The sequence below is a fragment of the Tachypleus tridentatus genome, chromosome 8 (genome assembly GCF_004210375.1).
Source record: "Tachypleus tridentatus isolate NWPU-2018 chromosome 8, ASM421037v1, whole genome shotgun sequence".
Classification (NCBI taxonomy): Eukaryota; Metazoa; Arthropoda; class Merostomata; order Xiphosura; family Limulidae; genus Tachypleus; species Tachypleus tridentatus.
Genome location: NC_134832.1, coordinates 129,561,866 through 129,825,790, shown reverse-complemented (window position 1 = coordinate 129,825,790; position 263,925 = coordinate 129,561,866). Strand labels below are relative to the sequence as shown.

The window sequence follows — 263,925 nt, the reverse complement described above, 5'->3', positions numbered from 1 at the left end:
TAACAGCGGATTTTATCTGGAAATAAGAAGTTTTCTATAGAAAAAACTGAGTCATCTTGATGTGTGTGAAATACAGCGATTGAACGTAGTAAGAGCAAAACAAACAATTTTTATCATCTAATAGGCACACAGTAGTTGCAGTCCTTGCTACTGGACTGTAGTTAGTTCCACAGTTTTCTCTTCCTCAAGATTAATCTCTGTAAAACCGAAGCACTTTTCGAAAGGGATAATGAAAGCGCGTGGAAATTAAACTGATAAACTCGTTTTCTTTGTCTAGTCAACAGCATCACCTCGTAACCTTTGTTTCCTCACAGCGTTGGTAGAGTGTAACATTTGATAAACGTCATAATGGGCTAATAAAAGCTATTTCAATTCCAATTAAGATGATATATATATATTACTGGGATATCCCTATTGGTAAACCAAATGTCACCTGCTATAGAGACCAAAGAAATGAAGCAATTGGAACAACGTAGTCTCAAGTATTTCTGAACCACGTAGGAACTACATCAACAATTTTTTTTTTATCTTTCTTTTCAGCCGATTTGTATCTCTTCAGTGTGTTACCAAATTTTTTAAGTATTTTCTTTCTCCTTCATTGTAAACCTTCACATAGTTTAAATGTATGATGTATTCAGAAACAGGAATATAAAATATACTCATCAAAATTAACCACTAAAACGTTGGTATAAATAAATTATTATTGGAGTTTGTGGAAATTAAACTTTTATAGAAGAAAAGTATGCTTACTACACACTAGCTGTTATCATCACATTTAAAAAGGGATTTTAAATTTACTCGAAACGATATAATTTCAAATAGTGTCAGTGATTCGTGTAAAAGATAAATAAATAAAAGTAAAATGAATTTTAAAACACTTGGCAACCCTTCAAATAACTGGCTTTATATGATTTAATATTTGAACTATTAACACTAATTCAGTTTGCAACATTACATATGTAACCGTGACGATGGTTACCTAGGTCAAAATAAATTAGCTTTCATTTTTACCTGCTTTATTTTAATAAAGTTTTACTTCGGTGTTTTAAAGTTGTCTTCCATTTCTGTTAAATTTATAAAGAAAAATTGAAGCCTTGAATTACTGATAGGACTCACCTTTGAAGTCAATTATAAATAATACTTCAACGAAATTCGTAACTTCAATCGATTTTCAAACTGCTTCAAATAATGATGGTAACTTCATTAAAATCTTTAAATTTTACTTAAGTTTTGAAATACTTCGTGAACTTTTAAATCATTGACTTAGTATTATTTAACTATAAAAACTAAGTTTACAACACTGATAAATGGCTACCCAGATCGACCGAAACTAGGTTATATTTTTACCCTTTTTATTTGTGTATTTATATCTCAGCAGAAAGACATTGTTTTTCTATTATATCTCTTCTTCCAAACATTTTTCAATCGACGGTTCTCAGGGTATTGACTCAAAACTTGGTAGTAATATATCTTTGTCCAATATGCCCAGAATTCTTTTAAAAAAAAGAAGAAAAAAGGCCTTTTTGAATACTTTATGCGTCAAACAACCAAAAATATAATTTTGAGCTTCTTCAGCAATCAAGATAAAAATTGGTACAATCACTTTTCATGCACCTGACACACACAAAGTTGAATTTGACCATTTTGCGTTTTTAGGGGGTCAGAGCTCTTTAAACACAATTTTGGGGGTTTTGATCAATTGATGAACTTCAAACTTTGTAGGCTTATACCTTGGTATAAATGCACCCAGATAATTTTTTTTTTTTTTTTTTTTTACTAAGGCATTTTTAAAGATTCTATAGAGTTAAATGTTAAGCAGCCTTTGTGGCCAGTCTTCAGCAATCAATATGAAAATAGATACAAATATAAATTTTTACGCGCCTAATTCCTTTGTGTTGAAAGATGTTGAATTTGCCAAGTTGGGGTCTTTCTAGGTGCTTAGAACTCACAAAAAAAGCATAATTTGGAGTTATGATCAATTACTTGGGTATATATTGACTAATTTACATGGATTTGTTACCAAGATACTTTCCTACAGGTTCCACATATGAGAAACAAAAATGATGGACTTGTCCACTTTTAGTAATTATAGGTTTGGTTTGTTTTGAAATTCACGCAAAGCTACACGAGGGTCATTTGCGCTAGGCGTCCCTAATTTAATACTGTAAAACTAGAGAGAAGGCAATTATTCATCACCACCCATCGCCAACTCATGGACTACGTTTTTACCGCCACATTATAACGATCCCACCACTAAAAGGGCGAGCATGTTTGATGCGATGGGGATTCGAATACACGACCCTCAGATTACGAGTCGAGTGGCTTATCCATCTGGCCATGCCAGGCTTAGTAATTATAGGAAGGTCTAGATGCCATAAAAAGCATCCTTTAAGGCTTTTTTTTTTTTTTGGCAAGTACTGTCTTGTAGTTCAAGCAGCTTAGGTGAGATGTGGTACAAAGGTATCTTCTTGCAGGTTCCATACAGTGTTATCAGTTTAAAATATGTGAAAAGGAATCATGTTAAAACAAATCGAAGTTCATTTTTCGAGTTAAAAAGATCAATGGCCCTTAAAAATTTAAAACACAACTGAGGTGGACAGTAACACTGTCCAACGTCAAGGGTGAACTCATGGTAAAAGTACCTCTAAACTAGTACAGTCGTTCACGGTCATAACGACAGCATGGGAGTAAAATGGGAGCTATTGTGACTTGAGTGTCACTACATATTAGTGCATCAGTACCAGATAAAAGAAAACGGTGAGTTAAAAATCCGTAATCAATACGTAGCCTAGCCAGGACAACTTACTCCTTCCGATTCTTATGGAAGCAAGATGGCCAAAGAGCAACAGAAAGTTTGATATGGTAAATCTTGTTTTCACGTTCTTCACTCCAATACACATGAATACAGGACCATAAGTCCATGTGACAGACACGGCCGTGACAGCGCCAGAGCAGACAGACTTGGCTGTGGTATCAGCGAGCTTGTTCTCGCGAATACCAATGTGGTCTGGTATCCAGAAAAACTGGATAGAAATGGATGGTAAAGAGAAACGGGCCAGTTTATTTTTAATATCGACGAGAACAGGGTGAGAACTAACGTGAAGTGATTCCAGGGTCAGTAAAGTGTTAAGCAAATAGGTATAAATAGTAGTTTGTGTGTTGTACAGCTATCTATGTAATCCAGGGCAAGAGAAATGTCATACAGTTCAGCAGTGAACACAGAAGCTGCAGAGAGTATCCTGTGTGCAACCACCAAAACACAACAAACCATGACAAACCTCACAGAGTGACCTATTTTCGAACCATTCATATGAATGAGAATGGAAGGATCGTTCGAAAGATGTTCAGTAAATAGTAGATGGTATTTCCAATCTGGAGTATCTGCCTTCTTCAGATGACCAAAGAAAGGTCACATTTAGCGATGGTAATAGGCTATGGTGGGATGGGCTGACCAGTGGAGACAATAACGTCATCCAGGGGTAGACCCAATTCAGCAAACTTCACCTGAACACAAAGGCCAAAAGGGACAATGGTAGACCATCTATTCTGAAAAGCATGCTCCACTGAGGGAGGAAAATACAACACCAGGTGGGATGCTGCAGTGAGAATCGAAAATCTGCAGCATACAGTAAAGACAGTTGCAAATGACAGATGTGTAAAGGAGGTTCACGATATTCGGTGTACAAACTCTGGACTGGAGAAGTGCAGAAAACCCCTAATGGTGAACAGGGTCCAATATCTTCAAGGCCGAGGACTTGGCAGAGCCATAGACCAGAGAATCATAGTACAGTTTATATCTAATGAGAGCACTATAGCTTTTTAGCATAAAATATCGATCCACTCTCCAAATGGTGGAAGAGAGGGGATGTTCAGCGCCCCAGTACACTTGACACGTAGCTGCTAGATGTGTGGAATAAAGGTCAGCTTACTGTTAAAGATAAGCCCCAAGAACCAGGGACCACAGTAAGCACAACTTCTCTGAGACAGAGCTCAGTATTGGGGTGAATTCCCTGTTGGCGGCAGCAGTTCATGCAAATGGTTTTAGATCGTGGAAAGGTAAAACCATTTTCCGAGGTCCACTTCAGTAATCAATTGAGGGCAGTCTAGCTGCTGCTCAGTAAACCTCATGCTCGTCGACTGACATGAGATGTCGTCAACATAGAGACCGTTTGCAACTGTAGAGTGGAATTGTAATTGGATTGAACTTTATAATGAAAAGTGTAACACTCGAAACAGCCCTGAAGGACTTCAAGTTCCAAGTGGTGAGAGGAGGTTGTTTGATTCAAAGAACCAAACAATAAGAGCATTAACCATCCTTTCTGAGATCTTTCATAGACAGCTCATAAAAGCAACTGGGTGGTAGTTTGAAGGAATCTTGACATCCTTCCCAGGCTTAGAAATAGGGAGGACAATAGAATGGTACCAAACATCAGGAAAAACATTTTCCTGCCAGATCTGGCTAAAAACAACCATAAGAATGGCAAAAGAGGTAGAAGAGAGATGGCACAGCATCTCGGAGTGAATACCAGTAGGTCTGACTGATATACACTGCCAAATTGATGAAGAGCAAGCTTGAGTTCCAACAGTGTAAAAGGGCAATTATAGTCATAGAGACGATCAGCCTAAAATGAAAGAGGTGATCACTCTGTCCAAGTCTCGATGATAAAAAGGTGAGGGATGAAGCAGACGTGATAAATGCACGAGAAATGCTTTTGCCAAAAGTATCGGCAAAGCTCTGGGCATCAGCAAATTCCTGGCCATCAGTTTGGTTCTGTTTGTTTTGAATTTCGCGCAAAGCTACACGAAAACTATATGCACTAACTATCCCTAATTTAGCAGTATAAGACTAGAGAAAAGGCAGCTAGTCATTACCACCAACTACCAACTCTTGGACTACTCTTTTACTAACTAATAATGGGATTGACAGTCACATTATAATGCCCCCACGGCTGAAAGGGCGAGCATGGTTGGTGTGACAAGGATTCGATCCTGCAACCCTCGGATTATGAGTCGATTGCCTTAACCATCTGGCCATGCAATGCAAGTGGAGAGTAAGACTAAAAAGGGAACAGAATTATACTGCCCATTGACTTTCTGAATCTTGTCCCATATGACTTGAACTTGGTAGAAGAGATGCCAGTTATGAATTTTATCCAAAATTCCTTCTGGCTTTTAAATCTTACCTGCTGAGCATGTGTACGGGAACATTGAAAAGTGATGCTTTTTGAAAGTGTGGGATATACCTACAAAATGTACCCCAGGCCTGTTTTTGAGCCTTCTGTGTCATGTGGCAGGCAGGATTCCACCACAGACAACGATACAGTGGAATACGTGTCGTGGTTTTAGAAATGGATTGAACATCTCCTTGGGCTGTACAGTTAATTACTGCTGTCATATAGTCATTTATCGATTACTTACAGACAACATCAGGGTCAAGTTCTGTGAGAGAAGGGAAAGAGGGCCTGGTCCATCTTCCAACAAGGCATGCAGGTCGGGTGGCACTGATCACGGCCAGTCTACCTCAAAATTATAAGAATGTAACCAATACCCCATGAGTCACCATCAACCACCAAGAGAAATGAGAGAAAAGTGAAGAAGAGCAGATAGAAAGATCAACAGCAGTAAGACTGACCAGGTGCATGAAATAGGTATAAGAATTAGTATTGAAGAGAGAAAGGTCGTGATCTGAGAGCATATGCTCTACGGAATGACTCCTCCCATCAATAGCAGCACTGCCCCATAGGGGATTATATGTCCATTAAAATCCCCTAGGATTAAACAGGAAGAAAGCAGCTGTTTAATGAGAGCATCAAGATCTCTCCTGGATACAGGTAGAGAGAACAAAAAGAGATGATACGACCCAAGGAAACAAGAATGGATATGGTCTCCAAGGGTGTATCGAGTGGCAAAGACAGGGAGGGTGCATGCTGATCAAGCAGCAGTGTCACCCATCCATACACTTGTCCATCACACAACTTGTCATTTCTGTATAAAAAACTGTCAAAATGTGACTGCATCAGCAGGTTTCAGAAACATTTCCTGTATGGAGAGACACACAGGGTGATAAGAATCAATCAGATCCTTAATGTTATTTATATTTGAACGAAAACCTCGAGAGTTCCATTGTATCAATGTGGCTATTTTTATTTACACGGAGAACTGAGTGGAAAACGTTTTAGTTTATGACCATGTTTTTCTTTATTGGATGTAGGTCTTTCGACCTTTATAGATTCTGTGCTGGATCAAGATGGCAGGTCTCTGTCAGTAGAAGTAGAATCCAGTGACTGGGATGAGAATGAATAATTGTTTGACATCTAATGGCCAAAGAAAAGGAGGCCGAGCACATGCCAGAAGCAGAAGGAAGTGGATGTGAGCAGTCATGGAAATATTGGTAGGTACAGAGATTGGAATTGATGTTGATAAATCTACTCTTTTAACCATGTAAGGCAAAAGACTCATCTAATGAAGGCACAAAAAGATCTGTCTGCACTCACACTTTGACATTTGAACAGAGTGCAGCAACATATGTTCAAGATCAAGTGGCAAACAGTAACTTTCAAGCCTCGGGGTAGGAAAAATTGTGAGATTTTTCAAATGCTGCATCTCTTTTTCTTCCACCCACCGAGGGTAAGAACAAAAGTAAGAGGGTTGAAAACCACTACAATAAACAAGAAGGTCCATTTTGCACCCATAGGCATTATTATCCTTGACACCAAAACATTATGCCTATGAGCAATTGAACCACTGAAATTGGAAACATCTGACAGAGTTCAGAATATATGGCCATACCTTATAATTTAGATAACCTGTCTTCATGGTGGCAGGTGGTCGTGTTAATGTAAATGTTAAAATTAGGATACTAATCAGCAGCATAATTCTGTCTTTGCAAGTGGAGATATGCCTCACTGCAGAAACTCCTTGGGCATAGAACCAGCAAGGATCTCTTGACTTGGGGATGTTCTTTAAATCCCTCTCAACAATAACTCCTTGTGGCAAGTTCAGTAACCTCAATGGGTATATCCATAATGGCCTACGAATGCAAGAGTTCACTGTGTTTTGGAGTGGATGCTTCTACCAGGATGTTCCCAGAACATATCTTTTTTTTTTACTGACTTTGGAGAGCCAGCAAGCCCCTCTAGTCCCTTCTGAATAAAATAGGCAGAAATTTACCCTAAATATTTGTTTGATAACGAATATAACATCAGAAAATGTGGTACAGGTGTTGAAGAAGTTAAAGATTGATGTTCAGAATCTTCAAGATGTGGTCGTTTACCTATGATATATTTTTCACCATTTCATTTTTATTTGGAGGATTCATAACAAAGAAAGAAATTTCTGTGCCCACTGACCCCATCCACCATGGAGCTGTACAAGAGGACGCATCGCAATGCCAGGATTTTGTGACCACTGTATTCAAACACAATATCTACAACATCCATTAAGAACATCCAACACTGGTACTTCGTTAACTCTATGTGGACCAGCTGATGAGCCCTGGGAGGGATATCCATCCACAGAAATTCAAGGTCAAAGTAGAGTGTTAGGATTGAACCCCTCAATTAACAGGATCCTATTCTCCATTTCACGAGTCGCCACTCATGTCAGACTGAAAGCAAAGAACCTTCTCTGGAAGGTTCACTCACCATATTCAGGAATCCACAACTCGGGGCCATGTTGGGATTGTGTGGCCTTGATGTAATACACTCGATTCTAGACTAAAGATCTGTAGAGCCCATAGCGATTTTAGAAGACTTATTTCCTATCTGCTAGAAAAAAATATGTTCTTTACTATCATTGTAATTGTGATAATAACTTTGTTATGATTAGTAAGTTTTATTTAATTTTCTCAAACTTTAGTAGTATATAAAAACATGCATCTATATCATAATACTTTGTTTACTCATGATCTATTAAATAAATATCATAAATTAATCATTTCCTTGAATGAACAAGCTGACAAACACTCAATTTGTATAAAAAGCCAGTTTTTGACACTTTTTTCAGGAATAGTCGTTGATTGAAGTAGAAGTGCCAAAATCAATCATGAAAGAAATATTTTATTCTCATGAGTGCAGAGCTCATAGCATTTACCATTTATTCACCCATGAATGTATGTCTCTTTCATTTAAAGTTGTCTCTTGAATCTGTACAGAGTTTAAATTTTTCATCCCACCTATTGCTGAGCATTAAGTTTGTGGACTCCTAGCGTTAAAATGTTCGAGAATAAATAATATGCAGTGGGGACATTTCACAAAGTCCACAGTCATTTTTGGAAGGGTTGTGGAATGATCCTCCTAACCTCTAGTATTTGAAACTAATATTTCTGGAATATGTTTCTTCTCACTTCTTGAAGCATTTTTTCATCTTACAGTACTTCAACACAATCTTTTGTTTACTGTTTCTTTTTTGTAGTTCTTCCATACATATTTTAGTAACATAATGGCGTTTAAGTAGTAATTATATGTCAGACACTGAAGAGAGTACATGAACCTGGGACTGTTGAAAATAGAATGGTCCAAGTAGAACACAACTCTCTCAAAAAGTAAGATTAAGTACCTCAGGGTATATTCTTTATGCTTTAAAACAACTGATAAACAAATATTACCAACATATTTCGAAGGGCATTAAACCATAAACAGCGAAGCAGGCACAGCTGGAAATGTGTCTCTTTATAGATAAAAGCTAAACTGAAAAGTATTAATCAATAATGATTTATTGAATAGCAGAGAACAGAACAGTATTATACTAACTGTAAAACGTCCTGGTCAATGGTGTTGCTCGTCATAAAACCGATGAAATCCTGACTACTGGCATTTATATACATTTTCTGATCAATAATCCATATCCCTGGAAATGCAATTCAGTTTTATTTTGTAGCAAGATGATTATCCCAATTATACAGCAAATATGGTGAAACACCTCAATGATAAATAGGTTGGTAAAGCAGTCACAATTATGGCTTGGCTTGCACAAAGTTCCTGATATGAGCATTCTTCTTAAAAACTATAAAGGTCAAATGACCAATAGATTGGTTAATTATGAGGTTTAATACATGCCACTTGAATATACAATTATTTCACTTTTTTTGCATTTTCTGTGATAATATTTATTAAAAAATCACCATATAGTTGCAATAACTAATTGTATGTTTCTTTTTGGTGTTTCTACACAGTACTTGACATTTTGTATTGTAGTATCCTCATACAATTTATGACCTTTTTTTACATATTAATATAAAATAATGTTTAGAAATAACAAGAAACCCACTGGTCAATCCAGGCTGTCCCATCCTCTAAACTAAAGCTATTATATATATAAAAAAAAATATCCTTAAAGCCTGCATCTGTCATTCATAAAATAAAGCTTTCCCTTTAAATTTACTGTTTCCACAACATCCAAAGGTAACCCATTTAAAGGCTAACCGCACTGTTTTTAATGCAGATGACTCCCAGGCTCGGCAATATTTGTGTCTCCTTGTCATAACACTCTCACCATTAAGTATGAAAAGAGATGGTGCATCAACACTATAAATTCCCTTAACACATCATTCAGATCCCCTAATGTTTTTTTCCTCAGAGAAAACAATTTCAGAGATATTAACCTTTCCATACATCACTTCAGTAACTATCAAATAAAATTCTAAACTATATTAAATGACTTTTCAAAGCATCTTTTATCACATTTTTAAAACATTTTCCCACAACTGATGCAATACTAATGGGCCTATAATAACTGGGATAATTTTTTTTATCAGCTTCCTTGAAAATACTTCTAACATAAGCCAACTTCTAATCCTTTGGCACCTGCTCACGATGCAAGTACTTACTAAAATAGTAGCAATGGGACTACATATACAAAATCCTTGAGAAGTGTTACTTGAACCAGCAATCTTTCTCTTTTAGCTCCTCAATTTTTTTAACAAGCTCAGAATTAATATGATTTTCTTGTTCAACCTTGTTTCCATCTATCAACTATTAAAGATGAGGAATATTACTTAAATCTTCAAGATTATAAACTGAAGAAAAAGTAGAATTTAATAACTCAGTCATCTCACAATCATCAGATATGTGCCTTCCTTTATAATCCTTTAAATTTTCTACCCCATACTAGTATTCTGTTTACCCTTTCTGTTAATTTTTTACATTTTCGGTCAACCTTTTTTTACACATTATTTCTGATGTCCTATTTCCTGTTTGAACAAATACCTTAATTATCTATAACCTTCTCGATCTCCAATCAAACCAGTAAATTTACATTTCTTGAATTTGTGGTGCTTTTCTTTAATTTTATCCCTATACCCCTTGAGAGCCAACATAGTTATGTACTTGCAGCTACCATTTTCATTCTGTGAAGAATATGCTTATCTTAAATATTTATAAATTTCTCTTTAAAATTTTCTACATTTTTCCAGTGTTTCTAAATTACACAGATGCCCAATTCACCACAGATAATTCTCGGAAGATCCCTTCAAAATTTGCTTCTTTTTTTTAAGTTTGTAACAAAAAATCATTATTCACAATCTCCTTATGCAACAAAACACACCTAATACCACAATTATTACTTGCACAAACCCAGATGTTGACTAATTTCCACACTCTCAAACAATTCTATATTACAAGTTGACAATAAATCTAAAACAGCACTGTTTCAAGTTGATTCCTCAACAATTGGTAAAGAAAAACCATCTTAAACAATTTCCAGAAACCTTTTTCCCTCATGGTTTGACTCTAACATTTCCATGTCAATGTCTGAAATTAAAATCATCCATAATTATGATCTCATTAACAGCTGAAACCTTAACGTCACTATAATGTTTCTCACTATTTTCAGCAATTATCTAGTGGTTATAATGAATTCCCACTAAAAGCCTTTTCCCTCCACATCTGCTAAGACAAACCCAAATGGATTCAATCTCCTTCTTATTATCTTTGATATTCTTAACTTTATCAGGATTTAACTCAAATTACATATAGAGACACTTTTCCCTCCTCTCTTCAGTATTCTAGCTCCATTAAACAACCTATAACACTGTATTTCAGACATCTGTCATCAAATCCATTTATGTTTAACCATGTTCAGTTATTCCCATTCTATCAAAGTCCCTCATTCTTACCAATATTCTAAAGTCATCTAGTTTATTCCTTAAACTTCTAACATTACAACAGTAACAATTAAGCCTATTCTTGTAACTACTTTTATACTGATTTCTTATGCTAAACTTCTTTCTACTTTTCAATTTTGTTTCCTTTGGTTTATCTTTTTCCCTCACCACTGTTTAGTTCTAGTTTAATACTTCTCTTACAGTCAAATTAATAATCTTGCAAATATGAAAGATCCTTACCTACTTAAATGTAAATCATCCATTCTGAAAAACTCTGTTTTCCCATAAAATGATCTCGCTATCTCAAACAGCCAATTTTCTCATTCTTACATATTAATCTAAGCCTAATGTTCAGCTTTAACTATAATTTCATTCTCACAATTAATTCTAGACAGAATCCCTGACATAATTAGGTTACTGGCCTTTTCTTTAAGTACCTTTCCCTATACTGTTAGCTCCTACCTGCACAACAAAAATTGCATTATTGCTAGTCCCTTTTATTATATCTCCTGCTCTGTATCTTTCATCTGTTTCCTTGGGTAAAATTATCTAATTATTTTCTTCTTTTTCATTTATAGCCTGGGAGTAAATAAATACTCAACATTAAATACCAGTAGCTTATTGACAACACTCTCAAGCTCAATGTTTGAAAATCAAATATATTACAGTATTTTATTGCCTTACCTCTATACAGCATCATGTCTTTTCCTTCATACAGTAACTTTTAATGATATAAACTTATTTATTTTTCTTTTCACATTGTGTAACATCCACAAATACAATACAGAAAATTATATTACTCAGGTAGTTCACAGCTATTAAAAGATTCACAATGAAAAAAATACTTTATTTATGTACATTAATATAGGTTTGTTTCATCCACAGTTATGAACATAGCCATTCAAAATTTCATAAAACATGTCTAATAAAACTTGACAATAAGCAAACATTTGTATCAATATTTTAATATACTGAAAAGGCAATCTTTAACATATAAAACATATCATACTTTAGAACAATCAAGAGAACTAATATTATTTCAAAGGGTTGTAAGTAAGGATTAAGTTTACATTATATTTTTAGTATATAATCTTAATAAATATATAATACAAGTTGCAAGTTAAAATCAGAATAAGTTTTATAAATGCCAAAAACAGTCCCAAAAATGTACCAATCTAATAGCAACATCTTATGTGATAAAAAGAACACTTTAACCACAATAAAAACTGGTGAAAACTGGGTTTAGATCCATTACTTTTCTCATTATGTTAGGGTTTTTTTGTTTTTTTCTCTAAGTAACTACATTCTGAAAAGCAAATTTATTTTTAATGGAGGTGTTCACAACTTTGAAAACATGTGGCAAAACAAAAGTAATTTATAATGGTAATGTCTTCCACATAACAAAACAAAAATAAAAAACTTAACTCAGCAATATCTGTGAATGTGGAACACAGGTTTAGCTTTAAATGACAACAATATATATAAATTGATGTACAGGTCTCTTTAGGGAAGAACATGCAAGTGAATTTTTTCAACATACTTTCATATAATGGACAAGGTTACACACATGTATCAACATTGATACAACTTGATTTCTTTACAACATAAGTATTCACACTACATCAATGTACATTATACATGTATAAAAAGTACTAAGTAGAGAAACTGGAATCTTAATGTTTGAAAAAGACAGAATTAACTTGTGTGTTTTTCTCTTCTTTTAAAACTCTGCCTCTTCCAGATCAGAAATAAAACACATTGGTACAACAAAAACAGTCTTTTAGTTTAATTACAAACATAAATGGTTAAAACTAATTCGTGTACTAGTTAAAATGACATCAGCTCATTAAACTAAAATTTTAGCAGATTAAACCAAAATATTTACTTATTAATTTGAAATCATAACACAAAATGTTTACATTAATATTTCAAAAACTTGACCTACATGCAAAATTTAACACACTTTGAAGGAGACATTCATAAAATGTTGGAATACTCCAAATAAATGATATTAAAAGAGTTCATCATTGAGTGCCTGATTGCTGTTAATAATAATGCAAAGTAAAATATATACATCAGTTTTGCAAATTATTCATGTGTAAAGGAATTGGGTTAGGGAAGATTAATATTGAAATACATTAAAAATATAGTCATGATAATTCTTAGATTTAATGGTAGTTTGTCAGAAATATAATGACTTCAGTGTCAATAAAAAACAAAAAAAACATGAACTGAAACTAAAGATATTCTGACTGAAGTAACTCACAATCTGAATAATTTCCACTGTTTCAAAACTCATTCAATTACACCTGCTTTAAAGTCAATGAATAGAATAATTTATTTTTTATTTTCTTTCTCAGGCTACAGTAATATTCTGAAGTACAAATAAATCATGAAACATCTAATGTTGCTATACTTAAGTATAAATCAAATGCACCTTGCACAAACTCAACAATTCAGATTTATGCCCAAAAAACTAACCTTACCAATACATACCAACACAATGTCAAATTATCCAAGTTCCTTACAAAGGGCACAGATAGCCTAGCTGCTTTGTGCCATAAAACACTAAATCAACCAATCCTTACAAAGAATCTCATCACATAATTTCTTATATTTAAGAAATATGAATTACAACAAAATTTAAATATGCACTAATAGAACAATACCAAATTTAAATAGAAACTAGTTTTGAAACATCATCTGTCCCATTCAATCCAATGTTTAACCGTAAAAAACGTGAATTTTGAAACTAGTTTCCATTTAAACTTATTATTGCTCCATTAGTCTGGATTTAAACCTTGCTGTAAATTACTCTGCAAAGTGTTGTGTATTTATCTATTTTTTAAACATAAATTAGTTATAAGTGTAATGGGACTACATCTTTACTGGCATTGGTAAAGTGCATTAAACCTTTGTCAGATGATAATAGTCTAGCTATATTTTGGACTTAAATATGTGATTTGTATACATTATATAAAATATCAAGAGTATATTCCATACTTAACACATTTTTGTAGTAACTTGAACTACAGCAGATGGTATGTATATATTTCAACCATGCATCAAGGATGCAGTACATAATTACTGAAAATTCAATAATTATTCTTTGTCATTTTTATCATTTTTACCCATGGAGAAATATGTATGCTAAGATAAACTTTTTATACTCAGTATGATATGGATTTAATTCACAATAAGGTATTATTAGTCATCCAACAGCTGAATATTGAAAAACTTTTAATGCTAAACCTTCAATGGCTTTGGTGCAAATGTTTTATGCAAACTACCACTGGTATTTTATTAATTACATGTTAACAGTTTTCCAACAAATCAGGCACGTCTACAGTTGTACCCCTAGTGACGTGGGTCCAAGTTACTTTGTTTCATGTATATGCACTTTTTCAAAACACAAGATACCCTACTTCACATTTACACAGTAGAGCAGTTGCTGCAGGTTTGAATGAGTATTATTCTTCACAATGTGATAAGAAAACTTGGATAAATGAAAAAAAAAAAGACATTTAAATGAAATATTTTTAGTTTATTCATGTGACGTTTCAAGTCGAGTGATGTGCCACTCAACAAATTAAGATAAAGCATTAAATGCCATCTTCTAATTTAACACTTGTAGTTTAAATGTGATTTATTATTAAATAATTACTAAACTTCATCAACCATTCTCTTAGTTTCCTCTTCTTTTCATCACTCACCTTTTATCTAGAAATATTTAACTTACCTTAACTCTCCACTCTAATATAGAACATGTGACACTTGTGGGTCACACATTAAAAGTGCCTTTAAAAAGCTAATTAAACAGTATAGTTACCCATACAAATATTAGTCAATTGTGTTCAGTTACAAAAATACATGTGGTTGGTATTGGGGTAGGAATTACCAATAGTACTGATGGCAGCAAATGTGTTAACCTTACCTTTACAAAAGTTCTTCCCAGAATTTGGTAAATTTATATTCATAACTTTCCTGAGTTTATACTTATGAATCCAATTTTATTTATTCTAATTACTTTTTTTTTAATATTCCTGTTAACTTTGATAACATTTACACAATAAGTCCAAAAATGTTTTATTAGTACTTTTGTCACAATGCTTCATGTTATACTTTCCTAATTAGAAGTATTATTTTATCTTTCAAAGTTATTTTTTCTAGCCTTATTTGGAGTCTACTGCTCAGACAGTCAGTTAGCTTTCAACTACCATAAGCATTAGTATCACTTCTCATCTCTTTGCAGATTTTCCATAGTTTTTGGTTAATGCAACCCCTCAAAACTTGTGAAAATGACATAAAAGAATTCTTGCGAGGTTGTACCAAAAAGATCATGCAAGTCTATTACCCTGATGCAGAAAATATAAATCCTTGATAAGTTAAGAGAAAGCAATAATACTGCATCAATTTCTTACCAATAAAACAGAAAAAAACTAGACTGTATGAAAAACAACTATGAGTTTGAAAATGATATTAGTAATTTCCCATTTAGATAAGGTTGAAAAACTTCATCTCTGGATCAGTGAAATGACCAGTATAAAATGATTACTGGTCAATGGCATGACAAACTAAAGCTTTGTCTCTGTAAAAACATGTAGCCAGAAAAAGAATAAAAAAGTAGTTATTAGTGATCCCAAGCCATTCACTGTTAACAGGAGTTGGTTGTACAGATTGGTTTAGCACTATAATCTGTGAAATATGAATATAATGAAATCTGGATCAGCTGATCTGGATGGTGCTAGCAATTTCAAACAAGAATTTTTGAGAATTTATTAAAGGCTAGAAACTCACCAAAATTTAATGAAATAAGACTTTTTTTTTTAATACAGTAAACTGAGCAACAACATTTATTTAACCAAAGAATAAAGTGTAGCCTGTGGTTTCAAGACACTAAAAGATAAAACCAAGAAATTTTTGCTAGTTGTGTGACATTCAAATAGGAAAGCCTGGATCAGACATTTGTTTTTGAGGACTAGCTGCAGAAGTAATTTGCATTGAATGTAAATAAATTCCTTACAAGAATGTAATTATCCTTCAAGGTTCTTCTCATGTTGGATAATGCACCAAATCACATGTCAGAGTCACTGTCTTGTGTTGATCCCAACCTACCTGTTATGTTTTCGTCTACCAACACAACATCAATTTTACAACCAACAGACCTAGACATTTTTACAACTTTTAAGGAAGCTCCAGGAACAATAACTGGATGCAAATAACACAGTGATTAGTAGAGATACTGATGCAGTTTTGGGAACAAAATAACATTTTGGACTGCATCAGCATAATCCAGGAGAGGCCTGGGAGGAGATCAAACTTTCAACTTGGAATACTTGTTGGAATGAACTCTGGTCTGAGGGTGCACTGACTTCAGATGTTTTTCAACTATAGATAATGAAGTCACTGACTTTGTGAGGCTGACCAAATGATTGGGAGGAGAGGAATTTAAAGAGATCAAGGATGCGGAGGTGGTCAAGCTGATCGATTCTCACAAACAGAAGACAACAAATGCGGATCTTGAGCAACTTGCTGCATATTATAGGGACACTGAGGATGAGACAGAGAATAAATTCCTTCTTCAAGCCTCAACCTGCTTCTTTAGAAACTGCCAGCACCTCTCAGAAGGAGAAGCCAAATGATCCTTCATCAGATGAATAATTTGTTCTGTAATGTGTAGGCATAAAAGGATTTATTAATTTGTAATTTCAACAAGACATAACTTGTGAGTAAAGGTTTTCAGTAAGGCTATTAATTCTATTATTTCATGTTTAAACATCCTTTTCTTATGAAATTTATTATCAAAACTAAGTTACAGGTCACAATCTTCCTATTTTACATAGACTTAATTCCTAGAGTTACACAGTTTCAACTTGCACAATATTTTTCAGAAATGCATCTTCCTGTATAATCTGGGGTTCAATTGTAGATGAATAAGAACAAGAAACAAACCATATACACATGGATCATGAACTATAAAAATCAACCATATATCTGGGAATTGCGACTCAATAATTTATACATGAATCAAAAGTCAATAAATCAATCATATGAGTTAGGAGTCAACACAAACCATATGAATATGGATCAAAGAACTTAACCATATATACATGGATCAGGATTCAAAAAATCAACCACATACAAAGACTTGCTAATTTTCCCATAATTTCTGGAAATCTCTGATATTCAGATATTTTTCAAATTGTTGACTAAAATCATACAAGCAAAGCACTCTCTTCAATATTACTGTGAAGTATGTATGTGAACTATATTAGACATATTGCCTATATTAGTATCTGTACAACCAGTCTATGGTTATCATCATCTTAAGAGAAAATTTCCAAGAAGAACCTAGTGATAACAGTGCCAAAATTATTCTGATGAAGTTGTGATCATGATCGACAAGGACTCATGGTTAGAATTTGATACTGAAACAACCAATACAAACAACAGTCCTTCAAATGAGGAATCAACTTTCCAGTCACAATCAAATATTTGAAAGCAGCATGAAATTTCAGAAGACATGGATGCAACAATGACCTTTCATTTTTGTCATTCCAGGAAATGTGTAGAGCTTCAAATGTAATGTGTTTGTGAAAGTAAGTAACATAATTAACTGACTTTATTGCTGTTATCCTCAGTATTATGTTATGATTAGACAATAAAGCTATAGCACAGAGATCCTACAGAGTGTCTGAGAAGCACAGAGTAGAACTAAAGGAATGTGTAAAAGAAATGCTTGAAGAAATAATACAAACCAGTAGTAGTCTGTATGCATTCCCAATTGCTTAATTCCTAGATAAAATAGAAAATTAATGTTCTGTGTGATTTTACAAAGATGAAACATGTAACAATTCAAGACATTACTCAATACCTAACATCCCAGACTTTAGCAAAGTTAAGTAAAAGTAAATAAGTTTCATCTGTGGACTTGCAAACTGGGTATTGGTAAGCAGAAATAGAAGAAGATAAAACTAAAACTACGTTTGTGTTATCTTCACACACAAGAATCAGTTCAACAGAATATATTTAGGTTTATGCAATGCCTTTGCCAAATTTCAGAGATTAGTTGATGTTGTACTATCAGGTTTACAAAATTTTGGAATGCTTCTGTTATTTAGGTGATTTCACAGAACTGCATGTTTTAAGAAACATTTAAAATGTTTGTTTTTGAATTTCACACAAAGCTACACAAGGGCTATCTGCTCTAGCCATCCCTAATTTAGCAGTGTAAGACTAGAGGGAAGGCAGTTAGTAATCACTACCCACCGCCAACTCTTGGGCTACTCTTTTACCAACGAATAGTTGGATTGACCATTATATTATAATGCCCCCATGGCTGAAAGGGGTGAGCATGTTTGGTGTGACGGGGACCTGAACCACATTTAGAAAGACTAAGAAACATAGTTGATAGATTACAGAGAGCAAATCTAAGGCTTAAGCTAACCAAACATCAGTTCTTTAAAACAGGTCATGTGATAACTGTAGATGGTGTAAAACCTGACCCTAAAAAGTTTGTAAAAATGATCCAGTGCTTAAAACAGTGAAAAACATTTGTGCATCTTTAGAATTCTATAGGAGATTTATACCACATTTAGCAAAACCATTAACATAACTGATGAAAAAAAAACCAAAAACATTTAACTAAACAGAAAAAAAAAAGGAGGGAGGCAATTGAGAAATTAAGAGTTGCTCTATTAATGACACCATCTCCGAGCTACCCACATTTCAATAACGAGTTTATCCTCAGCACAGATGTTTCATGTTTGGGATCAAAGAGATTTAAGAAAAATGTAAAAAGTGCATGTGAATAGGTTAAAGAAAGTAAAGGGCTATAAACCTTAACATTTTGAAAGTTTAACTGACAAAGCAAAGACAGACAAATATAATGAAAATACACAAAGAAAAATCAAGAACTCAAGTTAGGCTGAATTATCCGTTGAAGATGAAATGACAAATATAGGAGAACCAGAATTAGAATATGGTGCAGTATTAGATGATAAAATGATGACAAAACAGAGTATTCCAGTTAAAAAGGTATCTCAAAATGGCTGGTGTGGGTATTAATAAAGACAGAAGTGGTATATTATCCAATCAGGTTGCCCAGGAGAAAAGAAAACCACACAAAAAAGGGAGCCAGATGAGTAAATAATACACAAAAAGAAGGGATACACAGCTGGTGACTAGAGTACAGAAGGCTAGAGTGGAAGAAGTAAAATAGACTAAAAAAAGAAGGGAACAAACATCTACAGAACTTCTATAAAGCATATAAAGAAGAAAGGCAAAGGAATACAGAAGGGTAGAGAGAAAAAGATTAAAAAAAGCAAAAATATGTAACTAGAAAGTGAAGAAGGTGAGTCTCGATCCCAGCGATGGCTGGATTGATACTAATGACAGAGAATTCAGAAAAGGAGAGGACAAAAGTTAGCAAACCTTGACAAAAATGACCACAAATGTTGGGGAGGGAGTAATCCAAGGTAAATGTTTTGAAAAAGTTATTAGAGAAGAAAGGAAACACAGTAACTTACAATAAAAAGCAGAGAGAAAAATAAACCTAAGGAATATGGGGCATAAAATTAGAAAAATAATAATAAAGAACACATGTAAAACAGAAGTAACATACCTGAGAATGAAATCCACAAAAAGATGAAAAGATTAAGGTCATTTAACAAATGATAGAGTACTACTCAAATCAAAATAAGTGAAAGATCTAGTTTAATAGGGAAAATATTTAGTCAAGGGGACATAACAAGGAAGCCCATTAACCATGTAGTAATCAACAACATATTGAACAATGGTTCTATGACCCTAATAGGCATTCAAAAGTTAAAGGGCAATTCCACAATGAAGAGGACACAGATGAAAAAATAAATAACAATCACACTTAGGAACAAACATCTGGTGAAACTGAAAAAAGACAAATCCTTGTAGCTTTTTGAAATAAACACTAAGTTCAAATCTTTTATCTAGTCATCAGCCTTCACAAGTTGTTACAGAAATAACCAAACATCTGGACCTTCCTTGTACCATTGCAATGACTACTGATTCATAAAATATATTTTGTGATTAAGTTAGTGGCTAGATTAAGACAAAATGTAAGTCTAAAATTACCTATTTCTTTTATCTTCAGAAGATGAAAGGCAGAAGACTTTCAAAACACTGTCCTCTACACCTGTATTTCTACAAAGGGCAGTTGTTGTCCAACCAAATTAGTCTAATCATAAATAAATACTCTTCCTAAACATCTATTAAAGAATATTAAAGCTTTTGGAACAAAAGCTAAATAAAACAAAAAGCAAAGTTTCTTAATGATGCAAATCTCATTAAATTGAACACAGACAAAAAATTGAAGCATGTCTGATGAATACTGTACCAAAGAGAATAATGGAAATTTGCAAGTGCATAATGGGATGTAGTGTGCATGGAAGTGTGTCACCCTTCTACTAGTGGAAAGCTTTTACTGCATGATAATATATGGCTTGAGTTCATGAGAGATTAAGTGGGAGTTTTCACAAATCTCTCATAGAAAAGCAGAGGGAGATAACTAAACTGTGCGAATGCATATATTCATTTCAAAACCTGATATTTTCAAACACATACTGTTTAGGATCTTTTTAAATTGGCTTGTATATCTTGAGACTTAAAAACTAAAACTGCCTTATTTATCCTCCAGTTTTCCTAGTTTTAAAGCATTTCTAAAATCTGCTCAGCCAGACGTTTGGTCACTTCTTTCATTGCTAGGTTAAAAAAGTAAAACTGCAGATATACACAGAATTACCAACCAGATCACGAGATCACATGAAACTTTCACTGAGTCTATGTAGCTAATCTACCAAAATAAAGCTGCTGATACACATACAAGAAGCTGCTGATACAGATACAAGAAGCTGCTGATACACATACAAGAAGCTGCTGATACACATACAAGAAGCTGCTGATACACATACAAGAACAAACTCATTATTCGGTTCTTTATTATTCTTATTTTATCTACAACATACTATCACTTCTACTTAAGAAATTATTTTCTTTACTCTTGACACTTTGCAGACAAGAGTCTGGCACCTGCATGTCGATAAAATAGTCATTCTGGAAAGATTTAGGTTATTTTGATCAGCCAAAAATGAAAACATCTGACATTACTGTTTAGGTCTATATCACTGTACCAGACTGGTGACTTGTAATGAACTAGTAAATGTTCAGTAAAATGATGTTGCAATGGAACATGCTTGAAATTTTCTAGATGTGATTGTGAATGTGCTGGTTTAACTGTATCGGTTAAGTTAAATTGTAAGTTCAGGTCAAACAAGGGAAGAATGTATTTGAAGATATCCAAATCTATTTGACACAAGAGTTGAATTGAAGATTCATCAACAGATTACTGCATTAACAGTGAAACATAAAAAGGCCAGCAAAACAATGTCATTATCTCCAAAAACAGATTCTGGAATCATATAAATAAACTTTGCATGTGTTCATGACCAGATTAGAAAAAATAAAGAGAAATAGAAATGTGTGAAATAAATTATCTAACTGATGATAGAGCACAGAGGGGAAGCTTTAAGGATATCTCCAGAACATAAAATAAAAATAAAAAGGTGCCCAAATTAACAGGTCTCTAACAATCCAACACGGGGCACTTTGTTGAAAAACAAAACTATCCAATCCAGGTTTTCTTAATTTTAACTGAAATTTTTTGGACACTTTTATTGGCTGAAAATAAGACATTTCCAATACTCTTTTAGCACTGATGTTATGAAAAGTTATTTCAAGTGGTAAGGTGACTGAAATCCATCAGCTTGTAATGAGCTCAACAGCCAAGCACAGGAAACATGAAAATTTCCAAATGGCATGCAAAAATATTCAAGAAGTGTTTAAAACCACCTTGGTAGATTTGGTGCATCAACCCAAATATAAAATTATACCTGTAGTTGCTTTAAAAGCATCTTGTCTGCTCATCCTACTGATGAATATTGTGATGCTTCAAACCTTTTCTACTGAATCACAGGTGAAATAGTTCATATTTCAGTTGAAGCTAAACAAAAAGGTAGCAATTGCTTAATTAATGATGCTGAAAATGTGGCTTTATTAATATATACTGAATTTACTTCAAGCTGATAGATCTTAGTACTAGCTAGTACGGAGATTTGAGGATGCTAAATTTCACTTAAATATTTATCAATTAAAATGAAAACTTGTATCAAAAAGATATGTCCAAACCACACTTTTGGGGACTTTCTAGATAGAACTTACTTTTAATATTCAACAAATTACAGTGTAAAAAACACACCTTGGCTCCAGAGGGACAGGTTAAAAACAAAACATTGCTGCCAATAACAGATATCAAATGCTGCATGTATATACATATATTTATAATAAACACACACAAATATATATAACAGTATTTAGCTAACAAGTTATATTTACAACACGAGTTCCACCACTGTTTTAGTGTTAAAAATAACACTGGCCCGTGTTTATACAGGTTAAATATTACCAGAAACAAATCAACTTTGAAAGAAATATTCTCTCTGCAAACAAAGATTCAGATAATGTTATAACTGTTTTATTAACAAGCCAATGAAGAAAAGTAATTTAAAAGTACAATTTGTCTGACAAACAAAGCTGCATATGATTCTTTTTCTTACTGTTAAGTTTCTAAAACATGAAAAGTATAATTGCTGAATTGGAAAATGTTATTACTAATGTTTTTAATTTTTCATTTGCATAAAGTTTACCATTTCTATATGTATATGTCACAGTCAGATACCTAATGCTAGCATTTGATGGTATTTTTACATACTTTTATCCACATTACAGTCACATGCTCAGGGTTTATATGATCATTAAAACTCTGTCAAGTCATGGAATTTTAAAATACTTTTTTCCAGGGCTGGAAATCCCAGAAAAAGAATTTTAGCTTAAAAATCATGGCATTTTTATCTACCCAATAAAAGATATCCTACAATCCTAAATACAACAAAAAACAAAATTATTCTTTTATCAAGTGTTGTTTGTCTAATGTTACCCTCACAACTCGTGACCTGTCCATGGTGTGAATATGCTTACATTTGACTGACTATCTGTGATGACATGACTTACTTGTGAAGTACATGTTCAGTTCAGGTAGCCATATTGTTTGTCAATAGCTCAGATGCATCACTGACACTGAATCAACTCACTTTTGAAAATAGAAAGAGTGATGTAATGGCTGAAGTATTACAAAGAAAAGATGCCTGGAAAGTGCAGTTTGAAAGAATTCTGGGTTTCCCACTTAGCTCACAAAGCATGGATTGTATGGGATGAAGGTGACAACAGAAAGGCAAAATGTTCATTCTGCCAATGATCATTTAATATCTTTAACATGGGAGATGCACAGCTGTTAAATGCATATGAAAGGCAATAAAGACATCAAAGAGGCAAAGGGAAAAAAAAGCAGCATTAAGAATAACAGACTTCAATTACAGATAGTCTTGTACCAGTGGATACTACAGCTGAAATACTAGAAAAATCTATGGCAAAGGCTAACACTGCCAATTTTGTATAAAGTTCATATGCTAAAAAGTGAAATATTGTGGCCATTAAATATTGTTCAGCGTCACTACTCTTACCACTTTAATGAAGGTGTAACAGAAATGTTTCAGGCCATGTTTACAGATAGTAACAATGTGCATTTGTTTTTTCATATAGCAAAGTCACAATGGACTATTTGCTGAGTCTACCAAGAGGAATTGAAACCCTGATTTTAGCGTTGTAAATCCGTAGACTTACCGCTGTACTAGCAGGGGAAAGTAACATAGCAAAAACATTTTCATGTGGCAAGACAAAAACAACATATTTTTATGGTTTTCATTTGTCTCCTTACTTTTCAACCATGTTAAGAAAACAAGTTACTGAAGAAGAATTGGTATGTACTGTTGTTTGATGAAAGTCTTAACATGATGGCTGAGACCAAACAAGGTAATTAATTTAATATTTAATTATTCTTAGTATGATATTTATAACAGCAAACTTTATTGTATTTATGCAATATCTGAATTTGTTAAAAGTTTAAAAAATATGAAACTAAATTCTGGCCCACATTGGGTACAATATTTTAAGATCATTTCTGTATTTTCATAACAATTATAAACAGTAATAATGTTTTCTATAATAAAACATTTCTTATATTTTGCTGAAAGGTGAATACTGATAAGAGTTTTAACATTTGTAGTTTTCCCCTGCAGGATGTAAATGCAAGTAAGATTGCCATGAGGTACCTAACATTAGTTTATGGGACATACCATTGCTGATCATCTAGAAGACAGCTTTCTGGAAGGCACCAGTAATCTGAACAGACACGAGCTTTTGCATCATTTACAACCTGATCATTCATTTATTTACCATTTCAGGTGTCCATGGATGGTCCTAATGTGAAATGGATGTTCCTTGAAAAGCTGTGGAACCACTGTACGGACACTGATCAAACCTTCCTAACATTGGGCAGGTTTAGGCTTCACAAGGTGCATTAATGACAGGGATAGCAGGATCAACCTGGTTCTTGGACACATTCTTGGTTATTCAGTAACACTTCAACTGAATGGGAAGACTCTTAAATCTGTCATATGCTCTAATATCTTCCCACAAGTTTTGTAAGCACAGATGGCTTGAAAACATTCCTGTAGCTCAGAGAATTTTGCAGCATGTTCCAAGCACAAAAAATATATATTAACAGTGCCAAAAAAGAAAAAGTGAAGGCCCTCAAAAATTCTTCCTATTAAACAATATATAAACTGTTAAATGATCCACTGTTGGAGGTAAAGATCAATGTGTTTATTGCACAACATATATCATCACTTCTTGCCCCTTAGTAGAGAGACAGGCCAATGATTCCATTTCTCGCAGCAAATACGTTCTGTGTGTTGAAAAGTTTTTTGCATAAAGTTGTCAAAAGTGAGGCTTTAGGAAATCATGGATCACTCAGTACCATGAAGTTAGATTTAAACCAGGCAAAAACTTAAAGGTGATACACAAAGTTCATACTGGTTTGGTAGCTAAAAGATTAACAAAGTCACTTCAATTATCCAGTGCTAAGAGCGTGAGTGAAGAGTATTCTTGGTCTGAGATCTGAGTGAAGAATGTGATCATGTGTATTGTTAAGAAATTTCAAGAAAAGTCTCCAGTAAAGTTTCAGTAAGTGATGCTTTTGCCATGTTTGGATTCAAGAGAAACTGTAAGGAATAAAGCACCCTGGATTCAAAAATTTGATGGTATTTTTAAATTGTTGGTTGAAGCACAGAAAGTATATAAACTGAACTGTGATGCCATTAAACCAATATGTAAACTTTATTGATGATGATAAAGTTCTTGAATATGAATCAACATTCACTGCTCTGGATCGTAAAATTGAGGCAAAAAGAATTGACAGCTTATATTTGAATCTTCTGTCTGGTAGATAAGGTTTTAAGAATTTGTGGTACATATTGAAAGGGTTGCTAGCCCTATCTCATGGCCAAGTGTCAGTAGAAAGAGAGGTATTTTTGTGAACAAAGACATGTGCCAGCTAAATATGAGAGAGAGGATTTCTCTTGCAAAAAGTGTTGTGTTTGATCACCTGGAATCAGTTGGAGATCCTCCAAAAGTTAATGTATGTAAAGATTTGATTTTGTCAGAAGCTAGAGAACAGTACATGATTCATTTGGATAAACAAGGTTCAAAAAGAAAAGTTAAGGCAAGGGGAAAAAAAGGAAATGTGTAGTGGATGTAGTTGAGAATTTAAAAAGTAAAAAAAGGAGACTTGAAACTGATGCAAATGTTCTCACAAAGTCAACTGCAAAAATAATATAAAATGTGAAAAAACTGAGAATATTGGTAGCAAAAGGCTAATAATCATAGAAGGTCTGCCAAAGAAAAGCTAAATAAGGTAGGAAACTTGATATTGTAATTAACATTTCATATGTTATATGATTAAAAACATGGAATAGTTTATATATAGTTTGAATCCATGTAAAATGATTAAGAATTTGAAAAAAATTTTGTTAAATTATACTCTGCCTTTTACTTGCTCTACCTGAAGATGTACAAATGTATTCTGATGGCTGAATGAAGTCAGGAAATTTCAGTGCACCTTTCATGGAATTTATTTTTAAAAATGGTGTACAAATTCTGCATACTTATATTTTGATTTCTTCTTTTTGTCACTTAATTTGATTTGGACTATTTGTTATGATCACATACGTTTATCTCATTTGCTTGTTACAATGACATGTACCTTTATTTTGATCACTTCTTATAGTCACACATTTTCATCCGGACCGCTCGTTACAGTCACACATTTTCATCCGGACCTCTCGTTACAGTCACACATTTTCATCCGGACCTCTCGTTACAGTCACACATTTTCATCCGGACCGTTCGTTACAGTCACACATTTTCATCCAGACCTCTCACATACATGTACCTGATTCCATTGTTCCATACTGAATCTATACTTAGGCTGGCCTTATTCAAATATAAAATAAGTGATAATAACTAAAAAAATGAACTATTCTTCTGAATAATAAAAACTGTTACTCTACAATCACAGTTAACTGAGTAGTGTCCAGTTTTTCAATCCACATTGATTTCTCTGACTTTACAAAATCATTAAAGAATCTAAAGTTTGACAATTATGTTACACAGAAATTCTAAAAAAGTAACTACAGGTGCTTATACTTTTTTATTTTTAACTGTGTAAGATTACACTACTAAAAACTACCAAGGGAAAATTGTGCCATATCTGGGAGCAAGGTGTAATACAGATGGTTAAGAATGTTGTATTAAAATGATTGTGAATTATCAAATCAGCAAGCCATGTGACGACCACAGCTTATATATTTGTTGTTGTTGTTTTTGAATTTCCTGCAAAGCTGCACGAGGGCTATCTGCACTAGCTGTCCCTAAATTAGCAGTGTAAGACTAGAGGGAAGGCAGCTAGTTATCACCAACCACCAACAACTCTTAGGTTACTCTTTTACTAATGAATAGCAGGATTGACCATCACATTATAACGCCCCCATGACAGAAAGGGCAAGCATATTTGGTGTGGCCAGGATTCGAACCCGTGACCCTCAGATTATGTGGGGAACGCCTTAACCCACCTGGACGAGCTGGTATAAAGATGCACTGGAACAGAATATATCAGAAACATATTGTGCCATTTTGTAGATAGTATGATCACTTTTGGGAAAGGTATGTAACATGTTCAACAAAACATATTGATACACTCAGATCATAAAGATATATTGAGATAGAGAATATAACATTTAATTTCCAAGATGGGAATATCACTTCACTGCCATGGGAAAACAAAGGAATACAGATTAACTATGGGCACTAGGACCATTCAGAAAAGAGATCTGCTATGGTAATTAGATGTGTGGCAGTATCTTGTAACAGGTTAAAATCTATAAAAACAAAAGTGGATGCCATAAGCCAGTGATGTGCCTTATGCAACAAAGAAAGTTATCAAAAACAGTTTTTTTATCAGTAAATGTAACAGAAATCATGTGTGTAAGTTGCATTTAATAATATGTCTTTAACTATCACATACCTCAAGCAGACTGAGAATGAAACAGGAATTAATACTATTAATTACAAAGAGATATCACTAAAGAAGCCACATGCAGTGTATATGAGTTCTGTTTCATAAAAATGTTGGAACAGATACTGAGAAACCATTACACTGGTATGCTAGATAGACGATTTATGTGATTTGGACATGACAGCCGTATAACAGAGCCTTTTGCAATGGAAATTATGCTACAGAGCTATTGTTAAAATGTATGGTTGTCAAATACAGCATGTTCATATGTGATGACCATAGGTAACATGAGTCATTCTCACAAACATCATACTCAACCTCTAATTATTTTATACATTTATGCTATTTGTTGTTAAGGGTTATAATTATCAAATTCATTATAATTGTTTACCATTAGAATAATTTGGAAAATAATGCTTAGATTTCTATAAATGTATTTCTTTCAATATAGAATCATTTTACTTTATGAAGTGCAACAATTCTTTCCTACCTGTTATTTCAAAGTATAATGAATTTTATATTCACATAATTAAAGAATGAAATTTTTTAGCAATCTTTTCATGATATTATATGTAATTTTAAGTTCTGCCTTACATATTTTAATTTCTTGACTGAGATTTCAATTGTTTAATTTTCTTTAATACAGAAAGCAGATACAGGGTGTTTGGAAAGTCACTGTGCAGTTTTGTAATCATATTTTATTCAGTCTGTTTCAAGCCAGCAACTGATAGCAGTGTTTAGAAACAAAATAAGAAGGATCCAGGCCTGTATTGATGCCAGCAGGGGTCACTTTCAACATTGTTTATAATTGTCATTCATATTTACCTCCTGTATTCTATATTGAAACATCTGTTAATAAATATATAAGTGCACAGTGACTTTCCAAACACCCTGTAGAGATAAGAAAAAACAATTTCAAAGCATTTTCTTAATTGTCAGGTGAACTTTAGTGAAAGAGAGGTTGTCATGTGATACTTGTTCACGAAAAGTACAAAAGCAATCAAAACCCGAATATTTGCAGCACAAAGTGTAATAAACAATTTATCCTTTTATTCTTAAAAATCACCATTGTGAAACCAATATTTGGAAAATATTAAAACTCATCCTAATTTAACTACAACTAAATTAAGTTTTCTTTCAGTAACTTTTAAAACACACATACAAATATCCTATAATAAAGTAATCTTTAAGCATGGAACTTTACAATGATAAAACAAACACTATAAATTTACAATACATAGTTTCTGTAAATATTTATCTTTTTGATTTCTTTACTTAATACATGTATAATTATTGTAATAAAATAAGTTGCAAGTAAAATGCAAGCATGTTATTTTGTAAGCCATCATGTTGTTTACAATGGAACTTTTTCACCAATATATAAAGCCATCAGCACAGCAAAACCAACAAACAGCTGCATTAATTCTTTGTGCAATACTGAGCTTGGAGAGTAGAAAATTCCAAGATAAGTATGGCAAAAACAAAGGGAAAATAAAAATATTTATATAACTGAAAAAAACAATTGACATTTTAGTTTTAACTGTACACTAATCCATAATGGAGATATCCCTCATATCACCTGAGGAGCCATGGCTTACAATTTTATTTATCTAAGGAAATTCCTTGTCACAAAAAATAATAAAGATAATAAAAGTTCTGATAAACTGCCAGGTTAGGTTATTTTTATAGTTAAAATCCTCTAAAATAAATAATACATTACCATAGGATACTAGAAAACTAAAAAAAGTACATGTTTAAAAAAGGTTTCACAAGTGAAACACTGATGCATACTTTTGACCTGTATGACACCAAATGAATTGAAACAGATAATACACAAAATGTAGCAGTGATGATTATATTTCATCTCTAACACTCACATATATAAGTATATATTAACTTTACCATACACTTTTTAGCATACATCTTAGCTGTTTTAAATAGAATTTTATTTTAATTTATTTTCATACAATTTTATTTCTAATCCTTTAAAATAAAACAGAAGCATAAAATGAAAAACTTCAACAAAAATTGTAAATAAAACCTTGAAACTAAAATAAAGTTTATATCTACTAATTTACATTCAAACTTCCTAATAGTTTGAATGCTCTTATGTCTTTATTAAATGTTACAATTAATTAAAATTAATTTGTTTTCCTCATATAACATGCTTTAAAGCAAGAACAGCATGTTCCATTAATTACAAAGCACCATAATCCACAATAATCTCTCTTAATATCTTCATTTTAATTTGATTGTATAGTGTATGATCTGCAAGAAAGATAGATATAATAAAATATTTTAAAGAAACTTCTGTTAAGCATTTAACAGACAGGACAAGTAGCTTTTATGCATTTGTTCACCTTATGAAATTTCTATCAATAAAAAAACAAAGCAATAGGGCAAATATTTTTGTATATGTCAACAGAACTCAAAATTTTAAAAAATGAAATAATATTTACCAACTCACCACACTTACGTGAATATACACCTTCAAGATTTTAATGATAAACTTTCTTTACTTGTATGAATGAGCCCTGTGTGGTCACATACTCAAGTGGTACAAAAGTGTGCACTCGAAAACCTAACAGTTTTATTCTATATTACCTGCAAGGATATTGAATTTCATGACAGTCCCAAACTTTATGATACTGGTGCCCAAGATTAACCTGAAATCAAGAATTGAGAATGTTCAAAACATAATCAGAAATTTACTTAATCTAATTCAAAGACAAAATAACTGGCAAAATGAAAATTCTTGAAAACAAATTTAACAATTCAAAAATAGCAAATACTTTAAAAAGTATGTCTTGTTATGATAGCTAAAAAATATTTCAAACTGTCAGAACTCTATTTACATTCAGTGATTCATACAGAGACCACAAGGAAAGATTTAAAAGAATTTCCAATTTTCTTGATCTTCAAGAAATGCTTCACAGTACACACACATGCAAAGGTTGGGAAAAGGCTAGATTTAAGCAAAATGAGCTGGACCAAGCTAACAAAACAAAATTGGGCTCCCAATTATTCATTTGTTCATTTAGAAATTTAATGTATAGCTACACATAGGATATCTTTATTCAGGTGATATATCTCAAATTTTGTGTCACAGTTATAATAAAAAATAGGTATGCATGTCTTCTACAACACAAACTATCAGGTATGTTATTTCTTCTGAAAGACAGCATTAATTTACATTAACCACTTTGTTATGGACACAGTATAATATACACAAATCCATTCTCACATGTGCACACATTAAGTATTTGCACTATAACGTTTGATACATTACATTTATCTTCACAAAATATGGTCGACTTTCAGAAAAGATTACAAGTACTTTGTATAGAAAAAAATCAGATATTTTAATGAAATGTTTTTACTAAAGATTTATTTGTGGAAATAGACTTTTTCATTACTAGTTTGAGTGTAAATTTATTTTATGTTATGATTAAAAACTATTCTTCATCCTAAAAATCTCAAATATTACTTACAAAATCTCTAGAACCTCCTAAACACATTTCAAATGTTTGTTTTCAGCAGGTCTATAGTTATGTTATCTTATATACTCTATGTGGGGTCTGTCACTTAACATCATAAAAATATTAGGAAATAAATATAAATTGTGCTTTTTTTTGTGTTAGAACAACTACACATTATAACACGAAAATACAACTGTTCATTGTAAGTAGCGTAAGTCTCATAACACTATATATTTATTATCTTTTATTATACTGATCTTTCACTCATGTCTAGCTAACATTACATACCTTGCATTGATACGGTGCATGTGCATTCATGTTACATATCCAGTAATATAAAACTGACCTTTAGTCTTCACTGTGTTTCAATGGACTAGTATTTTATAATATACAATCACATCTCCATTATACATTATTTACATATGTATATAAATTATTACTATTTTAAAAAAATTAAACTTTTCTTAAAATATAGAATAATGAAATCAAGAAGTAAAGCAAACAACTATCTCTTGTTGCCATGACCTTTGAACTTCATTGCTGCTGAACATAGGTTGCCAAGCTTTTAAAAATTTCACACATGGAGTATATTAAACAAAAATTATTTTTTTTAAGGTTTGATACATAAATTTAAATACTCAAAAAACATAAATAACTACATTATACCATAAAATTCTACTATAATTAAGTTTAGTATCTGAGATGTATTTAGATTTTAAAAAATATGAAACATTGAGCAGACTAAAGACTCAGCCTACCTCATTGAAATCTTGGATCAAAAGAATGTGGTAGCCTTTTCTGAGATTAAAATACCGAGAAAACCACTCTTGAGACACTCTAAGCTGTTTATTAATATATTGTAATATATTGAAGTAAGTGTATATAATGGACTGTTTCCAAAAATGGAAAGAGGTGAATGGTGCCACTGTGTTTGATTTAATACCTTAGCTATATCTCAGCACAATAAAAATACGAGGTTCTTATTTTATATTCTAGTTTCATAATATAACTAATATGAGTTTCTAATTTGTACAAAACTACATACTTAGTATTTTGACACTACAAACACCTAATTTTAAAGAGTTTTGCATTCAACATAACATGCAACTCACTAAAATTTATATTTTCATGTGTGTTAATATCTACTTCTAACTGAAAAATGAGCTAATATATAATATTAGTTTGGATTATAATGTAGTTTAATTATATATAATATTAGTTTGGATTATAATGTAGTTTAATTATATATAATATTAGTTTGGATTATAATGTAGTTTAATTATATATAATATTAGTTTGGATTATAATGTACAGTTTAATTATATATAATATTAGTTTGGATTATAATGTAGTTTAATTATATATAATATTAGTTTGGATTATAATGTACAGTTTAATTATATATAATATTAGTTTGGATTATAATGTACAGTTTAATTATATATAATATTAGTTTGGATTATAATGTAGTTTAATTATATATAATATTAGTTTGGATTATAATGTACAGTTTAATTCCTAATTTACTGACATAAATTCATAAAATAGCAGTTTAATAAAATTTTGAATGCAAGTCACAAATAAGATGCCATGACTTTTGACCTGTGAGCCATCATGAAAGGGTTAAGCTGCAGATGAATTAAAATCAACTAAATCTTCTTTACTTAACAAGAAAGAACTAACAGGAAAAACAAATAACATACTGAATGTTTTGTTTCAAACTTTAACCCTCACTTTTGGTACAAATAGCTACAATAACAATTTATTTTTACTAATTTCATGTAATTACATTAACAAAATTTTAACTACTTTCCTCCTAAACTTAACACTCCTACGAAAAGACGTTTCTAGTCCTGATTTCTCCAAGCCCGTTCCCCTGGCTGTGGTTTCTCTAGATAGTAGATAGGGACAGTGGGAATCTCGTTAATCCATTCATTAATGGATTTAAATGACAATTTAATTTAAATACAAAATTATTAGCCTAATATTAATAACCTTTCAAGTTGCTCTGGGGCCTATTAGGCCCCACTTTTCGTAGGAGTGTTAATTTTGTTTCTATAGACATTTTTTAAATGACTATTTCCCTTTACTGTTTAACAATGACGCAAAAATAATTATACTATATTTCTGGGAAAAATATTTATTTCTGCTTTAATGTAAAATGTGACATTTTATTAACAAATAATGTACAACCTGTTTTTTAATATATAAATATTTAGCCAATTATAAGGCATAGTTACTGTTATTTAAGACTAATATGAAATTTTTGGAAAAATGTTTTTCATATTTAAGTAAAATCTAATTTTAAAGAACTTTACAAACTGAGCTTTAAGTAAAGTAATATTTTTCAATAAGGCCAAGTGGAAATTTAGAGTAACGTCCGAGTAAAACAAGTATATCCAAAAATAAATCTTCACAAATAAAGATAGTCCATCCTGTGGTTTATAAAGTATCTTAAACTGTTATTTATAAACCTCTACATTGTCTTTCACACTTCCCTGTATAAAGAAATTATAAAGGTATAAACACAAATATTTTCAGTGTCATTTATATTTCAATAGTAATTACTTATTGGATCTGAATTTCTTCTCAAAAATAATCACATCATAATGTATTTATTACTTACACTATTCAGAGGTCTTATTAACATTCTGTTTCATCATTCCAGATGTCACTTTCATATTCACTTTCAGACTCAGATTCAGAAAACTCAATGGCCACACGTCGTGCTAGAATTGATGCTACGTCATGAAGTGGAGCATCTTTTTCCACTTCTTTCTGCTTGATGTCTTCAACTCTACGAAGTTTGATACCTGCAAATAAAATGATTAGCTAATGAGAATATATATACCTGAACAATTAGGGATATCTAAATTTCAGAATTCTCAAAACATTTATGCAATTTCTAAAACAAATACCACATTACATTATGACACTGAATAATTTGAATTACATATTTATACTTGAGAACAGTCATGAAAAGTCTCAAACATTAAAAGTCATGATTCTGTTAAAATGATAATTTTCATGTGTTAAACTGTCAAAATTAGATCCAGGTACACAAGTGACTGGTTGTTTTAATGGACACACGAATGTATATTTTGCAAGAATTATGAATTTTACTGCTCATAAAAAAAGACTAAATGTGGTATAAACCATATACAGTTGGAAAAGAACATTTTTTTACTTTGTATATTTTTAGAACTTAAAAGCTGACACAGTAAACTTTAAACATGATGACACAAAAGCTGCTAAACAAAACTAAAACCTTTTACTTTATGTCAACAGTACATACTTCCTGTAATGTTTTTTCCCCAAAATCGAGGTGTATAATGCACTCAAGTCCTAAACTGAGATATACAAGTTATATTTAGTTTGTTATTTGTGTTTTCTGGTGTGTGCTTTTGGTATTAAATATTACACTTTAAAATTAAAATGGGTTTTGACTTTTGGTTAAGCACTCAAATTCTGTATCAAGTCTGCTTGATTCTGCTTTAAAATATCTATCTTGTTTATAGCAACCTTAGTGTTATCAAAAACTAACCCACTCGCCTGTTGTTTGTATTCAGTTAGGAGATGTTTCTGGTTACATTTCCTTTCACTAATGAACAACTATTACATTTATTCATCCACAATCAGAATAACCTTCATAACCTATTCATGATTCACCATAACACTAAAATGTTCAAAGCTCTATTCATTAACACAGTGATGAAATAGAGAATGGTGGTGCATAAAAGCAGAGTTACTTATCACACAATCCATATTTACTGCACATGCCTATTCACATCACATATGCTAGAGAAATCCCATATTTCAGAGAAAGGATACAAGAAGCAAAGAGCTATTTATAACCCAGTTTACTCCATACAGTGATTCACATCACATGTGCTAAAAGAAACCTACATTCCAGAGAATCAAGAAGTCAATGATCCTATGAGCAGACGTGTCAGGAACTGCATGGAAGAGCTCCAAATAGCAACATTAGGAATCGTGTCTTTCGTCATAACTCAGGTAACTAGAAATACTTTATCCAATATATTTACACAAACATAATACACACAGGACACCATTTCCACTGGTGAAACAAAATGGCTTACGACAATCTACTCCACATACCTGCTGGGAAAAAAAAACCCACAAACAATGTATAGTGTTAAAAAAAAAAAAAAAGAGAGAGAGAGAGAGAATTACAGATTGCCCAACAAATACAAAGCAGTTGTTCATGCCAACCAGACCATGAACAGGATATCCTATGTTTTCAGGACAGATATGGATCTCTTATCACCCTAAAGAAATGCATCCACAACATGGTAAAAAAACACCACAAGCACAGGGCATGCAGATATGACAAAAGGATCTTAAAATGTGGAAAATTCAAATATATTCATTTAGCACATAGATCAGGGCAGGTATAACACACAAAACAATGCTGTATTATGTTCTATAATATGGAATAAGCATCATGCGTGCACTGTTTATTTATGACAGACATTAACACAATGCTAAAACAGTAAATTGACAACTTCTAGATGATTTGTCACATAATTTCTAGTTTTCTTAATGTGTGTAACAGGTAAATATACAAATAAAAAAAGAAGAGGTGTGGGAAAAGAAGTGAACCTGCTCAAGAGATAAAGCTGAAAAAAAAGAAACAAACCATCCTATTACTCAGATCCAAGATTTAGTTATCTATGTTACAACCTAAACAACTTGAATCTAAAGATAATGCAATTAAAAAAACCAAGGAGGCTGAAATGGTGGTAGGGTAATGTAATTAACCAGTAGACAGTATAAATTTAATACATATATTATACTTCCTATATGTTAATTTTATATTGAAATATTCTTACACCTAGTAAGAGAATAGGCAACAAAATAACCACGTTTATAAATGCCAGTACAGATATACCAGCACTTGATACAATGTAGCATGTACAGGACTCAGCAAGAGGTTAGGAACTTAATAATCCAAAGTTAAAAAATAAGCCAAATTGACACTGGTAGAAAGCAACTCTTTAAACATATGTTTTGAAATATGGAAATAAATAAAATGCAGTTTCTGAGAAAAAGACAGTGAGATACATGTACAGCATAGAAGCAACAATATTAGAGAAGAGACCAACTGAAGGAAATGAGGTGCACCCATTACCAAGCACTATCTCTGCTAATCTATACTAAACCAAAAACACATTGTAGATGTTTGATTTGCAAAAATGTGGAAAATACACCTAACTGGAGCATCTTGCACACCTGACATGTACAGTTAAAGATACATGGATGTAAAGTTTGTTGTTGTTTTTTTCTTAAAAAACTTTGTCTAACAGTGAGCTGCTCACTCCATAATTTACAACATACCTAAAACTGGACAAATAACTTGATTAATTAAGAACATTGATTATACTGATTACTGTTACTTAAAACATCAAACAACTGAAATTATGATTAAATCAATTAATTTCATGAAAGTAATCAACTGATAAAAATAATACTTCAAATTAATACTATTTTCTATTATTTCAGCTATTCAACTAATGAAAATAATGCTATTATAATTTCTCATTACTTTGTGTTCAAATTAACTGATTAGTGTCACAACTCCCAAAAACAATGAACTTATCAAAATTAGTATTTCTAATCATTACAGCTATTGATTATTGTAACTATCCAAGTAATGAAGATATAACTTATTACTACACTCATTGTCAAGACTATGCGTGACAGTATATGTGTCCTACTGTACACAACTCATGATTGTTTGAGGGTGCAGCCATAAATACTGGTTACAGTCTATCTATAACTTAATATACTACATACTTCTTACAAGCTACAAAGGTAAACAATACTTGTAGTCCAGTAGCTTATGGCCAAATTTTGATGCGATTGTGACACACTAGAGTGAAACATCAAACTTTGCACAATTTGTTCAGTTCTTTAGCAAACATACAGGAGGGGTTGCTTGTGCTGGATGGCCTAAGTCAAAGTCACATAGTATAAACTATGAAACTACATGTTGCAATTAACATTTTCAACCTAACAGTTTATATCAACTGACCTTGTACCAGCAAAAAAAAAAAAGACATAACTGAGTTTCTATACTTTTCTGTAACTTGTTTATTTGTATAAAACCCAAAATAACCATCAGGCTGCTACTTTGATTTTCACTACTGTAAAAATAAACATTTTCCTCTATTTTCAGTTTGATGAATGCAGATCCTAAGACACATAGAATGGACTGGGAAAATGATGTCATTCTAAACTGCCCAGCAAACAGACTGGATGGCAAAGGATTTAGTCCCTATAATGAAATTTGGCAGAATTTAGAGGGATTCTCATAACCTTAAAGATTCCTTATTGTGTTCATTTGTACTAAACTGGACAACTCAAACACACGACTGCAATGTCATGCAAAATAACACAAACTATGTTTACTCAATTTTGTTCACTTTAAGTTGGAAAAGACAGAAACAGTGTGGAAACAAGAAAAAAAGTGATGGTTGGGAACAAAGTGAGAATTACTCTAAACAACATTCTCAAGAAATATTTATCAGAGATTACATCTTTTGCAAAAAAAATAAAATAAATAAATAAATAAAATTTGAGGCCTATTGCAGAGTCACTCTACTTTGGAACTAGACAAGTGAGAAAATAACGACTTAGTTAGTGTAACTTAGCTTTGATTTTTACCAAGACATCTCCTGCAATTAATGCTATCTCAGAGCCTTCATGTATCATATTAGAAGTATGGAGAGAGATACAGAGAAGGGGCTATTCTGTAATCATAAGAGAACTGAGAAATCTTGTGTGTTTGCTAAGCTGGTTTCTTATATTGAAAACAAAACTGAAGAAGGATTTTACATTTTCAAACTCTCCAAGATCCATGCATCATTGCATCACACAAATAGCAACTTTCTGTTCTTGGTCTCAGACAGACATTCAACAAATCAAGGTTTAAGAAACAACTTCTTACACACCTTCCCACCAATTGTCAGGAGCATTCTGGTGGAAAGAATATTCTCAGATTTAACAAGGGACTTCTTCAAACTTTAAAGTTGAAAGTGGTATAAAATGATTCTGAGTTATCTCAATGAACCATGTAGTGAAAACAGTGAGAAATATTTTGTTCAGGACTTCTTTAAATTCTCTGGCTCTTTTCCTGCAAAGTGCCAGGAGAGTTCAGCATCAATAAAGTTTAAAATCATTAGTATCTATGCTTCTCTACAGCAGCAACGTTAAAGATCAGAGTGCTGCAATTTCCAAGTCTGCCTTATAATCTAGCATTTGATATTCTTTATTTCCAAGCAACATACTCCAACATACACTAGACAAAGAACCATAAACTTTCACTTACTCTCTATGTTCACCTGAATGTGCACATTCTTACCTGCAACAAGAAAATGTCAACATAGCTGTATGAACTCAGCATAAGTTAGTTACAAAAGCATTTTGAAAGTTAGCATTTTCCTACACTGAAAAGGAACTTTTGATAAATAATTCCTCTCACAAAATAGCTTTTTGGTATTAGTACTGCCCTCTATTGGCACAAATTTTCAATGCTCACCACTAGCCTTTCATCTTCTTCTGCATATCCACATGCAAATGACCATGTAGCAAGCAGCTCTCCCCTAACAGGAGTGCAATACAACTCCTATCATACATGTTTGAGACATGAAAACTTCCTGATGCCATTACCAATGAGCTTCAGCTCTTCTGGGTCTTTCTTAAGATACAAAAGCTTTTGTTATATGCAACTGGACCAAGTACATTAACAGAATAATGCAAAGGTAAAAGATTCTGGTGAAGCAATAGAATTTACAGAGAATCCAGCAGCATTGAAAAGATGGATGGTGTCAGGTTCAGAACAGGCAAGGCTACTGGCAATGTTTAAAAGTCAGTAATCAACAGATGACTCCACTGATTTTAGAAACCATGAACAAAGGCTTTCAACTCAGCAAACCTTCAGTACACAAGTCAATAAACTCTGTACCCTAACTGGATGGATAGGCAACCCTTTTGCCGACAATATGCATGCACTTATGACCCTCAATACTCATGACTGTGTTGATAAGAATGTGATAATCACATTTTGAGGATGGAAGCAGCACTTACCACAAAGTGTCTAAAGGTCTTTATTGTTGAAAGTATTATATTAATCCATGAACTAATCAAAACGAATAACATGCATATCTTCAAGCATCCCAAAATAATATCCAAATCCAAAATGAAGCAGAAGATGAAACACATTAAGACTGCCTACAGTCTCTTCAGTCAGCTGTTCATATCAAGTTTATTATGCAGATTTAGACAAGTTTTTCTTGCATGAAAATCACCCTTGGCCACCACCTAAGAATCATAACAGAAAAACTTTGCCTGCCAAGCTACAAAAGAACATTATTAGATCTCTTACATACCTTTCATTTAGAAGCCCAAGTGCATTTTGATATCAAAATATTTAATAGTTCCACTATTGAAATGTGCTTCCCAGGGGTGATGCTTGAACATTTGATGAGTATAGTGCTAGAAACATCACACCTTGGACAATTCATCAGTTACAGGCCTGTAAACCAATAGATGTGGTATGGGATGTATACTAGGAAGACAACTTGAAAGAAGCCACAAGTGAGAAGAGAAGGAAAGGCATAATGATAAAAGTTTCTCCTGAGACAAAAATACCCATAACATTTGCCACATTTCTGCAGGGCTCAAACAACAAAGAAAAGCCATTTCACTGTTAACAGAAGATGCAACTGCCTGTGATTATCCAGTTGGAAAAGAAATCTATTTCCTGCAGACAATTAACTGTGTCAAAATGCAACAGCAAGCAAGTGATAGCATCATATCACATGGAGGCTGACACTGGAATGCATTTTCATGATGCCAATGCTGTGCAAAAAGGGAAAGGACTTATGGTCAGCACCACGAATGTGTTGTAATCTTGGTGGTTATATTCACTGACCTAACAAAGTAAAACCCTGCTGTACAATGTTTATCCAACATAGGTTGAAAAAAGAAACAAATTTCATATGAGAAATTCTCATGAAGAAACCTCATTATAATTGAGATTATAAAATCAAACACCACACTAGGTTAAACTATGTTATGCAAAAAGGTATAATAATTAGATCTTCAATTTAGAAATATTCACAGACCCTAAGGAAGAATTGTTTCTGGAATCACGTTAAGAAAATAAAGTTAAGGTAAAACAAAAACAAAGTTAGTAACTAAAACATTTCAAAAATCAAAAGCACTTGCACAGTTATAACTTTCCATCTCAGGAAATACAAGAAAACAGAAACTCAACATAAAAAGTAAAAACATTCAAAGCATTTAGTAAACAAAAATTGAACAGAAAACAATACTCTAAAAATACAGATATCAATGTTCCAGTTTATAAAACAAAAACAGAATTATAAAATTCTGGATTTTTTCTCTTGTCTGCTTTATCAACATCTTTGAAACCAATATCCCCATATAGTGGAAAAGTTGTATCAAAGTACATCATACAGAAGCTTATTGCAGTTGAATATACAGGGTTAGTCATCAGAATAAGCAAAACTAGCTACAGAGAAAGAAGTTCCAACAGTTGCATGGAATCTAAAGATCATTTAAAAAAAAACAAATGAGCAAATAACCCTCATTATTACGTTTTCAGAATAAAGAAAAAATATATACACAAATATTTTAAGTGAGATTTCTTGAGTGATATAACTAGTGTGAAGTTAAGATTAAAATACAGTTCAACAACACAAAATCTGTATGGTAGATTGTATTTAAACTTTGAGATTCAAAGTGGTGTTGTTTGAACTCATAATGAAAGTAACCTTATGCATGGTTTGTTTTATATTCACAGTTTTCTTTTATACTAAGTGATACAAAGAGTGCACTGTATACATTTGTATGGAACCAGGTTTTATTAATTAAAAAATTAATATTTCAACAACTTATTTATAATAGTTTAGCTTACTGAATTGTTTTAGGCAACATTATGACTAGCCTGTAAAGATTTGTGTTTATTCTCTCTCTGTAATTTTACTAGAACTTAAAACTTATTTTGCAGAAAGGATACAACATAATGTAACTGCTATCTTTATACTATTAATCTGAGGATCCACTACTACTTTATGAACAATATATATGGGAGACCTACGACCAAATCATTTACTTAGTATATGAACATTTTGGAGTACTTTTTAAATGAATTGAAAAACCTTCACTTAAAATTCAAATGGTGTAAGTTGAATATATCCAAATGTTTACAGTCTAAAGATAAAATCTATTGTAGTAAATAGCATAAAAATATTACAATATACCTATTACTGTAAATCCTCAAAGTATGTTATACATACTTTTGTTTAAACCAATCAGAAAAAAATCTTGTGAGTCTACTATCCCATTTTCTGTTGTTGTTTCCAGTACATGTATACTATTATTCTATTTTGCTGGCAACACCTGTATTTCAATTCAATATAGTAATAAAATACTAGAAGGCATCAAAATTGTGCAATGTCTCAATAAGGTTTAAGAGTGGTTTTTAATATTACAGATACATATGCATCACAGAATTAATTCATTTAGTCTAAGTTTGAGTCTTTCTTTGGGAATGTTAACACACTGATGTTTCCTAAAACTTCCTGAAAATAAGAACTACTATAAAATATTATTCAAAACACTTACTTAAACATGAATTTATGGTAATGACTAAATGTGAAGTTTTATGTTTAGATTACTGAAATTTCTGAGCAAATAATTGATAATAATGTTGATGTACTTGCATCTAACACAGAGGACTGAATAAATGTCTGTTTGTTCCAATACTCTCTTCTTACCATTAGTTTAAATTTCTTATACATCTGTAATGACAAGTGCACTGAGATTTTAGCGAAATATAATGATTGTACTCCAAGATTTTAGTCAGTCTTAAATACAAGCCTTGATTTTTCAAGCAGCTTGTCACATAGTTGTATTCATTAACTATTTGAATTTTCTGTGATAACTAGCTTTCTGTACACAATATCAACAATAATTACTGCTAAGTCAGTTAATACAAAGATTCTAAAGAATTTGTGGTGATTTATATGAAACAATCATTTTAAATATTTGAGTATTTTTATAACTGTTCAACATATTTTTCAAGTTCAACATATAGGTAAAAAAAAATGTCTACCTTCTCTGATGGCAGCTAATAGATCACTTCTACCATCTGACTGTGCTTTTGGAGCTAGTTTAGCTTTCACTTGTTGACTTTCACCAGCTTTACCATTGCTAGATGTTGTGCTAGTAGACTCAGATGACAATGATACTACTTCTGGCACTCTGTTTGCTATAGATAAAACCTCTCCATTTATTAAGGAGAGATCATTGACAGTGGGTAGAGGAGGGGGAGGTGGTGGTAGACTCTCTCCTCCATTCATAACTGGTGGTAATGGTGGAGAAGGCAATGCTGTTGTCTGATTCTCACCCGTGTGAAGTGTTGGGGTTGGTGGAGGGGGTGGAAGTTCGAGACTTTCTCTAATTCCTGTCTGACATTCAGGAAGGGGTGCATACTCATGACTAAGTGTTTGAGAATTTATGTTATTCACTAACTGTGGATGGTGAGTGAGTACACTTTGGGGTGATCCCAAAGGCTGGAGGTTGTTACATGCAGGTGTCTGAATATTAAGAGCTCCACTTTCTTGGTCTTGTAAAACATTCTGAACCACACATTCCACTGACCCACCATTGTTTAGAACACCCTCTGGTGGTGGTGGTGGAGGAGGGGGTAGATTTTCCCTGGAGTGACTAGACCCTCTATGCCTACCAGCACCACTAGATGGTGTACTGGCTTCAGAAACAATTGGTGTGGAAATACCACTTGAACTTAGAGAGCCACACACAGGTGGTGCTGGCGGTGGCTGAGATGGTCTTATGGTACCAATACGGCTGGCATGTCTTGCAGATGTATTATTGGTTGAGGGTTCATATTCTGGATATGCAACACTATAAGGAGGTGGAGGAGCATATTGCTGTTGTGGTAACTGAGGATGCTCAGTATATGCTGGTGGTGGAGGAGGATAAAGATGGGTAGGACTTTCAATACCCCGTTCTTGTCCTGAAACATAGGGATGTATTTCCAGGCTACTGGGTCGCACTGGATACTCGTGGTTTGAGCCATCTTGTGATATGCTTGTCTGGCTAATGATAAAATCACCATAATCAACCTGAGAATGGTTTGCAGTTTTATCTATAAACTCATGAGCTGTTGCCATTTGTTGATACTTCTCCCTGGTGTTGTGAGGTTGGCGAACCTTCTTATGCCGTTTTCCATCAGGGCGTGGTCTGTGTGGCTGTAATAAGTGGTAAACCAGGCAATATATTACGATACATGTACATGTATTAGACAGGATATAAATCATGTCATATTAAAACGGGATATACTGCTTTCTATTTTTTAAAAGAAAACAGATCTAAAAAGATACATGAACTTAAAATATTTAGATTAGTGGTTTGTAGTTTGAATTTGAAATTTCCTACATTCATGGATGTACAACAGTAACATAAGTACTATTTCTACTTACCTCAATCCCATCCTTTCCATGTGCTTGCTAAGAGCATTAACAAGACACATTGTTAGTGTTACTAAATTTCAAAAGCAGTTTTTGAACAAATAAATATAGCAACAAATTTATTCTCTGAATTTATAACAATTAAGTGCAAGTGAACTTCATGTAAATATTAAGCCTCAAATGCAATTCAGAAGTGACTGAGATTTATTTTTTATAGTTTCAGAGTTCAGTAATTTGGTATTTTTCAACATGTTTTGTCAAATCTAAAACCAAGCCATAAATTAACTTCTAGCACATTTACCTTTTTTTTTAAAGATCAAGTTTTACAAGAACAGAGCAGAGTATTTACATTATGTTTAACTCTATCAGAAGTTGCACAGCATAATTTTAAGTGGATTTCTTTAAATAGCAGTTTTACTTTTTATGATACACAGTTATATTTGAATACTACCTGTAGTCACTGTATTTCAACACCATATCAATCTTAAAATTACTGATTATATATTTTGTTATTTCTTTAATTTCTAAACCATCCCTGAAATACAGATGTTTTCTTTCTGTAAAAACAAGCGTATCAGTCGTGCAAGAAATATTAAGTCTATATAATAAATGATAAAAACAATGAAATGAAACTTTTATAAGCTTTCTATATTTTTCAATTCATTATATGCTAAACTCGTGTCACCAAAAAATATTAAACATATCATATGAAAGTTAGAATCAATAACAGGGAATACTCTATTCCCAATTTAAAAAAAGAAACATGGATAGAAAAGTATTCCAGGCTCAAGCATTTAGTTATTAAATTATATAATGAAGAATAATTGTTGTTGACATCCATTTGTCTCAGAGAGACAGTGAAAGCTGCTGCTTGATGTTGCAGAGATACAACTTCTCATGTGGCTCAAGTATCCAATGCAGAACTGTAACAGTTGTTGCACATGTACATAATGTCAAAGGGTGGTTTTCAGTTAATCTGTTCTCTTCTGTCTCTCTTCTTCACTAGCTGGGACAATCACTCCTTGTCACGTTTCCTAATACTGCAATGGATAAGAGTGGGCCACTTCTTTCTGTCACTTGCCAGGGTTTCACACTAACTCGGAACAATTTCAGAAGCTTTCATATCTTTATTGCATGTCTACAATCTGTTTTTATACTTTTGGCCTAGCCTCACATACCAAATGATGCAGGCAGACCACAATCGATTTGCATCTTACTGGCTGGAGACTTCCTAGCTAAAGGCAAGGCCAATGGAGTGCGAGAATTTCTTCTACTATAAAAGGTAACTCATAGCACTCACCTCTATGCTGAAAAGGTTTAAACTTATAACCTATAACTGCTACCTTCTGTGTTGTATCCATGTTAATACAAATGGATGGAATGTCCTTTCCATTTATTAGCTGTAACATCCTGGACAGTTGATATAGAGGTACTCTACTGCACATATGTCAGTTTTACTGGTTTATTTCAATGGAAAGACAGCTTTAGTATGTTTGGGGCCAGTTCAATTAAAGGAGTTACCAGAACAGAAAAAATCATCCATCTCTGTTTTTTGAGGGTAGAAAATAACAAACTGACAGGAACTAGCTTTCAGGCTTGGGATGATATTTATAAATCAGGAAATACCTCAGTCATGAGGGTTTGGTGCAGAAAGTTTTTAACAGCTAGTGAGAAATATTGGAAATTTACTTATAAACTATCATGAAACAGAGAGCCAGCTCTTATAAACTTTATCCAAAAAATCTTTATTCAGTGTTGCATTAGCTTAATCAAATGTGAAAAAAAAGATAAAAGAATAATTACATAACAAATGCCTTCATCAATGTGTTAATTAACAAATAACACTCCTTATTGAATCTAAGCTTGTTCCACAAGTAGGAGATTATGAAAGGCACTAAGCTAAGAGAGATCATAAATATGGACACTTCAATGATTTTTAAACCATTGGCAAAACAACTTTCTTAAAAACTAAGTGGAACAATACACTTACTTTTTTGCCTTTATCAAGCATTATCCTTTCTGTGTCCTTCAACATTTCTTGTCGCCATAGGTCAAAAAAATAATTTGGGTCAGTATAGAACTTCAGACCATCTTTTCCATCCTCCCTTTAAATAAAAGTGAGTTCACAGTGAAAAGAAAATGAATATATTTATCAAATTTCCAAAATTGTATTGATTCATAAATATAAACTATTTTTAACACAAGTATTCAACTACACAGCTTTATAAAATGTTCTGATTTACAATAAAATTTGGTTGATTGGTTTTAATTTCAAGAAAAGCTACATGAGGACTATCTACACTAGCTGTTCCTAATTTAGCAGTGAAAGATTAGAGGGAAGGTAGCTAGTCATCACCACCCACATCCAACTTTTGGGCTACTTTTTTACTGATGAATAGTGGGATTGACCATCACATAACAGCACACCACAGCTGAAAGAGCAATCTGATTGCAAACCAAGTGCCCTAACCACTTGCTTTGCTAAGCCCTTACCAATAAAAACTGTGTTAGGTAAAAGCATAAATGTTAATAACTTACTACTATTATTAATCATGAATATCTAAGATTATAAAAATATAACATTCTTTTTTTTTTTGCAAATTCTATAGACTATGCATAAATTTTAATATACTGTACCATTCTTCCTTTGTTTATACAAAATGATGACTCATGATGAACTACGTATCACATATACGTTAATTTATAAGTAATTTCTCACTTTTGTTTGTTAATTATCTGTTGATTAAAGAAACACACAGTCTGAGTAGTCTTAATTCGTTCCTGACCAAAGAGGGTGTCCCCGATATCCCCCCTTTTTTCCCCCTCTCACAAAAGGAAGATTTAAAATATATGAAACTTGGTTGGTTGCTTAGCAGTTACTGGCATAAAGTAACTGGGCTATCTGCATCACACAACCAGCAGAAAGGTAACAAAGTAAAATCACTACAATATGTGAAAAGGAATCATGCTAAAACAAAATATAGTCCCATTCTAAAATTAAAATCTTGAAGAGAGATAAAAAAGACCAATGGCCCTCAAAAATTTTAAAAACCAACTGAGGTGGACAGTGCACCATAGCCAACAACACTGTCCAAAGTGATGGATGAACCCATGGTAAAAATATGTTTACAATGGTGTTGTCACTTTTGATCGTAACAACAACATGACAGTAAAATATGGGCTACTGTGACCTGGGTATCACATAGCCCACACATTAGTGCATAAATACCAGATAAATGAAAGTGATGAGTTGAAAAAACTCTGACCATTGCATAGTCTAGCCAGAACAACGTCCTCCTTCTGATCCTTATAAAAGCAAGACAGCCAAAGAGCAACAGAAGGTTTGATCTAGAAAAACTTATCATGTTGCTCATTCCAAGTCAACTGCCAAGAACAGGATAAGAACTAGCATGAAGGGTTCCAGGGCAAGTAAAATGCTAAGTAAATCAGTATAAATAGTACAGTTCATGTATTGTATAGCTTCTATGTGATCTGGGGCAAGATAAATGACGTACAGTTCAGCAGCAAACACAGAAACTGTAGAGGGGATTCTGTGTACAACTACCAAAACACAACAAACCATGGCAGAGTCTACAGTGTTACTTGATTTAAAACCATTCGTATAAACGGGAATGGAAGTATATCATTCGAAAGATGTACACCAAATAGAAGATGGTGCTTCCAATCAGGAGTTTCTGCCTTCTTCAGATGACCAAAAGAAAGGTCACATATAGCAATGGTAATAAGCTATGGTGGGATGGGCTGACCAGTGGAGACGACAACTTCATCCAAGAACAGATCCAATTCAGCCAACTGCACCTGGATACAAATGCCAAAAGGAACAATGGCAGACCATTATTCTCAAAAAGCATGTCCTTCTGAGGGAAGAAAACACAACTCCAGGTGGGATGCTGTGGTAAGGATCAAAGATCTACATCATTCAGTAAAGACAGTTGCAAACAGCAGAGGTATAGAGGAGGTTCATGAGACTCAGTGTACTAACTCTGGACTAGAGAAGTGTGGAAAGCCCCTGTGCAGAACCAAAAATTCTGATGGTGAACAGGGTCCAAAATCTTCAAGGCCAAGGTCCTGGCAGAGCCATAGACCAAAGACCCATATTCCAGTATTGATCAAATATGGGCATGATAAATATTTAACATAAAACATTGATCTGCTACCCAAGATATCGAAGAGAGGACACAAAGTATGTTCAGTTCCCTTGTACACTTGACATGTAGCTCTTTGAAGTGTGGAATAAAGGTCAGCTTATGGTCCAAGACAAGTCCCAAAAACTGTGCCTCAGGGACCAGGGGAAGCACAACTTTTCCGAGACAGAGTTAGGGATCAGGGTGAATAACCCATTGGCAGCAGAAGTGCATGCAAATAGTTTTGGAGTGAGAAAAGGTAAAACCATTTGCTGTGGTTCACTTCAGTAAGTGATTGAGGGCAGTCTTTGGCTGCCATTCAATAAACCTTACACTAAACGAGTGATGCGAAACATGTCAGTCATCCACTGATGGTATTAATCTTTATAATAAAAAGTGTAAAACTCAAGACACAGCCCTGAGGAACTCCAAGTTCCTGTGGGAAAGAATAGGAAAGTATCAAACTCACATGAACTTGGAACCCTTGGTTAATGAAAACGTGTTTACTAAAAAATGGGTATATGGACATGCAACCTGTATGAATGGAGGTCTTGCCATACCTCCACATTATATCATAAGCTTTTTCAAGGTAAAACAATACAGAAACAAGTTGTCACTTGAGAAAAGCTTCCCTGACTGATGTTTCAAGTCAAATCAGGTGGTCCATGGTGAAGTGCTGTCACTGGAACCCACACTGGGTGGGTGAGAAGAGGTTGTTTGATTCAAGGAACCAAACAAGATGAGCATTTACCATTTTCTCTTAGATCTTGCAGAGACAGCCTGTTAAAGCAACTGAATAACAGTTTGAAGGAATATTGGGATTCTTCAAAAACTTAGGAAAAGGAAGTACAATAGCATGGTGCCAAGCATAAGGAAAAATATTCTCCTACCAGATCCAGTTAAATACAACCAGAATAATAGCAAGAGAGGCAGGATAGAAATGGTGCAGCATGTCATAATGAATATCATTGGGTCTGACTGATGTACTGCCAGACCAATGAAGAGCAAGTTTGAGTTTCACCAGCATAAAGGGGCAATTATAATCATAGAGAAAAATACCCCCAAAGGTATTTTCTAGGTGTCATACACCCTTTAGCTAACAAATTACAACATTAAAAAATATAGCTTACAACAACATATATCAATAACCGAGTACATAAACATAAGAATAAAAACTTTACCATTTACTACTTATTATGGATCTACTTAGACTCAGGAACACACTTCACTAAGATTTTATCTAACACTATGTTAATTGTCCAAAACATAATTCATACAGCTTTCAAATATACATTTGTAAACACAAAAATAATTCAAACGGTAAAACAAGTTGCCTCAAAACTATTTTTATTGACTTGACTTTCCAAGCATGTACCACTGACAAGTTACAATATGTATGAAAGTAATTTCAAAAGCACAAACAGATGGAAAGATTTTTTTACAGTGGGTGTTACTAATTTACTGATATCTCAGAAAATACAAAAGATCAGAAATTCTTGTTTTAAGTTCAGGTTTGTTAATATCTCTAGTTGGTGTTTCTAAGTAATGAATATATATCCTAAAAATCAACACAATGAATGAAATAAACCTAAAAATAAGGGGGAGATAATTCAGACCAGAGAGGTATGACGTGACACAGTGAAACGAAGATTGAAAACTTACTTAAATATTTCCTTTTTAATTTACAAATAAAAGTTGTGTTAAATCTGAATTTTAAACTGAGTATTTATGTCAAGTCTAATGAAATACACCAAAAATAAGTTAACTTTTAAATGTAACCTCATAAAGTATCTGACATTCAAACTTTGACTCCACCTTTGCACATGGAGTTAATATCTGTATTCTCACTAAAAAGAACAAAGTGACTTACCTATATGGATTTAATTTATCCAAAGGGGGTGGTTTAGCACATTCCTCATATGTTTCATTCATAGCCACAGGGATGGTATCACGTGCTACAACTTCTTGATCATATATTAAGCTACTCTTAAATGCCTTTCTCAAGTGGATATCCTGGAGTGATACTATAATGAACAAAAGAACCTATTTAAAGTGTTTTAAATAGTTTTAAATATTTGTAAAAACATTCTTAAACTTAACTGAATACTTTCTACCTTATATACACTACATTTCAACATTCTTCCATAAAATGTTTTTTAAATAAAAATCTAATATTTTTATATATAATTGTAGATTTTTAGCAAACAAAACCTTTTAAATTCAAATTATTAGTGACTAAATCCAATTTTTACATCTAGTTTACAGCAGTAAGAGAGAAACTACAGTAATACAAGTTGTAAAGGACTTTCTGTAGATAAACTGTAATTATTATAACTCACCAGGATGATTAACATGCAAGTCCAAATATCAGCTTTAGTCACCTGAAGTTGGTCTTTCCAGTCCTGGTTTCGAGTTTTTTTATGTCACAGCCATTTTCAGAAAGTAAAGTAATTCAGGTTTTAAAGTGACCTATAGTCTAGTTTTGATCAAATAAGAGCACAATATATCCTTAGCATAGAACATTGATCTGATTCCCAAGTGGTGGAAGAGAGGACATGGAGGATGTTCAGTGCTCTTGTACATTTGATCTGAAGTTGCTTAATTTATGGTATAAAGGTCAGCTAACAGTCAAAGATAGGCCTCAAGGACTTTGTCTCAGGGATCACAGGTAGAACAACTTCACCTATACAGAGTTCAGGATCAGGGTGAACACCCTGTTGGTGGCAAATGTGCATCAAAACATTTTAGAGAGAGAGAAGTTAAAACCGTTTGCTGTGGTTCACTTCAGTAAATGACTGAGGGCAGTCTGTAGTTGCTGCTTAATATACCTCATGTTCGATGACTGATATGAGATGTGAAAGTCGTCGACATAAAGCCCGTTTGCAACAGTAAGAGGGAGTTGTTCAGTGATGGCATTAATCTTTATACTAAAAAGTGTGACACTAAAAACATAGCCAAGAAGGGCTCCAAGTTCTTGTAGAAAAGAATGGGAAAGTGTTGAACCCACACGAACTTGTAATCACCTGTCCATTAAAATACTTTTAATAAAAATGAGTAAATGACCACTCAACCCATATAAATGTATGTCTTGCAAAATGCCATACCTCCATATAGTATCATAAGTCTTCACACGGTTAAATAATATTGATACAAGATAGTATCATTTGAAAAAGGCTTCTCTGATTGACATTTCAAGTCAAATCAGGTGGTCTATGTTAGAACCCTGTCATGGGCAATAGGAGGTTGTTTGATTCAGAAAACCAAACAAGATGAGTATTAACCATCCTCTCTAAGGTCTTAAAACAACTTGTCAAAGCAACTGGGTGGTGTTTGAAGAAATCTTGACATCCTTTCCAGGAAAATTATTATTGCCTTGTGGGTTATTATCAACCCTCCATGAAAAGTGGGAGAAAAGTGAAGGGGAGCAAATTGAGAAATCAATAGTAGTAAAGGACTGACTAGGTGCATGAAAATAAGTATAAGAACTAATATTTGAGAGAGAAAGGCTGTGATCTGAGAGCATACGCTTTATGGAGTGGTCCCCTCCCATCAATATCAATACCTCCCCAGAGGGGATTATGTCCATTAACGTCCTCCAAAATTAAAAAGGGAGATGGCAACTTTTCAACCGAGTATCAAGGTCTGATTGATCATAGGTCTCTTCAGGAGACAGGTAGAGAGAACAAACAGTGATGATAAGACCCGAGGAAATACAGATGGCTATGGTCTCCAAGAATGTGTCAAGTGGCACATGCTGATCAAAAAACAGTGCCACCCCTTCATGCACTCAACCATCACACAACCTGTAATTTCTGTACAAATAAAGGTGACTGTATTGGCAGGTTTCAGAACTATTTCCTGTAAGGAAAGACATACAGGATAGTAGGAAGCAATCAGTGCTTTGATGCCACCCCGATTAGAATGTAAACATTGACAGTTCCATTGTATCAAAGTGGCCAAGGAAGTGGATCTTGGGGTTTCGTGGAATGAATGTTAGGGATAGAGATGGGTGTTGACAATGATTTATCAACTTTATTAACCTTGGAGGTCAAAAGACTTTTCATATGGTTGGGAATAATTCTTTTGGAGGAATAGAGAGATTTGTCTGCACCCCCACTGTAGTTGTGGAACAAAGTGCAGCAGCTTATGTCCAAAATAAAATGGTGGACAGTAATATTTGAACCTCAGGGTAAAGAATGTTTAGAATCATCTTAAAGTTCCTCCTCTTTTTATTCCAACCACTCAGGGCAAGAACAAACATAGGATAAGTGAGAGCTGTTGCAATAAAAAAAAACTAAGGTCTGTTCCATACTGATAAGAATTGTGGTCATTGCCACTGCAACAAGCACACATTAAGGAACCACAACATGATGTCTTTGAGTGATCGAACCACTGAGACTGGAAACATCTGAGAGGGTTTGGATGTATGGACATACCTTGCAATTAAGATAACTTGCCTTCATTGTGGCAGGTGAATGCAATGATGTAAATGTTAAAATTAGGACACTGGTTGGGATCATAATTCCATCTTTGCAAGTGAAGATATGCATCACTGCAGAAACCAGAGAGAATCTCTAACTCGGGAATGTTCTTCAAATCCCTCTCAACAATAACTCCTTGTGATGAATTCAAAGTACCATGGGGTATGACCTCAATCGGTATATCCCCAATAGCCTTTCAATGTAAGAGGAGTTCACTGTGTTTAGATGTGGATGTTTCCACCAATATATCACATGAGTAAATCTTTTTGACTGACTTTGGAGAGCCAGCAAGTCCCTTTAGTCCCTTCTGAATAACAAAAATGGAGACATTTGCCCTAAAGGTTTGTCTGAAAGAGAATGCAATATAAGAAAATGAGGTACAGGTGTTACAGATGTTAAATATTGCTGCTCAGAATCTTCAAGATGTGGTCATTTACCTATGGACTTGTTTTTGCTATTTTATTTAAGTTTCTATTTGGGGAATCAATAATTAAAAACGGAGCGTTTCAGCAACCACTGACCCCACCCATCAAGGAGCTCTTCAAGGGGATGCACTACAAGGCCAAACAAAGACACCACAACAACACCAGGGTTTTATGAGCACAATACCCAAACACCAGCATCAGATACAATGTCTACAACACCTGTTGAGAACATCCAACACTGGTACTTGGTTGACCCTAGCCCAAGTGAACCAGCCGACTGATTCTAAGAGGCTTACCCCAAGGCTGATTGTATACAGGAATTCAAAGTCAAAGTGGTGTTAAGGTTGAACTCCTCAGCCACCAGGATCCTCTCCTCCCCTTCAAGGGTCACCATGCACAGCAAACACGTGGGTGGATGTTTATATTCCAGAAGAGGTAAACTGAAAGAACCTTCCCTAGAACAGTGGTTCTCAACCTTTTCTGACTTGTGGCACCCTACGACAATCCAAAAATTTTCGCGCCACACCTGGAAAGCCGTAACGATTTTTTTAGACACACATTATACAGCAAGTGTTAAAAGCCTTAGAACAAAAATCACAGCCAAAGCAAGCAATATTAATGTCATCTGCACATTGACATTGAAATTGAACCTTCAGCCACCAGACCTCATCATGAAAAGAAAATTCAAGAAAGAAATTATTTCGATTTTTAGTTGGACAAGACACTTTAACACCTTTCCTTTTGAAAGCCATCGAACTTCAGTGTGATACAGTAGCTATTTGTAGTCTGAATCCATCGCCTCACAGAGGAGAGAAAATCGAGATTGAAGTGACTGAGACTTGATGAAATTCACCACTTGAATAACTTGATTCATAACAGACTGCAAATCTTTCAGCAAAGATTTGGTAGCAAGTGCCTCTCTGTGAATCATGCAGTGAACAATCCTAATGTTTGAATTTTGTTGGCACACCAAAGTGACGATTTCCTTCTTTTTTCCTTGCATTGAAGGACAGCCATCAGTGCAAATGCTGACAGTTATTCCAATGTAATTTGAAGAGCAAAATGTTTTTATTCACCAACTTGAAAATGTCTTGGCCTTTTACTGTACTTTTTAAATCTTTGCAAAATGAGTATTAATTTACGATTTTTCCACCTTTTATGAATCGAACAAAAGCCAGAACTTGAGCTTTTCCACTAACGTCAGTAGATTCATCAACTTGAAGAGACCATAGCAGAGACAATTCATCTCCAGGCACTTCGAAGTGTTCACAAATTTGATCATTCAAATCCTATGACAAGTCTACAATTCTGCGAAAAATTGTGTCAATGAACAGTGGAACTTGCTTGACCTTTTTGGCGACATCTGTTCCAAGCAAAGTTTCAACTATGATTGCTAACGCTAGCATAATGAATGATTCGGCCTCCGTATGCACTTTTGTTTTTTGCCAACAATTGAGTAACCTTATAAATTGCAATCAATCCTTTTTTGGGCAGCTTTATGTAGTTCACAAGTTTTCTTGATTGTTCGTGTTGTTGAGCCACGAGATTCTCAAAGTATTCTTTTGGTTTATCCTTCACAGCTGAATGTTTTGTTTCCAAGTCTCTCTTCAGTTTGCTAGGAACAAGTGCCTAGTTCGATAAAGCTGCATTACAGAGTAGGCAGAATGGTAATTGAGAATGTTCCGATTCCAAAGCGATAAAGCCGTATTCAATGTATTTGTTTTTGTAATTTCTGTTGATTCAACACATTCTCCTTTGCAGCACCAGACTTACTTAAATATTTTTCCATGGATAAATGATAAAGCTAATTCATACACGATAAGCACAAAGTTCTGCAGTTGATATAAAATTCCTACCTACAGCGTAGTAGCTGTGGCTTACCACAGAGTAAGAACATGTTCCAGAAAATAGTTTGATTGTTTAATGCATCATTTATGATGTACAAAGCACTTGTTGTGCCACAATTAAACTAACACTTGAACCGTTGCAGTCGAGAATGAAATTTAAGTGTGAACTTCTCAGTGCTTGAGTACAATGAAAACCATCAAATGTTTTGGAAGGTTTCAGAGTGTCTCTATAGTAGCTTTTATTAACTGATGCATTTGACTTGCTTGTAAAATCCCAAGAAAGTTGAATGTGTTTCAAAAACTCTGCGGCACACCTGCCAATCTCTCACGGCACACCAGTGTGCCTCAGCACACAGGTTGAGAGTCACTGCCCTCGGAGGTCCCCCCACCATGTACAGAAATCCACACTAAAGAGAATCACCACATTATGACATTTCATGTCGTTATGTCAAGACATGCTCGATCTAATAATCATGCATCTTAATAATTGTCCACAGCAAAAAGTCCAGTCATTTGACTGTCAACTTCAAAGAACACCCATTCCTCTATTCTATAGAACATTTAGTGTACAAGGACTAGTTTCTCAGCAATTGTTTCAAATGTCCAATAAAGTACAAATCCATAGTTACTAGTTACTGTATCCAGCATCTTTCCCAGTGCACCTTTATATAAAATAGCAAGATTACTCATGTCATTTTCCAATTGCTTGATATATGCGACACATAGCTTTGATGTTTTATGAGAGCAACTTGCTTTCTAGATGGAAAACCTTCTTGATTATGTTAAGTACTGTTGCCTGGCTCATACCAATGACTTTTGCTACTGGCCTTTTTGTTCATGGATTCTCACCATTACAAGGTTTTACACTTTGCCTACAGTGGCTTGGGAAGACTTGTTGCAGGTCTCTTCCCAGGTGGTGGTTGTGCCTCAAATTGATCATTCTTCCTCTGTTCTCCAATGCCATTAATATAGCAAATGTCCAGTTTTAGAAATTATAAATCTCTGGTATGAGCACAATCTGATTATATTAATATTCTGAATCACAAATGGTCGTGACATACCATTCCCAAAAGCAATCACTTTTTGTTGGCATCACACTGACTACAAAGCATCAAACAATGTAAAAATGTAGTTTTGATACATTCCTTTCCATTGCAATTGTATATTGGCTATGGATGCCATTTGATTTTGTGATATGCCTATTCAAACTCCTTTAAAATTGATGTTCTCAATAATACCTCTATCACTTTGCTATAACATTGGTTTTATTCATTTTAAGAGAGATATTATACTAATTTCAAATTAAACATATTCCAATTGTAAAAAAAAAGATACATTTAAAACACTGAGTCTAGATAGCAGCTGTTCTAATAAAAATAGAAGCTTAGGTGAATTACAGACAGAACAAAAATGAAAAGCTAAGACTGTACACATAACACTCTGTAATCCTCATCAAGTCTGACACATTATAATGGTTTAAATAATCATGTACATAGTAGATATTCCTTAATTCCTGTCTCGTGCTTTGTCTGGTAGCCTTAAAGATTTCAAATACAAATGACTTAAAAAATATATACTGCACTTCCTACGTATACCTATTCTATCTTAACTTATAAGCTTTCCTGAACCTACCTTCCTCCACACTGGAGTCTAACTGGGTCACCTTCACAGCCAATTTGTCTATTCGTGCTTGTAACTCGTTTGATCGTTCCACAAGTAGAGATGCTTCCCTAAGAAGGGTACTAAACATATTATCTGCATGCTTGGACAGAGATGACAGTTGGCGAATAATATTCGACAAAGTACCATTTGTAACCCATTCTAGTTCATTCTCTACATGTAAAGCTACAGTTGGTAGACCCTTATCTTCCAAATTAAGGTTTCCACGACTAATATGGACAGGTTTAATAAGGTGCTGGAGCAGTGGCATCTCTCTTGTCCTAAATAAAATCTTAGGGGAAAAAAAAATATTTACATCAGCAAGTTCTAGCAAAAAGTTTACTTATAAAATCAAATACAGGATTCTATTCTCAAGAGCATTTTATGGATTTGGCTTTACCAGAGAAAAAAGATGTGAGCAAAAACAAGTAATTTACTACTTAAATCTAATACACCTACTTATTTCAGGTATGATCACAAGGAAAAAAAAAACGTGTATAGAAAAATTAAAGTAAAAATTATCTAACAGTGTCATTTTAAATTATTTTTCAATACAGTTAGAGACAGAATTGTCAATCCTAGAAACAGCTATCCTTTTGATTCAAAAGAAGCTCAATGTATCAGAGCCAAAGATGATTTCTCTGCTAAAACTTGTATTTGTCTTACCATTATCAACATCAACTATGAAAAACAAGGATACATCACCACTATCAATTCTCTTAATAATCTTAAACACTTCAATTAGATCCTCCTTTTATTCTTTTTTTGAGAGAAAACAGGTTCAGAGATCTTTTCATATGATAACCTTTCCATCCCAGATATTATTCTTATAGTTCTTCTCTGAACCCTTTCTAATAATTCAATGTCTTTTTTGAGGTAAAGAGCTTGAGCCACCCCACAAAGATGGCATGTTAAATTTCCCCAATACAGGTATTCTGAATTTTATGTGATATCCATGTGTAATTTTAAAGGTGGTTGGTTAAGATATTTTGAATGGCAAGATTATAACTGAGAAAAAAAAATCATGACATTCAAACTTTGTATGATGCTTAAGAAGCAAAATTCAATGGGTAAAGCCAACATAAAGTTCAGAACTAGCACACTAATGTGTCATGCTCACAGTAATGACTATAAGACTACAGTACTGGCCAAGACTATGATTCACAGATTTCAGAAAGTTGTACAAAATGTAATCTATATAAAAAAAAAAAGTAGCATTTTACTTGCACTTCAAATTGTGTTCGTGTTAGCAAAAGAGAGTATTGCAATTGCCAAATATGGGAGTCTGCTAAAATTACTTGACAAAATACACTTGAAATGCCAGAGTAAATTTAGTTAGTTATTCATAAAAAATTTGATAATAAACTGTTGAAATCTCTATATGTGTATATTTTATATGAAGAAAGCACTGATATTAGAGTTAAGAAATTTGTTGTGTTCAGTAGAATTTTGGACTCAGAATCATTGAGGCTCAACTCACTTTTTATGCAGTTCACAGAGCATTTCATGAAGAACTTTCAAGTATCATGAATGAAAAGAAATGGGACTTGGTACTGATGGAGTCAAAGTTATGACAGGGAAAGGTGAAAATGTCAATGGATACATGTTGGGTGAAGCAGGGATTCGAACCCATGACCTTCAGATTATAACTCGAGTGCCTTAACCACCAGAACATGCCAGGTCCACTGCAAGTTTACTGTTCAGTTTGGAAAATGCTGTTAAATATTTCTGAAGATAAAAACTAAAATACAATTTGCACTGTCATCACCAACAGCACATTGCTTGGATAGCTTAAGAAACTGACCAACACATCAAGATCTTTTTTTTTTCCCATAGCACTTTCAAAATAATTCTTTCCAAAATTATACTTACATTTCAAAATGTAGCATTCTACATGCACTACACTACATTTATTATAAATAAAAGCCAACTGCCATTCATTCACCCACTATTTTGCAAGACAGTACCATCTTCCTCATAGCCAGCAACACCCAAAACTGTAATGTTATCAAGAAATTTAAATAATTATTGATCATTCCTTTGTTCATATCATTGTATAATTTTAGTATAAATACATGTAAATCTTGATTCATATGTTGTCTTATTCAGACCTTATGTAAATGAAAATGTGCAAATTTGTCCATTATTACATAAAAAATAAGTTAATTTCTAAATTTCATTATCCAGGTCACAAAACCAAAGTTTGAAGGGAATAATGGCTATTTCCTGTACTTTTAAAACATAAGTAATTAAGAAATAACACATACTATCCAGGAACAAAATCTGTGTTACATAATGTTATTTTTATCACCAGTTTGTCTTCTTACTAAAGTAGTAAAGTATCTTTAATTATATAAAACATACAAATAAAACTATTATAATTGACCATAACTAGTCTTTGATGTATACATAATGTTAATAATACAATGTATTTAGCCTGATTTATACAATAACCAACCTATAACAATAGATTGAATTTAAATCAATGGATCAAAATTTAAATAAACAAGTTAATTCTTAAAACACAGAGAGACTAACTAGTTTTTAGATTACACTTACTTAATAAAACAATGTATTTAACCTGTTTCATCATTTACTTTTGGGTGAAGACAAACTAGTAAAAACAAAACAGTAATATAATTGTTTTTTAAATGTTGGTTTTAAGAGTAACAGTTGCAGGGATATAACAGAGAAGTACCTTGATGTCCACAACTTGAACAGGGTTTAACTTACATTTTATATATAGCCACACATCCCCCATTTATTAGTATAATACTTTATCCCTGTTAAACAGCTTATAACCTTGTATTTAAAAGATATTCCTGTCATAAAGTCTGTCTTCATTTAGCCAGGTTTTAGCTATTCCCATTATATCAAAATACTCTGTTTTGATCAGTGCTTTAAGGTAATCAATTTTATTTCTTATACTTCTTGTATATTAATAACATCAAAACTACATTTATACCTTGTTCACACAATAATGCTCTTTACACCTATTTTTTCATTATTTTGACCTTCTCCACTGTCTGATCCTATGTTAACCTTTGAAAATTCAGGATTAATTACCAAACATAGGAAGTGAAAACACAGTGATGATGGAGTAATCATAGTTGGAACAGTACACTGAAAATTCTAAAGAATAGAGAAACCACTCAATAGAAAGAATCCATGCAGAAGTGGAATAGTCAAACCACTATCAGGGTCCGAGCATTTGAGACATGATAGATTGACAACTGAATGAGAATGTCTAGAGCCAGAAAAAAAAAAAAAGGTCATAGGGACAAGTTGGATGGAGGAAAAAAAAACAACAGAGGTGACTAAATGGAACATAAGACCAGATAGGTTATGATGGCAAGCCTGTACGATAGCAACAAAGAAACCTCAACCCTGGAGAACCAGATGCTGGAAATGGATCCAGTAACCAGAACTGCACCACACCACAACAGATGCAATGGAAAAATGCAGTTGTATAATTTGTTGTCATCAAGTGGAAAGCCAATATAAAGTGTCACCGATACTGTACTCACCATGGACATAGAAACCCACATATGGTAAGCACAAGGAGTATACAGACCAACTTACAAACCTTGAAATACTCCATATAGATCCAAGTTTGGATGAGGAGAGGGAAAGAGATGTCCATGGTCATGTGGGATTGTAAGCCATCACGACCACAAGGGATGATAAAATAGTTTCTCTCTGAAGATACCTGAACTAACATGCCAGGGGAAACCACAAAAAGAGTACACATATAAGCCTATCCAAGAGGAACAAGGGATAAGTCCTCAAAAAGACTCAAGAAAGAGACAAAAGAGTCCAAGTATAAAAACCTTCATGTCACAAAATGAAAGCTGACTGAGCCTGCCCCTTTAAAAAATATAGTGTGGGTTGAGACTGAAATGAGCAGCTAAAATCAATCCCCCAAAATGAGACTACCCCTAAAGGAGAAAGGAAGTCACAATATAGCCACAGTGGAAGAGTCAAGTAATGAACAAATGTCCATAGAGTAGTGGAACAACAGGCCTCAAGAATGTAACCTGAAACTAAAATGCTACTGACCCCATTGAAAATGACTGGACCATATTATGAGTAATCTGGAGAAACTCTGTGGTTACAAAGGCAAGAAACTAAATGAGAAAAAATTGCTGATAAAAATTTACATCAGTTCAATGTATCAGTGTATAAGAAATACCCCCAAGAAAACACGTCATAAAGAAAAGATGCAAAGGACCTAGAAAAGGAACATTGATTGAAGCAAAAGTCAGACACAAAATTGAAGAAACTGGGAGCAAGATGGAAAACAAGTGTGTGCAACTCATACATCACACACTCCAAAACATAGAAAATCTTTTGATATTGCTTTAAAACTTAGAAGTGACACAAATTATAATTAATCTAAACATTTGTGAGCATTGCATCCACAAACAGATTTGCGACTGAATTTTGAAGTTTTCTTTTCCTTTTTTTTTTAATGGTTTGTTTTCTTAATTTCTTGTATCAAGCTTGCTAAAGTTGAGCCAAAGTTACATAGTTAAATTAAAAGTTTTGAAGTTGTGGCAAGTTTTCAAACAAAGTCTGGTCTTGCTTCACTTACTATTTGTATAAAAAATAATCAAATAAAAAATATGAGTGAAGAAATTGTTACTATTTTACAATGAAACTGTTATAATACATAAAAGCCAAAAATATTCCTTGTAAATTATAAACAATTGGTTTCTTTTTGACTTTCACACAAAGCTACACGAGGGCTATCTGCGCTAGTCATCCCTAATTTTGCAGTGCAAGACTAGAGAGAAAGCAGACAGTCATCACCACCCACCACCAACTCTTGAGCTACTCTTTTACCAATGAATAGTGGGATTGACCATCAAATTATAATGCCCCCATGGGTAAAAGGGTGTGCATGTCTGGTGCAACAGAGATTCAAACCCGCGACCCTCAGATTACAAGTCAAATGCCTTAACACACCTTGCCATACTGGACCTTATAAATGACAATATCAAAGGTATTTTGGTTTTCTTCACTACCATGGGTAAGCATTCTTCAACTGGATATTACTTAACAGTATTTTGTTTATGTTACTGATTAAACTATGATATTTTGTAGTATTCCAATATTTTTATTTTCAAGAGAGAGAGACATAATTAAAACGTTGTAATATCTGAATTTACAAGCTTAACATGTATTCTATTCCTATTCACGATATGTATCAGACACAAAAAAACTTTCCTTGCAAAGTAATAGTCACTTGGTAGCAGTCCACAGCTGGCATAATAAGTTCCCTGTACAGTTTACAGTTATTCATTTATTAAAACAATCATACTTGACTAATGTCTAGCTAACAATCGTTCAGTGCTTAATTTACCACTACTTCTAACCCATCTTCTTTATCCTTCTACACAATTGCATACTAATTTGAATTTGGCCTATTATGTGTTTATAATAAATAATGGAGAATAAGGCTGCTACAAATTTCAACTGTGCAGGTGAAAACTTTATTCACTATGTATAATATTAACATTTATTAATAAACAATTATTTCTCTCACATAAAAAGTAAATAAATTCAGATTATACGACAAACCATAGTCTTTTACTTTGTTTTTTAAATGTGCTAAAAAAAGCATTCAACGTAATATCAACAATATAATTCATTAATAATATCATGAAGGTAAAAGGTATTTAATTAATCTTTTATTCAAATCACTCTGGCCTGACCTAGTTTTCTTGCTAATAAAGTACTGAGCTTACACACAGATTTTAAAGTAAATTCTTTTTAAAATAACTGACAGTGTGACAAGTCTAACTAGTCAAAACAAATGTTACCACTAAATACGGAAAAAAAAGCATGCGGAAAATCTGTTAGTCAAACTTACCAAAGTGACAAATGGTAAGCATATATAAACATTTTCTGATAATTGAAGGTAATTTAAACTTGAAATATTATTTTAAGAATAAACAATGCAGTACAATAATTCTGATTTGTTACAACACAAAATAAATTCACCACTGATGCTATTGCCTTTACGAAAGATGATAGTCTCAGATTTGATAATGACTGAGACGAAACAATTTATGCTTCTCGCTATACCGCTAGGGAAATTACTAATTGAAATGTAGTTAATTTCTACAAGAAATGTCAATCAATAATCTACGGTTTGTTTGTTTATTAAAATAGAAAAAAAAATCATATTCCAAACTCTAAAATATACAAATAAAAATTCTAAATTTAAGTTATTATTTCTTAAATAAATAATGCTTGAGGCTCCCACTTCAAATCTATATTATTGCTTTCAAAATTCTGCGTATCCTACGATTATGTTATCTGCATTTATCACTAAGATGTAATTATATTTTTGTCATAATAAAAGGTTTGTATTTACAATTTTATTTCACATCCTCGTAGCGCCAAACATGCTCGCCCTTTCAGCCGTGGGGGCGTTATAATGAGCGAAATTAAAAAAACAAACAATCAGTTCTATTTGTTTGTTTGTTGTTAAGCGCAAAGTAATAATTATTAATGGGCCTTCTGTGCTTTTCCCACCATGTGTATCGAAATTTCATTTTAGCATTATAAGTTATCAGATTTGCTACTGAACCACTAGGAGGTTCACAATTTTTAAAATGCTAATAATTTTTTTTGAATTTCGCACAAAGCTACTCGAAGGCAATCTGTGCTAGCCGTCCCTAATTTAGCAGTGTAAGACTAGAGGGAAGACAGCTAGTCATCACCACCCACCGCTAACTCTTGGGTTACTCTTTTACCAAGAAATGGTGGGATTGACCGTAAATCGGTAACGCCCCCATGGCTGACACGGCGAGCATGTTTAGTGTGACGAAGATATCTGCATTAAGAAGATCGTCGCACCAAAGATGCGACGGGGATGCGAACTCGCGACCCTCGGATTACGAGTCGCACGCCTTAACGCGCTTGACCATGCCGGGCCCATGCTAATAATATGTTATCTGTACGTAATGACATGTTACATAATTTTGGCCTTTCCCATTTAATCTATATATAAAAAAAAAGAGAGGTATATGCTTTTTGTTTGTTTGTTTTGGAATTTCGCACAAAGCTACTCGAGGGCTATCTGTGCTAGCTGTCCCTAATTTAGCAGTCTAAGACTAGAGGGAAGGCAGCTAGTCATCACCACCCACCGCCAACTCTTGGGCTACTCTTTTACCAACGAAATAGTGGGATTGACCGTCACATTATAACGCCCCCACGGCTGGGAAGGCGAGCATGTTTGGCGCGAACCCGCGACATTCAGATTACGAAGCGCACGCCTTAACGCGCTAGGCCATGCCAGGCCCTAGGTATATGCTATCATCTGTAGCTTAGTACAATAATTTTTTGATAAATAAGTGATTAATAATAATAACAGTTTTGTAACAACAGGTTTGAAATAAAACACCTATGAACGAGTTAGAATTCACATTATTAGCAGAAACGATTATATTAAGATGTTTTTCATTTTATTTTTGATTTCAAATTGATAAAAAAAATTAGAAGTCGTTATTACCCGTGCAGCGGAAAAACAAATTTGAAATATGGTAAATTTGTTGTTGTTGTTTTTTGCACGGGTAATAATGATTTTTATTTAATTTTTTTTAAAAAATTGAGGGAGATACGAATGATGCAAAACTTTTCTCAGTCATTTAACAAAAATAATTTTTGAACGAACAGTATAGCTGTGAGTTTCACCAGAAAGTGAGAGAAAAGGAAATTCCTACTCTGGAAGAGCAACACAAAACGTAAGCAATATTTTTCTCAGGCTTAACTAGCCTTTAATAAATGTTGTTTAAGACGTGCAGTGTAGGTAAAATCATATGTAGAATTAAACATGAACTTTTATCTACGTTAAAACACTTTTATTTGCGCGCTTTCAGCCCTCTTACCGAGGCCTTCCTGAGGTAACGATGTACTGAGCGATAAAAATTCGTTAACTGTGCAACTCCGTTTTAAAATAGGTATCTAAGCGATGGTTGTCGTTATAATTAAAGTTTTGGTATTGAATCTTTCAAATATATAGAACTATAATCAGTTTATATGAATATAATATTACTGTTTGTTGTCTGTTGTATACCCATGTAACTACTTCATAGAGCGTGAATAGATTCTCACCAAAATTAGTGCCCCCCAGTGGCTCAACGGTATGTCTGCGGACTTACAACGCGAAAAACCGGGTTTCCATACCCGTGGTGGGCAGAGCACAGATAGCTCATTGAGTAGCTTTGTGCTTAATTCAAAACAACAACAACCAAAAATAGTATGGAGGTTCATTAGGTCACTTTCTTCGCGACCCGACATGGCCAGGTGGGTTAAGGCGTGCGACTCGTAATCTAAGGGTCGCGGGTTTGCATCCTCGTCGCACTGTTATTCACTGGGTCCATGAGGATATAAAAACAAATGTTCAGTTCTGCATTTTGCAGTTTTTATTGCGTTTTTGGACCTTTTACCAAATTTAACATAGAGGTCCTTTAGGCCTATACAGAGGTAAATACAAATTCTCAGCTTTGCGGTTTTTTATGGGCATGTTTGCGTTTTTATCACTATTTCGCCTGCTATTGAAAGATCTTCACCATCTTTGGCACGAAGGTTTGTTGGGTCCACAAAGAGATACTTTTTGTGTTTTGCAATTTTTATTGGGAGTTTTTGTGATTATTTTTATCACAATTTCACCCTTTTAAACAGATCTTCATCAAATTTGATATGGAGGTTCATTGGATTCATGAAAAGATGCAAACAAGTTTTCAATTTTATGTTTTGCGGTTTTATGGTCACTTTCTTCTTTTTTACTATCCCCCGCTAGGACAGAAGTAAGTCTTCGGATTTACAATACTAAAATCAGGGGTTCGATTCCCCGTGGTGGACACAGCAGATAGCCCACTGTGGCTTTGCTATTTAAAAAAAAATCCTTTCTTACCACTTTTCCCTCCCTATTGATGAATGAAATATGGCATAAAGGTATTCCAGCTATTATAGAATATAATTCGATTGTTTTGATGTAATGAACATAAGAAAATTCAAATAAAGGTATTACGTATAAAAAATTGTACTTGAAGTCATACATTGTGAAATTAAAGGTTTAATTTTACATCGAAACCACCTACATACTGTGTTTGTGTTAAGATTCCCAATGTTGTCTTTGATTTTAAATTACAAAGTTATTTGAGAAGTTTGTTTGGCTGAGAGAGTGATTGTTAAAGGAGGAGCTGAACAAGAGTTCAGGTTTTATTCTATACTACGTGTTTTGTTTTTTTAAACCTATTGTTATAAAACTGAAATTGTCTCATATTTCAAAAAGAAACCACCCATAGAAGTGTTAGAATTCATATTATTGGCGGATATTATTATATTCAAATATTTATTCGTACTAATTTCGTACTCGTAGAATGTCTGAAAATAGCATGTCTTTATCTTGAGTATTAATACTTTTATGCATTTAATATGTATTGCCACATAAAAAGTTAAATTTTGATTTAGGAACAGTTAAACATCTGCCCTCTGCCCAAGTTATACCTGGGCAACACCGGTTAAGGAGAACTTATAAAATAAATAATTTGCAATAATATTAACTCCTGCGTTCGCATATGCTGTTCGTGTTTTATTGAGTAAAACTAGTTAAATGACTTCTCTTAAAAAAACTAAGCATTTGTCATATCCAAAATATAAGTATATAATACATTTTTTGTTGTCTTTACAATTCTGAACACGCTGATAAACTTAAAAACTAATATAAACTACAACAGTAGCAAACACCTTTCTTTTGTGAAAACAGGGTATCTAAGCTCTAGTAGGTGTCTCTCTATTTGAATAAAAGAACTTTCTGAAATCAAACATATCATCGAACATTGGGGGATATACCTTACAAAAGTTTTTATCAACTAATGTGGGCCAATAACTTCAGAATTATCATTAAACAAAAACGAGTCTTGGATAAACAACGGCGTTTCTTGGAAAATGTAGCTTCATTTATTCCATTGACGTTGAATACTTACATACATTTAGAACGTTGAAAGTACATAATAGAAGTCTGAGTACTGTGAAATACTTGAAAACTTGAAGTTTTGTCGCGTCTTAGAGTTTATTGTGAAAACTGGCATTTACTATTCAAAATTGTCCAATCGCTTTTCAACAGAGGCCATGAATTCAAAAATTTAGTTTTTCTTAAATTGTTCTTTCTCAACTTTCCAATTCATGCCTCTGAGAAATCACATAAGTGATAAGGTGTAGTGCTACTGTTGCAGTCTCCAAGCTTCTCTCAATAGAAAAAAACAACATTTATTTCATTTACAAAGCGCCTGTTCTTCCTATGATTTACGTATGGTTGTTTTTCAAAGTGAAAGGCAATTTTTGTTGCAATGAGCAAACAATAACTGATGAGCTGCTCTTCAAAATAACAACTTAAAGCTTACATTTTTTGTCGATTCATTTTCTGCTCTTTCTTTATTACCTTTGTATGCCTAAATTTACTTTAACAAGCGTATATATGTCTTATATAGTATCACATAGTCTTGTTTTCCTTGTATAGGTTTTTAGTTACTAGAATTATAAAAAGGGGGATAAACATCAAAATTAAGTTAGAACTTTGATCAATACCCTGTGAGCAATAAACGCTTTTGCGTTGTGGAGTCCATAAGGCGAAGTCCAAGTAAGCTCTAACGCAACTTTATTGAAAGGAACCATCCTTAAATGCTGCTAAATTAAGTTAAAATTTTCTTTAATGTGTGTTTTAAAATTTATGTGTGATAATAAAAACAAGATAAAGTGCTCTGTTCTTATTTCTCTTCCCCCAATTCCCTTCCCCTCTCTGTTCCTTTCTCTCCCCTCTCTATCTTTCCCTTCTTTATCAGTTACGTATGTAAACCTCCTGAAGTATCAATTGAACTTTTGTATTTTGTTCAATTCTACGTACGTGTGAAATATTCTTACAAGAATCAAAATATTCAAGACTCTTTAAAACCTTTAAGTTAATCCTCACTCGTCATTATTTCAATTTTGGCTTTATCATTTTACATATTATCGTATTTCAACTAATGTATTATCTTGGTTCTAGTTAGTGCACTTTAACTGAGTAAAATTAAATGAAGAAAAATAATTACAAGTGATTAAATGAATGACGTATCAAACAGTTGGACAGAAAGGATTGGAATAAGGTCATCAAGACACGTGTGTGACCTGAATTGTGTTTTTATTTTGATTAATTTCCACAAACTTTGGCATTTTTTAAACAATGAGTCTTCCATCATAAACTCTGTTTGGCATAAATTCAACAACTCCTGAAACATTTACATAACTCTCATCATAAGGGAATCTATACTAAGTAGCTGTGACAAAAAATGAAATGCTTTACAGATTGATACTTAAAGAAATGTTCCCCGCTAGTACAGCGGTAAGTCTAAGGATTTACAACGCTAAAAATCAGGGGTTCGATTCCCTTCGGTGGACTCAGCAGAAAGACCGATGTGGCTTTGATATAAGATAAACACACTTAAAGAAATATCTTTGAACAGTGCGGTGAAATGTGAAGATCAGTCAGACCGACACAGTGTTGCTCCATTAAACCGCCAAAGTCGTATTTATTGAATGAATGAAGACTGGTTTCTACGCTTGTTATCTCCACAAGTGGCCCAGCATAGCCAGGTAGGTTAAGAGGTTCGACTCGTAATCCGAGGGTCGCGGGTTCGAATACCTGTCGTATCAAACATGCTCGCCTTTTCAGCCGTGAGGGCGTTATAATGTCACGGTCAAACCCATAAAAGAGTAGCCCCAGAGTTGGCGGTGAGTGATGATGAGTAGCTGCCTTCCCACTAGTCTTACACTACAAAATTAGGGACAGCTAGCGCAGATAGCTCTCGTGTAGCGTTGCGCGAGATTAAAAAAACAAACAAACAATCACCACGGGAAGTGTTTCTTTGCCATTACTTCTTTGATTCTCTGTTTGTTTGTTTATCTTTGTTTTTCTCTTTCCACCCTTTTCTTCCATCTTTTTTTTGTCCGCATTTTTCATTCACTTCGTTTTTTGACGCGGCATTTTGAGGGAAGGGCAAAAAGCCTTTTGTCTTCAAACGAAGTTTCAGGAGTCAGCTACCCCTGTCTCACTTCCAGTATCCTTGGATATCACATATTAGATAGAAAACAATATACCTTTTGTACCATGACAAGAAATTTGTTTTTTGTGTGTGAAAATAAAGTTTTGTCTTTCTTTCTTTCTCTTCGTCTTTTATTTCTACTTTTACTTATAATCAGTTAATCTCCTTTATGTAGTGTGTGGTTCATGGGAAACTAAAAACAGATATATTACAGAAATTAATAAGAGAGGTAGCAGACAATAAAGTGCTTTAAGTATTCTTTGTTGGTGAATGATGAGAGTAGAAAACAAAATAATAAAAGATCTTCATCTATTAATGATCCCACGACTGTTAGCAATCCAGTAAGAGAATTTCGATGGACAGAAACAGTCTGAATATTCACAATCCACATAATTGGCAACTCGAGATATGAATTATAAACATAGCTACATCCACCCTTAATTTTTCATAATATCCCCATAAGATCGATTATTTACCAGCTTATTAAATTTACCAAAATGGCAAACAATATAGAAAGTACAGACTAGCAGTACATAGCTCAGTCTTCTGTGGGATGAAAAAAACTGTTAAATTTAAATACAGTAATTAGGTCGGGTGCTCTAGGCAACAATTTAAAGCTGATAATAGAATATTGTGATTTCATAAAACAGTTTCGTTTTCGAATTATCCACTTATCCATATTATGGGATTAAAAACAAAATATATTTAAGTACTTGAAAAGTTGCACAAACAAAATATTTTTGCAAGCACATGCAAAACAACGCACACTCGAAAACAAACATCTAAACCAGACTGACGTTACAAAATTGGCGGAGTCTGTAGCAGTGATGAAGCAAGCGACATTAGCGATGACATATGGCAGTGCAGTTGCTGATTACCAAATTTGCGATAAAAAATAAATGATGGAAAAAGTTGATTCCTAAACTCGAGCTGGCCACAATTATGCTATCCACTGGTCACATGTGGCCAGTGGCCATAGAGTTGCCCACCCCTGTTCTAGTGTAATATTCAGGTATGTTGATGTCCAAAAGAAAGGTATACGTATACACAATACACAAGGTTTTTGAAATGCTATATAGAGAATAAAATGAACACGGGCAGCAGAAGAAACGCAAGCCAATGTAAATAAACAAGTAAACAAAATCTCTGTTTCCAAGTAAATCAGTGTTGAGGTACTTGCTTGATACTGGCCAGCCTCAGAATTCAATGATATGAAACTATTTTGCTGTTGGAGCAGGGCAGAAGTGAAATTCCTGTAAGTGACAATAAGAGAGACAGGAATAAAAAATAATTCCGCACAGTCAGATCAAACTAAAGTCTTAAACAGTGTCCCACAATCCTTAGATTACCTACAGATAATGGATCCAAGAGGTATGAACTATTATTGTATAATCAAATAATCAAAGGATTTTTTTAAATACAGATAAAGAGAAAAGTAAATATGCATGTAATAAATAGATTATTTATTCGTCTTTTAGGATCATTTTCGCTCACTATTCCTGTATGGATTTACTACAGTCAGCGCTCGTGTTTTTGATGATAGTAGAAAGCATTGGCCATTTATATTTCTTTTTGTTGATTTACGGCTCAGAGTCACCGAAAAAAAAAACAATAGAAAATGGTAGGAATTAGTCTTAAAAAGATTTCACGTTTCAAAAAGTATTTTATTATCCATTTGTTTAGATCCACTCAATCGTTCTGGAAGATCCTGGATTCGCCTGTGCTTACATCAATGATAATTTCTACTGCATGTATTACATATATTCATAGTAGCTTGTAGAAGTCTCTATATTAACAATCAAAATGAATATAGCCCACTTCAGGGAGAACAGATATAAAAACAGATCAAATAACTATAAATCCTATTAAACAATAATTGTGGTATGTAATATTTGCCCAACTTATAGAAAAATTCTTATGTGTTTATAACCTTTATGCATCAGACCTAGAAGAATGTTGCTAACACATGCAATAAACGTGCATGCTAACTTAGGAAAAAACTGAACTAGAAATAAAATTTAATGGGAGATTTAAGTAGTCTACAAATTGCATGTAATTCTGACATGGATTTGATTTAACATCACATTTTTAAAGCTTTCGACAAATTGTTAAAGACAGCACTTATAGACTTATTTTGTAATGGAAATTTCGTTATTTCGTTAGTTACAAGTTGTGCATAAGAACGTTTACAGATAAAACCTAATATATAGTTGTGTGTATCGACAGGCAAGATAATACATTTTCTTATATTTTACCGATTTAAGTTTTAGACTAAAAGAAAAGTGCTATATGTTTTTTGGATGATTTTAAAAAAAACAATAAAAGCTAATTTATCTATAATTCTATTAATCACGTAATATCTGCATTTTATAAACCACTTTAGAAGATAATGTGAAGAAAAATTAGTTTGAGAATATAACTATCTCTGTTTTACTTTATGAAATTTATTGTATCTATTTTTCTACATTTTTTAGCTATTCTATATTTGCCACCTTTTTTCATAAAGAGTTATATTTTGTTATATCAAAATTAGTAGTAATAACTCTCGCTCACGCAGTCTCATGTGCACAAAAACTTCTAAACTTTCCACACTTATACGTACAAAAAAAGAGATGGTATTATTTTTTGCTTATTTAAAACATACGTAGATTCACTCACAAAATACTTTAAAAATGCAAAAATGTAAGCACTTATCTTCCACATACATTCTTGAGTTAAGAAAGCAGTTACCACTCACAAACAAAAATCGAACACAAAGGAAAATACAAAACATGCAGTATAAGTCACCAGGAGCTTTTATTTGCACCCAGACATTAATCTATCCGTGACAAAAGGAAAGCATCAATACAAGTAACTGAATCACCCATTAGAAATCCATTTAGAACTTTGAAATTCCTCCATTTTTCATGAAGGTTGCTACTGAAGACAACCACATACGTTTTGAAGGCTGTATAGTACAGTTCTACTGAATTTTCAATACTTTAGTACTTGCAATCTACTTAGTGCTCCATGGAAGTTAGTACAGTGAGCGTATTATCAGTTATACATCACCTGTCTTTATAGGGTGCTGATGAATAGGATCCTAGAAGATCTTCCATAATATCAAAGCAACATCAGACCTTTTATGAAGTGGATCACTCTTCAAGCTAATAGTGCCTTCTGTTTTGGGCAGGAAGCAGTTTATTTCATGTACGGTTTTCATAATTTCATTACTTGGCACATACCAATTTTACCTAGTCTCAATGGAAATATCAGCATTGTTTTACACTGTTAGCCATCTGACAACATAAACCCATTGGTATGTACTCCCAAATGTCAACAAGTTGCTTTTGTTGCACTGGATATATTTTGGCAGTGCATTTGTCACTTACTGCTCTAAGCTATATCAGTAGTCTTATATTTACTTGGGTCACAGCATAATGGATACAATATTGGCTGATGATCTATAATTACAAAGCAACATCAGGACCTTTTTCAGGTGGATCACTATTCAGGTTTATGTTTTCTGCTTTTTGGACAACGAAACAGTTTATTTCGTACTTGGCTTTTATAGCTACATTACATTGCACTGACACATTAAACCTTGTCAAGATATAGATACTATTATTCTTTCTCCTAAATATGTTCATCATCTCAATTTAGGTGACATTGGATACCTCTTCCATGAAACATCAGTTTACCCATTGAACAGATAAAAGTGGCTGATAAACACTGCAGTACATCTATCCTAAGGATTCTAATTACGGATTTGAGATTGAAGATGAATGTTTGTGTTCTCTGGGTTACACTGTCTAGATTGAACCAGAGATTCACCTTTCCTGTAATTTCTCGTCTCTCACCATCTGTCAAAGTAAAATCAGCATTCACTAGCTACAGTGATGGTCTTTGGGGGCTTTGAAACAATGCAAGACTACTAGTATTCTCACTACTCTTGTATCTACCAGAAACTCAGCATATCACTCTTGTACTCTTATTGGCACATAACAAGCTCCACCTAGCTGTAAGCTTTAATGCAATATATCTGTTATGTCCCCTTTCAAGCCAGTGACAAAACTCAACTGGGGATCAGCAACTTTACTGGAGCATTTACCACAGTATCTACCATTTGTTGCTGGTCGTCTCAGGCATTCTCACCCAAATGCTGGTATTGATGTTCATTTGTACTTCTCTGCTTATCAAAGTACTGATGTTGTGGATTGGCACAAATTTGCTGAGTCATCAACTGGAGCTCATAGCTCTGTTGTATTTACCTTGCCACAAATTACAGGCAGCTCCTTAATCAGTATCTCACAATTACACAAAAAAGAAAAAACAGATGTTTTGCTTTTCCCTTCTGAATGATGTTGAGGCAATACATATCCTACTGGTAGATCCTGTGATAGCACATACCCCATAGACATATCTTGCCGTAGCATATATATTATAAATGAAAATTACTGCAGCATAAATCCTGTAAATGAACCTTATTGCAGGAATAAGACTGCATAGCATTGACCACTCTTTTGTTTCCATCTTTTAGATGCAGCTGATTGTTGGCTCGTGGGATGGATCTAGTCTTTTACAGTGGAGGTGCGTGCGTTGAACCATCCACTGGTGTAATGGTTAGTACAACTTTTGCTGCATGCTTCTTCCGTTCTGATGGTTAGTTTGAAGTGGCCACTTCAAAGCATGTCCGAGTGAATGTGACTCCTGAGAGTAATGATGTCCCTAACTCCCAAGTGCTTTCACATAAACTCAGTGGGAATTTTATCATTGAATTCTTTGATCAGTATGTCCTCCTGATCTACAGAAGTCTTTGCTTGATATGCTTTCCTGTGAAATTGACACATATCGTCCTTATAGGTACTCATTCGTTCATTGCTTATCCTCTTCTAAGTCTCAAACTAAGCCTGATGGATCACTTGGTTGAATCAGCAATGTGACTCAAACACAAAAGTTCCCAGCTATCTTTATGCACTCAGGACAAAACATTGCACAGTCTGTTCCTGGGAGGTTCTTACTGAAATTTTTCACAAACTGACATAGGTCTCTTGTTTATGTCTCTTTAAATACAAGGTAATGTAGGCTAGGCAAAATTCTCTCTTTTCTCATAATCCTAAGAGATGCTAAGAAGGGGTGCCACTGATGTCTATGGTTTTGGTGGAACTTACTGACAGGACGACAATACTCCAACTGTTGGTCAATCTCTGGACCAGAATCATAGGACACTGAGCTACTTAAACTTACCTAATGTACAACCGCACACAGCCCAGGGGTAATGAACTACCATCATTGTAATGAGGAATCTTTTCTTCCTTACAGGTACTACAGCTGGGTCATGGTCTTAATCTGTGAGTGTCCACTTCCTTATCTATCAGGAAGATAACTATGACTGATAGAAATCATCCACTTGCAGTATATCTAGCCTTTGCCCATTTTTAAAGCTGATATCGACCAGAACTGAAGCTGTTGTGACCTGACTGATGTTGAACTCACCATATGCTAAATCCATTATGGTATTCTCAGTGCAGAATTTATCCTCAGAGTACCATTTAACCACGTCATTTGAATGCAACAGACTTGTGCAGGTCTCCTTACGTTAGCAGTTGCAGACTGGTCAGTTTCATGAATTTCCATAGTATTTTTAAAAGTTCAATGTTCGAGAGATGATTTATCTTAAATTCGACATATCTCTCTGCTCATAAATTCTCACTCTCAGTCTTAAACACTTCTCTCTTCAGAATAACCATTCCTTTAGAAAAACTTTATTTTAAACTCTAACTATTTTATATTAAGCAAAAGCTAGTAACTAGATTATTGTATCATAAACAGTGCAACAATTCCTGATCACATAGTCCAAAAATTCCTTCTTCCTACCTACTCTTGATATTTTCGGGTAACTCCGAGTTACTGACGAGTGTAGTTAAATAAGCAAACCTACAAATAACACTGAAATATATTTTATCGGATATTGGGAGTGTTCTGCAGTAGATGGCTTATCCGAGTTTCATTAAATGTAATAAGAAGAGAAGTTAAAATGGGAATTCAGAGAAATATTTACTGAATCATTATTAAGTATTTATTGAAAATTCAGTGAAGTGTTCAAAGTGAAATTAGCTTGTAGAAAACGTTATTAAAGAACTAAATAGATTCGTTATTACTTCCAGGACTGAAATTCGCACTATTTTTATCAACTAACTAGAGACCGCTAGCGCAGATAGCCCTCGAGTAGCTTTACGAGAAATTCAAAACAAACCAAACTAAGTATTCTAAGCCTACTTTTACAAAATTTTAATCTTAACATCATGTGACCTATAACTAACACAAATTAAAGCATTAAAAATATAGCTTGCAGCTTAGTTGTTAAGCAAATCACTCATCTAGTGACGTTAAAATTTTCTTCTAACCTAAAATAATAACAACGGCCAAATTAAAGAAAGTATAGCTTACAATAATAGATTTCTTACTGTTTGCTAAACAAAAGCACAGTGATGCTAGCCAGAAATATATTAATATGGCTACTTTTGGCAAAGCCACGTTGGACTATTCTGCTCTTGGGAATCAAACCCATAATTTGAGTGTTGTAATTCTGAAGACTTACTTCTATCTCACCAGGGACCAAAGCATATTAGAGCTAAACTAAATCTTCTTTCACGTGTATCGTGATAAACCTTTAACAATAACATCTTTTAGCATGTATAATGTTTATTTTTGTTATAACTTTATAGGTTAACAGCAGTTTTGAGTTTTTAACTTTTTTCTTTTCCTGAATTCATTTGCTTTTTTTTTCTATCCTTACAAAATCGCTTCCCGCTAGTACAGCGGTAAGTCTACTGATTTACAACGCTAAAATCAGGGGTTTTATTCCTTTCGGTGGGCTCAGCAACTAGACTTATGAGCCTTTGCTATGAGAAAACGCACACACCATTACAGAATTATCTACTACTGCTACTTTTTTTTTAGTCAAAAACAGTTTTATTATTTTGTAAATTACGAGATAATACTTGTACATTTCGATAACAACTGTGTGGCTTAATTTCTGTTGCAAAAATCTCAATCATAAAACTGGAATATTCAAATCACACTTCTCCTCCCTTATTTCTTTCCATAACCTATATATCAATTATGTAGGGATGATGGTTTCTGGATACCCATTTCAACAGTCCTGTCGTACACAGATGACGTGGTGCTGCATCCAGTAATTTGATCCAGTAGTTTTTGTACAATTATCCCGCACATTAAAGTACATTATTTACTGTATTTGCTGTACTAATTGTAAGGTTTGTTTGTTTTGAATTTCGCGCAAAGCTACTCGAGGGCTATCTGAGCTAGTCGTCCATAATTTATCAGTGTAAGGCTAGAGGGAAGACAGCTAGTCATCACCACCCACCGCCAACTCTTAGGCTACTCTTTTACCAATGAATAGTGAGATTGACCATCACATTATAACGCCCCCACGGCTGAAAAGGCGAACATGTTTGGTGCGGCGGGGATTCGAACCCGCGACCCTCAGATTACGAGTCGAACGCCTTAGTCTCTCCTGGTCATGCCGGGCCGCTGGATGTAAGGAACTTAGCATCAAGGAAACTGTACGCAAATTCGGTGATAGATACCGTGTAGATCTCCGAATTGCCCGCCACGGCACCCTAGATTACCTCGTTCCTAAACATTTCAATTCCCCGAATCGCAGTGGAATTGATAACATGAGTGTATTTGTGTCATTACATGTCCCTCACAACAAGTATGATCGCGAAACATAGAATATAAACTTATATTTAAACTAAATTATTTTGTATCACACAGAATTAATGAACGTTTTTTTAAAGTGTTTACAGCTTTGGTCTATATCTCTTTACTACCCTATTAACTTGACATCCTCCACACATATTATCCTGATTATTATTATTAAATTACTCTTTTATCATAATTTTTATTTAGGATTATTACTTTTCTGCGTCCTTTTAATTTCCAAAATCCAATTTGTTTGTAGAACCGCTTATACAATGTTCCTTCTAAGAATATGTTTGTTAATGTGCTCCACGTAGCAAGCAATTTATATCTTTATATCATACCTCTTCAAAGACTCTGACTCAGCCTTTTTTCTACGATTTGTAATCTGAGGGTCGTGGGTTTGAATTCCCGTTACATCAAACATGCTACTTCTTTCAACCGTGGAGGGCGTTATAATGTTACGATCAATCCCACTATTCGTTGGTAAAAGATTAGCCTAAGAGTTGGTGGTGGGTAGTGATGACTAGCTGCTTTTCCTTTAGTCTTACACTGCTAAATTAGGGATGACTACCGCAAATAGCTTTCGTGTAGCTTTGCATGAGATTCAAAAACAAACTAAACAAATTACGCATCGTAAGGGTCTGCGACATATCCTACTCAATAGCAATACTTTTTAGTAGCATCATACTACCTATGACTCCAAACAATGTTCTGTTTGTTTGTAGTTAAGCACAAAGCTATTCAAAGGTTCATCACTGCTCTGCCCACCACGGGTATTGAAAACTTGTTTTCAGCGTTATAAGCCTTTAGATTTATCGTTAAGCCACTGAGAGGCAAACAATGTCAACTTTTTTTCAAAATATAGTTCTTTTAATTCATGCTGTTTCACTGTAATATTTTATCAGCTGTGTATCTGTTGTTGTTACCTAACTAGATGAATTGCATATTCAAAATGGATTTACAAGCTTGTTTGTTTGGCTATGCCGAGCCTTACATAGCTACTGGGACCTTGCAGCTCTTGGTTGTTTTAATACGTAGTGGTGTAGGCCTTGCAGACTTAAATTTAAAATTATTATGGACATTTGCAGTGAAAAAAGATGCTTCTGTACACTTGTCTTTATCTTTATTATTAAAAAGGTACTGATAAGCAGAAATTGCGTTGTTTAAATTAGCATCAGTTTTATTGTTGTGCTATATCATGCACACTTTCACTTTTGATTTCAATAGAGTAAAAAAATTGCGAAATAATGCGTTACCCAATAAGATTTTATGCCAAGACTCACAGTATACGTTAACATTATGACGGAGAAAGAAGTTGATCCAGAGGGAAATTTGATAGGTAGGTTTAAAATATATTACAAAGTTAAGGTTATTGTAATATGAATAATCATGCTCTTCATGACTTTTCGTTGAATACTTTTTTGAGATATTACGAAGTAAATTAATCTCAAGAATTTGTCACTGTTTTTATTTTACCAGCGATTGACAACGACACTCGCACAGGCTCAGAAGTCATAGTCTTAATTTATATTGGTCTTTGGTTAAATGTGATGTTAGGCCTAACATGATTTTAATTTTAATATCAATTATTATAACCAAGCCTAAGTCTCTATCAGTCTCAGAAGAATCAAATCTTATATAAGTTATAGTAAATTGTTAATTATTATTTACTCAAAAATCTCTTTATTCAGATTTTTATTACGAATATACGACTATGACAAAAATTAAAACAAAAGGCTCATAATAAAAATAAAATCTAGCAAAGGTAATTACAGTATAATTGTAAACTGTTGTCAGTTATAACTTAAACATATTTTGTCGTTAAACTTATTTAAATATGCTGTTAATTAGTCAAAAATTTATTGCTTGCCCTAACTTGATATTTAAAATTTTAAATGTTAAATGTTTTAAAATAATGTTGATTAATATACTTAAAATTAATAGACTTGAAATTTGAGTGTACATATACTGAAGAAATGTGTTACTGGTGGAGCTATTTTATTGTGACATAAAGTTGAAGTAGCAGCTATATAATTTTGTTATTATCCATGAAATGCTACTTTTGTGTACTGTATAAGTTAATAAATCTGATCTGCAATCAAGTAGAAGGAAAATTTCAAGTTTTATTGAAAAGACACATAATAAGAGTTCATTGATTCTTCTGGTCAACTTCACAAGTAAATGCTTGGATTTGTTAAAGAAGTTAGGTGGATGCTTTGCTGTTTTTTTGTATTTTTGCATCAGTATTATGTATCAGTAATGCATTGAGTTATACAAGTTCACTGTACTTAGAAAAAATGGCCAGCCTTCAGAATAAAAATGGAGGTACAGTTGCTTCTTTCTTCAAGAATAAATTTGGATACATATGTAATGGAACTTTCTTGAATCAAACTAATTTATTTGTATTTACTTTTTATTTGAAACTTTTAACTTTTTATTTATTCAGCATATTAATAGCTATTGCACAGTTTAATAATGGTTAATATAATAAAAGTATTATGTGCAGTATCATATTATTTTATTAAATTAATTCCTTACACTCAAGCAAATGCTGCTAGTGCCCAGCCAATAATTGTGACTTACCCATCAGACAGTGACTTTATCTAACAACATCTGTCTGTCTGGCTGAAAACTACTAAAACCACGTTTTTACCCATGTTTTATAAATTGACTGGCAATTGTATAAGGTATGGCGATAATTATTAGGACATCATGAAAATAATTTTGACAGAATATGTAAACAAATTATGGGTTTATAGATTTAAGCAAGTTTTTTGTGAGAATTAATAATTGAAATCAAAGCAGGTGAGATTATTATGCCTGTCTTCAGCATCATTAGGTAAACTGTTAGAACAGTAGAGTAACCCAGGGTCCATAGGCTGGATATGGTCCCTCTGATGGCCAAACCAGGAGTTCTGGTCCATCCTAAAATATATTTAATATGTAGCTCAGTTTTCTTCAGATTCATCATTCTTGGCTTTTATGACTGATTTTCTAATCTATGTTGAATATTTAATAAAACTAAAACTTGTTTCTTTGCCATTGGAAATTGTATAATAATAGCCTATTGCATGGCTTTCTGCTTAACAGCATCTAAATCAACAGAAAAAAATCATTGAGTTGAGTTTTATAATAAATATTTCTCTGGCACTTGGCTGTGATAATTTTTCTTGTTTTTATGTTTTTGAACAAAATATTGCACTGCAGGCTTTGAGACTGCACATGCTTTTCAAGCACCAATTTTGCACTTCTGTGATATTGCTCCAGATGAAAGACCCAAGGTCTTTATAGTTAGCTTGTCAAGCTATCATAAGTATATTAAAAATGTCACTGTTATTATAGTCTTTTAACAAGACCTCCATCTTCATCAAATTTTGTGCATTATATAGCATTTTATCTTTTCAGTGACTGGGATATTTACCAATTCCTAGGTTTTCATTTAGGTTTGCCTCTGTTTCCTGTATATTCATCATAGTGGTTTGATTATTTGCATCCCATCTGTGCTGTCTCTGTGTAGGTGTCCATTTTTATGTGGTTGACTGCGACATGTCTTGCTTGTTGAAATGATTCATCTGGTTCTTCATCTTTTTCTGCAATTAAGATAGCTGAAGTTTTGTAAGTCTTTTTTTTTTTTTTTCAATCTTCCTTGGAACAACAGCTTTACTTTATTCATGCATTACATCTCCTTTGGTGTTATGTATCAGACCAGTGAAATTAGGCCAAATGCTTTTCAGATGAGTGGGTATTTCTGTTACATTGTATTAGACTCTGTGGAAAGGGCTGGAATATTCATATAATGCAATGAGGGTTCACTTATTCTTTCAGGTTTTGAAGTTAGCAGTGGCTAGCTGTCAAACATCAGTTGGTTCTTGTGATTAGCCAGGGATTATTAAGGAGCACTGGTGTTTTTTGTCAGCTGTTAATTTATGCATGGTTATGAATATTCACATCAATTGTAAAGAATGGTCAAACTTGTTCAAAGTTAGTTGTTTTTTTTAACTGAATAAATATGAATATTAGATGTTAGACTTTGGAGAGAGGCCTGGCATGGCCAAGCGTTAAGGCGTGCGACTTGTAATCTGAGGGTTGTGGGTTCACATCCCAGTCGCGCCAAACATACTTGCCCTTTCAGCTGTGGGGGCATTATAATGTGACGGACAAACCCACTATTCGTTGGTAAAAGAGTAGCCCAAGAGTTGGCGGTGAGTGGTGATGACTAGCTGCCTTCCCTCTCGTCTTACACTGCTAAATTAGGGATGGCTAGCACAGATAGCCCTCGAGTAGCTTTGTGCGAAATTCAAAAACAAATAAGACTTTGGAGAAGCTGGTACAAGGGTCAGTTTTAGTAATAGACAGCGTGGAAACACTGATAGTATCTTAGTCTGTTCAAATACATTGCATGAACCACAGGTTGGAGCTCACACTGAGGGACATCTTTTAATCCTTAAATGGCAGCCATCATCAACTGATGCTGCTACCTACAACATTCCTACTGTTTAAGGGTTAAGCATCATACAAAAGTGTAGTAGTTGACATGGTGGCATCCATCTATTTGCATAAAGTTTTCAAAGAAATTCAGATAATTAAATCACACTGTAGAGGTAATGTAAAAGCATTTGTCAAAGATCTGAAGAGCCAGTGGAACAAGATGGATAAGGCTTAATAAAATGTTCTTACAAGCTGTGGAATAATTGATCATTCATAATTGTGTACTTGGGAAATTTTTCTGAATACAAGCCTGGCAAAAATAGAGCATAACTATTTGGATTTCTTAGAAAACTTAAAAGTTTAAATTTATTTGTTTTCATGTTTTTCTTGAAGAAGTGTAAGGAAAACACCAGTAAAGTCTCTTTGTTTCCAGGAAGTAACATCACTATGCTGAATATCTGCCAAATTATAAAGGGAAGGCACCATGAGAAGTGATTAGTGCATACATGTCACAATGGACAGTTGAAAGGAGACTCATTCTACAACATGAAAATTAAAGTACATTTGACAAATTATAAACAGGTTGTTGTTAACCATCAGTGGTACTTTAAAGGCATCCAAACTGAAATAAAGTTTAAGTAAAAAAAGCATTTTAGCAAAAGTATTGGTCTGAAGAGTATCTTTATCTCTCTGGTATAGAATATATTCAACATTTTAATGCTTATTTCAGTACAGTTTTACAGAATTATGACTGTGATTGCATGTTTTGTTGGAATTCAGTAACTGCCTATGTAGCATTATATAAGCTGTGATGTTGCTACTGTAGAATGATTCAAGAATGTTCTGAAAGTAGCGTATCTAACATTTACTCCTTTCTATGACATGCTATGAGAGGGACTTCAGAATCATAAAAAGAATAAAAAGTTATGAGCATTGCTACCTGGACACAAACACTACTGACTAGTTTAAAAATATTACGAGAACAGCTCTGAAAAACAAGGAAAGTGGTAACCTAGAAAATGTGTGAGTAACGTGAAAGTCAGTGGACCAGACTTTAGAGATTACTGATATAAACATTTTAAGTGAGATGAGAGAGGGACACACACTGTTAATAAAGGAGCATAATTTACAAATTTTTTTATATAGATAAACAACTTAATTGGCCTTAATTTTCTTCTTTTGCTAGTTGTAGTAAAAATAGCCAGAAAAATAACAATTTTTGGTGGGTCTTTTTTTTTTTAATACTATATTGAGAATAGGTGAAATTAAAGGAGTTAATGATTCTTTTTCCTTTTGATTTCTTTTTTTATGAATAATAATGCTTCAAGTACTTTTATAAGGAATTACACTTACTTCAGTTTAGGCTCTGTATAAATATGTGTGTGTTAATTGTTCTTGCATTTGTGTGTTTCTCTTTCATTCACTGCTGTTGACTGATTGGACTTAAGGCAGAGCTGCCATTTTAGTGCATAATAAAATATGATTTGATACTCAATAACAATAATTGGTTAATGCTGTACCCTCTTTCTTAGTGAAGCTTTTGGCAGAGTATTTATGCACTGAGTAGGTCACAAGAGTACAACTTCATGTGATCATAGATTTGCATACTTGTCTGCTACGTTAATAGTATCTGTTTGCAAGTGCTATAAATGCTGTTGTCAGTTTCATTATACATATGTATTTATTCAAAATACAAATGACTAGCTGGAAGGTCAGCATTTCAGTGCAATTAAAAGTTCACACAGAAGTTGAACAATAAAAGGAACTACTAAATAAATAATAATCACAAAAAATAAAATTTGCTATCTCACAATATTTGTTTTACAATTGTACAGTAATTCAAAACTGTTATCATATTAATTACATTACTTGTTAATAGCAAATTAAAACCAGCACTATAAAAAACAATTAACTTAACATAAGATAAGTCTTAAATTATTTTATGAAGTTTATTGTAATTTCTAGCTGTAATGGAAATTGAAAAATCAAAATGTAACTTGTTTTTGCACCAAGCATTTTGCTCCAAGATTTGGATGAAAATAAGGCCAACCCTCATCACTAGGAAATTATTAGCCTTGTCTCAGTAATTTGTGTTTCTAGGTGACAGCCTGGCAATATTTCAGCATTTTATATTCCTGAACATCATTATAGTGGAAGAAGCTTTTTGTTTTGTGATAACTGAATCTTCTGGGAAAGTTAACATAACACACCTTATGTAGTAAGTTTGGGTTTGGCGTGAAGCTATGAATTGCATGCGTAGATATGTAAGATCACTGTTGCTCAATACATGTCAAGTCTAAACGAAGGAGATGAATATACTGGTTGAATACATAATGACTGTTCATTATTTCAATGTGTATATGTTTCAACAAATTTTATGTTAAAACCTTTTTGATATATTGTTTGTGTTACAACTGGGGAGTGGCAGTTTGTCTTGGTGGAATTGTGACAACACAAGAATCTGACAAGCATCTATATTTCCATGGTTTGTAGCCACAGAGACAGCAATCAAAATTGTTTGCTTATTTCAATCATTTTGCATCCAGAGGGTAATGGCACCTTCCATTTTTATTTGCTGTAGTTGGAAGCTTGTGGCACTGCTGCCAGTGCCACCGCCTTTTCCTGTTCTAACATATACTATGTGGTTGTGAAAGGCTTCTTCTGAAGAATGAGATTTTAAATTTGCCAGTGTGTTTCACCTTGACCCAGGCTCTGATGATCTGGACTCCCTTCCAAAAATCAAGCCTAATACCGAACCTTCTCGCAGAGAGGATGAACAATCATCAGCAATCGAAGCAGAGAAGAGGAAGCTGGGTGAGGAAGGGGACAAGAGTGGAGAAGAGAACAGTGCCACTAAAAAACAGAAAATCTCAATGGGTTTCACCAAGTCTTTTAATTCAGCCAAGATTCTTCAGACCCAAGATAAGAAAAACCCAATGGCAATTTCAATAAAACTAGGAACACAGGTGAGTTACATTTTTATGAATGGTATTTATGTATAGCTTGAAGTTGATTTGTAAATCAATGGTTCTGTAGTGTATTTTTTGCATTTATAAGTTATTTTTAAATGTCATATGTTTATGAGGTCCAATTCTTTAAATGCACCAAAAGCAATTTGAACTGACTATGGCTTTAACCTGGGATTCCAAGTTCACAGTGATAGTACGAGCATGATACTTACTACATGTAATACAAGGGAGAGAATTCCCCATATGAAGTGGATAGTCTACCCTATCCTTATTAATCTTTTTTGAAATTTTAAGAATTATACACTACCATTTTCATGTGACATTACTTTTGTATGAAGTAACACTGGGATTCCTAAGCTCTCTTTTCTTGTAAGTTGAGCCACATATACTTTTGTTATTGTACTCAACTTATAAAGATGATAATTTGTTTTATACATGAAAATTGATGCTTTCTGTTTAGAGTCAGGCAGTTGATGTAATTTGATAATGGATTAGTTCTTCAGCTCGTAAATCAATTATTATTGCAAGAGACTTGAGTTGAAATAATAGAAAAGAGTAACAGTTGGAAACATTAATTTTATTTTTTGATTATTTTTATGACATTAATATGTTTGATTGTAATTTGATTATTTTATGTAACACTTATGAATGCTCATATGTTAATGAATAATTGGGCTATCATCATGTTCTACTTCTGTTTTATCCCATATTCTACCTGATATTTAATTCATGGTATTAGGGTAACATAGAGGTAAGTAAATATTTTAATTTTAACATTTTATGAATATGTATTACTTTTAGTTACTTATCCCACAATGTACTTTTTGTCCTTCCCTGTTTGAAGATTTGTCTGTTAAATAGAATTACAATATAGGAAAATATTTATAGCTTGAATTTAATCTATGTACATGTTAACATATTAAAGTTATTGGGATTGAGTTATCTTGCAATAAGCAAGATTTATGTGGTTTAACAACCAGGATATTCCACAAATATCCAAAGGTAGATCAGCTGTGTGTTAGAATCAAAATGTTTGGAGAAAGATTTTAAAACAATCATACGAGGGCTGTTAAAAAAAATACGCGGACTGTTTGAATTGCGTGGCTCCAGTTGGTTTCAGGGGAATCCGCTTGGTGTTGCTAGGTTCGCACAGATCAGCTGATTACGACGCCATTTCCCGATTGCAGATATCTTCATTTGTGTATTAGCTACGCGGTTTTAAGTGAAGTGCGATTTTTTTCGTTTGGCGGATTTCAGAATGAATGACCTGAAGGAGCAACGACTTGCTGTGAAATTTTGTGTTAAACTTGGAAAATCTGCGACTGAAACTTTTGCTATGCTTAACACGGCTTACAGCGATGTTGCTATGAAGCGTACGGCATGAACGTTTTAAGGATGGTCGACAGTCCATTGAAGATGATGAGCGTCCTGGACGTCCTTCCACGTCAACTGACGACCCACACGACGACAAAATCAACACCCTGGTGCGGGCAACTTGACGTCTGACTGTCAGGGAGCTTGCTAAAGAGTGTGGAATATCAGTTGGATCTTGCTACAAGATTTTGACTGAAAAATTGAAGATGCACCTTGTTGCTGCGAAATTCAGCCCTCAGAACTCATGAGTTTTTTGGCCAAACACTCGATCACTGTTCTTCCCCACTCCCACCCCTCCTACTCACCTGACCTTGTTCCTTGCAATTTGTTCTTGTTCCCCAAACTCAAAAGACCCTTGAAAGGAAGAAGATTTGAGACGATTCCTGAGATTAAGGCAAATGTGATGAAGGAGCTGGAGGACATTACAAAAGATGCGAACCGGGACTGTTTCAACAAGTGGAAACACCGTTGGGATAATTGTGTGCGTTGGGGAGGAGAGTACTTTGAAGTGGTCCCAGACCTGTAACTTCTAAATACAGTACATTTTGTTTTATGACGTCAGTCCGCGTATTTTTTGAACAGACCTCGTATATATGCAATTGTTATTTTCATTTTAAAAATTGCAAAGTATTCCATATATTTAACCATTATGATTAACAGCTTTGTCATTTGTTTTAAGAATGCACTAAAACTTCAGAAAAGTGTTAAGTTTTGACATCATGCTTTCTCTTTTGTGCAGCCTTATATTATTTTATACAACATATAGTGGGTTCTTATCTCCCATGTCCAGATCATAAATATAGTTGTAATATACCTAATCTTACAATAAAATCAATTATATTCTTAGTTTATTTGTTTTTTGTGTTTAAATATTTTCCATTTTGAAATGTTTAGTATTCTTAGTGAAGAAAGCTTCCTGTCAATATTTTCAGTCTTGGTTTAGGTGGAGAAAATAAAGAGATTCTTACACTTGCACAAATTTTGATGACTTGACTTTTTAATCTAGATCCTTTGAACATGTATTAAGAATAATCATGTATATTTTCAGAAAATTTTGATAAGGTTGTCCTTGTCATTTTAACTGGGTGTGTGTTCTTGGTCTGTTGTACTAACTCTGTAGTCAACATTTTTGTCAAATACAATTTCAAATTTACTGTGTGTATCAACATGAGATGACAAGCTTTTTCTAAACTATGAGTTGGTTGTATAGATGTATGATATGTGTTACAAGCATTTGTTCTCAAGATATGTTTGTGAACTGATTATTTCAGCCTGTCTCAGACTCTGACAAGTAGGAGTACAAGGTGATATGTTCATTGCAAAGAAAAAAATACTTCTGTCCATCATACAGTTTTTGTACTATATTTGCATAACTTCTAATACTGTTTCTTAAACATTCTTGGGTCACAGACCTCCCTTGAGAATCTAATTTGAAATTTGTGGGCCCTGTCTTTAGAAAAATGCACATACATACATACATATGCATAAAATAATGTAGTAAAAAATAAATATTTTTGCTCCTGGTTTAGAGGCCCTCTGAAACCATTCCATAGACCACTGGTTAAGAAATCCCACTCTTAAACCTCAGAGATGCATACTTAGTTTTTTCGGTATCCCATATTTCTAGATTTACTCTCCTTTACTACGAACTATCAATAAATGGGCATTTTAGGGTAAAATGAATAGTTCATAACTCTGACATCAAGTATAGAATACCATGTTGAATGGCACTCTGTATAAGGTTGTGTAATGTGCACTTTGACCCCTGCTCATGCATGTATGGTTAACAGATTACTAGGTAGGAAAATAATGTGTTTATGTATCTCTATAGCAGTGGTTCTTAACCTGGGGTCAATCAAATCCCAGGGGTTCAGCGAGTCAGTCTCAGGGGTTCGGCAGAGGTCAAGACATACACAGTGCGTGTGTCCGTTCCATTCACCCCACTCGAATGATTTGTGATGTCATGCTCCACTTGGCCATCATTGGCTGCGGCTGATCATGTCACATCACTTGGCCTTAATATTTATGCTGCAGGGAATTTCGTGTACTTAGCAGTTGACTTGTGACTGTAGTAATCGTGCGTCATTTGTGATTTTTTTCCTAATCTTTCAATCCCTTCATACTAACTATGTTGAGCAAAAACAGAAAGTGGTCGGACGAATATGTACAATATGGATTCGTGTGTATAACGGAACATGATGGGAGTCAGTGTCCTCAGTGCATGATTTACAATGCCAAGTTGAGTAATTCTAGTCTAGCACTGGCAAAACTAAGAGAACACTCCCTAAAGCTGCATGGAGATGGGAAATTCAAGAACACAACGCTTACTGAATTCAAGGTAAAGAGAGCCAGGTTCGATGAAAAGGCTATTTTGCTTGTTCTCAGCTTTGTACCCATCGATCCTTACAGCATCATTGAAGTTGCATACTTGATCGCAAAGCAGGGCAAACTACACACCATTGGTGAAGCACTCGTAAAACCAGCTGCATTGAAGATGGCAAATATAATGCTGGAAAAAGCTGCTGAAAATAAGTTATCCCAAATTCCTCTTTCAAATGACACCATCAGCAGCAGAATAGATGACATGAGTGATAACATCTTGGCTCAAGTAGTTGCAGATCTAATTTCAGGCCTAGCAAAATTCAGCCTTCAACTCGACAAGACCACTGACGTTTCCAATCTAAGCCAGCTTGTTCATTTTGTGCACCAATAAAATATCTACTTATGTTTTGAATTTGAAAAAAAAATCATATTTTATTTTTCCAATTACGAAGGGTCTAGTGAATGTAAGAACGAAACTTCCGGGGTTCAGTACCTCCAACAAGGTTAAGAACCACTTCTGTGTAGGTTACAGGATAATGTTTTACAATAGATCCTGAGCATGTGGAAATATAATACCAAAGATACTTGCAAGCATTGTGAAAACTTCCACCTAATCTCTTGTGAAAATGTGAATTTGCATCACTGCATTATGACATCATGCTGTAGAACCCTCCACAAATAGGATTGTCACAACTTCATGTCATGTGCAGTGACTCCTTCTGCATTTTTATTGAGTATAACTCATTCACCCTGCATACTGTTTCCTTTCTTCTCACTTTTAGTAATTTACCTTTCTCTTTTCTGACTCCCAACTTTCAGAGTTACTTTTGACAGATTGAGTATTAAATTCATTGACTGCAATTTTACTTTCTGGAGCTCACTTTTCCTTTTTGGCTAACCTTCCTTGGTATGTCTCCTCCCTTTACTGTGCCATGGTAGCTCTTTTCAGTTTCTCTTTGTCAGTATTATAGATCTTTCATTTTTTTGGTTTCTCTCCCACTTTTCTTCTCTTGTTCCTTTATCAGAGGAACCTTTTTGGAAAGGTATTCTCCTATCTCTACACTTTGTTTCTCCAGAACCTTCCTCTTCCTCTTTTTCTCATCTGAAGAATTTTGGTAGTGTCTCTGGTTTACTGGTATTGTTATTCAGTTGCCAACCAACAATTTTTCCTTTTTTTTGGTTAAGAATTGTTGAAATTATAGGAAAACCAACCAGTTGTGAGGGTTTATAGACCTGGATTTTCACTCTCACCTTCTTGTTTTACTTCTAGATATCAATGACCAATGTGCAATTATTGACCTCTCTTCCCTCTATCATTTCTTTTTATCACACAGCATAAGATGATGAATATCTCTCTCTGTTATTCATTTTAATTCAGCCTGTAGGTGACAAAAGTTTGTGTTTTGGATGACTTCTTCATTATTCCAATTACCAAGTCCTTATGTTTTCTCTTATTCATTCATCTGGCTCACATTTCCACTTCTGTGATTTTCACTCTGGTATAGTGTATTTCCAACTGCCTTTACTTTTTCATGTTCTTGATCTGTGATCCATTTGTGTTGACAACAAGTTTTTTTCTGTTCCCCTGCATAATCCTATCAACTTCCTTTCTTTTTTGTGACTCTGATCATTTGGGGTGGTCATCTATTTTTCTAATCCTTTTTTACACTAACTATAGTTCTCATTCATTTGGTCATTCCCCCTGACGTAATCTTGGATGTTCCCCACCTTCTTCCATTAACCTACTGAACATTCCAGGTCTGGTCTCCAAGTTTTATACATCACATTTACTTTCTGCAATTTAGGTACTTTCTCCTTTAATTCCTTTCAGTCCTGACCTTCACTTATTTTTGGACATTTCTCTCTCAGAATGAGGAATGTTCCTGTTTTTTTTTAATGTTGTTTTCTACTTTTCACCACTTCAGTTTACTTACTGCTCATAAGGTATCCTCGCAGTTCTTTCCTCTCCTTATGGATTGATTAGTTCTGAACAATTTATTCAGATCTGTCTTGTATCATGTATTCTGCCATGTAGACACATATCCAGCCCTTCTCCTTACTTCCTGGCTTTGGTTCTCCTCCTTTGTGTCCATTCCACATTTCACTTGGGTGAGCTTTGTAAGTGGTTTTATTCCAGGTTAACTGAACATTGTAACAAGCCATCTCTCTTGAGGAGACTGTGACCTACTCACAGAATGGTATCTTCCATGTCCTCAGTTAATCTACTCTTTAGCGATTATTTCATATTAATGCCTTTGCCATACCCCTTAAAACCAGTATTCCTCTCTTTGGTTTCCTGTATCTCATCCATCAGCTCTGGTTGTCTGTTCCTCAGTCAGGTCCTGACTGCTAGCCTGCCCTACCCTCCACCTTTTTACTCAGATTCCTACTCTTATTCAGAACAACCTTTACAGGATCCAATTGGTTGCCTCTCATTGGTATACCAACCTTGGTTTTCATCATCTATCTTCTCTCATTCAAGTCCTCGCTTCCCTACATACCTTCCCTTGCGAGGAAAAACATCTAGTCAATACAATCTACAATCAACTCTTGGGCTACTTTTTTACCAAAGAAGAGTTGAATTGAGCATCACATTATAATGCTCCCATGGCTGAGTTTGAGCACCCTAACCACTTAGCTATGTCAGACTTTTATGAGCTTATACATATTTAAAGGGGGGAGGAATAAGTCTGTTCTTATATATAGAATTTAAAAATAACAGGGTGGAGCATCATGGCTAACTGTTGTTAAGAAATGCTCCAAGATAAGCAAAGCTTTACAGGTGTATGATTCTGAAACTGAAAAAAAGCAACAACAAAAGAACTTGTTTACATAAACTGTATGTATTTTTTCTCAAATCAGTTTGCTGATTATAGCTTGAAAGTTACCATTAACCTTAATGAAGCATGGATTTATTTGGAGTAATCTTGTAACAAAGTTTATCAATCTGATTTTTCAAAAACCAAATTTTCAAGAATGAGGACAGAAATATTTCATTGAGCTTCATGGCTTTCATGGTAAAAATTTTGGACAGACATAAATCAAGAGAGTTGCCTCATGTTTTAAGATGAAATCTTGACTGTAACAGAAAAATAGCAATTATTATATTTTGCAAAGGATTACCAACTCTTATAAAAAATACCCATAATTAAAATCTGTATAATGGTTAGTCCAAAACCTGCTTTCAATTTTAGCCAAGGAATAAAGAATATGTTAAAATAGAAGTGCTTGCATATATTTTTTTTTTTTATGAAGATACTTGAATATTTTTTCAATGCATTATGCAGTGGACTTTTATGTTTTAGGAGCTTTTTGAAATCCTTTGGAAACTCCTAGAGTCTCCAAGTGCAGTCAGGTTCTTTTGCTTGTTTTATGTGGTCTTACTTTATTGAAATATTCATTGGGTATCATTCAACTTGAAGTCAGTGAGAAGTGAGATACATGTTCTGAAGAATTTAGTTTATTGTTCTTATTTATTAAAGTGTAATCTTAGTGTTTAATAAACTTTTAAAACTTTTACCTTGAATTCATGAAATATTTAAAAGCTATGACTTATTCTTAAATGCTTATAATGGCTTATAAACATGTATACAAGTCTCATTACTGACTGTTACCTAATATTCATGATATTATTATAAGGAGTTTACAGATTCCTGCTTGCTGGCCAAAGGATTCACTTGTGAAAGTAATTGTTAATATGATTACTTTTAAGTGAGATGTATTAGTGTAGAATATAGCATGTCCATTAGGTCTACTTCCTGCAACATCTTACTTCTCAATGAAAAACAAACATAAGTACATTTACAAGCATGTATTCAGGGAAACAAAATGGTAAATAAATCTTATGGTTCTAATTAGAAAATACTTTTTTGTAAACATACCTGCTATAATTGCATAAACCTGTGATGTTGTTATACAGTATATTACATCCTTTCACAAAAAGCTTTATTGATTTGTGCTGCCCTTTACCTGCACAAATGTTTACTCATCACTAGTCTTGTTACTTGCATTTACTACTGCATACGAACACACAAGAGATCATGCAGCAATCCTCTGTCAATAGGAGTGTGACACAACCCCTATTGTAACTAGAATCCTCTCTTAATTATGCACATGTTAATCACTTCTTGATTGGTCATTACAAACCAAACCAATTTAGACAAGAAGTGCAGAGGACAATTGGATATTGTAAGAGGAGAAAAATATCAGAAAGTGTTTTTTGTTTACATTTTAATTAACCTATTTACACATTTTTGCTTTGAATTTATCCTTCACTTAATTTACTATTTTGGTTTTATCCTTATTCTTTGATAATTAAGATTTATTAGTTTTCTCTCCTCTTTCAATTTTGGGAGTTATGCACTTGCAGTTTTGAGAGATCACAACTAGGACTACTCTAAATGCAGCAGTGGAATTCCTAACCATGTCTCACAAGGTGATACTACAGTTTTCATGTAACAATGCTTTGGTCATTTGGGAGTTGACCACTTTTACGCTACAGTCAGAACCCACTAATGATTGTCCTTCAAGATTTTCAGTGATCTCTTAGTTTTGAATTGGGAGAGTTTTTTTTTTTTCATTTCCTCATGAATATATCTCTTAGTTATGTTTTGGGAGATTTGTTATTCAGGTATATTATGTTCGTACTTATCTATCTTTTCCTGTGCTATACTTCTGTTCTCCCAGCATGTTTCTGTCTCAACACCTTTGTTATGCCAGGACTCTCTGAGGGTATGTGACACATACAGCTCCCTTCTGTTGTTCTTGTGCCTGTTTGTTTCTTCTGTGAAATTCTCATTTCTCCCATGAACTTTCCCTATAAACCTTCTAGGTTGTATTCACCAGTTCATTTGCCTGGAATTTGCTTTCTTTCTCTTGATGATTGTTGTCTTTTCATGTTTTATTCCCTTCAGATCTATCACCTTGCTATGTCTCTAGCTGCATGTTTCTTTCTTCTCTTGGGGGACATTGTCAGTGCTATAATCGTATTTGTTGTGGTAAGCACTCCATTTTTTTTTTCTTTGCAGAGATGTTTGGATCCCACTGTGGTGAGTGTTGCCTCACCAGGTGTACTTAGTCTTAAATTTATGGTATGATCTTTGATTCAGGTAGATGACTGTAACATTAAGATTTTATCTACTGAAGACCTGATGTACCATTCCAAATGTCATGTGGTGTTGGTTGATCAAATATATCCAGTATGTCCTCTATGCATCAGTATACTGTAGAAAAAAGACAAAACTCATTGCAAGGTCATTTTTCATCCACTGTTGAAATGCGGTGTTTTGCTGAACCACTTGTAGGTGTACTTTGTGGGCTTTTTCTTCATAAATATGTTAGTCCTAGACCATATACTCATGGACTAACATGAGTAAAACAGGCAGGGACTTTGCCTATTTCTGATGGTCCATTTGGTTTTTTGCTTGTCCTACTGCAGACCTGATGTACAATTCCAGCTTTCACCAGGTGTTGAATGTAGCACTCTCTATACAATAGATGCAGTATGTAGGTTCCCAGAAATTGGGTGTTTGTCATAGATGATCAAGACACACAGGTCCTCACATGTTTGGTTGGTACCCTCCTTTTACCACAGACTGGACAATAAATTCTCAGCTCTGCTAGGTTTTGGACTAGAGACTGGAACATCCACCCACCTGGGCTTCCCTCCTACCTACCATTTGCTGGATGCCAATTCCTAGTGAAACTTGTTTTGGTTGTGTTGGAGGTGCACACATGTGAAGATGGATTCTTGGTACAGGAAATTCTCTTCCCAGCCAGTACCAATTTTTGAAATGAAAAGTCAAGAACCCTCCTTCAACCATGGACCTTATGTACAAATTCAGATGCATAACTAGAGAGGGTGCTAGTTACAATAGGGACAGTGTCACACTTTCTTATTGGTGGAGGGTTGCTGCATGATTGTTTGTATGTTTATTATGCATTAGTAAGTGGAAATAACAAGGTTAGTGGTAAGCCAAAATTTGCACCAATAGAGGACATTACGAGTCAAATGCTTTTTGTGAGAGAAGGTAGATATCTTTTGAAAATACATTTTCAGTTGAGGAAAAGATTAACTTTGAAACCACAATGCTAGTTGAAATTAATTATTACTATAAAGTAGAATAGGAAAGATATATTAGAACAAATTATTATTGTAAACCAGATTACCCCAGATATATTTGAACATATTTTCAGAAACCAAAAGAGCCTCCTCAAACCCTAAAGAAAACCAGTGCCTCTGTTGCAGAAGTCTTTAACCAAGATAGTGATGTGAGTATTACATGGTCACATATGTGACATGTAACACAATGAAAATTTAAAGAAAGTAATTATTTAATTTTTATTGTGTATGTTTTCCTGAATATAAATTATTGAAATATTAAATACAAAATTTACATAAGCAAGAAATCTTTAGACCTGTAATGCCAGTTTCTTTATTAACTAAATGGTAGACCCATGATGAACTTTGACTTGTTTAAAAGGAAATTCTTTAATTTTAAAATGGGAGACTAGCCATGATTTATAACAACTTTGTAGCTTTCCTCCCAGCTTTTTTATTGTTTCCACAAAAATGGAAAGGTTTTGACCAAATATCACTCTTTCCCTCTTCCTGTTGGGAATTTTTCTTGCTCTGGTGAGTACCTACTTCTTTAGTGGATAACCTGATTTTCAGTCTCGATCTCTTTCTCCACATTCTGATTTGTCTGTTTACTTTTTGCTTCCTTTTTTTTTGTTCTCTACAGTCAAACATTTGGTTTTCAGTTTTTCCATTCTGCTTAGCTAAGGCCCCATCCTTTTCACTGGCTCAGGAGGTTTTATTTGGAAATTGTAGACTTGATGTCTATCATTCATTACTCTATGGACATTTGTCCTCCATTTGCTTCTGTCATTTGTGACTACTCTTTAAGAAATAGTCGTGTGGGATGACTGGTTTTTCTCATCTCTTTCATCACCCTGCATTTCACTTATTTCTCTTTCACTTTGTATACACAGCAAATTTAGTATATTTTTTTCCCATTTTTATTCTCTTCCATGTCAGTTGGAGGAACATGTGATTTTTATCACACTTGTGTCCAATAAATGTCTTATTTTACATAAAATTGCTAAATATTGCATTTTAAAAGAACATTTAAAGTTTATAATGTAAATACTATTTTCTTATGATTCTAATGTAGATCATATATATGTTATCGAATAATGTTGCTCCAACTTAGGTTCTTGAGGTACGTGACATATTCCAGCCTGTAATTTGGAAAATTTGTAATGAGAATTATGAGTTAGTTCTATCTTCCTGGCCAGCTAACAAACTATAGCTAATCTTTGGTCTGCAGTAAATTTCTGAAGATTCTAAAATGAATACAGTATTTCCAATTACTTTATAACTGAAAGTTTATAAGAGAAGTTTTAGTTGATCTGTTAAAATAATAATTGATAAGGATTTAAACACATCATTTGAGGAAAATAAGTACCCAGTGTATTTATGGATATATCTTTACTTTTTTGAAACAGGGGGTTGATATGGAGCAAACAATAATGTTCTATTATGGATATATGCTATAAAAAAACACAATAAATGTCAAAACTAACAAAAACTGACAAATGTCATTAATGGAAATGACAGCTACTTCAGAACAGCAATGATACTTAACTTGTCACTGAATTAGACTAGACTTACTGAAAATGTAACTGTGTTAGAGATGGATTATTGTTTCTTTTTTATTGTTATATGGTGCAGAAGCTTCTTTACCTGTTCAGTTTGTGTGAACATGATTTTGTTTTAATATTTCTTCTATAGGATGATGAAGAAATGCCCCCTGAAGCCAAAATGAGGATGAGAAACCTTGGAAGGTATGTTTGTTTAATTTATTCCATTATTATTAGTTCACAAAAGGTATTAATAGATAACTCTCATTATGGATAGGTAAGGTTGACAGAAGTCTTTTTTTTTTTAAGACATGAATTATTAATAGCAACTAATTTTCATATCTGGCTCAACAAGAAGGGTAATATCAGACTTGAAATTACCTTCAAAGAAACAGTTAAGCTGGACTATTTCTTATTTAGTTTCTACTAAATTTAAACTTTAATTTTGTAATGTTTGTAAAGGTAAAATAATACCTTTTAACAAACACCAGAGTAAATATATTATGTATAGAACATTTCTCAGGTCATGGAATTTGAAATTCAAATTTTATTTTCTTAAGCTAATGTTAAGTTTTACCTCATTCTCTCTCTTTCTCTTGCCTCTTTTTTTCAGTGATGCCACTTACAGATTATTTCGTTCATCTACTTCCTGATAGTGTAGATATCTTTTAATGAATTGCATATATATATGATTAAGATATAGCTTTTTAGCTTATTGTATCCCCTCGGTGTGGATTCCTGTACGTGGTGAAGGGACCTCCCAGGGAAGGTCCTGTTCTATCTGGTTACCTTCTCTGGGATCTAAACATCCACCCACGTGTTTGCCGTGCGTGGCGACCTGTGAAGGGGAGGAGAGGATTCTGGTGGTTGAGGGGTTCAACCCTAACACACCACTTTGGCCTCGAATTCCTGTAGACGGGCAGCCATTGGGTGGCCCCCCTTGGGTCATTCGGCTGGTCCACTTGGGCTAGAGTCAACCAAGTACCAGTGTTGGAAATTCTCAACAGGTGTTGTGGACATTGTGCCTGATGCTGGTGTTTGGGTATAGTGCTCACGAAACCCTTGCATTGTCCTTTGTAGTGCGTCCCCTTGTAGGGCTTGGTGGGTGGGGTCAGTGGGTACCGAAATTTTTTCTTTTTCCTATGGATCCTCTAAAAAATTTAAATAAAATTGTAAAAAAACAGTCAATGGGTAAGCGACCACGTCTTGAATACCCAGAACAGCAATCTTCAACATCAGTAACACACGTACCTCATTTTCCTATATTACATTCTCTTTCCGAAAAACCTTTAGGGCAAATGTCACCTTTTTTTATTCAAAAGGGACTAGAGGGACTTGCTGGCTCTCCAAAGTCAGTAAAGAAACTTCGATCTGGTGACATATTGGTTGAAACATCCACATCCCAACACAGTGAACTCCTCTTGAATTCAAAGGCAATTGGGGATATACCTATTGAGGGTACACCCCATGCTACCTTGAATTCTTCACGAGGAGTTATTGTTGAAAGGGATTTGAAGAACGTTCCCGAGTCAGAGATTTTCACTGGTCTCTCCACTCAAGGTGTTTCTGCAGTGAGGCGCATCTCCACTCGCAAAGATGGAGTTCGGCCATACATACCAAACCCTCTTCGATGTTTCCAATGTCAGAGATACGGCCACTCAAAGACATCTTGTCGTGGTTCCCTGACATGTGCTCGTTGTGGAGGCAAGGACCACGATGCCTATGACTGTGACATGAACCCACATGTAACTGACTGTATTACACATGCAGCTGCTCAGTGTATTCCTAAAACCTCGACACGTTTTCCACGATATCCTCGTCCGTGGTGGAATCTTGCTTGCCACTTAGCACGGAAGGCTCAAAAGCGGCCCTGGGATACTTTTTGTAGATATCCCACACTTTCAAACCGGGTTGCTTTCCAACGGGCCCGTGCACATGCTAGGTGGGTAAAACGTCAAAGCCAGAAGGAATCTTGGATTAAGTTCACCCTGGTCCTGAACTTCATATCGGTGAAGTTTTGCTGCCAGTGGTCCCGGAGACCAAGTTCTTGGGGCTTATCTTTGATCGTAAACTGACCTTTATACCACACTTAAAGCAGCTTTGGGTCAAATGCACAAGAGCACTGAACATCCTCCGTGTTCTCTCTTCTACCAGTTGGGGGGCAGATTGCTGTTCAATGTTAAAGGTATATCGTGCTCTTATTAGATCGAAACTCGATTATGGATCAATGGTTTATGGCTCTGCCAGACCCTCGGCCTTTAAGATATTTCGGACCCCATTCATCACCAAGGACTTCGACTCTGCACTGGGGCTTTCCGTACCTCTCCAGTTCAAAGTATATACATTGAATCTCATGAACCTTCTCTACACCTTCGCCGTTTGCAACTATCTTTACAATATACTTCAAACTTCATTCCTTACCAAAGCATCCCACCTGGAAATGTGTTTTCCTTCCTCGGTGGGCAGTACTTTTCAGAACAGACGATCTGTCATTGCTCCGCTTGGCCTTCGCATCCGGCTAATTGGATGAATTGGGTCTGTCCTTGGATAACATTGCAGATTCCACAGGTCGCCCATCCCACCATGGCTTATTACAGCCCCCAAATGTGACCTTTCTTTCAGTCACCTAAAAAAGGCAGATACTCCAGATTGGAAGTACCGTCTTTTATTCAATGAATATCTTTCAAACAATCATTCAGTTCCCATTTATACAGATGGTTCCAAATCAGGTAATTCAGTGGGCTCTGCTATGGTTTGCTATGGGTCAGTAGTTGCGTGCAGAATCCCTTCTACAGCTTCTGTGTTCACTGCTGAACTGTATGCCATATCTCTTGCCCTGGATCATATTGCAGCTGAGCAGTACTCCAACTGCACTATTTATACTGATTCGCTTAGTTCTATACTTGCCTTGGAATCGCTACACGTTAGCTCACATCCTATTCTCACTGATATTCGAAACTGACTGGCCCATTTCTCATTAGCAGCTACTTCAATCCAGTTTTTCTGGATACCAGGCCATGTTGGTATTTATGGAATGAGCTTGCAGACATGGCAGCTAAATATGTCTGCTTCAGCACCATCACTCCTATGCCTATTCTGTACATGGACTATGGTGTTGTCTTCAAGGCTCGGCTCCGTGCCAGCTGGCAGTACACTTGGAGTGAGCAACGTGACAACAAACTTTTTCAAATCAAACCCAAAATTGGACTTTGGCCATCTAGCTTCTGTAAAGTTCGGAGGGAGGAAGTTGTTCTCACTAGGCTACGCATTGGTCACAGTTTTTTAACTCATCATTTTCTTTTATCTGGAACTGATGCACCAATGTGTAGTTTGTGTAACACTCAAATCACTATCAGCCATGTTTTACTTTCTTGTCATCGTTACAATTCTCAACGATGGCAATATTTTAAACATATTTTTTCCCAGGGTCAGTCTGTAACATTGGACAGAGTTTTTGGTGATGGTGACTCTGTCCACCTTGATAATGTTTTTAATTTGTTAATGGCCATTAATCTTTTTAATCTCATTTAAGTGTTGCATATTTATTCATTACACCTTTTATTGTGGTTCCTTTTTTACAGTTTTAATCTCTCTCCTTCAATTTGACATTGGACAATGGCCAGAACATTAAATAACTCGACACCAGGACTGGAAAGGCCAAGTTCAGGTGACTAACGCTACTGTTTGAACTATCCGCTTGAACTACTCGTTAGTCGTCCTGGCGAAGTTGTTATTATACTTTTGCTGCATATCATTTCACACTTTTACTACTTAACTTTTTAGCACTGGCCATATTGACTCATAACCTGGAACCAGGACTGGAAAGACCAACTTAAGGTGACTGACGGTAGTTTTTATACTTACCTGTTAGTCTTCCTGGCGGGTTATGATCATTACCATTCTACTACAGGTAGTTTTTACAACTTTGTTGACTGGATGTCAACATTGGTTTTTACGCCATTTTCTGTTTTAATTGCCGTTTTGCTTTTATCTTCAATTACTTTTACAAATTTTACTCCATTTACTTGACTTTTATCTTTTACTGGACATTTGGCTACTCATTATTACGATTTTATGGAGTGTCTTTTAAAACTTTTATTCTTTTACATTTTGATAATAGTTGCTATGACACATAACCCGAACCAGGACTGGAAAGGCCAACTTCAGGTGACTGACGGTGGCTCTTGAACTTACCTGTTAGTCTTCCTGGGGGGTTATGATCATTACCATTTTGCTAGAGTAAATACCTTACAACTTCTTATACTCTGCCTTCTATCTTAACATTGTAGACTAGGTGTCAACATTGGTTTTATACTTTTTTGTTTTACTTTCATTTCCATTTATGTCTATTACTACATTTATTTATTTATTATTTTTTTACATTTTTACTGAATGTCTGGTGCAGATAGCCTCGCTGCTTTGTGCCATAAAACACTAAATCAGTCAATCAATCAACTTATTGCATCCAATGTTCAACTTGATGTTTTCTGATTATCATGCTAACAAATGCTGTTTTGTTTTCTTAAGAGAATTAATCCTTTTAGAGAGTAGGAAGCTTATACTATTGATTTTAAAATAAAACAAGCTAATTTTAAGTTTTGTATATTAAACTCTTTAAAAGTTTGTTAATAATATTCGTCCTTTAACTGACTTGCAATAGTTTTCTGTTTTTTTCTAAATTATCAAATTTCCTTGGATCTTGTATAAAACTCTTTAGTTTTTAGTTATTGAATTTATAACTGTATGAAGTTGTATTTTAAAATTTTTATACCCTGACTTGTAGGATTTTACTGAGTGCTAGTTATAGTGTAATATAAACAAGTTTAATGTGGTTTAGAATAATTGAATTGCACAATAGCAAGTATAAAAATTGTCAACACCCTAATAAAGATATTTAATAAGTACATAGTTCAGATCTTATGCACAACTAGGCTTGTATACTTAAATTGTTAATGCATACACTCTTGAATTTTCAAGCTTTGAAATATTTTCAAACTATATAAATTTTCCACCAGCTTTTGTATTGAAAATAAATTGCATTCAAGTGGGTATCTGCTGTGAACTTTTTTTAATAGGGATACACCCACATCAGCAGGACCTAATTCTTATGGAAAAACACGGCAAGGATTCTGTGACATGAAAAAAGTGTTTGAACGACAACTTAAAGAGAAGATGGAGGAAATATCAAATAAATAAACCTTATATTCACATGTGACTTACATTCTCTGGTCAGTTCTTATGTCTGTTTACTAACATCCAAAATCACTTGGTATTAGTTCAGCTATATTGTTGCTTATATGAACCAATACCTTAATAAAATTATGGATTTTAATACAAACACATGAGTTTTCACCATATAATTAGATCCATCCAAAACATTCAAATTATTTTATTTGTGCAGTACTGAAGATCACTTAACAAATCGTTAGAAATCTGCATCTTCCTTTTATGATAAAAACTATAAAGATTTGCCTTTAACAATAATTGTGTATATTAATCATGTTTTACTTTAGCAATTTGAAATCATTATTCACATCAACAAAGTAAACTCTTAAAATGTCAAACTGTTTTTAAGTACTTTGTTTCAGATTTAAATGCTTTAGTGCACAACAAAGAAAAGTAACTTGCAGTCTCAAAATGAGGAAGAAATATTTAAAAAATCATTAACCATTACTCCAGGGATGTTTTATACAGTATAGGTTACTCACTTGTATTTTATGTATATAACATTTTGGTCTCTTGCAAAAGTCTTGTGGAAATCTACTGGTCAGTTGCAGTTCTTGAGTCTTTGCTACCAGAATTTTCATTCATCACGTGTTCTATCCCTGCAAAGTTTAAAGAAATTTTGACTATTGTACATTGAAATAAGCAGTTGCTTACGTTTACAGTAATATAGAATAAATAGCTCTGTTTTATTTCTGTTGTTCAAACAAACATAGATCAGTGACTTTTGGATGTGTGTGTGTGTGTTTACTTTTTTTTTTTTTTTTTTGTTCTCCAGATGTATGAAGCTAGTGGTATGAATAATTGTTGTGGTATGGAAGTTCATAACTTGCTGTTTTGCTTGGATGAAGACTTTACGAAATATTAACCTGTATTTCTATCTGTTTGATGTCAATACAATGAAAACACTAATGTGTAATTTAAAAAGTTCAACAGAACATTTATTTCGTACTTAACATCTTTTACAGTTTGTTTTCATGTTTCACTTTTAGTCCTGTCTTATCTGACTGAGAAACTAGAAATACATTACTGAAAATGTCATTTTAAAAGTTAATGTTCATCAAAAATGTTAGCTTTATATCAAAAAGGTATACTAAAAACTCTTTGTATTTTAATCTTGCTTTGCTACGTTTTTTCCTATATTCCGTTCCAAGCAAGCATTGTCCAACATCTGGCACTTTTGTAATTAAATGTTAATAAATAGATTAATTAGAATCACTAAAAGAATAGGCAAAACATACTACTTTCTATATCAGTCTGCACTTCACTCAAAGAGCAAAAAACATCATCTACATCAGTCACATCTATTTCTATAGCAGGTGGAAAGTACTCTTGGCATCACATAACATTAAAATTTTCTGAAAAAAGAAAGTGTGAGTTTGTTGTGATATTTATTTTGTTTTTGTGGAATCCATCTGTATGAACGTCTGGACTTTGGAACATGTTACAACAACAAGAAAATGCCAGCCACAGTTCAGGAAACAATAAACATTGGTGGTTTGAAAACTAACACAATCCTTGTGCACAGCTTTAACATTGCTGACACTGCAAACTTTGTTGGTTGTTTGGTTTTAATCAGTGCTTTTTTATTCTCATTATCTCTTATGTTATTGTCACTTTTGTATTTTTCTCTCAATTAATTATTATTTCTTTCACTTTGTTCAAACTTTTCTGTTATTTGCACCTTAATATTGCAAATATTTTTCTCCCTTCTTACATTTTTGTCAGCCTTAGACAAGTACTTCTTTGCATACCAACTAAGGTTATTTCTGTTTATTAGGTAAAAAAACTTGTTCTCGTATATACTTCCTGTATTTGAATTCTAAACAATAATCCTCTGTATTGATATCAAACTATACTAGTGAAATAAAAGTCAGATTTGAATGAGATATATCACAGATTTTATAAAAGGTTTAAGAAGATATATAATTTCATGAAAAAATATGCATATTTGGTAAAATGTTATGTTGGTTATAGGAGAACTTACGTTTTGAAAATTTTATGATGTGATATGTATGCAGTGTTGAAAATGTGTACTTTGTGTACCTTTGTAAGCCTGTATAAATCATCATTGTGACAGTAATAAAGTTGTTGTACATCTGTAAGTTTTAAAAAGATATTAACATGATTTCTATGTTATGATTCACTCAAGAACTTGAAGATTATTGTTATAAAAATAAAAACAGTATGAATTTTAGACTATTTTATTCTACTGCATTTGTGTGAATGTAGAAGTTAAGAATGTTTTGGCTTTCATACAGAAGCTGTTGGAAGGTTTTAGCATTTTGTACCCATAATTAAGCTATTAAAAGTCATATAAGATCACAAAGGCCAACTTCAGGTGACAAACACTGATGTTTGAACTTAGCCGTTAATTCATCCTAGTGAACTGTGATATTTAAAATTATGCTACAGAAAGTCTTTTAAAACTTGTATTAGTGTAGTTTTTTCTCTTACTACTGTAAACAAGATATAAAAATTGGATTCAACACTATTTAATTTTTTAATTCAATAATTAAACTTTTTGTTTTATCTTGATTCATTTTTACGAATTTTTATAATTTTACTTTATTTTTAACTTTTTACTGGATGTTTGGCACAGATAGCTTAGTTGCTTTGGAGTGTGATAGCTAAACAATAGAAACCATGTGTGGCTTTAATTGGGTAGTTGCAATACTTTTTATTTGGAGTGTGGTAGATGAACAAAAGAAACTGTATTTAGTTTCAATTGAGAAGTTGCAAGACTCCATACTTGAAGTGAAAAGACTGTACAATAGAAACCGTATTTGGTTTTATTTGAAAGGTATAAGCTGAACAAGAGAAATAAATCATGATTACATAATTAACTGAAGCTTTTAATGTTAGAGAGGACTAGGATTTAACAGTATTGAATTTTAACATCTTAGAACACATGTTCACATATTTTTTTAACATGTATTTCATTTTAATATTTAACTTACTGGTACATGGAAAAGTTGAATATAGGAATTCTGAATTGAAAGAGAACAATAATCAACAGCTGTGTCATGAAACACCTAACTTGACTGTTAAAAGTTTATCATGCCATTTTGTCTGCTGAATAATTTTTATTCTTGTTGTATATGATAATAGCATTTCCAGTCATGCAAATTTTAGAAAAATCCACATGAAAAGTTTACAGTGTTTCTGGTCATCTTGGGATGTCAGTCTGATGATGATTTATAAGTAATTGTAGGTAAAACTGGTGTGTTTTGTTTTTGTAATAAAAGTTTACAAAAGTAACCAGACAGATGGTAACTAATCTAGTTTTGGCATATGTATATGATGTGATATATCAGGTCATCCCATAAGTACTGTTGTTTCTAACACTGAGATTTAAAAGGAAGAAAAGAACTCAAATAACAACTTTAATCAATGATGTGTTTTCTGTCACTTTCAACAACAGTCTGCCAACATCTCAAAGGATTTTCAATACTATGCTTATAAAAATCAGATGGTTTTGAAACAAAAAAGATACAAAGGCTATTTTTTTAATTTATCCATAGAAGTAAACTTTTTCATTCAGATGATGTTGCAAGATTCTGAAGAGATGGTAATCTGAAGGATCAGAATCAGAAGAATAAGGGGGATGTGGAAGTTTCTTTCAGTCAAGCTCTTCAGTATTTCTGTAAGTGATCCTAGTGGTGTGAGGATGTGCATTGTCATGGTGGAAAACAACTCTTTCTTTTTTTTCTGATTCACCAAAGCAGTTCTCTCTCTCTTTCTCTCTTTGAGTGCAGTGTTCTGTTCATCTTGTTACTGACAATATCTTTCAGCAGTGATTGTCTGGTTTGGTTGTAATTACTCAAAGTGTATTACACCACCTTTATCACACAAAACACTAAGCAAAAACATTCCTAGGGTGGAAATTTGCTTTTGGCTGTGGTGTAGCTGGTTCTCCTGCACTAACCTGTTGTCAGTGGCACTTGAAATTTTGACAGAATACCCATTTCTCATCTCCAGTTACTAGGCAGTTCAGAAACAAAGCCTGAAATTCACAAGAGTGGAGAGATGTGCAGATATCTACTAGTTCTTTCAGATTATCAGCTGACAACTCATGTAGTACCTGTTTTCCCAAATTTCAAACTCTACCAAGTTGTTGCAAATGTTGATGAGCAGTGGAAGGAGATGAGTTTCTGGGCTAATCCTTTACCAGTTACAGCACAATCTTCTTCGAGTGTTGCTAGAAACAGGTCGTTATCAAACTCAACAGGACACCCAGTGCGATCTGCATCTATCAAACTGCACTCACCAGTTCTAAACTTATTGAACCATCTTTGACATTTCCTCACATTCAGAATGCCATTGCTATACACTTCTTGAATGCTTTGTGTAGCTTCAGTAGCACTTTTCCCTTTTCTGAACTTGTAAAATATTATACACCTTATGTGCTCTTCTAACACCTCTATGATAATTAGGGCTTCTAAAATAAATAAAACAAACACTAGTAAAGAAACAAACAGCTTTACACTTAATGCTGTCAAGTCATCCCACATAACTTATATGACTTTAGGAGTAACTTCATTTAGTCAAGAAATTTTCATTTAAACTTGTCCTATCCCAAAAAAATGACATTACTTATGGGATGACGTGATAGTAAGTATATTTTAATTATCTTGTTATTGTACAAGTGTCAGTCACTATATTGAGCTTATAATTGGCCCTAATTTCCAATAATATATGTTTTTAGAAACATTCAAAAATTTCATATAAATACCCTAAACAGTCACTATGAAGGATAGATAGTCTGTAATAACTGTAAGAAGAGGACACAGTCATTGTTATTATCTATATTTATTCTTTCTCTCTCAATTATATAATAACGAATATTTGTATGGAAGTGTACAGCATTCACTGATTATGGATCATCTCAAATAAAAAAAAATTACTTTATAAATACAAATTGAAGTTACTATAATCTTAAAGGAGCTTGTCAGACCTTGCATGTGCTAAAAATCAAGAAAAAATGTTACAACTAATAAAATTGAAATGCTTGTAACCATACTAAAATATATCAAATGTAATGTAACTTATTTAGTGAAGCATGACAGTATTCAAACTTAACAGTTTTGTTTGGTCAATGTTTTATGTGAACTTAGCTATTAAGTTTTTTAGTTATTGTATGGTCAGTGGTTTCCACACCCAGAAACAGAAATTGATAATTCAGAACTTTTAATTATGTTGATAAGCTTTCCATAAAAGTGTGCTTCCAAAAATGGTCTTACCTCCTACCACCCAAAGCTTTCTCAATCCTGGACTACCCTTTTACAATTGCTAAGATAATTTTCATAACAGAATACCAATTTCTTGTACCCCCATTAGTTTTGTGCCATTTCAGAACATGCTGATCATGTGACTACTTCCACCAATCAAACTGCTCCACCCATGCTAGTGCATCTAGTTTCCTCAACTGTTCAGAAACAGATCTTACTTTCTTAACTGGCATTATAGCATGTTAATACATTTTTTTAACCCTCACTCCATGTGAATACAACATTTTGATTATGGTTTATCACAAATTTCTATCAATTTCATTTTCAAGTTTTGACTTCTTGTATTTGATTTCCTTTGCTTTAAAAATAATTGTTTTTTGATTTTTAATTTGTTATAATGAAATTGAAATTTATAATGGCAGATGATGAAGTTCCCATAACAGTTGACATTCATTCTGACAGGAGTCCCCGGGTCTTGGGGATCAGTGATGTCTGTTGGGAAAGTACAGACTTTAGTTTGTGGCTAATTCATGTGTAACATTCAGCCAAGGATTTCTTCCTTTCACATTATCACTCTTTGTGAGGAATGATATAACTGCTGTATGAAAATATCTCATTTATGCCTCTGTGGTATCTCCTGAATCAGTTATTATTATTTTCCAAGCAGATCTGTGGTAAGTTTTCCAGCATGTATTCCTACCTCCCAGTAGGTTTACTCACGTGTAGTGATTTTGTATGAGCTTGTGTGAATTAACCTGATTTCCTTATGTGATAATTCAAGTCTTTAATGTCTTCTCTGCTCAGTAATTGGTAAGTTATATTTTTTAATTATTTTATTATCTAAGTTACTTTAGTTTAAATTTCTGCACTTTGGTTATTTATTACTTTGTTTTTGTTTAATATTTGGTTTATGGACAGGTTTTACACAATAGTTACTGTTTGAATAATAGTAACTTAGACCAGTTTTGTGGGTGTGTTGGTTTGTTATTTATTCTTTCTTTGTTTATAATAATTAGTTTGTAAGTTCCTTTTTCTTTACTACTAGTTATATCTAAATGGGTATTAGGTTTGAGCCAAATTTTATTAATGATAACTGGGTGCCTTACCATTCTCATGCTCTTCAGGGAAAGTTTTACTTTTGTGTTTTGTCTTTTCAGTTCTTTGAATGGATATACAAGTTTTTGATATTTACATGTTGTTTTTTTATCTTCCAGGTTCATTTAGTGGTTTTGTACTTTAGATGTTTATTTTTAATGTTTAAGATAACTTCATAGTTTTGCAAGATTGTTGTTTTTTTATGAGTGCAGACTCTACAAATTTCTAGGTTTTGTTAGTGCATAAGTAATGAATACTTTCTCTATGTATTTTTAGTTTATTTGTCTTTTTGGTTGCACTTCATAGCTGTTACATGGTTTCTTCAGGTTCTGTTTGAAAGTTTCTATATTTAGTTCCACTTCCTCCCCTCCTCCTATAGATTGTATCTTTTTCATTTATCTTGCTTACTCTGTTGAAGACCTACCAAATAAAAGAGCTGTCAAACAGGTGGTACCCACTCATCTGGGGTTTTACTCCCAACTAATCATTGTCCCTGGAAAGAAGGGAGATTGGAAACCTGTCATAAACCAGTTTTGATTTAACTCTTATTTGGAGCCACCTTGCTTCTTTATGGAGTATGGAGTCCTACCTCTCACTTCAGGAAGTTTTTATCCCTGGGACATGGAATGATCATATCACTGTGATAGATGCCTTTCTGCTTATCTCTATTGCTCCAGTATCACACAGTTGTCTTCTGTTTGTCCACAAAGGTAATTTTTCTAGTTTTGGGTGCTCCCATTTGGTTCTTTTTAGGCTTCATTTGTTTAGTTGAGTTGTATGCTCCTTTTCCCATCATTTTAGTATTTGGGTCTTTCTCCTTTTCATGGGTGATTAGCTTGTGTTTTTCTCTTCCCATTCCCTGTCAGTCAGTCAGTCATGCTTGCTTACTTCTTTAGGAAGCTAATCAGGTAGGGTTTTCTGATCCAGTTGGAAATGTCCATTCTTAATCCTACTCAATATCTTATTCCAGTGGTGGCTTTTCTTCACTTTCCTGCTTTGTTGAGCCAAGCATTCTCCACTTTGACACAGGGATATGGAGCAGACAGTCTGAATGTCCCTACCTTTTTCTTTTCTCACTGTGCAAGGATTCTTTTTCTTTTCTTTAGTGAACACTTCCTGACCAATGGAACTTCTTCAAGAATCCCTTGGACCATCCCATTAACCTTCCTTCAACTACATTTGGTGGCTCGACAAGGAACTGACAGTTGCTTAGGTTCCCATTTCTCTGTTCTCTCTGGAACCTCATCTGTTTATCAATGATTCTTAGGTTGGCAGGGGGGTGCTTTAATGGAATCCCAAGGAATTTCTAGTTGATGGTTCATTGAAGAGAGTACTTTCCATTTCAACATCATGAATGTTTGGCAATTTCTTGGGCTCTGTATTATAACTTCGTGCTCCTGAAGGGACAGGTATTTCTGAAACATTCTGACAATTCCACTGTTGTCAGCATGTATAACTGATCAAGGGGAAAACCATTCTAAATCTGTGTTTTCAGACTCTGGATCTTTTTCATTAGGCCCAATATTTAACATAATTCATTTTGATGTCACCAAACTCCATCTTTACATGGGTCTTTTGTTTAATCTCTTGTCTCAACTCAGGGATTCATCCCTTGTGTAACAACTGTCACATTCTATTCAACCTTTTTCCTTGTCTTTGTACCAGAGACAGTGGTCTACCTTCAGACCTTTGTCTGTTCACCATGGCTTATGCCCCTTCCCTCCTTCAATACTTAATCTTTCACAGTTTTTTATTGGTTGGTTGTTCAGGGTTTGTCTGTATCAACTGTTTCTAGTTTTGGGCTGCCCTGTCAAATACCTTTCATTTCTCCTGTTTATGGAAAATTTTCTCATTTCCCTCTTTTTTTCCCTTACATCCCAGTTTTTGTTTTTGGTTTTTTTTGCCATATTGAGTCTCAGTTTTATCTTTCATGCCCTATTGAGTTTTCCATTTAAATCCATTACTACGTGTTCCTTTTATCATCTTTCCATTGAGCTCTCTTTCTCCTCCTCATTTGCAATTGTTGTCATTCTGATATTTGTACCGTGGATGTTTTCTGTATTTTTTCCTATTCCTCTTTTGTTATTCTCTAGACATCTGCTTCTAGGCAGGTGGTATGGCCTTTTTTCTTATTTTTTTACTTTCTAGTTCCCACCTGTACTATCTTTTATTCTGTATAATGTTCTCCAGTTCATTCTCTGAAATGTTGTATGACTTATATTGCCTCCTTTCATATTATTGTTCCCTTTTGTTTGTTCCAAGGATTCCCCCTCTGTCTTGTGATTTCTCCCCTATCACATATACTGATTTGGTTCATCAGCTCAAACAATGGGTGTATTTTGACTGACCTATGGTAGTTTGCCATCTGTACAATGTTTCTTTTCATCAAATTTGTTACTTTACTACATATTTAGCTTTTTGTCTTCACTTGCCTTTGGAGTAGATTGTTAAACTAGTATCTGAATAATTCCCAGTACATTTTCACATTATCTAAATGTTACTAGTTTCATTTATAAAGAACTCACTCATGGACCTCCTGAGCAAAGCAGGTTGGGATTTCTGCCCATCACTGCTGACCCATAATTCCTACAGTTGTGGTCTACCTGCTTTCAAAATAGGGAATTGCAGAAACCATGTTCCTTCTGGCTCCTCAATAGGTATTCCCCCCCTTTTCTAGTGGAGCATGGAAGTCTTTATTACTTCAGGTTCTCAGTTGCTGGAATGTAGTCAGTGGAGATGTCCTCCTGAGTGGGTTTTGAAAAACAAAATAAAGCTTTCTTGCTTATATGTATCTATTTGTTGAGAATAGTGTTATAATCTTTATGGCACTGAATAATATTCAGTATCCATGGTCCTGGATGTTTTTGGCCGGACAGATTGCACTTGTTGATCAAAAACTTTTTATGCAAGTTGCTCTCAGTGTATGTTTTCTGTTTGGGTGGACTGCACTTGGCATGATCTGAAGTAACCCAAGGTGCTTCCCATAGATGTTTCTTGTCTGTGCAGACCACACTTGGCATATTCATATACAATTCATGGTTCTTAGCCCTAGCCACATATAATTTTGTTTTTTCTGGGACTTCTGCAGCTCCCTATCACTTTTTGGTGCTACAGCCTGCTAATTGTGTAGATGAAGAATGACATGTCCGCAGACAGCTGGCTAGTTATGAAACCTTCCCAATCACACTTGTACCTGTAATGTTTTTTTCATAATCCCATATATCTAAGGTGCTTCCCTTGGATGTTTTTTTACCTGGAAGGACCACACTTATTCTTCACAATATCTTATATAGGGCATTTCTACTGGATGGACCACACTTAACATACTTTGATGTAACTCAAAGCACTACCCTTGGCATATATTTATATAGACCAGTTGTTGCTTCCACAATAAACTTTTCATGTTTGCCAATCATTGTTGTGCCATTTCAAGTCATGGTTATAAAGTAATTTTCCACTGACTTGGCACTATATGTTTCTTTTCCTGAATGTATTGGTTCTTGCCAATTCAGTTATGCCCCTCTTTTTCTTCCCATGTTTCTAACTGGGTCAATACCACACCTATTCCAGAAGTATTCCTATATCAAGTATGTTTTTTTTTTTCATTTTTTTGTGTACCTGTTCTCTTATTACAGTTGCTTTCTGCTTGATTGTTAACATTGCTATAATGGTAATATCAGTTATTTTATTTTCTTAGTCTTGAAAATCATTGGTTTTTGGTTGTACCATGAGAAAATTTATGCTGCTGACTTGACACAATTTAAAATGAAACATCTTGAATTTTCATGCATGGTCTAGCATCTGGTGTATATAATATAGATTACATAATCAGTTTTTTAGTATATTAACTTGATAGAAAAACAAGATTTCCATTTCCAAAGATGTACTTCTATTACAATAGTTCATTCAGTGCAACAGTTAGCTTGTATGTTCCTCAAGTAAGGTATACTATATTTTTATTGTTATTTTTACATAGATTATTTGTTAAATTAAATATCATTACTTTTTATTTTAATTTATTATTCATTGCTTTACTTTCATCATAAAGATTTGTTAGCTTGGAATTTGTATTTAAGATGAGCCTAAATCTCCTAAGCTTTCCAAACCAGGTGTGAGGTATCATTGGGTCTGAAGGCCAAAAATGCTAAGAATAAGGAACTCAAGAGATGACATACTAATCTTAAGTAGACATTATGAAAAGTAGATTTAATTATACTTATTACCAGGTTGATTTTCAGTTTTACTGAAGTTGCATAGCTTACTCTGTTCAGAAATGTTACATAGATTTCTGACAACAGTGTGATTAAAGTTAGACTGTTTGTTAGATGTAGTACCTTGTATGTGATTAGAATATCAAAAAAAGTGGACAATGAATGTAGATCGTTTAAATATTTGGATATGTTGACAATCTAACATGAAAAGGTATAATTGTGTTGTTTAGTAGTTTGATTATTTGTAATCTTTGTTAACTATACAGGGTACTAGAAACTTTAATATTTAAATATTTTAGTATTGTAATATTAGTTTACTATCAAGCAAACATTTGGTAAAAAAATATTCATATATGTTCTTAACCAGATGTTATAAATATAGAATTTTAGGATGTATTATTTGAGATAAAAAGTGAAGGTAGCAGTCACTGTAAAATCTATAATGAAACACACCAATTGGTTTTTATTTTAAATCCTACAGTAAATTTTTAGTAGGAAAATAGATGTCTAAATATACTTCAATGTTCATTGAATATACTTAACTTTAAACCAAATTATAAAGCTAAATAGATATTTCATTTCTAAATAATAAAATACAATATGAAAGTCATATTTTACTGAAGAGTTAAGCATTTTATTTACAAGCCAAAAAGTAATTTAACCAACATATGTTTCTTCTAAGACTTTAAAACAAAAGGGAGAATGAAAATATTTCCTTCTTTGCTATAAATTTTTGTAAGCTAGAGTATTTAAAGAATCTCAAATAATATTTTCAATTTAGAATTAAAAAGAAATATAAGAAATCCTAAGCTACTATGCTTACTTCTCAAGCTAAAATAATTTATAGTTTAGACAAACTATGTTTTTTTCCCTTACAGAATTCAACAGTAAAAGCAAAAAGTAGACTTAGACTGGTTCTGGTTATTATTTCTTGAGTAGAAAGAACAAATAAAGCATGGATCCCAGTTTTTAAATATAGCTACTACTTGATTGAAAACTAATGCATAGGTTCTGATGATTAAAGAATAAAAACTTTCGTTGGATCCATGGGAGATATGTAAATTTTCAATTTTGCATTTTGTGGTCATATGAGCATTTTTGCAGTTATTACATCACCTCCTGTTGATGGATCTTCACCAAATATCAGTTAAGTTTTGTTGGGTCCATACAGAGATACATTTACAATTTCACATTTTGTATGTTGTACTTTTTATGGGAATATTTTAAAATTACATACAAGGAAAGCAAATTTTCAGGCCCAAAGATATAACCTTTTTTAATCATGAATTTAAATATCTTCCATCCAGGTGACGGGTACTAAAAGTAGTTCTAAAATAATTGATAATTTACATAATGTTTGTTAGTTACAGAATTAGTTTCAGTGCTGTACATTATATTATTTTCTTGGTTGTTTTTTATTCTTCTGTAAAATGGAAAGAATATTATTAGTGGAACTTTTTTCTGATTTTTTTCAAGTTTGATATGCTATACTAAGCAGAGGATATTACAATATTTAATTTTTGGTAGAGTTTTAAGAAGAAAGTTGGTTATAGTGTAAGTGTAAATGGAAACTACTGAGAACCAATAATTCATTATACTGGATAACATATTTCACTACAGAAAATTGTGGAAGGGGGGAAAAAAAAGGGTAGAGCTCATTTAAAATCTGATGTTATAGAATATTAAGAGTGATTTTACAACAATCAATCAAATCAGGTATTGTTTTATTACTACAATTAATGATTGTACATTGATGTGGTATATCCTGTATTGACAAATCCCTTACACACACAGATTTGATGGGCTCACTGTTTATTAATTATTGCTAAAATCTACATTTTAGACAGCTATCAACTCAACAGGTGACATTTGTTTCTACCTTTACTTATCAATTCTAAAATCTTTTGTTGCTTTAAGATATAATACTATCACGAGAAAGTTAATTTTCTCCACTGGATAAATAAATACCCTGTCTCTATTATCACCCAGTCTGCAAGGCAGGGAAGTATTTTTTGGCTAGTTTATTCCCAAACAGAGCTTTCCAATACTCTCTTCTTCTTTTTTCTTAATTTTAATTAGATTTGAATTTTTATGATATCTGCAATTTGAATCATCAACTCTAGTGTGACCAAATTCACATTGGTTTCCAAGCTATGAGGGAATAAAATACATCACAAAACATGGTGGTGGCCACACATATTGCATTGCATAATACAAGATCTTGTTCCTCAGTTTCATAAAGTTGTTTTCTCTGAGGATTTTCTAATTTATGTCTGTATAGATAGCCAAGGAAGACTCAACAAAGCTTGCTTACTTATTGTAAGATGGCTAAGTGTAGCACCTGCTTGAAGTGAACACTTCTGTTATATTTGCAAGAGAACAGTCCAGCCTCTCCACCCAACTCACATTTTGATGATTAAACAGTATTGAGAGAAAAGTTTTGGCAGTAAAGTAATATTTTTTTATTTAGATTGATGACCTAGTACCCCAAATTTAGTCTCATTGACTTTCAGTCTGGTGTTAAACAACTGAACATCTGTTTGTTTTTATGTCTTATTTCATTTTAAAACAAAGTTCAATCAGTAATTTACATTTATAAACAGGTTAGAAAGAAACAAGTGTGAAAGATTTTCTCATATGACCCAAATTATCAGTATATTTTGTTAAAGACATAAAAACCAACTGTCTTCTGCTTGTTTTTATGTTTGAAAGATAAGTAGTAATAACAAGTTAAGTAACTATTTTTTTAGTTAAGTGGATGTCCTGATAAAAGAAGTTGCAAAATGGCAAAATAACTTTTGCTAGACAGGCCGATGAACAGTAAACATATTACAGTTGGTTTACCCTTTAAAATCTGTATCTGAACATTTAAGTTAGAATATGGTAATAGCTTAACATGGTTTTTCACATTTTATATATAACTTTTAAAAATCCATTCTGAGTGTGACTTAGCTCAAACATAAAAATACATAACTGAGAGAAAGCAGGATTAAAAATTCATTAAAATTATAAGTAATACAGAAGTTTTCTTTATAATGTACTGTTTTTAAACATTCAGGAATTTATATAATTGAGATTTTCTGCTTTTTATGCAAACCAAACATCCAGTCCTCAATTTTTTATGGTAGAATATTTTAATCCATTACAAATTAAAGGATTGAGTTTCTGGAAATAAGTTTGATTTAGCCATACATTTAAAGATAAAAATGTTGAAGACTCGTATTTTAAAATTAGTTCCATACTCTTCTACAACACATAACTAAGCAAGAACAATTTGTCTTAAAGTTAATTTATTCTAGTCCAAAATATTCTGTTGAATGTTAATTGAAAGTAAATATAGATACTTGTAGCATATGATAGACATGAGAAACTGCTATTGAGTGAGAAATCAATTCATACTTTGAGAATTACTGTGATAGGTTTTAATTTTAAAAAACGTAATGCTTAAGTTTCTGTATAACACATTATGAGTAGATTGTTCTGTGACTGATGTAGGAGATAATTGTAAGAAAGATTAACTTAGGTGTCATAGTCTTTAACATGCTGATTATGATACCTAAGTAAGTTAATTTTTTTTCTAAATTTTGTCTAATATTATAAAAAGTGTTTGTAAATACTATTGCATTTTTCTTCAAAACAGCAGCAGTTTTGATTATCAGTAATTACTACCATTTTGTTTGATAATTTCTCACTATAAATTAACTGAAAAGCATTTGGTTATAATTATATTTAAAAGATGTTTATTCCTCTTTAGTAAACAATTTCACTAGAGGAACATCAAAATGTTTTAATAAAGACATTTTCATTTTTAATGTTTCTCGACTGATTATAAGAAAGTTCCATCTGTGTTTTAGTTTTATAAAGTGTCCTGTTATCTCTAGTAAAGAACTACATTTCTTTATTGGAAAACTTTAATGTTTTGCTATGTTAAGTAAACATCACAGATGGTAAGAAGGAAGTGCTATTTTAATCCATTAGAACATTATCAAATGTTTTAATCTCTAACAAACAACTACTATGTATTTACTAACAAAACAATAATAACTGTTACTATATATGAATTAAATAACTTAGCTAATCAGAAAAGTCCCATGTGATTGAACACCTAAGCTTTGTTACTAATAATAATTTACTTTTCAGTTCATTAGAAAGTAGTATGGCCTGTGTTTGTAATGATATCCCTGATAAATGCAACTTTTTTTACCCATAAATAAACCTAATAAATGGTTTTTGAATATTTACACAAAAAGCATTGGTGTTTTTTTTATTATTTTGAACTAATGGACTAGAAGGAAAGCAGCTAGTTGACAACACACACTGCCAACTTTAGGTAGCTGTTATAATTTACTTGTAGTCTCAAAATGGGCATAATCTTGAGTTGTAGAGAAGTCATAAGAACAGAAAATTGCTCTTCTAATGATGTTAGTTGATCATCAGTTAGTTTTTAATAACAATTCAAAGCACTGTTACTTTTCATTACGTCACAGATCTACAGCTCTTTTTTGTTTTAGTATTAACAACAAAGTTTGACTTTAAATCTGATTAACACTCATGCCTTTTCTATCTACTTTAATTACCATACAATTTTTTGAATTATCTTAAGATATCTTTATTACATGTCACTAGCATACAGAGATTCATAACATAGCTGTAATGGGTTACATGTAAGGGCTATTTCTGTAAGATACATAATACTAGGTGCATTTATTTATAACAGTGCTTTTGTAAAGCATGCCAAGTACTCACTTTAAAACAATCTCTGAACTATATGTGCACCTGCTAAATTGAAAAGCATTAATAACATCTTTCACTTAATTAGTAAAATTTCTGACCTATACATTAATTTTTTAAACTGAACTTCTTCAACTACAGTAGTAAAAGTCCATTAACCTAATTAATATAATTTATCTATATTACTTTGGAATGTAAAATTTTGAACTACAAGTTGACCTAATTAGCAGGATTTTCTAATTGACAGCATCACTATAAATAATGTTATTTTCTTTACTCCCAGATATATGATACAACTTTAATATGACTAATAAATAGGTAGGATACATGGAGTACAGTAATTTTGGCACACATTTGGTCCAAGTGTACAGTGCATATTTATGGATGATTTGTACTGAAATGTTTGAAAATGTGACCAGTTATAGTCTGCTTTTGCTGTTGAGAACAGAAAATTGTATCGCAACAGAATTATTTATTTTTTATGTAAATCAGACATGAAAAATATAAATATTTTATAACTGTACAATCTTGAACAAGATGTTCTGTAAAGCTCAGCTCAATTATACACCTTACAGAATGTCAAGAAAAACTACATGTAACTAGATTACTTACTATGAATTGCATTGGTAATCATTTTTATAGACTAAAGCTGAATTATTTTTCTCTTATAAAACAAATTTTTTCATAAGCAAAAGCTACATGAAATCAACTAAGATATCGGTTATATCTTTTTTATGTATATTATGCTTGCCAACACTTTCTAAAATTATGATTAGAATTCATTTATTTCAATGTAACCTCCAAGCCTTCATTGGATACTACCTATGCAGTGCCCTTATATCATGTTATAAAACCTTGCACGTTGTTTGTGTGTTTATAAAAGTTTTATATTTGAAAAAAAAAAAAAAAAATCTATGCAAAAGAAGTTCTAGAAATTCCAATGGATCCTGGTTGCAGCTCTGCAGTAGCATAACTGTAATGACTTTGGTAATTCTCTGGTACCTAAGATATGAGAAAAGATTAATAAAAGAATTGAATAAAAATAGTGGAAAATATTTACCTGAAAGCAAGTTTTATGAATTAAGCAAATTCATTATAGGGATACAACTTTTAATTTTTCTGTAGTGAGTGACATGAAGATGTGTTTTTATTTAAAAAAAAAAAAGCCACTGTGTGAAATACAGAATTATAGAAAGAGATTTATTGTTACAGTGGGCTGGCTAATTATTTGGATTTTCTTTTTCTTTGTAAAATTAAATATAAATATATTGAGTGAAAACAGCTGGTTAATTTTATAAAATACCTTGCATTTACTTCCTATGTAAAAGTATTTTGTTTATTATTATGTATAAAGCTACAGAATGTACCATCTGTTTCCACCTACTGAACATATCAGTGTGATTTTGAGCATTATAAACCTACAAGCTTACACATGTTCAGTTGTCTACTATTACTGTCACCATAAGTTCTAAGTTCAAGATTAACGTATGGATGTTTAATGTTAATTTTAAAACATTTTTTGTTGAAAAATATGAATTACCTGTACATTTTTATGTTTTATTGAGCGTCCTTTAAAAGATTTCTTCTTTTTTTGGGTAGCACTTGAAAGAGCGTTACTGTCCAAATTGTTTGTGTTTTTATCATCTGCATCTTCAACAAGAACAGTTTGTCCACTTTTTAACTTGGTGTTGCCAAAATCACCTTGATTGGCCCTATCTAAAAGTATACTTTCTCCTTCAAGAAATGTTGACCTCTCCTTGGTACCAATAATTCTGACTAGATCTGTATTTCTATCTGGTTTCAAGAAATAACTCCTTTTTCCTTGAGAAACTACATCTGTTTCAACTCTTGGCTCTGTTTTTTTAAAACAAAAATTATCTTTATTATAAATCATTTCACTGGCAGAGTTTTGTACAGACTGATTTATGTAATCATACATATTTGTATATATATATATATATATAGCTAACATGTTTCAAAACACCATTATTTAAATGGTTTATATGCACATACACTTGTAGATAAATCAAGACTTAATTAGGTACACACAACAAGAATTAAACTGAAATTCATACAAATATGGCTATATGAAGACCGAATTTATGGTTCTCATGATTTAGGACAACACTATTAGGGCTTCTTGATAACTATGAACTCATTTGAAATAAAAATGTATCTCGGAATGGTTGGTGTGGGTATTAACACTCATTGATAAGCGGAGAACGACGTTCTCCTACATAGGTTATCTTTTTTGTTGTTGTTGTTAACCTGAAGATGACCTAGGGAAGTCGAAACATTGTTCTCTGCTTATCAATACATGTGTTAATACCCATACCAGCCATTCCGAAATACACCATTAGGGTTATGCACCTGTATTTCAAGAGTTTTGTAAGCTTCTTGGAACTTGAAAATTGCAGTTATGATACTGTAAACTGAAAAAAAAAAAAAAAAAAAAATCCATAATTGAACATATTAAAACGAATTTGCTCAACCATATTTTGAGTTTTAGGGGAATGTTATTTGTAAACAGTTTGGTAGAAAGATATAAAATCTGTAGCTGTATTTTCATTCTTTATTTTCTTTGTAACAATAAAATAAGATATTATTAGCAAATGTCCTATGATCTCATAAAATTAAAAGTAAATCCAGACTGGGCTGTTGTGTCACTAATGTAACAGTTACCTTTGTATGCATCAAGAACATATAATAGTGTAGTGCAGTTTAGTCTGGAATCCCTAACATTGTGTTGAATTGGCCACTGGTTTGGTTTGGGATGTAATTTTAAAATGGTAATAATCAACATTTTATTAGAGTAATGTAAGAGTGGTAAGTGTTGGTTACTGACAAGGTTAAATACTTCTATCAGATAACTTAAAAGGGCAAGTTAAATCATATGTATTGACAGTTTTCCAACTATTTTGTTTTTGGACAATCAGAATATTGTTTTTTGCTTTTCTTGACAGATTGCAATGGAATTACGCAGTATGCTTCCATTTTCTTTCTGTAATTATGCAACTTTTCTGGGCCACAGATTGAGAACTGGTGATATATATTATTAAAGACAGGAGTATATAAAAGATACCGTACTACTAAAAACACAATGGTTTGTCATGTTTTCGTTTACGTTCTCATAAATAAGGGATCTCTACTTCAAAAACTTGTTAACTATCATCAATAACCTGGACAATTGTGCTGTTGAACCTCATTTTTATCCTTTATAGTACAATTAAAATTCTAGTATTTTAAGAATGACTAAACCTAAAGGTATGTTGGATTTTTGTCCTAAAAAGGCAGCTAAAAGATATTTCTTTTGAAATCATTTACTAACTTATTTGAATTTTCTGGAAAAAAATTATACTTGGTAGTCAGAGAATTATCACTGAATAAATGAACATGACTGTTCAGATTGATAGTTTCTACAAGAGAAAATTGTGGGTTTGAAATTTTTTATCTTAAATTTAAGAAAGCAAATTTTATTTTATAAAGGAAATTGAAATTTTCATATGGAATACTTTTATAAATCATGTGTCACAGAAAATTGTGATATTTTGTTTCAAGTCCCTTGAATGAAAACTGAATGCATTTTATGAACTAAAAGATTTCCATAATAAATTTTGTTACTTAGTTTCATTTTTATTCACAATCCTCCATTTGCCAACAATGTAGCTACAAGCTTTATGATTGAAGTATAAAATATTACTTTTTGGGTGTGTGTGTCTATATAGATGCACACATTTATTTGGCATAATTAAGTGAATAACACTAACATGTTAGTTTGAAATTATTTTGTAAAGATGCTGCTGCAGATAATCCTGAACTGAACATGCCCCTGTAATATAATACTGTGTCATGGGAGTTAGAATTTGTGGACTGGGAAGAAATAAATTGACATGTATTAAAAAAATCACCCACATTCAGTTATCAAAATAACTTAGTTTTTTGTCTTCAGTATACATATAACAATTTTTATAAGATGTGTCTACAGCTTTGGCCTAAGGAATAAACTTCAAGGAAGTATAACTGGGGGCAACCACATTTAGGCTTAAAAAATTGCATTATTTACATTTGTGTGTTGATTTCATTGTAGGCTGAAACATAAGTAACATATTAAAACTAAAAGCATATTTTGAGTTTTGAAATGTCACATTTTGAAAGTTGTGAAACAATAGGAATTAGAACAATTTTTCACAACATTTTTTGTACGCATAAAGTGTGAATACATACGGGATTTTGATCTGCATTTGGTCTGACTTCTGAAATGCTCTAGTGAATTTCTGGATTGGACCAGAGTATCTGGATTTGTTTGTTCACACTAAAATATGAAACATCAACAAAATCTTAATGTAAAAGACTATATAAAAATAAAAAAGTATTCATTACATCACTGACAAAAACTGCACTATGTAGTAAGAAACTATATATTTCAAATGATTAATAAAGTGAAATCATTTATTAGAAGGAAGATTAGTGAAATATTATGATCCTTGTTTTAATAAGTATGTACTTAAAAATGAATCTCCTAACCTAACGCACCAAGATTAAGTCGCATTACCTACTCAGACTTAAAAAGCCAAGACTAAAATTGCAATACATCTGTCGTTCATGTAATGTGAAATTAATAGACTGAGAATATATAAAGTTAAAATAAAAGTTTCAAGATTAAACTTCATGTGTTCAGGTCAGTCTAATACATTAATATTTAAAATGTTTTTATCTTGCACAATAAAGTTAAAGTTTTAAGCTCACCACATTAATGTCATTACCAGAGCTGGTGGAAAGGGCCTCTTCACTGGTACTTCTGCTATGTAAGTGGTTCTACACCAGACAGAAAACAATACTCATTTAATTAACAACAGAGCATTGTGTAACTAAGATAAAATCTGTCTTTGAATCTTATGAAAGAAATATTTATTCTACACCATGATTACCTTTACAAAGTATGCCTTATACACGTGAAACAAATATTTGCTTACTATAGCCTAGCACACTAGTATGTATGGTTATCTCAACATAAATAATATTCTATATTAGTAAGTACAATCTAAGTATTTTTATTTTATTTTTGTTAATAAAATTTTATCCATATAATGTGTAGTAAAGCAAGGGTTAATAAAACAAAAATGCTGAACTACAGAGTTAAGAATGTTTAAAATTAGCAGAATATTGAAAACAAAAGTTCCCAGTATACAGAAGTAAAAAATATTTTTTTTTATAATGTAAGGTAATGAAATTCATTTTTTATCAAGTGTCAAAAAAACTTAATAATCATTACTTACTCTCAAGTAGATAAGTGTTTGATTGAAAAAAAAACATAGTGAAAGGCTTTTTAACTTTTTTTTATGGTTAGACACTGGCAAAAATATATTTATGGTGGGACTGCTAACTAGTAAGCCTAAATTCCAAAGTAACATTATCTGAAACTACTTACTGATGTGACCTGGGTAGGTGAATATTGTCATGGTTTGATACTAGTGGAAATTGTATATCTATTTATTTGTTGTATATAGACCCATAATAAATAAGAAAATTTACCTCTAATTATAATAATCAGAATAAAATAGAGGCTTAAAGAAACTTCTGTTATTATTTAAGCTGCAGAGAGGAGTCTATGAGAAGCCTTTTCCTGCATGTAGAACTTTTCCAAAAGTTGTGAAGATCTGTGACATATTTTTAGTGTGCACCCAAACCACCTAAAAAGATGTCATCCATGAGGATTAATCTTGGAAGAATGGGGAAACATAATAATTGAGGTTTGTAAGAAAGGTTTGAGGCCTGGCAAATTAGATAATAGATGAGGAGATCCATTACTGAACTCCCAAGCCACAGCAACTTAGTGAATAATAGCTCCAGCCCTGGTCAAGGCCACTGGTAAAAAGTGGAAACAGACTGGACACATCCATAATGGATGTTTTCTGCCAATAAGAGTTTTTTGTGTATTATATGAGGCAGTAGTCACCCACAGGCAAAGACCATGTTCCATTGGGCAAGGTATGAGTTAAAAGTTTCCCTGTTAACTCAATGTTAGTTTGCAAGAGCTGGAGTCAAGCAATTGTACAATGAGCACCATTAGTTGGAGGAGTTGCATCCATCATAACATGCTTTAAGGTGTTCACTTTAAACTAGTCATGGAAAAGAAGAATCCTGCATTGGCAGTTGCAGAGGCAACTCCACCAACAGATGGTGTAACTTTTGTGATTGTATTGTGGTGGACAAACCCAACTGGAAGGTAACAACCAGCAACTCTCACAGTATGGAAATTTGACACAATCATGTCTCTCTTCAATTGACAGGGCGATACAGGTCCTTCCATGGGGTACATGCTGCAGCATGGTCTGAACACATGCTAAGACAAGGTCTGCCTGTACTTTGCATCCCAGTAAAGATGGTAGGGCTATGATGTCCAGCCAACAGCTTATCAGATGCCCACTAACCCACAGTATCAGCACTTTGTCAAGTAGCAAAGTAGACTACCGTTATAGCCACTAAATACCAACTTCATTCTGACAAATTCCATAAATGTTATGGGAGAGAATATCCAGCTTAGTCAAGTATTGCACACATAAAGGTAACTTCCATTCTCTGTTCACAAGTTGACATCCTTGAGGTGGACATACTACAAAGTCTGTTTTGCCAGTGCAGTGGATAAGTTTGATGTTCCTTGGAAAAGTAATCCAATGCTACCCAGTAACAGTGAACAGTACAAGTGTATGTATATGTAGTAAAGAGAATAATGGTATCTTCATTTGCACACCAGGTATTCTATAAGTATATAAATAATATGGTTATAGAAGCCATGCACAGAACAAACTGATTCCTGTCAAAAAACAAAAACACAGAAATAGTGTAGGAATATATATATCTTATAATTGATAAAGACATAGTGTTGCTTATATTATAATTATGGACAATCAACTAGCCACCTAGACTCTGAAATTGTTACAGGTATAATAAGCGAAGTGGAACTAACTGATGCTAGCATTAGTGCTGGTGTAATGTCTGTCACACCTCAACTGAGGGCAAATGTAAGGCCCGCATCACATCTGCAGACATTGGCTGATGATCATCATGACAGTTTGAACCACACAGAGCAAGAGCAACTTAAAGACATGAGTACATAACCATATGGATAATTTGGTTAAGCAATAGTGACTTGGTGCCATATAAACACAACACCTTTTTATAGAAGTGATTGTAAATGCAAAAAATCTATTCTAATCATTGTTAACAGCCTTGACCATGCTGCAGCTAGTGGTTTTCACAGCTCTGCTGAATTAATACTCCAACATTTATAGAACATATACTTAAGGATATTAAGATGTAATGTGTACTTGTGGTAACATTCTATAATGGCTCTCATTGTGAGTAATGTGCTGTGGTGCCAAGACTCGTACCTTGGAGTTTGCAAGGGATCACTGTGTACTTGTCACCAATTGTTTCACAAGGTGGGCTAAAACATATATGTGATTAATACACTAGCACAGACTGCAGATGTATTTGATGAGAACTGAACAGCTCAATTCAGAGCACTGGGGAAATTCACATGGATCATGGAGGTAACTTGAACAGCCAGTTGTTTGCTAAATTGTCTAAAGTAGTAGGTGTAGGGAAGAGTCATGCTACAATTTATCAGCCCTAGTCTGATGGTTTGGTGAAACAAGTAGTACCAATTACATTGCAGATGCTTGCAAAGTTTGGTAATCACAACAGTACTGTGACAAATAGTTACTATAGATAGTTATGACACATAAAACAATGAAACAGGGACCAGTGTTCATAAAACTTGCTCATATTCAAACAGGAAATGTTACCCCCATAAGAACATGATGTATTGTTTTCCATCAGGAGAAATTCCCCTCAGTACCCCAAAGAGTTGGTGTAGTATTTGAAATTAATGACAACGATCCAACCAAATACACCTGACAACAACTCAGGAAGGCACCGTGATGACAGAAATGCTATGATCAGATGTTGAATGAAGTTATTCTAAGGTAGTTATGAGGCATAGTTGTGATACTTGTCAGCTGCATGAAAGCAACATGGTTCTAATTGGATTAGTCTGTGCTTGATGATCTGGGAAGCTAATCTCCTAATGTATGAGCTACAATAAAAGAGAAACACTTAAACATTGCAGACAACCTCTTTATACATTGGCTGACCTGAAGTGTGGATAAGATTTGGACAGGTCAGAGGAGGATAAGGATAAAGCCCAGTGTCACCTTGCCCTACTTGATGATGGAGTGAAAGGTGTAAATATTTACAGGAGCCTTTGGTGAACCATTTGAGGAATTACTGGAACTGGAAATGACTTCTAGCTCCATTGGCAAGCAAATCATCAACGTTGTCCTCCTAATCCTCATGGATGGAATTGGTCATCAAAGCTAGAATGATCATTAGGTTGAGAGCATGATGATTTCAAAGTTAGTAGCATGTGTTGCTTTACAAACTCAGGTGGTGCACACTGTAACGTATGCACTACATTTTGCAATTTCTATGCAATTATTAAAAGTAGAATGGTCAGGTAACTGGGATACTACTGAATGAAAGAGTGATGTAACCCCTTCCTTTCTGAGCTATAAAGTATTATTGGAAGCATAGTGAATGCACTACACTTTAGAGTTACTGATTGATCAATAAAGATAGGAAAGTTGCTGATTTCTCCAAACATGGGCTGAAAGGAAGTGGCATTCTTTGGTTTTTCAAGCTATCAAGTAATATTGAGATATCTTTTATGTATTACATTGTGAAATTATCACAGTGTTATCGATAATTTGGTCAATCGTGATTGAAAGGATGTTATGATCCCTTGCTTTCCAAACTGCTGAGCGAATTTTCTGCTGTGAAATGTCATTTAAGAGGTTAGGTAAATAGTGAGAACTATACAGAGCATATCATTTAGTGGTTACTAGAGTTTTTGTAGATCTTTATGCAAGGTACTGTGGATCTGTTATCAGTGAAGAACCCTGGCTTTTTCCGAGCACATACTAGAGTATAGCAGAAATTATTTGATCTGTGATGACGAGAAAACACTTTCAGAGAAAATTATATATTTAAAAATGGCTGGTATGGATACAGAAGGCACTAGTAGAGGAGCAAACAACGTTTCAACATTTTTTGGTCATCATCAGGTTCACAGATGACCGAAGAAGGTCGAAACATTGTTTGCTCCTCTACTAGTGCCTTCTGTATCCATACCAGCCATTTTTAAATATAAAAATTGTTTGAATTTGAATTTTGGTAAATAAACTTAGTCTGAGAGCTTTTTATTTGTCTGAATTCTGCCATTGTTTGTATATTTTGTGAAGCTTAAAATAAAAGTTAATGTGGTGGTCCCTAGTTTTTCTTGCAGTAGTTGGAGGTAAGCTGGATAAATTACTGAAGTATTTGATGGTACATAATGGTGGCAGTTGTAAATGCCAACGTGCAAATGTCAACAAAAATAAATGTGTCAATATAGGGGTTTAAAATGTAAAATTCACTCCTTCATAGATGTTTTAAACACCTTAAAGTAAATCAAGCAGCTATGTATAGAGAATGATAATAAATAATGAGACAAAAATAATACAGGTAATAAAATAGTGAGAGAATGGAAACACAAGATTTGATCTTGATGGTAAGAACTAAAATATAGAAAATTAAGTGTGATTACTAACCTGAAAAGTGTTACTAGAAATGCAATGTACCTTGATTTTCAATAATGTTGGAAGAATATTTAAATTTTGAGGTGAGGACATTACGTACATTTGTGGATTTTTCTTGGAAAAGCCAATAGTAATAGTTTCTTACTGTGACAAAAGAGGGGAAAATATAAATTTTATCTGGAGTTTAATAGAACAGTTTCATGCTTATTATTAATGAATATTATACAAATATATCTTGAGTAATTTGAAATATTAATAAGTGAGTGAAACTGTCAATGGTACACAGAATCCATAAATGATGACTAAAATATTGTAAAAAAGTATATACATGTGGTGTACCCATTTAGTGTTATATTTAGTAGCATTAAGAATATTTTCATCAATATGAATTGCAGTAGTTTTGATAAGCAAACAGTTCTACTGCAAATTTCCAAAATGTTATTTCATTAGAAAATTGTTTTGAAACAGGAATAAGAGCTGGCTTCAAGTGTTGTATTTTCTTGCATTGTTAAATTTAATATTTTATATGTAATCATTAAAGGCTATTCTCTCATTTTATTCTTCTTTCATGATTAGTTTTTAGTTAGTCTTTCCAACCTTTAAACTGGGGTGGGGGTATTTTCTTGCATTTTACTTATTTTCAGCTTGTATCATTGTACCTGCCCACTGTGTTTTTTACGTTAAAGAATTAAATATGTTCTGTATGAAAAGGCTTATTTTTGTGATTATTTATTCCTTATGTATCATTATTATGTGGATTTTAAAACTTAAAATTTTAAATCTAAAAATGAACTGCTTTTAATGAGTATGTTTTTATCTTTTAGTGAAAGTCAAAAGATTGTTCTAAATTGGATTTTCACTTAGACATTATTAGGAGTATTATAATGTAGATTTCAGTTTAAATTATTGTTAAAGAATTTGTGATTATTATGAATAAAGTTTAATGTGCTATGCAACAAAGTTGTGAGTTTAAAGGTTATTGGTTTTAAAATTAAGTTTAATTATTGGTAAGAGGAGAAACAAGGAAAGTGTAGCACACATGTATATCTTTTTTACTTGCTTTAGTGATGTGGAAATAACCATATTTTTTCAGTTATTTAGTTTGTGTTGTAATGGTGACAAAACATGAGCCAGAAGCCCTTATATTAGCGTGTTCTAACTGCTACGTTTCTATATTATCTATAGTATATGATGTCTCTTACAATTGAGCTACTACAATAACATTTACTATCTGGGTTAGAATGATTGGCATTATAATATCCTTTGCTGGCAGGTTATGATTTTGGCTAATATAACAGCTGACCAATGCCATGAGGAAACAAAGATCACATGGTGATGTTGTCAGTTGGACAAATAAAGTGAAATTAATTATTAAATTCGTGTGCACTTCCTTTAGCCAGTTTCTATGAGTAAGTCTCAAGTGAAGATATCTTTAAAGAATAACATGTTGTGATTGATTCTGTAGATTAATCCTGAGCAAAAGAAAGCTGTGCAGATAAACAATTTTCCTCAGATATCTGACATACCCGAATACTAGAGACTACTCTACTCGAGAAATATTTTTGTATATAATTAAAATATTTCTTATTTCACAGGTTTTGTTGAATGTAGTTTGTTTTTTTCCCCATCAGACTCCTTGGAGCTATAACCTTTATGAATAACACTGGCAGAGAATGAAAAGGAATGGTTTAAGTGAAGACTAGGAGATATACTCTCTGTGTTCTCAATTTGTCTTCAGTATCATAAGATTTTGGATGTGTTGCTGGGTTATCCCAAGTGCTAATAATGTTTCTCACGGTCTGAGGTATGGGATGGCAAGGAAAGATCATGGTGGCATCAAGTGGGATGAATGTTCCAATATTTACTCAGGGTGGTCTCTGTGAGACACCAAGGCACTTCTTTGTAAGCCTAGGTATCACAAAACACTGTTTGAGACACCTGTAGTTGTGTTATGGAAGGGGCACATTGGGCAGTGTTTTGTGTTTCACTGAAATGGCCTCAGGTGGAATAAATGATTTCCTGTTCCAATCTAGAAGGTAATAAAGAGCCTTCAAAGTTGGTAATGCATACTGTTAATGCTCCCAACTGCATCAGACAGCTGAGAAGTCTGGGATGTAATAAAATGTTTTGTCACACTCTTTATTATGGCAACAGTGGCATGCACTACTGCATGCTGAGTCATCCAGTATTAGATAAACAACAAATTTTACGAAGAATGCAACATCCTGAAAGTATGGCATTTGATAACATATGAAGTTATTTCATAATGGCCTTCACTCTAAAGTGATTCTTTGATGAAGATACCTGCATCTCTGCACTTTAGGGGATGCCTAATTTTCAACGTCCAGAGATGCAGGTATCTTCGTGAATGTTATGCCACTTGAACCAAAGTTCATCCATTTCAAAGAACACACTGCTTAAAATGTTCAAAGAATTGATGAACTTATACTACCCCCTTTTAATGTAACAGGCTTATCTGTTTTACATTACGCTCATAATGAAATGGGTGTGCTGACAGGAACCTGTTAGTTTAAAAGGGGGCAATAAAAGTTGATCAATTCTTTGAACATTTTAAGCAATCTTTTTCTTTGATATGGATGAACTTTGGGACAAGTGGCATAATATATGATAAGTCTTAATAGTACTGTGTTTAATATATATAACACTTGGATGAAAAGCAATTTGACAATTGTAATAGTCCTCAATGAGTTGTGGCATAGAAGAATTGATTCTTGAAAGAAGAGAATATCATTTAAAGTTCAAAACATGTGGATGAAGCCCTCAGTATCACATGGCTGCTTATACATATTGTTTATATTGCAATGAGATTACTGTTTGTGGGAATGTCCATATTCTGTTAAACAGGAAAACCAGGTGCATTCACCTTTCATGCCAACAAACACATAAACAAAGGTTGGTAACAAGCAACAACAGCTACAGCACCTACTACACCAATCAAGCTAAAAGAATTTAGGTTTGATCTGGCTATCAACTGGAGTGAATGCAGCAGTCATATTGCATCTAACATAGAAGTCCAGAAAAGCAAAGACTTGGCATTACATTAAATGTGCTCATAATGATACACTTGCACAAGACCGAGGTTTTAGTGGCTACTGGAGTAACCACAATCTTACTCAAACTTGCTGTGTAACACACCCTCCATGTTAACAAGTACTTAAGTCATTTGGTTAAACACTTTATCATGGTGAATACTGAAGCGAAAGGAGCATCCTTGACTTTGTCTTGAAAACATTGCATGCTGAACAAAAGTAGTTTAAGCATTCACATTTTAGGGATGAAACCTATTGCAAAAAAAATGTTAGCCAGTATTGGTTTTACAACAGGTAAATTATGTATGTTTTTTTTTTCATCAGCAGTATAGATAGGTGCTAAATTGAGATGTTAGCAGACTGAATAATACAACCTTCAGAACACTCTATCATTTCAGTAGTAACTGTCAAAAAAAATGGAAGGAACACCAAATATTTGTGTGGATTTTAAATGAGTGAATGCAGTATCACTGTTTTGCCTCAATTGTGATAGATTAACATCTCAGTCCATTGGAAGATACCAACTGATTCAGTCCAATAGACCTTTTTTTTTTGGATATTGGCAAGTTGAACCAGATGATGAAAGTAGATATTACACTGTTTTCAGCAGTCAAGACAGTGTATAATTTCTGCACCATACCATTCAGTCTGTGTAACAACACCACAACTTTTGAGCAGCAATGTAACACGCACTGAGAAGACTGATATGAGAGAGGAGATATCTATATGGATGGCACACTTGTCTTTCATCACACATTTAAAGGTGTATCTGAAAACCTGAAACTGGTATTCTAGTACTTCAAGAAAATAGACAAGAAATTAAAAACAGGAATGTGCATATAAAAGTTCAGTTTCTTAATGGCATGGTTCATAAAGATGAAGCATCCATTAATTCTTTAAAAAATCTTGTGATCAGATACTAGACCCTACCTTCCAACAAATGAAAACTACAGCTTTTGGGGTTTTTCTCACATTATCAATGGTCTGTGGCAAAGTTATACAAGATAATTCCACTTCTGTCTTTACTGACTATGATTCACATGTGTTTTTTTTTTATAAATTCATAAGTGCAAAGAAGAGTCCAGTCCCTAAAACCTATCTTATTTGAAATATCAGTGTTGACTTATCATCATCGAGATTCTCCACTTGTCCTCGGCACAGTTGCCAATGGTAGTGAAATTTGGGTGGTTTTGTCATAGGTACAGGAAGGGGTGAAGCATTTACCTGTTTTTGCTAATCATTCACTGAGCACTCCTGAAGGCTTATACTATATGAAGAATAAAGAACTGCTTGTAGTTGTAATATTTGTTAAACATTACCACCACTATTTATATCCATGATCTTAGGGAATTCTGTATAGAAAAGAAAGTCAAAAACAAGAATAAAAAACTGCAATTTTTCAATAGCAATCTATGGGCTATATAGAAAGATTGTTTTAACTATGTTGAAGAAAATTATATTTCACAAAATTTCAATACCTAAATAATTCTGTAATTCTTCATCTTTGAATAATTAAAATCTTACATCATAAAAAATGTGTGAACAAATAGTCTGTAATTAGAGTAGAAGCAAATCCCATGTTTTCACTGTGCTGAAAAAAAAACTTGTTTTCAAAGTTCTGTTAATATATATTATCTAAAACAACAGCCTTGACAACTGAGCAACAGTGAAAAATGTTTCATACCATGTGAGGTGCTCTTAACCAATCACAGCAGAGAATTAAACCTGGGATGTAAAGTCGTTCAATGTTCCTAAATCCTACTTTAAATTTGTCTTATGCTAAGTAAGACCTATTTTAGTATAAAAACTGAACAAGTGTAGTGAATTACAGTGGCAGGTTAATAGAGGTAATTTATAAGAAATATGTCTGTAATAGCTAATACTTCTAAATAAAAGAAAAATGAAGTACAAGATAAAATAAAAAAAATATTTTACAATGGTCTAGGGATAGTTGTAATAGAATTTATTTAGCTCTATTTATAAGTCTAAATTACCATTTGATTAGGTATGATTTAAGTTTTGTAGAGTTAGTGACCTGTATAAATAATCATCAAGTGCCAGGAATTGAGATCATTGATAAAGTTTTTAATTGTTTAATCAATCACTTCTGTAGGCTTATTTCCATAGTTTTAATAGCACAGCCCCCAATGGTAAATCTGTGGATTAATAAGCTTAAAACCAGGTTTCAATATCCATGGTGGGCACAGCAAAGACAGTCCATTCTGTAACTTTGCACTTAACTATAAAACAAATTAATTTCATAGTAACCAACTACAGTTTATAGATTTAAGTATGAATGTGCCACATTGCTTACTTAGGTACACTACAAAATTGATGAATATGAAGATTTGGTAGATTTACAATCAAATTTACTGAACATTCATTGTAAGTACAAGTGCAGAACTAACACTTGATTAATTGTGAATTTACTTTGGTTTAGTTTTAGGACTTTACAATGCATCAAATCTGAAATGGGAACTGATCTATTGGTAATATCAATTCCAGTGTTAAATCACCTTGAACCTAGTCATGCACAACATCATGACAGATGAATCTGTATAATATGAGATAAACAGCAAACTATCTGAAAGTTGAACCAGATAGGTTCATAGGTTGAGAGATCATCAAGTGGGTAGGGTAATTCATTACACACTATTACTTGGAGAAAACGAGAAGATGTCTAGTCACCAGTTACAGGCAGGGTTAAATTGCTGTAATTTCCTACATCAAGGAGGCTTCTCTACTGTGAGAAAATATCTTTATATCTTATTGGGCATTATGTTCCTACCTCAATAACAACAGACCAATTCTAATAGGTTACTGCCCTGAGATCAGTTTCTTGTCTTGTTAGGCTGTATGGAGTTAGAATCAGTTCTGAACACTGAGTAATTAATGTACTGCATAAAAATTAAAATGTGTTTAAAAATAATACCCAGATGGTTGCCCACAGAAACAATGGAGTGTGTATATTCAGTGGGAGAATTTCACTAATCAACAGGAAAAGTAGAAGAAATGAGAAACTGAAATTTAAACACTCAGCTGGTACACAACACATATAAAGATGCATCAGGTTTTTGCTATCATCATACTGTAGGTTACTGTAATATTAGTAGACACAAATATTGTCTTGAGAAGTGCTTTGAGTTTTATAACTTCATATTCTTCCCTGAGACTCTGAGGAATTCACACTCACATGCTTAGAGAAACAAACACTAATGCAAGTTAAAATCATGATACTTAAAGTTACCCACACACATTAAAATCATCAGTGTGTACATTAATAACATTGCACATCATACTAAATTTTAGATGTTACTGTCTGATACCCCAACCTGGGAAGAGGGTGGAACTTTTAACAACAAAGGTTTACATTCTGCTCTCCATTGTACAGCTATCAACCTTATTTTACTTAGCTCTACTGAATCAATCTTCCCTTGAAAATGCTTATTGTAAATATGAATATAACACATGTAAGATGGGTCTTGCAATAAATACCAAAAGATGCATCATGAAGCCCTGAAGTTAGCAATCAGACTGGATTACTATCAGATATAGTGTGCCTCAAGGATCACTACTCTTGCCAGTCCTCTTCAACATCTTCACCATGGATCTAACCAACTTGACAGTCCAAACAAATGCAATGTGCTAACCTTTACTGATAACATTTTGATGGACAGAAGAAGCACAAAGATTCAATTAAAGGCAAGATGCAACCATCTCGCAGCATAATGAGTAGATAATGCAAGGACAGAGGAATAATCATCAAAGCCATAGCCATGTTCTACTTATTCACCAACAGATACGCTGATGAGGAAGAACCATCACCATTCTTTTCAGCAGCTATCCAGTAGCACAGCAGTATGTCTGTGAACTTGTAATACTAGAAACTGGGTTTATATGTCTGAGATGGGCAGAACACAAATAGCCATTGTGTAGCTTTGTCCTTTACTTCAAACCAGACAAACCTTTTTGGATTACTTCTATTTGGAAGAAGTGATAAAGTGGCATTATTAGAACCATGACTGATAACTCAAATTACCAAGAACATCTTTGCAATGAATATCGCAGCATGAAATGGAACTGAAGAAGATTTCCTGCTTATGTTCTATCAGTCTTATCCACCTTTCTTCAGTTATGCACTGTTAAAGATCTGTACAAGGTATATACAGCTAGATAAGATTGAAAAAATAAAAAAACACCCATTTAAAACTGATCCTCATTTGTACTTTAGCCATCTATTAGGTCCTATTACACCTCACAAGTCTCAGCAGCATTACAAAGAGCCAACAATACTGACAAAGAAAACCTTCACAAGAGTTTTGTGGTGTAAAGGCCATGCATTCTATCATAAAGCCACTGCCCTTTTCGTGTGGGATATTCCAATTTCAACAACAACATTAAAAACACCAACCAAGCATGGAACTGTCTAAAGGCACCTCAAGAGACTGGGAGGTGGACAGGTGCCATGCAGCCACATTGAAATAATTGCTCAGCACCAGATTTCAAAAATTTCCATGTGGAAAACAAGTGGTAGCATTAGGCTCTACATAAATCAGCCTGGATACAAAATCTAAAGTTGGTAGAAGGTGACTTTAAGCATCTACTTAGAGATATTGTGGGCAGTCAATTGGTTTAAGTACCAAAGATGGATCCTGTACCATAAATTATTAGACAGCAAGTTGGGAATTCATTAACTTGTGGAGTAACAACATACTACAAAAGTCTGGAGAGCATCCAAACTTCTCGGAAGTGGCATAAAGATGAGGCTAGAAGCCACAAAGCAAGCTCTCCTTTGAATTTCTGAAGGCCATAAACTGCAAGTAGACGATGTTATTAACATATTATTTATGAATGGCTCATGAGCAGTACTACATACAATTCAGAATGATTGGTCATTCCCAGACAGATAACAGAAAACATGAAGCATTATCAACTGCATGGTAAGACCATCACCTAGATGTATGTGTCTTGGTAGGAAAAAAATAGATGAAAAAGCTAACAAAAAGAAAGAGAATTACACCTCTATATCAAATCTGATGCAAATGTACTGATAGAATATTGACCTCTTCTCCACTAAGAAGGCAAAAATACCAACCATGGGAAAATATTTATCAACACTCAAAGGGAATGAGACTGTTGGAAAGTAAAGCTTAATGTAACTGGGAAAGGCAAAAGATAGGAAAGTATTAGGAGAGCATACTACCAGGTCAATGTTAACATCAGTAAAGGAACTCTCTTCTATCTACTGTGGGCAACTGGTCTCTATATGAGAGATTAGTGTCTATCATCACCACCCCTGGGATTTCCATCTTCTACTCAACTTTTGATGCTGTATTATATTTTTCACTTATTGTATTTTCATCGTTAGTTTAAAGTATTGTATTGAGTTATTTTGATTTCTTGGTAGCTAGTTTGTGTTATCTTTTTGTAGTTGTGGTTCGATGTGCATCACATGAGGATTAAAAAATATATATATATATATATGTGTGTGTGTGTGTGTGTGTGTGTGTATATATATAAGTTAATTTTGTGACACGATTATTAGCATTTAATGTTAATGTTCAGGTCTGGGAAGATCTGGAGATAAGTAAAGTGGTGATTTTTGTACCTGAAACTAATATTAATTTCAGGTATATTCATTAATTTTTTTATATTTTTGTACAATTCCTGCATGTAGTTAACCACATTTGTGTTGATATGTCATGATCTTGTAAACATGTGCTAATCCTTTTATAGATGTAAGGCTACATACTGAGACCTTTGTTTTTAAATCTCAAACTGACATCCAAGCATTTTTGTAAGGACTTAAAGGCAGGCTACCTATTAAAACAGGCAATAACAAAACTTGTAAGATCTGAGGATGGCTTAGAATTAAATGCAAGCTATTGGTTGAAGTATCTAACCAATGATCTTGTGCAATTCCTTATTAAGGCTTTGGCTTAGTATAAAGGTGTAGTATTTCTATGTTCTAGCTTTAGTTTTCTTGCTTCAGTTGCAGCAGCCAGACAATAATGACACAAAATTAGAAGCCAGCTCGCAGTTTGATAAGTTAGGTATTAGTGTTCATAATAATATTGTTTGTCCACATGGGTTCATTTATTTTTTTGCTGTGGTTGTTAAATTTATTCTTTGTTTAACAATCCTTAACTAAGATTTTTAAGGATGGTTTTGGCTTTTATGTCAAGTGTACCTGAATACCACACCAATTCTGAAAGAAAAACTCCACGTGCTTTTGCTAAAATGAGTAGCTGTGCTGCTAACATAAGAATACACCCAACCTTGTAGCAATGAAAAATGTACTCCTGTCCCTAAACATCTTCTACAGTTATGTCTGTATTGGCAAAAACCAAATGCTATTTTATGGTGTGTATATATATTCATAAACTCACAGGTCTTTCCTAAAAAACTAATAATTTTCTTTTCATCTTCCTGTACTTTTGTTATCCACATACACAGTCAAATAATTAATTTTATTAATAGACTTAAAAGTTTTAGCTATGAGCCACACAGATTTAGTACTTCCCAAGTTAAATATTTCATATACTGTTAAGACTGTTTTTAATTTATTTTCATTAAATAATTAGGTATATTTACCTACCTATTTATTCTGGGTTTACATCTCACTTCATTTACTTATCTTTCTATTTTGTCTTCATTTGAGCCTCAACATTCTCAATACAAATGGTTATGATTGTACAGACATTTTGATGTTTGTAAATATTGTTAAGCATTTTCAGTAGGAATTTGTTGAAAATGAAATGGATATCTTAAAAATTTCTATAAATATTATTTATAACTTCTGTTGGTTGTGTTACTCATTATTAGACTATGTTTTTGGCCTCATGAATAAGTTGAAAGTTTTATCATGGGGCAGATGGCATACTACTTACAAAAAATCTTCCATATAGTTTTTGTACTTCAGTTTTATTATGGTTTACCAATTGTAAGGATACATAATACTTACTGAAGGACTTCAAAGTAGTGTTCTGTACATTAGCAGACTGTAGGGCAACTGCCTGTATACTGCAACTGCCATTCAAAAGATCCAAGTAATTCAAATATCCCAAAGAAAACTTAATGCTTGTACTTTAAAGAGGAATTGTCTAGACTTTATCAAAAAAAGCCACTTACAACTTTAATTTCTATTTAGTAATTACATTGGTAATACTCAGTGTTATATAATAACATATACATTAATTTTATAACTCACTTGTAATGCTCTGTTTTATTTTCTTTCATTAAAGCTCGTTTGAAGCTCGTGACCTGTCAAGTCAAAAAAGTAAACATAAAAAGGTGACAATTGTTCTATACCAGCAACTGTCCTCTAGCAGTTGTTGAATTTCCACATCAGTTTTATCATGGTTTGGTATAGATAATGTAATAGTTACTGAAAAACTCCCAAGTAGTTGTGGTGCATCAGTTTCATCATGATTTGACACTAGTATGAATAATGCAGTACTTACTAATATACTTCCAAATAATTTTGTTTGGTACATCAGTTTCAAAATGGTTTGACACTGGCACAGATAATGTAGAACTTACTGAAAGACTTCCATGTAGTTTAGGTACATCAGTTTTATTATGGTTTAACAATGATAAGAATAATGTAGTACTTACTTGGACATTGTGATGCCAAAGTGACCTAACTCACAAATAATGAACTTGAGTAAATGATCAAACCATTTCAGTTTGTTTTTTTTAAAAAACAGTGATCAATACCAAATGTATGTTCCAGTTTTAATCAATAGACATCACTGTTACTTGTAAGGATTTAATATTTTTGTACCACTAAACTACTCAGCATTATTAAAAAAATGACAATTAGTGGCTTAGGTGACTTTTGCTTAAAGCACATTTTCCATTAGGGTTGTTTTTTTTTAAATGTCAAGAAACAATAATAAATAAATTGAAATTTCAATACATTCACAGAGATTTACTAAAAACAACAACTGCACAAACAAATATTTTCATTCTAATAATTTGTGGCTACTGTTGTATCACTTGAGATGAAGGGAGTAAGGTTAGTCTTCCTAATTACGGAAATCCAACTCTCCATCAGAACTGTCCACATCATCTATTTTACTCTGTCTAACCTTGAAGGTACATACATATACCATAAAAGTGAACAAATGTGTGATAATAAATGAGAAATAAATGAGATAGAAATGTATATCTACATGCACATGTAACTACAGAACATTCAACACCTTACTTTTATCATTTTTAAAATGTTGTTCTACAAAAATAATTTAACTTACAATGGTCATTTTTGCATAACTGAAATCCCCAACAGCATGAGTGTGGGTTGGAACTCTCCAGTCTAAAGGGATTGCATTTAGATAATTTTTGCAAGAAACACTAGCATTTGTTAGTCAAGAAAATACAAAAAGTCATTTTTGGATTTTGTGAGTTAGGTCACTTTTGCATAACAAAATCCAGTTCTATCATTGTTTGACAATGGTAATTAATGTTGTACTTACTAAAGATCTTCCAAATAGTTTTAGTATATCAGTTTATCATGGTTAATATTGGTAAGGATAATGCAGTACTTACTGAAGGACTTCCAAGTAGTTTTGGTACATCAGTTTTATCATGGTTTAATATTAGTGATGGTATATCAAATGTTGATTCCAATTCATTTAAAAATGGCAGCTTTTCACATTGTTTTCTCTCAGGGTAAGATAATGCTTTAACCATGGTGTCAGTAAAAACAGGGAAATCCTGAGGATGACTAGTAGAGAGCTTATTGTTTATATGAGTGTCATAAGTGCATTTTGATATGTCATTGCAACAGTAATTAGCAGAAGAGGAAGAATGACTCTTTATGTCATTACAAGATTCTTCAGGGATTTTCTGTGTGAGTGTTGAAAGAAAGGACCGAGTTGGCAAATCTGGTGGCCACTCTGGACTAGGATCAGCTTTTACACTACACATTATGTTACCACACTTTCCATCACAACTGGAATTAATCGTTTTAGTTGGATCATTGCTTGAACACTTTGGTACTTCATTTCCTTCAGCAACAGGTCTGCTGTTTGATGTAGCATTGTAGGAGATTCTGACTAAATGACCAAATTGACCAACAGGCAGATAGTCACTATCTGACCGTATGATATCTGGAAATATAGCAGAACACATTTGATAAGACTATCTAGATTGAAAAAAATCCTATTATATCAAGAGTTTTAAATTATAAACTACTATGTAATAGGTCCATAAAATACACTGTCCTATCACAAGTATCTATACATGTAGTCACAGATGGTGGGAGGAGCCAGTATCCTGCTAAAGCAACACACTTCTCAGTAGATCAAAACATTTTGCTGTGGTTCTTGGAACATATAATTGAACTTAGATATACAGATAATCTGTAAACTTGTCTCAAACTAAATGAGGAGAATGAAGGACATAAGCACTGAAACATCCCAATCAAACTTTTAACAGTATAATGTTCATATTATTGCAATCAGTCTATCACTTCAAATTTGAGTCACTCCATAAATTTTAAAATTTCCTGTTGATAAACTTTGAATCAAACAAAACGATGCAATTTATATTCCAGTTCTTCCAAAGTATTATATGCATGGAAAGCATGCAGCACAAACCTCACAGGTGATATCTATCCTTACACAACTATATTAGAAAAGACCTGCAAAACATTTGGAGTTAAATTAGAATCTTTATGGCATAACTTCCTTAAATACACATATATCTAGAATAATACAAATGGATTCTAATCTGAGACAATCAAATCTATAAGTTCACTTGTGTTAGGCCTGACATTAAGTATGCTTTTATTAAGTATGGCCTACATTTGATAGAGATAAATCAACACAGTAACTTTTGCATGATTTTTTCTTTAGTTTAGTTAGAGCTAAACAGTACCACACTTAAAACTATCAATAAACTTATAATGCTATTCTATGACATAACATTAGACATTTTTAAAAATTTGATGAGCTTTTATTGTAATTTCTTTTCAGGCACCCTGTGCTACTATACCAAGAGTAAAAGATACAAAAACCTATGTTACCTTATTATTGTCTATGTTAATGCTCAAGATACTATCCTTGGTGATAGTAACTGTGTTACCAAAACTAGCTTGCTGTAATTAATAATAAAGATTTTACCTTTCATTGTGCCAAATGAGTATCAGTTTTTAAGTTTTTTTACTCTTAAGAAAGCTTTTAACATGTTGTTGTACAACAGGTCTACTAAAGTATACTTGCATCTGTTTTTTTTGTTTACATCTTTTGAAATGAAATGTGCACTCATCTGCACATACATAGTAAGGTGTGCATGCATTTTCAGGACAGTCAAAAGCTAAGTATTATTATAATAGATTAACTGCACTAAAGTTGCTGTATGTTTGTTAAAAGGCTGATTTGTAACACTTTAACACAAGTCTAATAAATGTTTTTTATAGATTTTACTTGGGATTTTGGAAATTTTTAATTCCTTAAAAATAAATGATGTGTTGAGCAACACAGTTTTCCTAAACAGGGTGAAGAATAAGTTATTTGCTGTCTTTTCCATTTGCAAACACTACTGGAAGTTTTGTGATAATTATATATTTAGTGTCAGCAACAACATTAATGTAATATACAGAGGCTGATTGATGTTATTATGACTTATGAATAAATTATGTTTCAATATATAATTTTACAGTAAAGAATTATGTATTAACCTTCTTAAAACTACATTTATCACTCCCAAAAAAACATCCAGTTTCTACATCTGCCAACATTCAACAAAAACTAACTTATAGAGAAAACATGTTGAAGAGTTTACTAAACATTGATGAGTGAAAGAACATAGCAAGTTTTTGTAACCAGTGCTTAAGGCTATACAACAGCAATGGAAGATCGCTGTTGTAACACTGGTTTCTTTAATCATGGTTTTATCAAGCTGTAGTTTATAGGTGGTGGTTATGATTTTGCTTTTCAGTTTAATTATTACATTTGTTATCATTTCATTATCATGCATTTGACTACAAAAAATTACCAATATCATTCATTGAGAACTAAAAATGGGAGCAAACATTAAAACTACATGTTCAAGAAAGCTTTTCCAAACATCTTTACTTGTATCTTGTGCCAAGCAGTGTTTCTCAACCACCAGTCTTTAGTCAGCAGCAGTCCAAGCAGTACATCACAGACATCTTGCTTGTCCATGGGATTTCACAACAGAATATTTATAGGCAAATCATAATGTTTTTTTCATTCTACTTCCAATTTTGTGATTTGTGATAATTTAAGGGTGGGGGAAATCCAAAATGATGGGAAACACTGGCCTAGAGCAGTTTGCTTTCTTTCTGTGCCTTCAGACACCTTTCTTACCGAAAAAAAATAGTGAATGTCACTAGTGCTTTTCATATACAACAGCAGTATTTACATTGTCAATAACAAAAGTTAAAGTACAGACTACCTGAAACAGAGCCACAAAGTTATAAGATTGTTAAAGTTTTAACTTACATATTTAACTTTCCCTTTATATTTAAATATATATCACTAAATCATATCTTGCCATCACTCCCTGAAACTATAATGCAACAAAATATAAATTTGCATATTAAAGATTTTTTAAATCCAGCTGTGAAACAATAGTAATATTGCTCTGTTGTCATCAAGTTCTCAATACCATTGAATAATCTCAAGAGAGTAAATCACATTAACCAAGCATCATGGTTGTTTCAGATATTGACATCCTAAGCTCCAACAACCTGTAACTGCTTCTCTGAAGTTCTACAATTTCCAAAAATGTTAACATTTTGCACCCCCTTTGATAATGTTTCTTCTATCTATCTGGTACATCTCTTTATTTATACTTGCAGCTCATAAGAAGCAAGAATTTTTTAAATAGTGTCCAGGACTCCAGACACTTACAGCAGGATAGTGTTATAAGATTTTACTGGAAAAAGTATTTAATCTGAAAAACAAAATCAACCATCCCAAATTAAATACTGTTCCTAAATACAATATAATGCCTCTGGTCTTTAATATACATATGTATATATATTTTTATACCTTGTTTATGCTTATAAACCCAAAATAACAATATATTTTAAATATATGTTTTTATACATGACATGGCTTGACCTCCCATATACTGAAATTATTATTTCACTTTATAGTTTGGGAATGTACAAAACCTTGTTACTGTCATAAGGAGCTTAACAGTAAAGAAGTACACGTTAATCATCATTCAATGTTTCAAGTATTATTTTCATATATGTTTAAAATATGCACCTCTGTTATTGAAATGTTTTTCCATTTAGCATGATGTCTTTTCTGTTAAATAAGTAACTCTTAACAACATACATGGTATAGAGCTGGAAGTTCATACTAAAGTTTTCATTGTATCTATTGTGCCATAATTATCAGTGCATTTAACAAGTTTAAACAGGATTTCAGTGTGTTTCTAACAATTGCTTATCTGCTAGGATGAATAGTGTTCCTGGAACTATGATTTTTATGAGGTTTCAGGTGTCAGGAACTACTATTTTTCCAGAATTTCCAGCATATCAAGAACCATTATTGGAATGAATTTTCAGTTTCTTACATAACAAAACTGTCGCACATTTTGCCACTGTGATTTATCTGAGTTTTAAATTTGTCTATACCAAGGTTTTCAACATGTCTAGCACAGTTGTTTTCTACAAATTTTTATGTCTATACTGTGACTTAACAGTGTTCTTGTCTATGTTTATCACTTTGGTTCACCAGAATTTCTTCTGTTCTAATATTGTGGTTCACTGTTGTTTTGAATTATTCTAGTCCTGCTATTTACCAACATTTACAATGCATATGGCATTTTGTATGTAGTAACTGGAGTATTTGTACATTAGCTTTTAATGAATAATTTATTTTTTATTACACAAACTAACAATTATGATGAAATTAAATTTGTTATTTGCTTGAATCTTAGAATAATCTCTCAAAAAAAAACTAAATTTATAGTCTAAAAGGTTTGTTAAAGATTTTAATTAATAAATATTAATACATCTAGGTATTAATTTATTAAAAGAAATTGTTAAATATAATTTTGATTACTTGCATTAAAGACAACATTTCCAAAAAAATTACAAAACTACCATAAAAATGTAGTTCAACTTTCAATTAAACATTCTTACAGATACAGTACTATTTGTTTGTTTATTTAAAGGATTTCATTTCAGCTTAAGGGCATGGGTACAAAATAAATGATAAGAAAAGTGTCTTATTGAATTGAGAAAGATCATAACCTTATATATTAATCACAAAACTGTTTTTAGTGTTATCAGGATATTTCAGTCTCATGAAACAGTTAATTAGTTTTTGTTATAGTTATAATCAAAAACCAAAACAATTATGTAAGTTTCATCACTTGTTGTTGTTTATTATCAAAATAAATAACTTAAAAATAACTTATTTTCATTTCAGGTATGCTGTGTATATATCAAAAACTTTGAATTTTGGTATTTATTACAAATCTATCAAGGTATTTCTCATTAAGGATAATTTTGAACAACAGCCATCCATGCTAATATTTTGTGGTAACAAAGTGATTTGACCTTGGCCCACTACCTCCAATATCCAGGGCTCTACCACTAGGCCAACCTGTGCCCTACTTGAAAACACTGCAGACTGAAGTGTCTTATAGTATTTATTTAACAAAATGAACTCACTGACCTGTTAATTATACATACTGGATGTTTCAAGTAAATCAAAATAGTTTTTAAAATAAACCATGAAGATATGCTGCAATACTTTTGCCATTTTCAAGTATATTAAACAGTCTTTTAAAATAAAACATTAATGTATGTTTTAATATAAAGCTTTCATGGTGAATACTGTTTTTGTAATACTAAATACATCAATATTCATGTCTGTTACCATGCATACCTATTTCAACATGCTGTTGTAACATAATGATTATTACCTGCAGGTGAAAAAACATTTCCTTTTTCAGCTTTGGAAAAATCCTGAAAGTTACATTCAAAATTATTATTTTAGTATTGGAAATTAATATTTTCTTACAGTACTTTAATATCAAAATCTGTTTTTACTTTAATCAAATTAATTTAATAATATTTATTTGAAATACATTTTCTACTTATAAACTTTCAAAACCAAAGAGATGAATATGTGATTGCCATGCTAACAGAGCTAGGATATGAGAAAAAACACTTTTATTGTGAAACATTTCTTAAATCAAATCTTTTGAATGAGGGGACGATTTTTAACTACAAGTTAGGCTGAATTGAAGAACACAGCTAACCATCTTCTTGAAATATTTAAGATATACTGAATTTCTGTAGAATCAAAAACTCAAATATACATGATTATGTACCATCTCACAGCAACAAACATCTTCCAACTTTAGTAAACTTGACACTTTACATCAACTTTAGGTAAAACATCAGTTATGCTATATTAAAGTTTCATCTTCCTGAACACTAAACTTCTTCCTAAAAACAAAACAAAAAATACTAGATGCAAATGTAAAGACACTATTTCAAGTAGCATGAAACCTCTTTACCTTCTGAGCAGTATGTTCAATAGTCCTGTAGCCTTCTTGAACTATTCTTATCAGGTGTAAGGTACTTTCATTTTCAATCCATAAATCATCTAATTGGGACTGAGGTAATCGTTGCATTGCTATATAAATAAATAAATAAATAAAAAATATTCATGATACTACAGACAATGAGAAGTTTGAACAGAAGATGTATTACACAGTTAAACTGAGTTGTGTTGGTTTTGCAACCCTGTCTAAATCTGACACTTAACTGTGCATTAGCTCCATTGGTAACACTGCTGTGTTACTTTGTGACAACATACTAAACCTTGTATGCAGTATACCATACAACATCATTTATGCACCTGTTTTCCATAGTATACCCATTTTCAAGATTCCAATGCTATTCTGTGGTTGACTTCACATAAACATAGACATTTTAAACTATCAATATCTGTCAGAAAAAAAGTCAGTATAAACTGGTTGGAGGGGTTGTTTCACTCAAAATGTCTAATACATGGTGAAGTCAACCTTGTATCACCAGAAACCCTAAATCTTGCCTCTTTATTTTTACTGGTACATAAGTAAGTCAGCTTAGAGAGAGCTGGGCTGACCACCAAATTCTTTGTGTAAGTTGTCTGTTGCATTTCCCAAGTTAGTCATCAAAGCCAACTTAAGCTCCATTAGTTTCCTAAAGCCAAAGAAACAGCAGCTACAGCTTATGTTTAACCTCTTCCACTTGTATTGCAGTTGCATTAATCTCTGTATTTTGCTTATCTTACTATAATGAGCTGTTCAACTTCACAATATGTTTAATGATGGGGAATCAAAGAGCAGCTGTCACAACCTTTTGATTTACATTCAAAATTTAATTAAACAACTTCATTACTAATGTATGTCGATATACTTGGCATCAAAATGTAGTTTACAATTCAAATTTTAATATATGGCTTTAATTTCTTAATATTAAAAGAAGCCAACTAAATAAATTTTCTTTCTATCCTCATATGGTCTCCTGAGTTTGGCACAAACTATACTTACAGTATAGATTTTTGTGAGTCATAACCTAAACTTACAGCCTCTAACCTCATTGCTTTACTGAGATATAAAAAAATGAAACCCCATTCCACGCCCTTCTCATCACATCCTGTCTTTCAAATGTCAATAATTCTCTTTGACATGATTTTATTAGCACATTTATAGCTCATAAAAAGGGAAAATTTTGTTTTACTGAATTACTTTTGAAAGTTGCCCACTGTGACGGGATTTTGAAATATTCTATTTAAGTTTCATTACTTGCCAATGATAGAGTTCACCTCAACTACTTATCGGAAGTTTTAAACCCATTTGTAGCTTTATCAGAAAGACAGATAAATTACATTGGTTTTATGATATAATTTCTGTGTATAGTAATAGTTTGAGTTATAAACTGTGTATATAAATTTAATAATAATATTTTAACACCAACATGATTGCAAAAAAGTTAGCTTATGGTACTTCGTCTATTTTATGTTTTCAAAAGAAAATAGTAAATAGTTATACGTATGTAGTAATAATACTAGTATACTTAGATTACCGCACTATCTTATATAAACGATGTAAATCTCTTTACAGTAACTGTATATGTTTGTTTGAAAAAAACTATAAAAATTGCACATATTACCTTCACTGTAGTGTTTTGCTGAAGACCAGAAATTAGAAGTTTTTGATACATTCTTCCCATGGAATCGTTTACTTTTATCCCTGTCTTTCTTTGCTCCGAAGTTTCTGAATAGTCTTCCTAAACCGCCTTTCTTTTTCTGGTGATCGTTATTACTTTTTCCATTTTTTCTCTCTAAAATTGTATAGATCTTTGCATTTCACAATACGTACATTGTAGAAACTTTATATATTAACTGGATGAGTTGAAAGTCCTGATTTTTACCTGCTGTTGCGAAATGTATGTGTGGAATACCGTAAATCTGCGGAAATAGGACGTTTAGGCTTATTGAACTCCATTTGTTACCTACAATGATGCTGCGATATAAAGATCACATTACTGTCTGTCACATGTTATCTCTGAAACCATCAGTCTGAGATAAAGTGTGTCATAAAAAATTGTAGCGCACAATGATATTACTTCATAAACGTTTTCTGTAAGGGTCTATTGCAAGTTTTTAAATCAGAAATGTTTTACTTTAATAGATGGCGAGTTTTAAAAAATGTGAAAATTTATGCATTTGGATGACATTAAACGGATAACGAAATAAAATACCTCCATTCACGGTAACCTTCAATGGGTTAATGTTGAGGAATGTCACAAAATAGGCCAATTCTATTATAATAAAAAACCTTAATATTTAATGAGTACAATGATTTAATTTAACATCAATTTTTATGGAACACTTTTCTACAAACAGTATTATTTCCCTGCTTTTATAAGGACTATCGCAAGAGTAGTAACATGTAAATAATCATTTATGATGTTAGAAAAACACGTAAGTTCAAGAAGTCGACTGAAATTTCTATCACGGTAAATAATCATTTTAGTCAAGTACAAACTCAAGACTTTCAGTCAATTTCTTCAGTTTAATAAATACGATTCTTCGATACCTTCAAGAATAACCATACATTCACAGAATAAGCTTATATCATTACAGAATTAGGTATGGAACCATCCCTAAATAAAAATTCTGGACCTACAATTAAAATTAGATGTTTGTTAAGTGCTACACTTAAAATTTCTTCAAGAAATTGCTCCCTATCCCTCATGAGTTCTCTTGCTGAATCTTGAATTTACTTTTAAAGTTATAAAATATGGATGAAAAATTTGAAAATGTGGTGGAATTTGTAACTATGCATTTCCTAAAAAAACATATTTTAAACTTTTTAAAGTACTTATAATGATTAGACATCTATTTATCATACACAAATGAATGGTATTTATTTATTACCAAGCAAATTCATAGGAATTTCTTGAAATCCTCCACTTTCATTAACTTTAGTTATTTTCAGAATTAATCATTTCCAAATGAAAATTGTTTTTTTTCTTATTTCAACAGCTATTGTCCAGATGTATAGTCTGTACAATTTCATTTACTTTTTATACCTCCCTAACTCACTGAAATGTTTGCCAAAAAGAGCTTATTTAAATACAACTTGAACCTTACCATCAGATAATAAAGAGCAGGGTTCATAGCAAAACCACGAATTTGAACTAAGGCAGCTAAAATAGAGATAAAATAGATTAATAAATATAAATTATATGAATTATTTGATATGAACACAAAACGTAATGTTGTTTTTAAACATATTATGAACAAACTTAGTTTTATCACAGCTATTCAGATTTTAAGAGCACAAATTTGTTTTAGACATTAAAAAAATTATAAACAAAATTTTATTTTATTATAATTATTCAAGACTCATAGTACAAATATAGATTAAAACAAATCAGTAAAAAAAGACGTTGCAACAGTATAATTAAATGATAAAACATGTGAGTGATAAAAATATTATAAATCTATGCATTACTTTCTTTAAGTAACTATTATTTTGGATTTCTGCAGTCAAATCAAGAAAAGTAAAAACGGAGAAGCAAGCTGGATGACAATTTCATGATGAACCACCTTTCTAAGCTGGTATGAGTGTTATTTCAAAATCCCATAAAACTATGTCAAACATTTTAAAATTGTACGATTGATGAGTTTTATATTTTTATGTTGAAAGTAGACTCAAGTTGATTTTTTTTCACCGAAGCTGCAAATTTAGTTTTGGTTGGCACGCCTTGATTTTACCCTGGACTTAGGATTATCATCCGACTAATTTTTTCGGTGTTTATGTGTGTGTGTAATTTTAAACCTACTTAATTAAATCTACAGATACTACCTCGGTACCATTGAAGAATTGAAATATCCAACATGGCTGCTGCAGCATCTAAGTGTCCAAATCTTGTTTTTTTTTTATTATCTGTGGCAACGATTTTGGCGTCTACGATAAATTTTGAGGATCAAACAACCCATTTCTCAATTCATCTAGGTTATGCAATCTGCATCAGCAGAAGTCATTTAGTGACTTATCTAAAACTTCACAATTAAAGAAACAGCTATCTCTTACTCACTGTTGCAATCATCAACGATTATTTGAAAAGGTAGTCACATTATCATGCTGACCTAAACAGAAAACAGAATAGTATTTTAACAAATTAATACTAATGATAACATAATTCACATAAGTCATAACATACATTTAGAAAATGAACCATCTATGATTTTGCCTTAACGAACAATCTATCACTTACAAAAAAAGAGTGAGCAATTGATTAGCTGATCTCAAAACATAGCCATATATGCCAGGATCATTTTGAGAGTTGACATAAGAGGAGGGTATGACCATTTATAGTTTATGTCTTACTACAGTCACCTTGAATGTTTTTTAATGCCGCTGTAATTTAGGTGAAATGACAATTGGATTTTTTTACTATAAATCCTTGTCATAGACACCAAAATAATTGTCATAGCCGAGATAAAACCTGAAATATGACTACTTAAACGTTGTGATAACCATCTGGGATATTTCAGTTTTCCCGAGAATGTTGAGACTGTACCAATACAAACCTTTTAGCAATTTGTCTGAAATATATAAGAACCACTAAAACATTGCGTGGACAATATTTTTAGGTTGTTTTGGTCTGCTGTTAGACTAATTAGTTTCCTACTAGTTCGACTATATAAGCAAGCATAAAAGCAATATTTATATTTCCCATTTTACTTTAATTCATATGAAATATTATTTTAAAAACGTTTACTCCGCATTTTTCAATAAAATTAACATCCTCATGGCTATATTACGTACAGTGGCAATTTTAAGGTTGTTTGGTACCAGATGCTAATAATTTTTGTGGGCTCTACATCCCATGTAATTTTACAAAGAATAAAATCATCAATGAACTCCCATTAAGATCATAGGCCCTGGGGCTGAGCTTCCTCTAGCCCCTACCTAAATACGCCACTGCTTTACATTAGCGAGCAGAGCAATACTTGGTAATCACGTAGCTCCAAAAACTGTCAAAGACAAAATAACGATAAAAATAACATATTTTCCTGTACCGGTTTAATAACTATGATCGGGGTCACCAGTTAATTTTCATAAGCTTTGAGAGTTTAATAAAACTTTCTACGTATCTCTCTAAATAAAGCATAGTTCCCATATAGGGCACTAGTAGTTAAAATATCAATTTAAAATAACAATGTACGAGTTAAATAGCTTTCACCTTAAAGGCATGGTTTGAAAGTGTGATAAAGTTGGTTTTGTTACAACACACATTTTCACCTGAAGTTTTACGTTTTGCTGCTACTTTTAAAGATATGCATTACTGTAAGATAAAATTGGCAGTATTAGTTCAAACTTTTAATAAGATATCTACACCAGTTAAGATGTGTCAGTGAAAACCAACCTATTAATTTCGTATTTGATTTGGTTGTTGCTATGCGCAAAGCTACACAATGGGGCATCTGTGCTCTGCTACCACAGGTATTATAACCAGAGTTTTAGTGAAATAAGCCCTTAGCCATCATTGGGTGAGGGGGGGGGGAAATTTCACTTAGGTCTACTAACTGTCATTTCAATCTGTAAACCTAAACACTGTCACGTCATATCGCACGCAAATATACACATTGTCTTTTTCACTCAAAAGTTATTTTTTTATGATGAAGAGTGTATGTATTGTAAACCAACCAACAGCACACAAAGGGACAAATTACTGACAGTTTTTAATGAATATTATTTAAATAATGACGCTAAATGACCACCGTTATGAATTATTATATTACTCTACAGTGGTATACGATTAATGACAGAGAAGAAACTTTCACGTTTTATTATACGGAACAGTAAAAATTAATATCAGTATTAACGGTGTATTCACACGCTCACTTGTTTCATATACGTTTAATCGATAATTTATTGAAGAAAAATACTACACTCTGCAGAATTACGAAGGCGTTTTCTGTAAAGAAAAAAATCACCACATTACGGCGGCGTTCGGAAACAGATTGCATGTATCAACGTAAGTAAGTACCTTCATTCTATTGCTCAGGCGTAACTGTACCATCTACGGTGTGGAACAAAACGTCGTCAGAAAGGCTGTATTTGTCGTCAATTCCCGGTTCTGATGCAGCACCGAGGTCAAGCCGCTAAGTTGGAGGCCTCTGCGCCACTTTTCACGCAGTACAAGTACTAGCTTCGTGCCGACGTGTTACACATAGGCCTAACTCTTGATTTTATTCGCCAATAAATATATTTTCTTATTGATATATTGTTATGTAGTAAATTGGTGAACATTTTCCATAACGTTCTCAAAGAATTATTATTATAATTATTCTTCTGTGCTTGTCTTATATATTATAATAAGGCTGTTATTCTGGTCCATCTCCAGAGAAAATCTGTATGTCTTTATTGCTACCGAAATATATAAAATAAATAAATATTTATTTATTGATGTACACATAAATACATATAGAATTTTAACGCATTTCACAAATGTAGTTTGTACTGCACGAAATTTCAGTCTTTTTTTATTATTATTATTCACTTGGGTACCCTGCTGGGACAACGGTAAGCCTACAGATTTTCAACTCTAAAATCAAGGGGTTAGATTCCCCTTGGTGCACACAGCAGATAGCCCGATGTAGCTTTGATATAAGAAAACACACACACACACGCATATATTTTTGCACACATACAACCACAGTAAACAATTATTATTTTAGTATTTGAAATATTAACTAACGTTTTGAAAATCTTATTGGTTTCCACGAAAATAATTCAAAATGTTAAATTTCTGTGAAAAATCCTTGTTGCGAAACAGAGATGTGTAAAAAATGTGCAAATAGTAGTTAAAATGTAATAATAATTACTATAGAGAAACATCTAAGGGGTCTAAGTAACCAATCCCCATTTTTAATACAATCTGAATATCATGTTTGTGATGGTGGCCCAGGTGGTTAAGGCTAAATTACAATTTTCAGCTGGAAAATATTAGTTTTGAAAGTTGTGGATGATGCTGATGACTGGCTGTCTTCCTTTCAGTTCAAAATTAAGGATGACTAGTGTTTGTGGAGCTTCACGCGAACATTTCGAAACAAATACGAACATTCAGCCTGGCATAGCCAGATGGTTAAGGCACACAACTCGTAATCCGAGTGTCGCGGGTTCCAATCTCCGTCGCATCAAACATGCTCGCCCTTTCAGCCGTGGGAAGGCTATAATGTTAGGCGACTGGTTTCAATTCTACGAATCGCAAATTGCGCACCGAGCGCCCAAACCACCTGGACTGTACTTGAAAGAAAATCGAAAAAGGTTGCAACATTTAATACATTTTGACTTTTTTTTTTTTAAATTGTAAGATAATGTTTTGATAGACCTTTACAAATATAAATAAAAGTATGAAAGGTTTGGACAACATTCAAATAGAACGTTGTACTCAAACATTTTCCAAACTTGAGACCACGCACGGTCCCCATTACTGTGAAATGTATTGTTGCACATTATTATTTTATATTATAGAAGAAAAAAAAAAGAATGTAGTAGAGGATTGTTTGTTTTTATATAACATGCAAAGCTACTCGAGGGCTATCTGTGATAGCCATCATTTAGCAGTGTAAGACTAGAGGAAAGGCAGCTAGTCATCACCACACATCGCCAACTCTTGGGCTACTCTTTTACCAACGAATAGGGGGATTGACCACCACATTATAACGCTTTCACAGCTAAAAAGGCGAGCATGTTTGGTGTGACGGGGATTCGAACCCGCGACCTTCGGATTAGGAGTTGTGTGTCTTAACCACCTGGTATTTGAGAGGAAGTGAATAAATCAATTTTAAGATACTACCAACCGCTCGTTCATTACTTCGTTTTAGGACAAAACTCTACAAGGAGATGTCTGAACTTTGTCCACTGTACGACTCGAAGCTGCAATTTTAGCACTGAAAGTCCGCAAAACCTACAGTTGAGCTACAGGAAAACCGAACCAATTGTCTTATGTGAACTGTAAACAACCTCTTATATCAACATCGGGCTTTTGGACCACGATGCTTTGATTACACTACTAAAAATTAAACTGAGCTTCTGACAACATAACTTAGAAAAACAAGTATTAAAATTATCTTTAACTATGAAAGGGTTTTTCAGAACAATTTTTCACCAAATATTTAGGCACATTTCTGCCTATAATATAAAATATTAACTAAATAATTTATTCACAGATCTTAAGGATCATTAGTAATATTCAAAGATCATTTTATTACTATAGTGCATCTAGCGTCTGTTTGTTTTAGAGCAAAACCACATTGAGGTATCTGCTATGTCCAGCGCAGGTAATCAAACCCCGGATTTTAGCGTTGTAAGTCCTTAAACTTACCACTGTTCCACTGGGAGAAACATCCAGTGTGACGTAAACTTATAATAGTGTATTAGTATAAAGCGCCCAAACACATGAAGGCAAACAGATAGATAAGTTAATGAATAAACACCTATTACTTTAAATACAAACACGTATTTATACATGTGTTATTTGGAGAATGAATTATTAATAGGTGATACAAGTACATTTCGAGTCCTAGAACACAAGTTTTGTTATCGTGAAATATACAGGAATTCGAGGTTCACGTGCTTTATCCAGAAAAAGGCCTTGTGCTATTTTCACATTACACAGCTGGTGTTGCGAATTCATTTCACAACGTAGAAGTTATTTGATGATTCGAAACGTGTACTCACTAATCTATTTATTTATACGCTCATAAAATTTGTAAACGTTTTATATCATAATGAAAAAAATTCGTTGAAATTTTTAGTTTTTGAGACAGTAAAAATATGATCTGTTTTTATTACTGACTTTATTTCGAGTAGCTACTGGAATAAATTGTGAAAGCGCTGTTTGCATTCTGTTGCCTCATATAATTCTGAAAGGTATTTTATATAAAATAATAAAACAGTTTCAACGAGTAATGCATTCACTCAACCGTTGATGTAGCGGTAAGTCTGTGAGCTTATAACTCTACAAAATCAGGTTTTGATACCTGTGCTTAATAACAGAATTAAAGGCCATTAACTATAATATAACCATTTTAAAGTTCGTTATTTTATTAAACATTAAAAGTATTTAATTTTAGTCACTAGATAGTTCCATGTCGAAGTGTTTGTTTTCTTCCTTGTTGTAATACAAAAGATTAGACACATATTACGGTTACAACCTGTTCAAACGTTACAATCGTTTCATATAATTTTTAACACGAAATACGAAAATTGTAACGGATTTACTGTTATACATTTATTTTAATACTTACGTTTCTTTCATTTTAATGCACGTGTATTGCTCTAGTCCCACCTGTTCTCTAAATTTGTAAAAGATTTTCGAGAGCAAGAATCGACAATATATAGTTTACGAAAACCCAAGTGTATCTTCGAACATTGTTGAATATTTGAGAATCTCGCCTTAAAGTATATAAACCGACGCAATGAGAGACAAAACAGAATATTTTTGGGGTTGCTACAGTTAGTACAATATAAGCCTCCGAAGCTATAATTGTTGTAAACGTTTAGTAATTGGAAAACTACAGATATTTGACCAGTAACATTTCTAGATTTCGAACATTTCAATCTTCAGTGAATTATCTTCGGACGTTAATATTTCTACAAGGACATTAAATATTTTCATCGGTAAAAAGTCACCTTGTAAGTAGTGCAAAGCCAACCAAGAAAAGACAGCTAGCTAGCTTAAGCAAGATGTAGCAATATCAACTCAGAATTAATTTGCTCGTCGTGAGAGCTGGATCGTCGATAAAATATTCATTTGTAGACCGGATAGAAGACTCAGTATAGTTTGTAAGTTTGTAAAGCTCTTATATATAAACCAGTATTGTAATAACTGTTATTATAAATTGTATTGTTGTTTGAATATTAAAATATATTTGTGTTAAGAAAGAAAACTGTGTATCAATCCTGGTAGCAAATATCATAAATTTAATACATATTGAAATTCAATTAACTTCTACATTAAAATTAAAAGTTCCAGTTATTTGAAATCGTAATACGTAACATTACAAATCGGAGACTCGTCCAAGATAAATTGTAATACAGAAAAAAATAAAAAGGACACAATTTATAACACATAAATATGATTTAATGTGTGGCTACCAAGTGTTGTTTCTTGTGGCTCAATCTTAAACTTGAGAATCTATGATACTAAAATTCATTGTGTGGGAACAGGGCAGATAACACTTGTGCACCTTCTCGCTAAAAAAAAAAACTAAATCCATAGAAAACTGACTTCATTATACGTATATTATACATATATATACTCTGAACATGTCTTAATATGAAATTCATGATACATATTAGTTTGACTGGACGAAAACGTTTCGTCAGTGCTCGAAGTATATTAATTCTATAAAAATATAGCAGATATATGGATTCACATTTCAAGGTCCACCGTTCGGCCAGGGTGATCTTGGTAAAAACATTATGCTACATTAGTTTGTTTTGAGTTCATATATAAATCTACCAAAATAAGGACGATATCATGTAGAAAGAAAGTAGCCTTTATTTACAATTTACAATAAACATTCATTTTTCCATTGAAACCATCCGACTGTAATAAACCATATTCATTGTGATCAACCACTTACACGGATTATTTTAGGGAATTTATTTCTGTAGCTAGCATATATTATCAGTATTATATATATATATATATATATATTACTGTATGTGTTATGACGAGACGTCGGTGATGGAACTGTTCATGTCCAAATCAATATACAGGCAGGTTTTAAAATAAACTACATACTATCAACTCGTTACTTAGTTGAAATTTATGTGCATATGAGAAATGAAACTCCGTTTTTAATAACTATTATCTTGTCGTATCAAATAATATATATGGAAAATATACTGTCATTTGGATCACTCAATTTAAACACCGTATCGTACTGTATTGATCTGGCTTATGAGTACGCAGGTATGAACAAATAATCACAGTCTTCTGAAGAATAAAAGAAGTATTAATGATTTTCTTACGGTTAGATGATTTTAGAGTACGGTGTTTACCTGGTTAGTAAGATGTAGAGCGAAACGGTACTTGTACGCATAAATTTCACCGAGAAAGGAATTCGCTGACCGTTTAGCATGTTTGAGTACGCTATTGTTATAACAAGGTTTTTTGTTCGACATTCGCGCAAAGCTACACAAGGGCTACTCTAATTCAATAGTTGAATTTGACCGTCACCTTTGTGCCCTAAAATGCGAAGCGTTTTTTTTGTTGGTTTTTGTTTCGATAACGAGACGCGAAAACAAATCCAGTGTTCGACACACTGACAACTTGGCTACGCTCTCAGCCATGTGATAATCACACTGGATTCACTGTTAAGTAGATACACCACCTCATGGAGCTAATAATTCTTTGTGGTCCAACTGTGGGTTCGTTCGCATCTTACACAACGTTGACTGATAAGTTGGTCGTTTCTGTGTTATGTATCTTACACTACGTTAATTACATGATAAGCCATTTTTTACTGCTTATCGATACGACAGGTATAAACCTATTCCCTTAGTTGTAACTTTATAATATTCAATCTGATAAAACACATCAAAACTGCAAACATTTGATACTAATGATAAGTTATCAACAACAACGAAAAGCTAAAAGAAAAAAAAAATTATTTTGATAATTAGCAGAAAGCAACGTCATGCAACTTTTCAAGCTGGTATATATAACAATACTTTAAAATTTAATTACCCATTTCCATCAAGTCACATTATTTCGTAAATGTGCTATGTTACTATTGCATTTACAATATATTTTTAGGCTGTTTGATTTACGTTACGATAATATGAAGGATATTGCCAATCCCCTCGAGATATGTTAATCGGTTTGCAAATAGTAGTCATGATGCAACTAGCTATCACAGAAAGCTCTGCTTAATTACCTTATAGTATTTATATACAGCTTTCTCAGTTTCCTGAAGGGTCTTAAGTTTAATGTATTTCAGTATGTGTTGTCTCGTGGAACTGACAATGTTTTATGTGCCATGAAACCCTATCGTAACCAAGACGCCCATTCACCTTGTTTATAACCTATAATTGTGCATATACAGAAAAGGACAAGCCTCTGTATGAAATAACGCTATAACTCTTTTCTCTTACTATTATAACTTGCATAATTTACAGATGATTGGTAGAATCTAATTGCGGAATGAATCGGACCCAAGTCTCAAATGTGAACAATACGAGTCCAATTAGTCCTTTTCTGGTGAGCTGTTCCCCCTGTCTTCCTTTCGAAGTCTGCAGGTTTATAACGATAGAAATCGAGCTTAGATACCCTGGTAAATTTGTGTTTAACGACTACCAGATCAACTAAATTTAGTGTACTGTCTTTTAAAGTTGTTTACTGTCAAGGTAATTTAACGTTTTTCTTGTTTTTGTCCCACTCTTCATACACAGACAGCCAGATTAAAAATTCACGGGTTAATCACAGAAGTATTCAATTACAAACAAAGCGACAGTAACACTGGTGTAAACTCTACTGTCGTAATAATTGAAATTAATATCAACTCTGTTTATAGAACGAGAATATTAGTTTACGTAAACTACTCTTCGGCTCACTCACAAAATGAGAACATGACAACCTAGTTGGACTGTTAAGGTTAGAGTATTTGATAGACAAATGGACATGCTAATCAGAAATGTGCCGTAATCCCGCTTGCTCTGACACATGAGCCAGCAAAAACTGCAGTCTCATTTCGTATTGTATAGCAGAGGAGAGAAGGTAGTGATGTATCGAACGTGTGTTTTGTTATAGTAGTCACATCGGGTTGTGTCCACCAACAGGAATTGAACCCCTGATTTCAGCATTGTAAATTTGAAAACTTACCACTATCTTACCAGGGCAGTTTATCACGGAAGTGGACTAAAATATACTCAATGGAGTTGTTTGTTTTTTGAATTTCACGCAAAGCTACATGAGGGCTATACGTCCTTGTCGTCTTATTTAGCAGCTAAAGATTAAAGGGAAAGCAGCTACTCATCATTATCCACCACAGAATCTTGGGCTACTCTTTTACTAGCGAAGAGCGAAAACGACCGTCACGTTATCACGCCCCCATGGTTGAAAGGGTGAGAATGTACGGTGGAATCCACAGCTCTTCAGAATGCAAGTCAAACGCCCTAACCATCTGGCCACACCGGGCCTAACTCGGTGGAAATAACACATCGTGGAGGCCTGACAGTGTATGTAAAAGGACATAACTGTTCTTCTAGTTCATGAACAGCAGATGTATTTTATATATAACAGACAGTATCGTGACTAGCATTAATGTAAGCAGCTCATTCAGGCTTTAGGGGTTTTGTTTGTTATTTCAGAGCAAAGCCAATTTGGTATATCTGAAGTGTCCACCGGACTTTAGCGTTGTAAGTTCGTAAACCTACCGTTATCCCCATAGGGAGATCCAGAGTCCGAGAGTATAACAGAGGTTGGAGCATTAAGAGGAGATAGTTAGTCCGTTTTGCACTATAGTATCATATTTTTACCGACAGGTATGGTTTTTCTAATTCAAATGAAAGTTTATGCAGTGCAGAAAATAAGTAATAATTACTAGCAATGTGTGTTTTAATCACACTTGAATTTCAAGCTTTTGCATTAATATAGTTTCTCTCTATTTGTATCTATGTCTTTCACATGTAAAAAACATGCAACTGAAGACAAATACATACAATGTAACCACTAACCCACAAATAGAGAAGTAGACTTCCTCTACAGATGCAGGTTACAAATGATACTCACCGTTTTGTGCAAATGTCAAAGAAACAGCTGACAAATCTACTAGGTCAGCCAAACAATGGGAGCCCAATGGGGAAAATGCCTATTTGATTCCACGAAATGGGGCCGAAGACTCCCTGAAGGAGTCATCATTTTCAAATTCTTGCAATACTTTACAGTAGTGTGTTGTCTGTCTGTCAGTCAGTAGACACTAAAATTACGTCACATAAAGAACGCTTAACGTTGCTGTTTCTATTGCCTTGATGTCAGTAAAACATGAACCACGAGAAGAATTATGTACTCTGTAGACTACAATATAGCTTGACATATGAACTTCAAAAGCAAGAAATAAAAATATTTGTTACTCATAATTTTGGTTTCTTTACTTCTGAAATAGAACACATTCGGGGGCCCTTCGGAAGTGCTTATTTGCTTAGATAGGTCGAAATATTTGTTTGGTGCAACTTGGCAAACTGCCCAACAGGCAAAAAAAACTCCACGCTTCTGGTGATGAAATAATTTGATCACATACTTGTTGATATAATTGACTTAATAAGATACTTGTCCATGTTAAGCGTGCAGCACTAATTATAATAATCTAATAACGAGGTCGATGACTGAATATTGTTTTGGACATTTCGCATTGATAAGGTAGGTTGTTGAGAGAGACTGCTGTTCTGCCCGAGAAATTGTCTCTAAATACCTAATGTTGGGGAGAGTATTGTGTGAAAAACGTCTGAAGAATAGGAGGAATGTGACTAAAGTGTCTAACAGTAGAAGATCACATGCTCTTGTAGACAAATATAAATCCTCCTACTTTGGCCTAAGAACTAAAAAGCACAAGGAAAAATGAATGTTATAGTATCGACAATGTTTAGAGACACAGTCTGGAATGATATTTAGAAATATAGTTGCACGTAAGTAACCACTTTCTCACTTCAAGCCATAATAGCAATAACAACTAAACAACTGCTTCTCTGTTTATTTGTGGATTTCATTTCTCACCAAAACGTTAATTCAAGGGAAGAAAATATAACTTCGAGGGTTAGTATATTCTATGATTCGCCATTTTCCTGCAGCACACTAAATTCACTGAATCCACAGTTCATCAGTGCTGTTTAGAAGAAAGAAGCAAATAAAACAAGTGTCTTATACGATAATTTCCTTGCAAGAGTGCGTGTTTTCTTATAGCAAAGTTACTTCGGGTTATCTGCTGGGCTCACCGAGGGAAATCGAACGCCTGATTTTAGCGTCGTAATCCTTCCAAGAGAAGACGTTGTTTAATAAAACTGTGACCAACGCAGAGCCGTGCAAAGACAACTTCCTCTTTACAGTTGCTTTACAACTAGACAGCCAATTGGCAATTGTAGATTTTATCTGAAAAAGATTTTGCTGTCATTGTTCACCCCAAAATGCCTGCCAACTGGCACGAAGCCTGGTTTTACTAACGGTCTTGTAATCCATATATGGAACAGATAAAAGTTACTGTGGAGGTCATTTAAACTATATTGTCAGCAAGTTCTTCTCTTTGGATATATCAACAAAGCCTCAAGAAGATAGTGAAACGTGACTGATAACAATTAGTAGGAGGAATGAGCCTATCGCTATTGAATATTCAATAGGAGTGGGTGATAACAGCAATCCAGAGCCTTTAAAGAGCCAAGACGAGTCTGTATACATGGTACAGTTCGTGTATTACTTAGTTTCAATATAATCTAGGACAAGTGAGTTTGCAGACAACTCAGAAAACTGTAGAGAGAATCTTGTAAACAACAACAGAGTAACAGAACCCATACAGTCACCTAGTTTTGAGTCATCTGTGCAAGCTGATACAAAAGGGTACTTTAAAAGAGTTCATAAGAGAAAAGTCAGTACTTTTAGACAGAAATGTCTGACTTCTTCAGGTGAGTCAATGAAATGTTGCAATGGGGTGGGGATGGTAATAAGCTATGTAGGGTTGGGCTGACCAACATGTTCAACAATCCAGTACCATATCTATCCCATTCAACTCTGCTTGGATATGGAAGCCAAAGCTATTGATGGCAGACTGTCCATTGGAAAATCATAGCTCATTGAAGAACAAAGGCACGGTGCTAGATGGGATGAAGTAGCATAGGGTGGAGAAGAGAAAGTTATAAGTAAAAAATGTGGAGCTAAGTTTCGTGGGATAATTTATACAAATTCTGGATAGAGAGGTGTTTAAACCTGTGTGTAGAACTAAAGCTCTTGATTGTGCATAGGGTCAAATATCTTCAATGCAAAATCCTTTGCTAAAATATAGACCAAATATTCATAGTTCAGGCTAGAACAAATGAGAGCACAGTATTTTTGAGCACAAAACACCTTCTTGCTACCAAAGAGTTGGAGAAATATATGGAAAATTATATACTTTGCTCCATATATTATTGGTTTCCTACAGTTGGTAGGTATGGAAAATTATATACTTTGCTCGATATATTATTAGTTTCCTAGAGTTGGTATACTATGAACCTTTGAAGTTATAATTGAGATATTAACCCGAAACTTCAAATATAGTGACCAGGAACATTTATAGATTTCAAAAATATACAAACCATTTAAATTCAGTGGATTCACACCGAACATTAGTATTTTTACGAGAACATTATATAACTTTATCGGTGGAAAACTCGACGAAGAACGCAGAGCTAGCTAACTCCGTTAAGGAATTGGATGTATACAACTCGAAATTAATTCGCTGATCGTGAACTCTCGATAAGACATTCAGTTCCAGGACATATAGAGACTCAATATTGTTTGCAAGTTTGTAAAACTGGTATATACAGTTACGACAAAAGTGTTCGTACCCCTGCATCGTGTGTAGTTTTTCCTCATAACTTAAAAAGTATCAGGTTAGGATAATGAAAGTATAGTGTATTATATATATTATACTAACACACATCTACATAATTTTTTATGTAAATTGAACGACACATAAACTGTTTATAAACAAATAACCAATCATAGGAGGGACAGAAAGTGTTCCTGCGTCTACTTTAATGGTCAATTGTTTAGACTTTCAGGTGAATTACTTGGCGCAATCTCTACTCATAGCCCTCCATGATCGTTTGACAGTACTCGACTGATATTTCTTCCATTCTTCTTTACAGAAGGCCTCCAACACTTCCAAGTTTTTTCGGATGACGCTGGTGAACCCTGGTCTTCAACTCATGCCAAATGTTTTCAATTGGGTTGAGATCGGGTGACTGCGATGGCCACTCCAGAACGCTTATATGGTTCCTTTGCAACTAGGGTTGCACATATTTCGATGTGTGCTTAGGGTCATTGTCGTGCTGGAAGATCCAACGACGCCAAAGCCGCAAGTTCCGAGCATCATTCTTGATATAAGTGTCTAATATATCAACGTACTCTTATTTTTTCATGACTCCGTTGACGCGGTGAAGGCTGCCTACACCAGAAGAGCTGAAAGAACCCCCATAGCATGATCCTCTGTGTTTAACTGTAGGGACGGTGTTCTTTGGAAGACTTCGTTCCCCCTTCTTACGAAAAATATAGCGAACATCATTGTGGTCGAAAAACTCGATTTTAGTCTCGTCTGACCAAAGAATATTCTTCCAATAAGTAAAGGGTTTATCTACATGCTTTCTTGCAGGGGCGTAGATCTGGGGGGATGGAAGGTATACATCCCTCCTTCATTTTAGGTGGGAGTTATGGTGCATACAATCATCCCCTCCTACAGTTTGATGCTTTATTGCATCACAGGCCTACAATTTGTGTGTTTGTTCTTGTGATTCTCGTGTTCTTACCAATCGAATTACATAATTAGGCCCAGATGTAGGCTTTTTCAGTAGCCAAAATGTACATCTTTAATATAGGCGTGCTTCTAAGCTTTTCGATCTAAGTTATAGTTCGTAATTTCGTAAGTATCAGTCAGTAGGCCTAAGTATGCATCTAAGTATCGTGGCAACAAGATTACTCTGTGACTGCATGTTTACAGCTTTCAGATTCACGTAATCAGAGATTACCAATTTGCAAATTGAACAGTCCACATTATTGGTTGCAAAAATCATCCCCTCCCCCATTGGGTGTAAAAAATCTACGCCCCTGCTTTCTTGCATACCTCAATCGTGCTTCTAAATAAACAGGCTTTAAATATGGAGTTCTACGAGGACGGCATGCTTTGAACCCAGAAAAGCGTAACATGTTCGTAACTGTAAAGGTGCTTACTTCAACCCCAGTTTTCCTTACCAGTTTCTGTATGTCATTACGTTTTAAACGAGGGTTCCTACTAACTTCTCTGAGAACCTTCCTCTTGGTTCTCTCTGGAATTTTGGTGGGGTGTCCGATTGGGCAGTTGATTCTGTAAGCTTAAACTTGGCAATTATGCTTTGAACAGTAGATTTCGGCACATTAAATTGTGTAGCAATACCGGAAAGAGACATACGAGACTTGTATTTTACAATAATTCGGTTTTTTTAAATCACTGGACAGTTGTTTCCTGTTCGCCCTGATGACCAATCAGATAATGACGGAGACGGCGCTAAATTGCCGGAAGTAAATTTTTTGCCGGCTAAATTCCAATAATTATGAACCCAGTATCTAGTTCTGGAATAATATAATGTAGTTTATTCGCCAAACTAAACAAAATTTTTACGGGAATATCAGTTTTTTCACACGTTCTGAACTGTACGAACACTTTCTGCTCCTCCTATTTTTGGTTATTTGTTTATTAACAGTTTATTTGTCGTTTAATTTACATAAAAATTTATGTAGATGTGTGTTAGTATAATATTTATAGTATATTATACGTCTATTAGCCTAATCGTGATACTTTTTAAGTTATGAGCATAAAACCACTCGGGACGCAGGGGTACGAACACTTTCTGTCGTAACTGTGGGTCATTATTTGTAATAACCGTTTTTATAAATTGTGTTACTGTTTGTATATTAAAATATATTTGTGTTAAGTACGAAAACTTTGTGTATTAACCTTGTTAAATTGTAATACGTAACACTTACAAAAGCTGGGAATTTGATGAATCACACGCAATGAGTTTTTGTGGAAAGTGTAGAATGGTGCTCTTACTCCAAGGAAATGCTTTTTATCACTTACCTTCTTTGCGTAAAAGTAATGTTATTTAATGATGTTATCAAAACTACTAGACATCAAAACTACATGTTTATCATGCTTGATGCATTACATATTTCCTCCAGTGGGTCAGCAGTAAGTTTACAAACTTCCAAGGCTAAAATCCAGAGTTCGATTCCTCCTCGCGGATAGACCCCTAAAATACTTTTGAGTAGCTTGGAACTAACGAAAACTAAGGCAACAAATGTATTAAATATTTCAAGTAGTTTTATTCGCTCAAGTAATTTATTTAATTAATTTAAAATACATAAAATCCTGATTTAAAGATTGTTGTGTTTTAGTTTCTTCCCCAGCCAATATCTGTCTGCTAATTGATTGTTTGGTTTTTAATGGCAGTATTTCTATTCACACATATACTACAAGAGTTCGTCAAATGAGACCCGTTGTCTATCTGGTTTCAAACGCAATGAGACCTGCCACTAATGGGCTCCTAACATTTTGTGGCAATAGAATATTCCGTCTAATTACACTAACAATCCCTAGCCCAGATATAAGGGCATAAACTTTAAATGTCCTTGATTCTTAAAGTAACATTATGTAAGCAGTGTACGCAAAACGAACAGTAACACAGGTTGTCACAAATACTGTGTGTATTATTAACAAAATAATACTAACATAAATGACATTAAAGATCGAATGAAAATTTCTCTCAACAGCAACATATGTGCACTTGCGTGGACGCATTTTTGTTAGTTTTTTTATTTAAAGATAATTATTAATATTATGCTTTGGATTCTATTAATTTAAATTACTTTCTGTATTGTTTACGTACTTTAACACCAAAAATAAGTGTCTTGAAGAAAATTAACAATGTTGATTTTTGATACTCTATTACTATTATCAGATGCTCAGTTATTAACTATGATTTTGTTGAGATATCGGCTAAGCCTACCTTTTTGGTGACGTTGCTATGGTGTTTTTGTATTCCGTTGTTCCATACATTCCATAAATATTTTCATATTCTTGATCACTCAGGCAACTGGACGGCTGTATAATGATGTCAAATGAATTAGATGAGGGAAATATAACATGCCAAATGTTTTAATTTGTATAATTTGCACTATTTGGTATTGAAGTGTAGTACAAAATTATGATGTGTTTAAAGTAACAGAAACAAGACATAATTAAACTCAACTGACAATATTTCAAACAATATTTAAAACTTGTTTGGATTTAGACTCGTGAAATTAGACTCAAGTTGAAGATGATCTGCGATTTAAACCAACATTTGGTGAGGCGTTCTATAAGCAGAGATGCCAACTATTTCAAATGACTGAGCGTAATGATTGTAGACAGAGCCCTTTATCATTTGCGGCTACTAGGCCTGACCAATGTCTCTGAACTGTTTATTATTATATTATTATTATAACTATTATTATTTATTACTGCTATAGATTGCTCATTTATGACTGTGTTTTGTGTATTTAATAAATAAATTTTAAAAAATTCTTTGAAATGATGTCTTTTATTTAGTTCAGAGTAACAAACATACTGGTAAAACGACATTGAACATGCACACACAGTAAGCAGAAAAAGCCTTTGTGACTTTTGATGCAATGTCCGGATATTTTGCACTATACTCTTTCCTAAATTTTTGATTCACAGTTTTAGTCCCTTTAGATTTGCCAGAAACAAGACAATCAGGTGAACGAGGTCTCTTTTTTCCATCTTGTGAACGATCGCATTGGTGTTTCTATGCCACTTAGAAAACGAGAAATACCCATCTACGCGAGCGCTGATTGGCTGACAAGCACTGATAACGTAACTATGGATTCCACCACGTACCCAGTATGGAGAAGCACCGCACTCAAACTATTGGTAGACGTCAGAGATACAAATATTTTTTTATTATATCAAGCACAAACATGATTATCGCAAGTAGCCATTTGGACTATGTCTTTTATTTTTTATCAAAATTTATTTGTATCTCACTAGAAATTTTCTTTTCAGCCCTTTCAAACCCTGGGGGAACAATTTATCACTTTATTGCATAGGCCTATATAACATATAATAATTTGGGAGTTGCAACAAGTTGTAATATTTGTCTGTATGAGCATATAGTCGTAATGTATATACCAAAATCGTAATGATTACGCTCAAATCGTAATGGTGGGCATCTCTGTATAAGTACCTTCATCGGTGTTTTTCCCAAGTGATTTTGTAATTTATTTAAAATCAGCTTGGAAATGATGCATAGGTTATCGTTGTTTTGTTTTATCCGGAAAGTAAATATGGATATCAGTTTCCTTGTATTGTGAATGATTTAAAGGAAAGTATATAATTAAACCTTGAATAACACATTATAGGGCGTTAATCTTCTTTTTACATTTTCTTGTTGTATTGAAACTAAAATGGTGGTAACCCTACGTTTTCATATAAATATTGTGCTAACCATCCTTTCAATCTTGCATAAATGCTGGTAAATCAAATTACAAATGTTCAAATAAAACAATAAAAATATAGTGCTTTCAACAGTTGTTCCTGCCTTCATCTGGTAGAATGGCCTTATACAAAGAATATTTGTTCTGGTTTTAAATTTACGTGCGTTGTCAAACAGACCATCTTTTAGAATAGGTCAAAACAGTTTCTCTTACGGCGTTGTTATTCAAAATATATTATTGAAAAAAATAAATATTTCAATTATCTTTTGTAAGTTTTAACACATTTTAAGGTTAACATTTTTGACGTAAGTGACTTAAAACTACATTTTTATTTTCAGTTTCATGTCTATTTTAACAATTTTTTTTTGTATGAACACTTTTAAGTTAGATGGCCAATACTGGCAGATTCTGGTTGGTTGAGTAAATAAAAACATTTTGGTCGAAACTAGTCTGTGACTTTTTTATATATATAGAGAGAAAATACAATATTTAAAACACAAAAATTGTGATTTAGTTCGTGAAAAATAAACATGTTAGGGAAAGGTTTGAAAGCTTAAATCAAGTAATAACCAAAATATTAACCGATTTCAACTGAGATACAGGAGCAAGGGCCAATGATGAACAGTTTCTCCAAATAAAAGAGCTTACTCATCTACAAGGTGAGACCTGAAATTAACGTTAAAGTGCTGTTAATATTTTTTTTTCTTTTTATGAAATCCAGATCATAATCAAATAACATCGGGAGAGGGGGGTAAGGCAAAATAGAATGGAACTTACTGAGTATTTTCCAGGACGAAAACACAGCTGTGACGCAGGAAATCCAACGTTATTCATCTAGAAAGCAATAAACACAAATTTACTGAGTAACGTCATTATTTACTATACTGTTGATTGCGAACGACCTGAAAACATAAATAAAAGGATTAATTACACTTTATTCATGTTGTTAAGGCTAACACGTTTAGCTCCTATATAGTTGGTGCAGGTGAAATTTTAATTATTCGACAATGCAATGCCATCAGAATAAACTTGGTTTGGTTTGTGCTATTTATCCCTAATTTAAAAATGTTAGACTAGAAAGAAGGCAGCTTGTCAACAACAACACCGACAACTCTTGGGCTTGTTTTTTTAACCAACGAATAGTGGGACTGATCGACACATTATAACGCCCTCACGGATGAAAGAGCGGGCATGCTTCGTGAAGGGAATTTTGAACCCGCGACCATCAATCAGATTACGAGTCGAATGTTCTAACAACCTGGTCATGCCGGGCCAAATCAATAAATGCAGAATCAGGCGGCACTATACACATTATACACTATATACTATACACTGGCACACGGGAACTGTCCCGATTCAATTTGACAATACCCTGAATCGCCAGTTGGTGTCTTGGAAAATTAGACAGTACCAGGTTAGAATAAACGTTTGGCTTTAGGTGTGTGTTATAGTTCTTTATGATGAAAGGTATTCATTGTTGTTGTTTTGAATTAAGCACAAAGCTACACAATGGGCTATCTGTGCTCTGCCCACCACTGGTATCTAAACACGGTTTTTAGCGTTGTAAGCCCGCAGACATACCGCTGAGCCACTGGGAGACGAAAGGTATTCGTATAAAAAGACATCTAAATGAAGAGCAAAAAAGACATCATTTTCCGAGACGAAAGTTTCCCACGTTTTCCATTCAAAAGCAAAAGCATTCGCACAACAGAATTTTAGGTTAACAAGAAGCTCCAAAACTACATCTCAGCTTTTCAAGTCAGACCGAAACGATGCATTTAGACGCAAAGTAAAGGCTATACTTGCAAGATATAATAAGAACGTCAATGTAGTGGAACAACTTATATGTCCTGGTACCATTGAAAATATTATAAACAATAGTTTGAAGTCGACAAAAGTTTAAAAACCAGAGTTTCAGAAGTTTGCAATCACACATCGAAATCAGTGACCATTTTCATGAAGAAGATGGCTGGATAAATTGGAATCACAACGATTCCATCCGAACAATATGCTTATCAGTAGAAATTCCAGTAATTCCACACGACTATACACTTATGAGATGGAACCACAGTATATTCATCCGATCATACACCTATCAACTGGAATTCCAGAAATTCTGTCGATCATATAGTTATTAATTGGAACTACAGCAATTCCGTCAACTATATATCTATCAACTGAAATCTCAGTAATTCCATTATGTCATATACCTATTAAACAGAATCATAGCAGTTCCATCAAACAATTTATCTACCAATTGAAATTCCATTAATTCTATCTAACCATACCACAGCAATTCCGTCAGATACACCTATTAACTATAATTTTAGTAATTTCGTCAGACCACGTACCTATTAAGTGGAGCCACAGCAATTCCAGCAGATCATATAGCTATCATCTGGAATACCAATAATTTCATTGTACCATATACCTAGTAAATTGAACCATAGCAATTCTGTCAGACCATACAGCAATCACTTGGAATACCAGTAATTCCATGGTACCATGTCCATATTATATAAAATCACAGCAGTTCCATCAGATAATATACTTACTATTCTTTCGATGATATTCCACGTCTGGTTTGCTTCATTGTAGTTTTGAAAATCGATATTCATACACAGAGCTCAATTAACAAAAGAAGAAAAACTGTCTCAAGAGCAGTACGGAGCATGGAACATCTTTCTTATAAAGCGCGATTAGTCCCAATACATGCATTCATAAACTGTTGATATTATTTTTATTACCGTTTCGTTTTTAATAAGCCATTAGTTTGTTCAAAAATGAATAAAACCCTATAACCCGAGCGCTTTCAAAAGATGGATCTTTCTTCTCTGGGGACAAACTGCGCCATTAGTTTGTTTGTGGTTAAGTACAAAGCTACATAATATGTTATCTGTAGCCAATACAGGTATCGAAACCTGGTTTCCAGCGTTATAAGTCCGCAGACTTACCGTTGTACCACTGGAAGTGACAAGCGGATATTAAATATCAGAAGTTAATGAACACTATGAAAAAAAAGGACTAACGTCAACAATCCACTAACTTGTAAAAATGTACAACACTTGTCGATTACAAGAAATGCATTTCAGTAAAGAATTTAGGTTTATGTATGAGATTTATAAACATTAATGTTCACAACATAGAAATGCAGCAGTAACTGTGTTACTAATGTGTTGTTGGTAGATAGGGAGGCTTCAAATACTTTTTTGTTAAGTTCATTGAATACAGTAGGAAACGATCTTGTTTGTTTGTTTTGAAACGTTAATAAATTACATTTTGTGTTTGAGCGTTTTTGGGCAGAGCACAACTCAGCGATTAGCATGACAGACTATGTTCGATGTCTTAAGGGCTTTTATGCTACAAATTTGGTTTCGATACCTACAGTAGGTAGAGCACATATAACCCACAGTGCAACTTTGTGTTGTACAATAAATATATCATAATAAAATAAATCGTGCCCCGTATTTGGGGTCCGTACGTGCATTACAAGAATGACGATCAAATTCCACTATTCCATTAGAGTAGCCCAAGAGTTGGCGGTGGATGATGTTAACTAGCTGCCTTCCCTCAGATCTGTCTCTTCACAATTAATGTTTATTAACGCAAATAGCCCCCGAGTAGCTATGTGCGGCAATCAGAAACAAATCATTTTAAATTGTTAGGTTGTGCTATGAACAACCAGTATAGATGTAAGTTATAATTAAACATATAACATAAATTATTCTAGTAGTAACTTACTACCAGCATGAACGTTTAGTGCAAGCATATAAATGATATTATTATTCGTTGTTCAGTCTTATTTTGTTATTACAATTTAAATGAAACAAAATTGCCGAGTCACGACTCTTGTGGAGCTAGAACTTTTCGTTTTCAGTTGTAAGCCTAGAAAGAGCAGCTGGTTTTATACCTATTATGAAATTTTTAACTTACACGACCATAACTTCTTTGTATGTTTTCACGTTCTGAGAAAATCAATGAAACGCAGCACCAAGTATTACATGGTATTGCCTTAGCTTCACAGTGTTTCTACCTTCCATCTCGCCCAAACGGAATCTTTAACTTAATATACTTTTTATAACATGGCTCTGTTTTGTATAGTTAATGCCAGTCAGTCAAAATTACATCGCTTTCAGAGTATTGTTTTATCATGTAGTTACTGACATTCTGTTCAGTATTTTCATAATTTCATTATATTTCTAAGTTTACAGTTTTGTTTTTAATTATGAGGAAACATTTTCTGAAATCATAAAAAAGGTTGAGTTCAAAGCTCTAGAATATTAACCCCCAATATCTCAGCGGTAAGACTAAGGGATAAAAGTTGGGTTTTCGACATCGCTTAGGGGCACACCCCTGATAACCCTTTTTTGTGACTTTACGCTTAAACACAAATAATCAAACTAGGAGTTTGTTCCGTGCATTGCTTAATTATCAACATCCAAGCACCCTTTCTCTTCTTAATATTCTTCAGTGAAACAAAGAGCAGTTGTCTCCCATACTTCTAGGTCCGGCATGGCCAGGTGGGTTAAGGCGTTCGACTCGTAATCTGAGGATCGCGAGTTCGAAGCCACGTCGCAACAAAACATGCTCGCCCTTTCATTCGTGGAGGCGTCATAATGTGACGGTCAATCCAACTATTCGTTGGTAATAGAGTTGCCCAACAGTTGGCGGTAAGTGGTGATGACTAGCTGCCCTCTCTCTAGTCTTACACTACTAAATTAGGGACGGCTAGCGCAGATATCCCTCGCGTAGTTTTGCGCGAAATTCCAAAACAAACAAAACCCGTACTTCTAAAATAAAACATTTATCTTTAACGGTACACCTCCATAAATTGTTGGAAATAAAAAAAGTACGTTTTTTTTTTCCTTTCTTGTGTGTGTGTGGAATGTTTTACACACAAGTTGTTTCTACTATGCGTGAGCTAATAGGACAATATTTCACATAATGAATAAACCTGGATATCAGAATTTTCATTTGAATAATTTTTTATACGTATCCTGTACAAATTTTGTTTTTAAAAGTGAAAATAATTAATATTTAGACTACCTACTGGGAATGGAGGTTTGTCTATGGCGAAACGCCGACGTCTCAGTTCCTCCAGACGTTCCATTACATCTTGATAATAAGTTCTCAGTTCTTCAGAATAGCGTCTGGCGAGCTTTTCCAACTGGCCACGTGACCCATCCTATATTAAAAAAACAAAACAAAAAAGTGTTCATTTGATGTCGTCAAAATACTAGATGATCGATCATTGAATTTTTGTCACGCTTTATTTAATATCTTGGGAATATAAACGGTTCACACCCACACACACAGAGACTAATTTAAAAGTTCAAAATATAATGACATTTAAAGATGTATTGTCGCTGGTTAAACGGCACTCGAAGAGAAAAAAAAAAAGTGTCATCCTTGAGCACTATGTGTAGACAATAGCTTGTTTCGTGCCCTTAAAAGTTTAAGGGCTTCATAACCTTTCATTTATACTGGGGAGTTAAAGATTATTCAAATTACAATATAATCATGGCCCCTGTCCCCAGTGGCTCCGCATACGAGGTTTGAATCCCCGTGGTGAACAAATAACATGAAGACTTCTGTTAAAACAAAAACAACATTTTCATTACCTGTTTCTCACACAATAAGCATCTTTTTTTTTTAGAGCAAAGTCGCATCTAGTTATCTGATGTGGCCACCAGTGGGAATCGAACCTCGGATTTTAGGATTATAAGTTTGTAAACATACCGCTGTCCCAACGCAACAAAATGCGATTTTTTTTTAATTCCTTACAATGAAAATCATTATCTAGCCCAAAACTTCATACAAAAAAAATGAGGGATAAGTCTGCCCCTCGCTCACGCACAATCTGTTAGCAATCTATGATCTGTTCACCCTTCGGTGCTTTAGTCTTCGATATTGCTGGTACCAGTATTGTGGAAGAAAAAGTATATATTGCTGTATTTTTTAAATACATCATATATTAAATTCATATATTTTACAAATTCTTTATTATACAGTCCTACCCCCGCTAGCTGAATGATAAGTCTGAGGTCTTATAACGTTAAAAATCGGGTTTCAATACGTGCAACGAGTGCAACACAGACAGCTCATTTGTGTGGTTTGCGCTTAACAAAAAACGAACAAATATTCAGTAATAACATTAAACCTTATTAAAGTAAACACAGCAGTTGTTTTCCTTTTGCATATATTTCTGCTGTTTCAAATACGATGCACAGACAGAATAGAATTATGACAGTATTACTCAGAGTTCTGCAGCACTTTTGATTTATATTCTTACTTTACGAGAATATTGTTCTATAACATTAAGTTGTTGTTGTTTTATTGTTATCATTTTCACATAATAATAGTTGATAATGGTTTGTAGAGACCTGTGATAAAACTACTGCAATTTAAAATTTCTATCTAACAAAACACAAAAATCAACCTCGACATTCAAAACGTGTTTTTCATTTCTGCAAAGACTCAGAACAATAGAACAGTCTGAACTATCGAAAGATGTTTGTGTCAAATCAAAAATAGGAAATGTAGTGGTTCTTATTCTTACAAATGTTCATAGTTGTAGTGGTTCTTACTCTTACCAATGTTCATGTTTGTTTTGTGTTTTCGTGTGTTCAAGAATACAAAGAAACAGCTTCATACGATCTTCTTGTTTCTCTCACAAACTCAAAATACGCGAATTCTGCACGTAAAAAAATGTATTCAACGTTCCTATTTCAGCTTCAACAAGTGTTTGTACGTTGAGTAGCGATAAACCAAATAGTCTCGATTTTTTGCTTTGTTTGTTTGTTTTTAATTTCGCGCAAAGCTACTCGAGGGCTATCTGCGCTAATCGTCCCTAATTTAGCAGTGTAAGACTAGAGGGAAGGCAGCTAGTCATCACCACCTACCGCCAACTCTTGGGCTACTCTTTTACTAACGAATAGTGGGATTGGCCGCACACTATAACGCCCCCACGGCTGAAAGAGTGAGCATGTTTGGTGTGATAGGGATTCGAACCCGCAACCTTCAGATTACGAGCCGAGTGCCCTAACCACCAGGCCATCCCGGGACTCGTCCCGATTTAATAAACAACTGCTGCATACTTATGTTAATTTGTGTTTTAAATTGCTGCTTTTCTACGGTCTCTTTAATTACACACTGTTTTGTACAGTGGCGTTAAGAATAAGTGTGGCAAGCGATACAATTGTTTTAACGACAAAATGTTCAGATCCAAGAAGGGCCTACCAAAAATTATACAAGTTTCTTATACAAAGTAATATCCATGATTCAAAAAAGTGAACATTATAATAAGCTGTGATGGTATTATAAGTTATGTTTTTAATACTTTAATTTAAATAAAGTGCACATGACATTAAGACCAACCAAGTTCCAGAACATGAGAAAAAATTACTGACTGAAAGACTTTGAAGTGTTTAGAAGTAAGATTACTGATTTAAATATGATTAAGGAGTTATTTCAGAAGTGGTAAAGAGTGAATGAATATCGAGTCCGTTATTTTAGCTCAATATTTGGATCAGTGCTAGTGATCGCGTATATTCAGTTATTCAATCAATAAGCCATGGAATCGAGCAAATAATTTATTTTTTATGTTAGTCATAGTCCCACTAGCGAAGTATTTTCGTTTGAACGATGTTTGCCAACTCAAACCTACAAGTGTATAAGCTTGTAGCATAATTTAAAAGGAGCTCAGTAAGATATTTACCTCTTTCTATTTTACACAGTAAACTTTCAACTCTTCTTTTGGGGCCATCTTCAGGCAAAGAGATGCGTAACAAAAATATCCAAGTGTATCGCACAGATATTATTATATGAGCATATAAGTTATAGCTGAAAATAATATAAATGAAAAAGTAAATAAACTTTAAACACTAGCGTACAAATATCACTATTATTAAGTAATTTATTAACAAGAATTAACATGGGGAAATGACTGGAGGTGTGACCAAACGCATTAGAACTATCGGAAATACGGATACCATGAAAATGTTTGCTTACCACTGGGTTAGTGAAGGAACGTGTATAATGAATATATATATATTTACATATACATCTTTCATTACAACAACTACATTACAAAATAATAAGGATTGAGAAACATTTTAAAGTTTTCTAAGAAATACAAGGTCAATTTTTCATAAAGGTGAAGTTGAAAATTTGCTCATTAATTATTTGTGAAGGTAACATTCACAGATTTTGATATATTACCATTACATAAATTGTATACATGTATTTACAAAACATTAAATGGATTTAGTAAATAGAAATATGAAAATTGTAGGACATTAAATCAATATGTAAAAAAAGACCTCAAGAAGAAGAGGAAATATCTAAAGAAATATACTTGTATCAAGCAATAAATAATTTATATCAGCATCATACTATAATGAACTTTTGCTTATATGATACTGGAAAAAAACTTTTTTATTACGCGACGTGCAACCTCCAACTTTACGAATTTTTTTATCCTGTGTGTATATAGATTTGCAATAGGGGTCACAACTTTCCCGTTTCGCCTCTGTTTCCCGTCACGAAGATCTTTATTTCTATCCTTATTTAGGATGCAGATATGACGTCATTAATACGTCACACGCGGATCTATTGCACTATCTCCATCTATATAAATGTAATAGTACTGTCTGTTGAATGTCCCTGTAAATACTTCGCAGGGTGTGGATGGATCTTCACTAAAATTGGTATGGAGATTCTTAAGTCCAGGAAACAATACACTCATATTTTCAATTTCGCATTTTGTGGTGTTTATGTGGTTTGTTTGTTTTTTTACCACTACTTCGCCCCTGTCTACAAATCTTCACAAAATATGACATGAAGATACGTTGGGTCCATAAGGAGATACATGCAAATTTACGCTTTCACATTTTGTTTGCTGTTTTTAATGGCTTTTGAATTTTTTAAATGATATATAAAGAAGTCAACTTTTCATGTCCTAAAATAACCTTTCTTTAATCATGAATTTACATAACTGGGATTCCCAGCTACTGTATTCAAGAGGAAAAGTCAAGAATTAAGAGAGTTTACTACAGGGGACATATCATGTATTGAATAGGATAATTCAAGAATGGAGAGTCTGCTGTTGAAAACATATCATGTATCAAATAAGATAATTTAAGAATGGAGAGTTAACTACAGAGACATATCATGTATTGAATAGGATAATTCAAGAATTAAGAAAGTCAGCTAAAGCAGATATATCATGTACTGAATAAGATAATTCAAGAATTAAAATAGTCTGCTACAGAGGACATATCATGTATTGAATAGGATAATTCAAAAATGGAGAGTCTGCTGTTGAAAACATATCATGTATCGAATAAGATAATTTAAGAACAGAGATCTTGCTATTGAAGACATATCATGTATCGAATAGGATAATTCAAGAATGAAGAGAGTTTACTATAGAAGACAGATCATGTATCGAATAGGAGAATTTAAGCATAAAGAGAATCTACTACAGAAGACATATCACGTACTGAATAAGATAATTGAAGAATTTAGAAAGTGTACTACAAAAGATATTATGTATTGAACAGTAAAATACAAGAATGAAGAGAGACTACTGCAGAAGACATCGCGTATTGAATAAGAGAATTCAAGAACGAAGAAAGTCTAGATAATGCATTGAAAAAATATATAATTTTATGATAAAACTGGAAATCTAATTTAAAATAACAACAATGTTAATACTTAAAATTTCACAAATATTTAAATATAACTATACAATAGGTATTTTTAATATGTACTTAAAGTACAGTATATTCAATATTTCTTTATTATGAATGATTCATGTATTTGTTAAAAAAATATTCATATCACAGTTGACTTAATAAAGTTTACAAGATTTACGCATTCAAGTAAATCTTGTAAATCACAAATCAATATGTGTTGTAAAATTTTCATTTTAATAGTTTTTCTCGCAATGTAAAATTGATTGGGTCATGCTTGATTTTTTATCATTAATTTATAAAACCTAGTTAATTTGTATTAAAGTACAGAAATACTCCTAATGATACTACGAAATAAAATGTAATGCTTACTTGGTGATTCAGCGTTGAGAAATATTTCTAATCAATAAGATTCATCAATTATAATTGTAAAAGAAAGATAAATACGATCATTTTCAAAACTGAGAGTGATCTTTATAAGATCCATGGGTTAAGAAAAACTAAAAGGACTGGGATTTTGTCCACTGAGCAGAAGCAGGAAATCAGCTTTAAAATCTTCGCTGAACAGAAAGTAATCAAGTGATGTTTCAAATAATGGTAACTGTAATCATTACTGGATTACAATCATTTTAATTCTCACAAATTTTTATTGTTTAAAACTTTTATTTGATGTTAGATGATTAAGTGACAAAAGAAAGTCAAAAGGAAATAAGAAATATAAACATAACTTCCTGTTGTAACAGTTTATATTGTTGGATGGGCTCTTTTTAACTAGTTGGTAAAGAAAAAACAATAAGTTTACTAACAATAAAATCGTTTTATTTATTCAATTGTTAATTATACCAATTATTAAGTAACACCCAGTTACAATATTTTAATTTGCATCCATGATTTCACACTGAAGGCTAACAAAATAATTTCACTTACTTGCTAACTTCTCTTGAACTCAACTATACTTCATTCTATCTCTAGCACTTACAAAAACTAAAATAAACAAAGTGATTAATCAAACTCACACACTATCTCAATAACCAATCATTGTACATTACACCTTATACACGTTCCAATTGTATTGAAATTGTTTCTTAAACTTTCAAGAAGACATTATTGAGAAAGCCACACAAATCACGTGACAATAATACAATTGTCTGAAATAAAAACAGTCTTCAAAATTACTTAACCCTTACGGCGCGGTTGGCGACCGCAGTCGACGTGAAGGCTCAGCGCGGCAGGCGACCTTCCTTTATTCCTGTTATGCTTAATTGAATTTAACATATATAGTATTGGGTACAATCACTGAATATTTCAAGGGCTTTTGTTGAGTTATTGCCGAGATATCATGCTTTTAGTACTGATATCGTAATTAGCTGAAGTATCAAACATATATATTCAATCTTCGAAATTACTTAAGCAAATATAGGAGAGAGTTAGTGGATGAGAGCCCAACAGGAAAAATGTATCTCAGGACGGCTGGTATGGGTATTAACAATTTACCAAAATAAAGCGGTAAGTCTAAGGATTTACAACGCTAAAATCAAGGGTTCGATTCCCTTCGGTGGACTCAGCAGACAACCCAATGTGGCTTTGCTATAAGAAAACACACACACGCGTTCTTTTTCAAGCAACCTAAATTTCAGAATGTCACGTTTTAATTGTTTTTCTTTAGTGTGCTTTTTACAGTTAATTTTGTTACAATAATTTCAAAAAGTACTGAATATCAATGCACTTTTTTTCAAATCATTTGACTGTTAATGCCATTCCAATACCCATAACATGTACTAAACATAGGTTCACTTTTGTACTCACACATGATTCACATTCTTGTTCAGTGAAAACAAATTATGTTGCAAAGAAATAGATAAGATACTGAAGTTCAGTTTCCCCTGGTGTTCACATTGATCCAAACAACTATAATCTAACAGTGACGTAGAACTTTTACCACTAAATATAAGTAACTTGAAGTGGGAAACACAGGTTAAACACTACGCCTAAACAATAACTTTCATGGCCAGGTGGTTAAGGCACACGAATCGTAATTCGAGAGTCGCGGGTTCGAATCCCCGTGTTATCAAACATGCTCGCCCTTTCAGCCGTGAGAGCTTTTACAAAGTGACAGTCAATACCACTATTCGTTGGTAAAAGAGTAGCCCAAGAGTTAGTGGTGGGTGGTAATGACTAGCTTCCTATCCTCTAGTCTTACACTGGAAAATTAGGGACGGCTAGCGCAGATAGCCCTCGTGTAGCTTTGCGCAAAATTCACAAACAAACAATAACTTTCATATCGATTATTTACATGTTTGTTTTGATTACTAAGTCTCTTTTTGCATAACAATTTGGTATTAATCTTTCATTAGTAACAGCCTCTTTAAGTGAACTTTGTTTAGAAAGAAAAAATAACAGGTATGAAGGTCACCATACTCTATCTTCTGAGTTCAAGCTTTACTTAAGATGGTGAAATAAAAAACAAAAAGTTTAAAGAAAATAAAAAATAAAATAATATCAAAAAGACACTGAAAGTTAGAAGAAAGAGACAGAAAACAAAGATAAAAAAGAAATCAATTTATTTATTATTAAATTCTTCTTTACAGACTTCTACACTTTGTAATTGTGGTAGGCCTACGTTTACAAATGACGTTAAACCTTTTTAACGATGCTACTAAGATTAACGTCCAGTCAATTCACTTACTTATACAAAGCGTCGAGATAACTTTATTTCATCTCAACTAATTTTATTCGTCACGGAATGTCTATTAAAAAGTTTAGGCTCAAAAGTACTAAAATAAATTTTACGTCAAAGGAGAACTTTCTGGTTACACGCGCTACAGCTAACAAATAAACTACATCATTAAGAATTTATAACCTACATCATGTTACGAGTGTGAACTGGAAACACAGTGTATAAACCTGCGAGTCTAATATTCGACGTTTCATGTCAATTTCTTTAATTAATCAAAATTTAACTTTTGTCTAAATTCATCATTCTTGTTGTTTCAAATTTTAACATGTTGCTACGATAATTTACTGTACACCCCCAGTGGTTATAGTACGTTATATGTTAATGAATTTTAACAGACATAATAGAAGTACATATTTAGCGTAGTGTTTCACCAGAAACCAGAAATTATAAAATAGTACAGTTTCATAATTTCGAAACAGACAGCATATCGTTCAACATATAATACTAATTTCAAATCTGAGTTCACTTGATTGAGATGTGGTCTAAGTCGCTTTAGAACCTAATAGATTTCCTATTTTTATGGAGACCTCACTTACATTTTTTTAGGGATATTAATCAAATAATTTCAGAATTAATGTATTCGAAACTCTCACCTCTTTAGAAAAAATTAAAACTGTTAGTAAGTCTAGAAGTACCAAATATTAACAATCGCCATTACTTGTAATTGTAAGTATGTGCGCTTGTGCAAACCAAAGGACTGAAAAACTTAAAACTGAAATCATTTCTAATGGAAGAGGAATAACAGTCTCATGGAATATACATTTAGGACAAACCGACAAGTCAGCTGTCGAAGTTGGTGAATTACGAGTCTAACTTGCCAGCTTTATGATGTAATAATGGACTTACTGTTATACATTTATTTTAATAATTACGCTTGTTTCAATGTGGTTTACTTTGTTTGCTAAATGTACAAATAAGTGAAAGAAATATTGTTGATTCTTACTCTCAAGAATTGTCTACAAATTTCGAGAACAGGCGGGACTATAGTAATACACAGTCAACAATATATGTTACACGAAAACGCTATCTCGTTTTCGAACATTATTGAAACGTCAAGAAACTCGCCTGCGTCGTATAAAAGCAATTAACCAAGAGACAGTAATAAAAGAATATTCTTGGTCAGCTACAGTCAGTGTGCTATAGATCTCGGAAGCTGTAGTTGTAATTACCGTCTATTAATCACAAAACTACAGAATTTGATCAGGAATGCTTATATATTTCAAACTTTACAAACCGTTCAACTTCAGTGAATTGACTTCACTGTCGTCAGTGAAAACTTCCGTGTGCTTCAAGCTTTGCCAACCGTCAAAAGAAGTAAACAGGTGTATCAACAAAGAGTGTAGGCCCGGCATGGCCAGGTGGGTTAAGGCGTTTGACTCGTGAGTTCGAATCCCGGTCGCACCAAACATGCTCGCCCTTTTAGCCTTGAGGGCGTTATAATGTTACGGCCAATCCCACTATTCGTTGGTAAAAGTGTAGCCCAAGAGTTGGCGATGGGTAATGATGACTAGCTGCCTTCTCTCTAGTCTTACACTGCAAAATTAGGGGCGGCTAGAGCAGATAGCCCTCGAGTAGCTTTGTGCGAAATTAAAAAAAACGAACCAACAAGAAAGAGTATGTGTTTTTCTTATAGGAAAACTACATCGTGTCATCTGCTGAGTCCGCCGAGTGGAATCGAAACCCTTATTTTAACGTTGCAAATCCGTAGACCTTCCGCTGTACCACCGGGGGAGGTACCAACAAAGAATTAATTTGTTTTCCGTACATGTCGATAAAAAATTTAGTTCCAGACCAGATATAAGACTCAGTAGTGTTTGTAAGTTTGTAAAACTCTTGTATATAAACCGTCCTTTGTAATAACTATCAGTAATCACCGTTATTATAAATGTTGTTTTTTGTTTGTATATTAAAATATACAAAGGTCACCATACCCTAGAAGGCGGAAGAAAGGAAATTGGGTGAATCAATATGTATCATAAATTTGATACATATTAACATTTAATCAACTTCTAAATGAAATTCAAATTTCCTGTTATTTGAAATAGTAATACGTAACGTTCGTGAGATAATAAATCGAAGTCTCGTCCGAAATAAATTATAATACGTAACAGACAATAAATAAAATAAGACCGGGTGGAAGACGATATAATATACAATTTATTAATAAAAAAGACAAGATAAACCTTCACATTGTGAAAAAACAAAAAACACCTTTACTTATAAACAACAACAAAAAAAAAAACCTACCCACATATAAAAGACGGTGTAGCGTAAACTATCGTTTACCCAGTATTTTGTTCAACCCCTATCAACGATATGGGCGTCTATGGCGTTAACGAGCTGAAAGTAGTTGCAGCTGGCACGTGTCACGAGCCTACAACTTATTAAGAAGTCGGTCAAGTGCTGAAAAGGGTCTACATTTTAGTGTTGATTGTTGTACACAATAATCGATTTCTGTTACCCTAACAACCGACTTTCGTGGAGCAGCTGACGAAGAAAATTTGCCAAATTCTTCATAGGAAGCTTTAAGACTGTCCATACTTTCAAGATTTCTTTCATCTCACCAACAATCTCAAGTACTTTTAATAAAAATACTGCTTGAGTTTTTAAATCCTGTTACAGTGAGTGGAGTCTAATGAATTAATAACCATTAAACATACATTTTAATTTTTAACTTATCAGTACTCGTGACGAATAAAAACTTCTAACACCACTTGAGCTTGATTTAAAATATCGCTGAAAATATAACAGGCACTTTCGTTGTGTTGGGCGTTTCTAGATTATTTCAGTTTCAGAACTTTGTTACTGTAAATGTTAGTAAAACCTGATTGTCACGATGTAAGTTAATTTAACCTCGTTAATTAAAATATTACTGTTTACTATAAAGGTCAACATATGCTATCAAAAATTTGTAAGAAACGAAAGGTGTAAAAATTGTAGCTTTAATCCAAACGTTTTTATTAATATAAAGTTTACATTATCTTTGGATGACGCAATAAAACGAAATTAGATTTTTACTTTTTAAGATGTTTATTTCATACTTTATATTTATGGCGAAGTCACTAAGAAAATTTGCTGCCGAAGATAATTTTGTACTACTGACCAATGTGCAAGGCAACCAGCCAGCATCACTCTAGTTTCACCATCCATGCAGGGATTGACTTCTATTCTTATAATACACCTAGAACAGAGTAACATACAAGAAAAAAACAAAACAAAAATAAGCTTACAAAAACACACACGTCTCATAAAATACAAAAAAATCAATAACTGATGTGTAAAAAACTAAACATAACCAGACGAAATAAAAACAGTATGGTTGTAACAGTAATAATTTATTTAACGAGATGTTCGAAACCCCTTCAGTTTGGCTCATCAACTGCGTCAATAACTAAGAATATGAAAAAAGCAACCGTATCATTCAGTAACGCTCCAGTTATCATTTCCATAATAAAGCACGTGGACGTGACATATATAATAAAATACTTTGTTCCCTCCTTGCTGTGTATATGCAAGGTATGTTTCTCTACATATATATAACAATAGACACTGCACGCTAACACAGAAATGTACATTCTAAAGAAAATACTCTTTGAAACGACTGTTTTGCGATATTTTTGTATTTATTACAAAGCTACTAAACCTATCTACCGCCATCCCGTATTTTTGAACTACTGACCAGATAGAAAGAAACCAGTCAACAGCATACTAAACACACTCACTAGAAACTCTATGGGACTGACTATCATTCTTATAATGCACTAACTGCTTAAAGTAATAGGAAATATTTTGTTTCAGTGAAATTCCACGAACAAAAACCACATTCATCAACTCCAGAGTTCTGCCACAGGTCCAACTCGCGACCCCGTTTCGTGAGGGACTGACTTCCCTTGTGAAATTATTAGTATCTATATTTATTATTAGTATTTAAAATAAGTCGGCAATTATCCACTTAAAAAACGTTTCACTGAGTGCTACGTCTGTTCTACCGATAATAACTAAGCTTACTATCATGTCATCTCAGGAAGATTTTCAGTTATAACACTAAAGTTACTTGAACTTGGTGTTATGTGACGTTCGTGAAGAGTATGCCTACAACTAGTAGTTAAAAATTATGTTCAGACGTTTTAAAGGCAAGATGGAATGAGCATAATCACTGATGACACCTAAGAATAACAACAAAAAAAAGGTAAATCTAATTTGTAAAATGATTTAGTAGTATACTGAGGAGACTAAGGTCACATTACCTTTGACTTGGATCCTATCAGGTCAAACGACACAAAGTCTTTAGTTTTACTTTATCTACAAATTCATGATGTTCACATAAGCCTTGTAACGACAGGGAAAAGTCTCACAATCAGAGCAGAAACAATGCAATAAACTTTCACAATCTATTAAAATTTGCAACGTATGTAACAACTACGGGTGTTATTGAAGTAAAACTGACTACCATGCTATTTTAATATTATTTACATTCACAGGTGTTTTGGAATTCAGGATGCGTAAGAACAGCTAAGTTTTACACATGAGACTAGTCTAGCAAAGCTAATTACTCGCACACGAAACACTGTCTTCACAGTCAAGTTCGACACACTGAAAACTAGTCTAGCAAAGCAAATTATTGGTAGCATGAAACATTGCCTCCTCAATCAAGTTTATGTTTGAAACTAGTCTAGCAAAGCTACGTGCTGGTAACACGGAACAAACACTGACTTCAAAGCCAAGTTCTACGCACGTAACTAACTGGCTTAGCAAATCTAAGTCTTGGCAACACGAAACGTTGACTTCACAATCAAGTTTTACACATGAAATTAGTCTGGCAAAGTTAAGCCCTGGCTACAGGGGCGTAGATTTTTTACACCCGATGGGGGGGGGGATGATTTTTGCAACCACTTATGTGGACTTTTCAATTTGCAAATTGGTAATCTCTGATTACGTGAACCTGAAAGCTGTAAACGTGCAGTCACAGAGTAATCTTGTTGTCACGATACTTGCATATATACTTAGGCCTACTGATTGATACTTACGAACTATCGCTTAGATCGAAAATCTTAGAAGCACGCCTGTATTAAAATGTACATTTCGGCTACTGAAAAAGCCTACATCTAGGGCTAATTATGTAATTCGATTGATAAGAACACGAGAATCACAAGAAAAACACTCAATTTGTAGGCCTGTGATGCAATAATTCAATTCAACAGACCAAACTGCAGGGGGGGGATGATTGTATGCACCATACTCCCCACCTAAAATGAAGGGGGGGATGTATCTCACCCATCCCCCCCCTCAGGATCTACGCCCCTGCCTGGCAATATGAAACACTGACTTCACAAACAAGTTCTAGACATGAAGCTAATCTTACAAACAATTACTGAATGATCAATTCTACACATAATGTTAGTGCTAAACACGTTCAAAGAAGGCAATACCAAACACACTTCACAGTGAAGCTCTAAAGTTCTACCACTGCTAAACACTGACATCACTGTAACGGAAAACACAAGCTCCACAACATAGTTTAACACATAAACCTGTTCTAATAGTATTAAATTATAACAGAACAATTACTTCAAATCACTTTTCACAAATACTGCTACAAACACTGGTAACACGAAACATTGACTCCGCAATCAAATTCTTCACGTCAAACTGTATTACTATAGAGTGCCAGCAATACAACAAGACAGAGAAACTAATTCACGACCAGTTTTCAAACATACAACTGGTTCCAAATACGGAAATCACACTAACACAGAACACTAAACTCACAGATAAGTTGTACAAATAGAATCTATATTAATTACTGGGTAGAAAGTAACAGGAACTTTAATCAAACAGTCGAGTTCTATAACTTATACTGGTGCTTATTGCGTTGACACAAAACACAGCCTTCACAGCGAAGTTCTACACATAAAACTATTGTCACACGGAACTAAATACTACACAGCAACACAACATACTAAGTTCCACAAGCAACACATTAACATCAAAGTGAAGCTGTATGCATGAAACTATTGTCTGACAAAACTACATACTTGCAACACAACACAAGACAATAAATGTTGTCAGTACTGAAACAATGACTTCATAATGAAGTTCCAAAAATAAGGATGATGATTTTAGTGATAAGTATTTTGGAGAAAAGAACTGGTCGAGAGTAGAAAATGCTGCCAACAAACAATATAGGTTTAATAGTTAAATTCTACAAAGTGATCCTAAAGCTGCGTCTCTACTTCTGAATTATTATTGTGTAATTAATTGTAACTTTTCATCAAAGCAAGCGACGCACATAGAGAGAAACTAAACATTAACGTGGTAATCAGTATAGCTAATTAAGTATATTTTTCTTAACGTTTCTACTTATAAAAATAAGAATACATTGTTTCATTAAGTTGGTACCGTCGTCGTTATCAACATTTTCGGTCGTAATTCCAATAATATCTCAAAAGTTTGGCCAACTTGGAAGACTACTTTAGTCCTAAATTACATTACATTTACACACACACACACACACACACAGATATAAATATATTAATCTAACAAACAAACAGTATGTACAAGAGAAGTATACTAATAAAAACTAAAACTAGAAAATAATAATATTCGATAAAGTAAACAATATAATTTTCTTTGGAAGCTGTAAAATCAGTATAACATGCCTCTCAGTCACGTTTTTCTCATCAATGAAAACTTATTAAGCCACTTCATAAGGTAGCTTTAGAGGTAAGCAGCATTTATGAGTGTGACATAAATTACTGGATTAGACACTTCCTGGGACTCAGCATAGGAAACAAAACAAAAACTCAACATATTAATAAAACAAATAAACACAGCCACAAAACTATGTTCACCCGATAAAATTAACGATGAAATCAACAAAATAAAACAACACTTCATCAACAGCAACAAATTTCTTCAGAAAACCGTGGAAAAAATTATACACACACACCTAGACCAACAACAAACAACAATAAATCACAAGATACAACAAACTACAAAACCTTATACTGCTGCATACCATATATTCCCGACATCAGCGAAAAAATAACCAACATTTGGGAAAAAACTTATAACAAAACACAACATTCCAGTAAACACCAAATTTATTCAATAAATAGGTACAAAACTAAAGTCCATACTATGTAAAAAAACTACCCTGACAAACATAACACCAACATAATTTATAAAATACAATGCAACAACTGCTGCGACTTCTATATTGGAGAAACAAGCAGAAAAGTGGAAATTAGATTAAAAAACACCTTCACACGTTTTTGTACACTGCAAGTAAAATAAACACAACATAACCATAGAAAATACCAAGATACTAAGTAGGGAAACAAATATAAACAAACACAAAATCAAAGAAGCTCTACTTATACAGCAACTAAAACCAAAATTAAACCAATATAAAAGGAACATCTTTATACCTATACTAATTAATAACCTAACATCCACCTGCAACGCCCCTACAGTCCCGTAACCGTTTATACTGTCGTCCCTAAGACACGTGTCCGTCAACTGTCACATTCGAACTCTCTCTTTCTTAACCTGAAGATGACCTAGAAAGGTTGAAACATTGTTCTCTCCTTATCAATAAAAGTGTTAATACCTATACCAGCCGTTCTGAGATACATTTTTATTTCAAGTGGGTTTCTCGTCACCAGGAAACATGAATATGTTTGTACAGTTCGTGTCTGTTCATTAAGAAACATTAACACGTTTGTATAATCCGTGACTATTCACTAGGAAGCATGAATTTAGAAGTATGATGCGGACTGTTCGGTGAGAAACAAAAATATATATGTATAGTTCGTGTCTGTTCATTAGGAAACATGAACATGTTTGTATAGTTCGTGTCTGTTCATTAGGAAACATGAACATGTTTGTATAGTTCGTGGCTGTTCACTGGGAAACATGAACATGTTTGTATAGTTCGTGGCTGTTCACTGGGAAACATGAACATGTTTGTATAGTTCGTGTCTGTTCATTCGGAAACATGAACATGTATTTACAGTGCTTCTCGTTCACAAATACTTACACTGTGTTCAAAAAATGTATATCAATTACTTGTGTCATTACTACAAGTTCGGTAACGAATATTTTAAATTTCTACAACTGTATCTTGTTTCTAAACGTACATACTGTGTAGTTTTGTGTGATTAATAACTGTTAAGAGTTACAAACGTCGTACAAAGTTTAGCATGATATTTCTTTTGTATTATGTTTAACATTGTTATATTTTCAGGGACAGTTATTCTAATTTGTTAATTTTATTATCATAAACTCTAAGTTTTGGTTATATTAAAGACAAAGTACAGTGACTAACTCGACAAGTTGAAAGCGTAAGATGTCATCTGTCACACTCATAAATGCTGCTTACCTCTAAAGCTACCTTATGAAGTGGCTTAATAAGTTTTCATTGATGAGAAAAACGTGACTGAGAGGAAACGGATAAAAATCAGGCATGTTGTACTGATTTTACAGCTTCCAAAGAAAATTATACAACAGCTAGTGCTTCTGTGTTCTCTAAGTAAGCTGTGTTATATTATTTATTGTTAATTTTATTAGCAGTTGTTGTTAGATTGTTTACTTTATCGAATATTATTATTTTCTAGTTTTAGTTTTTATTAGTATACTTCTCTTGTACATACTGTTTTTTTGTTAGATTAATATATTTATATCTGTGTGTGTGTGTGTGTGTGTGTAAATGTAATGTAATTTAGGACTAAAGTAGTCTTCCAAGTTGGCCAAACCTTTTGAGATATTATTGGAATTACGACCGAAAATGTTGATAACGACGACGGTACCAACTTAATGAAACAATGTATTCTTATTTTTATAAGTAGAAACGTTAAGAAAAATATACTTAATTAGCTATACTGATTACCACGTTAATGTTTAGTTTCTCTCTATGTGCGTCGCTTGCTTTGATGAAAAGTTACAATTAATTACACAATAATAATTCAGAAGTAGAGACGCAGCTTTAGGATCACTTTGTAGAATTTAACTATTAAACCTATATTGTTTGTTGGCAGCATTTTCTACCCTCGACCAGTTCTTTTCTCCAAAATACTTATCACTAAAATCATCGTCCTTATTTTTGGAACTTCATTATGAAGTCATTGTTTCAGTACTGACAACATTTATTGTCTTGTGTTGTGTTGCAAGTATGTAGTTTTGTCAGACAATAGTTTCATGCATACAGCTTCACTTTGATGTTAATGTGTTGCTTGTGGAACTTAGTATGTTGTGTTGCTGTGTAGTATTTAGTTCCGTGTGACAATAGTTTTATGTGTAGAACTTCGCTGTGAAGTCTATGTTTTGTGTCAACGCAATAAGCACCAGTATAAGTTATAGAACTCGACTGTTTGATTAAAGTTCCTGTTACTTTCTACCCAGTAATTAATATAGATTCTATTTGTACAACTTATCTGTGAGTTTAGTGTTCTGTGTTAGTGTGATTTCCGTATTTGGAACCAGTTGTATGTTTGAAAACTGGTCGTGAATTAGTTTCTCTGTCTTGTTGTATTGCTGGCACTCTATAGTAATACAGTTTGACGTGAAGAATTTGATTGCGGAGTCAATGTTTCGTGTTACCAGTGTTTGTAGTAGTATTTGTGAAAAGTGATTTGAAGTAATTGTTCTGTTATAATTTAATACTATTAGAACAGGTTTATGTGTTAAACTATGTTGTGGAGCTTGTGTTTTCCGTTACAGTGATGTCAGTGTTTAGCAGTGGTAGAACTTTAGAGCTTCACTGTGAAGTGTGTTTGGTATTGCCTTCTTTGAACGTGTTTAGCACTAACATTATGTGTAGAACTGATCATTCAGTAATTGTTTGTAAGATTAGCTTCATGTCTAGAACTTGTTTATGAAGTCAGTGAAGATGACCTAGAAAGGTTGAAACGTTGTTCTCTCTTATCAGTAAAAGGCCTGGCATGGCGAAGCGTGTTAAGGCGTGCGACTCGTAATCTGAGGGTCGCGGGTTCGCATCCAGGTCACGCCAAACATGCTCGCCCTTTCAGCCGTGAGGGCGTTATAATGTGACGGTCAATCCCAGTATTCGTTGGTAAAAAAGTAGCCCAAGAGTTGGCGGTGGGTGGTGATGACTAGCTGCCTTCCCGCTAGTCTTACACTGCTACATTATGGACGGCTAGCACAGATAGCCCTCGAGTAGCTTTGTGCGAAATTAAAAAAAAACAACAAACGAACAACTTATCAGTAAAAGTGTTAATATCCATATCAGCCGTTCGGAGATACATATTCTTGTTTCCCAGTGAGCAGCCAAAGATTATAGAAATATATTCCTGTTTCCCAGTGAACAGCCACGAACTATACAAGCATATTCACATCTCTTGGTGATTTAGCAGGTTAACATTTTTTTCCAGGTGATGCATAATTAAGTTCTGTCACGCGACTTCACGTTTATCCCCATTTATATGAAAATTAATCTGCTTAACACAACAGCGACACGTGATTAGTGCACTCACAATAGCACTAATAAAAGTCGTTACCAATATATTTTTCAGATTATCCTGTGCAACGGCTGTGCACATCCCATTGCTATTCAGTTTCAATATAATCTTTCATTCATTTACACAGATATTTACCTTAAGTCCGAAAATGATTTAATCCAAGTTCGGCACGACTTCAACCCGCTCAATCTAGAAATTGAACCGACAATTCTAAACTACTTCGGCATAATACATTAATAGTTGTTTTGTTGCTAACTGCTCTCCCCCGCTAGTACAGCGGTAAGTCTACGGATTTACAACTCTAAAATCAGCGGTTCGATTCCCCTCGGTGGGCTCAACAGGTAGCCCGATGTGGCTTTGCTATAAGAAAAAACACAAACACACATACGCTAACTACTACATAACAATTGTTATAACTAGTTCAGTTCTAGATTGGCTGTGCTCTTATAAGTGGCGAAATACTGGATCGATTAGCACCAAACCTAACATTTTCCCTCAGGGATTCCGGAAGTTACATGAAAGTTGGTGCTTGGACCTTATCCCCAGTAACCTTCAATGGGGATCTATTTCTTTCCCCGTGCGATCAGCGGGTACGTAACTTGCAGTAAATATGTAAACAACAACAAGAAAACACCTTTGTAAGTCACTTAATTTGTGTTTTTATAACTAAAAACATAAGAAATGACATATATATATATATAATGTGTGGTAATATTGTTTAATTTAGAGCTTATATGACTGAGTGTTTAGATTGTTTTTGTTTTCTTGGTAGTAATTCTATTTTTAACACTTATATTAATAATTCCGTTTTATACGTTTCCAATGAGTTGGGAAATAGACTTTGTACCTAATTCAAAGAAAAATAACTTTGTCACTGAAGTATGACCTAAAGAAAAGATAGCGCGTGCCTTCAAGAAAAAGTCTTTTCTCTCTTTGTGAATATTGAACGTGTAAATGTATCTCCACACAGTTTAAAATGTAAGGCACAACTGTGTATTCAAAAGGTTTGGAGGAAGCTGGAGCTAAGATATGTATTGTTACCGCTTTTCAGTGTGTGTTTTTTTTCACAAATGACTTTTCAGAAATAATAAAAAACTACACTGAAAAGCAGAAAGGCATGCTTTGAAGTGAAGATAAATATTAGTATTTCTTAGTAGCGCATTGATTTATATACGTCCTATTCTACAACTATATGGATATCCAGTGACTGAAGGAAGATACCAGTACTCAAAGTCGCATATCTTAAAATATAGTTTAATTATAATGGTTCTTAGTTCTGGCACTGCTAAAGTATCCATTGTATTTCTACACTTGTGTGTCACAAAGCACGCTCATCATCTGACTTGGACTATGTCAGATACTCAAGAAAACTCTTTCTAACATCAACATTTCTCATCATAATGTACATCAGGCAGACAGTATCACTGCCTAAGTAGGGATGGCTCGGACTGCTCGTCAAAATGGCGTTTTAAATTTCTCCTCAATCGATCATCATAACTTTACAATACCATACAGTATTCTAAAGACGACTGGTATGGGTATTAAAACTTTAATTAGAATAAAGTATAGAACAACGTTTCGACCTTCTGAGGTCATAATCAGGTTAACATAAAAAGGTTTGACTGAAGATAACTTAAGAATGTCAAAATGTTGTTGGCGGTGGGTGGTGACGACTAGTTGTCTTCCCTTTAGTCTTTCACTGCGAAATTATGGACGGATAGCACAGACAGTCCTCGTGTAGCTTTCGGCGAAATTCAAAACAAACCAATCACTAGTTTACTTTAACACTAAGTTTTCTTTATTAACATTCCCCTAATAGACCGTGTAAACCACTAACCTGGATTGTATTTTACCATTATGGAAAACAAATAAGTGGAAGATAAGAGTGAATGTTTGTTTTAAGATATTCGCGTGAAACTCCACAAACACTAATCGTCCTTAATTTTGAACTAAAAGACTGCTCTACTAGAGGAAAGACAGCCAGTCATCAGTATCGTCCACAACTTTTAAACTAATCTCTTTGACTGGAGATTGTAATTTAGCCATGATCTTCATAACGCATATATGGTTCTAAAGTGCGAATCGTTGCATTTAAAAATGTTATAAGCAATCTAATTCAGAGATGGCAGCACTATCTGTCGATTCAAATATCGATTGACACAATTTAGTGAAGAAAGAAATATGATTTTAGCGGAAACTCCTCTCTGCGAAGTCAGTAATGTATATCATAGTGATTCATTTTGATCACCACAGTTAAACATAAAACTGATTATATAAGTAAAACGAAACTAAGAAACGAAAGTTTATAAGAAGTTGTCAACACTGAACCTTCATTTGCTCTTCGACATTCTCCTCACAAATCTGAAGGCAATTTTGCTTAAATTATAACTAAACTGTCGGTTTTCTTGTAAGTATACATATACTGTTATCAAAATCACAGTCGGGAATGTAAAACATTTTTACCAAAATAAAACAACAACAACTTTTGATTATCACTGTGTATTTAGCCGAATACATTAGTGACACGGGGTTTGGTTTAAATTTCGCATAAAGCTACACGCGGGTTTGTTGTGCTAGCCATCCCTAATTTAGCAGCATAAGACTAGAGGAAAGGCAGCTAGTCATCAACATCCACCGCCAACTATTGGGCTACTCTTTTACCAACAAATAGTGGGATTGACCGTAACTTTATAACGCCCCCACGGCTGAAAGGGCGGCAAGCATGTTTGGTGTGATGAGGATTCGAATTCGCGACGCTTAACCACCTGGCCATATCGGTCCAGTAAGATAGTAGAACAAGGTGTAAGTTCTGCAATTCATGTTCCGTCTCTGATAAAATAATCTGGTTCACAGCTTGTTTTGCCCTTTGTTACAATATATTTATAATAAATGAAAAGATGACATCGGTCGAGAATAGCTAATGTCTCTTAGATTACGCTTCCGTCAATGGTGAATTTTACTTCAATTCATCAAATTTGTCTAAGCAGGATTTGGAACTATTTTTTATCGTACAGTTCAGAAAATAACAACCAAGATTATGTGAAAACACAAAATAATTCGTCTACAATGTCTAGCCACAGTATGACCATCGGCCACTAGTTAACTTAGGCTATCGAGTTATTGCTATACTTTCCTGAATGGTTTTGCGTGCTCCATCAAATCTCTAGGGGAATTAAGAATATATAACCGTAATGTGACGTGTCGTAAATCTATTGGTGTGACAAATAACAAAAAAACAAAACAAATGGCATGTCTTCACGTTAAAAAACGTGTAATAATAAAATATGTGTGTCTAAGAGAGTTTTTATTATTATATTTTAAAATTCTACGAGTCATGGGCAATTTCGTTATTTTCATGTCCAATATGTCATTTTCAGTGTTTGTCGTTAATTGTTGTTCAAGTGATTGTTCTTGCATACTTTAGGGTTCTAAAATATTTTTCGCAGAATAACAAAGTTCACTATTACTTACTATGCATAAAAAATACTGAACAATTCCACTTTCCGCGTTTCCACGATCTATAAACATAATAAAAAATCGATTTGTAATATCATGATTCTGAATCAAAGGGCTGGGAACTGACCCATACCAACATCCTTTTAAACAACAGCTGGAACGACTAAAAAGACAAAGTATAATTGTTAATTGTTACATAAACAATATTAGTAAATTACGGTTACCTGAATTTTATTAGAATCAATTTTCGACATGTAAAAAGGATACAAATAATCTACTTTTAAGTTAAACCTTATATTTCCACATATAAATACTGTTTATAGCATTTTTTACGATATAATAAATTATGTTACGATTTTATTTGGCATTTTTCCCAATGCATAGTTTCAGAACCCCAACCAACTGACATCTTTCGTTAAATGAAAATTGCGGTAACTATTTACACATCGTTGCAACCTAAATCACTTGTGGCTAAGATGCTTTCTCAGACAAAAGTTAGCGTATAAAACATATCGACAGTTTATGGCCTATTTATAAACTGCTTTTTCCCAAAAATGTTCGGTGAATAAATAATAACAGAAACTGAGCACATTTTGAGTACGAGACTGGAGAAATTTTGGGAGGCTCTGAAGACAAAACTTAAGTACACCAGGACTGTGGTGTGACAACATTGATGAGATAAAGAAAGACATCAGCGAAGCGGCAAACAAAAACGATGACAGAATGAAATATATAGAGCACGAATTATTAAATACAGGGAATAAATCAGCCTATTCCTATTTCTGCTACAGAATATGGAGTAGAAGAATATATTTGGTCTGCATCCATTACTGCTACTGCTCTACCACAAGAAAAGAAAATATCTTCCTGAACTGCTCAGTATATGACATTACTAAATCCAGTTCATTAGTTCAACTGGCTAATTCAACATGACCTAATCGAGAAATCAATGGACTATGACAGGTAGTTACTATGGTACTCATACTAGTCACAATATAAAATTGTTCTCAGAGTAAATGGGTGTAATAATTTAACAAGACATCCATATTTTTGGCCACCTAAAAAGTCCAACTTACAAAAGTAGGCTTAAGAAATGTAGGTGTGTATTCTTAGATGGGTCTGTGCAGTTGGTGATGGAACTAAAACCCATTAAAATTACAAATAAACTAATAAAGGAGCAACGTATTATATAAGTTATAGAAATATTAGATTCTGTGGTAATGAAACATCAATTCCTTCTAATAATAGTCTAGAAGATCTGAAAAAATAACTAGACAGCTAGTTACAAAGAATGGATGAAATAAACCACAAGAAAATGGGTACTTCAAGTATAACTTGAAAAGACCTAATGTAATAAACTGTAGATCAAAGCCAGTGTGGAATAAGAGCTCTTTCAGAATACATCAAAAGATAAATCACTGTAAAATCGTGGTCACTGATGTTCACATGGGAGGTGATCCAAAGTAAAGATCATCCACCATGAATTTCTTTGGAAGTATGTCAGCGATGAGAAGTCTGGAGTTTCTGGCAAAACTACTTACAGATGATCATTAAGGTTGGAGTCGCCAATGGATTTCCTCGATCATCTATCCAGGAAATACTCTCGCAACAACACAACAGCCAGTGATAACAAAAGACAAGTTACGCCCCATCTGTTTATCCTGAGTCTCGGAAGAGAAAAATACCAAATAAACTCAGTGGATGGAGAGCTTAGTATAGAGGTTTTTTTTTCATATTATTTTGTATCAGGATTCTTCAAAGAATGTCACGGTACAGGAAGGAGCAGTGTTGTAAGCTATATCTTTAACGTTATAATTTAAATGTTAGCTAGAGGGAATTGCGGATCTTAATCATGACGTGCAAATTAGAAATGTTAATAAGATAGGCCTAGAACTTCTCTATAAGGATATGATGTAAAGAGTTCTAGCACACACTAAACTAGATTATAAATACAAGATAGTTGTGGAATGTGAAGAGTAATTTCAAAATAGAGTGTGAACTAGTCAGTGTGTTAGATATCACGGTTATTTTGTAAAAGTATGTTGATTTGATTTGAGTTAGTTAATTCCATTCATAACGTAGGCCTACATCAAACTGCAAAAGAACTACGTTGCTAACAGAATACACGAACACCTATTTTATTCATCTGCTTGAGAATTATAACGGTTGAACGAATAGGTTGTGGAAAATATTTGTGTAAATGTAACTTGTATCACTTTTTCAGATGGAAATCTTTAATATCTTTATTTGTGAATGTATTACCTGGGTAATGTGGATGCCTTTAAACACTGGCCTTTCAATACTCACCTGTTACAATACTTCACATTTTGCTTATCACGACTGAGGTACGACTTGCTACATGTCTCTTTCTGGGAAGTCCCAGTTTCATTAATATTTCATCGTTTCCCAATGCTATTAACTACAAGGAAAATCCCTGTCTTAGAAATTCTAAATCCCGATCTGAAAACATTCTCACAATTTCAGCATATGAAGATTTTCTATCGGAAAGAGATGTTACATACCTTTTCTCAAATTATTCACTTTACGATGACTTCATATTTCCTACGAAGTCGCCAAAAATGTCAAAATGTAGTTCTTATACATGCCGTATTATCGTGACTTTATATCAGTTGCAATTATTACGCGACTAATTAACTTGCGTAACCAAAATCGATTTCATATAACGTACTCAGCCCTCTGAAGATATTCTCAAAAGCTGCATCGCTCATTAGAAGTAGTAAAAAAATTCAAGACGTTGATTTTATGATGTAATTTTAGTTGTCTAAGTCGGCGTTCAACAAAGTAGCATTTGTCAGCAGTTAAGGTACTTCGCTAGAATGAAATATAACAGTTCTAACCGAACTGTTACGTAAATACATTATGCTCTAAAACATGAAATTTCATTATTTGTTCGGGAGTTGAAATAAAAGTCGAAGAGAGTTCAAAATCCATTAGAAGTAGCATAGTTCAAGCTTTCCGACCATTAAAATCCTCCAACTTGAAAAGAACTACCGAAAACTCTCAGGATCCGTACAGGAGAATGGTTTTAGTCTCCACATGACTGATGGCCGGATAAATGTCAGAAAAATCGTGCTCGTTAGGACTTAATCCGAGTAACACGCTTCGTTGTATTTTGAGCACTTTAATACCTAGGTACTTCAAATGTGCAGAACGAATTGATCAAAATAGCTCCAACGTTAGAATATCTTTAACATAACGTTTAAAATTCGTTTCAATCAAATGCAATTGTATTGGAAGAGTGATTTGTTGAACTAAGAATATAAACAATGTTTTGAAATGTCATATATATATCTGCATTTGTTTTGTGACAAAATAATTAATAGCCTACCCGGGTTTACTACTTATGGGCTCAATTTAAGATGAAACTGTCTTCCTGTGTACGTGGTCTTACGTCTTCCGATTGGATACGTTTTGCAAACGCAGCACTATAATTCATAATACTATTAAATTTAACTGGCATTAGGCTTAATTTACTCTTTCTAATGCGTGGCCCTTTGTGAGTGTATGTGTGTATATATTCCATTTCTATAGACATATTCAGAGTAAACCGGATGTGGGAAAAATCGTACAAGGCAACTGCCTCGTGATATTTCCTCTTCTAAAAAAAAAAAAAAAAAAAAAAAAGAAGCCTGAATTAAGATTTATTGCTTTTAGGCAAAAAAGATAGCAATTTCGGAAGGGTGTGTCATACTGTACATATACTAAACGTTTTAGAAGGAAAATATGTACAATTATTCTGTAGAGACAATCGTTCAGGAAAGAAGCAATTCCGAACACATCGGTAAAAGCTTCACGTTTCCAAGGAAGATTGTTTTTTATTTGTTTGTTTTTAATTTCGCGTTAAACTACACGATGGCTATCTGCAGTAGCTGTCCCTAATTTAGCAGTGTAAGACTAGACGAAAGGCAGCTAGTCATCACCACCCACCGCCAACTCTTGGGCAACTCTATTACCAACGAATAGTTGGATTGACCGTAACATTATAACATCCTCACGGCCGAAGGGGCAACTATGTTTGGTGTGACGGGAATTCGAACCCACGACCTTGAGATTACGAACCGAGTGCCTTAACCACCTGGCCATGAGGGGGCCTCAACGTATAGCACACGCATCCTGAGAAAATGTATTACTTCATCAAATAGAAAGTTGAGTCTGACGTGTGTTTGTGCCCCTCAGTGGGACTTGCAACGCTAAAATCCCAGGCTCGATTCTACACGCTGGATAGAGCACAAATAGCTTGTTGTGTAGCTTTGCGCTTAAATAAATAAAATACACTGATAGAACACTTCTCTCATCTCATCGTGGTACTTCGCTGAAAACACATACTTTGTTTCAATTTCGCGCAAAGCTACTCGAGGGTTATCTGCGCTAGACTAGAGGGAAGGCAGCTAGTCATCGCCACCCACCGCCAACTCTTGGGCTACTCTTTTACCAACGAATAGTGGGATTGAACGTCACTTATAACACACCCAAGGCTGAAAGGGGGAGCATGTTTGGTGCGACGGGGATTCGAACCCGCGACCCTCAGATTACGAGTGTAACGCCTTAACCCACCTGGCCATGCAAGGCCGGGAACGTACGTAAATCTTGATATTAATTCATATAAACACACACATATAAAAGTAATCTGATTTAAGATTACTATTTTAATACTGATCAAAACGTATTTCTCAACATAGATGTTAACATTCGTTACAGTTTGTTGTATCGATCCCGTCATTCACACATTCCACGAACATGATTTTTATGTCAAACATTGTAAAAATTTCTAATGATGTCTAGAACGCCTTAACCACCTGGCCATGCAGGGCCTTCCAAGGAAGATATAGCCGAAACGGACCTACATCATTTGTTCGATATTCATTATAGCTATTTGTAAATTTAAACTGCTCTGCTCCATCCCTAGTACAAATCCTTGTCATAACACCTAGTTCTCGCAATGTTTATCGTAATGTATAGAAAGGCTGAGTACGTGATATACTAAAATGATTTTGGAGCCTCACTACGGCGCTACAGTTCATGCTGCAATGTTCAGACATATTTTGTATGGCGACCTTACGTCTTTACACTAGCACTCCAGCGTAGATTTCATTGAAAAAAAAAAAAAAAAAGATCTTCATCGTAACGTTATAACGTACAAAGTATACCATTTTTTCTCTGAAAATTCCCCACAATTCACCTAGTGCTAGAGGAAAACAGCTTCCCTGTGTCTCTTTCAACATTTCGATTGCACATTGCACTGAAATTCATAGGCACTGCAGAGTTTGTAAAGGTATTAGCAGACAAACCTGAGTTGAAAACTATAAAATTAATAATTTAAATTTTTCAGGTTAAGTAGCTATGTAAATATTGGCAAGGTAATAGTAAAACGAGCCTTAGTTTAACGCGGTAAAATAAATAATTTAAATACTTTGACAAACCTTATCTCAACGGTGTGAAGTTAATAAATGAAGTTCCTCAGGTTAGGTAACTATATATATATTTTGGACAATCATAAAGCACGAGATATTGGTCGTTCGCTTGTTATAAAATTACAGCCTTACTTTAGCGCGCCACTAGAAGGCGTATGACTAAACATTTGCTGATTGAAACAGTACCTTAATCAACAAAACAGAAAACCCGTTTTAATTGTTCCTCTTTATATTTTCCTTTGGATTTTGGTTAATCGTTTATTTGATTTCTTTAAAAAAAAATCAAAATACCTAATGTTCCAAAAACTTGCCACGTACAATATGGCTGGTCTTTGACACATGTAGCTCTTGTGCTTGCTTTAGTTTTCACATGTAACACAAACTATGAATATCACGAGCTGAACTGAGAATATCGATTAATATTTTTCACATTTTATTGTGCAGGCAGTGGTTCTTTAAACCTACTCTAGAATGACTTAATCATAGCAAGGAATTAAAACTATAAAAGTGATATTTTTATCTTCATCATTAATATGAATTACGTCTCAACATAAAACATACAATTATGACTAAGTTTCATGTAATTCATATCCATCGAGATAGTAATTACAGAGACTTTATGTCTAATTTTATTAAAAATCTTTGCTGCGAACTTGCGTTTTCTTTGCATTTAGTTATAACAATTTTTACAGCTTAAAACTTGATTGCGTGATCGAAACTTCTAGCGTTATATAATTATGTTAATCTACGGCATTTGCTACCGATGTTGTAGTAAGTTTTGCATAATTAAAGGTTAAACACGTTTTGCCTATTACGCGATTACTTATGTTAGTGAACAACGACAAAAAATATGTAAAGTCATTTATCTTATATTACACAATTATTCGTAAAGACGTCATTAATTCCGAAACAAAGGAAGACCCTTCTAGTCAGTTTGACGTCATCATGAACGTCGTTTTCCATGGATGAAAGATATCAATATTTTGCAGCAACAAAACGCTACGTCTTCATTTTTCCTCAACGAATCAAAATCATGGTACAACTAGAACTAATTTTGTTTGTTTATAGTTAAGCACATAATCACTTCACAAAGGGCTGTCTGTGCTGGCCACTCAGTGGTACAGCGATATGTCTCCGGACTTACACCGCTAGAAACCGGGTTTTGATACCCGTAGTAGGCAGAGTACAGATAGCCCATCGTGTAGTTTTGTGTTTAATTTCAACCAACCCTTTCTGTGCTATGCCCACCACGGCTACTGAAACATGTTTTTTTTTTTTTTAAGTGTTATAAACTTTCAGACTTATTGTTGAGCAGTGGGATAAGAAAGTAAAAGGGTTTGAATTATTCTTACCACCTCTGACAATGACGTAAAATCTAATTGGAGTATCTGAATGTCATTGCTTGTTCAACTTACATAGGTATGTTTAAAACCTGGTTATTGGTTTCAGAACTAGATGAAATAACGAATAGTACTTTATGTGAGAAAATTATGGAGTGAAACGCGTTTCTGACCCTAATTTTATTTTTGGATTGGTTGGTCGGTTGGTTGGTTGTTGTTGAATGCAAGCTACATAATGAACTACCCAACTTTAAGGTCGTAAACCTGCAGAATTGCCGCTGTGCCATTGAAGGGGGCATATCTTATTTTCATACCTTTTATAAGTAGGTGCTAAATCTCACAGAGGGCGTATCTTTATACCTCAAACAAAAACTTAATCGCCAAAAGTAGTAGTGAAATTTTGGATAACAAAAGATTCTCCAATGATGCAGTTTTGAATTTGAAACACTATTATTTTTTTAAAGTGGGTCTTCTTTTGTTAACTGAAAAAAGATCTTGAATTCATTATTTTTCTAAACCGTCTCCGGGTAGTTTTCAATCCCTAAATGTATGGAATAGTTGCAGATGTAGAAAATTGTAACTAATTCTGCTCAGCATTTATCTAATGTTCTAGCTTTAGCTTAGTTGCATTAATCCTTTTAGTTAGCTCTGACTTCTTTCTGTGTAGGAGCAAACTCATTAATCCTCAGTTCTCTTTTATTAAAAGCTATCCCAACGATCTTCAACTTTTGTGTAGTCACCAGTTGATTAAAAAAACCAGGAAAAAACATTTAAATTTTTTTTTCGTGTACTCTAAATATCGTGTTTTCAGATATTAAGAACTAGATTTATTTACTTGCTGTCAAAACATAATGTAAACCTTTCTTCTGGTGATGCCATTCAGTGGCTTCACGGTAGGTCTGAATCTTATAACGCTAAAAATCTGGTTTCGATACCCATGATGGGCAGAGCACATACAGCCCATTGAGTAGTTTTGCACTTAGCAACAGATAAAGAAACAAACCTATATATTTACTTAGTATACTGTAGCAGCGTACCTATTTCAAAGACTCGTCACTAACATTTAATAACTAGCTACAACAGTTTCATTTATTGTGAAACATACGACCTCGATACAACCAGTGCTCTTTAAAGACTAGAGTATAGTTAAAAACTACATCACTGTTATTTTGATTAAATATACATAAGCAAGCAACTTCGCGTGATCAACTATGTTTATTGTTTGTCTTCAAACTTGCACGACAAGCGTCTGTGGTATACATACGCGAGTTGGTTACTAAATTATCAAACTGGATTTAATGTTATTTGTTGTTAACATACGTTAGGTTCCAGTAGTAGATTATTTTCAGTAATTCTTGTAAAGCACACATTGTTCCAAAATGCGCAACGCATTTTTGTGATATCTGGTTGATGATACATACATGTTTGTTTGGTTTTTTTCGCATAGCAATTTTAAACGTTGCTTTATATTTTCAAAAGCAAACAGATCAACTGACTCATATTTATAACTTACTGTGTCGCATAATTTGAGTGGGTACAAGACTTATGAGCGGCTTTCACATAGAACAAATAACCAGTAAACACTAAATTAGTGATTCATGTTCTAGTAGTGAGGGCGTTTGACTCGCAATCTGAGGGTCGCAGATTCGAAGGCCCATTTCACCAAACATCTGGCGACCTTTCAGTCCTGGAGACGTTATAATGTTATGGTCGATCCAATTCTTCGTTGGTAAAGAGTAGCCCATGAGTCTGAGGTGAATATTGTTGACTAGTTGGCTTCCTTCTTGTTTATAGCATAAAAAGTAGATATGGCTAGCGCAGATAGCCCTTGAGGATCTTTGTTCAACAAACCAACAGTTATCTTTCAGACTATAATGACACTCTTTTTCTTTTAATAACATGACAAAAATTGAAAGAACAGCCATCTTTGTCAACATGTATTGTGAATTAGAGGCTCATTTACAAGTCATGGGATTACCATCCTAGTGTATAACAACATCATACCTATGGAAGTCGGGTCCGGATCATGCAAGATCAATCCACTTTCATTGTAATTCGTCTATGACTTGTCCAATCAGTTTTTTTCCTGAGAGTGTTCTGTCATTTTTTATAATTTCACTGATTCAGTGTAGAACACCATTTAGGTATTGGTACAGCGAATGGCGGAACTATTTGTCATTAGTGGTGTGGGCTTCAAATGTTTTTTTTTCATTAGCTATTTTTTCTTGCAAACTAAAAACAAGAACAGATTTGCTTAGCTGCATGAATTGTCAATGCTATTCTGATTTTTAATCCAAGTGACATGTCTTTACATGTTTCTATGTCACTTTACAAACCACCTGAACAGAATACACAACTCACATGCATGTACAAATTAAATACAGTTCAAGTTATAATTCCTATAGCAATAATAAGTTCGTGGTTTTAAAAAAAAAATCCGAAAATTATATTCTAGTCAACTACAGAAACACATGATGAATGTTCAGACCCATAATGCGGTGTGGAATTATTAAATATACGTGTAATTACACTTTCTCAATATTGTGATTTCATGAGCTTTTAGCTTCAGTACTTGATTGGTTTGGTTTGTTTGGAATTTCACGCAAAGCTACGCGAGAGCTATCTGCACTAGCTATCCCTAATTTTGCAATGTAAGACTAGAAGGAAGGCAACTAGTCACCACCACCCAACGCCAATGAATAGTGGGATTGCCCGTCACATTATAACGTCCCCACGGCTGAAATGGCGAGCATGTTTAGTGGGTATTCGAACCCGCGACCCTTGTATTACGAGTCGAGTGCCTGAACGACCTGGACATGCTTGCTGGGCGTCAGTGCTTGAACCTTTGATAAGTAAATTTTCACGCGCGAATATTTAATGACCGAAAGTTACAACATAAAATCAAGCAGTTTACTTGACGTAACATTCGTCTAAACGTAAATACAGGATTTTACTAAATGTTTCCATTATTTTTATTGTTTATTTCTATTACAACATAGATTAATTCGTATAAATTATTCGAAAATCCAATTTTAATCATTTCAGTTCATACGTTCTTGTAATGTTTTTGTAATATAGACTTTAACTTCAGTAATTATTCGAGAAACATTAGTACCCATGTCACAGATTGTGGGAAGGTATTAATGCTGTCGCTTAGCAACCTCTATTTTGGAATATTTCGTTAGTAAAATAATTTGTACTTTATATATTTTTGTTTGATTATGTTTATGCAAAAATTTTCATCATATATTATCTTTGCTGTGCCCAGCAAATGTATCGAACCTCTGTTTTTCGCGTTGCAAGCCTTTAAACTTCCGCTGTGCCAGTGGAAGGGAGGGCACGTTCTACGTTAAAACTCATTGTTGAAAGATCCTGTAACTGGGTGAAAAGCTTGCGAAATAAAAAGGTGAAAAGAAAATACGAAAACCAGAAAGTTCGGAAAAATGTTGTTTTTCCTTCACAGATTCTCAAGCTCCAGATTAGAGAAGTACACAAAGTAATAAAAGCGTTGTAATTAACGTAAATAATCAGGATAATGTCTGCCCAAAAAGGAAACTGATACATGCAACTTTGGGTTTTAAATTACTAAGACAAATTGGTCAGAATCAAATTCTTTCCAACTTCAAATAGTTAAGGTATTTTAATTACATATGACTGGTTACATTAACTGGTGGTTCGTAGATACAGGGATTTTAATGTTACCAAATTACCTTATCCACTTGCCTGATTCAACAGTCCACATATTAAGAACGGAAATAAAGAAAATCACTTTAACTTGTCCAGTTACTGAGAGCTCGTGTTACACAATACCTACACCCAGGGCAGACTAGTTCTTCTTATACACACACATATATGTAGTTCTAGATTTATTATAATTCCAATGTTTTCATCTCTGTAAAATTCGTCCCCCTGTCCCCATAACAATCACCTTCATTGTACTGGCACACGCGTGGGCTTATGGCCCATACTTACAGGGTCACTATAATACAACATAATGTCTGGACTACTATTTTGAAATTTAATTATCATTAGCGATAAAATGCAAATTTAATTTCTTCAATCAAATTACGAACGGTGATTATTAAGCCTAATTATTTACGTGCTTTAATGTAAATTAATGTCAAATTTGGGGTTCGCTATTAGGAAATCCCCGTAAAAATGTCTTCGCGAAATATTTGGATTCCCCGAAGGAAAGAGTGAAAAATTTTACCATTGGGCAAACCTCGGGAGCGAGACGATTCGTTTGGTGTCATTTAGTCGGTAAAACCATCAGTTCAAGAGGAGTTACATGACACACAGACACCGAGTGTTATTATATAGATGAATTGTGTACGTTAGCGCATATATGATTACCATGTTCGTGTGTGAATACCCTAAATGTTCAACTGGCTGTTAGAATTCAAGATACAGTGTTGGAAAAATAACAGTCATAAACGGTTCGTAACGGTGTGCTATGAGTTACCATGGTTACTACATAACGTGCAAACGACGCAAACGTTACCCCTGGCAGTACACACTAATGATATAAATCAAAATAAACAGTTATTATTGTATCATAAACAATAAGTTATATTCCCAGTAACAGAGATATGTGGATGCCAGAGACATCACGATGACATCCTGCACGAGATGTGACAGAAAAAAAAACCCAATAAAATACAAAACAATAGCAAAGATCTAACCCAATTGTACTGTTAGCTGCAAAGAACATTAGTTCAGCGTATCACGACAGATAGTTAGATATGTGTGTGTCAATTGTTAATAACGTTAAAAGTATGAGATAAAGTTGTACCAATGCGCAACTTAAAAATAGAGCCGTAGTTGGCTGAAGATCAACTTATTAAAGAACCTACTAAAATACAAACTTTAATACTGTTTTTTTGTTGAACTTCGCACGATGCTAAATGAGGAATATCTCTGATCGAACTCTTAATTTTGAACTAACAGCCTAGAGGAAAGGCAATTTTGCAGATCCACTCACCGCCAACTCTAGGTATTCTTTCATCAACGAACAGTATGATTGATCACCACACTTATAACGTCCCACGGTTGAAAGTGCAACATGTTCAGAGATGGGACTCGAATCCACGATTTTCAGATTGCGATTCGAGTATTGAAACCAGAGTTCGTGTGTGTTTGTTTATGGAAATGATTATAGAAAGCCACAATCATTAGATATACAGGAATCATAAACAATAAGTAACAGCAACTGGATGTATTAATGTTATACATGACACTAAACAAAAATTTATTTGTTTCGAACATTGGCACAAAGCTACACAAGAGCTTTCTTCGTTTGCTGTCCCTAATTTTGAACCAATCGAAAAGGAAAGCAAATAGTGAACAACGCCTCCCTCCAATTCTAATCGAACAGTGAGATTTATCCATCACTTTTGCAAACGTACTCATGGCTCCAAAATATGAAGTGTAATTCTACAAGAGTGGAGTGTAAACCATAGACATTTGGATTCAATGTACAGCCCGATAGTCAATTGGCTACGCATAGTTCTACAGTTACGACAGAAAGTATTCGTACCCCTGCGTCCAGAGTAGTTTTTTGCTCATAACTTAAAAAGTATCACGATTAGGCTAATAGACGTGAGTTATATTATAAATATTATATTCATACACATCCACAAAATTTTTTATGAAAATTAAACGACAAATAAACTGTTTATAAACAAATAACCAAAAATAGGAGGAGCAGAAAGTGTTCATACAGTTCAGAACGTGTGAAAAAACTGATATTCCCGTAAAAATGTTGTTTAGAGTGGCGAATAAACTACATTATACCATTCCAGAACTAGACACTGGGTATATAATTATTGGAATTTAGTCAGCAAAACATTTACTTCCGGCATTTTAGCGCCGTCTCCGTCATCATCTGATTGGTCATCATGGCGAACAGGAAACAACTGTCCAGTGATTTAAAAAACTGAATTATTGTAAAATACAAGTCTTGTGTGTCTCTTTCCGGTATTGCTACACAACTTAATGTGTCGAAATCTACTATTCAAAGCATAATTGCCAAGTTTAAGCTTACAGAATCAACTGCTAATCTCCTTCATTCCGGATGCCCCACCAAAATTCCAGAGAGAACCAAGAGGAAAGTTCTCAGAGAAGTTAGTAGGAACCCTCGTTTAACACGTAATGACATACAGAAACTGGTAAGGAAAACTGGGGTTGAAGTAAGCACCTCTACAGTTACGAACATGTTACGCTCTTCTGGGTTCAAAGCATGCCGTCCTCGTACAACTCCATATTTAAAGCTTGTTCATTTAGAAGCATGATTGAGGTATGCAAGAAAGCGGGGGCGTAGATTTTTTACACCCAATGGGGAAGGGGATGATTTTTTGCAACCACTTATGTGGACTGTTCAATTTACAAATTGGTAATCTCTGATTACGTGAACCTGAAAGCTGTAAACATGCAGTCACAGAGTAATCTTGTTGCCACGATATTTGGATGCATACTTAGGCCTACTGACTGATACTTACGAAATTACGAACTATAACTTAGATCAAAAAGCTTAGAAGCACGCCTATATTAAAGATGTACATTTCGGCTACTGAAAAAGCCTACATCTAAGCCTAATTATGTAATTCGATTGGTAAGAACACGAGAATCACAAGAACAAACACACAAATTGTAGGCCTGTGATGCAATAAAACATCAAACTGTAGGAGGGGATGATTGTATGCACCGTAACTCCCACCTAAAATGAAGGGGGGATATATACCCTCCATCCCCTCCAGGATCTACGCCCCTGCAAGAAAGCATATAGATAAACCCTTTACCTGTTGGAAGAGTATTCTTTGGTCAGACGAGACTAAAATCGAGCTTTTCGGCCACAATGATGTTCGTTATATTTTCCGTAAGAAGGGGGAACGAAATCTTCCAAAGAACACCGTTCCTACAGTTAAACACGGAGGTAGCTCGATCATGCTATGAGGGTTCCTTCAGCTCTTCTGGTGTAGACAGCCTTCATTGCGTCAACGGAATCATGAAAAAATAAGAGTACGTTGATATATTAGGCACTAATATCAAGAATGATGCTCGGAACTTGCGGCTTAGGCGTCGTTGGATCTTCCAGCACGACAATGACCCTAAACACACATCGAAATATGTGCAATTATAGTTGCAAAGGAACCATATAAGCGTTCTGGAGTGGCCATCGCAGTCACCCGATCTCAACCCAATTGAAAACATTTGGCATGAGTTGAAGACCATGGTTCACCAGCGTCATCCGAAAAACTTGCAAGAGTTGGAGGTCTTCTGTAAAGAGGAATGGAAGAAAATATCAGTCGAGTACTGTCAAACGATCATGGAGGGCTATGAGGAGAGATTGCGCCAAGTAATTCACCTGAAAGGCTACACAACTGACCATTAAAGTAGACACAGGAACACTTTCTGTCCCTCCTATGATTGGTTATTTGTTTATAAACAGTTTATTTGTCGTTCAATTTACATACAAAATTATGTAGATGTGTGTTAGTATAATATTTATAATACACTATATTTTCATTATCCTAATCGTGATACTTTTTTATGTTATGAGGAAAAACTACTCACGACGAAGGGGGTATCAACACTTTCTGTCGTAACTGTAAATACAAAAGAAAAGTGAATAAACTGTACACTAGTATTTGTTTGAAATATTGTGCTTTATATAAATAATTACATCTGGTGTCCATGCTTCCAGACAAGTTCAAAATGTACGATTGTGAAATATTGTTTGTAAATGTTATGTTTTACTCACCACAATTCAGTCTTCTTGATTTTTGATGACGAAAAACCCACTTAAAGTAAACATGTACCTCAGAACGGCTTTACCAATAAAGCAGATAATAACGTTTCGACCTCCCTAGGTCATCTTCAATCTTATTGTTTGGCCATCTTTTGACCTTCTAAGCTCATGCATAACCCACGGCTGAGAATGATCCTTCGGCCTTTTTGCCGTACAGATATGATTCCGTCCCATTTATAGTACGATCAGGAGTTCTGTCTTTCTGGCAGTGCTGGGTGGTGTTCCTGAATGATAAATCAGAATATGAATTACTTTTTAGTCGTCAGAGTTTCATTAACGTTCTGTAAATCACCGACATTGTTGATGAGACAAGCCCCAAATTTGTACTGACTCGTCACCGTGATTTACCCTAGATTATGATAGCCTTCTCCCCTCCTTCGTCGAACAAACTTTCGCTGATTGTTTTCAGACAATTCAGACCTGGATCCGTTTGTAGAGAGTAGACATCTCTTCTTTACTCATTCTACTGTTTCAGTTATCACTTATCAGCAGTCGTCACTAGCAACTAGATACGTCGCTTGAAAACACTTTGAGCAAATTTATGTTTTACTATTCTTGCAGTAAACTTCACACCTGTATTCACAGCATGGTCGTGTATCTTGCATTAAAAAAAACACCGAAAAAAAAACATCTACTGAAATACTTAATATCACTATTGAAGAGTTCGGATTTTTACCAAAGCCACTTCTAACGTCAACGGTATTAGTTCTGCTTTTTACCTTAGCCACTTTTAACGTCAACAGTATTAGTTCCGGTTTTTTTTATCTTAGCCACTTCTAACGTCAACACTGTTAGTTCTGTTTTTTACCTTAGCCAGTTCTAACTTCAACAATTTTGTTTTTTTACTTTAGCCACTTCTAACGTCCACAGTATTAGTTCCGGTTTTTTACTTTAGCCACTTCTAACGTCAACAGTATTAGTTCCGGTTTTTTTACCTTAGCAACTTCTAACGTCAACAGTATTAGTTACGGTTTTTTACCTTAGCCACTTCTAAAGTCAACAGTTTTAGTTCCGGTGTTTTACCTTAGCCACTTCTAACTTCATCAGTTTTGTTTTTTACCTTAGCCACTTCTAACGTCAACAGTATTAGTTTCACGCACCGTCTTCAGAGTCTTGCCCGCAATGTTTCGCATAAAATATCCTTGACTGACCAGCACATTGATTTCTGCTTACTGGTTATGTGGAATTTCGGTGCTGAGAGCCATTACTGTATTCACACTACCGAGCACAGAGTGACTGAAATCAGTCTTACAACTTACAGACTCTTTTTACTGATGCGACACTTTAATCGAGCGAAGTCTGAAGAGGGTTTAACCCATGAAACCACTACGGTAACCACGAAGGATGACCCGAGTCACCTACCAAAAAAACCTAGCTTACGTTGCTCGGGTAAAACCGTGACAGGCCTAGCAGGCTGGTGTTGAAGTAAATCTTGCTAAAAAAAAATCAACAACAAATAAAAACGTAGGAGACACAATCGAATGAAGTTAAAAAAAAGTTCAATATGTTGAATAGTGCTGAAAGAACAGAAGTCTTATCAGTTCGACGAAAACAAGAAAACGTCATAATCAAAATAGAAAATGAAATACCAAGGCAACAGCACGAGTTCAAATATCTCGACAGCATCATCTCTGTAGAAAGCACTTTAGATGAAAAAACGTGACGCCAGATACATAAAAGCAAACCACATAACAAGACAATTAATAGCTTTGTTTCAGCAAAATCAAATACCTCTTGAAACAAAATTAATTCTCCAAAACACCATCTTCATACCAATACTTTGCCATTAGTGTCAAACACGGACATTAATATCAAACCATGAGAGAAAGATTGTCAAAACAAAATTGAGATGTCTCGAGAAAATCCTTTGTGATACCAACGCAGACAAATCATGTAATGATGAAATAAAAGCGAAGGTGAAAACTGAACTAAGCTTATCATACATCAAGAAAGAATAAGTGATTTGGACACCTGATTAAACAACTCCCAGATTATCTGTCACAAAGAGCATTCAATACAAAGATAAATGGATGATAAGTAGAAGAACGACCACACAGACGGTGGGTTGGAAGTGTTCTTGACGACCCCGGAAACACGACGATAGATGAGGCGAAGATCCATTCTCTGTGTGTCCCCTCAACACTATGGCTTGCAAATAATGATATGAAGACAAAATGAAATGCAAATAAACGGTGGTAATGTGATTGGTTATACGACAGCCAATCAAATATAAATTACCAACTCGTGACTCTATTCTGTTGCAGTCAGTGATTTCAATAGAAAAAAAAAGTGGCACCTCGTAGTATTTATGTCTCCATAGAAAGACATGCTATTTTTATATTTCTTCTTCGACTTGTAATCCACCTCCATTCCCTTCATCTCTCGGAAAAGTGACTGGAAACTTCGTCGGGTTATACTTTGGTCTAAATACCTCCAGACACATTTTTAATTTATTTATTTAGGGTTTCTAAACCATTCTATAAGGTAGAAGGTCAAACAACCACAAAACGTATATTTTGAGTTCTTTTGTGGTTGTACTTACGGAAACTAAGATGGAAATTGGAACAGATGTAACATTTGATGAGCTCAACACAATTACATACAAAGAAGTTAGATTTCACATTTACAGACAAAAAAGTTAGATTTCACATTTCAGTCTTTTTTATAGTAGTCAAAGCTCCAAAAAATAATCCTTTGTGGGATTTTGGTCAATTACTGGACCATATTTTGTTCAATTTACGTGGGATTTGGCACAAAGATACATTTCTACTGGTCCCACACATTAAGAAACAAAAATGGTGGACCCGAGCATTTTTAATAACTACAAGGGGATTAAGATGTTACAAAAAGAGCATAATTTTAGATTTGTTGTTTTTTTTATAATCACTCCGCTGTATTTCGGGCAATTTACATGTGGTTTGGTACAAAAATACTTGTTTTTAACAGGTGATATAAACATACGTACAAAATTTTAGGATATGCCTGTTCTTGGTCATTTACGGGTCAAAAGGTTAAATAAACCCGTAGTTTTAGGGAACTTGGTCAATTACTTAGCCTTGTTTCGACCAATTTACATGGAATTTAGTACAAAGATATTTATCTACAGGCAACCCACATTGATAAATAAAACTCTTGGAACTGCTCAGCTTTTCTGTGTTCTATATAAATTTTATAATGCACACACATCTTATTGTCTGGTAACATATTGTAATTTAGGCTATGGTATTCAGATACAATAATAAACAACATTTGTATACAATCATTTGAAAAATGCTTTTTCCGAAAAAGCTATAAAAGAAATCAAAATTAACATGCACAGCAATGGATATTGAAACAAATGAAAAAAATATTTATTATGGATTTACTTAATTTCTTGGCTTCCAAAGTGTCAACTGCCAAACTATGTAATGAGCTATCTGCACCACAGATATCGAGCCACAATAATAAACGTAAACCTTGTCAAGTGTACCATCGAACTTCATTTATTGGTGTCGTAAGTCAACAAGCTAATTGTAGAGCCGCCTAGTGGTAGTGCGAAGGAAAATGAGGGTTTTGTTGGTAAAATGTGGATGACGTTGCAAGTTATACATTTTTGTATAACATTGTTATAATTAAAAACAATGAGATAGGGAATGAAGTTTAGTGTTATATTCTAGTTGATACTATTGGCATGTTCAACAATTACATTCTGTACTTCGACCGTAGGTGTAATAAAATGGCGGGAGCTAAGAAATCCAATTAATAATACCAGGAAAACCAGTTCTTTAAGCACCTGAAACAGTTGAATAATTACCATTTAATTATATACGTTCTTTTAGAAATGTATAATTAATTGCACTCTCATGAAAGAAAAAAAACAATATTAAACTGACATCAAATTTTTGTAAATCTACCTAAATAGACCAGATTTTTGTAAGTTTATATCTTCATTAATTTTTCATTTTAAAATATTGACATTATTTTCCGGTTTTAGGATTTTTGAGGAAATAATTTATAATAGCACATCCAACACATTACTTACATTTTTTTCCAGTTCATTTTCAATAAAAAAAAGCATACGCAGAACTAATTATTTGAGACTTACATTAGCACTAAATTAAATACGCATGTATTATCGAAAGGAAACACGCAACTCAACTTTCTTTAAATTAAGCCGCAAGAGTAAAACAACTGGGTGCTATAAAGAAATAACTAACATGAAAACTAATTTTAAAAACGCATATATTATTAATTTACTATATTTCTAACTGCACTACAGTCTTATACTAGCGTCTTACCAACTAAAATGTAGCCTTTTTGTGTTGTATAAACAATAAGCATTTTATAAACGTATACGTTTTAAACACACAGTATAACTGTAAATTGCATTACATTAAATGTTTTTATAATACATTTGTACATCTTAGTAACCTCGTGACATATAAATCATTTCACCATCTTAACACTCTGACAGCAGATTCTGAAACGAAACGGTTGCCTGGTGCCTTACGCCAACTCCTGAGGGAAAGTGACATCGTGTGTCCTGGTCCATCTGAGTAAGGTAGGCCAGTGGATACAGAAGATTATTAAAAACAGTTAGTGATCTCTAACACTCAACGAATTTTATTTAAAGGACATTTAATATCGGGTGTAAGCTGAATAGTTCACTTTCATATGCATGTTTTAGGTTCTGAAATGTCGAGACTAGTTCCAATTCTAGATGACAGATTGCCGCTCCGGCTGCTAAATAGCTCTTACTTAAACTTGTATCGAATGTTCATGAATACATAAACAGTTGATGTGTGGTTGGAGAACCATGTTTTCTGCACTCACTCTAAGCTACATTTACTTAGTATCATTTCACTCACTAGATATTAACTTACAAAATAATGTTTGTAAATTATCAATAAAGTTGACGAAACTTCTTAATTTCACTGAACCTCCACCAAGTATTTTGCCAGTAAACGTAGTGTAACAGATTTATAATAGCAGTAGTATTTCACAATGTTATATTTCTGGTGCAACGTTGCAATTTAAGCTGAGATCCGTGGAAAATGTCTATCAGCGATAAAAAGGAACGTGTGGGTCATGTTACCCACAATATCACAACTTTATCCGTTTTATATGTACAATCATGAATTAGAAAGTGTTCGACAACCGCTCTATGAACTCATCAGTTCAGGAGTTGTAAGTGCATCGAAGTGCTGATGTCTACAGGCTGCTACTGTCATGCCTGTTGACACCTCCACTGGTTACTCTTTAATGCAAGTTCCTTTTATTTTTCACATTTGTATGTATAACAAAATTCGTTGCTGTCGAATAAACATAGCAAATTTTCTTACTTTTGCTTGCATGCACAAAGAGAAAAAGGACTACATTTGGGTAAAAGAGCTCTCACCTGTCATCTACTAGCAACGTAAATAAATCAAATATTCATTCTTACTCAACACAAACTTGATGTAACATCAGCTGAGTTAGATCAAAATCAAAATTCAACTTACCATTCCAGATCAGTAACGGCTTGTTTTAATCTGTTCTTCACAGATGAATCACTACAAACATCACTGTACTGGTATAGCGCTTTTAAATTTAAAACATATTTATTTTACATTCACGTGTCATAGAACGATCGAAAATCTTACAACTGTATTCAAACAGTCGTGCTTAATTTGTTTTCAGCAGTGCCACAGTTGTTTGTTGGAGCAGCACAAGGCTGCATAAGAGGTTATATTTGTAAGATATCATATACTTAATATTAAGATCATATGTTCGTGGGCTAGTATCGATCTATAATGTAGTATGAAGCATGCCTACAAAGTAGGCTTAAAATGAAGAGCTTTTTTCTGTACAAGTCAATAAAATCCTTTTGTATGAAGTATCCTTGTGTACGATATGTCAAAACCAGATTTGTTTGAGGGAATGCAGGTAATTAATGTCCAATCAAAATTTACTTAATGTCTTTGTTCACTTTCAAACATTGATCTTCAAGAAACAACAGATTTAACTCTGAATAATGCAACAATAGATGAGCCTAAGGTATAAACGATTCCCATTCACTCTTTATTCCGAAAGGGTTGTATACACCATATAATTTTATTACAGAACCTAATACTTGAGCAGATATGAAACTTCTATTTGCAACGTTCATCATGTCCCATCTTACAGTTCTAATATAAAGTCGTGCAAGTTTAATTTATATTCTTGGACCGTTGCATCAGCACATTCGTGTGCATCGTTTCATTTATCTGTTATATATATGTGTATTTATATATTCTAAAAACACAGTGATGTTTATTTGAAAATAACAATAGGAATTGCAAATGTAGCTCACTGGAAAGTCAAATAGATAAACTAGTTCAGTACCTATTTCTAAACATTTACGCGGATGGACAGTTAGACGCGCAACGTAAATAATCACTTCAAAAATATGGCATTACAGTGTAACAGATTCACTGTTATACATTTAGTTTAATATCTGCGTTTGTTTCAGTTTGATGCATGTAACGCACATTAATGGATGAGTGTTGCTCAAATCACGCCTGTTATCTAAATCTGTAGAAGATTCTTGAGTGTAAGAATCAACAGAATACGATTTACGAGAACACTATCATATCTTCGAATATTGTTGAACGTTCGAGAATTTCGCCTTAAAATACACAGACCGAAGCGCCAAGAGAGAACAGAATATTGTTTGGTCGCTATAACCAGTACACTACAAGCGTCGGAAGCTATAACTGTGATTAACGTTTATTAGTAGGAAAAACTACAGAGTTTGACTTGGAACATTTAGAGATTGCAAACCGTTCAACTTAAGAGAATTAACTTTTAGCGTTAATATTTCTAGAAGCACACTAAATAACTTCATCAGCAAAAAGTCGGCTTGTAAGCGATGTAAAGCCAGCCAAGAAAAGACGTTTGATTTGTTTTGAATTTCGCGCAAAGTTACACAAGGGCTATCTGCGCTAGCTGTCCCTAATTTACCAGTGTAAGACTAGAGAGAAGGCAGCTAGTAATCACTACCCATCGCCAACTCTTGGGCTACTCTTTTATCAACGAATAGTTGCATTGACAGTCCCATTAGAACGTCCCCACGGTTGAAAGGGCGAGCATGTTTGGCGTGACAGGGATTTGAACCCGCGACCCTCGAATTACGAATCGCATACCTCAACCACCTACTCATGCCGAGCTCTATAACAAGGAAGTAATTTCTATAGACGTTATACAGGCTTAATTAGCTGTCACTCATGTTCAGTATGTCTTCGAGCACTTCATGTTGTAAATTAATTTTCTATATAACGTTAAAAAGACAGCATCTTTGTGTTCTCAATGCATTATTAGAAGTTACCAAGAGTTACAGGTGTGCCTGAGACATTAACATGTTCGGCAGTGTCGCGCGCCAAATAACATGTGCCTGAAATTTATTATGTATTATTTATTATTTTTAACTTTGTTTAACGTAAACTACAGTTTATTATCAAACATTTCTATAAACGTAAATAAAATCACGACCTACAGGGGTGGACAAAAAAGTGACCCGCTTGAAAATATTGTTAATTTGTTATATCTTTTATTACATAACAGAGAAAAATATATAAAACTATATGTTTTTTGAACGCACTTGACGAGTTCTGTTCAATTATGATTTCAAATTTTAATTATATTAGAAATAAGAGAGTTGATGTTTTTGAACGATCATGTCAATTACCTGCTATCAATCCAATTGACAGTTATTGGTTGAATTAAAACCGCTTAACGAAAGACTGCAAGCCAAACCCAGAAAATGATCTTTTTGAAGTACTCAAAGAAGGATAGCAATCAATCACTCATGAATATTTGCACAAACTTGTTGAAATCATGCCACGATAACGTGAAAAAGTACTGAAATACAAGGTAAAGTAATTAAATATTAACTTGTGAAACTGGTTTGTGTTATTTTGAGTTTCATTTTAACATTTGATTATTGCAGAGAAATTTGTTTGATCATTTTCTAGGCTAATTGGAACAAGAAGATCAAAGAAACTACAGCAGGTGCATAATACTTTTTTATAAGAATATGTAACTAAAATCATGAAGAGTTCAGGTATTTACTAAAGTCAGTGTTAAAATTAGGATTTAAGATCATATTTGAACAAATCTCATTCTAAAAACACATAGTTTTACATATTTTCCTGTTACATTATAAAATATATAACAAATTAATAACATTTTCAAGGGGAGCCACTTTTTTGTCTACCCCTTGTATTTCTCCAAAATGTAACTTTATTAGTTCAATATTTTCCTATTACAGCTCCGGTCGGAGCTCTCAATATCGTAAAAGTTCTTGAATCCAGTTAAATCTAAATTGGACCAGTGTCTTTCGTAAATCGAATGTTGATACACGTGTTTAGAAAGTACATATTATAATAAAATGATATCAAACATTTTTGAACTTATGCTATTAATACAAAACAAATCAACAATGCTAAATGTATGACAAGTGTAAAGCAATAAGTACACTATTAACATCGTTGGTTTTAAAATAGAATACGCTACGTACCTAAAACATTCATATTTTTATTGATTAAGTATTTTTACATCTTATTATATCAATACATACATAAAACAATGAATATGTTTAAATCTCTACGATTGTGTTGAGAGACTTAGTCAAACTTTAACATATTAAAATCTTTAAAATGTCATTGACGTCTTATAAAGGTGAACCTTTAATGTATATTTGTTGAATTCAGTTGTTGTTTTTTAATTAAAATGGATTCTTTAATTTTTTCTGTCCAGAAATTTATGACACTTAAATAAGATCTTGACTTCCTATTAGATGTTATCCGTTTCTGGTAGGCCATGTTTTTTGTTTTTTTGTTCCATAACGTTCTGCAAGAGCATTGTTAGTATTGTTTTGTATGTCACGCACATGTTCAGATTTTCTATTTTGTACGAATCGGCTAATTTCTCCCATATACAGTCATGTGAAAAAGTTAGGGCACCCTATGAAAGCCTGTGTATTTTTGTAACATTTTTGGATATATAGATATTTAATCTCAATTTTAACAATACTGAGAGATTATAGGAATATAACTAAACAATAAAAACTGAAGAAAAGACTTTTCAAGATCTTCTGTAAATGTAATTCTACAAAAATGCATATTCTAACTGAAGAAAACGTTAGGACACCTCCACATCTATTCCCACTTAAAATGGCAAGTAGCTCGATGATATAATTTAATAGGCGACTGTTCAGGGACGGGTCGTGGTCTATTGCTTAGTGGCCCAGTGCCCAGACTGTGAATCCGTTAACGCAAAAACGTGCTTCGACTTTGATGCCATGGCGATGGATGTTGCTATTAGTTGCCTTAGGGACAACTAGTCACAGATAACTCCAAAATTAGGAATGGGTATGCGCAGACAGTTCTCGTGTAGCGTTGAGAGAACGTACGTTTCTATATTAACCACGTTCAACACACGTCTCCACGCAAAGACATCTACCAACTTTGCCTACGTGTGACTAGACGGTTCTTCTCTCGGAAACTTATCTGTTACTGTGTAGCGTAAATAAATCGAACGTTTATGATTGGTTGGAGATTTGTTAACGATAATTTGATATTATCGAATACAAAAAGGAAATAAAATGCCATCTTTAAACCTTGAGATCGGTAAGGGCAATATAACCTTAACAGAAATGTGATAATAAAGCAAACTATGCTAGATATGCCTTTTAAAATATATGTTCATTTAGGACTGTGTGAAACATTTTGGAAAGGCGCTGTAACTATGGTTTCAGAAGATATGAAGACCATTTATTCCGGAAGTCAGATGTACAAAAGAAGATTTGAGTTGCTTTTAAACGAAGAAATCTCAAATGATTTACATGGATATTGAGCAATATGCGATAGAGTTATGTTTCTGAAAATAAAGGCTAAGCACTTCAACATTCTAATAATACAAGTCTATGCGCCGACAGTTAAAAATGAGGAAGAGGACACTAATAGTTTATAAAATCATTTATAAGGTGAAAAAGCAATGTAAACCTCAAGAAGGGGTCAAAGGATATCTAAGTGCGAAAGTGGTGAATAATGTTGTTGAACCATATGGGCTTGGAGACGATAATGAAAGACAATAGAAATGGGTTAATTTGTGTGTTGCAGACGATCAAATCATTAATAGTAGATAGTTGTAATACTACCTGAGAAGAAGGTATACAACTAAAAGTCCCGAAGAAATGTTAGAAACCAGACTGGTTATAGTAACCTAAACAAAACATTCAGACATGCAGTACAACAAGTGAAGTCTTACCCAGGGGCTAACTGTGGGAACGACTGTGTTCATTTAGTGTGCAACATTAAGATAAGGTTGGCGAAACTTAAGTGTCCAAAGGCGACAGTTTTAATGGAAAAGATCTGATTAGAAAGAGGAATTAAGTTGCAGTTAAAAATCGTTTCCAATAATTTGAATATGAAAGAAATATTTCAAACGGAAAATAAAAGTTTTTAAGAAGCAGTACTTAAAAGAACCAATGAGTTGTATGTGTGTTATAGCAAAGCCACATCGGGCTATCTGCTGCTAAGGAAGTTATTCCATTAAAATTAAGGCAAAAGAAACAGAAATTCATGATCGAGGAAATCCTCGAGGTAATGACAGGTAGAAGAAAGATGGAACCCACATTACGTGTAATGAAGAAAAGAAAAAAATGGTGTAATTAGAAATGTTCAGGGATATAACAATCAAAATGGTAAAAACGTACAGGAATATCAAAGACATCACAGGTAAAGGACGATGCACCGCTACTTGATGTATAATAGCTAAGAATGGTGATGCAATTATGGAACTATATCAAATATTGAAAAGGTGGACAAAGAATATTGAAGATTTTTCCCACGATAGCCATGAAAAAAAGCCATATATTGAAAAGAACATAAACGGAAAGAGTCAGAAGTTCGAACAATTATAACAAGAATGGAACAGGACAAGATGTAAATATAAAATGGTTGGTATAAAAAAGTTTTAAGTTATTATCAACGAGATACATGAATTAATTAAAAAAATATGTAAGTACCTCAGTACATTGATCGTTCTCCCCAACGGAATGTGCTGTAGTTACAAAGAACATTTTTGTATCCATTGTCAAAGTAGATAAGGAACAGATAAGGCGAGTCAACAACTCAAACCTTCCTGAAAAGCTGGATAACTTGAGATGGGATCATGAAATAAAGTGGATGATGGGGATGGCACAAAACGCTTTCTCAAAATGAAAAACATGCTAGCAAATAGGGAAAAATGTCTATGTGGACAAAGTTAAGAGTTTTAGGATGTTATATTAGTTCTCACGTATGTATTAGAGCGTTGGGCAATATCTCCAAGTATGGAAACGAGAAATGAAAGGATTAAGTTGTCGTTCTTAAAATGCATCTTGAATGTATGTTGAACACATCACAGTTCAAATGAAGATATTTTGTCAAGATCAGGTTGCAGGAGGAAGCTATTGACTGATACAAGGAAGAGCCAGTTGGAACCACTCAGACACGTTATGAGGAGAGAACAAACAGCGAGTCTGGTCGTAACTGAGGAGACTGAAGGAAGGAGATACCAGGGAAAATAGAAACAGACATGTTGTATTGAACCGTGAGAATAAAGACGCAACATCTAAAGCTCAGATAACTTGGGTGATTACACATATTAGTGATAATATCACTACAAAACTGAAGACAGTAAATAGGCCATCTAGTAAAAAACAAACAAACTAGGAATCGTTAATGACGAATTCAGCATACAAGAAAGAGACACGATATATGAAAATTAATTGCAAAGCTACTAAACATTGACTAGATAATAGACGCCATAGTGAAAATGCTGTTTATACAGAAACTTGTGGCGGATGTTCTGGTACGTATATGGGAGAAATTTGCCGATTCGTACATAATAGAAAATGTGTGCGACATATAAAACAATACTAACAATGCTCTTGCAGAATGTTATGGAACAAAAAACAAACAAACAGAACATGGCCTACCAGAAACGGATAACATCTAATAGGAAGTCAAGATCTTATTTAAATGTCATAAATTTCTGGACAGAAAAAATTAAAGAATCCATTTTAATTAAAAAAAACAACTGAATTCAACAAATATACATTAAAGGTTCACATTTGTAAGACGTCAATGACATTTTAAAGATTTTAATATGCTAGACTTTGACTAAGTCTCTCAACGCAATCGTAGAGATTTAAACATATTCATTGTTTTATGTATGTATTGATATAATAAGATGTAAAAATACTTAACCAATAAAAATATGAATGTTTTAGGTACGTAGCGTATTCTATTTTAAAACCAACGATGTTAATAGTGTACTTATTGCTTTACACTTGTCATACATTTAGCATTGTTGATTTGTTTTGTATTAATAGTATAAGTTAAAAAATGTTTGATATCATTTTATTATAATATGTACTTTCTAAACACGTGTATCAACATTCGATTTACGAAAGACACTGGTCCAATTTAGGTTTAACTGGATTCAAGAACTTTTACGATATTGAGAGCTCCGACCGGAGCTGTAATAGGGAAATATTGAACTAATAAAGTTACATTCTGGAGACATACAAGGGGTAGAGAAAAAAGTGGCTCCCCTTGAAAATGTTATTAATTTGTTATATATTTTATAATGTAACAGGAAAATATGTAAAACTATGTGTTTTTAGAATGAGATTTGTTCAAATATGATCTTAAATCCTAATTTTAACACTGACTTTAGTAAATACCTGAACTCTTCATGATTTTAGTTACATATTCTTATAAAAAAGTATTATGCACCTGCTGTAGTTTCTTTGATCTTCTTGTTCCAATTAGCCTAGAAAATGATCAAACAAATTTCTCTGCAATAATCAAATGTTAAAATGAAACTCAAAATAACACAAACCAGTTTCACAAGTTAATATTTAATTACTTTACCTTGTATTTCAGTACTTTTTCACGTTATCGTGGCATGATTTCAACAAGTTTGTGCAAATATTCATGAGTGATTGATTGCTATCCTTCTTCGAGTACTTCAAAAAGGTCATTTTCTGGGTTTGGCTTGCAGTCTTTCGTTAAGCGGTTTTAATTCAACCCATAAATTGTCATTAGGATTGATATCAGGTGATTGACATGATCGTTCAAAAAACATTAATTCTCTTATTTCTAATATATATTTCTAATGACTCCACAATTGCAGATAATCATGTTTGATCATTTTCTAGGCTAACTGGAATAAGAAGATCTGAAAACTACAGCAGAACACGTTTTATGAGAAAATGCAACTAAACTCATGAAATGTTCAGGCATTTACGAAAGCCACTGTTAAAATTAAAATTTGAGATCATAATTGAACAGAACTCGTCAAGTTCGTTCAAAAACATATAGTTTTACATATTTTTCTCTGTTATGTAATAAAAGATATAACAAATTAACAATATTTTCAAGCGGGTCACTTTTTTGTCCACCCCTGTAGGTCGTGATTTTATTTATATTTATAGAAATGTTTGATGATAAACTGTAGTTTACATTAAACAAAGTTAAGAATAATAAATAATACGTAATAAATTTCAGGTAGGCTTTATTTGGTGCGCGACACTGCCGAACATGTTAGTATCTCAGGCACACCTGTAACTCTCGGCAACTTCTAATAACGCATTGAAAACACAAAGATGCTGTCTTTTTAACGTTATATCGAAAATTAATTTACACATGAACTGCTATAAAACATACTGAACATGAGTGACAGCTAATGAAGCCTGGATAATGTCTATAGAAATTACTTCCTTGTTATAGGGCTCGGCATGGGTAGGTGGTTGAGGTACTTGGTTCGTAATCCGAGGGTCGCGGGTTTGAATCCCCGTCACGCCAAACATGCTCGCCCTTTCAGCCGTGGAGACTTTCTAATAGGACGGTCAATGCCACTATTCGTTGGTAACAGAATAGCCCAAGAGTTGGCGGTGGGTGGTATTTACTAGCTGCCTTCCCTCTAGTCTTACACTGCCAAATTAGGGGCAGATAGCACAGATAGTCCTTGTGTAGCTTTGCGCGAAATTCAAAACAAACAAGCAAACAAACATTGTAATAGGCTCCATCAGTAGGCTGTAATATCCAAAGCATACCACTGTTTGGATGAAGGGTCCATCTAAACAGTTTTCAACTGTACATGATTTTTTTGTTTCGTGTGTTATCCTTATTTGTTAAATCTAATAAGATATCACTAGATGTTACATGTATACATCTAAACAGTTTTCAACTGTACATGATTTTTTTGTTTCGTGTGTTATCCTTATTTGTTATATCTAATAAGATATCACTAGATGTTACATGCATACATCTAAACAGTTTTCAACTGTACATGATTTTTTGTTTCGTGTGTTATCCTTATTTGTTATATCTAATAAGATATCACTAGATGTTACATGCATACATCTAAACAGTTTTCAACTGTACATGATTTTTTGTTTCGTGTGTTATCCTTATTTGTTATATCTAATAAGATATCACTAGATGTTACATGTATACATCTAAACAGTTTTCAACTGTACATGATTTTTTGTTTCGTGTGTTATCCTTATTTGTTAAATCTAATAAGATATCACTAGATGTTACATGTATACATCTAAACAGTTTTCTACTGTACATGATTTTTTTGTTTCGTGTGTTATCCTTATTTTTTATATCTAATAAGATATCACTAGATGTTACATGTATACATCTAAACAGTTTTCAACTGTACATGATTTTTTTGTTTCGTGTGTTATCCTTATTTGTTATATCTAATAAGATATCACTAGATGTTACATGTATAACAATGTATGAGGCATAAAATTATAATGTCACTATGTGTTAGGAATAAAGACATTACACTTTCCTTTTAAAGTTTATTATTTGAAATTGTCTTTTTTCTCTTAAATGGCAATTTTATCTTCAGAGAAAGAGCTACTGCATCTCTTGATGTATACTACTACAGAAGACCTCGAATAATCCAAACAGATTTGTCGTATACATAATTGTATATTTCTTCAAATAATTCTACAACTATTTAACTGCAGTTTCATTAGCGAAGTGTTGCCATTAAAACGTTATTATTAAACTTAGACTTACAACAGTGAAAAGTGAACGCAACCGTAGAAACCTTATAGAAGAAATAAACTAATTTGGTTATCATCCAATAATTTAAATGAACCCGCCAGACAATATAAAGTGTTACAACAATAGGTCGTTATAAATACTAGAAATACGTAGCGGTAAATAATCGAGAATTAAGTACAGTTTTCAGACTGGAGGAACAGAATAGTTCTTGATGGTGTAAAGTTCTGTGAGAGTTAATAGGTTGTACAAAAATAAATGTTTTTGAACTGCAAAGTTTGGAAAGTATAAACTAGCGTTGTGAAACATTCTTTAATCAAAGTAAGAACCAATTGCTTCAACACACTTTTGCCGACGTGTAACGATAATGTTTATATCCCTGATGTATAAATCAGAGATTATATGGTCAATGAACTACCTAAAAGCTTCTTATGCAGCTGCCTGGTTTTGAAAATGTTTATTGTTCAAAAAGTTGTCAAAGTGCTTGAAAAAAATGAAAATCTGCAGTGGAAAGGTCTGGGGAATAAGGTGGACGAGACAGGACCTTGACAAATCTCATAACACCGGTTTTGTTGATCTTCAGTCTGCTCACACAGAACCCATTCATCCAACTTTTCGCCTTTCCAATCGCACTCAGGTAGTTGGCAATGCTTGATTAGTTTGTGCCTAGCTTTTCTGTAAGTTCACGTACTGTTGTGCGAGTGTCTGTCTCAACTGCTTCCCTTAATGTGTTTTCATCTAAGGATGGCTTCCTTCCACGACCTTCATGGTCTTTAAGACTTTCATCTCCATGTCGAAACCTTCGGAACCAACGCTCAACTGTACGTTAAGAACAGATCCATGGCCAAATACCTGGTTGATGTTCCATGGAGTTTCGGTAGCTTTTCGTCCAAGTTTGAAGTCGTAGAGGTAAATCAGACGAAAGTCCTTTTTGTCCATGCTGCCTTGGGGGTTGTGAAATTTACTCTGAACAGAGTTGAAACAGCAGACTAATGGGACAAACATTGGATTAAACCAACCAACCAACGATAAGTTACTCAATATTCAGCTTCTAAATGTTATCGTGAGAATGTTACAACACCAGTGTCAGAAGTGAGATTATTTCGATGAAAATCAAATAAAACTCTAAGTTTCAAAACGACTTCACACGGCAGTTAAACGATGAAGAACCAGACAGAAAATTCAAGGAAGACCAAAAAACAGAGATATATAAAAAAGATAGAAAAATAAATTAAAGAAATATACTGTCAATATCACTGATATGGATCTGCAAAAAGTATATTTGTACTAAATTCCATGCATGTGTGTGTGTTTTTTCTTATAGTAAAGCCACATCGGGCTATCTGCTATGTCTACTGAGGGGAACCGAACTCCTGATTTTAGCGTTGTAAATCCAAAGACTTACCACTGCAGCGAGAGACAATCCCATGAACCTTGGTTCATGAAAACCCCATATTATACTTTCCTCACTGAAAAAATGATCAAAAGTGAAATATTCCAAAATTATTTATTCCTCTATTTGGGGCTTGCAAAGAGTATCTTTATATTAAATTCCAAACAAAGCTACGTAATTGACCAACACCCCTAAAATTATGGGTTTATTTAATCTTTAGTCATCTACGATAAAATGGGCACATTTTTGTATATATATATGGATAAAAACTGCGGATTAATTGTCAAAAACCGTAAAATTAAGCTTTTTGTGGCCTCTTGACTTCCCTACAATTACTAAAAATGGTTACGTTCACAACTTGTTTTCCAAAGTGTGAGACCTGCATCTTGGCAACAAATCCTATGTAAACGGATCAAAACTGAGCGAGCAATTTGATAAAGAACCTCAAACTATGATTTTTTGTAAGATTTGAACCCTCACGTACCCATAAAAGGACTCAAATCCATTTTTTTCTATATTAAGGTGTTAGTTTCATGAAAGTATATATTTGTTTCAACTGTCTTCTTCAATGATGTGAATATGACTGCACATTTATTTAAAAGGCCTAAATAGAAAAAATAAAATAAAAAGGCATCTCTGGGCATACTGGAACAAGGTATAGCGTCACCAAGATTCAAATCAATCAAATTAGAATGAAGGATATTATAAACTCCTGCATGTTACTATACATAAATATAAACGGGCTGTCCGTTATACATTTTCCATTTATTCAAAGCCTACTACACACTGATTTTTAGTTCTGTTTACCACGACTGTTTCTATTTTCGTAATATCACTTTTCAAATCAATAATTCCTGTATACAATATTCAAGTTCACGCTACATGTTGTTGTTATTTTTACATTAATACTTTAGCCGTTGAATCACAGATACAATCTGATATGCATAAATCAATCTAAGTATAGACTACTAGATGCATACAGTGGACAGACAGAGAGATGGATGAATATACACAAAAATGAATAACAAGACAGATATGAGGAAACAGATGAATAATAATGTAGATGTTTAGAAATAAAAACAGGCAGATGGGTAATGCATAGACAGCGATAGATGAATATTGACACACAAATGTATTTATAAGTACATGAAACATTCAATACGTCGATAGATAGATGTATAGAACAGTTGATGACAAACTGAGGTTACTTACTTTATTAAAACCATCCCACCATGCTGGTATTAAAGGGCTGGTTTGAATGATTCGTGAGGAAAAAGAAAAGTTTGCAGCCTGTAAAGATAATTTTATTACGATACGTGTGCTTAAATGTTAATTCCAGTATGGTTTAGTTTTTGTTGTTTTTACAATCGCGTGTCTTTTAGTTGGAGACCCCAGTCTATGAATCATGGCATTCGTGTCTCTCTCTCTCTCTCTCGAGAAATCGCCCTTTGCACTTTGAGGCCAGAGGTGTCCTATATTGACCTATAAGACTAAAGGTAACGTTCGATGATATACGACTAACACGACTGTATATCAGATAAAAAAAATTATAAAGGTTATGCGTAGGAATTCCTTGTTTAGATTTATATGAAAATTCTTAAACAGTCGGTAGGTTGTTGTAGAACAAAGCCACACTGGGCTATCTGCTGTGTCTATCGCGAGTAATTGAGCCCTATATTTCAGCGTTATAAGTCCCTAAAATAAACATTAGGCATCACTGCCTATGGTAAGTAGGGTTACCAGTACGAGCTACTTAAGACTGTTCTTATAATGAAAGTTTATATTAGGCAATTTTCTTGTAGTTTCACTGATCGTATGCAACTGTGTGTTTATGTATTACATACGACACAAAAACTGATTTTCACACACTCATTTCTCCAACACGTTACTGCATAAATATCTAACGTTATTGAAATAATTACATTAAAACAATAGTCATTAATATAGATTCGGAAAATTATTTCAAAATACTAATTGTTACGTGTTTTATACCGTAATACATTTAGGTTAAGTAAGTTGGATACTATTTAGTCAGATATTCCGTAGTCAGATAGCTTGTTTTAAACCTTAAGAGTTAATGGGGAGTATATCGTTGTTGTTTCATATAATGAATATATACAACTAATGAACAAGATTTGATTTTTGAGACAAAATCAGTGAGTAATCAACACATATCAAAAACAACAATTCATGTAAAACCTGGCACGAACTACATGTACTTCCATTGGGTCCCCAAAAGTGCTCTGTTTCAAGAGTAAATAAAACCGGAGAAGAAAACGTCAACCTGTCTGCTGCTTGTGCTAAAAGTTTTCATAACTTCTTGCCACGCCCCATATTAATCGAATAATCTCGCGATAATCACGAGTGTTTCGCAGATAAACAGCAGAGAAATACGAAAGGGTTAAATGTTTCCAAAAGAAGATTAAACATTCATAAACAGTTACAAATGTTTTTTTTATATAACACAGAAAAACGAAATGTGAAATAAAATAAAACAAAGTAATCTAAATGATGAATGAAATAAACACACTGAATTATTTGAAAGTTTAAATAAAACTGTACTATTAATGCCAAACTTATGTGTTGTCTGTTCTGTCTTCTCATTTCTCTTCGGTTTAGCTTTGTTCCACCGTATTGTTTGTGTGTTTTATTTTTATTTTTCCTGTCATGTTCACAGTTTTTCTTCAACACTTATTAAACACAATTTTCTTCTGTCGTCCGATTCATTAATTTATTGACACGACTTACGGTACTTTTTAAATGTAGTCTCGTTTATCGTCCAGAGAAGTAGTAACGTATCAGATACGTCTGTTTCTCATCTTTATTATTTACGTAGCTCACAGATTCATTTTGACTCAATATTTACTATGATTGTTACATGTCTTTATTCTTCACATAGCTCACAGATATCTTCATTGATTAGATATCAAGTATCGCTGTTTCTTGCCTTTATACTTCGCATAGCTCACAGATATTCATATTGATTACATACCAGTTACGACTGTTTCTTGCCTCTATACTTTGCATAGTTCACAGATATCCTTATTGATTACATACTAGTTACGACTGTTTCTTGCCTTTATACTTCGCATAGCTCACACCTATTGATTAGGTACAGGGTTTTTACATCAGAATCATATTATGAATCACTGACAGTAATGACAGTAAATTGCTATAAACATATTTATTCTGAGATAGTATGAACTAGAAGAAAATAATTAAAACTCTAAACATTACCTAGTTTTGGTCGAGAGAAATAAGTTCATTTGATAGTATTTAACGAATTCAAAGGAACATAGTTAAGTTTATGTTGTATGGAGTCTGATGAATCAGATACACGAGGATACACCTTTCTCATAAATCTACTTTCTTCCGAGGGAACAAGCTAATTTAATTTTTCTGATAAAAAAGGAATAGGACAGACAGACTTACAACATAATGTTGAACAGTTTATTATATTGGGTAGACTGGATTGAAACTTACTACCCTGAAGTAAAGCATATATTCCATCAGGGTATACTGTCTCAGAGGAAAAAGAATCGAGGTTTTCTGTTTATAAATAACTTTTGATGACCGTAAAGTAAACTTGTTTAATGAAACATGAGAAGCCTTTATTAAATAAAATGATCTGGATGGTTTTAATTTGTGTCAAGAATTGGAATATTTTATTGATGTCACTGGACATGAGCTAAATATGTGTGGATAGCTGTCGCGACCATCGTGTATTGGTTAAAAGCATAGCAAAATTTTCTACTACGTTTTGGATGAAAGCTTTACGGCCGTGGTAGCCATTCCTTGGAGTGAAAACTCTTATCAGTGGCTTCTCGACAGCCGGCTGTATCATTACGTTATGGCTCCAATGGATTGCCGTAAACGTGTTGTACCACTGTGGACTGAACCAAATAACTGAGCTTGCTTACACGTTACTATCGCTTTTAACTGTACTTTATTACAAATAATGAATATAACATAAATACATGTTCTTAAATATTGTAAGTTTAACGAATCATTATTTTATTGTAGATTGTCAAAAATTGTTATAAAACGTTCTTCATCAGAACTGTGATTATTTTGTTTAACTATATAGACACGGATTGTCTATTTTTAATGTCGACGCATCCATCAATATTTCCTCAAATCTTTTGTTCAGTGATGTAAAAAGAAACAACCTATATAGTTAAAGCGTAGCTGCTATATAATCTACATTTTTCTGATAAAGCATTAACAGTTCTTGGCTTGAGGAGTCGCTTGAAATGGCTTCCGTCGACACTTTGTAACTGAAATCCGGAAGCCTTATTGCTACTCTCAGGTTCTGTCGACCGAATTCTTTACAATAGGTGTCTATGATTTGTCAACAATAAATTTCAACAATAAACAAACAACAACAAACATAGTCCACTTGTTTTAAAATAATAAATTAAAACCAATCAAACTTATGCATAGGTGTTTATTACGCTATTACACTGTAGTTATTTCAGTTGTATCTGGAGCTTTACATAATTGTCTCTTTTTCATTAAAGTCCACACAATCTAGTTCGTTTAATTTAGAACACGATGAACAAGACAAATTGTTATTTTCTTCTTTGTTATTGCTAAACAGTCTGTGATAATTTCACTTTATAAATCGCCGCTATACACTCTAACATCGATTGATTTGTTTGGTTTGTTGTGAATTTCGCACAAAGCTACACGAGGACTATCTGCACTAGCCTTTCCCTAATTTAACAGTATAAGACTAGAGGGAAAGTTGCTAGTCGCTAGTCATCACCACAAACCGCCAGTTCTTGGGCTACTCTGTTACCAATGAATAATGGGATTGAACGTAACATTATAACGCCCTCACAGCTGAAAGGGTTGGTTGGTTGATTTGGTATTTTATGGCGCCAAGTAGCTAAGGTATCTGCGCCAAACATCTGGTAAAATGTTAAAATTAAAGTGAATTTAGTAAAATTCTTAAAGGAAAATTAAGACAAATAAAGTGATGCTTAAAAAAAACAAATAGCATAAAACCAATGTTTACATCTAGTCTACAGCGTTAAGAGAAACACTACAGTAATACAAGTTGTAAAGGACTTTCTGTAGCATAATTGTAATTATCGTAACTCGCCAGGAAGACTAACAAGTAAGTACAAAATCCACCGTCAGTCACCTGAAGATGGCCTTTCCAGTCTTGGTTTCGTGTTATTTGAAGTTATGGTCATTTTCAAACAGTACTAAAAGTTTTAAAAAGACTTGCAGCAATATTTTAATTATAACTCGTCAGGATGACTAACGCTTCTGTTTGAACTACCAGTTAGTCATCCTGGCGAGTTATAATTAAAATATTGCCACTAGTAGCCCAAGAAAATAACAATTCGTCTTGTTAATTATGTTCTAAATTAAACGAACTAGACTGTGTGGACTTTGATGAAAAAGAGACAATTATGTAAAGCTCCAGATACAACTGAAGTAACTACAGTGTAACAGCGTAATAAACATCTATGTATAAGGTTGACTGGTTTTAATTTATTATTTTGAAACAAGTGGACTATGCTTGTTGTTGTTTGTTTATTGTTGAAATTTATTGCAGACAAATCATAGACACCCATTGTAAAGAATTCGGTCGACAGAACCTAACCTTATTTGGGGTTACGGCCATCTTCTAATTTCAAATCGAACTAGATGGACTGTAATTCTTAAAAAGAAATCACGTTAAAAAAGGCTTAATATATAAATTAAAAACGTAAATGGTATTAAAAAGAATAATGGTTTTTAAAAAACTAAAAACATTTCCAAAATGGACTGTGTCACCATCATCAATAACACTGTCTAACGTTAAGAACAAACCTTGGGACAGAACATGTTTAAAATGATGCCGTCGATGAGAGTCATAACGACGGCAAGAAAATAAAAATGTGGCTCATTGTGACCTGAGTGTTACACAGACAACACACTGGTGCATCAGTTCCACATAAAAGAAAATGATGAGTTAAAAATCTGTGACAATGCGTAGTCTAGTTAGAACAGCTTCCTCTTTCCAATCCTTACGGAAGCAAGATGGCCAAAGTCCAATATAGGGTTTTACATGGAAAAGCTTGTTTTCACGTTGCTCACTCCAAGTCGACTACCAGCAAGCACGGAGCCAAGCCTTGAATACAGGACCATAATCCATGTATGGAACAGACACAGCAATGATAGTGCCAGAGCGGATAGATTTAGCTGCAGTGTCGAAGAACCCGTTTCCGCGAATACCAACGTGGCCCAGTATCTAGAAAAACTAGATAGAAGTAGATGTTAAAGAGAAATGGGCCAATTGGTTTTGAATATCGGCGAGAACAGGGTGTGAACTAACGTGAAGCGATTCCAGGGCCAGTAGAGAACTAAGCAAGCCAGTATAAGTAGTGCAGTTTGAGTACTGCTTAGCTTCAATGGAATCCAGGGCAAGAGAAATGGCGTACTGTTCAGCAGTCAATACAGAAGCTGTAGAGGGGGATTCTGTGCACAACCACCAAACAACAACAAACCATAGCAGAGCTCACACAATCACCTGATTTTGAACCATCTGTATAAACAGGAATGGAAGGATGGTTTGAAAGATGTTCAGCAAATAACAAACAGTATTTCCAATCAGCAGTGTCGGCTTTTCTCAGATGACTTAAAGATAGGTCACATATGAGGACTGTAAAAAAGCCATGGTGGGATGGGCTCACCAGTGGATACAGCAATGATTTCCAAAGACAGACCTACTTAATCCAACTGCGCATGGAAACAAAGGCCGAAAGGAGAAATGGCAGATCGTCTGTTCTGAAAAAGTATGGCCCACCGAGGAAGGAAAACACAACCCCAGGAGGAATGCTCTGGTAACGAATGAAGTTTCGAAGCATATAGTAAAGACAGTTGCAAACGGCAGAGTTGCAAAGAAGGTTCATGAGACTATATATATGCTCTGAACTAGGGAAGTGCAGAAAGCCCCAGTGTAGAGCCACAATCCTTCATGATGAATGGGGTCCAGCATCTTCAAGGCCAAGGTACGGACAGAGCCATAGACCAGTGACCCATAATCTAGTTTTGATCGAATAAGTGCACGATATATCTTTGGCATAGAACATTGATCTGCTCCCCAGCAGTACAAGAAAGGACACGGAGGATGTTCAGTGCTCTTGTGCATTTGACCCGTAGCTGCTTTAAGTGTGGTATAAAGGTCAGCTTACGGTCAAAGAAGGCCCCAAGAACTTGGTCTCAGAGACTACTGGCAGCAAAACTTCACCGATACGGAGTTCAGGATCAGGGTGAATATCCCGTTGGCGGCAAAAGTGCATGCAAACGGGTTTAGAGAGAAGAAATTAAAGCCGTTCGCCGTGGTACACTTCAGTACACGATTGAGGGCAGTTTGTAGTTGCCGCTCAATATATCTCATGTACAACGACTGACATGAAATGTGAAAGTCGTCGACATAGATCCAGTTTGCAACAGTGAGAGTGAGTTGTTCAATGATGGCATTAATCTTTATACTGAAAAGTGTAACACTAAAAACACAGCCCTGATGGACACCAAGTTCCTGTAGAAAAGAACGGGAAAGTTTCGAACTCACTCAAACTTGGAATCGCCTCTCCATTAAACATTTTAATAACAATTGGCAAATGGCCACGTAACCCATATATATGGACTCGAAAATTCCATACCTCCATGTTGTATCATAAGTCTTCTCAGTGTCAAAGAATATTGATAGAAGATGTTGTCATCTCAGAAAGGCTTCTCTGATTGATGTTTCAAGTCGAATCAGTGTGTCTATGGTGGAGCACTGTCGTCGGAACCCACACTGGGTGGGCGAAAGGAGGTTGTTTGATTCGAGGAGCCATTAATTAACCATCCTCTCTAAGGTCTTGCAGAGACAGCTCGTCAAAGCAGCTGGACGGCAGTTTGAGGAATCTTGGGATCCTTTCTAGGCTTAGAGAAAGGTAGGACAATAGTCTGGTGCCAGGTATCAGGAAAAACATTCTCCTGCCAGATCTGGTTAAAAACAATCAGAAGAATAGCAAAAGAAGCAGGAGATAGATGGTGCAGCATTTCATAGTGTGCATCATCAGGTCTAACCAATGTACTGCCAGACCTATGAAGGGCCAGTTTTAGTTCCACTAGTGTAAAGGGACGATTATATTCATAGAGACAATCAGCTCGAAAGGAAAGACGTGATTGCTCTGCCCGAGACTTGATGGCTAATAAGGTGGAGGAAGACGCAGAAGTGCTAGATACCCGATAAAAGCTTTCACCTAGAGTATCAGCGATGCTCTCAATGTTACCTACTTCTTGGCCATCAGAGAGTAAGATCGAGAGGGGAACAGAATTATATTGCCCAATGACCTTTCAAATCTTGTTCCATATGACTTTGGAACTGGTGGTAGAAGATATGCTGGTTGTGAGCTTAATCCAAGATTCCTTCTGGCCTTGACGTCTTACTCACCGAGCACGTGCACGGGCCTGCTGGAAAGCGATGCAGTGCGAGAGTGTGTGATACCTACGAAAAGTATCCTAGGCCTGTTTTTGAGCCTTCCATGCCATGTGGCAGGCAGGATTCCACCACGGACGAGGATATCGTGGAAAACGTGTCAAGATTTTAGGAATACATTGAGCAGCTGCTTGTATAATACAGTCAGTTACTGTTGCCATAGTCGTCTGTTGATGGCTTACAAACGATGGAAGGATCAAGTTCTGTGAGAGCAGTGAAAGAGGGACAGTTGGCTTGATTTAGCTTCCACCGGAGCATGCGGATCGAGTGGCATCAGCCACGGCCAGTTACTCTCAAAATTATAAGAAAATGATCACTGCCTCATGTGTTATTGTCAACCCTCCATGAAAGTGGGAGAATAGTGAAGGGGAGCAAATTGACAGATCAATAGCAGTAAATAAGTATAAAAACCAATACTTAAAAGAGAAAAGTTGCGACCCCTCCCATCAATATTAGTACCTCCCCAGAGATTATGTCCATTAAAGTATCCCAGGATTAAAAAAGGAGATGGCAACTGTTCAATGAGAGCATCAAGGTCTGATTGATCATAGGTCTCTTCAGCAGACAGGTAGAGAGAACAAACAGTGATAGTACAACCCAAGTAAACACGGATGGCTACAGCCTCCAAGGGTGTGTCGAGTGGAAAAGACAGGGTGGGCACATGCTGGTCAATCAACAGTGCCACCCCTCCATGCACTCATCCATCACACAGCCTGTCATTTATGTACAAAGAAAACTGCCAAAAGGTGACTGTGTCGGCAGGTTTCAGAAATGTTTCCTGTAAGGAAAGGCATACAGAATGGTAGGAAGTAATCAGTGCTTTGATGCCATCCAAATTAGAATGTAAACCCTGACAGTTCCATTGTACCAAGGCGGCCATTTTTATTTATGTGTGGGCAAATTGAGTGGAGAGACTTTCTGTTTACGACCACGTCTTTTTCTTTATTATCTTTATTCGAGGGAGATCTATCGACCTCCATGGATCCTGTCCTGGGTCGAATGGGCAGGTCTTTGTTGTTGAAAGAGGATTCCAGCGACCGAGGACGTAAGCGAATGATCGTTTTGCATCTTCGGGTGGGAGAAGAAGATGTACCCAAGGAAATGCAGATACCTGGAACTAAAGAATGTGGATCTCGGGGTTAGCTGGAATGAATGTTAGGAACAGAGATGGGTGTTGAAGTTGATTCATCAATTTATTTACCAGTGGAGGTCAAAAGACTTTTCATTTGTTTTGAGAACAATTCTTTTGGAGGCACAGAGAGATTCGTCTGCACTCTCATTGTAGCAGTAAAATGAAGTGCAGCAGCATATGTCCGAGATGAAGTAGTAGAGAGCAACGTTCGAGCCTCAGGGTAAGTAATGTTTTGAATGATCTTCCAACACTGCACCTCTTTTTCTGCTAGCCATTTCGGGCAAGAACGAAAGTAGGATGGGTGAGAGTCATTGCAACTGACGCAATGAGGGTCCGTTTCACACTCCAAATTATGAGTACCCATACCTGGTACTCCAGACTTTTTACCTGGAACTAAAGAATGTGGATCTCGGGGTTAGCTGGAATGAATGTTAGGAACAGAGATGGGTGTTGAAGTTGATTCATCAATTTATTTACCAGTGGAGGTCAAAAGTGTAGGTAAGATTACAATCTTACCAAATAATAATTATATCACAATAATTTGAGCACATATTACTTACAAAATATCTTTTACAATACCAGTAATGAAAAAATGATAGGGAGTATGAGAGACACTTCTAAATTGGTAATTTAGCCAGTAAAGGATTCAAGCATGGCCAATACACGGGACATATCTGTAATTCACACGTATTTAGACATATTCACACGTATTTAGCCAGTAAAGGATTCAAGCATGGCCAATACACGGGACATATCTGTAATTCACACGTTTATCCTCATATTTAAAACAATCATACGAAGATTCTGTAAGTCACAATCAACATGGGTATTTCTGATTTTTATGAAACTTTGATAGAAACACTATACTTAAAACACACCTAAATAACCAATAGTGTGTTTTTGATATCGTGGCAAGTACTGTAGCAGAAGTTTAATTGGATGCTTCAAATGAAATATTTTTATTGATTTACGGATCCAGATCGTTTATAATACAAACAGAACTCGCATTTGGATTATTACTGAGAAGTCCTTACTGTCACGAAATTATGTTAATGTAGAATCAACACAAATCTTCTGACATTGAGATTAAAGTAACGGCTGCGAATAAAAGTAAACAGTTTTGTGTACTTCGTTATTTTAATGAAAAAGATTTTAAGGGTATTTTTGTTTGAGTTGTTTTTCATCGCAAGTTTGATATTTTCTGACCTAGACGATTGCGTGTTTTCTTTTATTAGATTTTTAAATATGTTTATTTCAATAAAAACAAAGCGTGTTTATTGGTAATTTTATTGTTGTTGTCGGGGTTTTTGCAATTTTTTAGATAATATATTCTAGCCTTTGTTTCTTGTAAACTAGCAGCAAGCAACTAGTGAGCTACTTTAGACTGTTATTTCATACATGAAAGCCTAGTTTTCTGTAAATGGGAATTTAAACATAAACGTTAGGCCCGTACGCCGAATGCTTGAAAGGGGTTTATAATGTGATAATCAAAAACAGACCCATATTGTCCAAAGTAAAATCAGCATGTAAAACATTCCAATGTAACGGAATTGTGTTACAATTTTTTTGTTATGCATGCATTCCTGTTATTTTGCTCTGTTTTTCGGTTTCCAATAAATAATTTGACAATGCTACTTCATAAGTACATAATTCTTTCGTTATCTGTTTCGAATTTTTCCTTTTTAGATACAACTTGTTGCTAGGACTTTTCCCCTGGGAAACACTGGATGCGTCCCATTTGACTTAAATTGGAGTAACGTACCAGAGTAGGGAGTTATGAATAACAAAGTTTGAGTAAATGAAGTCGAAACAGTAGTGAATATTACTGCTATTTCCTGAACTTCCCTCAGGCAAAACAAAATTGTTCAATTAAAGTTGTAGAAACTGAAACTTCAATACCAGATACCCTACATTTGTTGAGTGTCGATAAAGAAAAAGCTGCATCGTGACTGTGGAGGATATGTACTAGTGTCTACAAATAATTAATTTTTGAGTGCTGTACTCGGATCAGCCAGGTCTTGATGTACAAATAACAAATACTAATACATTCGTAAAATGGGAACCACAGCAAATACACAATACTGTAAAGGTATTCAAGTATCAATGTATTCGTAGAAGTAGTAAGCCCCCTTCCCACTTCAGCACCGTGTATTTAGTTCATGGTAAAATTGTGTATAATTGTGTTACGTTAAATAATTTTTTACATTTTGTTTTACTAATGAAAAATTTTAAACATTTGGTTCATAATTAAAATATCGGACTTTTAGGGCATATAAATAGTAAGTAAATTTAATGCCTTTTTTTTTTACTTCTACGAGGGCATTAGGTATTGTTGTCGGTGAAAACTTACGGGTGCTTTAAGCTAGCAAGCCGTCAATAGAGGTGTACAGCTGTATCAACAGAGAATTTGCATTCCTTGAACGTTGATAAAACATTCAGTTCCAGACCAGATACAAGACTCAATATTGTTTGTAAGTTTTTAAAAGTTGTGTATATAAACCATTATTTGTAATAACATTATTATAAATTGTATTTTTTCTTTGTACATTAAAATATATTTGGGTTAAGAAAGAAAATTGTGTGTCAATCTTGTTGGTAAATATTATAAATTTGATACATTGAATTAACATCTAAATTAAAATTTCCGGCTATTTCAAATCGTAATACGTTACGTAAGTAACATAATAAAGCGGAGACAAAACCGAGATAAATTATAATACGTAACAAGTATAAATTTTGAATACTGTATGACATCGCCCTCTTAAGAGCGATTTAAACATATTGACATGTATTGTGTGCTTGGTAAATGTATATAATTAGGTTTAAATATTATTTTTGACATTTTACTATATCACTGAAAATATATAATAACTTAAGATATAGTCCTATTATGGCAGGAAATTAAACTGACGAAATGGTTTTAAGCATCCTTTTTGGAATGAATTAATTAGATAATGTCATGGTGCCCTAGAAATACGTTCTCTAATTTGTGACGTAATCATCCATCATAGCCGCCCGTAATGAAGGCCAATTCAACGCGTTTGTGGACAACTTTTGACATCATGGCTGCCCATTATGGAAGTCCAAAACGCATACCACATGAAACCCCCTCTGCTGCTGACAATTGTTACAATTATGACTTTGTCATCTTTGATGACATTACCCCCACCCCCACCCCGAAGCAGCCAATCAGCATGTGGCGACATACCTTGGATACTGAAGTATGTGTGGGAGGGATTACTACTCATAGGGTGGGAGGATTTAATTTTTGCTGGAAAAGTTTAGGAGCCACTAATATACATTTGTTGTCCTATTCGTTCTTGACAACTATTTGATATAGTTGGTACAGAATTTAAACATAAATCAAGTAGTTTTCGAAGAATGTAGATAGTTTTAAAACCTTGTCTCGTCATAATTTTATGTGACAAACGTTTGTCCTACACGTATTTAATGCAACGCATTACATTTTCTGAAGATAATTATTCGATATTATGCATAGGCTGAATGTAAGACTGTTTGATGACACAAAAAAAGGGGGTATTTGGATGGGGGAGAATGCGAAGCTAAAATTAATTTTGGTTATAGATTTGTTTTAATCGTTTTTATTTTTGTTAACCATAAACGTGTTTTACACATCACTCGCTTATTCTCGATAGCCATAATTTCTTGAATAAAATAGTTTTATCAGAAAAAAAAATTAATAGTCACAACCTATACATGCAATAATTAATCCACAGCTTTCCACGTAAATGGACTGAGAATCCTCTTCTTGTGGCTTTGGATTTCTTTCATTTCTATCCTTAGCTCTAACGCCCATTCGTCCATATTTATGTCTGTGCTAGTGTTCCAGACAGAATACTAATGACGTAATTTATTTAATAAAAAATACAGTATATTTTATATTAAATTATATTTAAAAAACATGTTTTACTTGTATATCAACTTTATTTTGTCTTAGAAAATTTCACACATTTCAGAATACAACCGTGGTTTAAAGTCATAGCAAAAAATTCGTCCAAGTCTTCCAGGAAATATTTCTGAAAATTCTAGAAATAAATATTGAGTGCTTGAAATTTTGTAGAACTTGGATGTGCTCGTCATATCTTCAATCGATATCATAAGGTAAGATATGGTTTTATATTTTTCATAATATTTCTATCTAGATGTGTCGCGCCGAAAGCAATAAAACATTTGCTTTATGTAATATGGTATGAGGGTAATACGTTTCAGAAACTTAAAACGGTGTTTGTTGGTTATGGGAATGTTTGTATTTCAATTTTCATGAGCGTGCAGAAATCCCTTCCCCGGCATTAGTAGTGTTACATAACTTTAATTGCAAATGAGTGGAGATAAAAACTTGTAGTAAATTCCACATGTTATTAATTCGTGTTACATTCAATTTTTATTTCTACTCACTTGAACTAAGGCTTAGGATATATGTACACACACACACACACCTTTTTTAATAGAAATAATACGTCAAATATAAGCAATATTCAGAAAAACATCTTTTTTTATTCAATGGAACTAAAACTATTTCTGTAAGAGCGACAATGAAAAACTTTATTTGAAAAGCGTATTTAAAAACTAAACATACAAAACACTCGGACTGTCGTCAGGAGGTCGTATATTCACACTGAGTAAAGTACTTGTTTTGTTCAACTCCATCTCATTTTATTTGATTTAGTTCAAATATTTAAATTAATACAATACAAACCTATCAAATCTTTTAAAAATGATGAATTAACGTACACTTTGAAAGCCTGTTATCCGTTTAATCGAAAAGGACATTCTTTCTTACTTACCATGTTTGAATACGGTTGAGCACTTAGGCGAATCCCCTCTCTAATCAGTTTGTCTCGTATCATCTTCTTAAGCTGCACTTTAGGAAGTTTAATAAACCCCAGTTTATTTTCTTCGTACTCATGTGCAAATCTACTAGAAGCACAACCTTGCACTGACACGAACGCTCCACCGCAACAGCCGTAGCTCCCCGATACCTCGGCCGTACCCTCGCTAGACACCATCCTAGGTTTAATAGATGTGACTGGGTGCTTAGTGGATAAGCAACCTGATAAAGACCCATCGCAAAAAACATCCCACTCAACCAGGCGATCAACATCCGACTTCCTTTGTTCTTCTACAGTAAAATAAACTGCAGACCCTCCCTGTTCTAAAAGTTCTCTGACGGCACGAAGGATTTGCTGGCGATGAAGGTCATCGGTTACACCTATAGCGTCCAGGTCATCCTCTCCAATTTGTTTGCATATTTCTAGGTCGTCGTAGCCGTTATCCAAGAAACTTTCGGCGTACTGATTCAGATTAAAAGAGCGCAGCCACTCTTCTACGATGTTTTCTTCTGTCATATCAACTGCTCATTCACCGGAAAATATTGCTACATGTAGTCTAACCCAGCTTCAACGTTGATCGCCACTGATGAAAACGCCCTCGCCGTAACATTCCCTTCTCAACTGAAAGAAAATGCAATTCACTCTAAGCTTACGGATACAGACAGCTGGCTCAGACGCATGCGCAAGTATCGTACTCGCACAGTGCCGAAATCAGTATGCATTTCAAATATTATCTTCAATAATAGAAACCAGAACTTTCTCATAAAAAAAAAAAAATGATAACGTTGTTGTTTAAAGGTTGGAATGCTATAAGCACACAACAGTTGTTCAACAGTTGAAATATGTAATAAAATAAATATAATTCTTGGGATATTTTAATATGTAAGAAAACTTGTGACAAAAGTTGTTGTTCTATTAGAACAAATTAAAGAATGAGCCATACGCGTTCTGTTCACCGTGAGAAATCTAACCCTCTATTTTACCATCGTCAGATAGTTTTTGTTTGTTATTATGCACAAAGCTACGCAAGTGGCTGTTTGTGCTCTGCCCATCATGGATAACGAAACCCAGTTTCCAGCAGTATAAGTTTGCAGACATGCCGCTGTGCCACTGAGGGGCATGTCAAATAATACTTTGTGCGTAAGATACTGTCTATTCTAATGTCGGAACTAACCGTAAAGGTTTGTGTGTGTGCGCGCGTAACTTAAAACTCCACAATGTAATTCGAACACGCACACACAGAGAAAGAAAGAAGCATTGCATTAAAATGCTAATGTTTAAGTATATACAGGGTGGCCCTTAAGTCCATACCCATCCATATATCTTATGCATCCAGTGTATCTGTGTGCTGTCCCTCACTCTCGCTGCATAATATTATGCAACGCCGTGTTCTGTGAGACATTTTCCTCAACATGGGCTTACGTCGGCCATATTTGTCTGAAAAAAAGGAACAAATTTATAATACATGCGTAATTGAATATAACATAATAACATATGGATGGGTAGGGACTTACGGGCCACCTGTATAATAATAACGTCTTACTTCTTAACTTTATTCTGTATATTAGATATTATCGTAACGACTACTATTTTGGAGATAGTTCTATAGAATTATTTCTTAAAAAAAAAGAAATAGTGTAAAGTTAATTCTACTTGATGATAACGAAAAAAGGTTTTTTTTTTTTTTCAAATTGTGCATTAAAGATGTGGCGATACAGCAATACGAGTATTACGTCATGAATCTGTGATACAACGTATGTATAATCACGAAATTTGGCGAACTTTTTGTAAACGTTATAAGTTTTTATAGAGAAAAAAACACAATTTCTAATAAAGTATTCTTGTTAAAAATAAATGATTCAATAAAGGAAAACGAGTATTGAGCACTACATGTTGTCTTCACTTCTTTTATCAAAAACATTATATGAAAGTAACATAAATTAACAATAACAAAAGATATTTTTTTATTTTACTTCTATTCTCAACTGTCATTTAGTTGATCAAACCTTTGAATTTGTAAAAAATCACTGTAAAATGTGAAGCACTTAAATAAGACAATGTTAGTAATAAGATAATAAATTACAGAAAAGGCTGTAGAACTTTATACAAAACCGTTGGAAAAACCTTTGTACCTAGATTCGCATCGTATTGACTCGTATGATGAAATATCCATCCCTTGTTCTACAACTTGAAGAAGCTTCACATATCTAACGGTAAGCCTAACTCCACAATCAAAACTCTTCAATACAAACCATTTTACCTAATAATTAATTAATTATAATTTCAACCAGTACCTATAATACTTTGCTGAAAACGCTAATGCAAAATGCTGAACTAACTAGTACCTCAATAATCAATCAACTATCTATTCTCGTCTCACTTAGCGTAGGCTCACTATTATTCAAACAGTTTCAGTTTCAACTGGTGTAATACACTTCCCCCAGCTAAAAGAAAAGAAACTTCTATAATTAGAAACGTTGCCTACTACGTTAACTACTGCATGGATTGTGAAGTCACTCGAACAATCTTATTAAAGAAAGAAGACAATGGTACGTATCAACAATAAAGTAATTCTTAACAATTAGCAATGTTAACATAAATACAGTAATTACAGTTACTGTCATAACAAAGTGTCATAGCAATTTTAAATAGCAAAACAAAACATTTCTTTGAAATTTTACTGTGCGTAAACTGTCAAGTACCCATCTCGTGTTGGTGTTCTTTTCCATGGTTTATCATAGGAAGATAGGATGCCCCTTCTCCTTTATTAAAACTTGAGGAGTTGACAACTAATTCATTAATGGCTCCATCCCTTGAATTAACAATCGACAGGAACTTTGGACTATCCGGCAGGTTGTTTTACTGAATTTTTGTCTGAAGTTAACCGCAACAGCACTGATGAATTTCCAAACACCATTATAGATTGCCTATTCTTTTGTGGGTTGTATTGACCATATCATTCATTCGTCTTTTCCAAAATCCACTTAACTTTGGAGGACGTTCTTTCTTGCGGCTTGGATTGTATAGCTATATTATATTATCACAATGAAATTGAGTCTTAGTAGCATTTAATGATAGCGACTCTTCATTTTATCACTAACTAATTTAAGTATTTCACTGGTAAAGTCGCGTATGTTGTCAACAGTGTTTCTTAGTCTCACATCAGTCTCTGAATAGGACTGTGCTGAGTGACTGTCCTCGACTTGTGAGTAGAGTAGGTCCAATGACACTTTGAGTTCTCTCTCAAACATCAGCGATGTTGGCTGATGTGTTGTCTACACTTTATTTATTGCTGTTTGACAACTCATTATAATTCATTTCAAAATGTACTCATGTATCTCTCCATAATTCCACCAAAAGTGGAATTCAGGGCTGTCATCCAGGTCTTTTTATTATTATTATTTTAAGGAGTTCACGTGTTTTTGCAAACAAAACTAATCTAATAGAAGTTCCATAAGCATCATAAAGTTTGAAATAAATAGACTGGCGAACTTGTTACAGTTTCTCCTTCTAGTTAGAAAGAGCACATGGTGCCGTAAGTTGGTGAAATAGTCTTATCACCAACAAGTTATACTTTTTCCTACTGTTATTCCCAGGCAGAAGACAAAGTACATTAACGACAACTCATCTAAGTGATGCTGCTACACAATAGTGTTGTAATTACCTATGTTGTTTTCTTCATGGTCTGTTTTGCTTACAGCATAGTTCATATAATTACGCACAAATTCCTTAGAGATTTTCACAATCCAACCCTGTAGAAGTATACTCGTATTCTCTCTAGTGTCTTCTTAATACCTTAGCGTCCAGGTTATGCAAATAATATTATTTTCATGGTCGCAGTGACTCTGAAAGTATAACGTTTTACACATTATAACGTATCTCGGATGAGTCTTTCAAATAACCGGAAATTTGAATTTAGAAGTCAATTTAACGTTGATATTTATGAAGTTTGTAATATTTGCCAACAAAATTCATACACAGAATTTTCTTTCTTAAAACAAATATATTTTAACGTACAAACAACAACACAATTTATGATAGCGGTTGTTACAAAAGTTTTACAAACCTACAAACAATATTGAGTCTTCTATCTGGTCAAGAACTGATCATTTTATCGACGGTTCACAAGGAGCGAATTCTACATTGATATTGTTACACTTCGCTAAATGGCGAGCCTCACGCCGTTTATAAACTGACTTTTCTCGTAGAAGTACTAACGTCCGAAGTTAATTCACTGAAGTTAAACGGTTTGTAATATTCTAAATCTATAAACGTTCCTGGTCAAATATCTATAGCTTTACGTTAAGTTTTAATCACAATTGTAGCTTCCGAGATTTATAGTATACTGAGTGTAGCAGACCAACAATGTTATTAAAGTGTCTCCTAGCGTGTTGTGTTGGTTATCTTCATTAAGCTTGAAAGAAGGTTTTATAGACATTTCAGCTAAAGCAACAATACTGGTATATTTCACACGTACATTGCACATTGTTGATTTTACGATCGAGAATCTTCTACAAATTCAGAAAAAGGTAAGACTTTCGCGACACACATTTGGCAATATAAGTTACATATATTTCTTTTTTTTGGTTCTTTCTTTAATATATATAATTCTACGATACATCTCCTCTAGTTTTTTACACAGATCTCTACATTTTTACGGCTTTTTCGATCTTACTTTCTATCAAATTGTTTTTATTCTTGATTTTACTGTAAATATTATATCTCTTCCTCTCTTAACTTCCTGTTATTTCCATTTTCCTGTTTCATGTTTCTTGTTCATTTTTTATCATTTACCTTTTTCTTTTCAGCCTTTTCGTTTTGAGATTCAGCATTTCCAGAAACTTTTCTACTACGCTTTGAACATATGTTATCTTCAAATTGAGAGTAGATTTTAATTCATTTGTACGAAAATAATTCCACTATTCACACAAATGTTGTAACGTTGCCTATTACTGAGCGAGTTTTTGTATTATTCGGTAAAAAAATAATAATAATGCAAATTTCATTCCGCTTAATAATAAATAAAGGCTTTTATTTTTCTAATTTCCACAACTACAGCTGATATAAGTTTCAACTAAAAATAGGCGTTACTTAAAAAAAAAAAGTCTCAGTAGTGTTTCCACTACGTACTAATTTTCTCTTACGTAGAACACTTCTCTCATCTCATCGTGGTACTTCGCTGAAAACACATACTTTGTTTCAATTTCGCGCAAAGCTACTCGAGGGTTATCTGCGCTAGACTAGAGGGAAGGCAGCTAGTCATCGCCACCCACCGCCAACTCTTGGGCTACTCTTTTACCAACGAATATTGGGATTGACCGTCACATTTATAACGCCCCCACGGCTGAAGGGAGCGAGCATGTTTGTTGCAACGAGAATGCGAACCCGCGACCCTCAGATTATGAGTCTCACGCCTTAACCCACCTGGCCATGCCAGGCTGAAAACACATACTGGAAATTTACTGTGCCGATCTAACTTGATGCCTCAATATTTAAGCAATAATTTCCTTTAGCAGGATCTCCCTAAAACCAATGTTATGTTATTCAAATCTAATATCGTTTTCTACACTTTCAAGAATATTCTAGTCCTAACACGACATAAAATTGCTCTCTAGAAAAAAAATAGAAATAATTAAAACATCCAAATTAACAACTTAAACGCAAAGCCCACAAAAATATTGCATTCTCAATAAGGTGTTACAAAACCACCATAATTTCTTAAAACCAATGTTATGTTATTCAAATCTAGTATCGTTTTCTACACTTTCAAGAATATTCTAGTCCTAGCACGACATAAAATTGCTCTCTAGAAAAAAAACTAGAAATAATTAGAAAATCAAAATTAACAACTTAAACGCAAAGCCCACAAAAATATTGCACATCTTAATAAGGTGTTACAAAACCACCATAATTTATTTTTCGTTAAATTTAAAGTATTAAATCTTGTCAATTTTTAGTTGACCATTATGACTGTGAAATATAATCCCACTATTCAGTCAGAAAATCCAAGAGTTGGCGATAGCCATTATGTAGTTTTGCACAAATATCAGAAACAAAATAATTTATTCTGTTGTTACAACTACTACTATTTTTAGAATGCATATTTAAAGTTATAGAGTACGTTTATAAATCCAAAAGTGTGGTACTTGTTGAATAGAGGGAAAAGACAAGGAGATAGAAAGTATTTCTTTAATTTGTAACCCTAATGAAATTAAAAACATGGGATGATAAATGAAAAACAAAATGTGAATGAAACCTCTGATGGTCCTACGCTGTGAAAAACAAACAAAGAAGTTTTGTAATTTGATCAATGTGTTCCGAAAGTTTTAAAGAATAGTAATTTGTTTAAAAGCGCTAAGTTAAACAATAAGCTATTTGTTCCATGTTCACAAGGGGATTAAACCATGAATTTTAAAGATATATGTCCTTAAGCTTACCGCTAAATCACTGGAGGTATTTGAAGAAAATCTGAACTCTCTTTTCTTTTTTATGATTTACTTGAATTGTCAATACTTCAACATTATTTTTCTTCGTTTTCATGAGCACTCGGTTGAAAAAAAAGAACATTAGACTTTTTCTAGATTGTCTCTCAACGCATTTTTTCCAGTCATTATATGAAACCCGATTCGCAAACTCAGGGTTACGAGTTCAAATCCTGTCACCGAATATGATTATCCTTTCAACTGTGGGAGAGTTATAATGTTCTGAAACACCCCAACTTTTGTTGGTAAACAGTAGCCTAGTAGTAGACGATTAGTGGTGTGTTGACGCTGACTAGCTGGCATCCGTCTAGTCTATCACTTCTAAACTAGAGACATCTAGAGTAGCTATGCGTGAAATTCGGTGAACAAGGAAATAAATACTTTTTATACAAATTATGTACACCAATTTCAACATATAAATTTAAGTCTTTAAATTTTTTATTTTTATGTTAGTGCTTTCTCAAAATGATAAAACTGGTGTTTGATATTATTGTTTTAGCTTGGTAAAATATTCTAACATATTAAGTTTCGTATGTAAATATATATATTTTTTAAATGTATAGTGCCACTAGGCGCCATAAAACAAAAACAAACAGGAAACAAGATCAGTTAGTTACACTCTTTCCACAGATATGCAGACTTAAACAGTTTTATGTTTCTCTGTGCGTTGTTTATGATAATAAAAGTTCTTCAAAATGAGTTTTTTCAATGACTTAAAATTTTCTCGACGGTATTGTGTAATCTTAATGAGTGTAATACTGTCCAATACCTAAGCGCAAAATGTTCCTCATTCCAGTATTGAACATGTCGCGCTACCTAGTGACCAAAACTGTATGTTTTGAGTAGTTCTTAAAATATATACTAGCGCTAGCTTAGAAGGATGTAAGTGTTCGAGTACATTAAGATTTTTGGTGCATGCTGGGTAATAATTTAGAAATCTGTATAAACAGAAGTTGCATCATTATACTACTCACCGAGTCCCTTGTTTCTAGCTCAACCAAGAGCAGGACAAGATTGTGAGATAATTTTTTTGAACACAAAATTAACATATAAGTCATAGTCGAGATCATACACTTTTCTCATTCTTTTCTTTTACAAACTTTCTTTTCCGTGGTATTAATGTAAGTAATAATCAGTAACATACTTATATTGACAACGCCCCGTTTAGGGTGATGGGGATTTGAACCCTCACCCTTAACCACCTAGCCATACCAGCTTTAACCCTGATTATTGTTAGGCATAAAGATACACAATGGGATATTTGCGCCTTACCTACTACGAGTATCAAAACCCGGTTTTTAACATTATAAGCCCTCAAACTTATTACTAAGCCACTGGGACACACATCTGGCAAACAACTTAAGACTTCCATTTTTACTTTTACGATTATAAAAGTACAATTTTATAACACGTTTCATCTACAGTCAGGTCAAGTTCGAACATTACTTAGTTGGTGACATACCGGACAATGAATCTGAGAAACCAGTGTTCTTATTTTCTTACTACAACATTTCGCTTTGTACTTTGAGGGCATGGGTGAGTTTGAAAAATCCCACTATTCAATTAGAGTAGCTCCAAAGTTCGGTGTACGGGCCGTTGATTAACTGCCTTTCATCTTAGTGATGTCTTTGTGATCTTGAGGACCAATTTAGGATTACTTTTTTTTTTTTTGTTTCTTTGTTTGTTTTACGTTTCGTGCAAAGCTACACGAGGACTATCTTAGATGGCCATCCCCAATTTAGCAGTATAAGACTAGAGGGAGGGCAGCTAGTCATCACCACCCACCGCCAACTCTTGGGTTACTCTTTTACCAAACGAACAGTGGGAGTGAGCGTCACATTATAATACCCCCACGGCTGTGAGGGCGAAAGTGTTTGATGTGACGGAGATTCGAACCCGCGTCCCTCATGTTACGAGTCGAGCGCACTTACCACCTGACCTGTCAATATAGGAGGAACTTCGAAAAGTGTTTCGAATAGACTAAATTTTTAAATATTTCAATTCTGCATAATTTTCTTTTTCTTAGTTTTTTCCCTTCTTTTTTAAATATTCGTGTTTAAATGGTATCATATAATACTTCCAATCTAAACTTATTGTCTTATGAAAATTCTAATCAATGTGCATTTAAGCAGCACTGGATTCATTTATTTTTGAGTGCTCCTATCTGGAGTTCCGTAATTTACAATATTTACAATTATTTTCTCATAACTTACAATTTTAAGCTCTTTTCACTAAAATAAAGCATTTATTTTCGCTGAAACTTATTTTTGAAGATACTTGTTTGTTTGCTGTTTGTTATTGAATTTCGCACAAAGCTAACTCGAGGGCTATCTGTGCTAGCCGTGCCTAATTTAGCAGTGTAAGACTAGAGGGAAGGCAGCTAGTCATCACCACCCACCGCCAACTTTTGGGCTACTCTTGTACCAACAAATAGTGGGATTGACCGCACATTATAACGCCCCCACGGCTGAAAGGGCGAGCATGTTTGGCGCGCCCGGGATGCGAACCCGCGACCCTCAGATTACGAGTCGCACGCCTTAACACGCTTGGCCATGCCAGGCCAATTGAAGATACTTAATCATTAAACCTGATACAGAAACGAACTCTATAAATTGGTTAATTATATCGTGAAATTTCGACTGAAGTTTTTTACTTTATTCATGCCGTTACGACTGAAATGACTGTATTTCCAGCGCGATGACGAACCAATTTGTCATTATTAGATACCTATACAGATGAGGGCACAAGTCGTAAAGCAGAACAAAATCAGTTGGAAATGGGTCAATACGTCGTGAAAGTTACAAATGTGATTCGTAACAACGTAATTGCTTAGCATGCTAATTCAGCTAAAACTATTATAATTTCTAAACACAATTATTTCATTAAAATTTCGAGTTTTTTATGCCAATATTTTTTCACATTCTTAATATTTTTGCGGTACATCCAATTTTACATTTGTTCCGTTACATCTAGATGGACAAATAAAACGCTCAATGTCTAGTTGGTTTGGTTTGTTTTGAATTTCGCGCAAAACTACACGAGGGCTATCTGCGTTAGCTATCCCTAATTTAGTAGTATGAGACTAGAGGGAAGGCAGCTGGTCATCATCACCCACCACTAACTCCTGGGCTACTCTTTTACCAATGAATAGTGGCATTGACCGTAACATTATAACATCCTCACGGCCGAAGGGGCAACTATGTTTGGTGTGACGGGAATTCGAACCCGCGACCTTGAGATTACGAACCGAGTGCCTTAACCACCTGGCCATGAGGGGGCCTCAACGTATAACACACGCATCCTGAGAAAATGTATTACTTCATCAAATAGGAAGTTGAGTCTGACGTGTGTTTGTGCCCCTCAGTGGGACTTGCAACGCTAAAATCCCAGGCTCGATTCTACACGCTGGACAGAGCACAAATAGCTTGTTGTGTAGCTTTGCGCTTAAATAAATAAAATACACTGATATGTATATATACGTACAAAAACCAAAAGAAAATATCAGATAATCAAATAACTTTTATTCGGCAGATTCATCTTACGGCACACTTGATTATGATAACGATGAAGTTTCCTACATAAAGCTAAATAACTTTCGACGATCTATTTCTAGAGAATTTATGTGAAATTATTATAATATATATGTATAATATAACGTATAAGCAATTTTAAGAGAATCCACGCATAAATGTTTTTGGTACAATAAATTATCAGGTATAGTGGTATATTTAAAAATATACAACAATGCAACTTTTTTTTTGTATTTTTCGTTATAGCACATATTTCTGACGTAATCCAATATAATACAATACTGGCTATCCTTGTCTTTTTCTTTGTTTGTTTTTGCCTTTATTACGCTCCTCTGTGGAGCTTAGATAAATAACGTATTACTTTTTCGTCAAATTTCTCTCTGCATAATCACATTAACAGTAATAATCACTTTTACCTTTATACACTTTTATTCTTATTTTGCACAAAGCAGGCCCCAAGACGACCTGCGCTAGTTGTCCGTAACTTTCAAGTGTTTGTGTCTCTGTTTTTTTAATTTCGAGCAAAGCTACATGAGAGCTATCTGCGCTAGGCGTCCCTAATTCAATAGTGTAAGACTACAGGGAAGACAGCTATTCATCACCACCGACCGCCAACTCTTCAGCTACTCTTTTACCAACGAATAGTGGGATTAAATGCACTTTAAAATGCCCTGCGGCTGAAAGAGCGAGTGAGTTTGGTGTGACAGGGATTCGAAACTTCGACCCTCAGATTGCGAATCGAACACCGCTAATCATCTTACTAATTTGAAAATGAAAGAATAGAGGAAAGGCGGTTCGTAAACACGATCCATCACCAACTAGCAGGCTACTCTTTATCAAAGAATAACAGTATCTACCGTCACAAGTATAAAAATCTCATGTCTGAAAGGGCAAGCTTGTTCGGTAGCGCAATTCGATTCCACAACCCTCATATTGCAAGCCTTTCTGTTTTTATGTAAGTTAATCAATAGTATCATACTTTGATTTTTCAGTTATTGCTCAGTGGGAAACAAAAATCCTCGTTCAAGTTTTCTGTTATTTTAAGGACCAGCTGTTTGTTTTGTTTGTAAGCTTCTACAAAACATGTTTGTTGTCCTCATCGTTAACGTGAAAGTACAGTCAAGTACAAACATTATTGATTATTATACTGGCTCTTAATCGTTAAGACTATAAGTGAGATTGTTGTTGTTGTTATGAACACCAGGCATTAAATTTCTCTTTTTATCTTTACATCTACCAATTTTAAATATACCTCTCGCATGTTTATTTCCCTTTCAACTTAACATTAATTACGATAACTACGTTGTAAACATAATCAATATATACATTTTTAATATTTTTTGTTTACTTGTTTTTAAGCACAAAGCTACATAAGGTCTATTTGTGTCCTGACCAAAGGTACATCGAAACTCGATTTTTATCGTCAGTAGCCCTCAGACTTCGCTGTGTCACCAGAACGCAATTTTGTTTTAGTTTTTTTACAAAAACTTATGACAATGAAAACTGTGCGCTAACGTTTGATGGAACCCAATATTAAATCAAGACGAAGTAAGGATAGATACATCTACTTACATTTATTGAATAAGTAGCAGTTAAAACTTTCCTGATGGTCACTACAGTTTCCAACGAATCACCTAAAACTTATGTAAACCTCCTGTCAATGTGATCAGGCTAATATCAAGTCATCTGTAACATAATAAGCTCTAATATGTTCTATGATTTTCACAAATTATTTGCACACTGCGTATTAAGCCGTTTGTGTAGGCCCGGCATGGCCAGGTGGTGAAGGCACTCACCTCGTAATCCGAGGGTCGCGGGTTCGAAGCCCCGTCACACCGAAAATGGTCGGCTTTTCAGCCGTGGGGGCATTATACTGGCCGGTCAATCCCACTATTCGTTGGTAAAATAAAATAATAACCCAAGAATTGGTGGTGAGTGGTGATGACTAGCTGCCTTCCCTTTAGTCTTACACTGCTAAATTACGGATGGCTAACGCAAAAAGCCCTCGTGTAGCTTTGCGCGAAATTCAAACAAACAAACAAACCATTTGTGTCATGACATCTAAATTTCTAACTTCGTATAGTCTCCTCCCAAGTAGCACAGCGGACTTCCAACTCTAGAAAACGTGTTTCGATACTCCTGGTGTGCATAGCACTGATAGCCCATTGTGTAGCTTCGTTCTTAATTACAAACAAACAGATTTTGCGCATCCAACCTAACATTCAAATAAGTCTGAAACAATAACGAAACGTGTGATTATGTGTTCGAGTCTAAGGTGGACTTAATGGTTACTTCTGGATTTTTTTTTCCCTGACAAGCTACACAATCCATTATTTGTGTTATGTCTACGAAGTAGTCCAGTGACTTGCTACTCTAACACTGTTTTCGTTTGCTTGTTTTTTTTCCCCAAAATACGACTGCCAGCATTATTTCGCTATAATCAATGCCCCAAAAGTATTACTTTTGTTCAGTAGGAGTTAACATTCACTAAAAATTTCGTCTTTGTTTGTTGATTATTATGTGTGTGTATATATATGTATATATATATATTTCAAATGATAAAATACCAAAAGTTTCAAGATAAGTTACAATTTTATTTTCATTTTATTCTACATGCTCGTGGAATCAGTTTGGACTCACTAACCGGAAATTTAATGACACTAAGTAACTGAGTGTGTTTATCCCTGCACGCCGACGAGGTTTGCTGTGCGAAAAGAGACGGGACACAACTGCACAATTCGAAAAATCTTTATTGGACACAAAAACGGAACACAATACAATATAAAAGAGAACACTACAACAGGGAAAGATGTGTTTATTGACAATGTAAAACTGGCAAGAGACATTGTTAGTTAGTTAAATACGAAGCAACATAATAAGCTGGCTATCTGTACTCCGCCAACCATGAGTGCCAAATATTCCGGTTTTTAGCGTTATAAGTCCGCAGATATATTGCTGTGTCACTGAAAGGGCGTCAAAGATATTAGAGAACTTTAATAGCTTATCTTACCAGTTCAAGTTTCTCCCCTTGTAAGCTACATTAAATCAAATAAAACAGACCTGACAAGTCACGTTAAAGTGAAATTAAAATAAAGTGAATCCTAACGTTTAAGTAAACCTCATCTTCTTCTTGTACCACGATCCAAAATTAATTTAAAACCAGTCCACTAAAGGAAAACATTAAAGTTAAACAAATGTTAAATTAAATTAAACTTAAAAATTTGCTCTCAAGGCCTTTTAACTTCTTAAGCTCTCTGAAAAATCTAATATGATGTGTTAAGTCGGAGCAAATCTAGTTTTAAAAACAAAAAGAGTAATGTTAAAAGAAAACCAGTGTTGCTCATGGTTTAGGTTCTGTAAACGACTTATGCATTCATAGTATACTAGATTCAAAGGACGAGGAAGTCCTCAGCTGTCACCCAATTTACGGACAAGAAAAACAACTATCTCGCTCATAATGTCACAAATTATCTTTCTCCTAAAACTCGTATAACAGCCAATTAATGAATACATTGACGTTTGGAATAGATAAGGAAAGTTAAGTAACTTACTAATGTGAATCACTATACCTAAATTGAGAACTATGAAAAACACAATATTAAAAAGAAAATTACATACTAACTTATGGGGAGCTAAAACACGGTACAATCCTGATAAATATTTTTGTTGAAATATTGTTTATAAAGTTAAGTCCACTAATAAACTTATCCTGTAAGAAACATTATTGAATAATATATTTTTATATATTGAATAATATATAAACTTCGCAATATTTCTACCACATTGGCCCGGCATGGCCTAGCGCGTAAGGCGTGCGACTCGTAATCCGAGGGTCGCGGGTTCGAGTCCGCGTCGCGCTAAACATACTCGCCCTCCCAACCGTGGGGGAGTATAATGTGACGGTCAATCCCACTATTCGTTGGTAAAAGAGTAGCCCAAGAGTGGGTGGTGATGACTAGTTGCCTTCCCTCTAGTCTTACACTGCTAAATTAGGGACGGCTAGCACAGATAGCCCTCGAGTAGCTTTGTGCGAAATTCCCAAACAAAAAAAAAAATTCTACCACATAATCCGAAAGAACCTGTCTAACAACGGAATACAATAATGGTGTCAGAAGTAAGGTTATTTTTGACAAAAATAAAGTGGAGCTTTGACAAAGTTTGAACATCAAAATGACAGCGAAAGCACGAACCGAGATTTGAAAAAATTGCTGGAGATAATGAAACAGTGGAAAGAAGAGCAACCATAAAGAGACCGAGCATTAGAAAAAGGTCAAGAAGAAATGCGAAGGATAATTTACAAAATAACCAGAAGGAAGAGGGAAAAAATAAAAGAAGACTTAGAAGAGATATAGAATAAAATAAAACTAACTAGATAGGGTCGGTAATGTAAGATAGCGATTAAAAGAAAGAAACGCAATCTTTAAAGAATTAAAAACAAAAACAAATATGATTTAAGATAACTATATTGGAGGTGCGCAGGTGAAATACAACACGAAGACTGACGAAGTAAAAACTGACATCAATCAAAGTACCAAAAGAGAACAAATAATTGCAGAAGAAACATTAACAATAAAATTAAACATTTGAAAAATAAATCAGTAAATGTAAAAATAAACCATTCATACCTCTCTGCATCTGTCTAAGTATTCCAGCTTAGTTGAACATTTACTATAAAATATTGAATAGGAAAACCTGTTAGATCCACACCTGTTACCACCACTATTGTGCCGTCTGTAACTGTAGATCCTTCCTGGATCGCTCCAAACTTATCAATACTAATTGCTGTTCAGAAACAAAATCACCCAATGGACTATGATGGGAAGTAACTATAGTAGGCATTTCAAACTCAGTGAATGTATGGAACTATGAACAACAAGGAATTAATAATGTTCTGTACATTTAAAAAGATTAGCTTTAACAACATTAATCAACTATTTTGCTGAGAACTATGTGATCTATCGGAATTGGTAGTTGTCTTATCCAACGGAGTGATACATGAGAAGAAAATAAATATCCAAAGCAAAGTTCTAGAGCAGAGAACTGTGGAAAACAAGATACCTTAGTTGAACTTGGAAAAAAACTGGAAGAGCTTTTCCAATTGTCTTACCGAAGTGCTATATGTGAAATGATTGATTTGTTGTCGTATGATCAGTTTATAGATACCACAACAGGTAAGGATATAAAAATGTAGGTTTACAACTTTAAAGGTTTGTTTGCTTGCTTTTGAATTTCGTCCCTAATTTAGTAGTGTAAGACTAGAGGGCGTGTTTGTTTTGAGTTTCGTGCAAAGCTACTGGAGGGCTATCTGCGCTAGCCGTCCCTAATTTAGCAGTGTAAGACTGGAGGGAAGGCAACTAGTCATCACTACCCACCGCCAACTCTTGGGCTACTCTTTTACCAACAAATAGTGGGATTCACCGTCACATTATAACGCCCCCGCGGCTGAAAGGGCATGTTTGGTGCGACCGAGATTCGAACCTGCGACCCTCGGATTACGAATCGAACGCCTTAACACACTTGGCCATGCCGGGCAAGACTATATGGAAGGCAGTTAGTCATGTCTTAGTCAAATCTTTTTTTTTTTTTTAACCAACGAATAATGGGACTGACAGTCACGTTTTACGACTCTTAGAGTGCTTATAATTTGAAAAATGTGGACAACATCTTGGTACCAGTGCCTCAGTCTCTTTAAATTCAAATTTCACTGCAGTGAACATTAAATACCAGTTTTCTTTTCAGAAGAGTGTACTTTCATTGAGTATTTTGATCTTTGTAACTTGAGCTTTTCTACTTACCTCTATGTTATTCAGGTTTAGACAGTCCTTCCTGTAATAAGTTAATCAATCTGACTTTATGCTCTAACATTCTTGACGAGATGAAATTATGAATCAATGACAACTTTTTGTAGAAACTGTGAAAAACAGTTATTAAAAATGTGCATATACAGAGGTTTAACTACGTTATATTAAAATGATTCTGAATACGAAAATTAGCAAGTTGTATGACAAATACGATAAACATCAATTTGTTGTAGAATTTGTTGAATGACATATATTAGAACTATATTTTGACCTACTTTGGGGTTTTGTAGGTAGTATGATACTACTATAAAAACTGATCACTTTTTGGGAGATTATGTAACAGCCCTTTCCAATACAACATATTGATATAAGTAAATCATAAATACAGGGTGTCTCAAAAACATGTATACACACTTTGAATGATTATGACTCACTCACATTTTCTTTTCTCACAGGTATAGCAACACTAAGCTTTGAGAAAAGGAAATTTATCTTAAAGTGCTTCTGAAAATGCAAGAATGTATCTGAAGTGCAAAGACGGTTTAGAAGGGAGTTTCAAACAGATTCACCAACGCGACTCACTATTACTCGCATCAGAGAGAGGTTTGAAACAAATGGAACAGTTCAAGACGTCCATAAAGGGCGTTCTGGAAAACCGTGGTCGTCCACCATTCCCACACGAGAAGCAGAGCTGTTGCAAAGTCTCCACCGATCTCCAAGAAAATCTGTTTAGCAAACAACCCATGAGACAGAAATCCCAAAATTGAGCGTCCATTGCATATTGAAGTGCGTTCATTGGAAACGTTTTATTCCAGCATTTGTCCACGCCCTCAATGAAGATGATCCTGAGCGGAGAGTTGAATTTTGCGAGTGGTAACTGGCAAAATCTGTAGAGGATGCACAGTTTCCAAACAAGATTGTCTATAGCGATGAGGCCACATTTAACTTAAATGGCTCAGTTAATCGCCACAATTGCACCTACTGGGCACCTCAGAACCCGCATGTTACGGTTGAACACCACGTAAACTTACCAGAGGTTACAGTGTGGTGTGGATTATCAGCGTTGGGCGTAATTGGACCATTCTTTTTCGAAAACAGAGCCACTGGTCTCGTTTATCTGAACATGCTGCAAGAATCTGTCGTGCCATATGTTCGAGAACAATTTAGAGATGAGGAGTTTTATTTCCAGAAAGATGGAGCACCTCTCCACTACCATCGTAATGTGAGAGCCTATCTTGACGAAAGTTTGCTGAACAGATGGAGTGGGCGAAGAGGTAGCACTGAATTTCCCTCACGTTCACCAGACCTCACACCTCTGGACTTTTTTATAAGGGGTACGTCAAAGATAAAGTTTATAGCAAAAAACTTGCAACAGTCAATGAGCTGAGAGCAGTAATTGAAAGAGAATACATCCAAATACCAAATGAAATGATTCGTGAAGTCTGCAATTCCATCTGTTCACGTTATCAGCAGTACCTGGATCAGAATATAATCAGTTCAAACACCTGCGATAACTCGAAAGATTCTACACGTGTCTTCTTAAGCTTGGATTATAAAACCTAGATATATCTTAACAAACATTGTATTTATAATCATTCCAAGTGTATATACATTTTTTGGGGACACCCTGTATACGTTCAGGTTGGGTATTTCCAGGATGGGACTGTACCTAATAACACTGGATAACAAAGCAGTATGGATTAACAATGCCAACCAGGACAATCCAGAAATAGATATGCAACAAGCTGTATCCCTGTAGTGGTAAGTAAAGTGATGCATTTTGTAACGGGCAAAACTCCATGAATATAAAAATCAGTAGCAAAAGCTATCTATGTGTCCCAGGTAACAGTACACAACACAATCAAGAATGATTATCATTTGAAAACGAGGCTATAAGTGTATGACTTCACAAAAATAAGACTTCAAGGCATACCTCCAATTCAAACTTAAAGATGCACTCAAATTGTCAGTTTCAGTGTCCATAGATCAGACATTAAAATTTTCTTTACCTTAAAACGCATTTCTAATGAATACCTACATACACAGACTTTGTAGTCAAACATTTCTGTCTGAGAAATGTATGCAATCAGCCTTCTAAAATCTATCATGTGAATTTGTGCTACTAAATGATGATGAACCATGTGGTAAAACCCTTCACCAAGGTAAGTGTAACATACCTCCTTAGCTTGGGAGGAGGCAAGAGAACGCCAGAGGTGGTGTTTGAACAATCCAGCCAACAAGCAAAATCCTTCAGGACAGGGAGATGGAGGAAGATCTGTAAGGACAGTGAATCCATGGACAAATTACTGGTCACACAATCCCTACTGTAGGGGATACAGTCAAGTGGAATGAAGAGCTCCAGAAAAATTATAGTCATCAAAAGATAGAGCCTCCTGTATGGAAGAAAAAAGAGAAGCATCCACATTGGTTATCAAATGCTCGAGATCTTGTGATTATAGAGGTGAAGAATGGATATGGCTGAAGTGAGAGTTGAAAGGGGGTCAAAGGTGAATATTAGGTTGGGGAAAAGAAAGATTTGCATATTTTGACAGGCCACCCTAAGTGAGCAGCTTCACAAAGCAGGAAAATTATGATCTGAGGATTCCAGAGGAGAAGCCAATAGAAGTAAAACTGTAGTCCCAGATCATGAAGATGGATTGAATATGTAAGGGGCTAACACTATTCCAAAAAGAAGTGTGTGGAATTGGCAAAGTCCCTTTGAATGAATCTAATGTAAGACTGGGGCTATAAGAACGTGCAGCAAAGCGTCTCAAACATCTACGTGGACCATCCATAGGTTAAGTTGGAAAGACCAAAAGATAGAGAAATAGGCCCTTTATCCGAATATTGGGGGTAACCAAAAATGATTAATGGAGGATAGTTCAATGACTGGGCATCAGTGTTAAATCTTTATGAGATAAGAGTGATAACACAGAAAGGTTCGTGAACTTCTCTACTTATTTCTCCCATAGGTCCAAAAACCACCAATTCTAAACATTGAAGGTAGGATGGATAGGAAGGGAGATGAAGAAAAATGTGGTGAGAAAAAAAAGAGGATGTGGAGGTGAGAAGTGAAGGGAGAGGCTCTGGGTCAGTATCTAAATGACCAATTTGTTGGCAGCAAATTTTTTTCCACAAATATACAAAATGTGACAGATAAGCTTTCAAAAGTTCCAAACTTACTAGAATCACTAGATGGTCATCAGCTGTTAGTTGTGCTTGTAAGATGTCAGACAGAACAAGGATGGGAGGAGGTGAAAGGTTGGAAAACTGGAGCAGAATTAGGAGGAGAAGGGATAAGAGCAAGGAACAAGTGTGAAAGAATATAATTGGAACAAATGTAAGACAAAGGAGGGGAGAAAAGATTGATAGTGCACAGCTTCAGTCAGTGATTTTAGTGAATCAGGGACCCAACCAAAGTCCTTCTACTACTCATACTAGGGAAAGAAGAGTGTCCTTTCCCATAAGATTAAAAAAAAACAAACAAGTAAGAAACAAGTAAGTCTAGCTTCCCCCAAAATTTAGTCAGAGGGAGTGGAGAAATTCTTCAGCCATAAGGTAAAGAGGGGAAGGATATATAAGAATGATAATAAAGAATTAGAGAAATTTGGATATTAAATCGGGTAAGGATCGACAAAGAATACACCCCAAATTAGCAAAAAAAACACCCAAATATTGGATGTCAAGGAAGAAAAAGAGAGAGTGATTACAACTAAGGTGATAGAAATCAGTCAAATGGAGAGACGAGACATGATATTGCGTGAACAAAGTTGATTGAGAAAGGAGTTGGCACAAACAGAAACATCAGGATAGGGGGAAACAAATAAATTGAGAAGGGAAAGGTTATGTAATAGAGAACAGAATGCATAATAGATTATAGGGAGAGGTAAGAAAAATAATGGTATACATCTAGGTAATGAAGTTCTTTAAACCCGAAAAACATTGGATTTGTTATTCAGAAGGCGTAGAGGAAACCAAAGTAAAACCTGGAGGAATAAAAACCATTATCATCAGTATCAAAGGCAGATGAATGCAATTGTGTGGTTGGAATAGATCATGCACCTCAACACACATTAGACACTGATTGTCATATCTTCCACAGATAAAGGATTGAATTGTTGGCAATTTAATTGGTGTAAATTATATTTTCACTCACTTCCAATGAATAAAGAATTTAAGTTGAATTGTGAATTCATAATGATCAAGTGTAAACATAAACAAAGTAAGTGGAGAAAACGTTCTTTGAAAAAGTTTCAGCAAAAACGAAGATACTTCTTTACACACCTGTGCTGAGAAAAAGAATAAGGATATTCAAACAGGAATGCAAAGAGAGGATTTGTGGACACAAGTAAATTTAGATGAGAGTTTTTGCAAGACTGATGGGATGCAAATCTCTTAGGTACAAATACGCAACTTCAAGATATTTTTTCCATTCAGATGTGTGCGCCAGAATAGAATGTCATCCACGTAATGCTCGATGTCAGTGATTTTATGCAAAATCTTCTGTATCATGCGGTTGAATGTTGCTGCTGACTTAACTAGTCCAAATGACATCCTTTTAATTAAATCGGTAACATTCGTCTGGTGTAATACATGCTATCTCATCATTATATATAGTGTCCAATGGGATTTAACAATAACTTTTACTTAAGGCCAGGTACTTTTCATAGCTCGATGCTAGAAGCAGAACCTTATGCAGAAACGCTTTGAGCCATCTCTGTTCTTCACTATTACCAGTGGTGAATAATAACCTGAATTTGAAGGCTCAATGGTTCCAGCTACTAACATTGCCTCAACTTCCTGCTTTATCACGACTTTCATCACATAGGGCTTCACCCTTACTGGTTCCCTCGTTGTAGTTTCAGTATTATTCTACACAAGATCTGTCTTGCCTGTGAAAACATTTGCATACTGACATGATAGATCTCGTAGTTCTTTCTTGTGCTTGCCAGTCAGTTCTTTACTGAATTTTACGTTTTTGTACGCCTCCTTTCCACTCAACAGTTGTAAGTGTGGTAGATCTTCATTGTCTTCTGGTTCTGCATCTATGAAAGCCACACAAGCAGCATTCCTCTTTGCCTCAGTAGTATGCCTGTTACGTCTTCTTCCCTTTTGAAGTACCTTTTCGACAAAATAGCATCGTAGCTTTGGTCCACCCATTCACTTTCACCTTGTAGTCCATTCTGTTGAGAATTTCCTATATTTCAAAAGACCCTTTTCATTTCATGGTGAGTTTTTTCTTGTATGTAGACAGCAGAATCAAGACGTTCTCTCTGACCATGAAACTTTGATCTTTGGCCTTCTTCTCATGGATGTGCTTCTGACTACATTGAGTTGCATTGAAGTTCTCTCAAGCCCATTAACAAGTCTTTTTAGTCTGTTTCTGAAGTCTAACATGTAGTGGTACATTCCTTACTTCTGACTCTTCTTCTCCTGTTAATGGCTCTTTCAGTATTTGTATCAGACCTTATACTATTCTTCTGTATAATAACTCAAAGGGTGAAAATTCTGTACTTACTTATAGGACTTCTTGATAAGTAAATAATATTGCCTGTAAGTACTTGTCTCACATGGTTTATCTTGGCATATCTTCTTCAGCATGCTCTTTAAAACTCTACAAACCCTCTTGAAAAGCTCATTAGATCTAGAGTTGTATGGGTTGGTAAAAAGCTGTTTAGTGTTGATGAGTCTGCACACCTCTTACATCACTTTTGAAGTAAACTATGTCCCTTTGTCTCTCAGGACTTCTTTAAGAAAGTCCACTCTGCAAAACACTTTCAGAAGGGCTTTTGATGTTTTCTCTGTTTCTGTTTTTACTAGTGCTATGGCTTTTGAATAATGTATCACATAGTTAATTACTGTCAGTAAGTACCAGCTGCCCTTATCAATAACAAATGCTAGTGTCTGATAAAGTTCACAACAACTGTGCTGAAAAGCTCTTCAATAAGAGATATTTCACCCAGTGACACCTTGGCTACCGCACCTTTAGGTTTTGTCCTTTGTCAGCTGTCACATGACCTGTATAATATTGTTACATCTCCAATGACATCCAGCAAATGGAAATTGCTGGCAATTCTGTCTGTTATCTTCTTTGATCTGAGGCATTCTCCCTCAATCATCTCAGAAGTGAACTTAATCACTTGAGTCCAGTATTCTGTTGGTATTATGATCTATTTAACTTATTCAGCTTAACTGCCTTGATAGATCCAGTACAGTACTCCCTTCTGGTTCTCTATTGTGCAAGTTACTTTTCCCTTTGTCTAGTGCTAAAATTTCTCCCTGGTGCTGGACCAAAGTTTCTGCAGTAAGGGTCTTTTTTGTTGTGTTTCTTTCAGTTCCTGCACACCTACATTCAGAATGTCCCCTTTTAATACTTACAGAGGCTTGGTGTCTTTTCTTGAGCTCTAGTAGTGACTGGAGATGCTTAATCCATCTTTCTGTCTGGTTTCTCCAAACTTCTACTGCCTGATATATTTCCAATCACAAAGTCATAGATCGGTGCCTTCATAGTATGAAGTGTCCACCTTTATTCTTATCATGGAAACTTTCTCACTGTTCCATCAAGTAGCATGCACAGATGTACCTCACCTGTAACCTGGCCATCAGATACTATACAGGTTCCCACCACTGCACTACTACATTCAGTGTCTTGTAGTACCTTTACTTTCTTGTCCCCAACATAGCCTTCACCTACTAGAATGTATATTATTGTCACCTCTCAATGTTTGTTACATGCTCCAACCACTACTGTCACTACTGATCTACTTGTTAACTTAAGCTGACAATTAGTCATACACTGATTAATCATGGAAATAGTACTTCTTATGGTAAATCTCATGAGTTGTCTCTATTCTGTTTCTTTTGTCAGCAGCATCCATGGTGGCAGCCACTGTTTTCTTGTTTCTTACCAGAACCATCTTTGTAACTAGCTTCAGATGCTTTATGTTGAGATTTTTGCTGTTGTTTGTTGTTGTTGGACTTGCACTCCCTTTCAAAGTACTCTATTTTATAAGAAATGAAGCATTCATCTCCCATTTGTCTGTTAACCTCCTGCCAGTTTGATCATCTTGTTCCCGTCTTTTGGGGCTCTCTCTTTTTTAGGAACAGCATCATGTCAGTACACCACATGATCATGAACTATCCATGTGATAGTGAATCTGCCAGTACTTCAAAACTATTTTCACATTTGGCCATGCCAGTCCATCTGCCATGAACTGAAATACGATTTATCCAGTATCAGGTTGTACTTCTCCAAACTTCTTCAATAAGTTCATAGCATTTCATAGTCATAGGCAACAGCATCTTCTGATATCATGCTTGCACATACTTTTAAATTCTTTTCTGTGAGAAGTGAGCTGAGACAGACTACCCAATCACTTTTGTTCCAGTTCTGACTTTTGGCAAATCTTTCATCTCTCTCTAGGAAAGCATCCATGCCATCTTTCTGTTCATTAAATTTGGACAGACTGGGTCAACTGACCCTGACCCCATTGTCATTCTTGGACCCTTCATCTTTCTGTCAGATGAGCTTTTCAACCTCAATCTGTGCTCTTATTCCCTCTGTTTCTAGCCTCTTCTCTCTACTTCTCCACCATTTAACACTCTTCAGTCCTGGCTGGGTCAACAAATGTCAGAGGTTGTTTGTTTTTTTCGTATAAAAGGGCCAGATTCTTTACAGTAAGTGTTCTGTGGATTGTTGGTGATAAATTCAAGAAATAAAAAGGCAGTACACAATTCATTTGTTTTAACACAATGTATTCAAAAATAAGTCAAACATACAGACAAAAAAAAAGTATTTACACTATAGGATATCACAGTTGTATCTAAAATTCTAAATAATCATCTCTTTTTGTCAAAGGACCACATAGGCTAGTTAACTTACTGTAGAACTTTTTCTCTACTCTATTTCTTACTGTACAATCTGCAATAAATTCACTCACATTACCTTGTGGATTACCACAGTTGTGGCCAGAACATTAAATAATTGATTCCTTTCTGCCAAAGTCCCCACAGGCAGTTCATTACTTTAGTACACCTTTTGACGAGGCAAATTATTCTCCTTAAGTCTGTTAAATTGTGAAACTCACTTTAAAAATTGCCCATTACAGCTAAACTAACAATCATGCAGCATAATTTCACTTTCATTAAGTTTGCTTTTTCTGAATGAACTTGGCTTTTTCTCACTTGGTGAAGTACTTCATGATGACAAGAAACCCACTTGAAGTAAAAATGTATACCTGAAGATGATTTAAGATGATCAATACATTGTTCTATACTTTATTTTAATTGAAGTTTTAATACCCATATCAGCCATTTTAGAATACATTTTTATGCTCACTTGGTTTCTATATACATTCTGCCAAACTGAGATCTAGAACTTTCTACAAACTAAGAGACATTATTTACAACAATCAAACTACTTATACAATTTCTAATTCTTACTAAGTTATATAATAAAATTTGTTGTAACTATCCATTTTAAAATAATTAAATTTTATTATATAACTTAGTAAGAATTAGAAATTGTATGAGTAGTTTGATTGTTGTAAATAATGTCTCTTAGTTTGTAGAAAGTTCTAGATCTCAGTTTGGCAGAGTGTATATAGAAACCAAGTGAGCATAAAAATGTATTCTAAAGATGGCTGATATGGGTATTAAAACTTCAACTAAAATAAAGTATAGAACAATATATTGATCATCTTAGATCAAACTCCTCATACAATTTCTAATTCTTACTGAGTTATATAATAAAATTTGTTGTAACTATCCATTTTAAAATAATTAAATTAAAACATTATTTTTATTGAAACGAAATAACAATCAAATACTATATCATTAAATGAACTAAATAATAACTCATACACTAAACAGTCTTTTACATCTAACACTGGGTTTTATTGGAAATCAACAGTTTTTGCTACAAGTAGCAATTGTCTTCAAAACCAAACTTTTAAGTGTGCTTAAAATATCATATTTGTAAAAGCATTACAACATAAGAATTCAAAACACTTAAAGCATACATTAGTCATTTACTTCAAATACATGTAATGAAATTATGATCCTAAGGCATAAACAAAATATTAATTTTTACATATTTTTCAATGTATTTAATATTTAAATGTATTACCACTGACTGTGTTTTTCTTAACATGGAAGTGAGTATCATGAATATTCTTATAAGGCAATTTATTTTATACACACACCACCAAACATATTTTGTAAAATGTAGCGATGTCTTTTCCTGCTTTGGTAAAGATTGAGAATCAGAATTTTGTGTCTTATTTTAGTCTCCTTTCAGTCTCACTTCTGCCTCAAAAGTACACATTTATATCATTTTCAAACAATATAAAAAAAAAAGATGAGCAAATAAATCCAAGAAAAACTGTAATCGTAGAACCAGGGATGACCATTTAACAAAGTGTCTCCTAATTCCACCATATTCATTTGGACAATCACTTGGCTATGAATCTCCTGATTCCAGCATAATAATATAGACAATCACTTGGTATCGTGTCTAGTCATTCCTTCATATTAATTTAAACAATTGCTTGGCTGTGTGTCTTCTAATTCCACCATATTAATCCAATTAACCACTCGGCTGTGTGTCTTCTAATTCCACCACATTAACCAAGATAACCACTTGACTGTGTCTCTTAATTCTACCATATTAGTCCCAGTTTATTCTCTGTGATGGAATGTAAATCAAATGATTCAATATAATCATTCTAGGTGTTCACATTCTCAAATGTTTTATTTGCATTATGTGTAAGGTCCTTTAGTTCTATATCAACACTCTACCAGTGTGATAAGATGTTTACTGTTTGTGTCCAAACCTGTCTGTAGTTAGCAGTTACTTTTAGACATAGTACAAATACAAGTCAACACACTCTAATAGGCCATAACCTATTGAAGTGATATAAAAAATAAATAAGAATGCCATACAAAATTATAAATTCAAAATAGATGCATTGTATAAACATAATGAGACCAAACTGTCTTAATCTTAGTATATACAGTCTGTTTCACTCTACACAATAACAAAGTCAAATGGTGGTTACTTAACAAATAAGATGAAGTCTTTATCAATATTACACAAATGAAGACATTCACCATACACACTACCTTCCAACAGTATCCAGAAAAGTTATACCAGATGGAGGTCCTAGTATTCATTGATCTACTAATACATAGACCTGTTTTTGTTTTTAATATGGTTTATTTGGGATATTTTACATTTAGACAGGATAAATTGTACTGTTAGAACAACATACTTAGACCCGCTGACCAATGCAATCTCAGGCATGACCTCTGAAATGTGTTTACTTAAGGTCAATTATTATTCATGGGCAGATCACAGGTATTTCCTATGTTCAATATACAAAATGCAGCACAACAATAACATCTAACTACAACCACTATGAATTAGCAACAACACAATCACAGTCAAATTGTTCACATACTTGTTTTTGTACTATAAATGACCACATATATCTCATAACGACTGGTATGGGTATTAACACTTTTACTGATAAGGAGAGAACAATGTTAAGAAAAACCTGAAGATGACCTAAGAAGGTTGAAACGTTGTTCTCTCCTCATCAGTAAAAGTGTTAATATCCATACCAGCCATTCTGAGATATATTTTTATTTCAAGTGAGTTTCTCATCATCAAGTAATGACCACATAATAACAAATAAATTCAGCTAAAGTGTGGTTTAAAAAAAAAGATGGTTAAAAGTCAGTTGGCTAAAATACTGCACTTTTTATTACCATTTTTACTTTTAATTATTTTAATTGTTTCGTACATCTTAATTTCTTTGATTTTCAGATAATTGATCTATTGGTTTAAAACTATCAACAGACACATCTTTTGAAATCATAAAATTTCTACCTCATTTTTTTTGAAGATGCCTTTAGACCAAATATGAGTCATGAAATGCATGACTTGTGTCCGAGTCTTGAACTTGGGTACTATAAGACTGCTAAGTAAATAATATTTCACATCAAGGGAAATAATGTTGGGCTGAACATAGCAAAATCTTGTACTGCTAATTTGTTATTGTTTTTTGAAGATGGTATTTGTCATCTCAATGAGAGAAAGTGTGTAGTTTCTCAGAAAGCCTTTGATAAGGTATTATCATACAAAAGCTTAGGTATAAAATCTGATCAGCAGAAATAAGAAAAAGATTAGTTAATTAAATTGTACATTGGGTGATTGAAGAAAGAAAAAAGAAAAAAAAAGTTCTCATTAATGGGGTATAGTCAAACTCAACCATTTTTGTTACTAGTTGAGTATCTTAAAGATCAGTGCTTGGGACTTTGACTTATTTCAATGAATAATATTGATAGGAATATAAGTAATGATGTTTGTTGAAGATATAAAACATTTTGTATTTCAACAACTTGTGGCAGCATTAGACACATGTAAGCAGCAAACAGATCCCTGACATGAAGATTTAATAACTTGCTTCTGGTAACAAGGTGTAAGCAAAAGGAAACTTTCTAGTTTATAGTTTGAGGTTAATCTACACACCAAAAAAAAGGAAGTCATAACTTTTTCAATGTGATTAAATTACACATTAAAATTGAAATTACTCATATGATACTGGATTTGACTGAACATCTTATTGGACAGTGAAAATGCCATGACTCCTTTAATAATTGGACTACCCAATAATCTATTACGTAAACTTCAAACTTATATTTGATCTAAGCTTAACAGCAATACCCAAAGCCATAACCTTCAAATCATTTTCTTTTCTCAACAGTTATTCAAGATAAGTTGCCCCATGACCTTGTACATAAAGTTTACATAATGGAAGCAAAATAATCTTTAATCAAGTCTCAAAGTTTTGTACTGTTATTATGAAAAAGTTTTGCAAAATTGCAATTCAATGCTAACTCTGAAATATGGTAAAAAATGATGAAATGTTAAAAAACATTTTATAAAAAAAACTTTAAATTATCATTGGTTTCATTTTCTTAGATTTATAGTTATTACTTTTTTATAATTGCAATTTTATCTAGTTCTATTACTTGGAAATGTTTTGAGTGCATTTAAGAAGAACAACTGGCAAGTTTTGCATGAGGTCTTCACAGGCAATACCTCCCCATCTATAGCTGTATGAACAATGTTTAGTATTACAGAATAACATGGTAAGTTAAACAAATATTTAGCAAGTGATCTTTGATTACAGTGAATGTAAGGTGAAACATTTGGGTCACTATAATTCGGACAATGTTTAATATACTAGATGGAAACCAACTTAATAATATCATTATAATAGAAAAGAAGCATGACATAGTAGCAGGTAAATCAGTCAAGCCATCAGAGCATTGCTCTGTTACTAATAGTAAAGCCAAAAAAATTTTACAATGTATTTACAAATATACTCATTAAAGTCAAAAGAGGTAATGATATATTTAAGCAAATCATTAGCTAAACCTCACTTGGAATACTGTTTACAGTCTT

At 34.0% G+C, this 263,925-nt stretch overlaps 3 protein-coding genes across 8 annotated transcripts; 1 reads left to right on the top strand and 2 right to left on the bottom strand.

The window, feature by feature from the left end:
* Positions 1 to 11,927: 11,927 nt before the first annotated feature.
* LOC143223484 (actin-binding protein WASF3-like) lies at positions 11,928 to 62,299 on the bottom strand. 3 transcript variants are annotated; one of them, XM_076451532.1, is made up of 9 exons: positions 62,116 to 62,299; positions 58,113 to 58,237; positions 56,214 to 56,532; positions 49,699 to 49,852; positions 45,674 to 45,788; positions 43,696 to 43,722; positions 42,306 to 43,464; positions 33,768 to 33,954; positions 11,928 to 30,328 (listed from the first exon to the last, which is right to left on the bottom strand). In XM_076451532.1, the coding sequence occupies exons 3-8, from the start codon at positions 56,509 to 56,511 to the stop codon at positions 33,785 to 33,787; spliced, it is 1,923 nt and encodes a 640-aa protein (XP_076307647.1). In that variant the 5' UTR covers positions 56,512 to 56,532; positions 58,113 to 58,237; positions 62,116 to 62,299; the 3' UTR covers positions 11,928 to 30,328; positions 33,768 to 33,784. The 3 variants fall into 3 exon arrangements, with proteins under 3 accessions (XP_076307647.1, XP_076307645.1, XP_076307648.1); XM_076451530.1 differs by lacking the exon at positions 58,113 to 58,237; XM_076451533.1 differs by lacking the exons at positions 43,696 to 43,722; positions 58,113 to 58,237.
* Positions 62,300 to 77,206: 14,907 nt separating this feature from the next.
* LOC143223483 (PEST proteolytic signal-containing nuclear protein-like) lies at positions 77,207 to 102,120 on the top strand. Of its 3 annotated transcripts, XM_076451527.1 has the most exons (6): positions 77,211 to 77,384; positions 83,183 to 83,439; positions 93,334 to 93,408; positions 94,934 to 94,986; positions 99,858 to 100,010; positions 100,784 to 102,120. In XM_076451527.1, the coding sequence occupies exons 1-5, from the start codon at positions 77,315 to 77,317 to the stop codon at positions 99,976 to 99,978; spliced, it is 576 nt and encodes a 191-aa protein (XP_076307642.1). In that variant the 5' UTR covers positions 77,211 to 77,314; the 3' UTR covers positions 99,979 to 100,010; positions 100,784 to 102,120. The 3 variants fall into 3 exon arrangements, with proteins under 3 accessions (XP_076307643.1, XP_076307642.1, XP_076307644.1); XM_076451528.1 differs by having other exon boundaries at positions 77,207 to 77,384; positions 99,858 to 102,120; XM_076451529.1 differs by lacking the exon at positions 93,334 to 93,408 and having other exon boundaries at positions 77,228 to 77,384; positions 99,858 to 102,120.
* Positions 102,121 to 112,252: 10,132 nt separating this feature from the next.
* On the bottom strand, positions 112,253 to 242,368 carry LOC143223482 (uncharacterized). Of its 2 annotated transcripts, XM_076451525.1 has the most exons (15): positions 242,078 to 242,368; positions 235,596 to 236,261; positions 168,812 to 168,946; positions 164,539 to 164,595; positions 162,273 to 162,367; positions 145,610 to 145,665; positions 144,124 to 144,294; positions 142,482 to 142,600; positions 141,882 to 141,924; positions 136,515 to 137,077; positions 135,172 to 135,224; positions 120,037 to 120,088; positions 119,498 to 119,585; positions 116,814 to 117,127; positions 112,253 to 116,275 (listed from the first exon to the last, which is right to left on the bottom strand). In XM_076451525.1, the coding sequence occupies exons 2-15, from the start codon at positions 236,154 to 236,156 to the stop codon at positions 116,186 to 116,188; spliced, it is 2,397 nt and encodes a 798-aa protein (XP_076307640.1). In that variant the 5' UTR covers positions 236,157 to 236,261; positions 242,078 to 242,368; the 3' UTR covers positions 112,253 to 116,185. The 2 variants fall into 2 exon arrangements, with proteins under 2 accessions (XP_076307640.1, XP_076307641.1); XM_076451526.1 differs by lacking the exon at positions 135,172 to 135,224 and having other exon boundaries at positions 120,020 to 120,088; positions 242,078 to 242,360.
* Positions 242,369 to 263,925: the final 21,557 nt, after the last annotated feature.

Bases quoted from the DNA above. Each gene is read 5' to 3' on its own strand.
- LOC143223483 (XM_076451528.1), top strand. From the start codon at position 77,315: ATGCCAAGACTCACAGTATACGTTAACATTATGACGGAGAAAGAAGTT. The intron at 77,385-83,182 runs GTAGGTTTAAAA...ACCTTGACCCAG, and splicing joins TCCAGAGGGAAATTTGATAG to GCTCTGATGATCTGGACTCC. The intron at 94,987-99,857 runs GTATGTTTGTTT...TTTTTTTAATAG, and splicing joins AGGATGAGAAACCTTGGAAG to GGATACACCCACATCAGCAG.
- LOC143223484 (XM_076451532.1), bottom strand. From the start codon at position 56,511: ATGCCACTGCTCCAGCACCTTATTAAACCTGTCCATATTAGTCGTGGA. The intron at 43,465-43,695 runs GTAAGTAGAAAT...CACTTATTACAG, and splicing joins ATGGAAAGGATGGGATTGAG to CCACACAGACCACGCCCTGA. The intron at 33,955-42,305 runs GTAGACATTTTT...TTTTATTTGCAG, and splicing joins ATTAGCTGCCATCAGAGAAG to GTATCAAACTTCGTAGAGTT.
- LOC143223482 (XM_076451525.1), bottom strand. From the start codon at position 236,156: ATGACAGAAGAAAACATCGTAGAAGAGTGGCTGCGCTCTTTTAATCTG. The intron at 164,596-168,811 runs GTAGGTAGTCTA...ATTGCTTTCTAG, and splicing joins TAGACAAACCTCCATTCCCA to ATGAATAACGTTGGATTTCC. The intron at 141,925-142,481 runs GTAAAGAGGTTT...TGTAACTTTCAG, and splicing joins TTGAACATACTGCTCAGAAG to GATTTTTCCAAAGCTGAAAA.